Source organism: Mercenaria mercenaria, chromosome 7 (genome assembly GCF_021730395.1).
Source record: "Mercenaria mercenaria strain notata chromosome 7, MADL_Memer_1, whole genome shotgun sequence".
Taxonomy (NCBI): domain Eukaryota; kingdom Metazoa; phylum Mollusca; class Bivalvia; order Venerida; family Veneridae; genus Mercenaria; species Mercenaria mercenaria.
The window spans coordinates 57000707-57261391 of record NC_069367.1 but is presented as its reverse complement, the minus strand read 5'-3'; the positions used below and the strand labels follow the sequence as shown (position 1 = coordinate 57261391).

Below are 260685 nucleotides of genomic sequence, written 5' to 3'. Positions count from 1 at the left end.
TAGAGTAACAACGACGGTGCAAAAATGTCTGAACGGTGACAGCTACTTTAAGGCTCGAAAAGATTAATATGAGCAGTTCATATCCTCCTTACTACAAACGTGCCTCTGGCTGACTTTTTCCTTTTCTTTCAAGTAGTGGTCTCGGTGCCCGATTGCTTAAGGTAGCAAACGTCGACCTGCCTGCCCCCACATCGATGTGAGTCTTCAAAACCATGCTATGAATGGTAGAATTCTTCGTTTTTTAGACGTTATCCAGCTGGCTTGCAAAAAGTTCTTGCTTCTAATCGGATGCCTGTCCATGCGTAAGAAAAAATACCCGGATGGGCACATGGGCCTTCCTTCACCATCAAAAGCTATACAAATTACCATATAGCTTAGACTCTAAAGCCAACAATAATAAACAATAATAAAGAAAATTTATATGCCTTTTTGTGGAAACCATTTCCAATAAAATGAAATAAATTCGACTCAATGTTCATGTTGTTAGCTTGCAATATACAGAATAAAGGCAAATGGCATTATATTTTTGTAAGTAATAATACTTTTAATGAATCCACAAATAATATATTACATAAACCTAATATTAAAATTTCAGCATGTACACAAATTGTTATTTTTATAATATAATGTCATCCAGATAGAAACTATTTGTACGTAGCTGTTTATAGCTTTCTTAGCTATAATAAATACAGATCGATATTATTACAACCTGTCCTGTATTAAAAATCCTGTGACATTTTAATACGAGACGAGTAAAACTGCATTATCTTCACAATAAAACATTAAGTGATATTTGATATCTACCATAGATAAGCTGAAAAAAACATCTGAAACAATTTTAAGGGTAAATCAAATACATATTAACCCTTAGCCTGCTGGTGGCAAGTGATTCTGCCTTTGCGACCAGTGCAGACCAAGATCAGCCTGCACATCCGTGCAGTCTGATCATGGTCTGCACTGTTCGCCATTCAGTCAGTATCGTTTTGGTAAACACCCCTTTTAACAGTTAATGGTACTGTTCAAATTGAAAGATGGACAAGTTCATTATAGAAATTTAGCAGGGTAAGGGTTAATATTTGTTGTGCATTGTTATGATATTATGTCTAAAATAGTTACTACAAGAATACATTCTGCCTTTATATTTTATTAAGCTACTGCAAAACATAAACTTTTTTTTTTGCATGTTTACTTCCTACATTTGTTTGCAAGACGAGCGCTCCTGACATATTTCTACATATTCTATTTACAAGAAAAAAGTCACTTATCATTTCACAGAAATCACCCTATCTATACTTCTCGTTATCTAATTGTTAACACTGAATCGATAGATCTGCACTTACTATGTTTAATCAATAAATTGAATAAAAAATAACTCAATCCGTGGTATCGTATATATCCGCTAAAACTGTGTATCAAAATGACATTGATTTGAGGACAATCTTGTTTAACATCGGCTATCAATTTGATATACGAGGCGGTTCGAATGAATGTGAAGTACAGTCGAAATTAATAAAGATTGAGCTACAGTATAATGTGACCTGCTATTACTCTCATTGATGCCTATCGATAGCTTGAGTTTCTGTACTTTAGTTACAAAATTATTATCAGGATAAAGTTTCAGTACAACACGGGAGATCAATAAGTATTATCAATACAATTAAATTAATATTATCTGCAGACAGAGTTACGATTTTTATGCTACAAACAGTCACTCGTAGCTATTTTTCTATATGACATGTTTCTTTAAATTCTCTTCTGAATCGATAGGTGCAAACATAGATAATTTAAGATATAACCTAGAGATTAATAAAGCAAACTATTACAGATTTTTATTGGATTTAACGTCACCAAATTTAAGATATATTGAGACTTCAAGATTTACACGGTAGAGAAATACCTCCGGTACATTCACAAAGCTACCATAATCCAGCCGTATGACTTTCTCTCATGAACGAATTCTACACTACAAGCGAGTATTGAACCCACAGATAAGATACATTTTTTATTAAATTATGTCATGGTAGAAAGAATGCTATGAAGCGATAAACTACCCAAAAGACAGGTTGACCTTTACTTTATGTCTGCATGTGAAGCTGACCGGAGATATATTGATCGAGCAGAACATTGTCTGTTATGGTCAATGCTTGCTGAATTATTTGAAAACACACGGCAGAATAAAAATGGAATAGACTGAAGGACAGTCTATATAAAACTTATTCAAAGGAGTTAATTTCTCAGGATTCAAGTGGAGTACAATATTCATGATTCAAAAAATGACATTTCCTCACATTTCTAATTAAAAACCAACAATAAATTAAAACGGCCCATTTAAAAACCTGAAGAATGTCTTTAAAAAACATAACTATAGAAGTGGATCTTAAAATTTTCAAAGAGAGAAACAACATTAAATAGAGTCTAGAAATTGATTTCAATGTCCTTCAAATAACAAAAATATGTTTTTACAAATGTGCAATTTATGAAAGTTTTGTTTATATCAAAAATCGAAGTTTTATATTAATTTTAAAGCTGTGAACAACTCTGGCTTGCGTAAAATAGTTACAAGCAGATATATCTAAAATTTTAGTACTATTGCAGTTATACAATTGAGTTGAAAAAGAAAAGAAAACTATTGGCAATATCCCGTAATCGTCCCCTATCATTACGGAATACATAAAGGGGCTGAACAATTATGCAAATTTATCACTCCACAATCCTATGTATAGGCACAAACCATTAGGAATTGTGGTAGTGGATGGATATACAGTCATTCATTCTGTCACAGGGTGAGAAAAATGTGAAGCCAGACCGAGACTCGAACCCGGGACCTGAAGCTATTACAGGCGTCGGAGACTAATTAGTGTATTGCCGTCAAGGCCCAACGTTGGGCGCCAAATGTCACAGGATGAGAAAAAATGTGCAGCCAGACCGGAACTCGACCCCTGGGCCTCGATCATGATCGGAATACCGTTCCAATGCTGTAACGACTGAGCTACGCGGCCGCCTATACATTTTCCCCGTTTCAATATTTATATTCTATACCATGACTATTCCGTATAGGAGACGGAATCGCCAATTTGGGTACGAATATTAACTGGATATCAAGAAAACTTTCACAATAACCACTTATATATGTGAATATGTGGATTGCAGAAGTGGGCACTAACAGGCAGTTTTGTCCTGTTAACATAAATTATCTGGATACCACACAATTTTTCCACTTTCCAGATAATAACTTGATATGTGACATTTTTAGAGAAAACTGTCTGCATAAATAAGTGGATATGTGGTTGGCAGAAATATGCCACCATAGCAAATAGCTACCCCAACGACAATTAATTTAGTAAATATTGAAGCTGAGTCCATGTTAATTAAAAGAGGGTAAAGTATTAGCTGTCGACTTTGCCAGTCTGACTACGAGGATAAAATTTTAGTCAAGGCGGGAATGGAATAGTTTGCTTTAAGTTTGAGCCCACACCTAAATCTGAGAAAAATAGATCTAATTTGTTTCCTTGATAACATATCGATACTGCCACAAGAAAAGGTGTAAAAAGATTTTTCTATCACTGACAAAAACAAGCAGCCTTCACGTTACCGGTTGCAGAATGTGTGTTATATTTAATTTGAAATTTTGACTTCATACCTGTAAAATGTAGATGATAGTACATGCAAGTTAGAATACCCAAAATTATTGAGGACTCTCAAAGATCATCAAAGGATATACCTTGGGTCACATTCAGTTCATGTTTACACCGACGCAATACAAATCAAGAACAAGTAAAAAATTGCTGCAAGATGCAGCAAATAGATGGTCGCACGGCCCAAAAAAACAATGTGTTTGACCCATATTCAAACTTGACCTAGATTTTATCAAGGCAATAATTCTGATAAAATTTCATGAAGATCAATTGAAAAATAATGTCTATCGCATACACAAGGTTTTACTTTGATTTGACCTATGACCTACATTTTGGCCCCAGATGACCCATATTCAAACTCGACCTAGATTTCATCAAGGCAATCATTCTGACGTAATTTTATGAAGATCAATTGAAAAATACAGCCTCTATCGCATACACAAGGCTTTTCTTTGATTTGACATAGTGTCCTAGTTTTTGACCCCAGAAAGACCATTTTCGAACTTGGCCTAGATTTCATCCAGGTAATCATTCTGACAAAATTTCATGAAGATCAGTTGAAAAATAAAGCCTCTATCGCATACACAAGCTAAATGTGACATCGAGTGATCACAAGAGCTAAAAAAAAAACAGAGTACAAATATGCCCCCAAGAGTAAACAAAATAGTGGGGAATAAATTTATTTCAAGGTAAATACAGTATTACAGCAGTATAAGTAAATAAAATGCATTTTTATATTTTACCTGTAGATCTTCTATAAAAAAAACTGGAAAAAAGTTAACTTCACAACGTGACAGTTTGCGCAGCCAGACCAGGATTCGAACCTGGAACCTCCCCAAAACATAAATTACCAAACGTAATTGCCTCAATTTTGGGTTGCTCTGCCAATTGAGCTATCTGGCCAGTGGTACTGCAATATCCTAGCAATATCACTTAAGATAAATGTTCGATTTGCGGTTTTTAAAGCTGAAAGGGAGCATGAAAATGTGAAAAAATGGTAATGGGGATATTAGTAATCATTCCAGTTTTCTACCATGTCAACTCTGTATATAAGCTGATTTACCACCTTTTTTTCTATTGAGCTGCTGAAATACTCTCAAAAATATTAATAAAGTTTTTGTTTTTTTTAATTTAATATGTTTTAACAAAAAGTTGAAAAACTGCACTTTTTATGTTTTAAACATAGTCAGTGATGTTAAAAATCAACTTACTCAAGGTAACTGTAAAGATACATCGGAATCCATTTTATCATGATACATCAGTTTGGCGATACGCATATCGTATCATAGGCCTGTTATTTCGAAATTCATTTTATCATGATACATCAGTTTGGCGATACGGGTATCGAATCATAGGTCTGTTTCACAATACAGAAACGATAAGTGAAAACTAGAAACATTGCATGATATCTTTCATACAATCAGTGTTAAAGATAGTAACTAAAGAAATGTATCATTCCAAGAGTATAGACATTGTTTAATTTTTATTTTGTCACATAAATGCTTACTTACGATACTCAATTCGTATCGCGATATGTACCGTATCGTTGCATCTGTATCACGATACATATTGTATCGTGAGACTAGCATATTGTTACACCCCTAGCAGGGGCCCAGTAGCCCATGGTTCCTAGATTTTGGGCTGGGACCCTAAATTGTTGGAGAAAATGCCCATATACCTAATGTTAAACATTTGTTTTTGACAGTCTGGGCCCCTAAATAAAAATAGCTAGTTTATATCCCTGTTACTGATGCTCTAAAGGAATAACTCCCTTATTCATGTTTTTGTACACAAAAATAGTTTCCGAAAAGTCCCACTTGATAATAAAATCCAGATTTTTTTTAAAATTACTGACCAGCTACCTACCTATTTTTCTTTAGCATGTTACTGGAAACATTTTTTTGGCCTTACAGTACATGTATACCTAAATTGTAGTCATACAGGGTATCTTAAATACTATATGATTTTTAAGACGGGAAAGTGTGCAGACTGGAAATTATACACTGTTTTTCAAAGTGAAAGCACCTAAGTGTATTTGAATGGGACTAAAATTACATTTTCATTTTTCATCGAGTGGTAGCGTAATCTCCCTATAAATCCATATCTACATTTAGAAAATTACGGAAATACTCCCAACATTCAACAATTAACTTCTGATCATAACTGGGAGGTCAGGGCAGTTGTTAAAAACTGGGGATATCTTCAAATAAATCAAATAAATGTAGCACAAAATATGCAATTATAGCTGCTGTCACTCATGCAGAAAAACCTGAAAAAATGTGTTAGCGTCATAATCTAGGGCCTATATAAATCTTTATCACTTTAATTTTATGTCAAAAGCATTGATTTGTCATTCAGTACATTCATACACTTACAAGAGTCCAAAACACAATTTTCGTCTTGTAATCAAAACTAGCAGAAAAGTAGTGGTTGTTATTTATCATCAGGAAACTTGTACATGTATGTACCAGAAGACAGCGAGTCAAAATTTTTCACGAGGTCTCAAATCGCCCGTTATCTGGACTATCATTGGACCTTATAATAAGACGAAATGCCCCCTTGTGCAGGACATTGGATTATGTTTAACAATAGTTCGCTTTAATAATTGGAAAAAACTTGAACAGCGCCACCTGCCGAGTGTTACATATGTACATGTGTAGTAAATTCGCGCCATAAGTCACATGGTCTATTCTAGGATTTCTTCGTTTTAAAATATATACTGTACAGTACATATATGGACCATCCATAATTTCAAAGATTTTTCTATCTATAATTTTACAGAACCTACAAAATTCTAGACCTGTTATCTCTTTAGACAAGCTTATACATCGGATTATTTCGACTATCTATCTCTTCCTACTGCCTTGCGCCTCTTGTTATCAGGAAGTATGTACAAGAGAAAATTCTCTCCAAGACACAGAGTCAAAAGTTCTGACGCGGTCTCAAATTGATAAATTAAAATGCCTTATGTTTCAGTAACTGTTTCAGGTTGAGAATTAGGCCTTGAGAAACAAAACTCATACAACAAAATTGCTGAAAAAATGTGTTCCACCTTGTTAAAAACTCACCATTTTCGAAGAACAATTACACATGTTCGTTTTGATGCATTTGCAATAGCGTGCGAGTGGTGAAATTTCGCATAATAAGATGGAACACAGTTTTCAGCAATTGTTTATTTTTATTTCTTTACAAATGGTATTCATTTGTAAAGGGAGACAACTTTTTCCAATTATTTTAAGTAATCATCGAGAAAAAGTTGTTTCCCTTTGAAAATGAATGCCATTTATAAAGAAATAAAGATAAACAATTGCTGAAAACAGTGTTCCACCTTGTTACGTGAAATTTTACCACTCGCACACTATTGCAAATGCATCAAAACGAACATTTCTAACAGTTCTTTGAAAATGGTGAGTTTTTAAAGGCGTTTGACTGTCCGGAAGTGGGGCCCCTATAGGCAGTCATTTTCTGAAATTCAATTTTTATATCAGTATACTGACACTTGTTTTGTAAATTAATATGCATGTTTTACATACTCCTCAATTTTCATGTCAAACAAATCTTTCTTTCTATGATTTGGTGTTGTTTGATTTTTGTTTCTCAAGGCCTACTTCGTAACCTTCAGACATTGGGATATGTTTATAAATAGCTTCATTTCATAATTGGAAAACCTTACACAGCGCCACCTGCCAAAAGTAGCATATGTACATGTATGTGTAGTAAAATCGCGCCAAAAATCACGTGGTCTATTGTTTACATTATTCCGTCTTTAAAAACTTCACATTTATACACATTAAAAAAATGATACTTTGACTGCAACTCACCTCTATAAACCTATTAAAATGCGTATCTAAGCAAAAAGTCTTCTAAAGCATGCTATTTATTTATGTTTCCTATTGATAGTGTAAGCACAGGCACGGGTCCAGTGTATATTTTTTTGTTTAATATATTTTTTTCCACACAAATATACTTTATATATGTTAGTCAAAAGAAAAAAAATCGATGACAGACAATCCGGTCATAGTATCATTTACATTGAAAAGGTGAACTATGCGAGCGTAACGCTATGGGAAGCTACTCGGCAAACTTGTGGAACATTTCAAAATCGGAGATTATACACTTGCAGCCACTACCTGCATGATCGTACCTTTGAAACATTTAAAGCCTTCCATAAATGCTAAACTGACCCAATAAATTGCTTTGAAAAACGCAGTACAAGTCTCTACGAGCGAAATATTTCAGTTATCCCCGGTGATTTCATTCCGGATAGCGGACGTGTTCCTGGTTTTTATCACTTCGTTTGGCAGCTGAAATCGCCGGGGATATTTGAAATATTTCGCTCCTAGAGACTTGTTCTGTGTATTTCAAAGCAATTTATGCGGTCAGTTTAGTATTTATGGATAGTCTAAAATGTGTCGAAGGTGCAATCATGCAGGTAGCGACTGCAAGTGTATAAACTCCGATTTTGAAATGTTCCACAAGTTTGCCGAGTAGCTTCCCATAGCGTTACGCTCGCATAGTTCACCTTTTCAGTGTATATGACACTATGAACGGATTTTTTGCTATCGACTTTTTTTTCAATTAACTTACATATATAAAGTATATTTGTTTGAAGAAAAAAAAATATATTAAACAAAAAAATGTACACTGGACCCGTGCCTGTGAGTGTAAGTAGGTCATCACTTAGGGTGACTCGCTGAGTTCGGTTTATTCTAAAATTTAGATCAACGCATGTGAATTGGCACTCAAAATGCATTGTTATCAAAAACAATATTGTTGGTAACAACTTACCTTGTTCTTGAGAAAATCCACTTCAAAATATTTTAATAGAAAAGGACGTTACACTGACTACACTTAATGCAAGAATGACATAATTTTACTGCGCATGCGCGAATGGCCCAGCGCGAATAACTTGAAAGGCTGAAATTGATCAAATCCGATTCAATATAATGCAAATTCTGCAAATATTGCAAAATATAAACCAGAAGAAACAAAATTAAATAATATTAATTCCATTATTGTTGCGATTACACGTTAGAATATTCACTTTCTGAGTGTCAAACGAAAATTTAACAGAAATATGACTCGAAGGGAAAAAATTGTCAAATCCGAACCCATTGCACATTCTAAAACCACCTCTATATGCCCGGCCCTGATGGGCCGTGCAATAATAGGCCTAGTCTACAAAATGTTCTGTATAAATAGTTGTATCTCACAAAAATTTAACTACTTGAAAAATATAAACATTTATCACATGAACAGATCAATTCAAACTTTAGTTTCGAAGATTATTGAAATTTTATCGAATATTTAAAACGGCACATGTAGTCGCATTAAGCATGTCTAATAAATAGATTTATATACCTTTAAATTAGAATTTTAACAGTTTTGGAGTGTATTTCAATTGACCGCCGTTAAGGTGACTTTTCGGCCATGTGGTTGAGGCTGCTTACTTGTCCCTAAAAGCCGATGGCTCGAAAGATCCTTTAGTGTGTAGAATTCTTTTATGTTAGGAAGCCACCAAGCTGGCTTTCGAAAGGTCTGTAGATCCATTTAGATGACCGTATCACGGCATATACATGACCGCAGTGATATTCTTTATATTTTGCATTAGTTACAAGTTGTGGCAATTGATACCGACATTTTTGCCACAGTATATTTTTGTAATGAAATGGGTAGATGTATTTAATAAGCCAGTTATACACAGTACGGTAAAGTTCCTGCAACTACGAAATTTTCGACTGAATATCATGTTATTTAAGTAACCAAAGCATAGAATGTCATAATAAAGATCAGCCAGTGGTATGTTATAAAAAATTTTTTTTTAAGAATCTTGAGCCCATGTGTTTGCCTGTGAGCTTTATATTCATCTACGAAGTTTCAGGGTCTTAGGACCAAGCTTTGCAGAGTTATCATGCTTTTTGTTACTACGTAAAACAAGTGACCATCAGGCGGGGCCTCCTTTCAGCCTAGGGGCATACTTGAAACAGTCTTGTAAGGGGACACTAGGCAATGCAACATACCACATATCAAAGGCCTAGGCCTCGACCTTTCAGACAAGAATATTTTACCAATAAAAAAGTCTATGTAAAATTTTGGATGGCCCGGGCGGGGCCACTTTTCACCCCAAGGGCATAATGTTTTTTTTTATTGTTTCAAAACAGAAGATTCAAATATAAATACATTGAGAACTAGATAATATTGTTAACAAAATACTCGTTATTGTCAAGTAGGGCTTATAACATATACTTAAGAAACGTAAGTAACCCATATCTAGAAAAACCCATGTTTTCCTCGACTAGACTTTGGAATCTGTCCTTAAAGATATCTTACCATATCTAACAAGAGCCTGTTCTTTTTGTGTTGAAAATTCTAATGTTTCGCCTGCTTTTCTTTCTACAAGGCAGACGTTTGATTACAAACAAGTAGTAAATCTGATAATGAAAACACCAAATTTATACCTATATTCACATGTAGGATATCTACATTTATTGTTACTTTTAAATTCCGTATTTTACCTTCCGTATTGTATACTTTCGGACTCCTTTCATAAATATGCATGACCTTGCACAGTTCTATAAATAGCGCACATAAAAACTTCACTTAGTTCCATTTTAATATCGAAAACGTCGAAAAAAATTCGTTTGATAACAAAACAAAAATGGTAGAGGTATAGAATATAAGGGTTATTATAACAATAGCTAGATCTGGGACTTTGTATACGGCTCTCGTAGATTTTGCACGCGCGCCTCGTGAGATCCGCTCTGACAAAAAATCACTCGACCCGAATACAGCATCCCTGATTGAGCTACTATTATAATAACCGTATTGTATTAATTGGTAAAAGTAGATTGTCAAATGTGTGAATGCGTGATAACAAGCGGTAAGTAGATAAATTATTCAAGAACGATGACCATTAATCTATTCATTTCGTATAAAGTCCTATCTCTTCCATAAAAAATTATTGACCGTTGGTATTTATATATCCGACTACTTATACTCTCCTTATTTTAATTGTGCATTCACTTAGGGTAGGATTGATATTACGGTTTTGATAGGATTTCATTTCATTCTGAATCGGCTAAGGTGTGGATTTAATCTGATCTGAACGTTTTGTAAGTAAACTTGAAGTGATTAATGAGCCGCGCCATGAGAAAACCAAAAAAGTGCGTTTGCGACCAGCATAAATCCAGACCAGCCTAGCACTGGACATGATCCGTGTTGTTCGCTAACAGTTTCTCTAATTGCAATAGGCTTTAAAAGTGAACAACATGGATCCTGCCCAGAAATGCGCGGATGCATTTTTTTTATACATAAATCAATTGATAATAAAGACAGATAGATTAGGTCTTACCGAAACGAGGTGCTTATATCAAAAAAGTCAAGATATTTCATAAAAAGTGCTATAAAAATGATTTTACTATGACCTACCAATAAGGTTTTTACTTATCATCGACTGCATTTCGATCACATATTACATCGAATAATCCAACAGAAAACAGAGATGGTAAAGTAATTTAAAATATAAAAAAACAAAAAGACTTTTTTCTGCTGCTTTGTTTTGGCGTACTTTTTAAGTAAAGTACAACAATGAATTATATTAACAGTTTCTCATACAAAATTAATTTCTTTTACTCGTCATTTTCGAGCAATCGTCCTGTATTTACTACTGCAATGGCATGTGGAAGAGGCAGCGGAGGAGCAAAGGGTAAGGGTAAAGGTCAAGGTCGAGGCAAAGGCGCAGATGTTATTCTTTTTTTCAGTAAGTATACAAAAAGCAATCAACATATTTGTGAGTAGTGATTCGCGTCGGTTGGTATCTGTCAGATAGGATAATATTAAATACAGTAGTTAAAACTTTGTACAAACTAGTTTTCTCTTTCTTTCCTATCGTGAGTCCAAACCCAATATGGGTACACTGGTATTTTTATGAAATGTATTAATTATTCAAGGTTAAATAATCTCGTGTGCATGACATCTTATCTCTTGCGCATGACATCTTATCCCGAACGCTCGACATCTTATCTCGAGCGTACGACATCTTATCTCGAGCGCACGACATCTTATCTAGAGCACACGAAATCTTATCTCGAGCGCTCGACATCTTATCTTGAACGCACGATATCTTATCTCGAGCGCACGACATCTTATCTCGAGCGCTCGACATTTTATCTCGTGCGCATCACATCTTATCTCGAACACACGGTATCTTATCTAGAGCGCTCGACAACTTATCTCGAACGCACGATATCTTATTTCGAGCACACGACATCTTATCTCGAGCGCTCGACATCTTATCTCGAACGCACGATATCTTATCTCGACCGCACGACATCTTATCTCGAGCGCTCGACATCTTATCTCGTGCGTTCGTCATCTTATCTCGCGCGCACGACATCTTATCTCGAACACACGGTATCTTATCTCGAGCACTCGACATCATATTTTGAACGCTCGACATATTATCTATATATATTAAGGCCCTCCTAATTTATAAAGGTCATCAGTAAAATTTGGGAGAGCAGTGCACATAATTGGTCATCCTACCTCCAAAATTGATAGAACATAATTAATGATAATATAATATAACATAATTATTGCATGTTAGACTAGCAATAAATTGCAGTACGACTGATAGTTCCAATTCGCACATTTTCAGAAAAGTTATAAAATTGGATGCATTAATTAAAGTGAGACGTGGAAATTCAAAGACTACAATTTGAAAGTAAATCTTCATTTGCCAAGGACTTAAATTTATTCCTTTGTGTCATCACTGAATTGCTGCTGCCTTTTTATCAGTTTGTGTATTTGCATTACTACCCTGCAAACACGTGCGCTCGAAATAATTCAATTTCAAAAGAAGCATGTCCTAAACATACCATCGTAGAAAAGAGCAACTGTGACTTGATTATAAATATTTTAACACTCCAGCTACCATAATCCAACACCTGGGTTCGATTCACCAACAGCTTGTTCTGCTTTGCTTGGTGTTTATGGTGGCCATTCATGTAAATATTGTGGAATCTCATATTTAAATGGAAGGACTAGGTTTCCCAACAATAATTAAAAACATAACAACCATACATCAATTAAAGTCATCATGTTATTATTATTATTATCATCATCATCATCATTCATATCGGGCAACTGCCCACAGGGTGATAAATTTATTACAACTAGCACTATGAATCGTCACTCATTTAATCAGCCAGTGTCAATATGCTTATTTCAATAGATCTTCTGTGGTAACAAATAGGTGACAGATAGATCAACCAGGGTCAATATGCTTATTTCAATAGATCTTCTGTGGTACCAGATAGGTAACAGATAGATCAACCAGGGTCAATATGCTTATTTCAATAGATCTTCCGCTGTACAAAACAGGCGACAAATAGATCAAGTCCTTAGAACACTGTTTTCAAATTAAACGTCTGTCCCTGCATTGCGTAAAACTTCTTATAATTTGCTCTGCTGTCGTTGTGGAGATAACTCCAGCCTAAGGCGTTGTGAAACGAAGAATGAAAAATATTTTAAGCCATCCCCTGATTTGCTAGATTTACCGCTCCCAGTGGACTAATATGGTAAGTAATTACACAACGCACAAAATTTGTTAACCATATACGTACGTGTTACACCATGTACGGAAACGCTACACCATGCGGTAACGTGCTACATCATGTACTAACGTGCTACACATACATTGGCTTGCAACAGCAGGAACTTACGTGCTACACCATGCACTAACGTGCTACACATGCATTGACGTGCTTCACCACCCACTAATGTACTACACCATGCACTAACGTGCTACATCATGCACTAACGTGCTACAAGTGCACTGACGTGTTACACCATGCCCTAACGTGCTACACCATGCACTTACGAGTTATACCATGCACTTAAGTGCTACACATGCACTAACTTGCTACACTAGTATGCACCACCCGGCTGCAGGGCCCCCAAAACATTAGCCAAACAAGGATTACTCGAGAGACACCAACATATGCACGAGCAAACCTTGAGGCCCTGTAAGATCGTACTTTTAAATTTTGCTGTACGCAGTAACAGGGGAGGCTTAAAATACGTCAACTTAAACACGTTTAATTGTAACAGATTTACTAAGATTATCAGTTTGAATGAATTTCGAATAGCTGGAAAATACATGCAACTCTAAGGCTAGATTTTCTCTACAAAATTTTCTCGAGCAAATTTCCTCCAAATTCTAGCCTAAGTTCTCTCTAAGTGCAACGCTAAGTTAATCAAGTGAAAAATCAAGGCCGAGTGGATTCCATATGCGCGAGATAATTCTTCCGCTTTATTAGAAATGTCAATTTTGAGAATTATGTTACGTATACGACTGTCCTGTTTAATTTATACGGCGACGTTCAATAGGCAAAACCCTGCTCACGTACTTAACTCCCTGGGACCGAAATGCGACTATAGGCGTTATATTTTCTATCCCTGTAGCGTCGATATCCGACTACTAGCATACGCGCGTTATGAGGACTCCCCAAGACGGCGACAGCGGGACCGAGACCATAATGATTGTGTTACGTACTTGTTTATCTTTGATAATCCTGACAAAAGCAAAACTAATTTCCATACTAGCTATTATTTCTTAGATGTTTTAATTATCAATTGTATTAATAATTAGCTCCCTTATTAAGATAAATGGTCATATAAAAGAAGAAGAAAAAAGACGACGAACTCCGCTGTTTTGTTCATCATGCATTTGACTTTTCAAAAGACTACAATAATGATGTCTGCCAGTGATCTTTCTAAAAATAATAATCATTACCACCCTGATTGTGAAATATCAGTTCCGTCGGATGATGATTTCGACGATGAAATCCCGTTGATTCAGTTTTTTTTTTTTTTTTAAACATATTTTATTGCTTATATATACATGTATATATACAGAGACAAGACATTTACGATATACTGAAAAGCAAAAGGGTTGGGCCCAAGTTCTTACAACATTAGCGGTCGGCCCTTCCCTACATAGAAAGTAAATATATATTATTTTTTAGTAATGGCATAATTATAGTCTATTTGTAACATGCATACATATTAAGAAAAAAAGAAAAAAAGACATAAAACGTTGATATAGAAACGTAATTTGTCAGTAGCTTAAACAAGTACATATATATAACTTTTGATAAGGCTTTAGGATCCAGCCAAGATGTATCCCACCCATGATCAATGGATTCGTTTCTGCCAACATATACATTTGCAAAATAGTGGCAGCAGGGCTTATACACATAGTAAACAAAGTCAAGCGTTCTGAAAACGTTCTGTACTTTTAATGAACTTTTGAACAGCTGTAAATACTTTTTGATTATTTTCAACGTCTAACAGATCACTACCGAAAAGTAATAGATTAACATTAAGTGGATGAAAGATTCTAGTTTCTTCAAAGAGTATAATTCTTTTAGGTTTAAATATGGGACAGTGAAATAGATAATGATCAGCATCTTCAAACGAGTATCCACAATTACATGTCGCAGTTTCCCTCAAAAAGTTTCTTGAACAGATCACCATGCAAATTACTACAGTTATTTCTAATGCGCGCATGCAGAATAGAAAAAAGTCTGTTTCCAAACAAAAAATCCTTAGGTACTTGGGGCGCTTTAAACATCTCTTTCATTCTTGATTTAAATATATTTAATGAATTTGAATCGCTCGCGAACAGCAGTATCAAGTGTATTCCATAATTCGGTAGCAGAAGGTATAAATGATTTATTGTATGTCTCTGTACGTCGATTTACAGTTGTATAATTGTTGCTATTCCTTAGTGGATAATTTGTCGTTTCTGAAATTAATGAAGGGAAGATATTTTCTACATACTGTGGAAGAAGACCATTTCTTGCTTTATAGACCGTAACCAACTTCTGAATTTTTCGCCTGTCTGAAATGGAAACCCAACCTACTTCCTTAATCAGAGAGGTGATTGAAATCGACCGCGTTAAACCTGTTACTACGCGAGCGGCTTCGTACTGTAACTGTTCTAAAGATTGTTTTTCATATAATGTGCATCCGTCCCACACAATCGAAGCGTGCTCTAATATGGGGCGCATGTAAGAGATGTAGATTTTATTTAATGTTGATCGTTTTAGATTAAATTGGGAAACTTCACAGGTCGACCAACACGACAAAAACGAAAATGTTGCAGGCTCGGTTTGATTGAGCCTGTTCATGGACGGTAGTGGAAATGCATGCTACCGTCCACGCCCTCTAGCCCCGGGTTGAGCAGAACTCAACATTTACACATGTTAAAAGTACAAAAAGCAATTTAGAGACATCCGCATATGTATTCAAACGGCGATGAACATGGAACCTTCAATGATACACGTGTTGAGGCGTGTAATTCCACGAAGAGCGGCGTTTGGTCCCCAGATAAAGTAAAGGGTTTGCCCCGAACGAGAAAACAATGGACAGAACTAAACAAACTGGAATTTAGAAAGGGGATCTGAGGTTATGGAGCCTGCGTATCACAGGAACTGCCAAAAGACAAAATTAAAAAGCAGGCACCATATCCAAGGGGTGCTTATTCAATACCCAAAGCTATGAAAGCGGGAGTATTGGAACCACCAAGGCCGAAATGGTTATGTTGAGAAACTAAAGAGTACCAATAACACGACATAAAAGTCGTGCTGAACGATCTGAGAAGATCGTAAGCCTAAATGTTTATGATCAAGAGAGTTGTCATTAAACACAAGTGTTGGCTTATTATCTATATTTGTTGAGAAAAACATGACTTCAGTTTTACTAGGATTTAAATTTATTAGCCATTGTTTAGACCACTCATCGATGATTTGGAGGTCACAATTTAAAGTCGTTTCGATATAATGTGAGTTACTAGATGAAACAGCTAAGGAATTGTCATCTGCAAAGAGGCGCTTTACACTTAGTAGATTTTCGGCAATGTCATTAACGTAGACGAGAAATAGAAGAGGCCCAAGGGCGGAGCCTTGGGGAACACCAGCAGAGATATCAAGTATTTCAGATAATTCAGAACCTACAAACACAGACTGTTTTCTTTCAGGGAGATAGTCATTAGTCCAGTTTAAGAGTTCGTCATTAATACCGTATTGTCTGAGTTTAAAGAGGAGACCACGGTACCATACTCTATCAAAAGCTTTAGAGATGTCGCAGAAAATAATACATGTTGACTGTTTTTTATCGAATGATTCACATATTTGATGATATATGTCAATCAGTTGATAAACAGTGGAATGACCTGGAAGAAACCTTGACTGTAATGGATAGATTAAGTTATTTGAATGTAGATTCTAGTCTACTCCATTGTTACTGTTTGGTCCGGCCAGATACGTGAAAGGGTTCCCCTTTTCCCAGGGGTTTTCAGTCATCTCATCAGTCGGGTCCGGTAACAAGTGGTCAATATCTCCCATCTGATTAACAGTGCGCACTTTGTCTTTGGGTCTGATTTTATAAAGAATGCGGCCATCGGATGTCCAGAAACTGTCTATTCCGTTGTCTTTCCTTGCCTGTTCTAATTGTTGCACAATAAATTGCCTCTTTCTAGTTAAATCCTCTGTGACAAACACTTTAAATTCTGCAGATTTGTGATGTTTCAAGTTGGATTTGCTCATGAACACGCGCTGTTTTATTTTCTACTGTTTGAATTTGCATATCACTTGCACACAGCCATCGCGTACCGGGCCGATGGGATGTGATCTCTCAATGTCGTCAACGGTTATGGGTGGGGTGACATTCATTTTATTTTTACATATGTTCACTATAATCTGATCAGTGTCAGGGCGATTTGCTGCTCTGTTGATAATTTGACCAGTTCCATTGGTCGTTATTGCCTCGTCGGCCCCTTTGGGTTTTACCACCACTCTGTGGAAACGTAGGGAGGTCCTACGTCCATACTGTTCTAAATCTTCCATATTTTTTTCCAGGAATTCAATCTTCTCTTCAGCCTCCGACAAATTCATCCGCAGTTTTCTATTTTTTGTTTCGAGTTCTGTTATATTTTTATTCTGCTTTTCACATTTATCAGTTAATTTGGTCAAATCTTTACTTTGTGAATCGAGTTTTTGATTAACTTTTTCTAACATTTTATCAAACATGACCGAGAGGGATGGAACTATAGCAGAAGTGATAGCTTCCATTACTTCTGTACTACAGACGGCAGACTTGACCTGCGGACCGTCTGACGGACTAACTATTTCTTCAATTGATCTTTTGTTTTTATTAACTTCCATTAATCTTTTGTTTTTGTTAACTTCTGGTGTTCTAAATCCCTTCATCTCATTCGATTCAGCCATTGTCAGCACTTATGTCAGCACTTATTTAGTGAAGATCATACAAATCGATTGAAAAACAAAAAATACACAGTCAGCTCAAACAAAGCAGACAAAGACAGTTTTCGCGCTCTTTGGTTTTAGTGAGTGAAAAGCGATTTTTATCAATATCCTTTGATTTTTTTTCAATATGTCCAATATAGGTTCCTTAAAGCATATTCCGTTTAACTGAATTATATCATTTTTACCGAAAAACTATTGATTCAAATATTAATTTTCAATATTTTTGCTCAGAGGTTTTTATCTCGACCTATTCCGCCATTTTACCGGAAGTTAGCTGAACATCAGATAAATGAATGGTCGGTTGAAGTATTCGTACATATTCATTAACACAACAAGACATAGACATGTTTTATAAAAAAAGATGCATGTAAATAGAAACATGTTTATAAAATTAACGATTCTTCAAAGATGGATATAAATATCACAACTTCTCTGTACTTAACACACGCTCAGCTTAGTTACCATGGTTACAAACATGTATTATAAATGTTCCCAATGATCAATCAGTTTAGTCATTATGCTATCGCTTCCTGAATATTTAAAATTGTATGTATATTATTATTAAAAGTAATTACACAATTTTGAAAATAGCTAGACAACAGCCCAATTTTCGTAACAATTAGGAATATTTTCGGAAGTGCAAAAAATATCATTTACAAGTTTTAGTCCATTTTCGTTAAATTTGGAACCCTGGTAAATTGTATTAATGTATTGTATTCCTATGTTGTAAATGTTATTCCAGCCTAGAAGAACAAAAACTTACATTTTCTCATAGACAAAAACGGTTTTATTACGGCTTTAAAACGTCTTTTAAAAGATGACTTTATTTTGTAGGCAAAGCGACATAAAAAAGACGTCTTTTCTCGGGTCACAGACGTCGTGACGTACGGACAAACTGGTGGTTGTGTACATACACAATAAATCAACCAAGGCAATGACTTCTACCGAGATTGAAGGCCCTTACTGTAAATAACAACTACCAAATACCCATGGAGACACAAGGCAGTGATCATATATAATGTTCAATCTATAAAATTAATAAATGAATTTATCAGAACAGAACTGAATATTAGTTTATTAATAAATCATGTGTAAATAGCATAATAATTAAACAATTAGATAATGAATTACATGTATGTGCATGCATAATAAGTATGTATGAAATAATTACATGCGCCTGTCCGCTTAGCCCAAATGATTGAATTATTTCATTCTTTTGCCGCCACGATAAATTTTAACATATCCCTCCGATATTGACTTAAATATTATTGCTTGAAACCTTAGAGACCTGCTCCAATCCTACCCTTTAATCTTAAATTGTCACTGAAAAAGTATGAAAATCCTGACTATATACAGTGACGACTGTCAAAAATGAGTCTATTTTATATAAAATTCTATATAAAATACCTGTTGTTTTGCGTGCAAAAGTGTGGCTCATGGCCGTTAGCTGTTACCTATTGTAATCATGGGCTGCATACACACAAAAGATTTTGAATAGCCGAGGAGCGGGGCTTTAAATATGGTCGCAGTGTAAATATCACAACTCTTCGCGATCAAGACCATAATTTGGTCCGAATTATTATCCGACAAAAACCAACAGCCACATAAAAGTCAGGTATACATCTAATTTCTTAAAAGTTGTACCTCTATAAAATTACTAACATAAGTTTGTTTGTGTAGGAACTGGTTCGTATCTCACTTTTATTATTATCATTATAATTATTATTAGTATTAGTATTATACAATCAGAAGTGGCCTTGCAATAATTTCAAAGAAGAATATTGACTTTTATTTTGAACAATGATTTATACGTACAATGTAGAATTTACAGAAATATATTTCGAAGACAACCCAATGTGAAAATAATATGCGATAAAGATAAGCTGGTGCGGGATGCGCGACGCTGATCACTCAAATTTCTAATTATGGAAAGTACATGGAGTACTGCGCCGTACGTTTGAAAAGGAGAAAAGACAATTCTTTATACGCAATACATATATAGCCTAGCGTTGTACAAATAAGACACGAGACTTGCCTAGAACATACATATTTCAGTAAAGCGAGCAACTGGAAAACAAAATTTGGAAAATTTTCAACAGATGAATTCTACTTCTTACAGGATTTTTCCCAATAAGATGCCTACAGGTATGCGTCAAGAAACTGCAATAAGACAAATTGAAAAGTTTTATACGTATAGAAAGTTTTGATATTATCCAATAGTATGTCTGCGCATGAGTAGGGACAATTTTCACTTTCATTTGTTATTGGTTTGGTCATTGCGATGATTTTTTCAAAGAATTAGAGGTCTCTTGGTTACATCTGTGCTATTATCAAAGAGATCTGTGTAATATGAACGCATCATGATCTATCATCACACATTCTGTGCATATATCATGTAACGATATACAGTAAAAGGAGTGTAGGAGTAACATCTAGTCTCTTGTGTGAGATGCCATATTGCACTGTATATACTAGCGTAACAATACATTATGATATACTAATATATATAGCTATATATATAAACGAAATGAAACCATTCGAGAACTAAGAAAAGCCAAAAACGAATTTAAAAATAAAATCATTGACAAAAAAAACTAATCAAGAAAATTTTGATACTAAAACATGGTTCAAACTTTCTAAGAAAATTACCAATAAATCCAAGTCATTTTTTATTACCTTTATTGTCTTACAATGGAAGAAATAAACAAGGACAACATTCTTAATTCCTTTTTTTGTGAACAATCAAACATTAACGACAGCAAACATTCACTACCTGCTAACCCAGAACAACCATCACATATTTTATCTCATCTATTTAAATCTCACAACAAGACGTTTCAGATGCGATATCTTCTATTAATCCGTCTAAATCCTGTGGTCCGGACATGGTCAGTCCAAGGCTGCTTAAAGAAGACTCCTCCGTCCTAGCTGCACCACTCGCTACATTCTTTAATAAACTAATTACCAAATCGTACTTTCCCTCAGTCTGGAAGACAGCAAATGTTACTCCAATTTACAAAAAAGTCTAATCCATCCGACCCTCAAAACTACCGAACAATATCTCTTCTTAGCTGTGTTGGGAAGCTTATGGAACGATATATACACAAATTATTTTTTCAATTTTCTTACACAAAATAACATACTTAGCAGTTATCAGTCAGGATTTATACGTGGTGATTCCACGATTAATCAGCTTGTGTATATCTAGAATGACATTTGCAAGGCTATGGATGATGGTAAAGAAGTAAGAGTACTATTTAGCGACATCTCCAAAGCCTTTGACCGAGTATGGCATGATGGTCTTCTTTTTAAGCTGTCCACATTGGTGTCTGTGGTAACTTACTTCAGTGGTTCAAATCGTATCTCACTCTTCGAAAGCAAAGAGTGGTGTTTGCTAATACCTCGTCTGATTGGTCATCCATCAATGCTGGTGTCCCTCAAGGCTCAATCCTCGGACCTGCCCGATTTCTTGTCTACATAAATGACATTATTCTCGATTTACGTTCAAATGTGAGGTTGTTCGCCGACAACACTAGTATGTACATTATTGTCGATGATCCTGCTACGTCGGCAGCAACCTTAAACCAAGATCTCGAAACTGTTCTGAAATGGTCTAGGACTTGGCTGGTCACTTTTAATCCTTTCGAAACTGAGACTCTCACCTTCTCTAGCAAAACGACAAAACCTGTGCATCCTGACCTATATTTTGATCATGTTTTATTAAATCCTGTAAGTACACCCAAACATCTAGGTCTAACATTGACGGAAGACTGCAAATGGAATGCACACATCACAAACACATTCAGTAAAGCCTGGTAACGGCTTGCACTTCTACAGTCCTTTAAATACCTTTTAACCAGACAGGACCTAAAAGACCATATGTCTCGTTTATTCGTCCTTTACTTGAATACGGCGATGTCATTTGGGACAACTGTTCCGACTACTTAAAATCAGAACTAGGGTCCGTTCAAATCGAAGCATTAAGAATAATTACAGGAGCAACTAGATATTGTAACTTAGATAAACTTTACAACGAATCCAGTATTGAGCCTTTAGTTAACAGAGGTAAAAACATAAACTTTCCCTTCTGTTCAAAATGAAAAATGCAATTTGATTCCTCCAAGTGTTGATCATAGGTTTGAATTTAGACACTTTCAAAGGTTACCGTTGATACCATGTAGAGTTCTACTGAACATCTTTCTTACCCTCTGCAATACGGGAATGGAACAGTACCAGTTTCTATTACAGACCAAACGACGATCCATTCTTTCAAAAATGCTTTAAATACAAGGAAAAATCTGAAACCCAACCCTCTGTTCAAAATTGGTCAGCGCAAGCTCCTGATGCTTTATACCCGCCTAAGACTGTGTTGTAGTTCATTAAACTTTGATCTCCATCGGCGTTCACTAATTGACTCTCCATTCTGTAGCTGTTGCTTAGTCGAAACAGTTAGTCATTTCTGTTTATCCTGTCCCACCTACACCCAGCAAAGGCAAAATCTTTTGACTAACCTCCCTTGTTCCGCCACGATTGAAAACTTTCTGTTGGGCAACGAGCATCTGTCTTTCAAACAAAATAAGCATGTTATAGTCAAAGTTCAGCAGTTCATAACAGCGACATGTACAGGTCGTTTTGATCCGAGTCACAACTGTTGATGGGTAGGGGTCAATATATATATTTTTTATATTATTTTCTTTCCTTTTTGTGTCGTTTTTTTCATCCGTTTACATTGGGTTGAAGAAATACTCAGACAGTTTCTACTTCTTTATTATTTCTAAGATCACTTTTCTACATTGTTTTAATCATTTAACAGTACATATCTTGTTGCAACCTATCATAGCAAAATGTTATTGGATGTATGTATTAGGAAACGGATTCAGATAAGTTACCATGTAACTATTTTCCTAATCCTAACTTTATTTGTTACAACGATGTTTATGTTATGTTTACTTAATTGAAATGAATACTGTTTAAACTAATATATATAGCTTACCTCAACAGGACTGGTTTTCCTCGATGACTGTCCCGCTGAGAGCAAAATTCCAAAATACATAGCGGGATCAGGCGGTGCTGCGAGCGTTATTGATGCTATTGTAGGTTGCATTGGAGCATGTGTTGATGCCGCTGAGAAGGGTGCTGCAGGAGTTGCTGGTCTTATGGTTTAACATTTTATAGGCATCATTGTAGGTTAGTGAGCATTTAAATTGTTTTGGGTGGCAGTTATAGTAAACACATTGACTTGCAAGATATCAAAATGAGGACATAAAATGTCTAATATCTGTATTCGCGGAAAGCAAAATATTTAAGAATTATCCTCAAAGTATATTCTTCAATGTCTTGAATATCTTGCATCTAATGCTGAGGAATCGCGAAAGCATCAATTTCGAAATACAAAACAAATGGCAATGTTTAAAAATAAACACGGTTTATTGACTAGCATAATGGTTCTTCCCGTACATTCAATCAGGGCTGCTATATTTCGATCTTCTCAGATCGTTCAGCACGACTTTTATGTCGTGTTACTGGTACTGTTTAGTTTCTCAGCATGAACATTTCGGTCTGGATGGTTCCAACACTCCCGCTTTCATAGTTTTAGATATTGTTTAATCACCCCTTTGATATGGTGCCTGCTTTTTAATTTTGTCTTTTGGCAGTTCCTGTGATATGCAGGCTCCATAACCTATGGCGGCTGATTTCTGCTATTTCGTGTTGTCGTGTCGGCGGGGCGAAAACACGACAACACGAAAACACGAAAAATACCTAATTTGTCGAGTTTTCGTGTCGGCGGGGTGAAAACGCGACAACACGAAAACCCGAAAAATAATGTATTTTTCGTGTTTTCTTGTTGTCGTGTTTTCGCTTTGAAACAAAGCCAAATAACCTCAGATCCCCTTTTTGAATTCCAGTTTGTTGAGTTCTGCTCATTGTTTTCTCGTTTAGGGCAAACCCATTATTTTAACTGGGGACCATACGCCGCTTTTCATGATATTACACACTACTGTAGCATTGAAGGTTCCATGTGCACCGCCGTATGAACCCATCTGCGGATGTTTCTATTTTGTTTGTACTTTTAGCATGTGTAAATGATGAGTTCTGCTCAACCCGGGGCTAGAGGGCGTGGACGGTAGCATGCATGTCCACTACCGTCCATGAACAGGCTCATTCAAACCGAGCCTGCAGCATTTTCGTATTTGTTGTGTTGAGCGACCTGTTGAGTTTCCACTTTTTCTATTTTGTTTCTTTGTTTTAGGTTTAACGCCGTTTTTCAACAGTATTTGTTATGTAACGACGGGCAGTTCATCTAACCGGTGCACCTGGATTCTGTACTAGTACAAACCTGTTCTCCACAGATAACTGTCACCTTCCCCACATCCATCAAAGGACGAATGATTTCAGACGCAATGTCTTTTATCAAATCGTCACGGAGAACATACGCGCTGCCCGGGGTAAATGTAACTGAAATATTTTTGAAAAGCGACAGTCATTGTCCTTCATTTATCTTTTTGCAAGAAGCATTTGTGTCTTTCAAAATTATGCCTTCATATCTGGTGGTTGTAATGGTGTCGAGGAATGCTCCGATCAGAAGTTCGCTCTAGGTGTCACTATTACAGAATGGACTATTTTACTAATCATTCTTGTTTGTATGGTGTCATTTGTTCTAAAAGATTAAGTTATATAACAATTGCAAAGCTCTTGCTAAATGTATTTGTATCCCCAAACACTTTTTGATTGGTAAACGACTGCCCTCAATATTACATGCAATGTTAAGAAATCGATGCAGTAATCTGAATAACCATTTATACAGAAACCATTTAAGAGATGATCCCAGTTGTGATTGTGGGTACCCCATCGAGAATGCTGAACATTATTTCTTTCAGTGTATGAAATTTAGAGGACAAAGATTCGACCTATTTCATGAAACCAGAACTTTTCATCCTTTAAATGACACACTACTATTATTTGGATCTGACATGTACTCAGACGGAGGCAATTCAGTAATTACTTTGGAGGTGCATAAATTTAACATAAATTCTAATCGTTTTCAGCGAGAATAGATATGACTTGTTATTTCTACCAGTACCTAACATTTGCTATTGATTATTAATCAAGCCTCAATTTATCGCAAACGAATACAGTTACTCCTACCCTTGCCTAGCTTCTCGGAAACAGGTCCAGCATTATCAACATCATATATAACATTAAACTAGCTACATTTTTCTTTTTTAGTTTCAGTCATACTTTGGTCTTTCTTTTCTTCATTCAATCTTTTGTAATACATGTTATAATTGTTTATTTCGTAAAAGTAATTAATTCTATGAAATAGTTAATTTTCAAGGGAACGGCCGTTTACTAATGTTGGCAGAACTTGTGGCCTGACCATATTGCTATTATTCAATTGATTGTTAATATCCATATGTTGCTGTAATGATATAAATACATGTATTATAAGCAACAAAATATGTTTAAACTATGTATTTGTACTGCTGTGTTATATTGTCGTATATTCATTTCATTAAGACAGGTGTAGAGTAGATATTTATGTGTGTTTAATCTACCTTTAAGACGTTTTTAGAAACAAAGCCAAATAATTATTTTAGCTGCATGCTTTCAAAATATTTTATAAACAAAAGTTTATTTCCTTTACATTTATTTTCATTTAAAAGGAATATATAATTGCAACAGAAAGGGCCATTACATGATGCTGATGCAGGTTTCTTTCGTCATGAATTTACATTGGACATTATCTGTCGTTCACATGTAAAGTATACCTACACTGGATATCAATTATTGGATATCGGACCTTCGGTATCGAACAATAGCGGATTAGGAAAACTAGACCCTGTGGCATATAGGTGTGGTGGACGGGGTATAGGCTTTACCTAAACACTAGTGGTAAAAAGTTCGAATCCCGTCCAGGCAGTGCCCCGAGATCGTATAGAAGACTAAATTCTAGACTCTAATTCTTACTTTCTGAAAGAATACTAACATAATTAATATTTAATAAAAGGATTTTATTTCTTTACCTGTTCAAAATAAATGTAGATCTAATGTTCAAACGAAATGATAATATAAAGTTATCTTTCGGATTTAAATTATACTGAAGTAGTAGTTGTTTGGCTGACCAAACGGATGATTTCTCGTTGTTTCCCACCACGAACAAGCATAATTTTGCCTTTTTTATTACCGTGTGCACGGGTCAGTGCACGACGGTTTGATAATCTTATCCAATAGTTTCTCTCTATCGGACTTATGTGCGAAACCATGGAAACCCGATCTGAATATTCCAAGTGGAAATCGGGTATTTCCGTAAGCACTCGTGCAGACGACAATTTATGGGAGATAAAGTATCGGACAGATATATATATCTATTAGAGAGTTTGAGATTTCAAACTTCGCCTTCACCTTCAACGTCTCTCATATATATTTTGGGTGAAACGTCACCGATATGCGTGTAGTTTATTTATATCACACGTTGCTACTAAAGTTTTCCATGTAATATCACGTAAGCCTAAGACTTCTCTTTATTACTATGCGAAATAAAAAGCTTAGTTTCAGGATTTCTGCTTATTAAATTATTTGATTATCCATATATATAATTAGACTAAATTTGATGCGAAACACTATCAATAGGTATAAGAATAATGAAGTTTTGTATGGCTAATGATTTTAACTAAATACATTGAATTGAACCTGGAAGTATGAAGTTATCAACTGATTTTGAGAAACTTTGGGATTTTGTTCAAACTTAAACTTCTACGGCATATTTATGTCCCCAGGCGGTATCGATTATACCAGATGGGCCTTTTTGTCGTATGAAGTGAAGTTTTGAACGTCCGAAGATGAGATATCACGAAAGTCGAAACTTCATTCTTTTTACATCTACTCTGTCCACATACTCGGCATCAAAGACTGAAATCTGGAAGAGGCACATGGCATGACAGTCATTTTACTTGAAAAATAAATAATTATGCGCGATTATCATTTGGTGGAATATTTTATTTTCACATCCAAATAAAATCAATCTGTTTCTGTCGGACACTTAATACTACAATTGCGTTTTAATTATAGACATAAAATGGTACTAGTAAGACGGAAACTTCTTCTGAAGTATCAGACAATTTCAGATTTATGATATCATGATGAGAGACGTTTCCTGTTAGCCGTATGGGATAACTCCATTCTTTAAATGCACGGAACCAGAGCCTGGCAGAGGGAAATTCTGGGTTAATTCCCCTTTGATTCTTATATTTTACAAAGAAAGTCGGTCTTGAAACTCGGTGTGACACTACCCTACCCCCCCCCCCCCCCCCCCCCACCCACCCCTGAAATGGGTGACCCCCTCTTTAATGGTGGTGTCCCTCTAACCCAAATTCCTGGATCCGCAGATGCTTTACTTATAAAATAGTATATTAAAATCATATTGTGCTGTCTGAGAGTTTCGCATTATACAGAGTCATACAGAGTGTCATTATCACGTCGATATGATCATTATAGGTTATTAACTTAGTAAGTGGATATATGCACGAGTTCTGCAGCGGTAATATTGCGCGACTTTAGGAGCGCAATATTGTCCGCGAAAGAACGATGATAACCTTTTTATTACATATCCACTATCAAATGATTAATTTATATCTAAATTATCGTTCTGTAACGAAAGACAGGAAAAAATACGGAAAAAAATTCTCCAAAAACGCAATAAGCAAATCAAACTGATGCGCATTAATATTTTCCGCGAAAATGACCTCTACTTGTTGTCGTAACGTGCGCTCGGACGCCACGGACGTAACGCGATTCTTTCCATTACAACGTTAAGAAAACATTCCACGTCCTATATTAGTCCAACTCATTTCAGTCTGATAAATTACTACGTGCCAGTATCTAATAGGTCAGATTAATCAAAGTGTAAAAGTAAACAAAATGTTGCATAAATTACAAATTAAACAATAGCAACAAAAATCTAAAGAAACGAGATCCGCAATGGACGGACAGTCAGGGGAGGTAACTAGAGTCACGGATTGGGACTAGTCCGATATGAAAGCGTTCAACGTCATGATATGGAAAAATATTGCACGATCGCGGTCCATTGAAACCCAATGGAAAATAATAATCATTTTTATTTCCTCTCATGTATGATTTACAATCGTGCATTGTATACTGACTATACCGACATAATTTTATATAAAACCTAAATGTTTGGAGCAACACTAACGAGTTTTTACATTGTTCACATTGTTTTATCGTTTTATTATTTATAATATCCATGCGATGATTATATTAATTGAAATGTTTTTTATTTAATTTTCATTTTCATTTTTAAAACCTCTTGTAAAATTCCTGCCCTTTCGGACAATTGGTATCAAAATGCACGAAAAACACGATCATAATTACGGATAAATTGAATAGGCGGATTAAAAGAAGTAAGGTTCATTCTAATGTTTGAAATCTCAAGGAATTTTAATCTAACTTCAACTTCATACGTTAACTTCGCAAGAGACGTTGAAGGGGAAGGCGAAGGTTGAAATCTCAAACTCTCTATTGTTGTGGTGCGTCTTTCTTCAGCATGTTTTAGTTTGAACTCTTCTTTCTCTATTTCCTTAGGATGTTTCCAGTCTGGTTTTGATACGTCTGGCGTTACAAACATTTTATTTTTTTCCATTTGCTTTTCCGTATACCATTATGTTTTTTAGATTTAGCATGGATTTGAAGTTTATGTTTCATCAATGATTTGAACTGGCAAGATCTACAGTTGTAAACAGCAAACTTCTCTGATTGCACTTTTTCCCAATGTTCTTGGAATCTGGAATATCTAGGGAATATTCTGGTAGTACATGTCGTTACTGGGCATGCCATACCCTCAGACGGCCAGATGACGTTGCTGAAAAAGAAGAGAAATAATTAAATGGAGTTGCTTGAAAATTTTGTTTTGCTTTTCTTTCGGTGCTACCAGTTGTAATACAACTATACCTGTTTTGTCTTCGTATTTTTTGTATAATACGTCATTTCTGATAAAAAGAACTTCCCACTGGTTAAACATATGAACAACATGGAGTAATCTTTGAATAACTTGGGATTTGGGAGGCTTAATAACGTACAACTTTTTAAGTCGGACAATTTCTTGTATTACTGCGTCATTTTCTTGCATTTTACAAAGTTGACTGGTTGTCCAAGATTCTAACCAATTTAGTAGAAGTACTTCCGGCGTACCCGGATTGTCTTCCACAGCCTGTGTAACGGATACAAAGTTTGAGAATGGCTCTTGATCCGGCAACAATTCAGTCACCAAGGGAAATAATTCTTCCACACTCTGTCCATTATCAATACGAGTTGTCGTTTCTGTTTGATCATTTTCTAGCGAACAGTCTCTACAGTCTGGACTCGAACATTTCTGAGCCGGGAGTCGACTTATAGCGTCAGCACCCGCGTGTGTTTTTCCTTTCCTATATTCTGTCGTGTATCCATACGCACCCAACATAGCTCACCATCTAGCCAGAGGTCCCTGGGGTTCTTTGAAATCGTTTAACCACTTTATGGGAGCATGGTCAACGCGGTGTATAAAAGATCTCCCTAAAAAGTACTGTTTGAAATGTTGTATAAAAATACACTACGGCATACAGCTCTCTTTTCGTCGTACAGTAATTCTGTTGTGCGACATTAAGCGTGTGGCTTCCATAAGCGATTACCCGTCTTGTTCTTGTTGAAGTATTCCCGAAATGTCGAATCCGCTCGCGTCACAATCTAATTCAAATTTTCCTTTGGATTCTAATGGAAATGCGAGAATGGGACTCGAACATAAGTGCAATTTCAGGTCAATGAACGCTAATTCTTGTTCTAAGCCCCAGTGGAACTTTACTCCTTTACGCGGGAAGTCGGTGAGGGGTTTCAGCTTATCAGAACAGGCGGGTATCATTTTACCGCTTCCGGGTGTGAAGAGGTCTAAGTGTTATTCTGAGATTCTGCCGAATCGGTTGTAAGTGTTGATGTGTCACATTGTGTACTGTTCTCCGAAGTTCGTGTTGACTGCTTTCCTTCTTTGGACCGGTTGTGATTCTGTTCTTTTTATTCTGTGGGGAGCGTGCTTTTAAAGCTTGACTTTGAATTGCTTTCATTTGGCCTTTTCTTCTGATTCTCATTCACGACTGGGCTATCGGCCGCTAGACCAGTCGAAACTAGTTTTCCTGGTTCTGATTATATCTTGTTTTCTTAAAGCACCTTGTTTCTACATGGCCATCCTTATGACAATAGCCACATACTATTTGTAAAGTTTGCCTTGATCTTGACCTTGGTGAAGGGGCTGGAGAGACCCTTCTACCGAAGCGTCTCGACGACTCAGGGGACGTTCTTCTATCATTGGCCTGTGTGGAAGAAACATTTCTAGAAGCTAGAGATCTGCCACTGTAAGGTTCGTTATTTGTCTGTTTTTTCCATTTTCAGGGTTATTTCGGCTAATTTACTGCTGATCGTTTCTAACATTTTATCTACCATAGAAGACACTAAAGTTTCAAGTTCCTGAAGGCTGGACTCGGGTTTAAACTTTAAAGGCCTAAGGGAGTTAATCGTGTCGTCTTGTCGAGATGTATTTTCAAAGGTTACCTCCCTTCGTTCTACTGTTGGTTTATTGATTTTGTCCAGTGACCCTTGTAAAGTGCAATACTCTACTGTGAGACTAATAGCTTGATCTAGTGTCGATGGGTGGTGTAGTTGGACATGATGTTTAAGTTCGAAGTTTCCAAGACCGGCGATGTACTGATCAATGATATGTACCTCTAATTGATTATATGGTATGCGAGGGTATGCTCTTTGACCTAAGCGCCTTAAAATATAGCCAGAGTCTGCGACGTTCTCTCCTCGTAAACGACGCCTATTTTTGAACTCACATCTTAAAGCTATCTCTCTTTCAGGTGGGTTGAATCTTTGTGTAAGTATTTAAATAAGTGTGTCATAATCAGTCAGTTGTGCTGAGGTTAAACCTCCCAACAATTTTTGATTGTCGCCTCTTAAAGCGATAGCCAATATAATCTGAAAAGTAGATTCCTCGGAAGCACCGAAAACAAAGCAAACAGTGAAAATTGCAGACTCGGTTTGATTGAGTCTGTTCATGAGCAGTTATGGAAAATGCAACACTGCCCACGCCCTCTAGCACCGGCTTAAGCAGTATTCAATCTTCAAATCTAAATGAATTGAAATCAATGATCCCGAAGGACCAGAAAATAAAACAACACGGAGATGAAGTCGGGGCGACTTTTTACGGCCGCCACACAGCACTTAACACCCGCTGTTGTGAAGTAAATATAATCTGAAAAGTAGATCCCTCGGAAGCACCGAAAACAAAGCAAACAGTGTAAATTGCAGACTCGGTTTGATTGAGTCATTTGTGCTTTGTCCACTTTTGACCATTTGTTCCAAGATGGAACTTGTTCAAAATGAACTAAATAATCTGACCAGTCAGTGTTTGAGATATCAAATGTTGCTGGGGTCAGTACCTTTTTATTGGACTGTGAACATGTATGCTGTGGTTCGTATGCATTACGAGATAAGGGGAATGTTTGGGCAAGAGACTTATGCTCTGTAGGTACAAAGTGACTGTGCCCTTGGGGAAGTTGTTGGTATATGGTGTTTTTTGACTGTGCGCGTTGCATACTTTGCGACTGCAGATTACCAAAGGGCAGATAACTCTCCATATGCGTATCATAGGTAGGTATGTTTTTGTTCTTCTTTTGGAATGAAGTATGCATTATGTGGCATATGTGTCTGTTGTGTGTACGTATGGGTTGATTTTCGTATGTTCTATGTGGAGTAAAAGGTTGTTGTGACGTGAAATCATGAACAGCTTAGGTAGGCATATTAATGAATGAGTTGGTTGAACTATATTCGTGTGTTTCAGCTAGATGTTGCTGTACTTGAGAGTACATGTTAATTTCACGGTCAATATCTATCAAATTCTCCATAACTGGACACGAATTTCGTGTAATCCGGTCTTATTTATTTTCAGGCGAATACGTAAAGATTTTATCCATTGAGTATACAGTAACGGTAAAAAAAACAACAAATTATTGATAATCTCACGTCGTATACATGAGTGTCAATACAGCCTACGATTTCATGTAGTATACATGAATATTACTATAACACACGTGTATAGTTATACCCATACATATATATACAATATGAAAAAAAAACAACAAGGAAAATAATAAATAAGGAAAATATACAACGTTTTAGAATGATTTGTCACGGCACAAATGTGGTGGACAGGATTTAGGGTTTACCTAAACTCTAGTGGTAAAAAGTTCGAATCCCGTCCAGGCAGTACCCCGAGATCGTATAGCGGACTAAATTGTAGACTCTATTTTTTACTTTCTGAAAGAATACCAACAAAATTAATATTTAATAAATGGATTTTATTTCTTTACCTGTTCATAATAAATGTAGATATAATGTTCAACCGAAATGATAATATAAAGTTATCTTATGGATTTAAATTATACTGAAGTAGTAGTTGTTTGCTTGACCAAACGTTTGCGGACGATTTCAGGTGTTTTCCCGCCACGAACAAGCATAATTTTGTCTTTTTATTACCGTGTGCACGGGCAAGTGTACGACGTTTGGATAATCTTATCCAGTAGTTTCTCTCTGTCGGACTTGTTATGTGCGTAACCATGGAAACCCGACCAGAATATTCCAAGTGGAAATCGGGTATTTCTGTAAGCACTCGTTCAGACGACGACCATCTATGGAAGAGAAAGTATCGGACAGATGACAACGGCTACTTCATAGGATATTAAACTTAACCTAATTTATGCTATAAAAAGAAAATACATAGAAGTAAACGAGATGGTACAAGTAAAGTAATTCCTAAGCAAAATGGTGTCAACTTTAAACTTTTGATATTCCATAAGAAATGCAATCAGTATAAAAATGTACGTTAACATGTTTCTTGCCTTACTCTGAACTGTATATCTGTTGTGAACAAAGATGATTGTGTGGGCCAATACCTCAGGGATGAGAGAATAGATTTTGCTCTTTTGACTGAAATTTGGTACTCGGACGAGAAATAGCATCAGTTTGAAACTTCTGACTTGAACCAGAATGGATATAAATTAAACGTAACTAATGGAAAAAATAAAAAAGGCGATGGTGTTCCGATTACCTGTAAAAACACGATCAGTATGCGAAGGGTAACTCACGGCACTGTTCGTAGCTTTGAATATGATATTTGGAAACTCGTTTTCAAAAATTTAACCATACACGTAGTTGGTGTGTGTATAGACCCCCCCGACTGCGCGCAATTTCATGATAGAGAATTTAACATGAATAATGATTTTTTTCATATTTTCGCAATTTAAAGATGCTAATGCTCTTACGTCATAATATGAAAAAAATCAGATTCTAAAGAAAGATAATTTTACTCAAAATCTGAAGTCACGACCCTTTCGACAAATGCATCTGACTGGTTCAGATAAATTGATAGAAATGAAAATAGCGAGAATATTAGAATTTCAACTATAAAGAAAATTCTTAAAATTAGAATTCGATCACAGCAATAATTATGTCAGTAATTGTATGTTTAACTGAGGTTGCTTATTAAATGCGTACATTGTTAAAACACTAAATGCATTATGAGTAGCCTCCACGAAAAGCTGTCCTGTAAATTTGATTTAGCTGTTAAATCAGCATAACAGTTTAAAAATTTCAGATTTTAGATTCATAAGTGCATTTGAACGTGTTCGTACATTGGTGAGGTCACAGTGACTCTGATATTTGTACACAGTATATTTTTTACCGGCACGTACAAACAAAATGGTCATGTCCTTAACGAAAAGCAATTATGGTATCATTATATTCAGACATGATTTTACAAGATAGTATAATAGGTGATGTAAACAAGTATCAGAGCCACTTCCACTAAAGTTACAGGCAACCCTTGCTTTTCACAAGATAATTTCACGCACGAAATTATTTTCTAACTGAATTTATCTTTTTTATAGGAAAAAAGCAGATGCCGATTCTAAGAAAATATAGCCCGCTCGCTTAGATCAATAATGAAAGTGCAGATCTATTTATCATGGGATTTGAGTTTGAACCCTCTGACTATTTTACAATTTATCTGTATGAGAACTTGATAGTTAGTTGCTGAGCACAAGTTAGTACTGGTGTTGAATCTAGAAGTACTTCTTAAATGGCACTAAAAACAAAACAAGCAAAATAAATATAAGAAAATATAAGCAATATGTATTATACAAATGATCATAGATATAAAAATGAGATAATTGAATTGTATCTCGTAAGTGGACATAACTACTATCCCCATACATTTAACATTGCTCCAAACTTTTAATGCAACACAGAGCTATCTCCTGAGCGACATGACTATCTCCTTCGCGAGAGAGCTATCTCTCCCGATAAAAAGTGAATATTTTTACTCCCGAACCATTTTCGGTATACATTTTATTTCCAAATGCATTATATATTTTACAACTATCTCACCTACTCGATTTGCTTCTTAATATTAGTTAAAATGTAAATATTTGACAATGAAAGTTCTTTCATGACGAAATGGCCAAATTTATTGTAAAATCAGCTTGTTGGTAAACATCACCACGACCACAAATTAAGAATGAATTAGCAAACTTAAAGTTCTCGGTAAAGTTAAATCATATCTACACCGCCTACCATTCCCCGATTTTTTATATTCGATACACAGCTTGTAAAAATGCAAAATATATGATGACGCTCATCTTTGTTGATGTTCTTTTATCGCGACGTGCACTACCTCGGAAGTTGCGACAGAGCAGTTTACCGTATACCTCTTAAAGAGGTAGCTCTGTAGTTTACCACGCGTGTATGTATTAATCTACTTATTCATGTTCTTCATCCTCACCTTACGCAATAGCCTAAATTTAGTGCAAAGCTGCAAACATAAACCACTATCTAACAATTTTATACCCGGTTTTTCAAATGTTACGGAGTTCAGGTGATAACTCTGAAGATGTCACAGAGTTCTTATGATTAGTTTTGTTACTGCCAGGGTGTTTCTTGAGCTATGTAAAGATACTTTTTACCTAATTTTATTATTTAAAAAGGGTGTATCAGAAGAACTCTAACGTTTTCCAGGAACTCCGAAACAGTTATCAGAAGAAAACATGATGGGTTACCAGAAGAACTCCGTCCTTCGTGTAACACTTCTTCCTCACGTGGTGTGATTCACAGAATATAGACAAGTTTGTGAAAGTTTGAATCGAAAATAGAGGATGTCTTGAATAAGCACGCTACTTTAAAAGAAAAAAAATATATAATTCAGAGAGCACCCAAACTGTTTTAACAAGTTAGAAAGTCGTTCATGGATATTTAGTAGCTTTTGTGTATTATATTTGTTTTATAATATACCGGTTATGCCATCCAGATAAAAACGATTTGTACGTAATTGTTAATAGCTATCTTATACCTTGGTAACAAGACTGTGCGATGTTCTTACGGTTTTAAAAAATCGTACGAGTACACCTGTTTTAGAATCCGTTACGATCACTGCACAATGGTAGTGTGTGGTTATAGTATGTACGGACCCCGTTCGATCTTTAGAGAATGTAATTGTAAGCTATCCGTACGGACATCGCAGACAAGTCGTGCGAAGCTCGCAAGGAGACCGGTCGTACCTCGTACGATATCCTTTGGCTCGTACGGCGCTCGTACGGTGCCCGTACGGTATACATGCGACAGGAATGAACGAGTTTGGCGGCGTCTGAAAATTGTCCATCTGTAGCTACTCGCCTAAGGCGATTACATCCAAGTTAATATTGATTAGTCAATATTAATTAAGACACAGCACGCATAGCACAAAACTAGGCAACCTTGATCATCAGACTTTAGTTTTACACCCCATTCTTTCTTTTTAAAGTTTGATAATTTCCATTTCGTCGACCTATTCCTTGTTTTGTCATACAGATATCAGAAGAACTCTGTAACATTTTCCAGGAACTCCGTAACAGTTATCAGAAGAAAACATGAAAGGTTATCAGAAGAACTCCTTCCTTCGTGTAACACTTCCTCCCCCGTGAAAATATTAAGTAAACGAACATATTTGCATCTGTCCAATACTTCCCGTGGATTTTTGAAATATTTTAAAAGAGTTTTCCGCCTTTAAAAAAGAATGTCATTTGTAAGAAAAGTAAACAATTGTCAAAAACGAGGTTTTACCTAGTTACGTAAAGCTTAAGAATGGGACATGCATTAAACGAAGACATGTGGCTTTTTTAATATGGTGAATTTTTAAAAGTATTGAACTGTCCAGAAGCGTGGCCCCTTCATGCAGTCCCTTTCCGGAGTTCAATACATTAATGAGTAAATTGACAATAGTTTTGTAGAATAATATAAATGTTTTATAGTCTGTTTAATTTCCTTTTCATTATTTTGTGATGTTAGAACTTTTTTCTCCGAAACATGGGCCTAACTCGTATGGGTAAATCAATTACATATGAATATATGTTGTGCAAATTGTTACGATTTTTTGTCTAAAATAGTTTTCATTTTTCAATAATTATTATTCATATTATTATACTAGATTTATATAGCGCCCTTTTCATGATAAACACGTTCAAAAGCGCTTTAAATATAGAAAACGCGCGAAATTATCCTTTACTAGTACAGACACAGAGCGATCTGACCAAAGGGACACAGTGAGATAAAGACCCCATAACAGATAAAGAGAAATGCTTTTAGATACAGGTTTGCCCAGCTCGTTGAGAATAGACAGTCTGGTTCTTAAAAGGGCCAGTGGTATAGCAGTGGAACCAGTACAGACCTCTAAGGTGAGATACACTCAAGAGCATCTCAGAAATTTCCAGTGCCTGGACCGGCATTTGAACCCCGGACGTCTGGATTGAACTTGAATATATAACTGCAATGATAGTAAACTTTTACATATCTCTGTTTGTAAGTATTTTCTGTAAGTAAGATTTTGTTCACAGCTTTGAAATAAATATTAAAACTTCGGTTTTTTGAAATAAACAATATTTTCATAAAGATCACATTTTGTAAATTCAAGTTTTTGTTATTCGAAGGACATAGATATCAAACTTTATTTTCATGATTTTCTCTCTTTGAAAATTTAAAGGTCTACTTCTATAGTTATGTTTTTAAAGAAATTCTACAGATTTTATTTTGAACACAAAAATTGCGTCACTGTTTCTAATTTCCGTACCATAAACTGGAACAAAAAATAGGTTTTCAAATGGGCCGTTTAATTCATTTGTCGTTGGTTTGTAACTAAAAATGTGAGGAGATGTCATTTTATGAATCATGAATATTGAATTCCAACGAAATCTTGAGAAATTAACTGCGTTGAATAGCTTTTATGTAAACTGTCCCTCAGTCTATCCCATTTTTAATCACTCATGGATTTTCAAATGTTTAGCTAACATTGACCATAACAGAAAATGTTCTGGTTGTGTGATAACGATCAATATTTCTTCCGATATAAAGCAGAAGGTCATCAGGTCTTTCCTGTATGTTTATACTTGCTTGGAGCAAACGTCATTGCATTCTTTCTTCGATGCCGTAATTTTATGGTATGATTACGATAAGAAAGGGCTATTGTAAGAGTTCATGTAGCTTAATCACGGATGTTGTATTCGGCTCGAGTGAATTTCGTCAGGTCGGATATGACGAGGCGCGCAACCCTTTCGACATAAATTATATAACAGCACTGAGGTATCTAAGTTGTACTACTTTTACAGATATTATGAAGGTAGATATAATAAAGAATATTATATAAATATAACTTTCATTTAAGTAGGTTAGCAGGTATTGCGAACCCGAGTAACATAATGTCTACTGAAGCTATAGCGCAGTTTAACTATCAGTTCTTCCAAAGGACGTTTAATGAGACCTCATTTCATTATAACCCGCCCGCTTAGCTCAGTAGGTAGAGCGTCGGTCTACGGATCGCGGGGGCGTGTGTTCTCCGTGACTATTTGATAAACGACATTGTGTCTGAAATCATTAGTCCTCCACCTCTGATGCATGTTGGGAAGTTGGCAGTTACTTGCGGAGAACATGTTTGTACTGGTACAGAATCCAGGAACACTGGTTAGGTTAACTGCCCGCCGTTACATAACTGAAATACTGTTGAAAAACGGCGTTAAACCCAAAACAAACAAACAAAAATCATTTCATTATATACCGTAAATATATCTGGAATTGATTCTTTCAAAATAAATCGCTTTGGTTCTTAGTTTAGATTTAAATTTGTTAGGAAATAATGATAGAAGTGAGTAAGTAATCTAGTTATGATGACAAATGGCAATGAGTGGAAGTGAAGATCTTGATCTCCGTAAATGAATCGTTAACTTCAATGACTTTGATGCACTTGTCCCTTTTATCTGTAGGTTCAATACTTGCTTGTGGTGTAGAATTTGTTCATGTGAGAAAGTCATTTAGGTTGATTACGGTAGCTTTGTGAAGGTACCTGAGGTCTTCCGTAGCCATTAAAATCTAGAAGTCTCAAAATTTCTTGAAGTTAGGTCGAGATGACGTTAAATCCAAAAATAAGAGATGAACACGGGAGTAATATTTTTTGTCTGTCATAGTTTTATTAACCTCTGGTTTATATCCTAGATTATCTAGGCTGCATCTACTGAAGGGAATTTAAAGATACATGTCATATAGAAAAAAAACTATGAGAGAATTTTCGTAGCATAATAATTATAACGCTGGCTTTATATAACATTTATTTGATAATATTTTTTGATCTCCCTTGTTATACTCAAATTTTCAAAATATTATCTCAATAGTTCACGCATGCGATGCATCTGTGGAGCCCGTAGACTGCTGCCCGTATCCCCCTTTCTGGGCGGCCTCCATGTTGATGCTTATGGCGGCCGTGCAATGTGTATAAGGATTCACGGGCTCCGAAGCCTCTACGATTTTGTTTAGCGAAAAGTTATATAAATTTGAAAAAAAAAATCGAAAGCCCGCAGCCCATAGACCTGTCGCAGTTGGGATTATACAATAACTGCACGGGCATCGTTAGGAGGCCGCGCGCTGATTGTCTACCCAACGTATGATTTTCTGTTGACATTGTGCCCAAAAGAAGTCATACGGAAATTGAAGACCTTCGCACGGCCCTCGCACAGCTGCCACAAAGGTTGTAGCTTACTGTCTGTCCAGTACCCGTGAAATCGCACAGATATTGAACAATCATCGCACGGCAACCCTACAGAGGCTACACCATTGCCGTGCGACGGCCTTAATATAGGCAAAACATTTTTCAGATGATTATATATATTGGCCATCTCCAGCTTGATTTCATTATTATTAATGTTCCTTCTTTTTACATACGCTGACTAATAATTGGCGGCGGCACCGAAACCCGTGGCCTTCCCGCGTAGCCTCTGCTCAGAAGCAGCACGAGCTTCGGACGATTTCTGTGGGAAGCTTGCGGGACTGCACGGTGGCTGCCCTAAAATTTCACGATTTTCGTATAATCCCCGCGCAGTGTCATGTCTTCCAATGAGACCCTGTACAAAAATGGCACGATGCTCGTATATAGTGTGAAATATACGCCGTCAGCACGTAACCATCTACGATGCCCCAAAATCCGCAAGGAAATTCGTAGGACTAATTTTATCGCACGGCGCATTGGATATAAATGTGAATTGGGCATAACCTTGAAAACTATAGTAAGAAGACTATCAATAGGCATCAATGGCAGTAAAAGTAGGTCACATAAACTGTAGCTCAATCTATTAATTTCAGATTATTTACTTGTACTTATGTTTTCTCTGGACAATAATACTGACAAACTCGTTTATATGAAAACATACGCTAGGAAACAGACAGATTCATCTGCCTCCTGTTAGTCTATCTTTCATTTCGTCGAAATAAAATCAAACAGTGTTACAGAAACGATCTTATTAAAGTTTAAAAAGAAATTATCCATACATTCCGCGTCACATTATTTGAACAACCTCGTATATCAAATTGATAGCCAGTGTTTAAATTGCGTATAATTAACTATCGTTAAGTAAACAGATATACATTGATTAAATTTTAACCACGGTTTAAGTTTTTTATCCAGTATATCATTAAATACCTCCTCCACTCCAACCATTTAACTTTACATTGTGACTGTAAAAAGCATAAAATCCTGACTATGAATAGTGGCACCTATCAAAAAGCAAATATCTGTCAAATCAGTGTTAACAATGAAATAACGAGAAAGTATAGATTGATGATTTCTATGAAAGGAACAATGACTTTTTTTCATGTCAAAAAGATTAGGAAGAAATATGTCTAGAGTGCTTACCTCGCAAAAAAACAATGACTGTAGGGCACAAACAAGCAGTAAAATTACATCTATGTTTTTCAGTAGCTTAACGAAATATTAAAGGTATTTTGTATTCTTGTAGTTTTGCAGTGACATTATCAAGTATAACTTTATTGCTACGATACGTTATTTTAGCACGGACAAATATGAATTATAGATAAATATACAGTCTTAATTACACCAATATACTTAATAAAGACATCGACTAACATAATTATTGACAAGGAAAAAACCTACATTTTTAAATGCAAAATAAATCTATAATATTACAAAACAGTTTGGTTTTACAAACGAAAACATGATTATATTTCATCATTTGGTTTAGGGTTAAAATGGCATTGTTAATAATTGTGTTTCAGTATTTATTTGATATGAACATAAAATGTATTCATTCCTTGTCATATCCTATTTTAAGTAAAAATTATATTGAATGTTTGAATACTTGCTTAACAAAGCAGAATGTACTACTAAATCCATTGTTCCTGATTACTTAATCACATCCCGTAACAGCTATGACTGTATAAGTCCCTGTTCAACATTGAGCGTTGTGCTTTTCTAACCATGTGATTATGCAGAATTAATTAACAAAATTAAAGATTGATTTCCAATTCTTGAATATAAATAAGTGGGAAATAAATCATGTAGTGGTTTTCAAAACAGTGGAGGCTTTTAGCATGTGTTTTTAGAAATGTGAAATAATCTGAAAAGAAGGCTATTGAGAGATGAAAGGTAAGGGTGGATTTCTCAGAAAGAGCTACCCCAACACAGCTATAGAGCCATCGCAAAGTAGCCCCACGACAAAAGGAAGCTGTAATGGAAAAAATATAGTAGACAGGTTGCTTCAAAAATCCAACAAGTACATAATAAATATATGCAAAATATAGAAAACTCGGGTGGGGTGGTAAGGGGTAGATAAACTGTAGATGCTGGAGGAAGGTGGAGCAAGAATGAATATTCAAAGGAGAAAGCCACGTTCCTTCAACGCAGTATTTCTACAACACCGCATACAACCACGTACAAAGGTTGCCTTTGGTAAAACTGTTTATAAAGATTGTCCAGAATAACCGCTACAAGTATATCTATCAAAGAACGCATGATGTAAAACACTTTTGTAAGATGGTGTCTAGATTACAGTGTGATGTTGTCCGCTGTAATCCAGTCACCTGATACTACCTTGATATTATAATTATGTACTATACATACCATAGTCAACACTGAGATTAAACGAAAGTAGTGAACTCGAAACTAGTTTATTAGAGACAACAATGATTTAAAAGAAACATTAAAAGCAAAAAAGGAGAAGCAATAGAACAGAAGTATAATTGAACTATGATTGTATATACACAATAATTTTACAAAGTATAATGGTACTCTAATGGTACACATCATAGTTTACAAGATCGTATACTAATTGCAGTCAAATAGTATACAATACAATGCTTATTGTGTACTGTAATAGTATACTGACTAATACAGAATTAGCGTTAAATTAATAAATAATTAGTTGTTTTTGTTTTTTTTTTGTTGGGTACGCAATCAGATACATTTACTGAGAATGTCAGTATTCACCTCAACGTAATAAATACTAAACTTAGTCGTGTTTGGGTTAGCGCCGTTTTCAGCAGTTTTTCAGCTACATAACGGCGGGCAATTAAACTAGCTAGTGTTCCTGGATTCTGTACCTGTACACACCTGTTCTCCGCAAGTAACTGCCAACTTCCCCACTCAGTAAAATTAATAAATAATCAGTTGTTTTTGTTGGGTACGCAATCAGATACATTTACTGAGAATGTCAGTATTCACCTCAACGTAATAAATACTAAACTTAGTCGTGTTTGGGTTAGCGCCGTTTTCAGCAGTTTTTCAGCTACATAACGGCGGGCAATTAACCTAGCTAGTGTTCCTGGATTCTGTACCTGTACACACCTGTTCTCCGCAAGTAACTGCCAACTTCCCCACAAGAATCAGAGGAGGAATGATTTAAGTTACAATGTATTTTATCAAATTGTCACCGTCACGGAGAACGCACGTCCCACCCGAGATCGAACTCTAGGTTCTGGCATCAGGTGATGTGTGCTCTCTCTTTTGAACTAGCTAGCGGGTTGCTAAGTCATGTATTTACAGAAGACGACACATCTTTCATAAGAAACAATAGACGAAATGGAGACAATGTCATCAGTTCTGTAGAAACGCAACCAGCTAAAACAACAAAACATGTTACAATTTTCTCGTGAAATATTCCAATCTCTTCTCGGAGATATATTGTACGGAATATAAATGTTCACTTTGTTTAGTCTTATATACAAAGTTCTCCTGTTCGGTCAAAAACACGAAGCATATATGGCTAAGAGCATATTATGAATTAACCACATGGCGGTTGCCTTTATCGCTGGATCTGGAAGAAAAAATAATTTGTTACACATCACAAAATACACTTGAGAAGATCTCGAACGCCCCTCCTGATATCTTGATAATATATTTCAAATTACCAATAGTACATTTTGTAAGACATTCGTACATGTTTAATGACATATTTTAAACTTTCAACACAATCGAGGAATGATATGATACCATTTAGTTTATTTAAGAGCTTAACCAAATTCTCGAAAGTCATCAAAGTAAAAATACATGTCTTAAACCAAATTTATTAAAGGACAGGAATGTCAAGTCAAGAAAAATCCTTCCTAATAGAACCAAATTTAGTCTCACTCGTTTGTTATTTATTCTTATTCTTTTATGAACGGAGTTTCATGGTAAGTTTGTCCACTGAGACTCAGTTTAGCAGTTTAGAAACCTTTTGTAACTTGTTATTTTATATGATTATGTACAACCAATAACTTTCATAATGGTGAAACATATTTATTCAATGACATAAGAATTACACTTGGAGCTAATACAACAAAATTAAAGGCATCGTTTCTGGTCTTGCATTCAACAATTGTGAATAGTAATTTAAAAACAAAAGTACATGCTTATGCTATTGGCGACTTCACTTTTGAAATTGCCAGTTCACCCGTCATTCGAACAACATCATACGGTATCTATACATCACATCATATTCGTTTTGCAAGAGCTTGCTCAAAGGTATAGGATTTTAAACATAGAAGTCTTATTATTACCGAAATGTTATTATTAATAAAATAGGAATACCAATATCCCAAACTACTTAATGTTTCCACTAAATTGTACAATATATCGTCCAACCTTTTAAAGAAATGTCACACAAGTCTTAAAACACTTCTAAAACTTGGTCTTACATATCCCGTATAACATGAAGTGTAGCCTATAAACTACGGAATTTGAACTATAATGCTTATTTGCATCAAATCATATCTTATTTGAAACATTCCATAGGCAAATATGAAATATTTGTAAAGTCTGTTATGCAAGTTGTTAAAACAGGCTACAACGCGATAATCAATAAGCAAATTGCACGTTTAGTGAGTGACCCCTCCGCAGACTGTCGTTATGCTTTCCTATTTGATGTCGCGATAACTACTCAAATGTGAGAATCGGCGATACGTTTTCTCTTTTATCCTAAAACGGACGATGGAAGGGGAATTCCGTCTTGCAACTTACTTAGTCGTGCCCGCAAACGCTCAGTACTTAATGCTTTGACAATATATAACTAAAAAGGTGTTTATATTTAAACCCTGACAGTGAATACGATAAAGTAAAATATTTATTTACAGTGACATGTGTATTCATATTGTCATTATAAACATCAATGTAAAGAGCATCCGACCCAAGGGGTCTATACTAATATGTAACTTCATTTTTGCAATATAGAATGTAATTTGATAAAATAGATTTAAACAAACACAGAAATGACACGCGATGTAGGTTTAATGACAGACGAATCAATAACTGCGATCATAGTTTAAACAGTAATACAAGGAATGCGTAACTGAGTCATCAAAATTACAGGAAAAGTCTCATGATAAATTTAGCTGATTTTTCTCAAAAGTAGATTACATAGAATTAATTAATCATTTCTTCGATATCGAAGATTACAGACATCGATACTAGTTAAATGGCATCCAAAACAGGAAGTTTATTTTATTCAACAAAATTGGTTTGACAGCCAAACAAGTATGCACATATTTAATTGTGAAATACAAGCCAAAAATATTACAGAATTTATATAGGTAAATAAAAGAAAACAAATACAGAAGTGACACGCGATGTACGTTTAATCACAGCCGAAACAGTATAACAGTAATACGACAGAAGAGTTCCTGAGCGATCACAATTACAAGAAAGATCTTATAATCAATTTAGCTGATTTTTCCAATAGAATAAATTAATCTTTTTTTGTGTTATTGAAGATTACGGACATCAATACAAGTTAAATGTCACCCATTTACTCAACAAAAAATTGATACAACAGACAAACAAGTACGATGCATTATTAAATCAAAATGGATGAAGCTTTCCTTACAGAATTATATAATGTACAGAGCAAGCGAGTTAATACAATGTTATTTACAGTTTATAATTGAAAATAGCATGTAAATAATCACACGAAATATTCGCAACAGTTACGCAACATGTTGCTTTGTGTAACTAAGAATTATGGATAATACTAGTATGCTTGACAATAAATCTTGCTATTTTCCTACGATAATCACATAGAATAAATGTAGTTTTAAATTTAGTTTCTAGACAAATAGACAGCATTTTATAAATAACGACCGTTCAGATGCCAGAAACTGAAATAAAACAAAAAGAAAGTTTTATGCGTCTTAGAAAGTTTAGATATAATTCAATGGTATGTTTGCGCCTGAGTAGGAACAATTTTCAATTTTAGTTGTTTTATTGGTTTTGTCAGGGTGCTGGTCTTATTCGGACTAGCCTGGCGTTGGCAAGTATGTTCATGATATGGCATCGATGCAATATTCACACACCTGTTCAAAGTTTCATTTTATATGCCTTATTATGTGACAAGTAGCATATTTAAGGTATTATATTTTTAACGAATTAGAGGTCTCTTGGCAACTTTTGTGCAGTAATCAAAGATGTCTACGTTATTTGAACATTTCATGATCTGTCAACACACATTTTGCTCATATATAATTGTATAGTATTTGCTTCTGATATATCTTCTCTCTTATAGGTATAATTACGACAGTGCAAATAAGTCTGACAAGTGACAGATATGTCACAGCTTAAAAAGAGATTATGAACAATCATTATCCTCCCTACTGATCAAATGGCATTGCATCTCTTGCTGACTTTACCTTTTCTTTCAAGTAGTCTCGGTGGCCGATTATTTAAGGTTCCAAACTTCTAATTGCTTATCCCCACATCGATGTTGGTTCAAAACCATTCATTGGGAGGTAGAAATTTTCATGTGTGGAATGTTCCTAGCTTACTTGCATAAGGTTCCTGTCAGTGCCTGCATCAAAGCCCGAAGGGGCGCCTGGGAACTTCCTCCACCATCATATGTGTCCGTGTGACTCTTAAGCCGACAATTACAAATATATGTTACCTTCATTTATGTGAAAACCAGTTCTAATGACATGGATAGAAATCATCTCAATGTTCATTTTGTTTCGCATGCAATAATCAGAAAAAAGCAAATTACATTACATTTTTGTTAATGATAATAGCCTACATTTCATTAATCCAGAAATAAAAGTTCTGTATAATAAAAAAAAAGCAAAGTAGTACATTACGGAAACCTATAATAAAAGTATTAGGCATAAGAAAATCAGATATTTGCATCTAAACTAATCCTATCTGTCTTGTATTTCAAAACCTGTTCTGTTGTGACATTTTGGTACAAACAAAACTGTTTTACTTTCATCGTAGAATATTAAGTAAGTTTTGATATTTACCATTGATAGGCTTACAAAACATCTTAAGTAGATTTTAGGGTTAATCAATTACATATGAATATATCCTAATTGTTTTGTTGTGCAAATTGTTGTGATATTGTGTCTAAATTAGTTTTCATTTTTCAACTCAGTTGTTTAACTGCAATGGTTGTAAACATTTAGATATACTTTCCGTAAGCAAGAGCTGTCATTCTCTTTCATAAATTTCACATTAATTAAATCATTTTTTTATTTAATGCTTTCCTATTTTTGAAAAGCTTAAGCCTACATGTTTTAAAGAAATTCTTCAGATTTCATTATCGCTACAAAAATTGTGTCACTGTTTCTAATTTTCATTATTGTTGTAACAATGAGATAACGGGAACGAAGGATCGGAAGATTTCTACGAAACGGACAACGACAAAAAATTGTAAAATATGCCTACAGCGCACCCCTCGCTAAAATCTAGTATAGGACACGAACAAGCAGTATATATAAGTTTCACAGTAGCGTGATAAAAATACAAAGGTAAATTGTTTTCTTGTAGTTTAACTGTTCCATTATCCAATAGTTCGAACATTATTACGGTTATGATAAGACTGCATTTCATTTTGAAGCAGCTAGGGTCCGGATTTTAGCTGAAATCAAACGTTTGTAAGTAAACTTGAAGTAATAAATCATAATATTTTTAGAAATAAACCATAGAAAATTCAATGATATTTAAACATTTCTTCACTTATATTTAATAAAACGGATTTTTAATACATAAATTAATAACTGTTAATTAAGACAAATGGATTTTGTCTTACCGAAACCAGATGCTTATGTAAATAAGTCAGGATATTTCATAAAAGCGCTGTAGAAGTATGATCTTATTATGACATTCCAATAAGATTTTATTGATTTTAAAGGGGATTCTGGTAGTTTTTATGCACATCTTTCTGCGCAGCCGACACTTTCTATGGAAAATTGATTTGAATTAAGTCAACATTTGTTGAAACATGTAACAGACAATCTTAAATATGAGGATTCTTGAATACGATAACTTTTTAAATAATTTTTTTCAGTAATCAACTGTTGATACTGGTTTATATTATATTGATATGAATCATGCCTGACATGTATCTTGCCATTTTTGTGGCTGTATATTGACAGAGCATCAATTAACTTTGTATTGATAAGACAATATTCCCTTTCAGATTATTTAGTATTAAATTATAGAAAGAATTACGAATTTATTTTTTTTTAACTTCCAGCAGATATACATGTAATAAATTTGGTCAGGTTCGCGCCATTTTCCGTCCGACCAGGTGTTGCATTCAAGCGGTCTTAACATCAAATTTAGCCCGGTGACCCATACTCTTTTGCCATTTTTATTTTCACAATACAATTGATTATTCTCAACGAAAACAGGGAAAAAATCTAGAAACGGTTTTGTTTTCAAAATTAAAAAAAATCAAAAAAATCTTTACAATGAGTATTTGTTCATAACAGTGAATATGAAACTAGATGTTTTTTTTTCTATTTGTACGCGTAATTGAAATGATATCGTATTACAAATATGTCTATGATATAAAATATGTTTATAACAAAATCTGTAAAAAGAATAAACCTTATTGAGCAGTTTTTATGAAAATGTTGAAATATCGCTTTCAGTTTCAGCACCAGTGGGTGTTTTCAAAACATTTTTTCACAAAAACAAGCCTGGTGACCCATTGTTTTTGTTTGTTCATTGTTTTCAGCACAAATTTTCCTAACATATACGTGACTTTGAAAACATTTTGTGTGTCAAGTTCTGGGTTAACTATAATGGTGACAATATCTGAGGTATCTTCCAAGCAGTATACACGATGAAGGTTTCCCGATATAACCGTGGTTCCTAGATATACTTGACTTGCTTTACCCCTAAAACTTGCTGCGCCTGTTAGACGTACTGCGCTTTTATAGACTTGCTTCACGTCTTAGACTTGCTTCGCTTCTTAGACGTGTTTCACTTCCTGGACTTGCTTCGCTTCTTAGACGTGTTTCACTTCCTGGACTTGCTTCACGTCTTTGACTTGCTTCGCTTCTTAGACGTGCTTCGTTTCTTAGAATTGCTCCTCTAATTTGAATTGCTCCTCTCACTAGACTTGCTGCGCAACCTGGACTTGCTGCACTTGGAAGACTTACTCCTCCGAATTAGACTTGCTCCTGTTACTGGACTTGCTGCACTTGGAAGACTTACTCCTCCGAATTGGACTTGCTCCTGTTACTGGACTTGCTGCGCAACCTGGACTTGCTGCACTTGGAAGACTTACTTCTCCGAATTAGACTTGCTCCTGTTACTGGACTTGCTGCGCAACCTGGACTTGCTGCACTTGGAAGACTTACTCCTCCAAATTAGACTTGCTCCTTTTACTGGACTTTCTGCGCAACCTGGACTTGCTGCACTTGGAAGACTTACTCCTCCGAATTAGACTTGCTCCTGTTACTGGACGTGCTGCGCAACCTGGACTTGCTGCACTTGGAAGACATACTCCTCCGAATTAGACTTGCTCCTTTTACTGGACTTGCTGCGCAACCTGGACTTGGTGCGCTTCGGAGACGTACTCCTCTAACTGAAACTCTTAAGTTTCGTTAGTGACAATACTGGAGGTTTCTTTCTGAACCTTATTTTTTTTCTCTCTTTTTTTATTTCTAATCCATTTCAAGTATAAATACAAAACGCTCGAACCGGATAGAGAGACGCAATTGTGACGTCACGCGAACAAAAATAGCAAACACAAAATGGCGGCAAATTGTGTTTGTTTCATACAAATAAATTTATATTTTTGACAACAGCCCGCTTCTAAAGAAATATTCCATATTTCAAAATAATGGCAAAAAATATCTGATTTATTCTGTCTGCATATCCTCTGTTGATATTGTAATGTTTGGAATGTCTTCATCATCTTCATCTTGTCTGCTCAAATAATCTGCAAAGATGTTGTCTGATCCTTTTATTGCCTCAATCCGGAATTTATATGACTGCCAAAATAATGCCCATCTCACTAATCTTCCATTATCTGGTGTGGATTTCTGGATATATACTAAAGAATTGTGGTCTGTTTGTATGACAAATTCCTTCCCGTAAAGATACTTCTGGAATTTTTTTATTCCGAATACTATGGCAAGGCACTCTCTTTCTCCAACTGAGTAGTTCTTCTCGCGATCGAGCAGCTTCTTGCTGGCAAAGGCAACTGGAAATATACCCTCTTCATACTGCTGCAGTAACGCCGCTCCGATCCCGGTACTTGAACCATCACACTGTAAAATGAATTGTTTAGAAAAATCTGGTGGTCGAAGAATAGGCGATCTGATGAGTTGATCCTTCAAGGTATTAAAAGCACTATCTTGACTTGCTTCTCATTTGACATAATTCGGTCTCGTAGCATAACAAGATGGTCATTCCAAGTTGGAGTATGTCCTATCATATCGTCGATACAATTATCAACGTGGTTACATCCTGCTAGCAGCTTCCTCATCATATGAATGAAGGTCGCCCCAGAGTTGACCATTCCAAATGGCATTTTCTTAAACTGGTAACTCCCTCTGTCTGTAGAAAATGCTGTCATTCTTCGCCAACTTTCAGCAACTGGAATCTGCCAGTAACCTTTACTTAAGTCGATCTTTGTAAAAAAACTTATCATCTTTCAGTCTTGCCAGAATATCATCCACACTAGCCATAGGTTCGGTATCAAACTTGGTCACAGAATTAAGGCGTCGAAAGTCAATGCAGAATCTATGCTTCCGTCTTTCTTCTTTACAATTACAATAGGTGCATTGTATTCGGACACAGATTGTTCTATAACATCAGCTTCCAGCATCTTCTTAATTTCATCTTCCACATCTTGACGCTTAGCGTATGGTAGGTACTGCTTAGGTATTGGGTACTGCTTCACTTGGATAGGTTTCTGGTCAATCAGTTCGACGTGGTGCTGTATGAGAGGAGTTGTTCCTGGTTGTTCGGAGAACACCTCACTAAATTCTTGAAGAAGATTTAAGATTTGCTTTCTCTGTTCCTGAGTAAGTCTTTCACAGATCTTGACATCACAAAATGTTTCACCACTTGTGTATCCTGGAAACTCTAGAAGACTTTCATCATCTACCGCTCCATCTTGAATATGGTTGTCATCTTCTATAATTGCCACACTTGCTGCAATCGTGTCTTTGCGTTCTTCATACTTCTCTAGCAAATTAATGTGATATGTTCTCGTTCTATCACCAACATTTATTCTAATGTCAACTCCATTGATAACCTCGACAACTTAGTATGGTCCTTTCCATTGTAGCATCATCTTATTCTTATCTGTCGGAAGCAGGAGTAGTACTTTGTCGCCAAGTTTTAATACTCGTTTGCGAGCTTTATTGTCGTAATAATGTTTGTATGTCTTCTGAGCTCTATTTAGACTTTCTCTTGCTATCTTGCACGTTTCTTCCAACCGCTGCTTTAAGTCAAATACATGTTGATATGTGTTCTGCGTCTCAGGATTTTCTTTCGCTGTCCATATTTCTTTCAACACTTGCATTGGTCCCCGCACTGTTCTTCCATATAAAAGTTCAAAGGGTGAGAATCCTGTACTTGATTGTGGTACTTCTCTATAGGCAAATAATACTGCCGAAAGGTATCTATCCCAATCTTTGGGTCTTTCTTGGCACATCTTCTTTAACATGCTCTTTAGGACTCCATTCATACGCTCACAAAATCCATTGCACTTCGGGTTGTATGGTGTGGTGAAGAGTTGCTTCACTGATATAAGACGACTTACTTCTTTCATCAGGTCAGATGTAATTTGGCTGCCTCTGTCACTTAAAACTTCACTTGGAAGACCTACTCTCGAAAAGATGTCAAGCAGTGCTTCTGCTACTCTTTCTGTATCAATTCGTGGTAACGCTACCGCTTCTGGGTATCGCGTGGCATAATCCACCACTGTTAATATATATCTGTTTCCACTGTCTGACACTGGTGCAATAGGTCCTATTAAATCTATGGCTATTCTGTGGAAGGGTTCTTCAATCACTGGCATGTCTCCTAAAGGAACCTTCTTAACTCGACCTTTCGGAATGGTCTTTTGGCATTTGTCGCAAGATCGGCAAAATCGTCAAACTTCACTTGAAATCCCAGGCCAATAAAAACTTGACGTGATCCTGTCCTCTGTTTTCTTCGCTGAAAGATGTCCTCCAACAATCGATTCGTGAGCAAGTTCCATCACTCTTTTGCGTTTGCTTGCTGGTACGACAATCTGTCTCGTAGTCATACGCCCCTTTCGTCTGAAGATAAACTCTATACAGCACTCCATTTCCTATTGCAAATTTGTATTTTGCACCACCCTTGGTTTCGAGCATCTCTTCTGTCTTTGCCAAATCCCACAGCTTTTGCAATGCTTTATCTTCCTTCTGTGATGCCTTTAATGTCTCCACATTAACTTCTGTTTCACAGGAGGGTTTCGGCACATTCAGTGCTTTCGTTGGTAGCTCTGCTTTTCTACTCTGTGATCTTGTCATAACCGCAGCTACTGATGTATCAGCAATCTTCTTTTTCCATTCAGGATCAGGTCTATCAGGTACACCAGGAACATTCCCAATGACTAAGTCACAAATCAACGACTTTGGTACCATTGCCTCAATTTCTCCAATGTAATACGGAGTGTCAACCCATATCTTCGCCATAGGTACAACTTTGGCGCCCCCATCTATTGTGATCATCACTATTTCTTTGCCTAGAAATTGCTCTTCTTTGACTAAGTCTCTTCTTACAGCAGCGGATTCGCATCCAGTGTCCCTTAACACTTTCACTTCTTCTGTTCCTACGAATCCTCTCTGTACCTCCAAGTTCCTCTCCCCTTTTAAGCTGTCAATGGTACAAACTCCTGCAAGTATTGGGACTGACTCCCCACTTGCCAACTTCAATTTTCCGTCTTCAGTATTGTTTTTCAATGGACTGTTTTTTACTTCCGTTTGAACACACACTGCTGCTAACTTCTGGTCATTCTTTGCTGGAGCTGCTCTCATCTGCTTACAATCTCTGGCTAAGTGTCCTGCTTTATTACAAATAAAGCAACTCTTTGGAGTGTTACTCTTGCTGTTTTGTCTACAGTCACGCGCTAAATGACCTGCTTTATTACATATAAAGCAGGTTTTTCGCAACCCATTCTTCTCTTCTGTCTTTCGACTGGACTGCTCATGACTGGTGGAGTTGTGCTTCCTTTGTGGTGCAACACTCTTCGACAATATTGAAGGTGTCCCCTTATGTGCTTCGATGTACTGCTCTGCAAGACGTGTTATCTCGTCCATCGACTTTGGTGTTCTCTCTTTCAGAAACACTGCTAATTCGGCCGAACAACCTTCAATAAACTGCTCTCTTATCATTAAATCACATAAGGATTCATACGTCTTTTCTATTCCAGCCAGTTCAGTCCAACGACTGAAGTATCTCTTTATTCTTGACACAAATTGGAAGACCGACTCTCCTTGGTGTGGTTTACTTTGTCGAAATTTAGATCTGAATCCCTCTTCAGTCAACTGATACCTCCTTAGGATCGCTTTCTTGAGAGAATCGTAATTACAGGCTTCTTCTTGTGGCATGCTTGTGTACACCTCCAGTCCCATTCCTGTTAAAAGTGAGCTAAGACTTATGGCCCAGCTCTCCTCTTCCCAATTTTGACTTTGAGCATATCTCTCAAACCTTTCCAGATATGCGTCAATGTTATCGTGCTCTTCATCAAACTTTGGAATCTTAGGTCTGTACGCCTTACAAGTATCAGTACTGTCTACTCTGTTGACCCTCAAACGCTCAATCTCTAAGTATCTCTCCTTCATTTGCAGTTCAAAGTTCATTTCCATCTGTCTTCTTTCTTCATCACGTCGTTGAGCTCTCTCTTCCCTTGCTATACATTCCTCTTCCTTATCTTTGATGAAAAGGATCAAGTCTCCACCGGACAATCCAAATCTCTCGCCAAGTCTCAACCATTCATCGTAATACATCATGCTTGTTATGATAGCTGCAATATTATTATAGTAAAGACTTGCTTCGCTTTTTAGACGTGGTTCACTTCCTGGACTTGCTTCGCTTCTTAGACGTGTTTCACTTCCTGGACTTGCTTCACGTCTTAGACTTACTTCGTTTCTTAGACGTGCTTCGTTTCTTAGAATTGCTCCTCTAATTTGAATTGCTCCTCTCACTAGACTTGCTGCGCAACCTGGACTTGCTGCACTTGGAAGACTTACTCCTCCGAATTAGACTTGCTCCTGTTACTGGACTTGCTGCACTTGGAAGACTTACTCCTCCGAATTGGACTTGCTCCTGTTACTGGACTTGCTGCGCAAACTGGACTTGTTGCACTTGGAAGACTTACTTCTCCGAATTAGACTTGCTCCTGTTACTGGACTTGCTGCGCAACCTGGACTTGCTGCACTTGGAAGACTTACTCCTCCGAATTAGACTTGCTCCTTTTACTGGACTTTCTGCGCAACCTGGACTTGCTGCACTTGGAAGACTTACTTTTCCGAATTAGACTTGCTCCTGTTAATGGACTTGCTGCGCAACCTGGACTTGCTGCACTTGGAAGACTTACTCCTCCGAATTAGACTTGCTCCTTTTACTGGACTTGCTGCGCAACCTGGACTTGGTGCGCTTCGGAGACGTACTCCTCTAACTGAAACTCTTAAGTTTCGTTAGTGACAATACTGGAGGTTTCTTTCTTGCATACCAGACGGGGATTTCCGGTATTTTTACCGGTGCTGGAAAAATCCCCGGGGTGTAAGATGACTCTCGTGCTTTAAATGACGTATTACGAACTACATATATGTAGAAGATTTATGTAGTTATTTGTATTTTATTTCGAAAAACGGAATAAAAATCCAGTACCTTGACAGTTCCTCTTTATTCCTGATAGTATGTTTCTCGATTCAAAACACGTTATTTTATCAAAAATCCATAACGTTATTCTGCAACAGATCAAACAAAAACAGAACTAAACATTGTTATTTGTCTTTGAAACGTTATGACGTCTTTCCTGTTTACGGACGTTGCTTTCCCCCGCTTTGTTTAAATACGCTGTTATAAGAAATAGTTCTAAAAAGAAAGCCGTTCGACTGATTTTATTTTTATTATCATTTATTGATATCGGTATGCAAGAAAAAGATTCTGTCACTGGTTATAGGTGCAAATGGGAATATCCGGCTCTCGGGTAACTGTTTAGGCGGTTACTCGGTAGGAACCTCGTTACCGCCTAAACAGTTACCCTCGAGGCCGGAAATTCCCATCTGCACCTACAACCAGTGAAAGAATCTTATATTCTGAACCTTATTTTTTTTCTCTCTTTTTTTTTATTTCTAATCCATTTCAAGTATAAATACAAAACGCGCGAACCGGATAGAGAGACGCCATTGTGACGTCACGCGAACAGAAATAGCAAACACAAAATGGCGGCAAATTGTGTTTGTTTTATACAAATAAATTGATATTTTTGACACTGTGAAAGAAAAAAAAATAGGAACATCGGCTGAATTTGGATGGACGCCTATCACACCCAACAATTCAGCACATGTATTCCAACAGAAAAATGAGTTTGTGAAGTTATTTACAATAACAAAAAAAGCTTTTTTCTATATTTATGTTTTGGCATACTGTCTAGGTATGAAAATATGTTTCATGACATACTTCCAGTTTCTCATGTGAAATATATTTTCTATAATTTCTTTGTCGAGCAACCAGCTATACTTACTACTACAATGGCATCTGGAATGGGTAGCGGAAGAGCAAAGGGGACTGGTAAAGGTCAAGGTCGGGGCAAAGGCGAAGGTGCTATGTTTAGTAAGTATACAAAAACTAATCAACATATATATCAGTAGTGTTTCTCATCGGTCAGTATCTGTTAGATCGGATAATTAAAAGATATTCTTCGAGGAATAGGTCTGCATTGTGTTTTTAGACCTGTGAGGGATTTATGAACCGAACGAAAGTAGCGAACGAGGTTTTCAAATCTCCCCACTGATCTAAAAACACCATACAGACCTATTTCGAGAATGATAACTGACTTACTTACATGCTTTTACTTTGTTTTATTTTCGGATTTGTAAAACGTTTGTAAATGTATGTATGAGTAAAAACAAGTTACTAAAAGAAGGGACAAGACCATGTGTGCTACAATTTATCGGATACTATTTTAACAAAATTCCAAACTTGCTACGCACCTGTAAATATATTTGGCAGCAATAAGGACATGATATTTGCTTTGCATGAAAACTCCGTGCACATTTAGGAAAGATTGAGACGATAACAGTCTCTCTCTCCCTCTCTTTGGCCCGTAATGTGTGTCTAGTCAATTGGTCAGACTTCGACTTATAAGGTTTTTAGTTCAAGTTTATTTAGTTCTTTAATTTGCCATTTAAATATACATTGCTGTATAAATGTATAGATTTATCATTACATTACTACAAGAAATGCGTGTCATATTTTCTACCCATGTAGCGTCGATATCCGACTATACGCGCGTTATCAGGACTCCCCAGGACGGCGATTGACGAGTATAGTTGTGGCACCGAGATCATGCTGTTTGTTACATGTACTTGTTAATTTTTGATAATCTTGGCAAAAGCAAAATTATTTTGCATACTGGGTTTTATTTCTCAGATGTTATAATTAGTGCTAATTAGTTCCGTTGTCAAAATAAGTGTTTGCAATTATGCGGCCTTTTAAAACGAAATCCACTGTGTTTCGTTCATACTGTATTTCAAAGGAGTAAAATAATGTCGTCTGCCAAAAAATATCCTTAAAATAAAGAAAATATTCATTATAATGCAGTTTCTGACATATCAGTTTCGTCGGATGAAATTCCATCATCAGAGAAATGAATGGTCGGGAAAAGTTTAGTTTTAGCAGGCTGAAATACTCGTACACTTACATCGAATACGATACAAACGGGAAAACATGAACACAACAAAACATATTATATAAAACACAAAAAAACAACGTGACTAAATAAACATATGATTGTAAATTTAATTATCTTTCAGGCGCGTAGCTGGGGCATTTTTCATAGTACGCAGAGGTATGTGGTGGTCGGGGTATCCTCCTGAAATTTTTGAAGCAAAAAATATTTGTTCAAAACAGATGTTTCGTGGTAACAAACTTTCGAAATATCATTATAATTGGATATATCATTCAAGGGATATATCTGTAAGTAAATATACGATAGTAAAATGAATTTTACTGTAACTGTAGCTTTGCCTTCATGATTCCGCGCTTCATGTATCACCTGCTCAGTGAAATGACGATGGTGAAGAGCTAGATCATGATTGCAAAGTGCGACACGGTGGAAAACTGCCAAAATCTCGCGATTTCATGCCTAGTTATCGTGATCTCGTTCGAGGTCACGTCACCGAATTACGAGATCGCTAAATTCCGTAATTCGCCATCGTATGTTAGATCACAATGGCGAAGTGCGACTTTGAGAAAATTTTGCTATTTTGCGCTTGTAATCTCGCGCTTTGCCGTCATGGATCGTGATCCAACGCTAGTAGTATACTTCGGACAGTTTAGTTTAAACATATTTATTGCATGAATTTCACAAATAACAATAGTACAGTAACCATTTTGCATGCAAAGAATATTGACGAAAGCACATTGTACTTATAAGGTCAATCTTCTAATATAAGATATACACCAAAAACATGGCTTAAATTTACAAAACAGAATAATATTTCCTGTGCAATACATCCAATTTTAGAAGAAAATATACGATAAGAGATGTTTCTTAAAATCGTAGACACTTAACATGTAAGGCTGTATTCGTGTAATCCCCAAGAACAAAACAAAATATTGACAGCCTGTTCGTACATATTTTAGAAATCACAAATAAGTTAAGTGCTAGTAAAAAAATCGTAGTCACTAAACATCATTCGAGGCTCTTTTATTCCTATATTTACCAAGAAAAAGACAAAATATTATCAGCCTGTACAGTCAAATTTCAGAAGTCACAAATACGTTAAGTGCTAGTAAGAGAAGTAAAGAATTTCAAATCGTGATAGTTATAAGAAAAAAATATGTAGAGAAAGAAAGGAATAAATCAATAAATGAAAATAAGTGAAAAATAATGAAAACAGAAATAATCCACCTGCAGATGAACCAGTTAAAACGTAAAAGGATGTCAGGTGTTATCAAGATATTACAGCACATGTCACAATGAAAGTCAATGTTAATTATTAGTGAACCTTCCACTGTCAAGAATATACTTCTGGACAGCTGCAAATAGTTCTATGTTATCTTCATCAGATAAAGAGTCGTCACCAAAGAGCAGGGTAGTTTCACAAATATTTCTAGTGATAGGGACAAGACTCGCCAGAAGTGAGGTGCGACAGTTGTCATAAGCTCTTCATACAAATAAGAAGTGGTGACTGTTTTCTACTTCACCGCACTGACAGAGAGGGGATTCAACAATATTACGTAGAAACAAGTGATAATTCAAGCTACTGCACTTCATCCGAAGTCTTGCGTGAAGGACCTGGGCTCTTCTATTGCGAGTGTAATAGAATTTTGGAGTTTTGTTAACGTTATTTTTCAAAAGATTCATGAAGCTAGTCAAAGTTGGCGCATTTCGGATTTCAGAGGACAAATTGTTCCAATCACGTATAGTAGCAGGTAAGAATGAGTTGAAGTACTGTGAAGTGCGCGAGTATACCGGTCTTATAAAATCAGGATTGCGAAGATTGTATTGGGTTGAAGCTCCTGCTGACGGAGGAATTAACTGTTGTAGATATTCCGGGGTCAGTCCTTTTTTCATTTTGTAAAATAAAATCAATCTGTGGTCTCTTCTTCTGTTTCCAAGTGATTTCCAATGGGTTTCGCGTTGGAGATTTTCTAGGGATACTAGTCTAGTTGCTCCTGTCACAATTCGCGCACATTCATTCTGAATCTTGTCTAACTGATCCTTTTCAAAAGCTGTACAGTTATTCTAGATAACGTCGGCATACTCTAAAATAGGGCGAACAAAAGAAGTATATATCGTTTCAAGGGATTTCCTGTCGAGAGTCATTTTCAATTTACGCATAATGTGTACTCGTGTCCAGGCTTTTTCAGTGATGTAGTTGACATGTTCATGCCAAGAACAGTCATTAGTAAGTATGAGTCCAAGATGTTTATGATGTGACACTTCCGGAATCACTTGGCCATACATAGTCAGAGCAGGATGAAGCAATTGTGTTGTTTTTATGGATTAAGAAGTGATTCTGACTTTGAAGGATTGAAATCTACAAGCCATTGATCAGCCCATGACATGATTTTAAGAATGTCCGATTGCAGAAGCTCCGCAGCTGGGACCGGAAGGTCAACAATGATGTAAAGACTAGTGTCATCTGCAAAAAGGTGGATATGACACCAAGATCAAGGACGATATCATTTATAAATATCAAGAACAAAAGGGGACCCAATGTTGATCGCTTGGGAACACCGGCAGCAATATATGCCCAGGATGAAGAAATACCAGGAAGAACAACACGTTGACGCCGTCCAGACAGATAGATGGTGAACCATTTTAAAAGATTCCCTGAGACACCGGCATTTTGGAGTTTTATTAAGAGGCCCTGATGACACACCCTGTCAAAGGCTTTGCTGATATCGAAAAAGACCGCCCTTCGGACAGTTTCACAGCCTGCCTGCGAGGCTGCGAGGATCACGTGACCACATGACGTCATCCATGACCGCGCACGAACAATGGGAGGGTATCTTATGACCGCTCACGAACAATAGGAGCCTCGGAGGCGAGGTTATCACATTACGCGGAAAAGCCCATGACGTCACAATCGCGCAACAAGATGGCGGACGGGTCAATGCTCTAGAACAATGGGGAGCCGCACCCAACATTCCAAACTAACAACAGAGACTAGGTGAGTCAGTCAGAATTTCCTATGACGTCATGTACCAACCCAACATACCAGACTGCAATGAGGTGAGTCAATCTGAAATTTCCATGACGTCAGAGACACACCCAACATACCAAAGGAAATTACCATGACGTCACTGCCGCACCCAGCATTCCTAAAACAATAGAGACTAGGTGAGTCAATCGGAAAGTCACATGACGTCACCTTCCCATGATTCCTGTCACTCCTATATAAGAAAGAGCCAGAACCAATCCCTTAATAGTTTTAAAAACTTTAGAGATAAACCAGCAAGGAGTTATTAAGTGTGATTTATAAAACGGTATTTTAGTGTTATAAAACGAGTTATAGAAGTACTATGTTTAAAGAAATCTGGTTGGAAGAATGTGGCGTGTGTTTCATGGATAAAATATTTTATTTCATTAATCAATGTGCCTGTAAAAATTTAGTCTGTAAAGATTGCTTTGATTGTATTGACAAGTGTCCTTTTTGTCGACACTTGATTTCAAAATCAGACATAAAGCAAACAGCGCATGCCCAGCCTTTCAGTTTATTCCTGGAGCCAGATATATCAAATATAATACCACTACCTGGAGTATTTCCATCTTCATCTTTAAGCAAGGGTGATACTAGAAAAGCTAAACGGAATTGGAATTGTTGGTTTAATCTATTTTATGGGAGAGAAATCATGAGCCCTTACATCCTTCAGGCGTTTAATAACGATCATATACATCTACTTTTGAAAACTGGGAGATTTGATGATCCGGACGGAGCGGGAGTATGTGTTAACCAAAAGGCAGCCTATTATTTTGTAATAAGACAGTTGCAAGTATTTCAAGCATCTGTTTAAATTTTTTTTCTTATTAAATACGTTTGCGAACAATGGTTCATAGACCCAGTGATACCGCCTTCCTGCTACATACATGTTGATACACGTTCCAATGTTCACTAAAGGTGATGCCTTTTGTTCTAAATATAATAGACTGATACGTCACATTATGTTACAAGCCTTTGCAACATGAACGAGTGCCCTGAACGTCATCAAAATGTTTCGAGAAGGGATGTCATGCTAAGGCATCAAAGAAGCAAACATAAATCAATGGCACCGCCACTTATGCGCAGTGAAGCGTATCCGCCGCCGCCGCCGCCACTTATGTGCAGTAAAGCGTATCCGCCGCCGCCGCCACCACTTATGCGCAGTGAAGCGTATTCGCCGCCGCCGACGCCGCCACCGCCACCGCAGGATCCTCCTATGACATTGTTACAACATCCATTTACCATGATGATCTCTGGTGCAACAGGTATGAATGTTACATAAATTTATATACCAAAACTGCATTAGTTTTTTTTTTTCAATTTTATGTATAAACACAAACATTCTAGCTGTATGGTTCTGCAGCAAATCTTTGACCGTTGATGTCTTCCCACACACTAAAATAAATATACATTTGTGAATACAAAACTATCCTTTGCACTTGTTTGTGTTTATACATAAAATTGAAAAACAAAACTAATGCAGTTTTGGTATATAAATTTATGTAACATTCATACCTGTTGGACCAGAGATCATCATGGTAAATGGATGTTGTAACAATGTCATAGGAGGATCCTGCGGTGGCGGCGGCGGCGAATACGCTTCACTGCGCATAAGGCCAAAATTTGTTTCATTTTTTTTTTTTTTTTTTTTTTTGGCATTGTGTTAAAATTTTATTATAGAAGTTCGCCTCTTTAAAATTGTAAGATTGCAATATTTCACATGTTCAGGAGTATTACAAAATAAGTAATCAAATAGAAGGATAATGAAATAAATTTCAAACCTATACAAAAATTGTTGTAAAACTACAAAGACAATTGGTGAATTTAAATGCATGTTAAATCAACTTATTATAAATCAGTTTGCTATACAAATAATTCCTACTGGTAAGGAACATGTAATATATTTTTAACGATCACATTTTGCATGTCCCATTGAGTTCGCTATTCCACTTTTGAAAACAGAATATGAAGTAAGCAATGATTGTATATGCAGAAATCTCTGTTGGATTATATAGACTTCGTATTGAAACTACATAGATTAGCAGTTCGAAGTGTGTATGTTTGCCAGATTTTCACTACGCAGCTGCGTAAAGGCCTTCAAAGGTAAATGTAAATATTACAACTTAACTGTCTCAGCGCGTGTCACAAAACGTTTGTGTATATTTATACATCAAAATTAACTATGATCGAAATAAAAACTGTGAATATTTTCGAAGTGAAAATATTTTTCTATTTGAATATAGGTTACGGATGAAATAGGATATAAAATATCTTTTTCAAATTTCAAAGATTTTGTAAGTTTGTTTTAATTTTCAACCATAATTCCCTGCTTGATTTCAATTGACTGCATGCGCGTGAGATTGTGATAAGATCAAAAAAAAACGTTCTTCAACGTTAGGTGGTAATTCTTATCTTACGATATCGACCTCAGGGAGTTAAGCCAGTAAATAGTGCGTTCCCATTACGTTACACACAAATAGCGTAACAGGGTTTTCTTGTATATTTTAGTAAAATAATCTTAGCAGGCTGAGCATTTATTAAAGGGTATATCATCTCGATCGTGATAAATAATATACACCGATCGGTGTAATAGAGATAATATAGGAACCATATATAGAAAACAATAGATTTATGATATTTTGTATGAATAAACGTTTGGCTTTTCACATAAAAATTTGTACGCAGTCGTGTTGATGTATATGTTAACTAAATCAAACTTATAAACTATATAACATATAAATGTTAGTATTTTCTAGAGATACTGAAACTTTTATTGTTTTTCTGTTGTTCTTGTAAATGTGTATTATGGATACTAAACAAGTGGTAATTTATCTGCCATTGTGTACCGGTCACATTTTTTTCAATACATTTTAGAAAAACAACGCGTAGTTTATAGTTATTTCAACGCTACACAAAAAACTTGCTTGAACTTCCCTAGTGAAGTTCCGTTCTAGATTACAAAACCATTCTAGCTGATTGGCTGTTGTGAAAAATGTATGTCAATCGTCATTTTACTACACGTGCTCGCTAAAATGTGAAAATGCAGCATAAATGTACAAAATGAATAAAATAAACAGAACAGATGCAGACCAATGTAAGATTTCAAATTAAAGATCATATACAAGATGAATTTCATTCATCATTTCGAGTTTTAGTGTAAAATTGTGATTTTTTTAAAATTCTGTTTTTGTTTGTTTACATTTCGCCAAACATGTGCACACTGCCGTGACCTCTAGACCGGATGTTCATTCGTGAAGGTCAAGCAAGTTTTTTCTGTAACGTTGACGAAAGCATAAAATATGTTGATAATCTCAGCAATATGGAATATTGAGACAATGTGATTGGTGCACGATGGAAGATAAATTATCGCTTGTTCAATATACAAGGTACCCATTTACCGAGCTGCACGTTTAAGTTGAGAAATGTACGATTGAAACGGGTTAGTGCACTTTCCCGTTCATGACCATGGTTCTTATAGAATACCTAGGGGTAGGATACAACACGTGCGGAGGCATTTTCTTTCTGATCTGGTGCCAGTGGATAAAATTAGATATGAACAAATACAGAAATGACACGCAATGTACGTTTAATGACAAACGTATCTGTAACTGCGGTTATAGCTTAAACAGTAATACAATAAAAGATTTACTGAACTATCAAAATTAGAAGAAATATGTTATGAGATTTTAAGCTTGTTATCCCAAAAGTAAATTAAATAGGATGAATTAATCATTTTTTTTTCTGTTATCGACTACGGACATCCATACCAGTTAAATATCACCCAATACAGGAAGTGTATTTTATTCAACAAAATTGACACAACGGACAAACAAATATGCACAAATTTAAATCAAAACTGATTATATATATCATGTACTTCATGGTAATATTAATGTTATACAAATTAAAGCTTCAGTATAATTGGCCAACGGGCTTATACAATGCGCACATAGTACACCAATAGACGAGTTTTACTTCTAACAGGATTTTCCACATTCAAATATCTGCGTATGCGTTCAGAAACTGCAATAAAACAAATTAGAAACTTTTATATGCGTTTTAGAAAGTTTAGTGGTAATTCAATGGTATATCTGCAAATGAGCAGAAACAATTTTCACTTTCAGTTGTTATTGGTTTTGTCATTGTGCTGATCTTACTGGGACTAGTGAAGTTTGTCGTTGGTAAGTATGTTCATGGTATGGTATCCATGATCCATGCAATATTCACACATCTACTTGAGGTTTCTCTTACATACTTTATATTTTGATAATTTTAAATATCTTCAGGTATTGTAGTTTCAAAGAAATAGTTACATGTGTGCAGTAATCAAAGAAGTCTCTGTAATTTGAACATTTCATGATCTATCAACACACATTCTGCGCATATATAATGCAATACATACAGTAAAAGGAGTGTTAGGAGTAACATTTAGTCTCTTGTGTGAGATGCCATATTGCACTGTATGTTCTAGCCTAACTATACATTATGATATACTAGATGTAATATATATAGCTTACTTCAACAGGACTGGTTTTTCTCAATGACTGTCCTGCTGAGAGCAAAATTCCAAAGTACATAGCGGGATCAGGCGGTGCCGCGAGCGTTATTGATGCTATTGTAGGTTGCATTGAAACATTTGCTAATGCCGCTGAGAATGGTGCTCTAGGAGTTGGTTGTCTTATGATTGAACATCTTATGACCATCATTATTGGTAAGTGAGCATTAATTGTTTTGGGTGGCAGTTAAGGTAAACAAACTGACATGTAAGATATCAAAATAAGAAATAAAAATGTCTAAAGTATATCTGTATTCGCGGAAAGCAAAATATTAAAGAATAATCCTTAATATCTTAATCTACATCAATGCTGAACAATTGTGGAAGCATCAGTTTCAAAACATAAAGCGAACGGCAACGTTTTAAACGTCGCACATTTGTAGCAGTACTTGTCAGGTAATTTTAATTGACCGTCATAAAGTTTTGTTTGTTTGTTTGTTTGTTTGTTTGTTTTGGGATTTACGCCGTTTTTCAACCGTATTTCAGTTATGTAACTGTTTATCTAACCAATGTTCCTGGATTGTGTATCAGTACAAACCTGTTCTCCGCAAGTAAATGCCAATTTACCCACACGAATCAAAGAACGAATGATGTCAGACACAATCTCTTTCAACTTTTCAAAATAATCACGGAGAACATACGCCCCGCACGGGAAAAATGTAACTGAAGTACTGTTGAAAAGCGACATTCATTGTTCTTCATTTATTATTTCCAGGAAGTTATTATGTCTTTCATAATTATTCCTACATATCTGGCGGTTGTGATGGTGCCGAGGAATGCTGTGATCAGAATTTTATGAAGTTCGCTCTTGGTGTCACTATTATAGAATGGATCATTTTACTAATCGTTGTTGTTGGTGCGGTGGTATTTCTTTTCAAAAAATAGGATTACTAAATGTATTGGGACTGCTGTGTTATATTGTCAGAATGTATATTCATTCCACTGACACTTGTGTAGAGCAAACACCGCTTTCAAGATATTTATGTGTGTTTAAATTGAGTTTAACACGTTTTAAGAAACAAAGCCAAAGTTTGTTTTAACTGTATGATTTCGTCATATTTTATTAAGAAGCGTTTATTTATTTGCTTTGCAACATTTTATCACATTTATTTTTATTAAAAAAAGAACTTGTAATGGCTACATAAAACTTCGTAATATGTTAATCATATGTTTCTGCATAATATTTCTGTCACTTTAATACTCTTGCTCTTCTTTTAAGCAAATTTTTACAACAGTTTTCACGTTTTGTATATTCTGTTTAAGGAACACAAAGGGCCATAACATTATATTAATCATGTTTCATCGATTTATTCATGTGTTTTTAACGATATTCTTACATCAATTTGAAGAGGAATCTCTTTATTTTTAAACCACAAACGGTATCTAAAAGGTTTGTGGTCTAGTTCACGACCAAAAGTGTCAGCAATCAAAGTATCCGTCGTCATGTGGTACCAGCAATTAAACTATGCTCTAGGCGTTTCATAGTAATTTATTCTGATATTATCTTTTCTTTAGAATAACAAAGACAGTGCAAATAAGTCTGAACGGTGACAGCTACTTTAAGGCTGAAATAGATGAATATGAACAGTCTATATCCTTACTGCAAATTTATCTCTTGCTGACTTTTCCTTCTCTTTTAAGTAGTGGTCTCGGTGGCCGATTGCTTAAAGTTGCAAACTTTGAACTGCTTGCCCGCACATCGATGTGGGTTCGAAACCACGTTGGGATGGTAGAACTCTTCATGTATGGAAATAATCCAGCTGCATTGCATAAGGTCCTTGCTTCTACACAGGTGCCTGTCCATGCCTTAATCAATGTTGATCAATGGGACCTTCCGCTACAATCAAAAGCTATACAAATCGCCATATAACCTAATTCGTGTCAGTGTGACTCTAAAGCCGACAAACAAAAGTGGAACAATAATCTACATAGAAACAAGACCAGTATGATACAAAAAGGGTGGAACAATGACAATAACGCCTGAAGAGTAATTATATTAACATACTAGGAGCATTGTCGGTTAGACACAGTACAACCACATAAGTATATTGCTGTTCGCCATATTCCCGCCTCAGAATTTGAAATAGTCTGTATCAATTGACATTGTACGAAATAGGGATTCACCACTTCTACTGCACGTTGTATTTTGTTTGTTTGTTTGTTTGTTTGTTTTGGGTTTTAGGTTTAGGAGTATATCATCGAAACACAGAAATATTTGATAAACGAACAACATCTTTACCATTACTTTACCTGACCATGTCATGTTCTGCCTAACGACGGATACTTTAAAAGTTGACCCCCTTTGAAATTGAATGTCATTTGTAAAAAGATAAAAATAAACAATTGCCAAAAACTGTGTTCCACCTAGTTATGTGAAATTTCAACACTCGCACGCTATTACAAATGCACCAAAGCGAAGATATGTAACAGTTCTTTGAAAATGGTGAGTTTTTAAGGCGTTTGACTGTCCGGAAACTTGTGTCGCCCCTTTATGCTGTCCTTTTCCGAAATTGAATGTTGATATCAGTAAACTGACACTTGTTTCGTAGAGTAGTAAACAAACAATTTTTTCTTTCTATGATTTGGTGTTGTTTAAATTTTGTTTCTCAAAACGTAAGGCCTTTTTTCAACAGTATTTCAGTTATGTACAATCTTGTTCTTCGCAAGTAACTGCCACCTTCCCCAGATGAATCAGATGTGGAGGACGAATGATTTGACACAATGCCTTTTATCAAATCGTCACAGAGAACACACGCCTCGCCCAGGGCTCGAACTCACGATCCCAAGATCCGTAGATCTGCACTTTCCCTATTGAGCTAAGCGAATGGGCTATACGTTGTGTATCTGGTAAGCGCTTTTGTGAATACTTCAATCCCCGTGCGTAACCTGAATGGTTCTAATTCTGTGATACCATCGTTGTCGTCATCGGAAATTTCAATGACTTCACAATCGCTAATATTTTCATAGAAAATTGTTCAAAACTCACTATAGGTATTACTTCCTGTTTCGTCACTTTCCTTGCTGATTTCACGCTCGTAACCACTTTCAGTTTCCTTTACATCAGCACCTAACTCAACGTTATCAACACTATCATTTTTAATTTCGGAACGTCCATCAGCACTATTTTCAGTTTCGTTACTTTTATTCCCTTTTGAATCATTAGTATTTTTTTATTTCATCATCATTATAAATAATTCCATCACCCGAAACATCATTCGCAAGACTTATTTCCTCAGGATTACCGTAGGTCATCGTAAACTCATCTAAGACATCACCTTCCGGCACACATTCGTTATTGTTTATATCAATATCTTCTATCAAGGGATCAATAGCATTCTCGGGTTGATTATCCTGGTTATTTACTAGATCATCTAACTCTCTAATTAGCACTCTATCGTCGTTTCTGACTATACCGAAGGTATTTTCGCGATTTTCTTCATTTTGATACTTAGTGTCATTTGAAGAATACATTTGCTGCGTTCTGATAGCTTTTTGTCGAGCGCTGATTTTCGGAAATTTATGGAAACGTTTCAAATGGTACACCATATTACTTCTTTATTTCTGGGCAATTCCATTATTTAAATTTAAGATGTTGTTCGTTCTTATATCTCTTTAAGTTTCTCTGTTTTTGTGAATTTAGTATCGCAAAGTTTCACAGGTAACGGCATATTGAAAAACTTCAACAGAATAAAAGTCCGCAATAGTCATAAGTGGAAAGAAGCTGTAACTGGAATACGTTCCGACTGATGTTTTTAACGGGCACAACAAGTTGGTTCCGCACGAATTCATGGAATTGTAGTAACTGTAAGTGATGCAAGCCTTGTTATGGTGAATATAAGTTCTGATCTACTTTCGATTCCCCTAATTTGTATAAAATACACAATAGATTCAAAAGCATTCGTTGAAGCGTCGCAAAATCTTGATCTCATCACAGATTTTAAGAGACACACATCGCTGTATACGCTGATCTGAAATGACTTTAAAATCCTTTCAAATAGATAGATTAATCTTTATTTCATTTTCATCTATTCTATCATCTCATTTAAGAGTCTGAAGTAGAAACTTCCGTCTTAGGGTAACGGGTGAAAATAGACCAAGAGGATCGAAAATGGCCGCAACTTGTTTCTGAACTGAGCGTTGGTATATGTATTATCCTCCAAGGTTTTGATTTATTTCAATCCAATTTTGTCGTTTTTAGCTCACCTGAGCAATGCTCAGGTGAGTTTTTCTGATCGCTCGATGTCCGGCGTCCGTCGTCTGTCTGTCGTCTGCCGTCTGTCGACCGTCAACATTTAGTTTGTGTATGCGATAGAGACTGTATTTTTCAACTGATCTTCATGAAGTTTGGTCAGAATGATTACCTTGATAAAATCTAGGCCAAGTTCGAAAATGGATTATCTTGGGTCAAAAACTAGGTCACTAGGTCAAATCAAAGAAAAACATTGTGTATGCGATAGAAGCTGTATTTTTCAATTGAGGTTCATGAATTTTGATCAGAATGATTACCTTGATGAAATCTAGGCCAAGTTCGAAAATGGGTCATCTGGAGTCAAAAACTAGGTCACTAGGTTAAATCAAAGAAAACCCTTGTGTATGCGATAGAGGCTGTATTTTTCAATTGATCTTCATGAAATTTTGTCAGAATGATAACCTGGATGGAATCTAGGCTGAATTTGAAAATGGGTCATTTGGGGTCAAAAACTAGGTCACTAGATCAAATCAAAGAAAAACTTTGTGTATGCAATAGATGCAGTATTTTTCAATTGATCTTCATGAAATTTGGTCAGAATGATTGCCTTGATGAAATCTAGGCCAGTTATGAATATGGGTCATCTGGGGTCAAAAACTAGGACACAAGGTCAAATCAAAGAAAAACCTTGTGTATGCAATAGGGGCTGCATTTTACACCGGATCTTCATGAAATTTGATCAGAATGTTTGTCTGGATGAAATCTAGGTTGAATTTGAATATGGGTCATCTAGGGTCAAAAACTAGGTCACCCGGTCAAATTAAAGAAAAACCTTGTGTACGCAATAGGGGCTGCATTTTACACTGGATATACATACAATTTAGTCAGAATGATTGCCTTAATGAAATCTAGGTCAAGTTAGAATATGGGTCATCTGTGGTTAAAAACTAGGTCACTAGGTCAAATAAAATAAAAACCCTTGTGTATGCGATAGAGACTGTATTTTTCAATTGATCTTCATGAAATTTGGTCAGAATGATAGCCTTGATGAAATTAAGGTCAATTTTGAATACGGGTCATCTGGGATCAAAAACTAGGTCGCTAGGACAAATCAAAGAAAAAGGTTTTGTATGCGATAGAGGCTGTATTTTTCAATTGAGGTTCATGAAATTTAGTCAGAATGATTGCCTTGATCAAATCTAGGCCAAGTTTGAATGTAGGTTACCTTGGCTTAAAAACTAGGTCATTATGTTAAATTGAAGAAAATACTTGTTTACACTTCAAGAGACTACATTTTTGGTCCAATCTTAATGAAAATTGGTCGGAATATTTGTTTCCATGAAATCACTATGTCAAACATGTTAACACTGTTATGGTATGTTTAGGTGAGCGACCTAGGGCCATCTTGTTTTTTTTGTTCCATGTTAGGCTTAAAACATTTATTGTTTCCCTATCTGCTCTATCATCACTAGGGATTGTACCCATGACCAGATCATTGTTTGAGGCCAGCTCAAACAAATTCATCTTTGCTTCAGAAAATATTTTCTTCAAATCCTGATAAATCAAAGTAGCTTCCTTGACCAAGTTTACTCCCGTTATCCATATAAATGTCACTATGAAGTTGTCTGGCTATATCCAAGTCATATGTGTAAGTGGCAATCAAGAGTTGCTCCTAGGAAAAACGGACTTTATATAACTCCAAAAGGAACTCTACAAAATCGAAATTCCTGTATGTTTGGAGGAGTCACTCCCGGTCTTTCAGTGTCTTTCAACCATGTGAATCGGGTGACATCTCTCTGGGTTTCCTGTAAACCCATCTGCAGGAACGCTTTTTCGATATTCGCCACAATATCTATTTGATGTATTCTGAATTTCATCAGAGTACCACAGAAATCTTTAAGAAGTACTGGACCTCGATATAAACATTCGTTTGAACTTTTATTTCCTGACTTTGTTTTAGCGAAAGCGTCATAGACTACCATTGCGGTTTTGGGACATGGCATTCCCTGTTTGATATTTATCCTTGTTTTTACTTTTGTTGTATTCTTATCAGGTTTGATAACTGGATGATTGGGGAGGTAATGGGTTATTCCTTTGCGATGATTTCTATCCAACTCTTCAATTATTCCCTTTTGAAGTTGGTCCTTCGATAATTGAATTATATTTCATCACAGTATTTGGTTTTCTTTGAAGAATGCATATCATTGATTTCAATCTCCCAAGTGCACGCTGACGATTCTCAGGAAGTTCTGGGTTTTCCTCTTTTCATGGCCAGGTAATCTGATATATGCCGTCTTTGAAGTTCAATGTTTCTTAAAAAAAAATCCGTAGCTTTTTCATCATCAGTACTCTGAACCTGTTTTATGATTCCAATGGATTCAATGTTCCAAACGCCTCTAAATCTGATTTAGTAAGCAGTGAATTGTCATCATCAGTAAATACTTTGGTTTCTGTAACGTTATTTCCATGTGTATCAACAGGTTTATGGCATTCATGTCCTGATTTACTTCATTTGTCCTTCTTGTTAAAATCCAGCCAAGTTTGCAAGACAACTGGTATAGTCAAGTTTGTACTTCAATTTTGTCTGATTGAATAATACCGGTATCCAAGTAATAATTGTTTCTGATTAAATTTGCACAATTTCCCCCCTCGTCTCCAGTTTTAAGTTTCAAGTTAACCTTTAATGAAATTTTGACCACTTTCGACTTTTCGCTATTAAACGTAACAAGTCGAATTTCTTGCTCGCTTTCCTTTACAAGGTTGAGAGAACTGGCTAAATGTTCACTAATATATGTTCTTTGAGATCCTGAATCGAGAAGAATTCTTACTTCCCGTTCTGTATTAAGCAAAGGATTTCTTCATTTTTGAACGGGCAGTCTGCATTAACACTATTTCATTGGAATAGACGCTCGTAAACGATTTCAACAGGATTCAGTAAAATATCAATGAAAGAATTTGAACTGTCAGCAACATAAACTGAAAACGTGTTGATAACTTAGTGGTCCTAGTATGTATTTCCCATCGCTTGGGTGATAAAGAATAATAATCAGTGTTATCACGCCTTTCAATTTGCAGGGTATTTACGTACTAAATTTGACCTTGTCAAATATGGTATTTTTTGAAGAAATACGCCTGACAAAAAATGAAATAACCTTTTAACATGAAATTGGGTGACATGATAAAATTTCAGTGTACTGGTAACTGTTTTAACACTAATATACAGGATATCATTTTCAGCCTTTACTGAATTAACATATAAAAAGTAACTGTATCGTTAGAGTAACAATATGTAAATTTTATAGTATCAAAAAGAACTGTTCATCGTCTTGTAGGATAGTGGTAGAGCGCCCTCATTGGCTGCGAGAGGTCGTGGAATCGCTCCCTGGCCACGTCATGAATATTCTAGTGAGGCAGCACCATGAAGATGGACATTGTGCCATTGTTTATATGACTTATTAAATGTTGAAAATGCCGCTTCCCCACCCCCACATCCCCTTCCCCATCCCGCTCCACACGCATACAAACTGTTCAGTCTGTCAGAAAAGTCTAGTTATTCCTTCTCTAAATGATTCCCGATAAAACATATTATCTACAAACAAACGTAACCGGTTGAGTGGTATCTTATCGTTAGAGTCTATATATTCTATTTAACGTTACCCATGAATAGATAGGCAAAAGAAAGAGCCTGATTTTGATATTTTCAGTGTCATCAATTTGAAAGTGTTTTATAAGAACTAATTCTATGATCTTTGAAATAGAATCAGTAGAACATTGTGATCTATTAGCATTTCCCATAAGATATAAAATATGTTGCGTATTTTACAAAAGGGGATAAAGATTCCATGTATGGTTTCAAAATTGTGTTTCCAAACACATGCTGACATATTTTCAGTTTAATCACCAGACCCTATAACACTATGACTGTATCGTTATGGTAATTATTAATAGCTGGACTATAGTTAAGGCGAGACATTTAAGGCCAGCAACTTTAGATAAAATATGAGAAATGCCACCGTGGTATCTATTCGGCGTACTGATATTTAACATAATCATAAAATGTTACTGAATAGTTTTCCTTATATATACCTTATTAGAATATAATATTATATACTAATTCCACTGAAATGGCATGGGAAATGGTCAGCAGTTGACACATCATCCTTTACGCTCACTGCAGACTGCCTTAGCTTCTGAACAGAGCGGTAAGATCATGGGCGTCTCTCGATTTTGGCATTTACGTTAATAATATTAGTTTATTTTTGAAAGACTATTTCTGAATTATGGATAAAATAATTTATGAAAGATAGATTATTCATTTTAAATGTACATCTAGAGAGAGATTTCATGTATTAATTAATGCAGGATAATTTCGGGCTTTGGAGTGAATAAATCATATTTAAAGAACTATGTACTTTATGTTTTATGTACTAAATAAAATCCACTATAAGATCGACTAATGAACTTATAAACGGCTGATAGGGGTACAATCCCGAAATGAAAAGTCTTTGTGGGTAACCTAGTGGTAAGTTTTAGATAATATATAAAATTGTTGCACTCAACTTTACTTGAAGGATACAGAGTTTCTCATATTGATATATTCTCTTATATTATCTCAATTTCTACGGGTATCATATATGTCTCTATTAAAGTATTTCTGTGGACTTTCATCGAGTCTCTTATAATATGTGTTGTTTATTAGCTGTCTCTAAGCCTCAGAAGTATAATCTTCTCTGTCCATTGTAACGACACTGATACAAATCTATGACTATTCATTATTTGCGATCATTGTTAATGTGTTTGTCAAAAATCTATCGGATGTAATTAAGTATATTACAATTGATCACGCAGATAAAATACGACCTTTTTGTTGATTGTGATATGCACCGTACATAACTAAAATACCAAGATAGTATCAGGTGACATAATTATAATTCGGTTTTGAGGTCGGAGATGTTTTTTGTACTTTAATTAATGGAACAGTCCGTTATTTAGGTATGTAGGCCTACTATTTACAAATCAGTAAGATTAAATATGACATGCATGAGATGTTCATTAACTTTTAACAGTCGCCTTCGTAACCGTGAAAGTACAAGTGTTAGCATTGTTATGTGTTTGTATTTTGTGGGTGTGGGTTGGGGTATCTGTAAGTGACACATTTTCGGTTCAATATCTGTAAGGGTCACGTTTTTTTGCATTTCATTCAATAAAGTTTCATAAAGTAGCATAACGTTACGTGAAACTCATTGTTTTCATGAGAGTTACATATAAAGCGAAATAACATGGATATGTGTAATATATTGTAATATCTTTTCATTAAATATTTGGCTGGTAATTTTATGTTTTGGGGTTGAATAAATTCCAACATAAACTTTTTGGTGTGGAATAAGAGGTATGTAAGGAAATGAAACATAGAAAAAAGTCCGTCGTGCGTCCGCCAACAATTTCTAAAAATCTTCTTCTTGAAAACCACTGGGCAGAAATACACAAAACCTCACGGGAATGATCCTTGGGTGGTCCCCTTTCAAACTGTTCAAAGAATTTAATTCCATGCAGAACTCTGGTTGCCATGGCAACCAAAAGAATAAAAAAAATATTCTTGTCCAAAACCGCATGGCTTAGAGCCTTGATATTTGGCATGTGACATTATCTTGTGGTCTTCTATCAAGGTTGTTCAAATTGTGCCCCTAGGATTAAAAGAGGCCCCGCCCCGGGGGTCACAGGTTTTAAATACTAGTAGACTTGTACAGTAAAAAACTTTAAAAATCTTATTGTCTAAAACCACAAGACCTAGGCCTTTGATATTTTGTATATAGCATTGCCTTATGGTCCGCTACCAAAATATTTAAAATTATGCCCCTGGGGTGAAAAGCGGCCCTGCCCCGGGGCTCTTAAGTTTTACATACAAGACTTATACGGGAAAAAACATCTTAAAAAATCTTCTTGCCTGAAACTGCAAGGCCTAGGCTTTTGATATTAAGTTTGTTGTCTTTCCTAGAGTTTTTCTACCAAAAGTGTTTTAATTATATGTCCCTAGGGTGAAGAGAGGCCCTGCCCTGGGTGAACCAAGTTTAACATAGACTTATATAAGAAAAAAATAAAGATCTTCTTGTCTGAAAGTTCAGGGCCTAGGCCTTTGATGTTTGGTATGTAGAATTGCCTTATGGGTCTCTAACAAGTTTGTTCAAATTATGCCCCTGGGGTGAAAAGAGGCCCCGCCCTGGGGGTCACTTGTTATAGTTATGAGTTATATAGGAAAAAATACCTCAAAAATTATCAGGTCATATTTCCTAGACTGTTTAATTATAATTACCTGATGACCTCAAGCGTTTAGGGATCACTTGACTGTGACCTTGACCTACTGACCTACTTTCTTGTTTTTTCAGATACAGCCTTGAAATTGGGATGACAGTTTTGCACATCGATATTTAAACTGACTTGCAGTTACCTACAGACCTACCTTTTTAATATTTAGCATCAGTTTGCAATTTGAAACATATGAATCATATTACTCAGGTGAGCGATCTAGGGTCAACATGACCCTCTTGTTTTAAAAACAGATGAAACACCTTTCCAAATAAATGTTATGCATAATAATAGGGTTAGAAAAATACTACTTTTGATATTGCACATGAACTGTTACATTAGAGCCATTAAGGGTGGTAATAAAAAACAAAAGATTCAATAAAACATTAAAAAAAAATATTCTAACACGACCAGCAAATAACCTACATACAGGTAGAGCAAAATCTATCTCGGGTTATTCTGCAATAAACCACTCGCGTGCAATGACGTCATTCGATCCCGGTGCATAGCACGGTCGTAAAGAGTAGTTAACATTTTTTCTAACACTTTTAATACTAGTATGTCGTGTAAGAATCGAAATAATAAGTTCCCAAGTGTGATTTATTGTAGAATAACCAGAGGTTTTCGTTTTTATGCGGAACAATATATGGCCTTCGTGATATATTCTTACGCATAAGAACTCAAAACTCGAGTTATTCTACGATAAACCACGTTTGGGAACTTATTATTTCTTAAATATATTCAGCAATACTCAAACCTTACTCAAACCTTTTACAAATGTTAAAGAAAGTAATTATTAGAAATAGGATTAAGCAAGAGTTTAATGTATTTTATGTTCATAACGGCAGCCACATTTTAAACAAAGGCATTATGAGACTTTAAACGTAACATTTACAGTTTAGTAAATATGATTTCAAGTATTTCGAAGAAAATGAACTACAATGTGAATCCGTTTCATAGTACATGTGTTCATTTAGACGAGAATTGTAATTTTTTATCCAGCACAGGATTCCACGTATCTTGGTGATGGTGGTGTGTTTGTGTGTTATAAATTAGCGTCTTATGTTCTCAAAAAATTTTCAGTCATATTAAAGACGGTGTCTGTTTGTAGCAGTGAGCAAAATACAAAACTTTATAGCGCTGCCTCACTGGAATATTATGCCGTAGACGACATAATATCCCACACAGTCACATTATATACTGACATCGCAATCCTCATAATGCCGAACGCCAAGCTCGGAATCAACTAGTACCACTTTTCATGTACTTCGTATTTCGCTCCCAGGGTGTTCGCACTCGAGGTAAATCTATTTCTTCCCAGTGTAGAAAATACTAACAACATTAAAAACCCCACACCATTAACATTATAAACAAACGATCTGATAGAAAGTTTTTCAAGAATTCTGCTTTCTGTTTCATACAAAGGTGACGGCCGACTGAATCGGATCCAATTTTTAAACGACCACTTTTGATTTCCCGGACTTACAATCATAAAGTATTTCCTTCCACGTGTAAAAAAAATACTATCAACATTAAAAAGACACCATTATCATTATGATAAACAAACGATCTGATAGAAAAAATTCACGACACAATTTTTATCCCTTTGCTGTCTGTTTCATACATCTCATTCAGTTTCAACGTGATGCTGGCAAGATTTGCTCTATACGCTTTTCAAGTTGCGAATCTATTTATATTTATAGCTCCTTGATCAGGGTGATTTACCCTTTGTTTTCTTGTATTTGCATTAATACTTTTTTGTAACTTTCTTGTATAAACAATTCAGCATTAAATAATGTAAATTATCTTATAAGTTTTGTTGGTAAATCACATCCTTAGGAATATCTGAAGATGTCTGGCACAAGCCGGGATTCGAACATGACCGTATGGTCAGTCCGGCGCCGTCAGTAGATATTTAGCATGTTACAATATGTTTAAGTCGAAAAAGTTCATTGTAGCAAGTATAAATTAACTGGCCTTTTTGATATTCCTTGGTCATTACTGAAAATGTTTGGATTTAAATTTGAATTATTCAATAATATTTGTAAAATTTTCCAGGGTGAATAGAATTAATTTTAATATGAGTTCGTCTAAAGGGTTTGTTCAGTCATTGCGTGGGAAACTTACTGGTGGCTACCGTATTTGAACTACATTGTGTCAGCATGAGGAAAAGTCCATAAAAATTATCCCTGTGCATGAATATGGTCAAACTTTGTTTTTAACGATATTTTAGTCACATTCCCTTCTTACTAGTTTGCGGCTTTCGTTTTCCGCTTGTCAGGACAATGGTATGTTGAACAGGCATTCGTTAATAATAGTGATGGGAGTGGGTAGGTCGGTGTCGACGCAAAGTGCTCAGATGGTAAAATAATAGGTATGACACCGTGAAAGGGGTAGTGTTGCAGTTATTACTGCAGTAGAAGTATTTGTCCTCACTCCACTTTCCTTGTCATCTAGTCATCTATAAATACATCATATAAACGCATACAGCAACTTCAGATAACAAGGCAGTCTGAAAGACAGCTATATCCACCCCCCTCCACTGTTATGGATAGCGAAAGGGATGGTTTTGGGTGGAACCATTAAACATTCGAATTGTGACCTTGGCCTTAGGCTGGCAGGGGTAAATTTTAAATTCTGTACATTGTCTTGATAAGGGGAACATTACAGCCAAGTCATATTAAAATCCTTCAAGGGGTTTAGGGCATACAGAGCAGACATAAAATGGAAGGCTCAAACCTTTGACCTTGAGCCAACATGGCTCATGAGTTCTGCACATCGTTTTGTTGAGGTGATCAATTGATCCAAATTTTATGAAAATCCTTCAATGGGTTCAAGAGATATAGAGCGGTCACAAAATCGAAGGCTCAAACCTTTGACCTTGAGTTGTGACCTTGACCTTGAGTTGATCATTTGACCAAAGTTTCATGATTTCCTTCAAGTGGTATAGGAGATACAGAGCAGACACAAAATGGAAGGCTCAAACATTTGTCCTTGAGTTGTGACCTTGACCTTGAGCTGACATGGCTGATTCATGGGTTCTGCAGATCGTCTTGATGAAGTGATCATTTCATGAAAAGCCTTCAAGGGGTTTAGGAGATACAGAGCGGGCACAAAATGTTACGGACGGATGGACAACGCCGATACTTTATCCCTCCAAGGTATAAAAAGGATATAATTTGAAGGAATCAGTTCCAGATAAAGTTATGGTATACATGTGTTATAAAGAAATGAGGTCTCACCAAGATCCCTTAGGTAAAAATGATAGTTAACCTCCGCTATTGCATCGGTTGGCATGATATTTCTCGGGTTCACAATATCTGCTAACCTACATAATGAAAGTAATATTTATATAATATTCTTTATCATATTCCTACATATTCTGTAAAAATATTGTTGTACGGCTCAGGGTTGCTATACTTTTTGGTCCTTTTAAATCATGGAGAACATTCACTTTTACTATAATAATAGAATTCCGCTTAAGCCGGTGCTAGGGGGCGTAAATGGTAATGCACATTTCATTACCTCTCTGGAAACAGTGCCAATCATACCGAGTCTGCATTTATGTTGCTTGGTTGCGCACGATGTTTTCATAAGATCTTTTAACAGATTTTATTAATATTTTATTTCACAAGTAGATCAGAATAGCAGAAAAGAAATTCCATGTTGTACTTTGAATCCTGTATTGTGTATTCAGCCGTAAATATTCATAATCTGACACAGTTCTATAAATAGAGAACACAACAATAACATCCATTACTGAAGATTGCGGTCTCTTATCCATATCCGAGTAGAAAGTATTTTTTCTTTAATACAACTAAAAAAGTTTCAAGTTCCAAATAAGCTTATAGTTTTTACCTTTTTGACAGTTATTCTTTTGAAAATAATCCGGAACTCTACAGTGGAAGAAATTCGCATATTATCTACATGTTGTGGTAGGACGATATTGCCCGGGTATATTACATTATTACATTATAATGTGTTTTCCATACATAACAACTAAATAGTATAAATAGTGTCATGCATGACTTGACTAGCAAATGTGTTCGACTTATATGTTGGCCTTTCTAGTGCTTCGATAGCATTAGGTCTGGGAAACGATAATACACAAAATAACCCGCTGAAACTGAAAATAGTTTATTTGATAAAACGACCAGTTATTCAATGACCTTGTGCAATAAACTTTAAAATGTAGAAAAGGTCGTTACGATACATAGATATTTACAAATACATTGAATATATAAATACTACTTAACCAAATAATACACAAACCAAAACATCATCAAACGGGAAGCATTAAACTATAACCGACAAAACACGATACCTAATTCTTTTGGTGTCAAAACAATGAATAAAAGTTCTGAAATAAAATGTTTTAAGATTCTTCTGTAAAACGTCTAGAGATTTTGACTGCCTAATACATGTATCTGTTTATCTATCTCTCTGTGTGGTAACATGTGGCCGTCTGTCTTCCGATTTGTCAAAACACACTGGAGTACAGACTTTGACGTGCTTCAATTGACAGAAAAAGAGATAAGCATGAAAGAGTCGGCGTAGATTGTTAGACTGTATCAAAATATGTTAAAAGACATCTGGTTTCTAAGGGGACACATTTATTTTCAGTTTGGCAGAACGCTTGGCTGATTTGCTTCAAGAGAAACAAATATTCTCAGGGAGTGAATTCCAGTTGTTAAAAGTTCGAGGGAAAATGAAAACCTATAAAGATCTGAGCTTGTTTGGATTTTCTGAGGGACATATAGAGTGAGACAGACGACGTGTATTTTTATTTGGAAATAAACAGAATTCTACTGGAATAGCAACTAAGTTGTGGGTTACGTTATCGAGCATAGCTAGGCGTAAGCAAATACGGCGGTGGTAAATTCATCTCAAGGTAAGGGTGAAAAACAAGGCAACAACATTGGAGGTGCATCTATGATTGTACATTGCCCATCAAGCAAGTCGTCTCTGCGTAGACTCGATTTGTCCGTCCGTGTGTAGACTCGATTTGTCCGTCCGTGTGTGATGACCAGACGGAGGACAAAACACATGTGTTGCGAATGATGTAGCCTTTATTACAATACGTCTACACGATTCACACTGATATTACCTCTACAAGTAACATTAACTCTTAGAGCCTCCGAAGTAGTAATCTATTTAGAAATTAGTTTTCACTCGCTTCTTACTACTGTATTTCAGTTGTTGTATCACACTATCTTTTCAAATGTATGAAAATATGAGAAATAACAAACAGTAATTAATTGTTGTTTAAATATAACCTTTAAATAGCCTGCCAGTGTAAACCAACAATTCACTCAACTTAGGTTTGATTTATCAACAATAATGTGGGATATATTGCTTATACATGTATCTAAATATTCCAACAGAAGTTGAGCTATTATAGAAAAATTTTGCAGACAGTTTTAACTTTCAAAACAAATACATCATAATCTGAGAAAACTGACGAGCGCTCAGTTTTCATCTCTCTGCGATATTTTCTTAACACGATTCAGTTCAGTCCCTTTAAAAAGAGAACAATTCTGGATTTGTTTAATGCAATCTGAATACAGACCATACTCATTCACTTTAATTATATTGTCTTAAGAAATTAGATACTAAATAAAAGTATATTATATATTGTATTAACACCATCATTTTATGCATGCACTCAAAATACAACGAGTAATTAAAACGCTAAACTAAGCCCTTACCATGCTGGACATGACTGATTCTGCCTCAGCGACTAGTGTAGGTCATGATCAGCCTGCACACCCGCAGTTTCCGATCATGATTAGCACATTTCGCTATTCAGGCAGTATAATTTTGGTAAACACCCTTCTTAACAGTTACTGGTACTGTCCAAACTGGAAGACGGACAAATCCATTATAGAAATTTAGCAGGGTAAGAGTTAAAATATAGCAAAACAAGTTTACAAGTACAATAAAACTAGAAAAAGAAACTCTCATTATAAACATTTTAAGCAAAAATTATGGTGGCAAATATAAGACATTTCGTTTTGACAAAGCAAAACTAACAACGCAACATAACGAAACATAGAACGGGAAAAAGCGAATTAGTTTACTTCGTGCTGCCGCACATGCAATCAACAAATAATTCATGCTGAAACGTTGACGCTAACACTAATACGAAATGAAATTTCTTTTCTCGAGATTACTTACTTTTAGTAGCTATATCGCTTGTAACAAAATTATGTAATCAATGCCAATAACAGGAGGATGACGCAATAACTGGTTATACGACAGCCAGTGATGTGCTACGTCATTTCTGACATCATTTTACCCCGGGTCAACCCGATAAAAATACGTTAATTTTATATCAAAACAATCTACTAACGTTACTTCGTCTAGGTAATTATAAACATTCATTAAACGGCATTGGCATTCTTTGCGTGGTTACAAGCACTCATCAGCCCTCATACAAGCATAGGTTTCGTTGTACTCATTACCATTGCCGTTTAACAAAAAGTTTCATTTGTATCAGTATTATTTCACGCTAAAGTGCCAATAATACACAACTTCTGCAATACGCTGGTATCTCCTGAAACTTAAACAGGCCATTGGAATCTAGTAACTGATATAATCTTAAATACGCTTTTCAACAACGACTTTGTAGGGTTTACTGCCCAGTGCGAACGCATTTCCGGCAGGTGTGATATCGGGGCACAGTCCTGATACCATTTTCCATTTGTAGCGTTGCATCAGACTCGCAAAGATCAAATGCAGTTCAGGCTTTGCTACAAATTCACCAAGACACACCCTTGTTCCGGCCGAGAACGGTAACCAGTTCTTTGGTTTTGGCCCGAGCTTTCCATTCTCTCCTAAATATCTTTCAGGGATAAATCTGTCCACTTCATCCCAGGCATCAGGATCATGGTGCAATCCCCAGTGATTGATGACTACATTTGTTCCTTTAGGGATTCTGTAACCAGCTTAAAAATACAAAATATAAATAAGTCAGTATTGTCAAACAATTTAAAAATGCATGCATTTTGTTACTGTAACAGTAATCGCTAAAACTTTGTTTCTGATTGGAATACAACAAGTACAAACTTGTTCAACGCAAGTAACTGACGATTTTCCAATATAACACGACTCAAAAATGGAAGACAAATGAACTCACGCTGTCTTCTGTAAATTCATCTCACGGAAAACATCTCATAACCTTACTTTTATAAACGTATAAAGGTCAATCAAGTATGATCCTACTGATTTTAAGATAATTATGAGTATTCAAAGGAAAACAAAATATGACTAGCATTAAGATGATAGCTCATGTGCGTAAACTGGAAAAAAGTTTCGTATATTAACAAGGGTTCGCAGTTTCGAATCACCCTTACAAACTTCAGTATCACGTGACGTCATGTGAAAAAGTCCTGTCGGAGCAACGCTTGCTAAACGCATGCTTTCGTGTAAAACAGCTTCTGTGTAACCCAAATTCGGTCGATCTGCAATTCCCGGTAATCTGTCTCTACCTAAAGCAAAAAAGAGATTTGTGAGTTTCTTGCAAGAGCGTTTTACACAAAGACCACGAGTTGTGCAAATGGTTGTGACAAATACTAATTTCTTGGCAATCATAAATGAAGACTCGGAAATATCAAACGCACCTTGTCCAACAAAGCATTATTTTGATAGTCCTGCCTAAATAGAGCGTCAGGAAAAAACAAATCAGTATTAAATATCAGGTGTTTAATGAATTTGATACAACTGCCTTACAGCTGATCCACTCTCTTTCGTACTGACCAGAAGCCGGACACCAATTGCCAATAAGACAGCTCAAGAATCTATTGCTGTGTCACTGTAAAAACCGATTCTTATAATTGAAAAAATTACAGCACTGCCGCTTTGAAATGATTTATTTCTGCCATGACATCGAGGAACATTTTCTTTCTTTTTATACTTGACTCAAACGCTAATGGTCTTAAATCCACATCAAATATATTGTCCTGATTTGTACAGACTATGTCAGCTAAACATACTTGTATAATAATACAGCTGACAAGAGTAACCGTATTATGGCCGAACTGAAAACTGGCTCCAGGTACAACCTATATAAGTATAATCATTCAGAGGGGGGGATTGCATGGACTCTGTTTCCTATTGGTATTTCTCAGTTCCTTATTGTTTTATTTAAACAATTATTTTCTATTTTATCAATATCGTTGATAACAAATCACTTACCGACCACGTTATCAATCTCTTCCTGGACCTTTTCTTGTATGTCTTGGAACGCCACCATGTGTAACAGGGCAAATCTGAGCGTGAATCTTGAGGTATCTATTCCAGCTAGAACATGCAAAGACAATCATTGGAATAATAATTATCAGAGTATGATTTGGGCTGCGTACAAGCTAAATTTCAGACAGAAAAACTGCTGACATATGACAAGAGGGCCACGAAGGCCCTGTATCGCTCATCTGACCTATTGACCTAAAGATCATCAATAAAGTTTCATTAAGATATGGTCATAAATACCGCCTCTAGGGTGTTAACAAATTTTTCCTGTCATTTGACACGGTGACCTAGCTTTTCATCCCACATGACCCAGATTTGAACCTGACATAAAGATCATCAAGATTAACATTCTGACTCAGTTTCATGAAGATACATCATAAATATGGCCTCTAGAGTGTTAACAAGCTTTCCCTTCGATTTGGCCCGGTGACCTAGTTTTTGACCCTACCTGACCCAGATTTGAACTTGCCCTATAGATCATCAAGATTAACATTCTGACCAAGTTTCATTAAGACATGGTCATAAATGTGGCCTCTAGAGTGTTAACTAGCTTTTCCTTTGATTTGACCTGGTGACCTAGTTTTTGACCCCACATGACCCAGATTCAAACTGAACTTTGAGATCATCATGGTTAAAATTCTGACCAAGTTTCATGAAGATATAGTCATAAATATGGCCTCTACAGTGTTAACATTCTTTTCCTCTGATTTGACCTGGTGACCTAGTTTTTGACCCCAGATGACCCAATATCGAACTCGTCCAAGATTTTATTGAGGTAACATTCTGACCAAGTTTCATTAAGATTGGGCCAAAATTGTGACCTCTAGAGTGTTAAGAAGCTTTTCCTTTGATTTGACCTGGTGACTTAGTTTTTAACCCTAGATGACCCAATATCGAACTTGTCCAAGATATTATTGAGTTATATTCTGACCAAGTTTCATTAAGTTTGGGTCAAAATTTTGACCTCTACAGTGTTAACAAGCTTTTCCTTTGATCTGACCCGGTGACATAGTTTTTGACCACAGATTACCCAATATCGAACTCATCCAAGATTTTATTGAGGGTAACATTCTGACCAAGTTTCATTAAGATTGGGCCAAAATTGTGACCTCTAGTGTTAACAAGCTTTTCCTTTGATTTGACCTGGTGACCTAGTTTTTGACCCCAGATGACCCAATATCGAATTCGTCCAAGATTTTATTGAGGGTAACATTTTGACCAAGTTTCATTAAGATTGGGTCAAAATTGTGACCTCTAGAGTTAAGAAGCTTTTCCTTTGATTTGACCTGGTGACCTAGTTTTTGACCCCAGATGACCCAATATCAACCTTGTCCAAGATTTTATTGAGGGTAACATTCTGACTAAGTTTCATTAAGATTAGTCTAAAATTGTGACCTCTAGAGTGTTAACAGTCAAATTGTTGACGACGACGGACGACAGCCACAGGGCGATCACAAAAGCTCACCTTGAGCACTTCGTGCTCAGGTGAGCTAATAAAAAAAGCTGGCCTAAGTTTCACAGTAGGTATTCCGAACATTCAGTATACTTAACTTTTTTGTTACATAGAGCAAAATTAATAGTACAAAACCTTTCCGTTAAACAACAAATAAGTGTGGACAAGTTTCAAAGTAAATACGTTGCCCTGCTATCATTCTTTAATAACGAAAAATTATGTTCTCATCTTACTGGGAAAAGTGTAAACGTTTGTCGCGCATATCAGTGTGACACATTGGACATATCATACGCACAAACTTTCATGTATCAATTTGAATGAATATATCATTACACAGGTAACAAAACAATATATCAGGAAGACACTAACTTACAAATGAATACATTACCTATGACATAAGCCTATAAATAAGACAACTTGGTAATAACAAATAATGAATCACTGCGACAAAAGCATCACCAGAAATATATCTGTAAGACAAGTCGCCAAGGCTTACAAAAGAAAATATAAATAAGACACCATCTTGCCAAAAACAGACAAGCTTACCCGAGGATATAATTTAAACATAATTACAAAATACTACATCAATACAGCATATGGCTTAACCTTTAAAACATTATATAGGCGCATTTGACATACTAAAGAATATATCACTACTTAGCTGGGCTGTCTAAAGATTATATCAGTAGAAACAAAACACACTAATCTTATGTAGGAAAATGTCGCTTGGTCAAGGAATATATATCAAAACGTCATGTTGGACTTGCAAAGGAAAACATTTGTATATCAAAATGGTCCTATGTAAATCGTGCTTCCCTCCAAAAACTAGTCTACCCAAAAACATACAGCTGTCATTCTGAGACATGACAACTGTACAGCTGTAACTTTCAACTGTAGTTTTTATAAATGTATTTTTGAGACCTGCATGTTTTAAACCTGTAAATTTCAACTGCATTTCCGGTCATGATTTTCATTTATAGGTCTTTTACAGCAGTAATTTCAAAGTACAGGTCTTTTACAGATGTTTTACAGCTGTAAAACAGTTCCTATTATCGTACAGGATACTGGATATGCAAGAAAATTGATATTCATGCACTAAATTTCACTGGGCTTGAAAGGAATACATCTACCACTAAAAAGAATATCAGTATGCCCATACTGAACGTGAATTATATCAATAAGACACGTTAGAACTGGCAATGTCAATACGACACACTGGAGTTGCCAATGAATGTAAGAAAGAACAGCTGCTGGACAAATTGGACGGCCTAAAATATATGGACTTGAAAAGGAAGGTATCAATAAGATACATTGTACTTGCTAGAGGAATAAAAGTATTAGCACTACTGAATACATCTGGCCTTATGATAATAAAATTGAGCTGTGCCATGAGAAAACCAACAGAGTGGGTTTGCAACCAGCAAGGATCCAGACCAGCCTGCGCATCCGTGCAGTCTGGTCAGGATCCATGCTGTTCGCTAACAGTTTCTATAATTGCAATTGGCTTTGAAAGTGAACAGCATGGATCCTGACCAGACTGCGCGGATGTTGGTTTTCTCATGGCGCGGCTCATATATTTTTTTATTTTGGGTATTGACGTGTAAAGGAATATAGGAATTTGACAAAATGACCTTGCCATGAATTTGCTAAAATATATCAGTAAAACACATTTGACATAGAAGATATTCATCTGTTAGGCAAACTTGACTTACAAAAGAATATGTATGTGTTTGACATGTTGTACTGGATGCATAATAAATCGGTCCTCGACACTGGATCTTCCAAATGATAGATGTGTACACCAATTCCGACTTGCCCAAAAATTACCAATTTTCAAACTGGACTGGCAAAATGGTTTTCAAGAAGAGGCATCTTTTTTTGCAAAGAATCAAACTGCACATGTCACTGGGCCAAATATTATTTCAGAAATACACATTGTACTTTCAACAAAATATCTTCATATCTCTTTCGCCTTACCAAAGAATATATCAGCAAGGGTTTGAACAAGATGTTCTTCATCTAGACCGTTGGCAGCTTCACTCCCATCCTCTTCTTCTGCTTCAGTTCTAGCAAGAATCAGGTTATCTGTGAAGTGCCGAATATTTTCTGAAAATACCAATACAAAATTAGCATATAGCAACAAGTTATGTAAACAAGGATGGAAGCAATGTCAATTCGTGCTGCTTGTGTTTCTTCGATTTATATTTATAAGACTGATTATTTGTTTGGTTTTTAGTCAAAACGACACATTTTTGGATATATATAAGAGATCCATAATTTATTTATAGTGCAGTTAAGAAAAAAGATTGTTTTAGGAATAAAACAGAAAAAAATTGTTTTAGGAAAACAATTCAAATATTTGACAAAAGAATAATTAGATTGCATATTACTGCATACAAAATGACTGTTATCAATGTGCAACATTGCAAGGTATCCAAGAAATAAACTGATAATACCAAATGCGTGAGTGACTGCATGTGCGTGACCAGACTGTGTGCGAGTACGTGTTTTTGTGATTTTAATCATTAAATAGTTAAAATATGGACTGCTAGAGACAAAAAGAGCTACACAGACACCGACAGATGAACAAAATATGACAAAGACTCTAGCCATGACAAACACACATCTTTGGTCTCGTGTTCAATTACAAAAAGAAAGCATCCATGTTTCTTTCCATTTCCGTCTTGAAAGACTTTTGGTGTAGCATCCGCTTCGAGCCTTGATCTCATCATACAAAAAGAGTATGATACCAGTATTACCTTTGTTTTGAACTCAACGCTAAAAGGGAAACGCTTCTCTTCTCTCATATCATCGCGGTAACAGATAACACCAGGAATGATGTGTCAATAGTTATAAATGTGAGCTGTAAAACTTGTTTCGCAATAGACCTAAACAAGTTAATTTAAACCATATTTCCTTTTTGTCAAAAGTCAAGTATAAAGTTAACATAAAACACATTCCCGAACTTACCTTTGTTAAATGTAGATTCTGCTTCTTTGAACTTTTTCTTTATAAAGCGCTCTATAACCTGATCAGTAAATGCCTCCACCTCCTTAAAAAGTGCTGTCTTATACACGTATCTCAATGGTGGAAATATATCTTCCCATGTTCCTCCCCCGAGCTTCTCATTGAAGGTATCTTCTGATTCCAAAATATAACTCAGTTCTTTATCCTTAAAATCATATCTAAAATTGCAAAATGGCCACTAGTTATTATTTCAAATTAACATTTTTGACTTCAGTGTGACAATCCCTAGAAATCAAATTATGTAATTTTATTATTACTTTTTCATTGACAAAATTTGACAAGTTCATGTCAACATTCTTATCTTAACATGCCTATAGCATAAAATAATATAAATACAGTATGTCAAAATATTCAATGTCTTGAGAAATTCCAAAACGGCCGAGTGTTTCACTTTGAGATAACCGAGTTCAATATAAACTCAAGTGTGTACACCGGTCATTCTTTAGAACTTGCATTCAAGTAAAGCCTTTAAACTGAATTCCGTTAAGCTGCAAGTCTGACGGAACTAATGCTTAAACTTTTAAAATTTTAAAAAGAAGTTTTTATTACTCTATGTCAAAAACATGTTTCCCTTACTTTCCTCCGAAACAAAGTCCCGTAAGAATGTTAACAACAATAAAATTGATATATTCTGCTGGATCAAATTGTCCAGAAACTTTGTCAATTTCAACAAAAGCCGTTTCCACTGCATCGTGTATTCTGTGCTCCAATGCGTCTCCTTGCAAGTAATACCTGCATAGAAAGACAAACTCAAATATAACATGACATCATGAAATTGTACATTCAATTAATAGTCGATAACTTAAGTTCCAAGTACATATTTTTTCCAGACAGACGAGTGGAGGAAATTTATGGGGAATCTCAAAATCAACCTTTTCAAATAAAATGTCATTTTACAAGGATTTACTAAGTTCTTTCAGAAAGATATTTGAATTGATATATTGTCGTTTTCTTTCAGGAAGATGTTAAGTAGTGTTTTTACCGCAATGCCTTTGATGTAATTTTTCTGTGTAGTTTCCAAGTTGGACCATAATTGCTAAAGGCTATATCTTTACCACCATACGTGAACACATCAACTAAAAAGGTGTAAAAATGAACATTATCTGATTGTTATAGATATCACTCAAGCAAAACCAAAATCTTAAAATAATATAATGTGAAACTTAATTCAACAATCTTCAGTAAAAAAATCAAAAAACATTCCTAATACAGTTAGTATGAAATATATAAACAAATCTAATTGTCGACCCTACTTAAAAGGTGGTCGTGTTTAGTTCAAGGGTGTCAAGCAGCCCCTAGACCATGTGTTCAGGCCCCATTGGGGTCACAACTACACCTCATATGACAACAGTACAGCTGTAATTGGACTAGAGAGAATTCAAAATTGCGCTGAATCAAGTGGTATAAAATGAAAACGATTTTTCGACAGGGGAGCTAACTAGTAACCAATCACACTATCATTTGACACTTACCAGTGGGAGTTATCATTCTTGAAGCGAAATCGGTTGATTTTTTAACCAGCACCTCCATGGCTGTATCTATTGTGTTGACAAATACCAGCGGCATGGTACCTGTAAGAGATATAAATGTAAATTGTTAATGACTTATTAAAATTTCTATAAAATCCAGTCGTGCAAGAACTTCGATTATGACCTCAACCAATTAAAAAATATTCAAAAGTAGTCTTTATCAAACGAACAAATGCCATATCAAAGTATTCAGAGGTGTAGAGGATTTTCACTAACATATATGGTCAAATATCGAATGAAATTTAGATTTATTCCAGAAGTATGACAAATACAGAAGTTATTTTGTTTTGGGCAAACTTCCTTACTTATTGAAATTCGCTCGTTTGTAACAATGTTGGGCGGTTATAAAACCACCCCAGTCAATACTCCCCGAAGTGGTCAATACCGGTCAATACTGGTCGACTGGTCAGTACTGGTCAATTAGTCAATACTGACTTTAAAGATATTTTGCAGTTTATGAACAATTAAATCATGACTGTTTAAAAGCGTTTGGGCTTGATTAAGTTGAATGCAGGCATTATTATTTAGGTAGTTAAATCAACCTAATCAGAACTCTGAAATTGGCCAGAAGTGGTCAATTGGTCAATACTGGTCATTGAACATTTTCTGTTAGATTAGATAACAAAATATATTATTTTTCTACAAAAAATTGTCACAATAAGTGGAAAAACTGCTAATTTAACTAAATTTAATTTGTAGAAAGTATTTCATAAACTGTAGCAAGTGTTTGATTCACAAGTAATAAATCTAATTATTTTTACTGTAACACAGTTATAAATGATTTAATGAAAAATTGCTGTGAACACCTTGGCCCTTTCATGGAAGTGGTTTACTTGTGTTTTGATAGCAATTGTCACATTGTCTTACAATATACAATAGATATGTTGCTGGCCTGTTTATCTAATCACTAATTAGCTGTTATGATCAATAATCCCACTGTTTGAACATGGTAACTTTATTTTAACAAGAGCTCGTCGAACACAAAAAGCCCCCCTTGATGCATTCAGTAATTGCATAAGGAACAGAAATTGCTCACTGTTAATAAAAGTTCTACCGTTCTGGTTCAATCTGACCTTGACCTTTAATCTATTAACCTAACAAGAGATCACAGAATTGAACTGACCAGTACTGACCACCATACTTTTAAAGATCAAAGTTTTAAATTATTCAAATTTCTTTTTTTATTTTTATATTACTATTACAGTCTGTGCTAGTCTGTGAATATACATTATGTAATAGTGTTGAATAAACCAGTATTGACAACCCAAGAGTGACCATAGTATTGAATTGACCAGTACTGACCGGTTTTAACCAGTATTGACCGCCGGCCTGGTCAATACTCATATTGACCGGCTTTTTGCCAACATTGGTTTGTAAACTGTAGACATTAAAATTGGATGTAGGCCGTAGATTACTTGAAAATAAAATGATATCATGGCATCACTCGTTCTAAATGAAATTTTCATGTGTGCTTTTTACAACATATCTTTCTACATATGTGCGAAATTACAAAAGTAAGCATTCGAAATAATATTATACTGATTAAAACTAAAGAGAAACGTTAGATGGTTCGTTAAGTGTATTTATCTTTCCGCAAATACAAATTATTTACATATTTTGCCTTGATAAGAAGCAACCAAGATCCCGTCCCCAACCTCCGTACAAACAAGGTTTCAACTCATGATCACCAAGATTAACGATTAACTTTCTCACACCCATCTGTCCCGTCCCACGAAATTATCCATTCTCGCTAAGCAGTCACACAAAACGTAAATTTCAATAAGTTAAAAATCAGCTGCCGTTCTGATAATCGACGATCAGTTGTATGCAATAAGCAGGAGGGAAACTCATCAAACTGAAGTGGACATATACTAGCTTCAAATCTGATATCAATGATACTGGTTAAAAACATGATAGCACAAATATTAAAGTCAAACTTAACTGCATATACATTGGTCAAATACCGGTGACTGTAAGTTTAACAATTATACCTAGTCTAACTGTGATCACTGGTCCATACTTCTTTGACCACTCAAACGCTTGTTCATGCAGCTTTTTCGAATCCATCTCTGCATTATAATAATGAATATGTATGTAATATAGAACAAATTTATGTAAATCAAACATGGTGAAAACTACGAGTTTCGTCAAGTTAAAAAAAGCCGTCGTACAGAAAAATACTGTAAATACAAAATGGATCTGCAAGAAAGTAAACATGAAAATACGAGGTAACTGTATGGTGAAATTTGATAAAACTCAATGCAATAAGCTTTGTGCAATTTTCTTATGCAGATTCAAAGGTAAAAAAGTCAAACAATTAACACCATATATCGATAAATAAACCTATCAGCATGTTGGCATTGAGTATCACAAATGTTACTTACGTAAGGCGTTTCCAAGGAGGGGGAGCCCAGATGGCCCGGGCGGGAACTTGTACTTCCATTTTTGTATCAACCAGTACACAACAAGGCCAGTAACCAAGGCAACAAGACATGTTACGCCGACAGAGCCGGACAACAGGAATTCCTGAATCATGCTGGTATCCTGATATAGGAAAAATAATTGTTATCTATTTGTCGAAAAACATTCACAAATACAATTTGAACACTAAGCTGAAAAGATTGTAGACTCATTTATATTAATCAACTTTACGATCGTATTGCTGATCTGTTATTTTCTTGACAAAACATCTATATCTGTGAAGCAGCAAGTGTTTAATCATACACGGCCGCCCAACCCAGGGGTTGTGGGTTCGAGCCCAACTAGGGTCACAACTACTCCCCACATGACATCAGTACTGGCTTTTCCAGGAAACGGACTCGAGAGTGGTTCAAATAAGCTAGAAGCTGTCATAACAATAGAGCTAAAATAAATTCAATAATCGTCTTCATTATTGTGTCAAAACAGTGCAAGCGAATTTAACTTTTTAAGAACTTGACAGATACCAACACATGGACAAGAGTTGTCATTCTTTGCAATTACAGTTCAGTTTCTTAACACTCACATTTTTTAAAGTAAACGTTTGGTTATTTTAAGGACTTACAAATACTTTTAGACTTTATTTAATGGGTTTCTCCAATCTTTGTAAGTCTGAGGTTCTATCTCAAAATCAGTATAAGTCAATGGCGTATTGATCCTACTAATTGATCACTGCAATTTCATTGTGTTTTCTTATATTAGTAATTTAAAAGCTGTAATTATATCTATCTCTCTATGTGTTGCTTGTTTGGTTTTTGTCCTAAGTATTTAGATAGGACTCTCCGTCAATAGTTATATCTTGTTGAAAAATTGTTTATTATAAATAACTTACAAGATCAATCAATTACATGATGACATAGTGATAGACTCTGACCCTACACAAGTACTGCAAGTTCGATTCTGGTGAGGGCTGTCGTTAATGTCGTTAAAATGTTGTTGCTGGACTCATTTGCACTATATTTATAATTACATAATTATGATCTATACAATTTATATAACTGCTATAGTCGCAATAACGTATTACTGAACTACATGAGCTATGTGCAACCGACGTTTAAATGTTTAGACACCCTAAATTTTATAGTAAAATATGCGCAGAAAACCATACTAGTTGCTTAATGACGAATTCAAATTGCTGTGTCGTACATTTGTCATTAATTTCATTGTTATATTTTACTGAAATCACAGGACAGATTTATGCACGACATTTTTGCAGCATTTTCATCTTGTAGTTATTGCAAAGTAGAATCTGTCATGACAAAGTTAGTTTAAATATTACATCAATATCGCATTTTGGGGTGATTTTAAGTGTAGAAAGCTGCCAGGGAGTCTCAGTAATTCGCTTCTCTTTTGTTCTGTTCTGTCATTCGGAAGAGCGTTAAAACAGTCCATACTGGCAATGAAATACTTGGATATGCTGGCAGTAAGTAATTCATCGTTTCAAAGACTGTTTCAGTCGACGTTTTTTTTTTTACAATCGTGCTGAACGCGATCAAATTTCCCACTAGTCTTACAGATAAAACATAAAAAGTTTTTATTGTTAAGTAAAGATACACCCAACAACTTTCCTAACTCCATGGTGCATATTTAGTTTTTTACCCTGTTAAAAGAAATCAAAAAGTCGCTCAGTGAAGGACTAAGTTTCACCTAATAGTTAACCACATAAATAGGAGTGTGGTCATGATGGTTGGAAAGGAAGTTTTTTCAACAATCCGAGCATGAACATAGAAAATACTGTATCCGGTGCAGGTTGCACCATGGTAAAATATTTTTTTAATCTTTTTACACATTTTATATCTTAAACCCTTAATTTTATGTGTTTCTTTGAAAGTGTTTCAAGTGTTTAATTTTAATGTATGAATGGTACAAACACTGCTGAGAGTAGTTAAAATATTGTGACTATAAGTAAATCAAGTCTGGCAATAGCTGATTTATCAGAAATTAGATAATATATACAGAACAAATTACTGATCCGATATATCATTAAGGCCACATCAAACTGAAAAGTTGTTCATAAGATTTTTTTTTTCTGAAAAAATTGAGGCGGCAAGCGAAAACAAGAGCACCGCCTTGCGGGTGCTGATGCTCATCTGATTTTTTTGTATACCTCTGATTTTCTATGTCTAAAAAGGGCCATCATTCTTGCAAAAAACAGGATAGAGTTCTGTTTCTTGATGTACAGCGTCCGGTCATGATGGTGAAAAACTGTTGCAAGTTTTAAAGCAATAGCTTTGATAGTTTATGAGAAAAGCTGACTTAAACATAATACTCGAGCAAGAAAACTGATTTTCTAAGTCCAAAAGGGGCAATAATTCTTGCAAAAAGCAGGATAGAGTTATGTTTTTTGATGTACAGGGTCAGCTTATGATGGTGAACAAGTGTTGCAAGTTTCAAAGCAATAGCTTTGATAGTTTAAGAGAAAAAGTTGACCTAAACATAAAACTTAACCAAGAAATCTGATATTTTCTAAGTCCAAAAGGGGCCATAAATCTTGCAAAAAGCAGGATGGAGTTATGTTTCTTGCTGTACAGGCTCAGCTTATGATGGTGAACAAGCGTTGCAAGTTTTAAAGCAATAGCTCTGACAGTTTAGGAGAAAAAGATGATTTAAAAGGGGCCATAAATCTTGCAAAATGGAGGATGGAGTTATGTTTCTTGCTGTACAGAGTCAGCTTATGATGGTGAACAAGTGTTCCAAGTTTCAAAGCCATAGCTTTGATAGTTTAGGAGAAAAGCCGACCTAAACATAAAACTTAACCAGGCAACGCCGACACAGACGCCAACGCGACACCGAACAAGTGATGACAACAACTCATCTTTTTTTTTCAAAAAATCAGATGAGTTAAAAATATTTTTTTTTTTTTTTTTTAATTTTGGTTTTTGAGAAGATCAGGAGTGAGTGAAGAGTGAAGAAATATATTTGTCTTGATTTGGCTCTCGATTGACTAATAAAAACATTAAAATAGAATGTACAGCTTTTTTACATTAGAATAATTCACCTGGGATTGAGAAAATTTGACCTGCAGATGCACAACAAAGCAAACTCAAAAGGTAATATAATAAATAACACTGGCATACAGCATAGTGTAATCAAATAATACATGCTTTTGAAAATGCTGTTGAAAATATGTAATATACAACAATGCATAACCTTAAAACATAATCATGACATAGATAATATCTATGGCACTCGGACATACACGAACCGAAAAAAGTATTACCGTATTTTCCCGTATTAACGCCCCCCGGGGCGTTACATTTTCCAAAGAGGGGGCGTTTATTTGAGGAAAAAAATAAAAAATGAAAATTTTTACAAAACTTAAAAACATCGTTCAAACTAGCCGTAAAGTGTTTCTGTGTTGTTAAATCCCCCAAAAACGTAATTATTTGGAATCCAATTTAATGCAGTGTGTCTTTTATGCATTTAAATACGGTACCGTACCTCGTGTATTCCATGTCTGGCTTTTTGACACGCTCGCGACACTACACATTACGTCATGACCCAAACAGCTGTGTACTCTGATAACATTTTCCTTAGTACATGCGGGTAGCTAATTGCGCAATACACAATGTCAATGGTTTGACACGCTGCTGTGCCTGCTTTTAAATTAAAAGTTCTTAAAACTGCCGAAGAAAAGGGTATATCGTAAACACATTGCTGCAAGTTTGTTTAAAGTCGGCAGGAAGCGTGTGCGCGAGTGGTGTAAAAACAAATCAAAAATGTATTTACCGTTTAATTTTCTGTTACGTACCGTACTTAGTACAAATGTTTTGGACTTATGGTACATGGACTGTTTAAAAGTGTGTTTAATTTTTAATACATTGGACTTTAGTACTGTAAATTACTTATTATGTGGACTTATAAAAATGAGGTAGGTGATTTTTTCCCGTTCTTGTTGATTTTTTTCCCCTCCAAAATGGGTGGGTGCGTTAATTAGAGGGGGGGCCTTAATTCGGGAAAATACGGTATGTGACTTGAATATTTACTGCTACGAAAATGTAGCATAAATTTTTAGCTCGACTTTTCTAAGTTTTTGATCAAATATCTCTGTTACTATTAAAGATTTTGATTTGAAAGTTAAAGTAGTTATTTACTATCAAAGTCTACACCAGGAGAAACAATCCCCGCAACTCTAAATTTTGACAGATTTGTGTCCCTTTTTACCTTAGAATAGTTTTGTTTAAGTTTTATATAACGTCTAATAGCTCCGTTTCTTTCAAAGCTTTAGACTATTATGTCCCTTTTACTGGCAATGCTCTAATTCAGAGTCAAGTACTTAGAAAATTTGAGTGTGCTGTGTTACCGACAGCTCTTGTTCTAACTTTAAATTTTCAGATTTATCATTAAACATGTCGGAACAAAGTTTCAATTGAAGTCTGAAATGGATACTAACGTGGATTAACATTATTCTACTCGAGGATTTGAAAACTTGAAAAACTAAACTGGTCTGAACACAACTATATAATGTAAATTCCTTACCCCACCCACTTTCGTATGCAAATGCTGATTATTTGGACAGGAAAACAGAAGAGTGGCATGCATCAATATTTACCCTTACCAAAATAATTTAGACTGATGTTATCAAATAAATTATTTTTTTTGCATTCGATTTTCAATGAAATAAATCCGATTTTTTGTTGGAACACAATTTGGTAAACATTTGAAGAAAATGGCGTAATTGCATCAAGGGGAAATAACTTGTATGCAACTATGAATAGAGTATGAATTTATTGTGATTAAAGTCCATTAAGAACAATCTGGGACTGGAATTATTTTTTTACGTAGCGCACTAGTCCAGATAATGAGACCTCGGGTAGACCGATTTTACATTTTGATATTTTACGTTGTCTAGAAGTCTCGGAGGCGGATATCGACAAGTCAAAAAATATAACGATATTCAACTCTGGAGTACAATTATTTGGACTACGTAGCGCACCAAAATATTTTGGCTTGATTTTTTTAATGGGGCGAGCGCAAGCCAAAAACAAAAAATATTTTTTTTGTGTGTGTTTCCAAAGAGCTATAAAAATATATGTATTTTATACTTCTTTGGTGTTTCTGAAAATACACGAGCGGCAAATCCGATTAACAACTTTTTAATTTGGTGAGGCCTAAATGCAACTGTATGGCATAAATGTTTAACCATGTCATATTTCATCAAATGTAAATGTTTTATGTTATTTATATTTGTAAATGTACGCTCTGATATTTGTACATATCCATATCTATAGGTGCGGGTCGGGTGCTTTGGGAGTTTTGTTGTTGTTGTTTGTTTGTTTGTTTTTGTTGTTTTGTGTGTGTGCGTGTGTGCGTGTGCGTGTGCTTATATATTTTGTTAGGCAGTGGCTACGATTACAGTCCGTAATCCTAGCCTCCGGTTCTAGGATTACGGAAGTTCCGTATTCCCAGGGGCGTCGGAAGTGGGGCCGCAGGGGCCGCGACCGCGGCCCCAATAATTTGCCCAAAAACGATTTTTTGTAAATTCTTAAGTTGGAGTCGCAGGTCCGCGGACCCAATATTTTGTATAGTATATTAAATTTTGCTTCGCGTTAAACAATACACGCTGTCCAGATTAGTGAGTTACCGTGGTGACGGTGACACGATCGGGGGTGTTAATTGGAGTCATACACACGTGTACGTGATTGGACTTATTACGCATGAACAAATCAGCATGTTTTTAATTGGCATGTCTTTAGTCAATGGATCGTTTAATCTATACCCAGCCGCAAAGATCTAAGGTATTAACTTATAAAATTCAGAAAAATAATTATCATGTTTTTATTTAATGAATGAGGTAATTAAGTGTTAAGATTTATCACACCGCTAAGATGTAAGGAATTAATTACATAAATTGTTTTTACTAAAAAAAAAAATATGATATTTCAAACAAAAATAAGAAATGAATGTAGATATATATCTAACATGAATGATTATTGTTCAATACATTTAATACAAAAAAATACATTTAATACAAAAAAAAAAAAAAAACATACATGCATTCTTTGTATTGCGTTATACATTATTAATTCTGATAAGAGTTTATTAAACTTTATTTTGCTTAACGACTTGAGATGCGATTCAGTACCCTTAAAATGCACCAGAACTCGCCATTTATGATCCTGTTTTAAAAAAATTCAGGGGTTGCCCCCCCCCCCCCCCCACCCCCTTACGGGAGGGGGATGCCCCCTCCCATACCTACCCCCTCGCGGCCCCAATATCAAACACTTTCCGACGCCCCTGATTCCTAGACAACCCTATGAGGATAGGCTAGGATTACGGAAGTATTTAAGAGACATCAAAAATATGTTAGGACATGCATAAATGATGTTGTAAACTTCTTATTTCACTTTATTAAAATAACGATTTTTGATGCCTGCCTTATTATTCCGTGTTATCTATCCGCCATTTTAGGTTAGTATAATCTTAAACGCTATATTAATCAGGGGTGGTATAGTACGTCTTCAACAGGTGCGCGCAACACTTCCCGATGCGGCTTTTTTATGTCAAAACACCTCGATTCGGTGAGTAAACTTGCGATTATTTCATTGGTAACGAATAGATTTGGAAATGACATATAGTCTAAAGTACCCGCATGATCACTGACGTTTGCATTTTTCAAGAAAGCCTTCCGTTTAAGAGAACATTCGAGCACAATGCACTTCATGGAAACACTTCCCCATTCACCACACCATATTATACCGCATAAAAAGAGTTTTCATGCATTTCTAATGACTAAATGCCTTCACGGGTGCTCTTTTATGGCAAACAGAGGTCAGTGATTCCTTAATTAATTATTGCAATCTATAGTTTCAAAGAAATCAGTAATATAACATTTCGCCTTCCCGGTTCACCAGGTAAAACGATGCACTTCCCGACTCACCGCCCGTGTGGCATCGTGTTTGACTTAATTATATGTAGCCTTTCAATTTATTTTGACGCATAATACTTCGGTTGCCATATCAGCAAAACTAGTATTTAGCAATGAACGTTTATGTCAGTAAAAACAGTGTTTAATTTACCTTCAAGGGCTATATTATGACAGATTTACTCTTTCTTTTTCAGATCACAACAGAAACACCTGAGATATTCTGTTTATCAGAATTAAATTATGAAGCTAAACACTTGGGGTTCAGCAGTATGATATCCGTAGACAGATGAACGTAAACTGCATATAGTAATTCATGCATTTCTCGGGAATAAAATGACACGTCAAAAAAATTAGAATTGTAGAAAGAACAATACCCGCTTGTTGTGGATGTTTGTGAAAAAGTCAGAAATGAAGACCACAAAAGTAGTCGTTGTTTGAGGTTCACTCACTGGCAATATGTGCAGACACCGTTTAAAGCAGCTCACTGTAACATGTGACCACTACCGTACAATATTTAGCCATGGACAACTTTTGTAGACGGAAGTTAATGTGATTTTGCATGACTTCAAACAATTGTGGTTTTTTATTGAAACATTTTTTGTTTTGTCTGTCTGTGTTGCAGTCACAGAGTCTTGTCAGTGCCTCTCCTTTCTTCTAAATAACATTTGACAGATTTTGATGAAAGGCAACAGCAGTATTAAACTTTGTATGAAATGTAGTTGACACTAATGCTCATAACGGGTAAAACACAACAATGTAAATATTCTTGTTATCTCTATGTTTCGGTCAATAAACGTTCACAGATTATACTACATTGCCACTTTATCAATTTTTGTGTGTTTTTAATGAAATTTCTGAGTTATAATTAGTGTAACTGCGCAAAACCTCAACATTTTCCAGTTTAATGGTTTCAAGACTTATTATATTCTGATTTTTGTTGATTTTGAAGTTTAGGCAGTGCATCTCCACTTCATGTCTTTCTGTGGTGTCTGAATATTTTCAATTGTTGAGAATATGTGACATAGAGATGTACACTACTTCTTGATCGAAGAAAATTAACATACAATGTGGAAAGAATGTGTCAGATATGCGATCTTAATGAAACTTAAGGTGAATTTCATTTTTTTAAATGTTGAGTTATAAAGAATTACGTCCAGAGTTAATGAAACGTTAACATAATACTCGTATTTATAAGTGTGTATAAAATCTAGAATTACTACAATCAAGTAATAAATCTACTTTCGTTGATTTATGTAAATATATAACATTAGCTGATAAAAGGAAGATGTTGCTATGTCTTGAAAGTGTATGTGCGTATGTTTATGTCACAACGGCTTCCACTGTGTAAGGGTTTAAATAAAACATCAGTAAAATTTCTTTTTTTAAATAATCTTTTATACAACAACATTTTCAACAACTAAACAGTTTAAGAAAAGCAAAATAATTAACATTGCAAGTAAAATTGTTCTACCACTGTTCAAGCTCACTTCGAGTTTTAACATGTAATTGGGTGCATTAAGATTTTCAAGCAAAATCTGAACATTAGTCAAATGTTAAATCCTGAACCGCTTTCTAGTGTAGATTCAATCGATGTCCCATTCTACTACGTGGTAATTATAATTCGGTTGCAGTCACTCTTGGTCTTTCCCTGCGCACATCTAAAACTCCTTAATAGGAACATTTCGTTGGCGCGATACAGTAATTTCTCATTTTTCCCGAGCAATTGTGATGAACTGCATTGGTGCGACTTTATACCTTTAAAAATATATTAAAAGATTGCTCCTTTAAAAAACAGCAAATGACAATAATTTAACTATATAATTTTGCTTTAATTAGCATATTATCAATGCATATTCTTATTTGCCTCATCGAGACTTGCCTTGAACTCAAGTTCGGAATCAAAGCCACCATACTCGACTATTTTCGATGACACGCCATATATAGTTATGAAAAAATAATAAGAGTAACAAGTTAACTAATGGTTTCCAAAATACCTTCTATTTACTAGTATATTATTATGTGTCGAAGTGCCTATCTAACTATACCCCTTATTAAGGTTTATCTACTGTAACATTATTGAAATTAAATCAGTTATTTATATCCATACCTTCAAACAGCAACCGACATAGTCGTGACAAAGTTTGGTACGGAAACCTAGTTGAGCGTTGAAATCATTGTCTGTGGTAATTCCGTTAGAGGATGTTCTCCACTTCTCAAATATTATGTCGTACAGCTTTTGGAAAATATAATACGTCAATTATGTCTTGCATGCCGATCACTCAGCAATCCTTTTTAACATATATTGACAATTCCATTGATGCAGACTAGAAGTTTTGTTTCCTTTTTCATCTTTCATGTACCTAAAATAACAAATATAAGGACATGATAGAACATAATTATATCATACATATGCACGTTTATAGTATACAACATATGTTCAAGATATGCCTTGTTCTTTTAATATTATCTTCAAATGCTTAAATGAAGTTTACGGACCATCTAGTGCAAGCACTCTGACAATCAGTTATACGAATTAATAGAACTTCCAGGCAAGCGTGATCACGTTTACAGGAGCACCAGCCCGATGTTAGTCATGCTGGAAATTGGTGAGCCGGGAAGGACATCAATTCAGTTGGTGAACCGGGAAGGCAAAATTTTAGTTTACTGATTTTTCGGAAAGTTTAGATTCCAGTCACTAATGAAGGTATCACTGACATCTGTTTACCATAAAATAACACCCGTCAATGCTCGGATTTATCAGAAATGCATGTAAACTCTTGTTATGCGACATAATATGGTGTGGTGAATAGGGAAGTGTTTCCATGAAGTGCATTGTGCACGAATGTTCTCTTAAACGGAAGGCTTTCTTGAAAAATGCAAACGTAAATGATAAACTAGACGCATGTACGGGTACTTTAGACTATATGTCATTTCCGAATCTATTCGTTATCAATGTAATAATCGCAAGTTTACTCACCGAATCGAGATGTTTTGACACAAAAAAGCCGCATCGGGAAGTGTTGCGCGCACCTGTTGATGACGTACTATACCACCCCTCTTAATGGCGGCCCGCGGAAATATTATAGGAATATGAGGGTAAAGGTTAGGTTTAAAAAATATTCTATACTTTAATTTTTTATTTATAACCATATTGTATGTTATTAAAGACCATTTGTGTTGATTTGATGACAAAAATTGCAGGTATATAAGAAACATAGATAATTCTATAATATTTCCGCGCGCCACCATTAAGATTATACTAACCCAAAACAGCGGATCGATAGCACGAAATAATAGTGAAATAAGTAATTTTACAACGTCAGTTATGCATGTCCTAACATATATTTTATGCCTATTAAAGACTTCCGTAATCCTAGCCTATCCTCATAGGGTTGTCTAGGAATACGGAACTTCCGTAATTCTAGAACCAGAGGCTAGGATTACGGTACCGTAATCGTAGCCACTGCCATTTTGTTAATGCACATAGCGCCTCAATAGCCTAGTTGTAGAGTCCGCTTTGAGTGCGGTATAGATCTGGGGTTCGATCCCCGGCCGCGCAATGCCAAAGACTTGAAAAATGGTACTGGCAGCTCCCTTCCTGAAATGGTTGTTCCAGGAGGTAAAGTAAGCACAAGTAAGACTAGTATCTATTACTGGATACCTACTTTGTCGCACAAAAGCTTCCTAACTCGTGTTGTATGTTGAATTATATGCGACGTTAAATATAGCTTACCTTTATGTTACTATAATAAAATATTTACTTACTTACTTACTTAGGCTGATTATCAAAACTTAACAAAAAAAGTGTTTACTTCTTATTTGTCAGTCGATAAAACAAAAACAAAAAAAACACGAAACTTACAAACGAAAAGAATGTCTTAGCGGTGAAATAACAGAAAGTTCAATTTGATTTTGAAGCCTGAATTATCCGTGGCGTTCATTCCTTTACGTTACCTAATGTTATAAAATACAAAACTTATTAATAAAAGTAAAAATGTATTTATCGCAGCCAACACAGTACAGATAGAATAGCAATGAAAGATAGTTGAATCATTTTGAATGAAATTTATTAACTTACAGACTAATGTTTACGGAAAACTGTGTTTGTCACTTACGTTACTTAGAGCCACAGTTAAAGATATTTACTTATTTGCTTTTATATTTTTAAATGACGACTAAACCGTTATGTGTAATATTTAAACTGTATCTCAAGAAACGTAAGTGACAATATTTTTTCAAAGCGTATTATCATCGTATTATCATGTATTCGACCCGCCGACACTGTATGTTTATCGCATTGTCGATTAAACACACTTATTGACAAAGATATTAATGTCACAGCAGTTAACGTATTTCTAAAAACAATAAGGTGCGCGATTCCAGATTATTTTTCAGAAAACAGAAAAAAACAGGTGAAACACTACACCATTTGCTACTAGATGAAATACACAAACACAACCTGAACCCAAACTTTATCGTTGGACAAGGTTACGACGGTGCTGGGAACATGTCCGTTGTCACCGTTGAGTGCAGGCAAGATTTCTGCAGAATTTCCAAACGCAAAGTATATTCACTGTCGCAACCACCGTCTAAACTTAGCAATATGTCATGCTTGCAGGTAGCGTTTGTACAGTCGATGTTTACCGTTGTTGGGGATGTATTGTTTTTTATCACAAGTTCTCCGAAACGTCTCGGAGTTTATAGCTCTCATAACGATGACGGAGAAGCTTAAAGAAGTTCTGCCCAACACGGTGGTCTCAGCACTCGGAAAGCATCACTGCTTTCTATACCCACTTCAAGTCAATTCTAGAAACACTTACTGACCTTCAAGTTGGCATGGACACCAAAACTGTCCACAGCGTCAAGCCTTCAGAAGGCTGTCCTGTCTTTTGACTTTGTTGTCGCTTTGTGTTGCGTCAGCGGTCCCTTAGATACATTGAATCCTTTGACGGATTCAATGCAAGACCCTCAATGTGACTTGGTCAAAGCAGCACAGCATGCTAAAGTTCTTCATGGGTTGCTATATGCGTTTCTTAAAATGCACCAGAATGCGTCTTTTCATGTTCTTTTTTTCAAAATTTTCCCGGGGGAGGTCCCCCCGACCCCCACCGGTGGGAGGGGGAGACCCCCTCCCACACTCTCCCCCCTCGGCAATTCGTGCATACAACGGTGTGTGATGCGGTCAGCCAATCAGAATGCTCAGCGCCGATGACGTTTGTTTTGTTTATGTTTTGCACATTCTTCTTTCGTTTTGACGGATAAACAGAAAGAAATGCTGTGATGATCCTGGGAGTACTGTCAGCTGCCGATCGTTATGAAAACTTGTTACTTCAATGGTTTTTACAGTTCTGTTTATATTCTGAGTTGCTGATGTTGACTGATTCATGAATTAACTTGATGTACAGAAATGATTATCTAACTATGCATAGATGAATGTTTAGCCTAACTTATGTTTTTATCTTTGTGAATTGGGAGATATGCGGGTTATGCTCGTGTCCTACCCTTTTCATTTTCTTCGAGTGCTGCATTATATTTGAGGAACTTCGATTCATTTAGAAGATGCTGAATTTCAAGATAACAGATTTAATACCTTTTCGCATGAAACTTTGCATGTATTTATTTACATGGGCAGTGGTATATGAGTGTCTCACTCATCTCACTCTCATATTTGCAGTTTGCACAGCTTAGATGAGTAATGCTCATCTTTGTGCCTCCTTATGTCCATGATTGAAGACCTAGATCCTGACCAGTCATTTAAAAGTTCTGGTAGAACAAGAGGTACAGAACAGAACAGAACATATAAATACGATTTATGAATTTTACATGTACACATTTTTTTTTGAAAATATTTTTCAATTATATTGTTGAAACTTATCAGATATGGCTTGTACTTCATCCCTCATGTTTCTCATTCTTTAGGTGGTATATTATAGGTATATCGGGGATTTAGGGTACGGCTCCTTGGGTAAAATTGCTTAAGTAGCCTTGCATGAACTAGGGTTTGAACCGCACATTTTTTAATGATTGTTTTTAAGTTCATCGTCCTTGGACCCCGACACATTGTCCTAAATATGTAGTAAAAAACAGAAAGTTTTACCGTGCCGTTTTGAGGCTACAGAACCTTTTAAGCATCACTACAGTAGCATTTTTCGACGCTGAAAAAATGACGCGAATGTGAAGATATGCCCCTTAAGGTTAGGCAAAAAAGTTTGTTTCTGGTAACATGCTAAACAAATAGGGTAGAAAGCTAAAGTGCCGCCAGTTTTATTTACAATCAACTATAATAGATTTTTATTTAATGATGAGTTAATCGAAATTGCTCTTGTAACGTTTTCGTTTAATAAAATGAGAGCAAAACAAAAAAAAAACGAGTTTTGTTTTTACTTAAATATTCCACAAAAATAGCTTTGCTCAGCGTTAAAAAATATCCATCCGTATTTTTTTTTTTACCAAAATAGAGTATGTTTTATACTAATACGTCCTGTAAATATATAGTAAAAAACAGAAAATTTTACCGTGCCGTTTTGTGGCTATAAGAACTTTTTAAGCATCACTACAGTAACATTTTTCGACGCTGAAAAAAATGACGCAAATGTGAAGATATGGCCCTTAAGGTTAGGCAAAAAAAATTGTTTCTGGTAACATGCTTAAAAAATAGGGTAGGTAGCTAAGGTGCCGCCAGTTTTTAATTACACTGTTACAATTAAGTAATATATTTATTATTAGGTATAAGGCCATGTCACGTTTACGAAGTAGGTTCGAAATGGCTTTTTTGACCATGTCTGGAAGGTTTTCGACCCACTTTGGTTCCTTTTGACATAAATTTGTACTCTCTTAATACATGGTCGAATAGGTATGGGTCCTGGCTACGGATTAAGGCCATGTTCGAAAACCTGGGTGAGCCATATGTGCCCGGAGAGGTAATACATGGAGGAACGGTACTGTATTAAATTCGTACTGAATTTCAACTGATGATGACACTATGTTACATTTTGACCCTTGTTCGAATCTCTACACCCCAGGTTCCTACCTATACCATATATGAATATGTTTGTAGATGTCTTAACTTTACATTTAAGCTATTTACAAGTCCATATGATGCCATCAGAGCTCAGGACAGGTGTCAGAAAATAACCAAACTTGTTATTTGCAGTAGGGTGCTGGCCAAGACTAAGCTGCCTCGCCCCGGAGAGCCGTGAGAATTGCTTCAATGGTGTCATTGGACTCAATGAAGGTAGTGCTTGAGTTTTCAGTACTGCCTTAACTGCTCTGAAAAGTTCATATTTTGAGAATATTACCGGACTTTTACCTATGACCTTGACCCCTAGTCGACCGGGTTCGAACCTGACGTGGCCTGTTTTCTCTAGGTACTTGCTTGCCCTTTGCAACAAGGTATCATTTATTAAAATCGGACATCAGGTTATGAAGATATGACTCCTCTGACAAGGCCAGCCCCTCTGTTTAATATATGAAGAAGTATTCATATTTTCACGAAAAATGATACATTTTGAGACGGCCCTCCGACGAAACCGTCGGCGATGAAAATATACAAATTACATATCTGCTTAGACAATGTTTAGATATAATTTATAAAAGTTATTTCATTAAAATATCTTGTGTTTGGAACATTCTACAAGTATGTGAAGTTAATGAAAAACGTTGCCTTTTACCGTACGGAAAAGTACGGAAATACAGGTTTTATCCTAAATTACGTACAGACGGACGAAAAGATGTTGTTGTTTTTTTGTCACAAACTTTCAAATTTTGTCATTTTCTGTCAAAACAAGTTTAAATTTGCAGTTATTTCGCCAAAGTAAATATTTTATAAGCACTTTTTCCTTATTTTACGGCAAATAATTTAAGCCAAAAATGGCAAAGTTCAGCAAATGTTCCCGACGACGTGCTCATCGGGGAAGACGATTGGTTTTCATATTCGATTAGACAATATTTCCAACTACATTTTAAAAGAAATTTCAGTTTGATATCTTCCTCTTAACTCTTTTTATAATAAAAAGAAATTCATGAATTTTTCGAAAAAAATGCGACCAAGATTAGCGTTATACGGTCCCTATAGCAAGTCTACAGATCGTACAGACGGACAAAACTTACCTAAAACTATTTATTTCCATAGAAATAATTGTTATTCGCCAAAACGTGTTACTTAAGAGCCTTAGTTGATGTGAAATATTTTTTTCAGAAAAATAAAGTGTATTTTCGTAATGTTTTTGATTTTTGACATAAGGGCACCCATGTTCGAGCCCAGACAACCCTTGGTGTCGGGTTTGAGCCTTGCGCTATACCTTTACGAAATAGTTCTTGAATAGTTCTACAAATGAATGTAACTTTCATTAAGATATCTAGAGTAATATATCGTATACCTAGTAATAAAGAAGCGATAAAATATCCGTGCAGAACTACCCGCTATTATCTGAGTCTACATGTCTTTTTGACCACACCAAGCACGTGATCGCGATCGGCCAATTTGCTCTGAACAAATGTGTAATATTTTATGCTATTATAGACAAATTCGATCATTTCTGTAAAATTACTACATAAATATGGTACGCTTTATACAAAGTATATAAAATATGTTAACTATTTGCGTTGTTAAATAGGCTCAGGTCTATAACTCTCTTTTGTGGAAAATGTATTAGCAATAATTTTGTATATGTTAGAAGAGTTTCAAATAATGCATGTTTTATTATCTTGCATAACTTCGAATATGACCACGCAGATAATAAGGTCACTGAAAGGAAATTTACCCTAGTGTTTCCACTGATGTGATAATTATTCTTATCACTATAAACGAATGCCCTAGTCTCAGCCTATTCTTTAATTAGTACTCATCCTCGCAGAAACATAATATTTCCGTATTTCGGGTCTGATCGGTAGATATTCGGATCTGGCAGTATGTTAACTAATGAAAGCGTTACCGTCTGTGTGATAACACATTCCATAAAAGCTACCACAATTACTAAATAATGGGATAACTAATGTAATTAATTAACGTTTATCTGAATGTTGCGTAACTTGTCAATTCTTCAAAAACAATTTGAAACGGTGACGTCGAAAAAACGTAAATTTGTTGACCTAGTATCAACGCATTACAGCTAAATAGAGGATAATTGTTGGTTTCGGTGTAATATCACGTTATAATTTCACCGAGTGGGCACCAAAAGTGATATTTTCACGAGTGGCGCAGCCACGAGTGAAAATAACAACTTTTGGTGTTCACGAGTGAAATTACCGTGATATTACATCGATACCAACAATTTTTCTGTTTATTTTATGTCTAAAACTTTACTTTTGTTGTGTTTATTTCAATAAAATGTCGAAATTTGCGGGAAATTTTATCAGGAAGCATCGCAAAGATGACATCATTTTAACGACGTCATCGTCATATTGTTTCCGGCTTTCAGTACGCTCGGTAAACTTTTTGATGTTGATCCGGGTATCAGATTTGATAATTTTCACTGAGTGGCCAGTGAGTTTATCAGGATATAATTCACCGTTATATTTCGATAAACCACCGAAAAACATAAAATAAATACCTATAAACCACCGCAGAACTTTCTAAATTTTGACTGTTATTTAGAAAACATACTAATGTAAAACATATTCAGTTTTAATAAAAAAAAATTAGGAATGGATATTTTTTTAATGATGAGCGAGGCTATTTTTTGTCGAAATTTTAAGTAAAAGAAAACTCGTTTTTTTGGCTCTCATTTTATTAAGCGAAAACGTAGAGCAATTCCAATTAAATCATCAGTACATAAAAATCTATTATAGTTAATTGTAAATGTGTAAATAAAAACTGGCGGCACCTTAGCTACCTACCCTGTTTGTTTAGCATGTTACCAGAAACAAACTTTTTTTGTCTAACCTTAAGGGCCATATCTTCACATTCACGTCATTTTTTTTTTCAGCGTCGAAAAATGTTACTGTAGTGATGCTTAAAAAGTTCTTATAGCCTCAAAACGGCACGCTTGTTTTTTTACTACATATTTACAGGACGTATTAGTGTAAAACATATTCAATTTTGGTAAAAAAAATACGGATGGATTGTTTAAATGCTAAGCGAAGCTATTTTTTGTGGAAAATTTAAGTAAAAAGAAAACTCGTTTTTTGGCTCTCATTTTATTAAGCGAAAACGTAGAGCAATGCCGATTAAATCATCGTCTGGAGTTTCATGTCAGCTTTCGTTTCATGTATAATTTCGTCCCCTTAATGCAAAAAGGTACCAAGTGCCTTCTTTATTCATATGCTCATGGTACCTTTTTGCATTAAGGGGACGATTTATGGTTTTACGTTAAATAATATTGTCGGTACAATAATTTCAAGGCAGATTTTGTCCCCGTATATCTGACTTCAAAAGTGCGCGAAGTGGTCATGTTTGCGACGTCATGGAACGTCACTGATGCATTAAACGTAAAAATATACACAGATCTAAATCAGAAATATCTTCCAGTTTTTTTTGGTACCAGTCAATAACGTGGGCTCTGAAAAAAGTTATAGTGTGGTTCCGGGCCTTAAGTATATTTTATAGTCCATACATCCCAAACAAAAAAGGCCCAATAAACACTGTCAATAAACATCATTTTAAACCATGATTCGCAAGCGAGTTGTTTAATCCAAAAACACCATCAAACCGTTTTCCAATTTCACATGCAATTGAGCTAATGGATCCCTAATTAACGTAAATATGTCATTAACAACAGGCTTTGGAGCGCAGTAGATCGCTCAATGGAACGCATAATAGATCGTATAGTGGATCGCTTAATGGATGCAAAATGATCGCTTAATGGAACGCATATATAATAGATCACTCAGTGGAATGCGTTTCATCAGACTGATACATTCCTAACAAACAGGCTGTTTTTTAATGAAACCTGATGCATTCAGTTTTGGCAAATCGTTTAAGCGATTGGGTTTAATAGCTGGATTTGCAGAGATATGCAGTAAACTGTTGAATAGGTCTTTCTGAAAAAAATTATTCAAATATTATTTGTTAAATAATTATATTTTAAATTTTGATACAAATTTAGCAATCATTCAACATTTTCATGATCATTTTGGTTGCATTTTCTATACAAATCGTTTGATAATGATGCAGCTAACAGAAATTCCATCTTAAATTTGTGAATATAGATAGATGAAGAGAAACATATTTATTAATAGTTTCAATATAAGAAATTAAATATACAGGTCATTTGAATCAGAATTTCAAAACTATTGTATTATGCATTTGTAAATCTTTGAATTTTCTAACATACAATGAAATATTAGAATCACAATGTAACATGCATTTATTTATACTGAATTGTAGGGGAGGTCCGTGTAAATTCGGGCGATTTTTAACAGTTCGAGTTTGATAGGTTGGTTTGAAGTTAATTTTGATTCGCTGCTTAACGAACCCAAGCAGTTAAGGAGAAAGAATATCTACAGAAGCGATATTCCGATCAAAATTTAGGTTTGTAATCTGAAAATGTTGTCACACAACGATTTCTTTGGGCCCTGCCCTCAGTCGGCTTTAACTCGGACGGGTAGGAAAATTCGGACAAAATTGTAGGATTCATTCGGACATAATAAAGTGCGTAGGAAAAAATTCGGACACTAAATTGTTTTTTAAAAGTAAAATTAAACATCTGAAAAAAAATAGATATTAAATCATTATTCCTATGCAGCCAAAACCCTGTCTATAAAGACCACCCCCGGAAGAGTCTTTATTAGGAGGTGGCCATATTCACGGGTTAAAAATACCTGAAAATGTTAAATGGGAAACAAAATGCGGTTTTTGGAAACCCAGGTGGTCTCTGTTCAGAGTTGGTCTTTTACACAGGTTTGACTGTTACTGTTATGGTCAAAATCAAACACAACATAGTACAGGGAGTATGCACTGTTCCTTAAACTGCATGTTCGAATTGTTCCTACTATAAGAAAACAGGTGTTTTAACTCGGACACTTACACTTTTGCCTTATTTTAGACAATCCTTTGAGTTTTGGGTAAAACAACAGATATTATTGAGTTTTTAATATATTTATCTTCCATTTTGAATACAAAGTTAAAAGCAATACTATGATATTATGCCAGATACATGAATTGAATCCTCTTCGAAAAATGCCTGCCTTCAAAGATATCTTTGTTGTTAGCAGAAAGAATGAGTACTACCTCATTACTTCAGTTGCTACGTTATATCCGATTATACAGATGTTTGGGTGACTTGCTTGTATTTTTACAGAGACACATCAATTTCACAAAAGAGACAAACATTAGCCTTATTGTATGTGAGAACATATGATTATAGATTTGACTTTAAAACTGTACGAATTATGCCGATGTCCGAATTTCCCCGGACGCCCCCTAATTACAAAATATTCAAGAAATGCCTTTAGTTGTAAATCATAGAAATTAAAATGAAATAACAGCCACCATTTTCTTTTCCCGTAAATCCATATCATGTCCAACCTCTACACTTATAACCTACAAAATGCACTAATTTCTGTCCCTCTATATTATACCTTAGATGAGATTACATAACATAACCGTAGCAACTAGAGGATCGCTGTTACGGTGCATTTGATGGTTTAAAACCATATGTTTCATGATAAAAGAGGAGAAAGCCTTCTGAATGGCTCTGAAAAGTTAATAACTCCCTTAAAAATCGCGATCCATTTAATGGAACACGTTCCGTTAGCGATCCATTGCAGCCATTTCTTGATTTTTTTCAGTAGATCACTAATGGAACGCACTATCAAACACCAAAAAAGCGGTTTTGATAGTGTTTATAAGGTGTTTTTTTATAGTGTTTATTAGAAAACATTTTGTTTGGGACTGCTAAAATTTGGGCTGGTGTATTTCTACAGGTCAAGCAAAAAGTGGTCTTTTGAAAAAGAAATTACCATCCCTCTGAATTTATCAAATGCCGGGCACAAAAAATTTCTTTAGATAGAAACAAAAACTTATTAAACTAATGGATAGTTTAACAATGGACAGTCAGCAGGTAATGAACATGTATAGTAGCAGCCTTGTGCGCAGAGAGGTGTGAGTACGTTAACCTATGAAATCCAAAGAAGTTTCGAAATAAAAACTGACAGACAAGACATTCTTGCCTACCTAGCAGGGAAAGTATACATTTGTCCAAGCACGTGCCGGGGATAGATATTCCTGTCTTTCCCTAGGGAAAAACCTTGTCTAAAATAGCGTGCACTAAGGTGACATCACATAGTACTGGCACTAAATTGTGACGTCATAAACTTTATAAATAATGTCAGGAAATACCCAAATCTATATGTCTCCACGATCTATTTTGAACGTGATAGGCAAGAAAAATGATCTAACATGTCTGCCTGTGTAAGACAGCTGTTTTCCCAACCCTCGGGGTCAGCGTGGATAAAAAACCTCGCTAACGCTCGGATTTCGAATCCACCGTGACTGTCCCTCGGGTGGGGAAAACCCCGTCTTACACAGGCAGGCATATAAGATCCTTATAGTTTTAAATAAAACAATTCCTGATGAGAAAGGCTCTAACGGTTGGGAAAAAAGTACCAGTTTAAATTAAAGTATAGTATCGATATATAAATTTTGTGGTTCTGACGACATCAAACCAATTGCCCCTAAAAGATACAAGACAGATACAAGATACAAGATACAAATTTTATTTAAAGTCGGTTTTTAATATACAGACAAACATTAGCTATGAAAAGCTATTGACCGACATAAATAACAATAGTATATTTAATAACATAATAAAATGTCCCTATTAAAAGAATTACAACATTAGCAAATCGAGTTTATAAATAGTACATGAGTTATACATACAAATTGGTTAAACCTGAAATACATTTGTTAATCTTGGCCTAGGCCTAAAAACTAGTTAAAAGAGCCGCCGTAGCGCAGTGGTAGCGCGTCCGCCTTGAGATCGAAGGGTCCCGGGTTCGATTCCGACCACTGCCTTGGCGGTAGTGTCCTTAGGCAAGACCTTTAATTCCACATTCCCTCCTCTCTCGCATAGGGGTTTTGGGTTTTCCATCGGGAATGATTTCTCGAGAGCCATTAATATAAGTTGTAAGAACTTGTTTGGCAATCGAGAATAAATAAATTAGTATAAACTAAAAACTAGTTAAAAGCAAAAGATGGTAAAACACTGAACTGAAAAAGAACACTAATGCGTTTTTAAAATAGGGTTTTAAAGACATCTACCACATCAAATAGATTTGTTATGGACTGATTAACAGCTGTATTTCAGAAATCAAAAAAGAAACTTTAGAACTACTTAAGAGCAGACAAACATGCTAAGACTAAAAAATAAAGCAAAACACTGAGCAATTAAACGTGCAAAATTAAATAAAAGCAATCAGCACATGAATAATACTGAGTAAACACAACATGTTTGACAGAGGGCGGAAAAAGCAATAGTGAAAATAACAGAAATTATATGAGAGCAACAAGAACAAAGCAAACAGCACATGCATAATACTAAGCACACTAGAAAAAACAAAAACAGAACCATATTGGTTGACAGAGGGCGGGAAGAGCAAGAACTGAAAAATAACAAAAATAATTTAATTAGAGCAACAAGAGCATCTACAATTCTGCCCGTCCCACGAGCTAATCAGAGCTTCGATGTCAAATTGCACCAGACTATCAAATTCAAATCCATAACTCTATCGAGTCTGGTAATTTGCCATCAGATTGGACATTTGAAAAGCTATAAAAATAAATATTTTATACTTCTTTGGATTGGACAAAAGATAACATTGCCCCTATGTACAAGAACGGTCCCCAAAGTGATCAGTCCAACTATGGTTCTATTATATTCACCTGCATTCTTCGTAAACTGACAGACCATATTAATGCATTAAATATTTCCTCTCATTTTTATGTGATCCGATCCCGCGTACCTATATCGGACTTTAGTGGTACTGTACGGTAGTAATACGGAACTATCCCGGATCACCTAGATAAAATAGACTGGTCCCCTGCGAACTTCAAAAAAGTACGACAGGTAACCTCCAGCGACTTCTGTAGCCTGATTGGCTGATGGGGTTTTGGAAACAAATATGGCGGCCCTCTGCGAGGTAAGCTAACCAGAGATTTTATTTTTTGACGAAATGTAGATTGTTTCAAATCAATACAGGCGTTACAAATCCCCCTTTTTATTTAAATGTTAATGATTTACTGTTCTTCATTGTTTGTTTAATGTTAAGTAGGGCGAAGGTCATAAAAATCGCGTAAATGATGGCATACTGCCGATTCGCCCCCCGTCAATCGCTCTTGTTTTGACAGTTCGTCCCCAAATAATTGATTTAAACTTTAATTAATAATCTAAGTTCAAGTCTAACGCCTCATACTGTAGATAGTGATACTTGTTTTTTCATACAATGTATAGATTCCTTAGTAACAATGGAAAGAGGCAATTTTGATGATAACTTACTTCAGCTTTTCCCAATAGCAAAATTTCCAGTAAATTATAACATACCCAGCGGTAGACATAGGGTCAAGGGATCCGGTTACCGCATCCGTTTGTTTATAAATTTGAAACTTTTTTTTTAAATTTTTACAGTATAGATTCAACAACAACAAAATTTATTTTCATTTTAGCTGCAAACCCTGAGATTGAGAGACCCAAAATATATTCATAGCTTCTATGCCATCTAAACAGCTGATCGCATGTATTTTAACTGACCGAGGCCCGACAGGGGTAGCCGAATTCAGAGATCTATGTATAGATCTAACCAAAATAGTGATTTTGCAACCAGCATGAATCCAAGCTGTTCACTAACGGTTTCTCTAATTGCAAGAGGCGTTGAAAATGAACAGCATGGAAATTCTGACCGACTGCACGGATGCTGGTCGCAAACACACTATGTTGGTTTTCTCATGGCGCGGTTCCCTTTGCTATTTTTACATGTACATACTACCAAGTGTTGCCAATTTATCAGCACGTATCACAACAGTTCATGATGTATTTAATTTTGTTTCGTTGAAATATTTCAAGTATCACCCGTCACATATATAATATAGGGTGGCCGTTTTGTATATGTTTTTTTCAGTTATCATTGTTATTGGCAGATTTGGGAATAATTGCATTTTTTTATTATAATAAATGAAAGTGTTGGATGCCCCTAAAATGTCTGTGTTGCTATGGGTACTTCTTGTAGTGTAAGGAAACACACTTACTTCTGTAAGAATTCTAGGTTCAAATCCTAGCAGGAAGCCCTGGCATACAGAAAAAATTGTATTAACTATTTACTTATTTCTGTAGAATGTAATAATTTATTCATTATTAACCTAAATATTGACAGCTCGAATTTTCTTTGTCTGTTTTTTTTGTCATGTCGGGGTTTGGCAGAAATGGGGAAAAGCATCTATACCAGATCACTGCAAACAAACAATATTTTTTTTAATTTTTATTATTAAAAAAAAAAAAACATTATTTTCCCTTTATAAGTCATTTTGGTTTTTTAATTTATATGCACTGCAGGCATTTTTGAAGATTCATATTTGAAGGAAACTTAGGAATGCATAAAGTATGTAGTATATGGGAAAAAAGGGGAAAAGGTTTTTTTTCTTTTTTTTGCGCTGAGACATAAAAATTATTTTTGGGTTTTCAATGATTTCTTGGAACTGATGCCAGTTGTATAAGAATATGCCTATTTTTCATTTTAAACATGTTTCTTAAATGAGATTGACCAAATGCAAGTTTTTTCGTTGGAGAACACCAGAATGTGTTGACCAATCTGTTACTTATTGTAAACATTTATAAAATATATACACTGAGTGAAATTTAAAGTTATTGTGCCAAAATGTTTCAAAAATTATATATTTTCCGTTTGAAAAAAATGCCTGCTACACCCACACTCCATATAATTGTAAGAATGTAGGAAGAGGCCTGGTTTCACAGAAATCCAGTTTTCCCCATTTTTTATTGAAAAGGTTACTAGGTATAAAAAACTTTTTACAATTACTCAGAAAATTATACTACTTTAAGCCCCTACTTTGCTGTCTGTTTCCCTTTTCCCGACAGTCCTTTTTTTTTTGTATTATCTGGCTCAGCCCCAGCACATAAAAGTAAATTTTACCCAAAAAGGGGCTATTTATTCTTACAAAAAAATCTCAAACAGATTTGTTTTAGTTTATTTTTTATAAAAACATTTTTTCCAGAGTAAATAGCATTAAAAATTCCTGATTTGAATAACACTGAGTCTCCAAATTTCACAAAAAGGAAATCAACTTATAGTGAGTTAAGCCTTTGTAATGAGAAATATTTATTTGGACTTCCAATTTACAAAACATTGTGGGTTTTTTTGTCTTTAATTGTGTATTTTTGTACAATTTTGTTTTGGTATACATTTTGAGAAATAATATAGATAACCATTATCCATAAAACATAACAGGCTTTCTCTAAATTTCCCACACAATAATTTGTTGGTACAAGGACAATATGAAAGACTAATATACAGTACATGATAAATTCAAGATCATATACTTGCATATAATCACCAAAATGTACATTATTTTCTCAATACATTTTTAAACAATTAACGGATCTCACACCATGAAAGTAACTGTCCTCATTGCATTATTTACCTTAATAAAATATTGTTGCTTTTCTTTATCTTAAAAATGTACAAGTACCAAATAATTGTGATAGATAGTTTAAAAAATACCTTTTATAGATGTATTAAGGTAACTGAAATGAAATAACTGTAAATATACAAAAACATTTTTTTTTTACTTTGACATATTGACTTACATTCTGTCTAGAGACAGTTTTGTTTTAAAACTTTAGACATGGCCAAGTCATAATTATTAAATGAATAAAAAAAATATAAAAGAAAAATACTCTTTGAAGTGATAGTCAAGACTGCAAAATTTGTTTAGTAGTTATAGCTGTGCTGTAAGTGCACATCTCACGTGATGTTTATTGGGGGAAGCATGGGCTGATCTGAAAGGGGCCCAAAAAAACAAAAAGCATTGATTTTGACAGCCTAAAATTAATACATCAATCATTTTAGACAAAAGTTCAGCTGGCTTCATTGATTCACTCACAGAACTTTATTTACATTACCTTTTATTATTGCTGACTGTCAAAGCCATCACCTTAGTCAAGTTGCTTATATAGAAAATTTACTTGTGACATTTTGTAAAAAAAAAACTCTGCTCAAACTGCCTCAAATATAAGTCAGTTTGCACCATTTCAGGTATGTTACACAATGTTCCAAGCGGTCATATGCTTGGAATCCTCAAGAAACTTTGCAACTTCATAAACCAAAATACTGAATGTGGCCCTTTATAGCAGGTATCATATTATGATAAACTGCATTCCATTGAAAATTGTCAGTCTTCAGCCCTTTATGTGACAATTGCACATTCCTGTAGTGAAGATGCATGACACCATAAATTAAGCTATGGGGGTATTTGATCATGACTTGTGATTCTAGTTGAGAGTGATTTAATAGTACATGAACATTTAATTGGCATTTTTATGCAAAATATGCATTTCAAGTGAATGGTCATTCAGTATTGAAGACAAGTTATAAATGCAAGTCCCTGGTTTTGTTTTAAAGGAGACTGGGGAGGGGATTTATTGCAGGTGTAAATGAAAATAAATAAGGTTTTGCACATTTTGGCAAATATAATTTATGATGATTATAATTTTTGGGAGACTGTTTTATGCATGAACACCTGACAAGCTTTGACTCTGCACATTTATCAATGAACTTATTTTGAAAAGACAAAACTTGTAAATTTTCTAATATAATAAATTTTATTGGGCAAAATTCAAGACTGACAAGAGTCAACATGTGTCACTGGCATGCCTATTTTTTTTTTTGGTGTGTGTGTGTGTGAGAGGGGGGGGGGGGGGGGGGGGGGGGGGGGGGGGGGGGGGGGGGGGGGGGGGGGGGGGCTTTGAATGCACTTTACTGCTAGGTTTTAAAAGGCAGGACGTTGCTCGTTACAATCATTTAAATAAATTGTAACAATAATTTATTCATTAAAGAAAAAGGAAGAACGGGGCTGTGGTGGCAGTAGGAAAAAAAATGGGGTGTATTTTTAAATGTGCGTACCGGTTAATGTGCAGGTGTCCCTTTTTGGGCAGCATTTTTTTGGTAGTTTCAGCTTTCCCTTCATTTGTTGAACAAAGACATTATTACTTGGGGCATAAGTTGTGTTTTTCTCGATGATCATGCATAAAATACAACGAAATGAAGTACTTTCGTCATAGAAATTCAAATTTTTCCGAATGAATCGAGGGAAAAAAATTCTAATGTTGTTGTTGTCGAATGTCATTCTTTATTTACCTTGAAACAAGGATACGATTCATTGGTTGGTAAAATCTAGGACACTATCTCATTGGCCGAGCTATTCAGGTGCTCGACTGGTATATATTTTTATTACGGGAAATTTGCTTTGTTCAAACATTATTATACGACGCAGTCTGTTAGCCACAATTTTGGCTATTTTGCTTAGTGGTTACCTGATCCAATAATTGGAAGCCATTTTGAATGGGAACCAATATTGGACAGGGAACCAGATTACTAGATAAAAGTCTCACAGTTACTTCCCTTTGTCATAATAATCTAATTTGCAATTTGGAGATGGAGTAACAATGTGAGACGATAAACCTATCAGATATGGTTTCTCCACATATATTTGCAGATTGAAACTACCAATTCGTATAGAGAGGTATTGATGCGAGGAACTCGAACTTTCGAAGGTAATGGTAGACCAAGTCAAACCTGATATTACAGTCATTCAATCAGTTCCGACACACGTTATGGATTTTTGCTTCAAATCACAGGAGCCTGAAATTCTATCCAAAAATCATGAAAAGTCTGTATATGAAAAAAGACCCCCCTTCTATATAATAAAAAACTACAGGAATGAAACACATTCATTCCCCACCCACCACAAGAAAACAAGAAAATTTCAAAGTTTACAAGCAGTGCGAGTGTTCTCGGGTGGCGTAATTATCTAAAGGTAACTAAAATATATGCGTGACTTTGCTTACTGGTTGCTTCATCGTATTAACTAACACGAAATCAATGATTTCAACAACATTTCGTTCATCGTCCAAACCATTGCGTGATGTCACACCTTCATGTATATTTCTGCGCCGGAGAGAATACAAAATAATTTCAAGACCCAGGTAAAAAATATCTGTATATGTCATGTTTTATTATTAATATTTCTTTCAATAAATATTACATCTTTGAATTTCTTTAACCATTAAATAATAAAAGAATTAGGCATAGCATGTTGGAAAAAACCCATTATGGGAACTAACTCTAGCACTGACAAAAGAGGGGAAGTAACTCAACCATTGATGGAAGCAGCGCATAACAGAAAAAAGAATATCATGGCTGCTCAGCTACGCTTGGTGATACGGAATGAGTTTTCTGATATCAAATATTAATTGTATTGTAAATGACAAATGACATTGTTTACACGATGCTGTTCTGTTCTGTTCTAAATTGTGTACGGATCGGACCGGATACTGGCATTTACACAAAAGCATTATTAACTCCGGTGCAGAAATACACATGAAGGTGTGACGTCACGCAGTGGTTTGGACGATGAATGAAATGTTGTTGAAATCGTTGATTCCGCGTTAGTTAATACGGTGAAGCGGCCAGTAAGCACAGTCACGCATATATATTTTAGTTGTCTTTAGATAATGTAACGTTTCAGTGCCACACAAATCCCGTCAGTGAAAAGCTAGCTCATCACCAAAGGTGATTTGATGTGCTTATATACTGTCATTTTACTCCAATGACAATCGACAGGTTTACAAATTTGCATATTAATGGAATTACTTCCCTTTATGCATTCAGTAATCGTTACATTACTTTCCCCTCCGAGTAATTTCGTCCCGAGATTTGGCCTGGGAAATACATAGGTAAGGCAACTCCAGTCCGGCAGTTGACTTCATCCCACCGCTGCCACCATTTGTAACGTTTCAGTGCCACACAAATCCCGTCGGTGAAAAGCTAGCTCATCATCAAAGGTGATTTGATGTGCTTATATACTGTCATTTTACTCCAATGACAATCGACAGGTTTACAAATTTGCATATTAATGGAATTACTTCCCTTTATGCATTCAGTAATCGTTACAATAATTACGCCACCCGAGAACACTCGCACTGCTTACTTTGAAATTTTCTTGTTTTCTCGTGGTGGGTGGGGAGTGAATGTGTTTCATTCCTGTAGTTTTTTATTATATAGAAGGGGGGTCTTTTTTCATATACAGACTTTTTGTGATTTTTGGATAGAATTTCAGGCTCCTGTGTTCAAATTCTACACCTGCTATTAAAACACTTCTTTTTCTTAAATGGGATGAAAGGTGGTTATTTCAGCTACAATTTAAGCCCAACTTGAATAAAAATGAGCATTCAAAAGTATGATAATTCCATACGTAAATAACACATCCAATTCAACTAGTTCCGTTACCTGTCAATCAGTTCCGATCTCGTATCTATTTATAGATCTTTGTGTTATCTGGGAGTCATCTCAAAGTAATTTTTAACTGTCATTTTTGACAGTCCAGCTGTGTAATCCACCAGCAGGGTTCGATCTTAACGCAGTCCCGCGATCCCGAGGACACCTATTTTAGCGGAGGGCCTCCTGAACTTGGAAGCTGGCTGTCCCGTCGGGACAGTAAGTTTTCAGTTCAATATCTATAGCTAAAAAAACTTACCAAAAATACCAAAATGACAGAAAAACCTTGCTTTGAAACGATTTTCGAAGTCGACATCTGCAGGGGTGTAAAATTCCACTCGCCCGCTCGCATTGGCGAGTTAAAGTCTGATAGGACGAGTGGACCTCGCTGTATACTCGACCGATCGGGCGAGTGGTTTTTTTACGTCCTTACTTTACCAAAATTCAGAAATTACAACTCCAAAACGTCAACAAACTTTGAGATGGTTCAGTCGCTACCTGGATTGACTGGAATTTACCCGCGAATCGTAAAGATATCAAAACGTCATGCCGGTAATTTTCCATTCCACAAGCACGTGCGACCTATCGTATTAAATATCTAATTTACATCGACACGTACACAAAAACCGTGCGTAGTGCATTCATTTTTTAACATTTTCACTTCAAGTTTTCAACACCTCTTGAGAAATAATACTATTTGAATTCTATAATGATTTTAATAAGATATCAACAGAAATGTAGGCAAAATTCTATAAAAACGGTCGAATTTTCATATAATCATTTGTAAAAATTCAAACAGCGCGATCTTAGTTACTTATTTCTTTCTAAAAGTAAATAAATGATGAATACTCTGGGCATAAAATTCAGACTTTTGACCAGAAGGAACAAAAAACAGAATAAAAAAATCTTAAATAATGAAAAAGCGGCAGCAATTACAATACATGGAGTAAAACGATTTTTGGCAAACAGATGAGATTTCTGTTAGTGCGGCAGAATAGGTTACGTGACCTCGTGAACGTAAATAAAAATGCGATTTTAAAATAAAGCAATGTGATGTCATTGCGGTTTTTAATAAGTTTTAAATGAATCTTTGTACATGTATTTTTTGACCAACAATTTAAGTTTTTTTTGTCAAACAATAATGTAAATTCCTTGAGGGCAAATAGGTCAAAGAGGTAGAATATCCACTATAGTAACTATCGTTCGAGACATTTACCTTTTATACGGGATATAGCACATTCGCTTTTGATAACAAATTAAAGAAGAAACTTTTTATTGATTTCTATTTCTCAGCAATTTTAAGAACCGATGCGGTACGATCAGACAGTGATGTGTCACATGGCGCGAAAACATGACGTAATGCCATGACAATCTCGAGCAAAAATACCGCTTTGATCTCCACTTCAGATGTCAAGATACTGACACACTTCTTTTAGCTCTACTTTGAGGGGGTGTAAATTGATCATGAAAACAAGGTCAATTACTTAGTTTATCAACTGAATAATTACCGATAATCTTTAACGTTTTTTCCCATCTCTTTCAACACGGGTGGATGGACGATGATTATTGTGTCCAAATTTTTTAGACACTTTTCAAAATAAATATTTTTCGGGAAATAATACTATTGTACATAATACTCCTTTCATAAAAGTGACAGTATTAAAAGTATCAGTTATTAGGGCGAGTGGCTGTTCACTAAGGGCGTGTAGATATTACTGGCTACTAGTCCTGCAGGGCGAGTGAAGTGAAATTTTTTTTACACCCCTGTCATCTGTTCTAACCACAGTCCGGATGTTTACTCTCGAATACATACATGTACGTAGACTGGTTCCGCGTTATTTTCAAAGTTCATGGCTGAAGGACTACAAATGTTAATGTATCGATTCTTTATGTTCAATAAATATAAATAAAAGAAAGATGTATTTGCTTTGGTTATATATGTTTATTGAATCTTTTTAAATAGTGTTAACAATCGATAAAATCACTGAAAATGGGAGGGATTCCTGAAATCAGGGAGGGACAGCTGAATTTGTAAGGAGGAATCCCGCCAGGATTGTTAGAAAAAAAGTAAGCATCTAACCCTGACCAGCCACTCAATTCATAACATAATTTCATGTAGTAAAGGATCTGTGTGAAATAAGCAACGAGCATTTATACTGTGTGTCACATGTTAACTGATGTCATTAAAACCAGGCTACACTAATTACATAGAGGCTGAAGATATATATACACACAACCTTGCTGGTAAATGACAGGACCTGGTCCTTAAGTGGTTGCTATGTAAACATGTCTTAAAAATGTGATTGAGATAATCATATAGAGTCTATATGACCTATGATTAAAATGAATTCTATTCTGTTTTAATCTCTTCATCGGCAACATGTTCTTAAAAGACAATATAATACAGCACAACATAACTTTCATAAGAATATTATTATAATATATACTTTACATGTGGACCGAGTTTAATGACCAAAGATATCCACTGAACAGCAGAGCATATGCTACAAAATAGCAAATACAGCGTGTCTGACAAGTAAAGATAACGTCTATACGGCCCCCAACTTATATAGCACGTGTACCAGAATTGATTAGGCAGCGGCCTTTAAAAGATGTTTTACTCACTTAAATGAAACTGCCAAGTCATATTGACGAATGTTATCAATAAAATGAACATAAATACACAAAACAATACCAAACTGTTGGTATTTATATTCCTAGAATTAAAGAAATCGCTCTCCAACTTTCAAGCTCCTAAGAACCGCCATCGAAAAAACGCAGCATCCATAACCTCGTTTTGAAACTGCAAGTGCTTGTTGGCCAAGATTTCACACAAGTTTTGTAAACTTACGTTCATTTGGCGAGGAAATGTTTACTTTACATGACCCAATAGGAAAAATAGAGTTTCTGAACATACTCACACTTAACAAGCTGAATTTCAGATAGTGTGTCGGAACTGATTGAATGCCGGAACTGATTGAATGACTGTATCTGTCTCACTGAACCTGACGTCAGTTCTGAAATTTTTCCAGATACCTTAAACTATAGTGTCTGTAGGGATGATAGATGTGATGGACAAGGCACAGGGGTTTGGCTCATGCTAGGTCCAGGCCCTACCCTATAAATAGAAATCATGCATGGAAAAATTATTAACATGGGCTACTATACATATAAAACCTTCCAAGTTGGAACACACATATATATCCATTTTCGTCTGTGACTTATATCCAAATAGAATAATAATTTCACTTCAAAAAAATTGCCATTTTTACACACTTATTGCGTTCAATAGATATTTGAACATTTCCGATTTTATTGCTTTTTTCACATGTAAACACATTAAATTCCAGTAAATAGAAATATATTATGAACACAGAGTATGAACATCAGCATTTCTCAAACTTGACACCCATTTCTGAGTGAATATCTATGGTTTATTTTGATGTATAATTAATTTCTAAACATGTACATTAACGTTGTGTGACACACACTGAGACAGTGTTAAATTGTAATATTTACACTCATCTTTGAAGAATTACTAAATTTACAAAAAGCATTAATTTTTAATTTATTTACAAACATTTTTATGTATGAAACATTTTTTATCCATTTGAATTTAATGTGATGTAAGTGTACGAATATTTCAGCCATCTAAAACTTTACATTTTCCGACCATCAGTTTCTTTGATAATGAAATTTCATCGTTGGAATCATCATCTGACGGAACTGATACATCAACATCGGCATGATAATGAATATTTTCTTCAATGTAAGAAAAATCTCTGGCAGCCAACATTATTTTAATCTTTTGAAATACAGTATGAATGAAACACAGCAGAGTTCGTCTTTTTTATTTCCTTTACTGCATATTTACAAACATTTATTTTAACAAGGAAACTAATTATTAGCATAATTAATAATTATAACATCTAAGAAATAATAGGTGGTATGCAAAATAATTTTGCTTTTATCAGGATAATCAAAATTTAATCAGCATGATCTTGGTACCGCGCCTACTCGTCAATCGCCTTCCCGGGGAGTCTTGATAATGCGCATATAGTCGGATATCGACGCTACAGGAGTAGAAAACAGAGCGCCTTTAGTCGTATTTTGGCCACAGGGTCAACATTTTTATGCCTCCGGCATCTACTGATGTGGGAGGCATATAGTTATCGACCTGTCTGTCCATTCCTTCGTCCGTCCGTACGAGGTTAACCAAATGGGACCGTTTCGTCTAGCATCAATACCCCTTACTAGAATGACTTGATACTAATGTAGATGTAACCTGTGACCATTCCTCATCTTCAGACATCACCTGACCTCAGTTTTACCTTGACCATGACCTCATTTTGGACTTAGGTTCCTTTATATTGGCCATCTTTTGGTTAACCAAATGGGACCGTTTCGTCTAGCATAAATACCGCTTGCAAGAATGAATTGATGTAACCTGTGACCATTCCGCATCTTCAAACATCACCTGACCTCAGTTTGACCTTGACCTCATTTTGGACTTAAGTTGCTTTATATGGGCCATCTCTTGGTTGACCAAATGGGACCATTTCGTCTAGCATCAATACCCCTTACTAGAATAAATTGATACTAATGCAGATGTAACCTGTGACCATTCCTCATCTTCAAACATCACCTGACCTCAGTTTGACCTTGACCTCATTTTGGACTTACTTGGGTTGCTTTGTATCGACAAGCATGCCACTGGGCGCATCAAGCATTTATTGAATGCAGCATCTTGTTTTTATATTTAATGAATGTAATTGACTTATAGATGTAGGCGTTTTTAACAAAGTTCTTAAAACATACTTTCCCAGCAGGCACAACAATGTTGAAACAACATCAGACTTCTATATTGAAACAGCATTGAAATGTAGTTGGATTTGAAAGTTGAAATGATGTTGAAATTTCGATGTTGAAACAACATCAGGATTTCAACCACATTTCAACAGTGAAACATGGTTGATATAATGATGGTTGAAACTCTGACATTGTTCTAAATTTGAAATATGGCTCTAATATTTTCTGCTCTTCCTGTTTTCTTTGTTCCTTGATGATTCAGATTGGTCCTTAAATGGCGGATTTGTTTTGAGCATACACAGAAGACCTGAGCACAGCAAACGCCCTATGCAGTATTAGCTGATACAAATTGTACATTTTTGCGAAGTAAATTGATTTATATTACTGACACTTTTATAGCTTTTTAGCTCACCTGAGCACAGAGTGTTCAGGGTGAGGTATTGTGATCGCTCACCGTCCGGCGTCCATCCGTCCGTTGTACGTCCGACGTCCATCCACACTTTCCTTTAAACAACATCTCCTCCTAAACCAACAGGCCAATTTTGATGAAACTTCACAGGGATGTTCCTTGGATGGTCTTCTTTAAAATTGTTCAAAGAATTGAATTCCATGCAGAACTCTGGTTGCCATGGCAACCGAAAGGAAAAACTTTAAAAATCTTCTTCTCAAAAACCAGAAGCCCTAGAGCTTAGATATTTCGTGTGAAGCATTGTCTAGTGGACCTCTACCAAATTTGTTCAAATTATGACCCCGGGGTCAAAATTGATCCCGCCCCAGGGGTCACTTATTTTACATAGGAAACTGTTTAAAAAACTTCTCAAAAACCAGAGGCCCTAGAGCTAAGATATTTGACATGTAGCATTGCCTAGTGGACCTCTACTAAAGTCGCTCAAATCATGACCCTGGGGTCAAAATTGACCCCGCCCCAGGGGTCACTTGATTTTACATGGAAAATCTTCAAAAATTTGCTAAAAATAAACCAGAAGGCCTAGAGCTAGATACTTGACATGTAGCATTGCCTAGTGGACCTCTACAAAATTTGTTAAAATCATGACCTCCGGATCAAAATTGACCCCGCCCCAGGGGTCACCTGATTTTACATAGAAAATCTTCAAAAATTTTCTAAAAATAAACCAGAAGGCCTAGAGCTTAGATATTTGACATGTAGCATTGCCTAGTGGAACTCTACAAAATTTGTTTAAATTATGACCCCACCCCAGGGGTCACTAAACTTGATTTTACATAGGAAATCTTCAAAAAATTTCTAAAAATAAACCAGAAGGTCTAGAGCTTAGATATTTGACATGTAGCATTGTGTAGTGGACCTCTACAAAATTTGTTCAGATCATGACCCCCGGAGTCAAAATTGACTCCTCCCAAGGGGTCACTTGATTTTACATAGGAAAATCTTCAAAAATTTTCTAAAAATAAACCAGAAGGCCTAGAGCTTAAATATTTGACATGTAGCATTGCCTAGTGGACCTCTACAAACTTTGTTCAAATCTTGTTAAAATGCATATCATTTTGAGCAATGGTACTCAGGTGAGCGGTACACGGCCATCATGGCCCTCTTGTTTGTTGATGCCATTTGATTTAATTTTTTTTTGTTTCAAAATAAAAAAAAAAATCAGCCAGACCGTAGTTTATATTTCATTGGTCAGATGTCAACGATTTTCCAACGTTGAATCAATGTCTTGATTTCGACAATACTTCAATGTTGGAAGATCAACCATATTTCAATGTTGAAACAATGTCAATTTTCGACAACTTCTCGTAGTTGACTGATGAAGGTTGGATCAATGTTGTTTTATGTCATGACTTAAATACAACCATATATCAATATTGAAATGAAGTCATGTGCCTGCTGGGTTAGAAAGTTGTGTTAATCATGTTAATTTTACAAAAAAAATCCAGAAATAACAATTCTTTAGTGCTAGATTTGTGTTTCCAAATGAAGAGTACCTTGATCACGAGACAGCTGCAGTGGAGAGCAAAATATTGCAGTCAGTGGTACCCATTTGAAACTTATGTGTATAACTCATTTTCAAATGGTGTTGTGTGTTTAATTTTATGTCAGATTTGAAGAAAAATGTATTAGAAATATATTACAGGAAAAGGTGAGTATTTGCCATTTGATTTGATGAAATTATAGTTCAAGTAGTTCTACTTATAATGTCTGTTCCTAATTTTTTCCTACTTTTTATACGCCCGTTTGAAAAAACAGGACGTATTATGGGAAGCCCCTGGCGGGCGGGCGGCGTCCACAGACTTTGTCCGGAGCATATCTTCTACATGCATGAAGGGATTTTGATGAAACTTGGCACAGTTGTTCACCATCATGAGGCGGAGTGTCATGCGCAAAAACCAGGTCCCTAGGTCTAAGGTCAAGGTCACACTTAGAGGTCAAAGGTCAAATTCAAGAATGACTTTGTCCGGAGCATATCTTCTTCATGCATGGAGGGATTTTGATGAAAGTTGGCACAATTGTTCATCATCATGAGACGGAGTGTTATGCGCAAGAACCAGGTCCCTAGGTCTAAGGTCAAGGTCACACTTAGAGGTCAAAGGATACAAGAAAGAAAACTTTGTCCGGAGCATATCTTCTTCATGCATGGAGGGATTTTGATATAACTTGGCATAAATGTTCACCACCACGAGGCGGAGTGTCATGCGCAAGAACTAGGTCCCTTGGTCTAAGGTCAAGGTCACACTTAGAGGTCAACGGATACAAGAATGAAAACCTTGTCCGGAGCATTTCTTCTTCATGCTTAGAGGGATTTTGATATAACTTTGCACAAATGTTCACCACCACGAGGCGGCGTGTCATGCGCAAGAACCAGGTCCCTAGGTCAAAGGTCAAGGTCACACTTAGAGGCCAAAGGTCAGATACAAGAATGACTTTGTCCGAAGCATTTCTTCTTCATGCATGGAGGGATTTTGATGTAACTTGGCACAATTATACACCATCATGAGAGGAAGTGTCATGCGCAGTTCCCTTCTTTAGAATTACTTCCCTTTGTTGTTACTATAAATAACTTATATTGTAACTTTTTTATAATTGACCGTAGGGAAAAAACAAGACCACTTTTCTGTGGTACAACATAGATGTTACTTTCAAATTTCAGGTGTATTTTAATGTATCTCTACCTGGTAAGGAGTTTTTTTGTGGACTTAGAAAAACAAATGACTTACAATGATTACTAAACAACCACAAAATTAAAATTCCATTTGCAAATACAGGTGCTAGAGTAAAGAAATTTGCTGTGACGGGCATATATTGTGACATTCTTGCACTCTTGTTTTTACGATGGTTTGCAACTCTTGTTTATAATTAGTCTTATAAAAGTCATTGATTAGGTGCTCACATATACTTCTAGATACATGTATGTTACATAGTTTTTTTGAAACTGTTAATTAAGTTAATTAAGTTTTAGGAAATGGTCATTGAACTTGCTGTTAACTTGAATTAAACTTGATTTAGATCAAGAGCCTTCTCTGTGGGAGATGAGTTAACTAATTTATCTTAAAGTTTACAGTGACATGGAATTGTATAAAATAAAAGCAAACGTTGGACAACAGTTAATCATTATGAATTAGTGACCAGACATAACAATTTCTGACTGTAATCCTTAGAAGAAACTAACATATTAGAATAGTTCGATAAAGAATTACTAGCGGTATTATTTCTATATTTCAGAGGTTTTGGAAAGGAAGACACTTCTGGATTAACATTAGATTAGAAGACCATAATGCCATAAGACAAAACTGTTGTCTTAGACATTTGCTGTACTATATAGTGTGTAATTATGACAGTTGATAAACTCAATATTCTGATCACATCAGGCTGATATGTGGCAGGAATGGTTAATTCCTGCCACAGATAACAATTAATACCATATAGATTGACTACACTAAATATAATTATGCACTGTCAAAGAAAAATCCAGTGTGTTGCATGCACAACAACATTTTCCTCTCTGTGTGACTTGCATTTTCATCTCAGCAGAGGTTTCAAACATTTTGGATACATTTACAGTGTACATTTGTTACAAAATGGTCTGTTGCTTGTATATCCAGCAAGAGATGTGTGTTTGGATAAAGGCGCAGGTAAAAATGAATTATCAAAGCGTACAGAAAGACATACAGGAAATCTGAAGAAAGCTGTGGCAAACTCAATAGACAAACATATTGTTAAAGATGACTTAGCCAAACAACAAGAGCTTAATCCAGATACAGCAAATTTACTGAATCAGACACGTACAGAGAAAAATAAAGAAAGACATGGTCCTTCAAAGGAACTGGAGAACATTTTAGCACTGACAACGAAACATACAGTTTATGCAACGGATATTGCATCTAAAAATATATATAAAGAGAAACACTCTTCAGCAATACCGCCATTGAAGTCTTTGGTACTGCCAAAGAAAGGTGTTGAATACCAGGAGAAAAATGGATGTACAGAAGTACATAAAGGTGAAAACAAGACTGCAAATGTAGAATCTCTTAGCAAACCCATTAATACCATTGCAAAGCCTATTTCAAGAACATTTGTGCCACAAGAGGTTGTCGTCTACAATGCCAGACAAATAAATAGTTTTATACACAATTTAGAAGTATCAGAAGGTGGTATTTCAACATTTAGTGCTAAACAAGTAGGGAAAGAAATGCCAAAGAATGTAGACAATTCTGCCAAACAGAAACAGATACATGTTGGTATAGCGAGGAGTGATGATAGTACAGTAAATAGAAAGCTAAGTATTACAGAAAACAAAACTATTGACAAAGTTCTTGACAAAACTACAAAACACAATGTAAAACATTTTCTTGTCACAGATGATAATAATAAACATCACAAGAAAGAGAATAATGCTTTCCATAAAGATTTATATATGAACAAGCATGCAGATATTAAACAAGACTGTGCTAACAAAACTGAAGGTGTATGTGATCCTATAGTCAGTTTTGGACCTGAAGTTAAAAACAGCTATCAGAAAGAAGCCGATATTACTAGACAGTGTTCTTATCACATTCGTTGTGACAAAGTCCTCACAGGAGAAGATGAAAACATACTGTCAGATAAGTTAGATAGTTCAGAAAAGTTCTCTTTTCTCAACGAGCATGGTTATTCTAAAACAGTAAGTACCAATGATTCTCGGTGTGACCAAGAATTTAATGAACTGCAAGTTTTTTTTGATGAGAATTATTTCGAAGACAGAGACCTATTGCAAGTTTATGAAAACACAAGCAAAGGTTTTAAGGAGCTTGAAGTAGAATTTCCTGATAACATAATTGATACTGAAACATATAGCAAAACAGATCCCCTTATTACTGCCAACTTTAATGAACATAATGTGGGCAAAAAGAATGTGAACAAGGCTGAAGTACTGTGTGTTGGTGGTAAGAAAGATCATTCATTGAAAGCATCTTTTAAAGGTCCAGTCAGAACATTTTATGATGTTGATTTGCAAATACCGCAGATTGCACAACAATCATTTAGTGTATTTACTAGGTATGGTTTTGAATTGATTCAAAGAGAGAAATTTTACATTCAGTGTAGATTTTGCTCGCAAACATGCAGTGGAAATGAAATAGTGAGACACATAGACATAGATCATCTTGAGCATCCGGAAAAAACAAACATCTTCCAGTGTGAATTTATGTTTCTGAAGAGGTTTTTGAGGGACAATTGGAGCCCAGATTCAAAGTTCTTCCAAATTGAATTAAAAAGACGGATGAGGTACAGGTTATACGATTTTAGCATTAAGCCAGTTCCAGAACTAAAGTTCATTTGTGATGCCTGCAAGAAATGTTTTTGTAGAAATGATTTTATCGAACATGTTAGTGAGTGTTACGAAAAGTGCTCTGAGATGAACACAACACAAGAGTTAAATAACCAGTTGGAACTGCTGAAGAAGATAAGTCCAGTATTTAAGATTGAAGAAAAGAATACAAATGATGTCAACCTTGCAACATTACCTAGCATGGAAGCAGGGACATACCTATCAAAGCGTGCTATGTTAGAAGAATTTAAATCTCTCAAACCAGAGCTGTTTAAGGTGAACAATTCACAATTCTTGAAAGAGTTCGAAGAATATGTAGAGCAAAAAAAAGAAGAGAATAGGAGAAAACGACAGGAACTCATTAGCTGCACAGTGTGTTCAAAAAAGATCAAAGCTTGGTATATGGAGGTAACATATATAAATATTCTGTAAATTAAAGGACTAACCTCGACATTTGGCTAAAGAGAACCTGTTTTTAGCTCAATGCTCAGGTGAGTTTTTCTGATCGCTCGATGTCCGGCGTCCATAGTCCGTCATCTGTCGTCTGTCAACATTTAGCTTGTGTATGCGATAGAGGCTGTATTTTTCAATTAATCTTCATGAATATTGGTCAGAATGATAACCTTGATGAAATCTAGGCCGAGTTCGAAAATGGGTCATCTCGGGTCAAAAACTAGGTCACTAGGTCAAATCAAAGAAAAACCTTGTGTATGCGATAGAGGCTGTATTTTTCAATCAATCTTCATGAATATTGGTCAGAATGATAACCTTGATGAAATCTAGGCCGAGTTCGAAAATGTGTCATCTGGGGTCAAAAACTAGGTTACTAGGTCAAATCAAAGAAAAACCTTGTGTATGCGATAGAGGCTGTATTTTTCAATTGATCTTCATGAATATTGGTCAGAATGATTGCCTTGATGAAATCTAGGCCGAGTTCTAAAATGGGTCTCTCGGGTCAAAAACTAGGTCACTAGGTCAAATCAAAGAAAAACCTTGTGTATGTGATAGAGGCTGTATTTTTCAATTATTCTTCATGAATATTGGTCAGAATGATAACCTTGATGAAATCTAGGCCGAGTTCGAAATTGGGTCATCTCTGGTCAAAAACTAGGTCACTAGGTCAAATCAAAGAAAAACCTTGTGTATGCGATAGAGGCTGTATTTTTCAATCAATCTTCATGAATATTGGTCAGAATGATTGCCTTGATGAAATCTAGGCCGAGTTCAAAAATGGGTCATCTCAGGTCAAAAACTTTGTCACTAGGTCAAATCAAAGAAAAATCTTGTGTATGCGATAGAGGCTGCATTTTTCAATTGATCTTCATGGATTTTAGTCAGAATGATAACCTTGATGAAATCTAGGCCGAGGTCGAAAATGGGTCATCTCAGGTCAAAAACTAGGTCACTAGGTCAAATCAAGGGAAAACCTTGTGTATGCGATAGAGGCTGTATTTTTCAACTGATCTTCATGAAATTTAGCCAGAATGATTACCTTGATGAAATCTAGGCCGAGTTCGAAAACGTGTCATCTGGGGTCAAAAACTAGGTCACTAGGTCAAATCGAAGAAAAACCTTGTGTATGCAATAGAGGATGTAGTTTTCAATTGATCTTCATGAAATTTGGTCAGAGTGATTGCCTTGATGAAATTTAGGTCGAGTTTGAATATGGGTTATCTGAGGTCAAAAACTAGGTCACTAGGTCAAATTAAAGAAAAATCTTATGTATGCGATAGAGACTGTTTTTTTCAATTGATTTTTATGAAATTTGGTCAGGATGATTGCCTTAATGAAATCTAGGTCGTATTTGACTATGGGTCATCTGAGGTCAAAAACTAGGTCACTTGGTCAAATCAAAGAAAAAACTTGTGTATGTGATAGAGGCTGTATTTTTCAAATGATCTTCATGAATTTTGGTCAGAATGATTGCCTTGATAAAATCTAGGTCGAGTTTGAACATGGGTCATCTAGGGTCAAAAACTAGGTCATATCTAAGAAAATGCTTGTTTTATCGCAAGAGACCAATTTTTTGGTCCAATCTTAATGAAAATATGTCAGAATATTTGTTTCCATGAAATCACTAGGTCAAACATGTTTTACACTGTTATGGTGTGTTTCTTAGGTGAGCGACCTATGGCCATCTTGGCCCTCTTGTTAAATTAAAGTTTGTCTATATTTTGAACATTATAAAATGAGTTTGCACTTGTAAAGTATTTTAAAAATCCTAAATCAAGGAAAAAAAGGTATGAAACCCCTGAACGTCACGGCAGTTAAGACATTTTTAGCTCACCTTAGCCAAGTTAGGCTCATGGTGAGCTTTTGTAACCGCTTAATGTCCGTCATGCCTCATGTGTCTGTCAACAGTTCCTAAAAAAATCGTCTTCTTGAAAACCACTGGGCAGAATTACACCAAACTTTACAGGAATGATTCTTGGGTGGTCCCCTTTCAAATTTTTTCAAAGAATTGAATTCCAAGCAGAACGCTGGTTGCCATGGCAACCAAAAGGAAAAACTTAAAAAATCTTTTTGTCCAAAACCACAAGGCCTAGGGCTTTGATATTTGGTATGTAGCATCATATAGTAGTTTCCTACAAAGGTTGGTCAAATAATTATTTCCCTAGGGTCAAATATGGCCCCGTGTTGGAGGTCTCATGGTTTATATTGACTTATATAAGAAGAAAAAATCTCCTTGTCTTTGGTATGTATTATTGCAAAGTGGCGTCTGCCGAGATTATTGTATTTGGTATGTTGCATTGCCTTGTGGTCCTCGACCATAACTGAACAAATTATGCCCCTTGGGTGAAAAGAGGCCCTGCCCTTGGGGTACCAAGTTTTACATAGACTTATTTAGGAATTTTTAAAAAAAAAAATCTTTTTGCTCGAAAATTCAAGGCTTAGCCTTTGATATTTGCTATGTAGCAATGCTTAGTGGTTCTGTAACAAGATTAACCAAGTTATGCCCCTAGTGTGAAAAGAGGCCCCGCCCCGGGGGTGACTTGTATATGAGTGATATAGGAAAATATACTTAAAAAAATTATCTGATCATATTTCCTAGACTGTTGAATTAGAATTGCCTGATGAAGCCAAAAAAACTAGGGGCCACTTGAGCATGACCTTGACCTAATGACCTACATTTTTGTTTTTAAGATACAGCCTTGAAATTTGGATGACGTATACAGTTTTGCACACCGATCTTAACAGCATAGAAATTGGACCACGTCAATAACTTACGATAAAGACTTCAATTTTCATCTTTATATTGTTTTTATTGTGACCTACTGACCTACTTTCTTGTTTTTGAAGCTACAGTTAAATGATTTGGATCACATCTATAAAGTTTGATACAGATTTCAATTCTCATCTTGAATAGTGTTTAGTTTTTGAAGATGCAGCGTGGAAATTTGGACCACATGTAGAACTTTTGATACAGATTTCAATACTTATCTTATAATAAATATTATTAACCGTGATCTACTCATCTACTTTCTTGTTTTTGAAGCTACAGCAAAGAGATTTGGAACACCTGTAAAAATTTTTAACAAATTTCATTACTTATTTTGAAGAATCTTTACCATGATCTCTCAGCTATTTTTTTTATGCCCCTGAAGGGAGGCATATTAGTTTTCAACTGTCCATCCGTTTGTTTGTTCGTCACAATGTTAACTTTTTGCATGAAGGCACTTTACTTGCGAACCACTGCACCCAGGTTCTTCAAACTTCACATGCTGATAGTACTTATTGAATACACGACCCCTACTGACCTTGGGTCTCCGGGTCAAAGGTCAAGGTCACAGGGGCCAATGTGAACTCATTTGTTAGTTCGTTCGTCACAACGTTAACTTTTTACATGAAAACACTTTACTCAGAAACCACTGCACCCAGGATCTTCAAACTTATTGAGTACACCATCCCTACTGACTTAAGGGTCACCAGGTCAAAGGTCAAGGTCACAGGGGCCAATGTTAACTTTTTGCATGAAGGCACTATACTTGCGAACCACTGCACCCAGGACCTTCAAACTTCACTTGCTGATAGTACTTATTGAGTACACAACCCCTACAGACTTTGAGGTCACCAGGTTAAAGGTCAAGGTCACAGGGGCCAATGTTAACTTTTTGCATGAAGGCACTTTACTCGCAAACCACTGCACCAAGGACCTTCAAACTTCACATGCTGATTGAACTTATTGAGTTCTCAACCCCTTTTGACTTTGGGGTCACCATGTCAAATGTCAAGGTCACAGGGGCCAATGTTAACTTTTTGCATGAAGGTACTTCACCACAAATCACTGCGACCAGGACCTTCAAACTTTACATACTGATAGTACTTATTGAGTACACGACCCCTATTGACTTTGGGGTCACCAGGTCAAAGATCAAGGTGCTTCGGGGGCATTTGTCACCATTAATGACAGCTCTTGTTTTGTTTCTGAAAATTTAGCAAAGATATTTGTTCAAGCAAGCAGTTAAACTCAGGTGAGAGAACGCTGATATAGGGACATCATGGCCCTCTTGTTCGTTGTTATAACCAATAGTGATAATAGAAAAATTAGTGAATGATGACTTCAGAATAATTATATATTATATTTTCAATCCGGACAGTTTACCTTGAGTGAAGCATTGAAAACAGTTTCCGATTATCATCTTAAAAAGTAGTAAGACAGCAAATTCTCATTTGTTTCTGTAACATATTGTTTGTCAGTAATTAAGTTGTAAAGCCTTCTTAAGAAATGAAGCATTTATTTCCAGGTATCTGACTGTCTGAAAAAAATTGTTGTTGTTGAACGACCTGACGGAGGCCTATTACTTTAATTGCTCTTGTTTGCAATTTTAATTTTTACATGGAGGCCTTTTCATTTTCAGTAACCTCTAAATAAATTTACAAATTAAAAAAACTGTTTTTGCTCATAAAGTTGTGATTACCAGTGTTTCACTTTTTCACAGTTTAAAGCAATTTTTGCTAATTCCTGTGAAAAAAATAAAACTGTTCAAAGGATATTCCTGTAGTATTGAAAGAACAGGACTCTGCACTGTGGTCCTTACCCTGCTGAATTCTACAATGAACTTGTCTATCTTTCAGTGTGGACAGTACCATTAACTGTTAAAAGGGTTGCATAGCAAAAAGATTCTGACAGAATGGCAAACAGTGTGGGTCATAATCAAACTGCACATATGTGCAGACTGGTCATCATCTGCATTGGTCGCAAAGGCAGAATAAATTGTGTTCACCATGATAAAGGTTAATTTTTAGAATGTGACTAAAGATTATTTTCCTCTTCTATGATCTTGACCACAAGCCGTTAGTAATACTTTCCTGGCTACTTTCAGGCCTCCTCTACCACAAAGACAAAAAGTTATTGTCTCAGAGCATTGTCCTTTCAACCTCGTGCTGCCTGCAAAGTATTTGCCTATTTTCCAGATTTTTTATTCACAAAATATTGCTTAATAGATATTTCCACTCAGAATAGGGTTAGATGATGCCACATGGACTCCTCAAAATTAGAAGGGCGTAAGTTGAAAATCATGGTTTTTCGGCAAAATAAAAAAAACAACTAAATATACCCCCTTGAGACTCATTCTTTAGAAATTACAGAATGGTGTATACTAAGTGGACTTGCCTGGTACAGTAGGACATGTCCTTGCGACTGTCTGAGTTAAGCGACTTACTGACCTAAGTGATCACACTTAAAATTCCTCCCTTGTGATTTCAACAATAATGTACCTGAGACAAGCGACCTCCTGTAGAACGCAACCAGGACCATTTATTTTACTTCCCATTCATTACATTTACCAGTTATCAAGCGATCAACTTGAAAAAGAAATAGACAAAAATGACATCAACTTGTCATTTCAAACGGATAACAAAAGGTGTGATCATCCTTTATTACGATCTGTTAAACTTGATAGATCAGATGGCCGGTAATTATCGGCAATAAGTGCGACACCTCTTGCAAGTTATGTTGTTCATAATTTGATATCGGTTAAAGATAATAGTCGTAATATATTATTTACAATTGTTGATATTTCTTTCCTCTAAATACATAACTTTATATAAATTAAGTTTGTTTAAAGAAAAATTATAACTACTATTACCTAATAGTGGTCCTGCGTCATATACAAATCATATGAACGTAGTTTTTAGCTTATACAGTTAGCTCTGAGAGTAGTTTCCCTTTACCAGAATGGCAGAAATCATAAACAAACTTGTGTCTATGTCTGTGTATGATATAAACCCAAGATTCGGGGGTGGTTCCAGGGGTTAAAAAATGTGCATTATACACTAGGATCTACGGTACATTTTCTTAATACATGTACTTGATAAACTCCATAGTAGTAGCAATTGTTTCTTCATGATAGCTTCTTTACCGAAATACATGCTCAGAAGTCTATTCTGAGTTAAGAGACCACCTGTCTTAAGAGACCACAATCTCAGCTTCCCCTGTGTGGTGGCTTAGGGCAGGTTTGACTGTACATCATTGCAGATACCCCCTTCTGTTACTATGATTCTGAAAACTTTTTATACTTAAGCCCATTTATTATTGGTAGGATTATGCTCCTTGGTATGTATTTTCAAAAAATGTAAAATTCATAAAAGGGCGTAACTAATACTTAGCCCTTCTTATTCTGGGATGTCACATGATGTTGCAATGGGGATTAGCATTTAATTTTTATTTGTCGAATAAAAGATATTTTAACATTCCTTTTATAAATCTACAATTTCATGGATGTTTAATGATATGTGAAGAAATGGGTGCACTTTTCTAGGTATTACTGAACACCGCTTATACTTCCAAATTGTGACATTGTGTTTTTTTTTCAAAACTTATATTGCAGCGTCATATGGAATATGCCCACACATCCCAGCCATGTTTATGTGCAGTTTGTGGAGGAATTTACCCTTCTGAAAGTAAGTACAATTCTTTTCGTAACTTTAGCTTGACTACATGTATTCAAAATACTTACACTGGCATCACACCTTGGTTAAAGTTTTGCATGCATGTACATATGGCTATCATTTAAAGGCGTGTAGCTTTGAAACTTACTTTTTTCTTTTTCTATGTCAAACCATAATTTTGACATGTATTTTGGCAAATTATGACCCCTTTTGGACTTAGAAAATTCTGGTTAAAGTTTTACAAGCAAATAATTATCACCAAAACTAATGCAGATGTTGACTTGAAACTTCACCTTGTGTCTTCTGAAACTAGGTGATGGCACCAAGTCCCATAACTCTGATATGCAGTTTAACCAAGTTATGCCGCTTTTGGACTTAGAAAATCCTGGTTAAGTTTAAAATGCAGGTAACTATCTCCAAAACTAATGCAGATATTAAACTGGAAATTCATTGTGTCTTTGAGGCTAGCATTTGGGGTGATAGCACCAAGTCCCATAACTCTGACATACATTTTGGCCAAATTATGCCTCCAGTTTGGACTTCGAAAATCCCAGTTAATAGCATACATATAGCTATCACTTAAAGGCATATAAAATTGAAACTTATTTTAAATCTTCACATTTGTCTTCAGGGTTATAAAACTAGTTAATTGATTCAAGTCCCATAACTGTGACTTGTATAGTTTGAAATTTACCCTCCCTTTTGGACTTCTGGTTAAAAGTTTTGCACGCACGTTTCTATCTCCAAAACTAATGTAGATACTAAGTTGATACTATGTGGATTTTAAGCATTAGATTAATATCCCTGCTTCTTGGACAACTATTTGAATTGTCGGGCTCTGGCTGTCTTCCGGACAGCTCTTGTTTTACTTCTTTTCACCCACCAGTCATTTGATAACACTGACCTTCAACCTGTATTCTTTTCAGGATAAGATTTAGTGACTTTCTACCTTTAGCATAATCGGGGCCTCCTCTGCCATTCGCCAGTGCAGATAAATGCTACAAATTCAAAGAACTGGCTACAGATTGTTGAATTTATTATTGTTGAAAGCGGCAACAAGAATTTTATTATAATGTGGCCTAATATCAGCAATTCAAAATTCACTTTAGCACTTTCTGTCAAAAAGCAGCCACAACTTTGATTGCTGTCTTCATTAGGTCACCATATTAAATTAACATAAACCTTTACCATGCAAAATTTCTAAAATGGACTGGTCCATCGTTCTACAGCTCCTGAACCTTGATTATCTTTAGGTCAAGTTCAGATTTGGTTCATGTTGGGTCAAAAAATAGGTCACAAGGTCAAATCAAAGGAAACACTAGTTAACACTTTAGAGGCCACATTTATGACTATATCTTAATAAAACTTTGTCAGGATGTTAATCTTTAGGGTCTTTAGGTCAAGTTCCAATCTTGATCAGGTGGGGACAAAAACTAGGTCACCAGGTCAAATCCAAGGAAAAACTTGTTAACATTCTAGAGGTCACAATTTTGCCCAATCTTAATGAAACTTGGTCAGAATTTTACCCTCAAAAAAATCTTGGATGAGTTTGATATTGGCTAACCTGAGGTCAAAAACTAGGTCACAAGGTCAAGTCAGAGGAAAATGCTTTTTAAAATCTAGAGGCAACATTTATGGAAACATCTCTCTGAAACTTGATCAGAATGTTAATCTTGATTATCTTGAATTCAGCCATCCAGCTGGCTTACGGAAGGTCGGTGGTTCTACCCAGGTGCCTGCTCGTGATGAAAAAATGCACGGAGGGGCACCTGGGGTCTTCTTCCACCATTAAAAGCTGGAAAGTCGCCATTTGACCTATAATTGTGTTGGTGCAAAGTTAAACCCAACAAATATCTTGAAGTTAAGATCAAGTTTGGGTCAAGTGGGTGAAAAAACAAGGTCCCCAGATCAAAAACATCGAAGGAAAACCTTGTTATCACTCTAGAGGTCACATTTATTACTGAATCTTCATGAAACTTGGTCACAATGTTAATCTTTCTTATCTTTAGGCCAGGTACAAATCTGTGTCATATGGGGTAAAAAACTAGGTCACTAGGTCAAAACAAAGGAAAGCCAGTTAAAACTAGACACCACATTATGACCATAATTATCTTAATGAAACTTGGTCAGAATCTTAATCTTGATGATGTTTAGGTCAAATTCATATCTAGGTCATGTGGGGTCAAACACTAGGTCACCAGGTAAAATTAAAGAAAACTTGTTAACACTCTAGAGGCGGCTGGCCGCATTTATGACAATATATCTATGAAACATAGTATATTAATCTTGATTATCTTTAGGTCAAGTTCAAATCTGGGTCAGGAGGTGTCAAAAACTAGTTCACCAGGTCAGATCAATGGAAAAACTTGTTAACACCCTAGAGACCACATTTATGACTGTATCTTCATGAATCTTGGTCAGAAAGTTAACCTTGATGATCTTTGGGTCAAGATCAGATCTGGGTCATGTGAGGTCAAAAACTTAAGTCACAAGTTCAATTCAAAAGAAAAGCTAGTTAGAGGCAACATTTATGACTTACCTTATTGAAACTTGGCCAGAATGTTAATCTTCAGGATCTTTAGGACAAGTTCCAATCTAAGCCAGGTGGGGTCAAAAACTAGGTCACCAGGTCAGATCAAAGGAAAAGCATGTTAACACTCTAGGGGTCACAATTTTGGTCCAATCTTAATGAAACTTGGTCAGAATTTTACCCTCAATAAAATATTGGACAAGTTGGATATTGGGCCATCTGAGGTCAGAACTAGGTCACCAGGTCAAATTAACGGAAAAGCTTGTTAACACTTTAGAAGCCACATTTATAGTATATCTCTTTGGAAAATTTTCAGAATGTGTGTCTTGATGACCTCTAGATCAAGTTTGAATCCAGATCATAAAGAATCAAAAACTAGGTCACAAGGTCAAAAAACCAGTAAAAACAAGTTCAAATCTGGATCATGTAGCATCAAAAACTGGATCACAAGATTAAAAAAATCAAAGAAAAAGCTTGTTAACACTCTAGAGGTCACAATTTGACCTTGACCTCATTTTGAACTTGGGTGCAAAATCTATCGACAAGGATGCCTCTGCGGCATCAAGCGTTTATTGAACGCACTCCTTGTTTACTATTGCATATATCTTACTGAAAGTTCAAATAAATACTGTAAAGCATACACACAAAGTATGTGTAGGTGCTGGGCCCATTATACCCAAGGTCAAGGTCACCCAAGTTTTTATGCTTGGATTTATTTTCATGTTAAATTTTTTCAAAAGCTTGGTTTATAAAATATCTTTAGTACATTTAAAAGATAATGGTTTGAAATTAAAAAATATTTCTTTATAATCATCATCTGCATGACATGTTTGGTTAGAATCCTCATAACTCTAATTGTATTTTTGACATGATTATACCCCTTTCATCATGTTCATACTTAAAGACTTTTTGGCTACCCGTATCTTTGCTTTTAGTCCAAAAAATCCATGCATAAAAAGGGTCGAATTGTGCACCTTCTGTGAAAAGCATGAAACTTGGCACGGCAGTACATAAATATTATACGCTTCATTTAAGACTGGGACCATAATTTAGTTTACTAAGAAAATGGCAAAACAAGTGTGTGTATCCTGTAATAAAGCTTTGGAATAATAGTGGAATATATCTTACGCTTTGAATATGATTGCGATTTATATTAAAAAATCAATATGGCCTCCAAAATACAAGATGGCTGCCAAATATAATCTTTTATTTGAAAATGGCGAGATAATTGATTACGTCACGTAAAGGATGTTACTTGGAACAGTAATATATAAAACGTATACCCTTATATAATTAAGACCATCTGATTGAAACAAAAACCATAATGGTCATTATATTCCAAGATGGCCAGTACTACGAATCTATTTATAGATTACAAACTGACACTTGATTTTCTTTTCTAACGTATTCAAGCCATGTTATATACATATTGTGTGGACTGAAAATACAATTTTCTTATCCTAAGTTACTTTTATTGCTTGATACTAAACAGTTACGTAGGTGGACGGATAGCTCAGTGGTTTGCACACTGGCCTTCCAATCCTGAGGTTGGGGGTTCAATCCCCGGCGGCTACTCGGGAATTATCAGAAACGCTTTTCAGTGTTTCCCACCCAATTAGAGGTGTACTGGTCAGGAACCCAGGCAATCCTTGCGTGTATCAGTGCTATACACTGGGCACATTAAAGAACCAGGCTGTCTATTCGCAACGAGCTAGGCTAAGTTAGCCGGACAAGCCTGTATCTGATTTCTGATCTCTCTGTCGTGAGGGCTTTGTCTCACTCTGTCCCTCTGGTCAGATCGCTCTGTGTCTGTACTAGTAGAGGATGAATTATGCGCCCTGTGTGGCTGCATTTGAACTATGTAAAGCGCCTTTGAACGTGAAATTGATCATGAAAAGGGCGCTATATAAATCTGGTATAATAATAATAATAATAATAATAATAAAAGCTGGTTTCTTTTGTAAATGTGATTTTTTATGCCCCCGAAGGGAGGCATATAGTTTTTGAACCGTCTGTCAGTCTGTCGGTCTGTCCGCAATTTTCGTGTCCGGTCCATATCTTTATCATCCGTGGATGGATTTTCAAATAACTTGGCATGAATGTGTACCACAGTAAGATGACATGTCGCGCACAAGACCCAGGTCCGTAGCTCAAAGGTCAAGGTCACACTTAGACGTTAAAAGTCATTTTTCATGATAGTGCATTGATGGGCATGTCCGGTCCATATCTTTGTCATCCATGGATGGATTTTCAAATAACTTGGCATGAATGTGTACCACAGTAAGATGATGTGTCGCGTGCAAGACCCAGGTCCGTAGCTCAAAGGTCAAGGTCACACTTAGACGTTAAAAGTCATTTTTCATGATAGTGCATTGATGGGTGTGTCCGGTCCATATCTTTGTCATTCATGCATGGATTTTAAAATAATTGGGCATGAATGTGTACCACAGTAAGACGACGTGTCGCGCGCAAGACCCAGGTCCGTAGCTCAAAGGTCAAGGTCACACTTAGACGTTAAAGGTCATATTTCATGATAGTGCATTGATGGGCGTGTCTGGTCCATATCTTTGTCATTCATGCATGGATTTTAAAATAACTACGCATGAATGTGTGACACAGTAAGACGACGTGTCACGCGCAAGACCCAGGTCCGTAGGTCAAAGGTCCTAAACTCTAACATCGGCCATAACTATTCATTCAAAGTGCCATCGGGGGCATGTGTCATCCTATGGAGACAGCTCTTGTTTTAAATAAAAGTTGCCCCGACCCCCACCTCCTAAGAGGCCATAAGTAAAACAATATATAAAATTCCAAATGTATTCACATATTATTTTACCAACTACTTTCACGTGAACGTTTTGTTCATATTAATAAATGTTTTGAGTAAATGTTTGTGATTACAAAACATTGTGAAACAATTGACTTAGATAGGTATATAACAGGTGCTTTTAAGGTCAATAATGCTTATGTTAGTGTACAGTGCATAAAGTAAATATGAAAACTGTTTTTGTATTGATATTAGTTTCTTTACAAAGTTGAGACAAAAAGTAAAAAAAGAACCATGCAACATAGACACAGATGTATACATGTAGTTTATAAGTTACTAACAATTATTTTAATAGTACAATTCAATTTCCAGTCCAGATGTGTATAAAAGGTATATAAAAGTTGTTAACTACACATTCTAATATCCAAATTAGTTAATTTGCACAATAAAATACTTTTTGTAGATAGTATATTAATGTGAAAGAACTATCAATTACTGAATTTGTGCTATTGTCAATTTATTGTTCTGTTTATAAGCAATCTTTAATTTGTGCTACTTACATATCTAATAATTTGTAAACAACTTGGCCACCTGCTGCTATGTATTGTGAGTTATATTACTGAAATTACTTTACCATAACCAAACATGTTTGCATCATTTTCTTTCCGCATAAAACAGTAGTAATAATATGGCTAGTTTTTGGTCGTGGATTCAGTGTTGTTATATTTTATTGTTCGAGGATCGTGGAATGCATTTAATATCCGCTATAATAGAATTCCGCTTAAGCCGATGCTAGGTGGCGTGAGGAGAGTTGCACTACCCATTACCTTTCATGAACAGACTCAGTCAAACCGAGTCTGCTATTATTTTGTATGGTTGTTTTCTCATAATGCGTCCAAAAGGTCTTATAGATTTTATAACTATGGCATATAGTCTTGCAATATGACATTTACAGTAGGAAAAATTAACATCTGTATAATGTTAGGTTTCTTCTAATGAATATAATAAGCATGTCAGATGTATGTTCACCTGATAAGTAGGGTATTAAAAAAGGCTTTGTCTCATATGCCCAGAAACTGCCAAACATCCACTGCAATGTCCTGCAAAACTGATCGAATCACAGTAATGCAGACTTGAGAGAGAAAATGTACCACTCAATGTACATTATCAAGGCTAATGCCCACCACCACAGTCACAAGACTGCAGTTACGGCATACGAACCGCTACTGTAAGCAATCGCTAAACAGATAAAGCGAAATAGACCAATAACATATGGTGAGAATAAGGCTTTGATTACACCGGGTGAATTGTATTATCAAGATAGCCATATGGAAGCCTATTTGTGACCTGCTAGACAATAGTAGATGGACTGCAGACTAAGAATCAGTAGACATCTTGTTGTGTTTTACATTTGACCTCACCCAGCTGTTCACGAAGGCCAACTTGGACACCTGAGACATCCTTCTCAGAAAAGAATCCAAACATGTTTCTACATTCTGCCCAGTTAACTGAAAAATTTCGGGTTCCCTCCATGTTGGGTAGTTTGCGGTCAGAAACAATTCTAGAACTACTTTCAACACTTGATAATCTGTCTATGAGTGTCACATTAACTGAAGCATCCATAATTACTATGGGGCTGGAATTTTGAACAGACTGAAAATGGGTCCCACTAAGGGTTTATCGAGTATTCACCATAGGTAGTCACACATGTAAAGGTTTTTCCAAGACTTTTCAACAGATGTGACATCGTATGGGAAATCTACTAGTAGGATAGCTGATCCGACCACATTATTCTGTTGTGAAAAATGGAAGAAACCAGCACCTGCCTTGAAAGCAACACCTGGGGCCGTATTCATAAAGCATCTTAAGTATAAGAAATTGATTATTTACTTAATAAGTATTACTTAGGTTAGAAATTTATTTTACTTACGTATATTTGTTATTCATAAAACAACTTAATAGGTAATTCTTGTTTTTTATTGTGGACGAAAACATTAAAAAAACAACATAGAAACAACATGCACAATTATATTTAAAGTGCTTTTATCTGAAATCAACACTTTAATCGTACTCACCACGCTATTTTATGTTCTGACTCAATAAGTCATTTCTTATGTATCTTAAGTTTTAGCTAGAACTTAAGTTTTTACTTAGACTTAAGTTGAAATCACCACAAACTTAAGTAAAATCTTAAACTTAAGTCAAAACTTATACTTAAGATGCTTTATGAATATGGCCCCAGGGCTTACAGTGTGGTATCTGCGAGATCCAAGGGTAGTGTAATATTGCCAATATATGAGTAGTTTATTGTCTTTTCATATGGCAGAACATGTGCAACAGAAATATTGTGTCAGTACTGCCATAATGGAGGGACAGCAGCCTTACTGTGACATACCAAAAAAGGGGTACTAAACATTGTTATTTATCCGTCTCCTCAATTATTATTTTGTAAATGTTTCATTAATTGCTGCAATGAAACATTTTTAAAATGAAAGGGCAGATTAAAGCTAGGGTCAGTCAATGACAGAAGAACAACATAATTATGCCAACATGAGCAATCAATGCTGTATATGGATAATCCAATGGAAATTACTATGACCTATTGTATATACATGAGGTCTGGTGTACTTTCCTTCTATTTTTCGGCCATTTTGGATTTCATTGGTCATAATCATTGATTTATTTACCCAATGTACGTGTTAGATTTTTATGAGCATATTTTACCAATCTTTATACCATCATGCAACATATCACATTATTCACACAATATGCTCAACTGACGTAAGATTTTCATGGAAAAATATTTTATGGTGGCCATTTTGAATTTTATTGGCCATATCAAATTTATTTATTCAATGTCAGTTTTACAATTGTTTGAGGAGCACATTATACAAATATATTAACTACCATGCAATGCTTCAAAATGTTCACAGTATGACCAAGTCACGCACAATTTTCTTGGAAAAATATTTTGTGGCAGCCATCTTGAAATTTGTCGGCCATATTGAATTTGTTTATCCACTGTTAATGTAAAATTGTTTGAGGAATGTACATCACAAATATATGTTCTACATGTACCACGCAACGTTTTATTATAACTTTCGTATAATTCGTCCATTTGAAGAGCGATTTTCATGGAAAAATTATATTATGGCGGCCATTTTGGATTACGCCGCCATATTGAGTTTCTTCTGTTTGCAGATAGATTTGTTTGTTTTGTTTTGGGTTTAACGCTGTTTTTCAACAGTATTTCGGTCATGTAACGGCGAGCAGTTAACCTAACCAGTGTTCCTGGATTCTGTACCAGTACAAACCTGTTCTCTGCAAGTAACTGCCAACTTTCCAACATGGACTAATGATTTCAGACACAATGTCGTTTATCAAATAGTCATGGAAAACACACGCCCCGCCCAAGGATCAAACTCACGATCCCGCGATCCGTAGACGGACGCTCTACCTACTGAGCTAAGCGGGCGTTTGCAGATAGAGCTTATTTGTACCTAAATATTACTTTCTGCTACTTTTTAATTTTTTTTTTTCTCGCCATGTATACAATGCTAGAGTATGTTTAACGAAAATGATAATTATGGCGGCCATTTTGAATATCTACAACCTGCTTTCCACTTGAAAATGAATAACAATACATCCATCTACAATCATGCCAAGTTTCATACTTTTCACAGAAAGTGCACAATTATTTCACCAATTTCTTGGACTATTTGATATAACATTAGTACAACATAAAATAATGACTTGAAACTTAAAATGTATCTTTATCATCATCATCTGCATGTGTGGCAACAATAACACTGATGTGTATTTATGTCTCCCACCACACAGTGGTGTGGGAGACATATTGATTTACTCCTGTCTCTGTGTGTGTGTGTGTCTTCTGTCACAAAGCTTGTCCGCACTGTAAGTCGAACATTTCTCATCCAAACTTAACAAAATGTGTCTGCCAATAAGTGCTCGGCCAAGTTCGATAACTAGCCAAATCGGCCTAGGCACTTCGGAGTTATGGCCTTTGATTTACCAAAAGCACTCAGACTTCTTTTGCAGTTTTACCCCTAAACCGGCGCCTATACTGCTAGTAGTATAGGCGTCCTTTTGGTGTCAGGAGTGCATTAAGTAAACAGTATATAAAGACTGACTTCCTATTTAGATGATTAGGCAGTTGTGGGAGACATGCAGTTTTCTCAAAAGCATTTCTAGTTTTCTGCGAAATTATGCCCCTTTCATAAACAAATTCCCAAGTTTAGCAAATCGTACTGTTGATTTTACTCTAAATCTTAAATAGATAAAGCTATGTTATATTTAACAACACTTGTTATTACAGAGGCTCTGAATTATCATCAGCATTGTGTTCATGGGGAAAAAGGACATTTCCCTTGTTCTGTATGTGGGAAGGTGTTTAAAAAGGAAAGGGAGTTGCGTCATCATTCTAACACTGTTCATCAGATGCACAGACAATTTCAGTGTTACGTGTGTGGAAAGAGTTTTAAGACACATCACTGTTTGGACAAACATGAGATTATTCACACAGGTTTGTTCAAGTTAAGTTTCATAACAAGTCTCCAGTTGGTCCTAAAACACTATTTAACTGTCTGGGTAGCCTAGTGGTAGAGCGTCCGCTTCGAGTGCGGGAGGTTGTGGGTTTGATCCCTGGCTGCGTCATACCAAAGACGTGGTCTGGCCTCTTCTCTCATACCCTCGTAACGATGGATTCTATCAGGAATGAGGTGTCGAGAGTGAATAATATAAGTTTTAGAACTTCTTTCACAGTTGACATAGAAGAAATTATGTATAACTGAAAACACCATTTTAGCTGGACTACTTGAAGTATATAGGGAAAGCTATCCTCACTTGCATCCATGTTCAGACTCCTGGTTAAAGGTTTGATGTTTCTGTCAGTCTGTAGTTACTGAAATGTGATGCTTTAAACTGTGATAGTTGCATGCTCCTGATCATCTTCCACATCATCTGACACAATGTCCATAACTCCGACATCAATACCAACGATTCAAGAAAACATTAAGCAGATGCATTCATTATGCAAGTATTTGAAAATCAGTGCTCGGACCACTGTTACTGTTGAAATCAAACATTAGTGTCTCTAAAATGCCAACAAAGACCAGGTGTCATGCTGTATTATATGTCCATTTGCTGAATGTTATAGCATGAAGACCACATCTGATTGCTTCCTGTGATAAAGTACATTAAGGTTGGAGTTTCTCCTGCTTTCCTTGAAGATAATCGGTCATTTCATAACAGGTGGGTATACACTCTTAACGATTAGTTCTACAGTTGAAATACATGTATATCCAAACATACAAGTTGTTGAAGAATGTCATGTTTGACAACCATTTTCAGTGCTGTGCTGCAAACAATATGTCTAGTTCTGATCCAGGGGTTTTCCTTTGTTCTGTTTTTGGGTGGCAGGCATTTAAAAGCAATCAGGTCACTGTGCAGTATTTGTTTGGTTGGCAGTTTTCTGTATAGATAATTATGCATAAAAATATTCACAAAGTAGACCAGTTTATTTGAAAATGATCAAAGAGAAATCCACACACGGTCACTTAATAGGAATTATATGTAACAAATGTATAATGCAAAGACTTGTACTTCCTAGGGCTGTTTTATGTAGCCACTAATCACATAGTAGAAAAGTTTTATAATAGAATGCATTTACATAGCAAAAAAGTTTACTGTGAAATAATTTAAAATCGTCAAGCCAAATTTCGTGGTTTTTGCATGAAAAGCTATTTCAGAAGGATGTAATTTCGTGGAAAATGAATTTTGGAAAGATAAAGAAAAAAGCTTATATTTTTGTTTTTATAATAACAAAGAGACTATAAACACTGTATAGCAATAACTAGTCTATCTGCACAGGTGTTATATTTCAGGTTTCTGCAGAAAGACACCCAGTGTATTTGTGACTTTTGTCCCAGGTCCTCTCCAGTATTCTGACAAAATGTGTATTTGTCCGAACCTAACTCTGATCCAACGAAATGAGTCAGTTAGTCAATTAAATTATTTTGTTGAGAAGATATTTGAGTTAAAACATACAAATTGATAAATTTTGCCCAAGGTTCATTATTTCCCTATATGCTTCCATGAAAGATACCTGGTTATAGTTCTTTGAGGTACACAGCCTAGTTTTAATATGAAAATTTTCTTCGACACGCTTTTTCTTTGAGGATTGCTTGTCTCAAACAGTGTTTTATTTCTGTGTTTTCTTACAGCACATTTTTTTTGTTTAAAAATTGTTTTACAATATGAACTAATATTTTACTGCAAGTAAAAACACATAGAAATATTTGATATGGAAAGATTGCGATATGGAGATATGAATTTGTGGGTCAGCTAACCACAAAACCCACAAAAAGTTATGCACCCCCCCGCAGTATATAATGATTTCACAATATGGGGTACTTGAAGTGGTCATTAAATAAAAGTCACTTAATACAGGTGGTCACATGTTCAATCTCAACTGTAATACAAGCCCTCCAGCTTAGCTCAATAAGTAAGAGCGGTGGTCTACGGATCTCGGGGTCCCGAGTTCGATCCTCGGGCGGGGTGTATGTTCTCCGTGACTATTTGATAAACGACATTGTGTCTGATATCATTAGTCCTCCACCTCTGATTCATGTGGGAAAGTTGGCAGTTACTTGCGGAGAATAGGTTTGTACTGGTACAGAATCCAGGACCACTGGTTAGGTTAACTGCCCGTCATAACATGGCCAGATATAGGCAAGAGCACATAACTCCATCAAGGATTTTGGCTGAATTATGGCCCCTTTTGACTTAGAAATCTTGGTTAAGTTTTTCGTACCGGTTCATATTTAGACAAAGTCTTTTGAGATAAAGCTTTGAAACTTTCAGCACTTGTTTACCATCACCATGTCCAGTTATAGGCAAGAGCACATAACTCCATCAAGGATTTTGGCTGAATTATGGCCCTTTTTGACTTAGAAATCTGGGTTAATATTTCGTACAAGTTCATATTTTGACAAAGTCTTTTGAGATAAAGCTTTGAAACTTTCAGCACCTTTTTACCATCACCATGTCCAGTTATAGGCAAGAGTACATAACTTCCTCAAGGATTTTGGCTGAATTATGGCCCCTTTTGACTTAGAAATCTTGGTTAAGTTTTTCGTACCAGTTCATATTTTTTGTAAAGTGTTTGAAATATGGCTTTGACACTTTTATCACTTGTTTAGTATAATAGTCTCTATCTGTAGGAAAGAGAACATAACTCTGTCATCTATTTTGGTCTGAATTATGGCCCTTTTTGGACTTTGAAATTGGTTCTGTTTTCATACAAGTCCGGATGTTTTGTCAAAGCTATTTGACATAATTATGGCTTTTAAACTTTAAACACTTGTTTATCATTATGATTTCCATCTGTAGGCAAGAGTACATAACGATTTTGACTGAATTATGGCCCTTTTTGGACTTTGATATTGGCTCATATATTGCCATTTAGTGCAAAACTTATCGAAATCAAAGTAATACAGGAACATTGTTTGTCTAATCGATTTATTTCTTTTGTCTGAATATCAGTGGAAATATTTTGACCCCATTCTTCAATCAATTATTCGAATTGTCGAGCGCGCTGTCATCAGACGTAGTGACAAGGTGAGCTTTTGTGATCGCCCTTCATCTGTTTTCTGTCCGTCCATCATCTGTTCACAATTTTTTGTGAACACGATAGAAACCACAGTTTGCAATCAAGTTTAATCAAACTTGTTGAATTGGCCTAATATCTCTGTTCCTTTGCAAATCTGACTAGATCCTGTCATGGGTTCCAGAACTGTGGCTCCTTCAAGGGCCAAAATTTGCTATTTTTGTCTTGTGAACACGATAGAGACCACATTTTGCAAATGATTTTAATAAAATGTGCACACAAGTTGTATTTGCATAATATCTTGATTTCTTTTGAAAACTGGCCAGAAGCCATTATGGGTTCCAGAGTTATGCCCCTTTAAAGGGCCAAAATTTGCCTTTTTTGGCTTATGAATGCGATAAAGACAACATTTTGCAATCATCTTGCACATAATTTGTATTGGCATAAGTTCTTGGTTCCTTTCGAAAACTGGCCAGATCACATAATGGGTATCAGAGTTATAGCCCCTTAAAGGGCCAGATTTTGCTATTTTTGGCTTGTGAACACAATAGAGACAACATTTTGCAATCAACTGTAATCAAACTTGCACACTTGTATTGGCATAATATCTCGGTTCTTTTGTGAAAACTGGCCAGATCCCATTATGGGTTCCAGAGTTATGGCCCCTTAAAGGTCCAGAATTTGCTATTTTGGCTTTTGCAGCCATATAGAGACTTCATTTATTGTTTGATTTGATACAAACTTGCAAAATATTTTCAAGAACAATAAATCTTGGATTCCATGATGAAGCTGTCAGATTCAGTCATAGGTTCTGGAGTTATTTTATATCTGATTACCTCCCATGATTTTAATCAAAATTTATATCAGTAAGTACTTATAGGACATACATTTGAAATTTCATTATTGTCATTAGTTGGCCAGAGACGATCAGGGTAGATAATTATGGACTTTTTATCTCAAATTACCTCACTTTATTTCAAATTAAAATGGGAATATCTCCATAACTAATGAAGATACTGATCTGAAATTTCATTTATGCCATCAGATGGACTTGGACAATCAGTGAAGATGCATATTGACTGAATTTATGACAAATTACCTCCCTTTATTTTTATATGAATGAATCTAATGAGATTGGTTTGAAACTTTATTTATGTCTTCCAGGTTAAGATGTTTCTACTTTTACTTACATTTCTAGTATATCAATGTAAAGGCTTGTACTCTGTATCTTCTACATGCATATACCAATGCATGATTACCTCCCCTGATTTTAATAAAAATGGATTTATCTCAGTAAGTATTTGTAGGACTCATTTGAAATTTCATTATTGTCATTAGTTGGACTGAGACAATCGGGGTAGATGACTATGGACTGATTTTATGTCAGATTACCTCCCTTTGTTACAAATTAAAAATTGGTATATCTCTGTAACTAATGAAGATACTGATCTGAAATTTAATTTATGCCATCACATGTACATGTACTTGGACAATCAGTTTAGATACATATTGACTGAATTTATGACAAATTACCACCCTTTATTAGCCCACCATCATCAGATGGTGAGCTATTAAAATCTCTCTGCGTCCGTGGTCCGTCCGTCCGTCATTCCGTCCGTCCGTCCATCCGTTAACAATTTCTCGTTATCGCATCTTCTCAGAAACTACTGGGGGGATTTTGACCAAACTTTGTCAGAATGATGTATTGGTACCCTAGTTGTGTCCCCCTGAAAATCAGACTGGTTCAACAATTTATGAGTGAGTTATGGCCCTTTGTTTATTTCTATATTTTACATAGATTTATATAGGGAAAAACTTTGAAAACATTCTTATCCAAAACCACAGAGCCTAGGGCTTTGACATTTGGTTTGAAGCATCATCTAGTGGTCCTCTACCAAGATGATTCAAATTATTTCTCTGGGGTCAAATATGGCCCCGCCCTAGGGGTCACATAGTTTATAATGACTTATATAGGGAAAAACTTTGAATAACCCCTTGTCCAAAACCACAGGGCCTAGGGCTTTGATATTTTGTATGTGACATCATCTAGTGGTCTTCAACTAAGATTGTTCATATTATACCCCTAGGGTCAAATATGGCCCCGCCCTGGGGGTCATGGTTTACATAGACTTACATAAGGAAAAACTTTGAAAATCTTCTTGTCCAAACCACAAAGCCTAAGGCTTTGATACTTGTAATGTAGCATCATCTAGTGGTTCTCTACCAAGTTTGTTCAAATTATCGCCCTAGGGTCAAAAATGGCCTCGCCCCGGGGGTCACATGGTTCATATAGACTTATATAAGGAAAAGCTTTTAAAATGTTCTTGTCAATAACTACAACTTTCAAATTTGGACCACATGTATATTTTTGAGTGGCAAGATGAACCTTGACATGAGTTGACCTTGATTTTGACCTAGTGACCTACTTTCACATTTCTGTAGCTACAGCCTTCAAATTCGGACCACTTGTATATTTTTGAATGGCAAGATGAACCTTGACATGAGTTGACCTTGATTTTGACCTAGAGACCTACTTTCACATTTCTGTAGCCACAGCTTTCAAATTTGGACCACATGCATAGTTTTGTGCACTGGAAAAAACTTTGACCTTGATTTTGACCTAGTGACCTACTTCCACATTTTTGAAGGTACAGGCATCAAATTTGGACCATATGCATAGTTCCGTGTTTCAAAATGAAATTTGACATTGATTTTGACCTAGTGACTTACTTTCACATTTCTCAAGCTACAGCCTTCAAATTTGGACCACATGCATAGTTTTGTGTACCGAAAAAAACTTTGACCTTCACATTGACCTAGTGACCTACTTTCACATTTTTAAGGTACAGGCTTCAAATTTGGACCACATGCATAGTTTTGTATTCCGAAATAAAATTTGACCATGATTTTGACCTAGTGACCTACTTTTACATTTCTCAAGCTATAGCCTTCAAATTTGGACCACATGCATAGTTTTGTGTACCGAAATGAACTTTGACCTTTACATTGACCTAGTGACCTACTTTCACATTTTTAAGGTACAGGCTTCAAATTTGGACCACATGCATAGTTTTGTATTCCGAAATAAAATTTGACCTTGATTTTGACCTAGTGACCTACTTTTACATTTCTCAAGCTATAGCCTTCAAATTTAGACCACATGCATAGTTTTGTGTACCGAAATGAACTTTGACCTTTACATTGACCTAGTGACCTACTTTCACATTTTTGAAGGTACAGGCTTCAAATTTGGACCACATGCATAGTTTTGTATTCCGAAATAGAATTTGACCTTGATTTTGACCTAGTGACCTACTTTTACATTTCTCAAGCTACAGCCTTCAAATTTGGACCACTTGCATAGTTTTGTGTACCGAAATGAACTTTGACCTTAAGATTGACCTAGTGACCTACTTTCACATTTCTGTAGCTACAGCGTTCAAATTTAGACCACATGCATAGGATTGTGTACCGAAACAAACTTTGACCTTGACATTGACCTAGTGACCTACTTTCACATTTCTCAAGCTACAGCTTTCGAATTTGGACCACATGCACAGTGTTGTGTAAGGAAATGAAATTTGACCTTGAGGTAGTCAGTAAGTCTTGAAATTTGGAACACTCAAAAATGGCACATTGGTGGGCGCCAAGATCACTCTGTGATCTCTTGTTTATTATGTAAATGAATATACGTTAGCAGCTTCTAATGAGATATTTAAGTCTTCCAGGGTAAGGAATAGTCATGCTAGTACAAAAATGCAGAATTTGAGCCAAGGACCCTCAAAGTTGGTATGGAGATTGGCCCTGACTAGTATGTGACCCATAGGTCAAAAGGAACTGTTACAAGAAAATATTCATCCTGATGATATTTTATGTGTATGCCTATGTTATCTATGTCAAAACTTGATCTTATCATTAAGTGCAATGGTACTCAGGTGAGTGATATAGGGCCATCATTGCCCTCTTGTTTATTTCTGTGACCATTGAGAAAAGCAGCAAATTATTTTTTTTGCAGAAGTAAAATCATGATTTATGACTCTAATGCATATTGTTCTTGCATTTATATCTTGATGGCATTATTGATGCCAGAATCCTAAATTTACATAACATTTGTCAAATTTCATAAAACTAGTTTGTTTTGTGATAAACACTTGTAAAGATTACACATCCGAAATGGTAACCATTCATTCGTGGACAATAGATTGATGCAGAAGTACAATGGATACGGTGTGAATAACTAGACAGGAGACAAAAAAACTTGTGTGATTAAGATAACAGGTCATTATATTAAGCGAAGTTTATTTCTGCATAAAAAAATTCTGCTGATAGTTTAAATGCGTGAACTTATTTCTGCGTGATGGCCTCAACCACAGAATAGCCAGAAATAAAAACCCACAGAATTAACCTGTTATATGGTATGTGCAAAATACAACAGCTACTATAATCTGTCACTGCATGGCTGCAGGGCTCCAGAATCTGGTCTTAAAGCCAACGCACGTGAGTTCGGTACCGTATACATGGCAGACACTTATGATGTTTCCTCATTCTTTGACGGAATTTTATAAAATACAATGCGTCAGAGCGATTTCCTCGACACATATTCTCTGCCAAACATACTCAGTATTTTAAGAATACTCTGCCGCGGACCGAATGGGTACGTTACGTGAAGGCTGAGATCGAACTTCCCGCATGTACAGTGCCATAAGGTCACGCGCGTTGGCCACAGATATTTCATTACGCTGGCGTTGTACTTCAACAAGCAGCTACATTCTATAAAATTCTCTTCTGATGTAAACAAAATTTCATTTTGAAACATTTTTTAAAAGACCGATTTGATAAACAGCGCCACTCCGGTTTTCTTTATCATTCGTGTTTGCCAGTCCATTTTTTTTTTTTTCTTTCTTTTATTTTTTTATGTACAGTCGGGTTGCAAAGACGATTTTCTGTACTTGTTTCAACTGGAGTCTCAACAAATGAATCATGTAATTTTTAGAAATCAAGTAATTATAAAAATTACTTAAATCGGTTTCCCTGTGATTTCTCATTAAATGCAGTGACTATTTGATTTTTACCTGTGATCAAACATGTAGCCTTTTGAGAAAAAAAGACATCCGTCGGATTCTAAAAAGAAGTGGATCCCAGTCGAAACCATTTGGATCCAGTCAGAAACAATTGGAAACCAGTCAAAAATGTTTAATACATTGCAGTCTGCAAACATTAAAGGATGTGCCGCGCGAGCACTTATTGCGTCACGTAGTGATGTTCCGATTGTCGCCGACAATCGATTGTCGATCATTTAATGAGTCAAAGTCGCCGACATCGATTATGAACTTGCATAATCGATTATTTGACACTTATGCTAGTTTTAAGCCTATTCAAGAGTTACGCGTCTTTTTGGCGGTATTTCCTCTTTAGGTTCATTTCTTTTCCACTCTTCAAAACGGAGGCAAAGCATACTGCATTCAGTCGGGAAACACTGCTTTCTATAGTTTTGTCGGCCATAGTCCAGGCTTTGCACCACTAAAATTATGACTCTAATATTCTGACTAAAGGTTAGGGTTAGGTCGACTATGGCCACAGTGGTTCGTTTGCCCTATGGAAAATAGCCTTACCCCATTCAGTCAAAATAATAATGCAAACTAAACTATATTCCCCTATCCAGGGAAGACTATACCACCAGTGTGGAAGTAGTTTGGATTCTACAAGATATATGAAGGTGCAGCAGCGAAAGAAAATTAAAAAATGGGGATTGTTGTTTGCCGATTATGCCTTAAAGACCGCAAATAACGGTACCCCTCCCACGTTAGTAATGTAGGTTGATTTACTTCACAGTTTCAATTAGCACTGTGCTTCTAGATATTTTTAATATGCAGTTGTAGATGTGTGATTTTATAAACAAGAAATAGTTATAAATAGAAATAAAAAATTGGAGAGCATTGAAGTTTGAACTAATAATAAAATGTACAAATAGGGACAAAAATAGCATTTTTATTGAGGTGTGTTAGGTCTTAGTCTTAGAGCATGGTCAGTTTCTCAGGGAGTCCTGATAGTCCCACAGACGTTTGGGTGCAAATCATATAAAAAAGCCACATTATACCTCAATAAATAAAAGATACTTTTTAATTAGCCACATTGATATGTGCATATAAGGGCTAAAACTTCACACACAGATTATATTACTCCTGCTAAATATATGCTAATACAGTTAGTCAAGTGAGCTAATGTTTAATACGTAACAGAAGGTTCAGTGTTACAGTCCGATTATTTTCCGATTAATCGCTCGGAAGGCCTTTCGATTATATCCGATTTTAATAATCGATTATCATAATGCCGTCCGATTATCATCACTAGCGTCACGCGCTAATTACGGACCGATCAGACCGTTTGACACTTTTATTGATTATCTGAGGGTGTGACCAACAGTTTCCTGCTTGGCAGGTCATCGTGTATTGAGATTTCAGACCGAAAATTATTAAAAATAAATCATTTTTACGGGACCGATTTTTTTAATTTTTTCACTCCAGGAATCGGTCTGAAAAGTCAAAAATCGGTCCAAAACCGACAAACCGGCAAATTTCCGGAGCCCTGTTCCAGATAATTTTTTTTTGGCCTATGAGTATTTACTCATCATAATTCTTGCAAATGAGTAAAATGGTAAAACCTGAAATTGACTAGGAGTAATTTCACTCCTGAAAATTTGTAACGGAAGTTGATATTTTAAATCGACACTGCTTTAAAATACACTACATTACCATCAATATTAATTCCCAACAATTTGATTTATGCACGCATTGAGTGTATAATCTAGTTTAAGGAGGTAGGTTACCTTGTTACAAGGGTAAATTCAAATTAGTTGAACCGCAGCAACGTTTTGTATTTCGTGTAATATGAAGTTTTAACTGCTAAAATCTCAGTTTCGTTTGTCTCTGTCCCTTCAAGTTCAATTTTTATCCAGGTTTGAAGAGCATGACCCTCCAAAGGTATTTCATATTGAAAGAAGAAGGAAAATACGGATATTTAACACTTTTCAGTGTATTTTAGTTTCATTGATATCCGTAGAAGTCAGCATAATATATAATTTAACTAGTATGCACATTAGCTTTCTAATATAAGCTTAAAATGTATATGTCGTGGGCCTCATGTTTCCATGGTAACGCATTTTCTCTCATTTTTAAACAACTATGTATAAAAATAGGGGTTTTCGACGGCTTCAGTGCCATTTTGTTAATGACTAACATGGAATATTTGGGTAATATTATTAGCAAAATACCAAGCACTATACATGGTACCCTGTTTTTCTTAAAGTTTAAAGTAACCATGGCAACAGAGATGTTTAAAAATGGCTTATATCTTGCTTTTTGTTGTAATTTCTTATAAAATAATATTGAATAAGATTATCTTTCTAGTTGATGTAGCTTTAAAACATATTATTTCTAACGTAAGTTATATTTTCGTGTTATCTGCATTTATTCAAACAAATTTCTAAGCTTAGAATACTTACAGCAGTACCCCTCGTCTGGCATTTTTCATGGAAAACTCGTTCAGCATGCTACTATTATTCTCATGGATATTGTTGAAATGAAAATAAAAAGCCGAAGCTGTGTTTCTTAAATAGACTAGTGTCAACGCTTTTGAAATTTACATTTAGATACATAGGTCACGGGCTTCGTTTCCATGGTAACATCAATTCAGTTCAAGAAACCACAATTTTCTACTGAAATTTGAACAATTTTAGATCTTAGTTTTAGTATATAAGTAACAAATTATCAACGGAACCTGAAAAATAGGTATTACAAATCAAACTGCTAGATTTTTTATTTGAAAATGACCGTAACAAGTAACCTCTCACCCAACTATATTCCAAATAACATTGGTTACCATCATCCATTTTCTTACATTCCGCATAACATTTCAATATAACTACATAAAAGAAGCAAAATATTGATTATTATTCAGAGCAAAAGACGCATAAAAAATATCTCAGCAAATAATGGTTATTTGAAAATAGTTTGAATAAAGAAAATGCACAGAATTACGTACTTTCAAGATAAAAGCTATTAATTTTGCGCGGTAACTGACACGTAACGTCATGACGTCAATGACGTCATTTTAAGGCAACATTGTTTTGAAGCGTTTCTGCGGCAATTTATTCATTATTTCTGCATTATTAAACCATAAAGCGTCAGATCGAAGACAGGTCTATGATTTGTTTTCAGAAGAATGAATATACAAACACATTTAGTTTGTCGTAAACGTCGTCGTAAATCGTCACGTTAGCTTCCGGTTGGACATGCGCACATACAAATATAAAGGTGACCTACCTCCTTAACCTAAGTTTATAGAGTACCATTCAATGCCTGTATACGTTCAATGTGGCAGAATGAATGGCAATCGTGCTGTTATGTAAAGCATCCAGACGATTCAGATTTTGTTTACGCTTTGCCTATTAAAATGTCATTGCATGCGTTTCTGTAATTTCATGTACGTTTTTATACGCTAAAAAATTAGCAGACATGCGTATATGCATTATTTCAAAGCATAATTTACGCTAATACGCATCTTATCTGGAGCCCTGATGGCTTAAAATTATTAATGTAGCTTTATATCAGTTTATATTTAGTGAAGTTAGATACATTGAATGAGGATTCTCAAAATTGATAAAATATTTCATGAAACATGAGCATTGGATTCCATTCATAATTGATCCGCGCCAAGAGAAAACCAACATAGTGGCTTTGTGACTAGCATAGATGCAGACCAGCCTGCGCATCCACACAGTCTGGTCAGGATCCATGCTGTTTGCTAACGGTTTCTCTAACTGTAGTAGGCTTTGAAAGCCAAAAGCATGGATCCTGACTAGACTGCATGGATGCACAAGCCGGTTGCAAAGCCACTTTGTTGGTTTTCTCATGGCATGGCTCAGTTATAATTAATCTTTGTATAATTTGAAGGACTTTCAAACTTCTAATCAGTCAGTATCAACATGTATATTTAATGTTTTAATTGCAAATAGTTAAAAGATTAAAAAGTATTGGGAGGAAAAGTTTTGTTAAACTTTTAAAACAGATTATATACTTTGTCTGGAATATCTTGAAAATACGTTATAAATCATTAATCTATTTTTGCAGGGTCAAGACCTTTCAGCTGCAAAGTTTGCAAAGCTACCTTCAAGCGGGCGGATCACCTCAAAGTTCATATAGATCAAATCCATGATCTGACGGTGTTATGGGTTTGTTCCATCCCTGGGTGTGAATTAAGATATAAAACTAAAGCCCAGTTAGAGGTCCACATACAAAGACATAAAGGTACTTTTGTAACTTTTAAGTTTGACTATATGAAGTATGTAGAGCTGTCCTACATGACCTGGTGTTGGTGTCCTTCCGGGTCTGCACTTGGGTTACAAGTTATGATGCCTTGTACTTTATCTCTGTAATTGTTACATGGATTTGTTTAAGACTTAAAATAGTTATTTCTCATCATCACCCACATCATATGGCTCAAGGGCCATAACTCTCACACCAATATTTCATGAATAATCTCCCCTTTTTACTTAGAATTTCAGGTTAAAGTTTTGATGCACTTTCACACTATCTCAGTTGTTACTAAATGGATTTGATTAAAGTTTAAAATAGTATACCAAGAATTTTCAAAATTGTGACATGCGTAAGCATTCTCTGAAGATGGACGACTACCATGTTAAACGTTATCTACTAGGTGCCACAAGAAAGACTTGCCCGGTAGTCACGCTTGAGATGCCGTTTATAGTGAAATAAACGAGGTCAAAGGTCATTCGGTGCATATATTTCCATGTGTGTCACATAAAATACCTTGTATCTTGGTCATTTATTGGTGTAGAATAACAACAATGAAGCCAGGGCTTTGTACATTTATTTACAAACACTTAATCAAACATTTTCTCATTTACATACTTATGAATATTCACGAAAACTTAAAAAATGGGCAGATAATTCGTTAAAAATGTTATTATTAAATGATACAAAGATACAGTCTTCACTATTTGTGTTTATAGATGGACAAAAATAAGCAAAATTACATTTGAAACATTACTTTATATGAATATATATCTGTTTGTATCATTATTTATTGTTTGCAAGAGTAAATACTGACAAAAGTGGGTGGGGTATATTAATCATGAAAAAACAAATATTAAAAAAACTGACAATATTTACATTTCTCAAATATAAGCCATATTTTGTGATAGTAAGATATTTCTATTTTGGAATAATGTTCTTCATAAATGTAAATTAAGAGCTTTTCAGTTCATTTGCATACTCATGAATATTAATTGAAATGTATCATATATGCATTTAAAACGTTCATTTAGTACACATATATCTGTTCTTAACCATTGATAAGAATCTTATCAGTTTTATAAATGTCCAAGTAAAGCTTGTAAATATTCCATGCATTAAGAATATATATTATTAGTATTTAACACTTATACAAATACTGCACAACGTAGTTTACACAGTTCAATCTTGCTCATAGCTAGTCTTTTTTCTATACACAATACCATAGGACTTTGTTTTAAAAATGTCACAACTTCATTGTCATTGTTGCCTTGTACATTTCTAAAGTTGGTATATAAATAGCCTCGCATGCAGATTCAAACATACAAATTGGTTGGGTCGGTAGCATTTGCACATTTAACTGCCACATTTCGTCTTGCAATCCACACTAGTTTATGATATGTTACGTTAGGTATTATAGGAATACAGTCATACATGTCACCCGTGGTATCCTTTGTATGCATGCGAACTTAGATCCATTATTTTACGCTATCGATGCAAAATTGTGAAGCGTAATTAGTATGTATATAACTGGCATATATGTATAGCTATGATGGTCTGTCTGTATAAACATGATACACATGTTGTCAGTATGTATAACCCAGATACCCAAAATGTTCTGCATCTATACCTAAGGTACCGACAGATGCTTTTTTTATGCCACGGCCACTCAAAGTGTATCTGTATGTATCACTAACCTGACCTGTATGTTTATCCATATCACTTACCCAGAGTGACCTGTCTACCTTGGATACATTGCCGGTATTTATGTATATCAAGGATATCCGTATTGGCATACATATACTGAAACTGAAAAAACTGAAACTGCTTTATTTGATTAAACGCCTTATTTTACACATAGTATATTCACTGACGTTGTACATTAAATTAAAAAAAGAAGAAAAATTATGATAAATTATATACATAATGGTATCAAACAATGAAACACGACATATTTGACAAAATTACTGTACAGTGCAAATTACAACATTGCCCAGGTATAGCAACGATGGTCTGCCTATATAGCCCAGATAGCCTGTATGTATACCACGAGAGGCCTGTTTCTACACCTAGGATGCCCATAGCTTTTTGTATATATAACCAGGAAAACCTATATACCCAGTATACCCAGAGTGGTCTTTATGTATAGCAAGTTTACAAATAGCAGTACCCAGGACCCAATAGTGGTCTGTATTGATAGCCAAGAGGACCTGACAGTAATCCAAGGATACCCAGATAGACCTGCCTTTATACCTAGGGTATACCGATGGCCTGTATTTATACCCAGGATATTCAGTGGTGACATTAAGTAAACAGTCAGGATTTTTGTATACCCAGGATACCCCAGAAAGGCTTATTATGTAAAACCGGGATGTCCATAATGGCCAGTATATATGGCCACGATGACATGTTTGAATACCCTGGCTACACAGAGTGGCATGGCTTTATACCGTGGATACATAGTTGACCTGTCTGTATACCAATGCCATCCAAGGTGACCTGAATATATAGCCGTAATAGCATGTCTATATACCCAAGATACACAGAATGGTGTGTATGTAAATCGAAGATTCCCTTAGTAGCCTTTATATACAACTGTAAAGCCAGGATGACATGCCTGTATACCCAGAATATCCAGAGTTGCAAGGAAACTCGGTTTGCACATCTGTATGTCCAGAATACCCAGAATTGCCTGTCTGTGTATTTAATATACCAGTATTTGTCAGTATGCATACATGTGTAGCCAATATGACCTGTCTGTATGCACAGGATACCCAGATAGGCCTTTCTGTATATCCATGACCTATATTCATTGCCAAGTTACCCAAAGCGGACTGTATGTATAGCCTGTATGCACAAAACACACAGAGTGGATGATTGTATAACTATGATACCTAAAGTCGAATGTACATGTATGTATAGATGTATACCCAGGATAATTTTCCTGTATAATTAGGATACCCATTTTATCTGTCTCTGTATCAAGGCTACCTATTGTTGTCTATATGTATAGCCAGGTTTTCCCTAGATGTCTGTATGTATAGCAATTAGGGCCAGTCTGCATACACAGGATACCCAGAGTGACATGTCTGTATACCCTCCACAGTTTGCCAGTCTGTATCTTAAGAATATCCATAGTGGCATGTATGAAAAGCCAAGTTTGCCTGCTGATATGCCAAAGATACATATTTGCCTTCACTATACCACTAAATACGTTTAGTGCCCAGTCGTTATACCAAGTATACTATTGATACTAATTTAGGCTATCCTGTCTGAAAACCCAATATATATTTTAAATAGTATATCGTTTAATTATCGGTCAAAATACCTCAAAACCTTACATAAAACCTTTTGTACATTCTCGAGTAAAGTAGAAAAACTGAACATACTGACTTCCTGACGGTTATTGTGAAAAGTGGCTGTCTTATTGGTTGTCTGAGATGGTGTCAACCTGATTTAAAATAGTAACGTTTTTCAATCATAATACTGTGCTAAACTACATAAAACAACTATGTAAACTCTATAATGTATGCAAAGAAACCTTAACATATTGACATTTAGCAGCCATTTTGAAAAAAAAAGAGCGCCATTTTGGTTATCTGAGGTTCCCTAAATTGCCTATGGTATTATTATCAGTTGTATTTATCAATCTAAATATTGCAATTAGTTACAGTAAAACTTATGTAAACACTCATATATATGCATACTTTTTATACGCCCCTTTGAAAAACGGGACGTATTATGGGAACGCCCCTGGTGGGCGGGTGGGCGGGCGGCGTCCACAGACCTTGTCCGGAGCATATCTTCTACATGCATGAAGGGATTTTGATGAAACTTGGCACAGTTGTTCACCATCATGAGACGGAGTGTCAAGCGCAAGAACCAGGTCCCTAGGTCTAAGGTCAAGGTCACACTTAGAGGTCAAAGGATACAAGAATGAAAACTTTGTCCGGAGCATTTCTTCTTCATGCATAGAGGGATTTTGATATAACTTGACACAAATGTTCACCACCATGAGGCGGAGTGTCATGCGCAAGAACCAGGTCTCTAGGTCTAAGGTCAAGGTCACACTTAGAGGTCAAAGGATACAAGGATGAAAACCTTGTCCGGAGCATGTCTTCTTCATGCATAGAGGGATTTTGATATAACTTGGCACAAATGTTCACCACCACGAGACGTAGTGTCATGCGCAAGAACCAGGTCCCTAGGTCTAAGGTCAAGGTCACACTTAGAGGCCAAAGGTCAGATACAAGAATGACTTTGTCCAAAGCATTTCTTCTTCATGCATGGAGGGATTTTGATGTAACTTGACACAATTATACACCATCATGAGACGAAGTGTCATGCGCAGTTCCCTTCTTTCGAATTACTTCCCTTTGTTGTTACTGTAAATAGCTTATATTGTAACTTTTTCATTACTAGTCATAGGGAAAAATCGAGACCACTTTTCTGTAGTACAATATGCATGCTACATCCAATTTTGAAGTGTATTTTGACCAGTCTCTACCTGGTAAAGATTTTTGTGAGGACTTTTTTTTTTGATTTTTTTTTTTTTTTTTTTTTTTAAGATTAACTTCCCTTAGTTGTAACTATAAATAACTTATATTGTAACTTTTTTATAATTGACCGTAGGGAAAAAACAAGACCACTTTTCTGTGGTACAACATAGATGTTACTTTCAAATTTTAGGTGTATTTTAATGTATCTCTACCTGGTAAGGAGTTTTTTTGTGGACTTAGAAAAACAAATGACTTACAATGATTACTAAACAACCACAAAATTAAAATTCCATTTGCAAATACAGGTGCTAGAGTAAAGAAATTTGCTGTGAAGGGCGTATATTGTGACATTCTTGCACTCTTGTTGGTGGTTGTTTTGGTCGCCATTTTGACAAAATGGCAGCCATTTTGGCTGTGTGACATAGGTTCACAGTTTGAAATAGCCGGCAGATATGTACCTAATACAAAAGAATTGCCTTGCTTTTGTGAAAACAACTACACAATTATGCTAAAGATAACTGTTGGCCAGAAGTCAACTCAACCCGCCCACTTCTAGCAGTATCTACACATAAACACTTTTGATGGCGATATAAACAGTTGCGTCTATCAAGAAATGAGTATCCCATATATCATTTGTTACCTTTCTGTTTTCAAATCAAGAAAATTATATATTAAACAATGAATACTGTACAGCTGTACATACATGCCAATTTTTATCGTAATTTTGTACAATTTTGTCATTTTCATTAATATGCAAATGAGCTAATTTGCATATAGTGATTTTTTTTCATAGTTAAATACATTGGCTTCAATTAAATACCATTTTTGCTCACTTATTTAATCAAAATGGCGAAGATATGATGCCGTCTAAGTGAAATTAGTAAAAACTGCACTTAATGACCTTTGGCCTAATTTCCTGACCTTAATTTGACCTTAGAATTGTGACTACCGGCATCAATAAACTACTTATATCATATACTTTACATATAACACATAAAACTTTCATCTTCACGAAATGCCTACGTAGGTGTTTTCCAGCCACATGAAAATAATTGGTAAACTAAAAAGGTTGTTCCACCTTAAGTCATCTACATCATTGACACAAGATCTATAACTCTGGTACCAATATTTCATGAATTATGCGCCCCTTTTACTTAGAATTTCAGATTAAAATTTTCATGCACTTTCACCCTTATCTCAGTTATTACCATATGGATTTGGTTCAGACTTAAAATAATCAACGGCATCATAACTCACATCATATGACACAAGAGCTCAAAAAACTCTTGCGCTAATATTTTATGTATTATCCACCTTTTTACTTAGAATTTCAGATTAAAGATGCCCTTTCACTCTATCTCAGTTATAAATAGATTTGATTCCAACTTAAAATAGTTGTTCCACCTTATCAACCACATCATATGACTGGAGGTTCATAATTATCATTATTATTATTATACCAGATTTATATAGCGCTCTTTTCATGATAAACACGTTCAAAGGTGCTTTACATATGGGAAATGCAGCCACACAGGGCGAGAAATTCATCCTCTACTAGTACAGACACAGAGTGATCTGACAAGAGGGACAGAGTGAGGTAATTAAAGCCCCCAGAACAGACAGAGAGAACAGAGAGAGATACAGGCCTGTCCAGCTAACTTAGCCTAGCTCTTTGCGAATAGACAGTCTGGTTCTTTAACGTGTTGTATAGCACCGATACACGCAGAGCTTTCTTTCCTGGAAAGAACCAGTACAGGCCTCTTAGTCAGGTGGGAGACACCCAAGAGCATCTAAGAAATTTCCAGTTCCTCGACAGGGATTCGAACCCCAGACCTCTGGATTAGCAGTCAAGCGTGTTACCACTCTTTTACTTCAGATTAAAATTTTTGTGCACTTTCATTCTCTCTCAGTGTAACTAAATGGATTTGATTTATTATTCCACATCATCACTCACATCATATGACACAAGGTGCAAAAGTCACTGATGCACCAATATATCATGATTTATCCCCCTTTTTGCTTAGAATTATACTTACTTAATGTCCTTTATCTCTATTATTAATTAATACTTTTGACACAACTGCAGCTATTATCCAATATCTTCATTCTTATCGGAGTCATAAAACACTCTAATGACAGCTCCAGCTTCCTCAGATGTGCCCAGTTTCACTATCCAGCATTGAAATAGTCGAGTGCACTTTGTCCTGTGACAGCTACTGTTTCAAGCCTGCTTTCTTTTACTGAACATTTTCATTGTGTATTATGATAACTATCATAATGTTTTCTCCCAGTGTTTGTGAAGCATTGTGTCTAATATGTCTGTGCTTTATAATCTTAACTGGTTTTTACATTATTTGTCATATTAAAGGAGACGATATACATTCATCAAATGTCAGAAATGTGGATTCAGGATCAGTGTCATACTTATAAGGCACAAATCAGGTCCACACTATATTTTTATCCTGGGATGAAGTCAGAGGGCTATAGTTTTGGCATTGTTCTTCCATCCGTCTGTCTGTTCATCCATTAACAATTTCTCGTTGTCGCATCTCCTCAGAAAATGCTGGGGGGATTTTGACCAAACTTTGTCAGCATGATGTGTTGGTACCCTTGTTGTGTCCCCCTGAAAATCAACAAGTTTTTAGTGAGTTATGGCCCATTGTTTATTTTTATAATTTCCATAGATTTATATAGGGAAAAACTTTGAAAATTTTCTTGTCAAAAACCACAGGGCCTATAGCTTTGATATTTGGTATGTAGCATCATTTAGTGGTTCTCTACCAAGATTTTACAAATTATTTCCCTGGGGACAAATATGGCCCTGCCCCAGGGGTCACATGGTTTATATAGACTTATATAGGGAAATACTTTGAAAAACCTCTTGTTTTTAACCACATGGCCTAGGCTTGGATACATTTGTATGTGATATCATCTACAGTCGAATATCGTTACCTTGATATCAGTTAGCTCAATACTCCGGTTAGCATGATGTGTTTGCGTCGGTCCCGATTTTTCCCTATTTATCTTAATGTAATTATTTATCATTACCTCGATATGATTAGCTAGATATTTTGTGTAGCTCGATGAGATTTTTCAGTCCCGTCAACTTACCTGTACTGTTTTAACACCTGGTTTTGTCGATATCGCAGCTTGTCAAAAATATCCATGTTATTTGTAAGGTGTGAAAATCAACCTATTGTTGTCTGGCGATGTATCCGGCGATATATTAATCATATTCAAGTTAGTTTCGGTGTGTTTGTTTTGCTTGTTATTTAATATTTAATCCAATTTAAATGTCAGGAAGTTTGCATTTAATTCCCAATAATTAGTCTTACAAAACACCGTGCAAGCAAGAAAGCTGTTTTCCCATGTAACAACTAATTTGGTCAAAATATTTTCTGTTTGACGAAGTAAAAATGTACAATTTAGGATTGAGTAACATTTAACTGGTAAATTTTCGTTATCGAAGCACAGTCAAAATGACTACTCAACTAGGAATATTACCGCTGCATTTAGTCTTCTTTAGGGAAGGAAATAAAATGCTGATGTTTAAATGAATATTTTGAAAAATTAAAAAGTTGTTCTCTACTAAGATTTTTCGAATTATTCTCCTAGGGTCAAATATGGGAGGGGGGGGGGTCACATGGTTTATATAGACTTATATAGGGGAAAACTTTTAAAATCTTCTTGTCCATAACGTACAAACTGAAATTTGGACCACATGTATAGTTTTGAGTGGCAAGATGAACCTTGACATGAGTTGACATTGATCTTGACCTAGTGACCTCCTTTCACATATCTGTAGCTACAGCCTTTTAGGTTTGTGTACCGAAACAAACTTTGACCTTAACATTGACCTAGTGACCTACTTTCACAATTTGGAAGGTACAGGCTTCAAAGTTTGACCACATTCATAGCTTTGTGTTCTGAATAGAAATTTGACCTCGAGTTTTACCTAGTTCCTATTTTCACATTTCTAAAGCTACAGCCTTCAGATTTGAAGCACATGCATAGTTTTGTGTACCAAAATGAGCTTTGACTTTGAAATTGGATCTAGTGACCTACTTTCACACTTTCCAAGCTACAGCTTTTAGATTTGGACCACATGTATGGATCACATGCACAGTTTTGTGTACTGAAATGAACTTTGACCTTGATTTTGACATTGAGCCATGCTTCCGGAAAGTCGTCGGTCCGACGGACATAACCAGAAAATTTTGATGCGGTCTGCCGTTCCTTAATCCAAATGCGGTCCGACTGACTGGCATTTATCCTACCCCGAGAAGCGCAACATCTCGAACAACACATAAAAATGGCATCACTTACATATTATGCTGGGGCAGAACCGTGAAAGAAACGTAAATTAACGCCCGACAATTATGGTGAAAAGAAAAGAAAAGTAGTACGAAAATAAGAGGGTTGACTGAACATTTAAAGAGAAATGGACTAAAAATCACACTTGCCTTGTATATGATAGAGAAAAGCAACATATGAGGTGCACTGACATTTTTTTCGGTTCGGCACATTTTTATTTAGTCCCGCATATTTTTAGGCATTGCTGGACCGAATGTCTGGACATTGTTTCCAACATTATGAAGTCTGCATTGAGCTAGTCTTGGAACATTCAAAAATGGCTCAATGGTGGGCGCGAAGATCACTCTGTGATCTGTTGTTACATTACTATTACAGCCTGTGCTCATCTGTGAATGTACATTATGTAAAAGTTTTGAATAAACCAGTATTGACCACCAAAGAGTGACCATAGTATTGAATCGACCAGCATTGACCGGTTTTAACCAGTATTGACTGCCGTCTGTCAATACTCATATTGACTGGCTTTTTGCCAACATTGTTTGGTTCTCTTGATAATATTGTAATGATCTGGCTTGATAACATATATGTATGAAAATAAACAATATTTTCTTTCTGTACAATGTAAATATTGATATTACAGGGAAAAGGTTCCATTGTTCATACTGTCCACAGCAATTCACCATACTGAGCAAGCTAAACAGTCATATGGAAGAATGTCACTCTGTTAAGGAGAAGTTGGAGATTGGTAAGTATATATTAATTAAGATTTTAGCTCGACTGTACCCAGTATAAGGAGAGCTATCCTACTCGACCTGGCCTCGGCGTCTTTCACGTCCTCATTTTGGTTAATGTTGTTTTTTTAGCTCACCTGTCACATAGTGACAAGGTGAGCTTTTGTGATCACCCTTCGTCCGTTGTCAGTCCGTCCGTCCGTCCATCAACAATTTCTTGTCTGCACGATAGTGGTTTCATTTATGATTTTATTTTAACCAAACTTGCACACAACTTGTATCACCATAAGATCTTGGTTCCTTTCTTGAACTTGCCAGATCCCATTATGGGTTCCAGAGTTATGGCCCCTGAAAGGGCCAAAATTAGCTATTTTGACCTTGTCTGCACAATAGCAGCTTCATTTATGATTTGATTTTAACCAAACTTGCACACAACTTGTATCACTATAAGATCTTGGTTCCTTTCTTGAACTGGCGAGATTCCATTATGGGTTCCAGAGTTATGGCCCCTGAAAAGGCCAGAATTGGCTATTTTGACCTTGTCTGCGCAATAGCAGCTTCATTTATGATTTGAATTTAATTAAACTTGCACAAAACTTGTGTCGCCATAAGATCTCAGTTCCTTTGTTAAAGCGGCCAGATCCCTTAATGGGTTCCAGAGTTATGGCCCCTGAAAGGGCAAAATTAGCTATTTTGACCTTGTCTGCACAATAGCAGCTTCATTTATGATTTGATTTTAACCAAACGTGCACACAACTTGTATTACCACAAGATCTTGGTTCCTTTCTTGAACTGGCCAAATTTCATTTTGGGTTCCAGAGTTATGTCCCCTTAAAGGTCCAAAATTGGCTATTTTGGCTTTTGCAGTCATATAGAGACTTCATTTATGGTTTTATTTGATACAAACTTCCAAAATATCTTTAACAACAATTTATCTTGGATTCCATGACAAATCAGATTCAGTCGTAGGTTCCAGAGTTATTTTATATCTGATTACCTCCCCTTATTTTATTCAAAATGGATTTATATCAGTAAGTCCTTATAGGACTTACTTAAAAATTTCATTATTGGCATTAGTTGGACTGAGCCAATCAGGGTAGATAACTATGGACTGATTTTATGTCAAATTACCTCCCTTTATTTCAAATTAAAAAGGGTATATCTCCGTAACTAATGAAGATACTGATCTGAATTTTCATCTATGTCAACAGATTTATTTGGCAGATCCTTCTTTTGTTCACTTACAATAATTTTCTTTTTAATTACTTCCCTTTTACATTACTATAAATAGCTTATTTTTTGTAATTTTTTTATTATTGGCCGTAGGGAAAAACCGAGACCACTTTTCTGTGATACAACATGGATGGTACCTCCAATTTTTAGGTGTATTTTGACATATCTGTATTTTTTTTTCTTTTTGGTTAAATTTCTTCCCTTTGTTGTTCCTGTCCTTTGGACTTAGATATTTTTTCTGAAGACCTTCTTGTCCTCAAATGCAATGATAACAGGTGAGCGATATAGGGCCATCATGGCCCTCTTGTTTTACACTTCCTCTTTTTCCTACTCTGTCTCTGTTATTCCTGAATTGATTTGATTCAAACTTAAAATAGTTGTTCAGCATCATCACCAACGTAACATGACACAAGATGCATAACTCTTGCACCAGTTTTTTCTGAATTATTCCCCCTTTTTAATTAGAATTTCAGGTAAAATGTTTGATACACTTCCACTCTATCTCTGTTATTACTGAATGGATTTGATTCCTACTTAAAACAGTTGTTCAGCATCATCACCATCATCATATGATGCAAGGTACATAACTCTGGCACAAATATTTCATGAATTATTCCCCTTTTTTTACTTACAATTTCAGGTTAAAGTTTTGATGCACTCTCACTCTGTCATTGTTATAACTGAATTGATTTGATTCAATCTTAAAATGATTGTTCAGCATCATCACCCACATCAAATGACACAAGATGCACAACTCTGGCAGCAATTATTCATGAATTATGCCCCCTTTTCTTAGAATGAAAGGTTAATTTTGATGCATTGTCACTAAATCTCAGTTATTACGAAATGCCTTTGATTCAGACTTGAAGTACTCCACATTTTCACCCTTATCATATGATGTAATGTGCATAACTCTTGCACCAATATTTCATGAATTAGCCCCCTTTTTAGCTCACAAGGTGCTCAAGGTGAGCTTTTGTGACTGGTCACTGTCAGCTGTCTTTTGGCTTGCATCATCCGGCATTTGTCAACATTTGCCTTGTGAACATTTTAGAGGACACATTTGTGACCCAATCTTTATGAAACTTGGTCAGAATTTTAGTCTTGATGATCTCTAGGTCATGTTTGAAACTAGGTCATGTGGGGTCAAAAACTAAATCAGTAGGCCAGATCAAAGGCTTTATGAAACATGGTCAGAATTTTAGTCTTGATGATCTCTAGGTCAAGTTTGAAACTAGGTCATGTGGGGTCAGAAACTAAATCAGTAAGCCAGATCAAAGGAAAAGCTTGTGGACACTGTAGAGGCCACAGTTATGACTCAATATTTATGAAACTTGGTCAGAATGATTGTCTTGATGATATCTAGGTAAAGTACGAATCTGGGTCATGTTGGGTCAAAAACAAGATCACCCGGTCAGAACAAAGGAAACGCTTTTGAACACTTTAGAGGCCACAATTTTGACTCTATCTCTATGAAACTTGGTCAGAATGTTTGTCTTGATGATTTCTAGGTCAAGTTTGAAACTTGGCCATGTGGGATCAAAAGCTATGTCAGTAGGCCAGATCAAAGGAAAAGCTTTTGAACACTCTAGAGGCCACAGTTGTGACTAAATATTTATAAAACTTGGTCAGAATAATGGTCTTGACGATTTCCTGGTGAAATTTGAATCTGGGTCATGTTGGGTCAAAAATTAGGTCACTTAGTCAAATCAAAGTAAAAGGTTATCAACACTTAATGGCCATAATTTTGATGCAGTCTTTATGCAACTTGGTCAGAATGTTGGTTTTGATGATTTCTAGGTCAAGATTGAAACTGGGTCATGTGGGGTTAAAAACTAGGTCACTAAGCCAGATCAATGGAAAATCTTGTCAACACTCTGGAGACCACAACTTAAGATTGAAGCTCATGTGAATTAATCAGAATGTTTATCTTGATAATCTATAGGTCATGTTCGAATCTGGGTCATGTGGGGATCAAAAACTAGGTCACCCAGTCAAATCAAAGGAAAAGCTTGTGAACACTCTGGAGGCCACAGTTGTGACCCAAGTATTATGAAACTTGGCCAGAATGTTTATCTTGATGATTTCTAATGTAATTTTGAAACTGGGTCCTTTGGGGTCAAAAACAGGTAAGAAGGCCAGATCAAAGGAAAAATTTGTGAACACTCAAAAGGCCACAGTTTGACTCAATCTTTATGAAATTAAGTCAGAATGTTTGTCTTGATGATCTCTAGGTCAAGCTAGAATCTGGGTCAACTGGGATCAAAAACAAGGTCAGTAGGCCAGATCAAAGGAAAAGCTTGTGAACACTCTAGAGGCCTCATTTGTGACTCAGTCTTTAAGAAACTTGGTCAGAATGTTACACTTGATTATCTCTAGGTCAAGTTCCAATCTTGGTTATGTGTGGTCAGTAGGCCAGATCAAAGGAAAAGCTTGTGAACACTCTAGAGGCTACAGTTTTGACACAATCTTTATGAAACTGTCATGTTTGTTTTGATGGTCTCTAGGTCAAGTTCGAAACTGGATCATGTAGGGTCAAAAATTAGGTTCAAAAGATAAACTCTAGATGCCACAATTGTGGCTCAGTCATTATGAAACTTGGTCAGAATGTTTGTCTTGATGATTTCTAGGTGTTGTTTTATAATCTGGGCCATTTGGGTTAAAATTAGGTCACATGGGCAAAAAAAAAGTTTGTAATCACTCTAAAGGCATCAGTTGTGACTCAATCTATATGAAACTTGGTCAGAATGTTTTTCTTGATGATATTTAGGTTAAATTCAAGACTGGGTCATTTGGGTCAAAAACTAGGTCAGTAGGCAAGATCAAATCTGGTGAGCGATATAGGGCCATCATGGCCCTCATGTTTCTTAGAATTATCTTATATAGTGTTTTGATACACTTTATCTTTACCTCCCTTATTACTATATATTTTTACACAGACTCAAGCTATTGTGCAATATCTTCATCCACCATTGGAATCATTAAACACTCCAGTGACGGCTCCATTTTCCCCAGATGTGCCCAGTTTCACTATCCAGCATCGAAATAGTCGAGCGCGCTGTCTCCTCTGACAACTCTTCTTTCCTTAACTTTTGAATAAATGCAGCTGTTTTATCAGCTCACCTGTCACATAGTGACAGGTTGAGCTTTTGTGATCTCCCTTCGTCCGTCGTCCGTCCACAATTTTGTGTCTGCACGATAGTGGTTTCATTTATGATTTTATTTTAACCAAACTTGCACACAACTTGTATCACCATAAGATCTCGGTTCCTTTCTTGAACTGGCCAGATCTCATTATGGGTTCCAGAGTTATGACCCCTGAAAGGGCCAAAATTAGCTATTTTGACCTTGTCTGCACAGTAGCAGCTTTATTTATGATTTGATTTTTACCAAACTTACACACAACTTGTATCACCATACGATCTTGGTTTCTTTCTTGAACTGGCCAGATCCCATTATGGGTTCTAGGGTTATGGCACCTGAAAGGGCTGAAATTAGCTATTTTGACCTTGTCTGCACAATAGCAGCTTTATTTATGATTTGATTTTTACCAAACTTGCACACAACTTGTATCACCATAAGATCTGGGTTCCTTTCTTGAACTGGCCAGATCCCCTTATGGGTTCCAGAGTTATGGACACTGAAAGGGCCAAAATTAGCTATTTTGACCTTGTCTGCACAATAGCAGCTTTATTTATGATTTGATTTTTACCAAACTTGCACACAACTTGTATCACCATAAGATCTTGGTTCCTTTATTGAACTGGCCAGATCTCATTATGGGTTCCAGAGTTATGGCCCCTGAAAGGGCCAAGATTAGCTATTTTGACCTTGTCTGCACAATAGCAGCTTTATTTATGATTGGATTTTTACCAAACTTGCACACAATTTGTACCACCATAAGATCTTGGTTCCGTTTTTGAACTGGCCAGATTCCATTATGGGTTTCAGAGTTATGGCCCCTGATAGGGCCAGAATTAGCTATTTTGACCTTGTCTGCACAATAGCAGCTTCATTTATGATTTGAATTTAATCAAACTTGCACAAAACTTGTGTCACCATAAGATCTTGGTTGCTTTCTTGAACAGGCCAGATCCCATAATTGGTTCCAGAGTTATGGCCCCTGAAAGGGCCAGAATTAGCTATTTTGACCTTGTCTGCACAATAGCAGCTTCTTTTATGATTTGATTTTAACCACACTTGCACACATGCAACTTGTATCACTATAAGATCTCGATTCCTTTTCATACGCCCTAAGGGACGTATAATGTTATCACCTGGGTGTCCGTCTGTCTGTCTGTCTGTTGGTTAGCAATTTCCCTTCCTCTCTGTAACTCTTGAACCCCATAAAGGATTTCAAAGAAACCTGACACAAATGTTCACCTCATTGAAACAATGTGCAGAGCGCATGTTTCGGATGGCTCACTTTAAGGTCAGGGTCATGCTTAGGGGTCAAAGGTCATATGACTTTGTTTTGTGTGTATATTGCACTGCATTTGCATTGCATTGTAGTGCTCTTGTTTTTATTTGGCAGATCCTTCTTTTGTTCACTTACAATATTTTTTATGCCCCCGAAGGGAGGCATATAGTTTTTGAACCGTCTGTCTGTCGGTCTGTCCGCATTTTTCGTGTCCGGTCCATATCTTTGTTATCGATGGAAGGATTTTCAAATAACTTGGCATGAATGTGTACCACAGTAAGACGACATGTCGCGCGCAAGACCCAGGTCCGTAGCTCAAAGGTCAAGGTCACACTTAGACATTAAAGGTTAGTGCATTGATGGGCGTGTCCGGTCCATATCTTTGTCATCATTAGATGGATTTTCAAATAACTTGGCATGAATGTGTACCACAGTAAGACGACGTGTCGCCAGCAAGACCCAGGTCCGTAGCTCAAAGGTCAAGGTCACACTTAGACATTAAAGGATAGTGCATTGATGGGCGTGTCCGGTCCATATCTTTGTCAGTGATGGATGGATTTTCAAATAACTTTGCATGAATGTGTACCACAGTAAGACGACGTGTCGCGCGCAAGACCCAGGTCCGTACCTCAAAGGTCAAGGTCACACTTAGACATTAAGGGATAGTGCATTGATGGGCGTGTCCGGTCCATATCTTTGTCATCGATGGATGGATTTTCAAATAACTTGGCATGAATGTGTACCACAGTAAGACGACGTGTCCTGTGCAAGACCCAGGTCCGTAGCTCAAAGGTCAAGGTCACACTTAGACGTTAAAGGTCATTTTTCATGATAGTGCATCTTATGAGCCTGTCCGGTCCATATCTTTGTTATTCATGCATGGATTTTAAAATAACTACGCATAAATGTGTGACACAGTAAGACGACGTGTCGCGCGCAAGACCCAGCTCCGTAGGTCAAAGGTCCTAAACTCGAACATTGGCCATAACTATTCATTTAAAGTGCCATCGGGGGCATGTGTCATCCTATGGAGACAGCTCTTGTTTTTTAATTACTTTCATTTTATGTTATTATAAATAGCTTATTTAGTTACTGCTTTGGCCGTAGGGAAAAACCGAGACCTCTTCTGTGGTACAACATGGATGGATACTTCCAGTTTTTAGGTGTATTTTGACATATCTGTACCTTTAAGAAAATTTCAACTACATTTTCTCATGATTCTTTTGATTGATCTTGATTATGATTTTTTACCTTCATGTCCTTAAGTGCAATGATAACAGGTGAGCGATATAGGGCCATTATTGCCCTCTTGTTTAAAATAATTTGAGTTACCAATTAAATCTCGACCGTAAGCTACTAAATATCTGAATAAAGGATCAAATGACTGAATTTATTGAACAAGTTAAATGAAATGGTAAGACTCGAGCCACAGGCGAGACGGGCATTGTTTTATTTAAGGAGTTGAATAACACAAATTTAAGATTATCTTTACATAAACTTGGTATATCTGCAAGAAAACACACATTCCATCTTGTCACAGATACAAGAAAACAAAAGAATTAGCTTAAAGACCCACCACAAAATAACTGTATTGTGTTTCCATGATATGATGATAATGACCGTTTTACATGATTTACACGAAAATTGAGTTATATAAGAACCTAGTAGACTTAGGTTTTACAGTTACTTTTTGACAATGAATTTAAACATCCAAATAAGTAGAGTGAGTGGGTTAGATTTTACGGCGAACCGACACAAAAAGGCCATTATCACCGGCCAAATAAGTTGAACTCATGAATTTGTATAATTCAAATTATAGCTCCTATTTGATTTATTAGGTTGAAGTTTTGCAATTTAATTGATGATTGTTTTATAATAGAAATTTGATTAAAAATAAGTTTTTAATAATTTTAAAAAAAGATAACTAAGTTATGTAATACTTACCAAGATATGGTAATTGTTTGAGCAATTTGTTAAATAATAGTTGAGTGCTTGTCATATAAACAAGTCTTATCATCACATTTTTATGCATCCCAATGTCTATCTGTCCATCAGTCCCCTTGGTTTCCGATCAAAAACTGAAGAATGCTTCCACAGAGAAACCTCAAACTTGCTAGGCAGGTTGGTAGTGAACCTCAGATGAGCCTGCTGATTTTACAGTTGTTTGGTCAAATGTCATAGTCGCAATGTCTTCGAACTGAAAATTGGTTTCTGATTGATAATTGAAGAATGCTTTTAAATTGATTTACACCTATCAAACTTTATAGGAAAATTGCATGTTGTCATAAGATTACCCCTTTTGTTTTTTCCAAGGGCCAAAGGTTAAGATCACTGTGGCCATGAAATAGAAACAGTTTTTATGCCCCCGAAGGGAGGCATATAGTTTTTGAACCGTCTGTCGGTCTGTCGGTCTGTCAGTCTGTCCGCATTTTTCGTGTCCGGTCCATATCTTTGTCATAGATGGATGGATTTTCAAATAACTTGGCATGAATGTGTACCACAGTAAGACGACGTGTCGCGCGCAAGACCCAGGTCCGTAGCTCAAAGGTCAAGGTCACACTTAGACATTAAAGGATAGTGCATTGATGGGCGTGTCCGGTCCATATCTTTGTCATCGATGGATGGATTTTCAAATAACTTGGCATGAATGTGTACCACAGTAAGACGACGTGTCGCGCGCAAGACCCAGGTCCGTAGCTCAAAGGTCAAGGTCACACTTAGACATTAAAGGTTATTGCATTGATGGGCGTGTCCGGTCCATATCTTTGTCATCGATGGATGGATTTTCAAATAACTTGGCATGAATGTGTACCACAGTAAGACGATGTGTCACGCGCAAGACCCAGGTCCGTACCTGAAAGGTCAAGGTCACACTTAGACATTAAGGGATAGTGCATTGATGGGCGTGTCCGGTCCATATCTTTGTCATCGATGGATGGATTTTCAAATAACTTGGCATGAATGTGTACCACAGTAAGACGACGTGTCATGCGCAAGACCCAGATCCGTAGCTCAAAGGTCAAGGTCACACTTAGATGTTAAAGGTCTTTTTTCATGATAGTGCATTGATGGGCGTGTCCGGTCCATATCTTTGTCATTCATGCATGCATTTTAAAATAACTACGCATAAATGTGTGACACAGTAAGACGACGTGTCACGCGCAAGACCCAGCTCTGTAGGTCAAAGGTCCTAAACTCGAACATCGGCCATAACTATTCATTTAAAGTGCCATCGGGGGCATGTGTCATCCTATGGAGACAGCTCTTGTTATTTGATATATTTAGAAGACAATGAGATACAGTTGTCAAAACACATAGGATGCTAGCCCCTGTTCATTAGATGACTCTTGTTTTAAGGAGATAAGTAGGTCAAAGGTCAATAACACCGGCTGCAAACAGTTTGTTCTCATAATTAAAGACGGCTTAAGCCCATAGTTATTACTCTTGACAGGATTATTCCCTTTCATCTGTTGAAAACCTCTATCATTTTTGCAAGTCAGTATGTCAAAGGGATATTGAGACTATTACGGTTTTCGCTCAATACCTAAAGAACAAGTTGACCTGCTGCCTTCCAACATCATAAGATCATCCAATGATTACCTGAGATTAGTAAATACCTCAGTTGTTTTGGGGACCATATGTCACAGATTCAGCTTAATAACTGAAGAACACTTTCGCCTACAGTCTACATACTTCATAGGATGATTGCCTGTGGTCAGTAGATTGCACTTATTGTGTTAAGGTTAGTAGGTAAAAAACAGGTGGTGGTCTTGGTACTGAAAAGTGGAACAGGTCTTCGTGAGGAACAATTGTGTTTTAAAAACAGCTCCTGTTCTTTCTAACTTGGAAATATCTGTCTTGGTGCATTTGGTTCAATATCTGTCTGGGTGCATTTGGTTCAGTATCCGTCTGGAAGCATTTGTTTCATTATCTATCTGGGTGCATTTGGTTCAATATCTGTATCTATCTGGGTGCATTTGGTTCAGTATCTGTCTGGGTGCATTTGGTTCAAACTTTGCAAATATGCATCTCTTATTGACCTCATTTGACATAACATGGATGCGTTCACTCATATTTTCCCTGTATGCCTATAATTTTGTCTTAGTTTATAAGTATGTTAATTTATGAATAATTAGAAATAATACATAGACTGAGCATTTTTGTTTGAATTATTACAGGACGAGCTGATATCAAAGAAATGGAGTATGGTTTTGATGGTTTCACAAGGTTGAAAACGCTTTTAATTTCTGAAGACGAGTTGCAATCAGAACAAAAAGAATGTTTCAAATGGACTGATAAAGAGAACAAAATATTTATGGAAGTTATGGATAAATACATTGAAACTAAAGGTACTGCGCCTAAATCTGCATTAAATAAAGTTACAAAAAGACTAAAAGGTACAAAGACATTGAAACAAATAAAAGTAAAGTTAGAAATAGCCAGACGTATTTCAAGGGGAAGAGGTAGACATGTAAGCCTTAGCAGCAAAAAAGAAGTCAAAGAACAATTGCAAACCCAATCACCACTCAAAGGACTTCTTAAAGATAGATTATCAGCAGGGAATGGCATTGACTTTCAATTAAGTGAGGATGTAGGACCTGAAAGTGGGAATAGCTACTCCATTGCAGTAGACCAAAAGGAGGCCACTGAAGATACAGTTAGTAAAAATGGGACATTTGATGGAGAAAACAAGTAAACAATGAAATCCTAATCAGATATGAATTTTAAAAAGTTTTGTTCAGGTGCGTCTAAAAAGTGATTTAGAAAGACAGATGTAGTAAACAGTGAATAAATCTGGATCAGAAACAAGTTACCTAGCTGATGAAAAAGTGAGTCTGAATGATGAGAATAAAGCACAAAGTATTAATCTAAATGCAAGTCACAATTTCATCCACCAAATCATACTGCAGTATTAAGTTCTGAAGATGTTGAGACACCAATTCATGTATAAAATGTTTGAACACCTTTTTGAAACAATGCAACAATTGGAAATGATAAATTGAATAACATTCATCCGAAATTGTCGAGTGAATTATTAACTGAATGTACAAATGAAAATGATATAATTACACAAGACATGGCTGTAGCTAAAACATTCTGACAGGAAAACACAATCAGGCTGAGAGTTCAGATAAAAGGTACATTTGTAATTGCTTGTTACATGTTATTATGTGTCAGAAGTTACAACTGTAAGTAAGAAATTTCTTGAATGTTTGGTTTATTCAGACAGGGGTCTGCAAGCCTGATAGCACGGAATCACTAATTTCTATTGGATGCTTCTTGTTGCGTCATCTGGATTCCTGCATCAGATTTTATTTTGCTTTAAAAAATCTCTGAAACATCTGATCAAAATTGCACCAAACTTGATATGTAACATTAGGGCATTGGCCCATCTTAAGTTGTTCTGTTCAACCCCTTGACTTATCTGCTAGAGCTGAAAATAGGAAACTATTCCAACAACTATTTCCCACGAACCACTTGATGTATTTTCACCAAACTTGGTCTGTAGCATCCGTGTATAGACATCACTCAAGTCAGGTCAAGTTGTTTGGCCTAGCTCATTTAAGAAGCTGCCAGAGTTATAAATAGTAAAAAAAAACATTAAACAACTTCATATGAAGTGTTTGATGGATATTCACGGCATTCTTGAATGGACCTTTCTTAGTTTTGTTGACAGTGTTACTCTTTAGTTATCCCTTTACCCACCAGCCATTATTACACCCTCTTTCAGATTGTGCTTTTATTCAACTCTTCTTCTGCAACAAGCTTCTTATCTGCTCATCTGACAACTCATGTTATTGTTTCAGAATCTGAGGCAGATAGTGTTAATACATGACTGTGTCTGTAACTGTAACGCTTGAATACGTTATCTTAAATACTGAATAATTGTTATAATATATGATTTGATTATCTTTAAGTTTTGTTGATTTATTTGTTACTTTGAAAATATCTCTTTTTGAATGTTTAGATCTGAGTAACATAGCTGAAAGGCTTGAAATTTAAACAAATCTGATTGATTAATTTACTTCATTGTTCAGTTAGGACCATCAGTGTCTGCTCACTTTGGCCTGTAGATCGGTAATATAGAATTTAAAAACGTAAGATATGAACATATGAAAACACGATGCGAAAACGCGAAATGACATTGCATTTGCGACAGTAACTGGCGTTCGTGTAGGAGTGTCTTCAAAGTTACGACAGGAGAGATATGTGAGTGGCAAACTGCAGCCCTATCTTCCTCTTTTTAGCATGACTATACGAAGTATATGGAGAGCTATCCTATTCGCCCCGGCGTCGGCCTCCATCCTCGTCCGCACCTTGGTTAAAGTTTTGATGTATTTTCTCTTTTTTTCTCTCTTAACTCTGTAATAACGTAATAGATTTGCTTCAAACTTAAAATAGTTATTCTCCATCTTTACCCACATCATCTGGTACAGGGCCATAATTCTCGCACCATTATTTTATAAATTACCCCCACTTTTTATTTAGAATTTTAGGTCGAGGTTTTGGTGCACGTTCACTCTATCTCAGTTATTACCAAATGGATTTGGTTCAAACTTATAATAATTGTTCCACATCATCACCCACATCATATGACACAAGGTCCATAACTCTTGTACCAGTTTTTTTTAATGAATTATGCCCACTTTTTAGCTCGACTATACGAGGTTTTAGGAGAGCTATTCTACTCGACCCGGCGTTGGCGTCTTTCCGCGTCCCCGCCTTGGTTAAGGGTTTTTTACACTTTCTCTTTTTTCCACTTATCTCTGTAATTGCTTCATGGATTTGATTCAAACTTAAAATAGTTATTCCTCATCATCACCCATATCATCTGACATAAGGGCCATAACTCTGGCACCAATATTTCATGTATTATCTGCCCTTTTCACTTAGATTTTCTTGTCCGTCCGCAGTTGGAATATGCATCCACCATCTGGCACCCGTTCACCCAAGCAAACACAAATAAAATAGAAATGGTTCAGCGTCGTGCACTTCGATGGGTAACAGGTGATTTTTCACTTCTCTCAAGTGTTACTGAAATGCAGGGAAGACTGGGTTGGCGCTCTCTAGAACATAGAAGATTGGATTCCGCCTTGTAATGTTTTATAAAATCTACCATCATCTTGTTGCCATCAGTCTCCCGAGTTACATTCAAGTACCATCTAGATTTTCTAGACAGATGCACCCGTATAGTTTCAGACAAGTACAAGTCACCTCTGATTACCAGAAATTTTCATTCTTTCCACACTCTGTTGTAATGTGGAACAACCTGCCTAGCCATATAGTTGTCATCCCTGACCTTGATGCCTTCAAGGTGGCTGTGGCATCCACACAATACTAGACCAGAAAGCAATGTTTTTCTCTTTATCTTTATCTTTTAATGCTTGTTCTTGCTAATCACACTTACAATGCTAACATTCTTTTAGCCTATTCTCACCTAAGCTGATGTTGGACCCATCAGTCTTTTAAAACTCTTTCACCATTACTAATAAGTCGACGCGCACCCCATGTCTATAACACTCGAAAGAGGAGTTGACATTATTATATAGATAGATAGATAGATAGGTTAAAGTTTTGATGCACTTTCACTCTATCTGTTGTGCGCACCGTCTCTCCTCATCCCATTGACACAATTTAATGAAACTTCACACAAGTGATCAGTTACAACAGTAGTTGTGCATGGGGCATGTTAGGTTCTTTCAGAAAACAATTGCAGAGTTACAGGACTTTGTTTTTTGTTACTATACTATATACATAGACACAATCTTGTGCGCGTCATCTCTCCTCATCCCCTTAACACAATTTAATGAAAATTCACACAAGTGATCAGTAACAACAGTAGTTGTGCATGGGACATGTTAAGTTCTTTCAGAAAAAAAATTTGCAGAGTTACGGGACATTGTTTTTTGTTACTTTACTATATACTTAGACACAATCTTGTGCGCACCATCTCTCCTCATCCCCTTGACACAATTCAATGAAACTTCATACAAGTGATCAGTAACAACAGTAGTTGTGCATGGGGCATGTTAGGTTATTTCAGAAAAATTTTATGCAGAGTTGCGGGACTTTGTTTTTTGTTACTTTACTATATACATACTGTAGACACAATCTTGTGCGCACCATCTCTCCTCATCCCCTTGACACAATTTAATGAAACTTCACACAAGTGATCAGTAACAACAGTAGTTGTGCATGGGGCATGTTAGGTTCTTTCAGCCAAAAATTGCAGAGTTACGGGACTTTGTTTCTTGTTAACATACTATGTACATACAGTCTGCATATGCAATCTAGTGCGCGCCTAATCTTCCGAACCCTTGCACACAATTTAATGAAACTTCACACAAGTGATCAGTACCAATCCTAGTTGTGCATGGTGCATGTTAGGTTCTTTTAGATAAATATTCTGCATAGTTATGGGACTTTGTTTCTTTACCATCAAAGTCCATTGTACTCGCCCCGGTGTCGCCGTCTGTTTAAGTTTTTTATAAAGTCAAATATCTCTGTTACTATCAAAGCTATTGACTTGAAACTTAAAGTAGTTATTTACTATCAAAGTCTACACCAGGAGAAACAATCCCATAACTCTGATTTGAATTTTGACAGAATTATGCCCCTTTTTAACTTAGAATTTTGGTTAAAGTTTTTGATAAAGTCAGATATCTCTGTTACTATCAAAGCTATTGACTTGAAACTTAAAGTACTTATTTACCATCAAAGTCACACCAGTGAGAAACAATCTCCATAACTCTGTTTGAATTTTGACAGAATTATGCCCCGTTTAACTTAGAAGTTTTTGTTAAAATTTTTAAAAAGTCAAATATCTGTTACTATTAAAGCTTTTGACTTGAAACTCAAAATAGTTATTTACTATCAAAGTCTACACCAGGAGACACAATTCCCATAACTCTGATTTGAATTTTGACAGAATTATGTCCCTTTTTAATTTGGATTTTTTTACTGGCAAAGCTCTAATTCAGAGTCAAGCACTCACAAACGTCGAGTGCGCTGTCTTACGGACAGCTCTTGTTACTATACTGTATACATACACAGACACTTGGGGTTCGGACCCCCACATACCCCATTCTCCTCCGCCCCTGGTTAAGTTTAGCCAATATTTTTTAGCATTTTACCATGTATTGAGCATAGGTGACGATCATAAAACGCATTTTGTAACATTTCAGCGTGTTTTTTTTTTAAAGTATTTTACCATCAATGCTCTCAATATTACAAGATTTGAAACATCGCACGAACACTAGGGAAACAATAGCCAAATAAACTTTTAAATGAACCCCTACCAATGAATCACTGGTATCAATCGTCAGATCTGTTATCATTCTGTCAAATGACACCGGTCCCGACAACTGTCATTTGTATTCCGACGAGAAATCAATAAATAATATAAATCAATCAATCTAAGGACCTCGGACATTTTCCTGTTCAGATTGCCTATCCGATTAAGAAAAACATGACATAGGGATAGACTTCTGAAATTGCATAGTTATGATAGTTGAAGACCATTTCTTGATAAATGCGACTTCCTTCATTTTACAAGTTTATGAACAAAAAAGAAGACTTTGTAGACATTTCTCATTCTCTTTTCTATTAAAATATGAACATAAATCATTTTTACGTTTTAAACATCTTTCCTACCAGTGACGCAACAAAATAGTTCACATGCCTTTGTAAATAATTATTATATACGTATGCTGCAAAAATGGCACTTGGTCACAGGTGGGAAAGTGTTTAAAATTGAAAAAAACTACGTACAGGGTGTCAGCAAATAAATTTTTAAATAAATATTTGACACTTATTGCATGTGTTTCCTAAACCTTACATATATATAGCTTTATTCATTTTGTCAATATTTCAAGCACAGAAAACACTAAACTAAATAAATAGGGGACATAGAAAGTGAAGCTAGAAAGCAGTGTAGCGTAATATGGCCTCTAAAGGCCACACGGCACCAGTGCTATCAGATTTGTAAAACCTGTGGTAGAACTTTCACACACATATATAAGATTGAAGACACAGTAGTTCGTTTCTGATGTTTATTTAATTTCAGGTATTTAAAGAAAGTCTTTTAATACAAGTAGTTTTATTGTCTCAGTGTCCGTCTTTCAAATAATATTTTAGCTACTGTAAAATGTTAAGAACTAATTTTGTTTGAGTTGTCTTTCATGAAATCTACATATTTGGAAGGTAACCTAACGAGGCATAATGGTATTTTGACTTACGTTGGCAGAACCACGGTTGGTGGCTCTGTCGCCTTGCCTCCCCGAATGTCTAGTACATAGACCTTTTATATGCACCGGCCAGACTGTTGATTAACAAATTAAGATGTAGTTTTCCTGGTGTTATGTCTTAACCTGCCCAGAGCTACGCTAACTTGTCAGTTTAATATTTCAACATTTTAAAACAATAGCCTAGCATCCTTTTTTGCAATTACATTACAAATTCCTTCATTTCTTCACGAAAAAACAATGAAAAAAAGGTATTTTACTATCCTCGGAAACTTTTGAATGTTATGAATTGTAATGCAAAAATAGGTGTTTGAACACATATGCTTGTTTCTTATTGGTAATATCAGACGATTTTGCTGACATATATACAGATTTAAACAAAAATTGATGGACATAGAGCTAACAACAACAAAATTTCAAAACGCGATGGGTAAATATTTGAAATGGTAATACATGTACATAAAATTCCACGCGACTATTTATTCTGTGTTTCGTCGTTGCCCAGTGGTATTACGTGCAGACATCGTCATGTTGTAGGCTGTGTCATCAAGCGGCATGTACTGTGTAACCTCATCGGTGAATTATTATATACTGAAATTGACTAAAAGTATGATCAGCAAATGTCATGTTGTTATTGAATTTCGACAGCTCATTCCCAATGGCATTTATATGTTCGGCTGTGATCTTGAAAGAGTTTCTCCGTCCAAAATTAAAATTGTCAGGTCATGCTTAAATGTCCATCAAGACGCATGTTATGAATTTATAAAGATTCTATTATCTTGTCACCATGGTTGTTGTAAACATTCATTGTTTCTATGGATATATATTTCCATGGAGTTTTTAATTCGAAGGCTAGTCCATGTGAAAACGACTATTTGAATTCTCCTTGTCATGAGCTCGAAGAAATCCCCAATCTGAATATGAATTATTTTCTTCTTTTTTTTCACAGAATTTCCGGTATGACTTTGCATTTTATTTATTTTTTTTCCATGATGACTTCTGATTTTTCACAAATTTGCACAGCATTTTTATGCACATAGCAAGTGTCTTCGCCCATTTTCCTTCCCCTTACGTGTTTTTGAATTTTTGAACAAAATAGTTGCACCCAATTTATTACTTCCTTAATATTAATATATAATTTATATTTAGATCTATACGGTTTCAGTACAAGAGGACATGACATACCAACTTTCTTACAGCCTTAATAAGAAATATTTGCCCTTAAGAAAACATTGATATTAATCATCTTCTATTTTCATTTACAATTATTTTACTATGCGTTTTAAATTCTATTTTGATGAACTGTATCATTTAAGCAAATTTTGGTCTTATCTTTTTCTTACGAATAATTTTTAACTTTTCATATGTATAACTTATACACATAAAAGATATATTCACTACATATCTATTAAGTTTTAGTAATGTTCCACACTACTCGTCAATTGTATACGTGCAACAAGCTCGGTTAACATGAAAACTTATCAGTTGTGTCAATTTGATAAATATATCAACATATTAATTCAAAACAAAACGTTGACAAAATGCATATATATTGTTCACTGCGCATAAAAATATACGTTCGTTACGTAGACATACTTATCTACTATTCAATAGGTATATTCTATAGGTTTCCCATGCTTCTGTTTGCACGGCCTTTATACCTAAAATAACACTAATCTAAGTGTTCTTTGTGAGTCACTGCTCACAGGTCATCATCAAACACATTTCCTGTGTCTACCGTGGTCTTAGTTTCTGCCACGTTACATTTACTATAATAACAATATCCGAACCTTCATTCTTTTGAAACAGTAAACCCCATACAAACATTTTATCTAAATAATGCTCAAAAAATATGATGACAAAATACTTTTAAACAAGTATAGTCTAAATTATGAATTTCAAATTGAATACAGGTATATTAAAATATAGTTTGACATGCGAACTGCCAGCAGCAAATTTGACCAGTTACCTACATGTTAACTAATATCTGACAGGTGTAATCTAGATTTTATACCATAAATGACATTATCCACACGTTACTTTGACAATTGATTTTGCTTTTAATTTTATCACAACCTACTTCAACTTGTTATTTTAATAAAAATCCTCAAACAGATAAACTGCCAGCAGCATAATTTTTCATGTACTTTACATTTGTAATTTCATTTTATTCTCTTTTTTTTTTGTATTTTTCTACTTTATTTGTAAACAATTTAGTTTACTCTACTGTTCATCTTATATATTTCTTGATAGGCATCGCTTGTTAATGCATACCTTTAGAAAAAAAATCATAAGGTTTGTCAAAAATCAAACTACCTAAAAACACCATGGCGATATATATATGAAGTAATATTTCAATTGTTTTATAACCATGATATTGACAGCTTTCGTCTACCCGATTTAGCTAATTTACAGTTTTCAAATTTTATATATTTCAGTGTTTTGCTTTATTTTGCTTTATTTAATTTTCGCCTACCCTACAAAATTGTAAATATTTTTATACATAACTTTGTTAAGGCAAACTTTTCAGTAACAGTTTTAATTTTAAATTGCATTTCGTGCTATATTGAATTCAACTATTTTTTCTCCCAAAATATGCCCAAAACTTTTAAAAGGAAAAATAGACATTTCTACTTGCGTTTTTGAAGATCTGTTGGCTCGTGTCGTCTTCTCAGTTCGGCGTGATGTATAGTGCAGAGTACTTCGTGTAATACGTGGCCGCAACAATCTCGCAGAGAACATCCTGGTCATCGGATACCAAAAATCGTCTTGTAGCGTAATATGGCCTCTAAAGGCCACACGGCACCAGTGCTATCAGATTTGTAAAACCTGTGGTAGAACTTTCACACACATATATAAGATTGAAGACACAGTAGTTCGTTTCTGATGTTTATTTAATTTCAGGTATTTAAAGAAAGTCTTTTAATACAAGTAGTTTTATTGTCTCAGTGTCCGTCTTTCAAATAATATTTTAGCTACTGTAAAATGTTAAGAACTAATTTTGTTTGAGTTGTCTTTCATGAAATCTACATATTTGGAAGGTAACCTAACGAGGCATAATGGTATTTTGACTTACGTTGGCAGAACCACGGTTGGTGGCTCTGTCGCCTTGCCTCCCCGAATGTCTAGTACATAGACCTTTTATATGCACCGGCCAGACTGTTGATTAACAAATTAAGATGTAGTTTTCCTGGTGTTATGTCTTAACCTGCCCAGAGCTACGCTAACTTGTCAGTTTAATATTTCAACATTTTAAAACAATAGCCTAGCATCCTTTTTTGCAATTACATTACAGCAGACAGATCCTTATAAGTATATCTTATGAATTTTTTAATTAGATCTGTTACCTCTTGACAGTCTGAGTCCGTCGATTGAGTGTTATTAGGATTGAGACAATTGCATCTGTCATAAGTCAAGAACCAAGCAAGTGGCTTCGACATATTACATATGTGTCTTCAACGTAAACATGTCAAAGAAATACAGACGAACTTCTATGGGAATAGTGCCACATAGGTGCATTTTTTTTACCTTTTGTAGGACACAGTTGAAGCGAACCTAGAATGCATTTTAAGAGCAACATTTGCTTTTAATCGATCCAGCATCCTATACCCTAACAGAACTGCACCAGACACCATCTCATTAACTAACCTAATTGCTTCCAGAACTTACACTGACACCCATAGAACTAATACTGACTCGCCCATAACTAACACTGACACCCCCAGAATTAACATCAATTCGCTCACATGTCTGAAACTTATTTCGAAGCCAACCGAAATACTAGTAAGGACCTCAAAGAACTAACACAGACACCCCAAGAATATCTATATAAATGTTAATACTAGCTAGTGAAGTTCCACTGATATAAAATGCTAAAAGTAAGGCATCCCTGAACTCGCAGTGGAATAGGCAGTCTCCTGCACCCCTCCGTTTCAACTGAAAAAGGCCAACTACGCCAATGTATGGCCAGCTACACCACTGCATGTATTCAATAATAATCCTCCACATAATGCCCGGTCAGTATTGTACATGTGTATAAATACAGTATAGCAATAGATGTATAGAAAACAAACTATAGGATATGATCAATGCATCAGTGTTATCATGGGCACTCGGGTGGAAATAACTGAAGTACAGTTAGGGACCAAATGTTTTGTTCCACTTTTACTTTTTCCCGTTTCGTTTTTTTTCCAAAATGTCAATAAAACTGATAATCTGCATGGTATCAGTTTATTTATTGTGTTGAAATATTTCATAGTAGACATACCTTAAGTACCAATGCTTATTTTAACTAAAAATACACATTTTAAATTTTTCAAAAATATGACTCTTAGTTACAAACTGTTCGAATTTCAAGAAAACGAATATAAAATAAAACTATTTTTTGTGACAGATTGATAGAAATATAACTTATTTATCAGTATTTGAAGTTGTTATATAAAACTATCAGCTACTGAAGTCAAGAAATAGCATTGAACATAGGGCAAAATCCCTAGCATAATGTCCGATGTCCTTTCTATGGAACACTTCCTTGCGAATTGATCCCTGCTTTGAACTGCGCATATCGTTGCCGGGTACCAAAATTGATACCGTTTCGACTACATTATACCGGATTATCGCTTCAGCACGTGTTACACGAGGTTTGTCTACATAAAGAAGTGGTCATCTGGGTTTAACATAACCGTAAGAGTATCAATTTTGGTACCCGGTTTATGACATGCGCTACACAAAGCGAGGGTCCAGCGCAAGCAAGTGTTCCCATTGTTCATGCGATGTTTCATAGTTTGTAACACAGGCACTTGGTTGCACTGATAGTATTTTTCTTATATTGGCCTGTACCTACTGTTTGTTGGTTTTAATACGTGCACCAGTGCTGCCTGTATTCAAAAACATTATTTACTGTAAGTGAATCCCTTTTATTAAAAAAGTTAAAATTTTAGGTTAGATATTATTACATATAAGGCAGACCTGACACGGCAACGGAAGTGTTATTCTTGTGTATGACGGGTAATGAAAAGGTTTTGAACCACTAAATTATTTCCGGCTTTTGAGCGTTGATCATGACTGTTGTCTTTTTAAAACTATGTAATAAAAATAAATTGGTTACACAAGGTCAAAAACAAGCTCACAACATTAAATTATAGAAAAAGAACTTATTCACAATGCACATGTCAGATATTTAATTTATAAAAATTGAAAATGTATTTCTGTATGAAAGGTAGGTATATACTTCATAAGTGGCTGCAGGCAGGTATTAAATCTCTCTCTCTCTCTCTCTCTCCCTCTCTCTCATAATGTCAAGTCATCTCTCGACTGATAGAGACATGGGATACACGTCGACTTGCTCTAGTTATGTTGAAAAAGAGTTCTAAAAGACTGATGGGTCCGACATCAGCTAAAATGAAAAGGCTAAAGGAATGTTAGCATGGTAAGTGTGATTAAAAAAGAACAAGCATTAAAAGATAAAAAAAAAACATAGCACTCTGGTCTAGTACATGTACTTTATGGTTGCTACAACCACTTTGAAAGCTTCAAGGTCAGGGTGGTCAAGATTATTCCACAGTACATCTGAAACTTCGTGGTCAGGTTATTCTACAAGGTCAAGGTTTTTCCATAGTATTACTTGGGTGCAAGATGGTATATGCATATTCTAGCTGTGGACGAACAAGTATTTGTATGCTTATGTTTTGACGTTTTCGTTTGTTGTTGCGATGGTTATGAAATTAAGCGTTTATTAGCATTTAAAGATATTTAAGTGATATTTTACATCTGTCACACTATTTTGCACTGACAATTAACTATAAAATATAGCCATGGAGTAAATATTTGGTTTTGATGAGAGCTTTGATTTTTGTGACATGTAGTGCCTAATTTAGAAGGATTAAACTCCATGTCCCACTTATTTCCCATTGTTCTAGCTTGTTAAGATTTTCCTGGAGGATTTTGTTGCCATCCACAGAATTGATATCATAATAAGGTATTTGTATACTATATTATCGTCGGCAAATAGTCGGATTTGAGACTTGATTGAAAATGGGAGATCGCTAATATAAAATAGAAAATACTGAGGTCTAAGGATGGAACCTTGTGGAAACCCAGATGCCACTGGTACTTCTTTGGACTTTCGCCCTCAAAAACTACAAATTGACTTTCTATCAAGTAGAAATGCATAATACCACTTGATGACTTGTGGACAGACACCATGATCTTAACAAAAGTCTTACTGAAGTCGAGTACAATTAAGTCAGTTTGTTTACGACTGGAAATGCTGTTAATCAGCTCACCTATTAACTCAATTAGTTGAGTTTTACAATATCTCCTTCAGAAACGCCATGTTGGAGGTCATAAAGAATGTTACGTTTAGAAAGGTGGACAGAGACATCGGAGGCATAGATGTGTTCTAGTGTTTTACACAGTGAATGATATAACAGACAATTTGCCAAGTCATGCGGGTCCCCCTTCTTGAATAGAGGGCAAACAAAATCTTATCTCCATTTTGTGGGAACAGTGCCTTAGGAGATAGACTATGGAAGATTACCAGTAGAACATCAACAATTTCATCATTAAGTTCCTGGAGGATAACTGGACAAAAATGGTCTGGTCCTGCAGCTTTGTCTGGTTTTAGGTTAGCTAGCAATTTGAGAACATCCATTTTATCGATGCACATTTCAGATATTATTGGGGCAATGTTCAGAAGGCTATAGAATTTTAAGTTTTTGAAGTCAGTTTTGTCTGAGATAAAGTGGTGATTTGTTTAAATACGGATTGATAATTTTAAGTTTGAAAATGAAATAGATTATTATAGTGTTTGTGGTCTTAAACCAGTGAAATGTCAAAAAGGTTTTTCCATAAACCTACATAGTGCTGGTAAGTAAAAATTTACACAGACTATCATCATAACTGAGGAGTTACATTTACATGCTCTTCACCATTGTGGATTATAAGCCCTGCTTGGGTGTAGAACTCTTTCGCTTAAAGAATTTATCCTGGTACATGGAAGGTTGGTGGTTCTACCCAGGTGTCTAATGAAGTTATACCTGCAGGCACACCTTATGTATTCCTCCAGCAACATCAGATGTTTGAAAAATACCATGTCAAGAGACAAGAAAAAATAACTGTACAGCAATAGACCAAATCAGTTATTACCATTCATAATTTTATCATGTCCAAAACATTGCTCAATGATACTTATTTCCACTTTGGTGATTATTACATTTCACCCGGACTTTATCGTACACCCCTTTGTAAAATCTCAAACTTTAAACTAAAATAAAGGTATTAAATCCATATAATATTTAAACAAAACTTCAAAGTTTTGTTGTTTGTAGCATCATCTGAAGCATGTGCAGTGAAAAATCTTAATTTGATATCTAAAATAGTGTGATATTTATTTCTAGTCACTTTATTTTCATTGTAAATATACTTCGTTATACCAGAGTGGAAACTGGCAGGTACTCGAAAATGCAGGTCTCTGATTGGTCAGTTAGAACCCCTAACGTACGGTAATGTCATGTTAAAATTATAAATTTCTGGAGGTCCATCATGAATTCTGTGAAAAATTGTAATGATAATTCTTGTACAATCTTTGTCGACGTGTCTTGTGTTATGGTTCTGGCTCTGAAGGCAAAAAGCGACATGTACTCCAGTTCGTTTTACAGTCTGTTCCATTGATCTGTTTTAGTAATACAGAGATAATATGTAATATTAACGCATAAAATAAGTTAGGTAGTTCTAGTTACCACGCTACGATAAATTAGTGGCTTACTACCGTTTGCAAAACCGGTCGACCGTAGTTCCGTTGCCGATAATGGCGGAGTGCTATACCTTCACTTTATGTCTATCCTGAGACCAAATTTTTAAGATTCTTTAAAAAGCGAATTTTCGACATACCATCAGTGCAACCAAGTGCCTGTGGTTTGTAATATTGAGAGCATTGATGGTAAAAATACATTTTTTAAAAACACGCTGAAATGTTACAAAATGCGTTTTATGATCGTCACCTATGCTCAATACATGGTAAAATGCTAAAATATATTGGCTAAACTTAACCAGGGGCGGAGGAGAATGGGGTGTGTGGAGGTCCGAACCCCAAGTGTCTGTGTATACATACAGTCCACATAATTATTCAATCTTGTGTGCGTCAAATTGCAATGTACTGTGTCAGTGCATGTGGGGGTACATTCATCACCTTTAGTGATAGCTCTAGTTACTGGATGGATTTGATTCAAACTTAAAACAGTTGTTCAACATCATCACTCACATCATATGACACAAGGTGCATAACTCTGGCACATTTATTTCATGAATTATTCCCCCTTTTTCTTAGAATTTCAGGTTAAAGTTTTGATGCACTTTCACTCTTTCTCTGTTATAACTGAATGAATTTGATTCAATCTTAAAATAGTTGTTCAACATCACCACCCACATCATATGACACAAGGTGAATAACTCTGGCACATTTATTTCATGAATTATTCCCCCATTTACTTAGAATTTCAGGTTAAAGTTTTGATTCACTTTCACTCTGTTATTACTGAATGGATTTGATTTAAACTTAAAATAATTGTTCAGCATCATCACCCACACCATATGATACAAGGTGCATAATTCTGGCACACATTTGTCATGAATTCCCCCCCCCCCCCCCCCCCCCCCCACATTTACTTAGAATTTTAAGTTAATTTTGATGCATTTTCACTATATCTCAGTTATTATGAAATGCATTTGATTCAAACTTGAAGTAGTTGTTCCACATAATTACCCACATCATATGACATAACATGCATAACTCACCAATATTTAATGAATTATGCCCCCTTTTTGCTTAGAATATACTTATACATGTATAGTGTTTTGATACACTTTATCTTTACCTCTCTTATTACTTAATATTTCTGACAGACTCAGGCTATTGTGCAAGATCTTCATCCACCATTGGAGTCATTAAACACTCCAGTGACAGCTCCAGCTTCCTCAGATGTGCCCAGTTTCACTATCCAGCATCGAAATGGTCGAGCGCGCTGTCTCCTGTGACAGCTCTTGTTTACTTAGAATTTTAGGTTAATTTTGATGCATTTTGCACTATATCTCTGTTATAACAGAGGGGATTTGATTCAAACTTAAAACAATTGTTCATTTAACTCGAATGAAACTTAGCATACATCATCTGCTAGATTTGGACATGCGCATATTTTCAAGACTCATATCCAGTTACTATTTTTGAGTTACGGCCTTTATAGACTCAAACCCTACAGTTTCTTAGTTATTCAGTGTAACTTGCTTTACATCGTAAATATAAAATGGACATGTGCGTAATAGCGGGACTTCCATGTCAAATTATGATTTTTGACTTATGCCTCTTTTTGGACTTGCACTAGTTACAGTTTGTGTACCCAGTTCCTCCTGCGGTTTACATCTTTTTCAAAAGTCACTTGGTATTCATCTTGATTGGAATTTCTGTCCACAAGAATTAAGTGATATGGTTCAATGTCTGTATAAGCGAAAGACTGGTGTCATAATTTTCACGAGCATTATCATCAGTGTTTGTTCTTTTGTGCCATGCCGAATATTGATATTGATAAGGATTTTTTAAATGAGATGTGAAACCAAAATTTGTAGTCCTGTTTGGCGCCATATAACCTATACTGTGTTGGTGCGCCATAAAACCCAAATAAATAAATAAATATTTTTTTTTGCAATTGTTTAAACAAAGCAGTCTGAAAGACAGTTATATCCCCCGCTGCTGTTATGGATAGTAAAAGGGTTGATGGTATTGGGTGGCGGGGGATTAATAGGAGATATCTTCAATTTGATTTTTATGAAATTAGGATTTTATATATCTAAGGATAGATAAGGAATGAAAAACAACTTGTATAGGACGCTAAATAGCTTCATTTCAAACGATAAATTCGCGGATAGTCGTGCATTCACGTGAATTGTTTGATTAAACATCAATGTTAACAAATACATAAAAACATCCAGTACAAATAAGTTCCTTCTAATTCACATGTACACGTTGTACAAATTTTATAGTCTTCAAAAGTGTAAACGCACCGAGCCATAATTGGGAAAATATGGCCTGCGACTTTTAAAATGCATTTGATCAAGTTTATATTAGCGTCGATGGGGAATTATGAAACTGATATTGCTTTAATATGAATGTGTGTGCTCATGTCCCTGTAATATTGATTCTGCTTCTTTTCGTCTGAATTTAAAAGCATTTAATGAGCAACAAGATTTAATTAGTTTAATATTTCGGATTCCCATATGAAATCCGGATTCTTTTATCGAGAAAGTAATGGTATTAATAATTGAGTCCGCAGCCATATAACAGTTGGTTTCATCCGCAGTTAGTCGTAAATGCGGTATTTTGCATAAATCAAATAAAAATCAGAAAAATGTCTGCAAAGTATTGGATATTTTGAATACGTTTATATGGAGGATCTTATCTCATTTATGTGCACATACTGCATGACTGAATTTGTTAAAATGTAGTTATTTTGTTTATTGATAATCTATGTATACAAATGTATACACTTGATACATGGGAACTCAGGCGTGTATTTTACCTAATGCGTTTCAAAATAATCTTGAAAACAGAAATATTTTGTGATAAATGTATCCAAAATGAAAGCAGTGTTTGGTGCCTTTTTGATTGGAATTATAACACAATGCCTAACAGGTAATATACATTTGTTTTATGATAAACTAGTATCTTTTAAATAAAGGTTTAAGAAGAAATCTATATGTTTATAAGTCTTTACCGATATAATTTTTTTTACCATATTCGAATAACTAATGATTTTGTTTTGTACTTACTGCATAACATATAGTTAATATATCGGGTTTGCGCGTAACGTCTTTTGACCAATAAAAATGCCGGAGACAGGTTGGCTCCCCGGAGGTGAGGTGATAAGTCATGCATGTACACATGTAGAACCTGTCATGCTTAAGGTCTAGTACAGTAATCTGTAAGGAACGATACAAAACCCTGCGTATGGCAAACTTTTTCATTTCAATATGAATGACAATTTTGATATACAAAAAAAGTGTCCAGGTTATTAATTAGAAAGAAAACATACTTTCTGTACTGATCTGTTCTGTGTTGCAATATACTATGTGTACTGAGATCAAAAGAGATAAGCCGACACCTGTTACTTTAATCATATTTGTTATGACGTTAAGTTTTGTTATATGTTCGCTCTTTTTCTATACATCCCAAATTTCATCACAAATGTCAACGTGTTTTCAATGAATATCACATCTTTTTAGTAAAAATATATAAAAGTGGCGTGGCAACTGTTTTGATCAATAAGTGTGTAGAAAATCAGATCGCTTAGCTCAATAGGGAGGGGGCAGATACATGAATCGCAGGATGGCGCGTTCAATCCCCGGGGGAGACGGTATGTTCCTTCTGACGACTTTTTAAAAGTTCATATATTAAAGATATTTTTTGTCGCACCGACACAAGTCTTATGCCGACTTTTCCAGCTTTTAATAGCGGAGATCCCAGGTGTTCCTCCAGGCAGTGTTTCAGGTACGAGTGCGTACTTAGATTGAACCATCGACCTTCTGTAAGCCAGCTGGATGGCGTTTTACACAAAGAAATCTACGCCCGAATGGAGGTTTCGAACCTACATCGATGAGAGGCAAGTGACTTTAATCACTCGACCATGGACGAACCCTTCAAATAGATAAATTGACAAACTGGCTATATCTCACGGGGGAGGAACTGTTACACGAGACTCGGTTGTGGAGGATATCATGTTACAGATTTAGGATGCTTCTGTTACAGTATTCCTGGATAACGTTACAGCATTCGGAGGATAATAATAGCTGTCGGTATTTTGTTTGCCAAAGATGTGGTAAAGATTTATCTCTTTTTCCAAAAGTAAAAATTGTTTTTCTAGATCAGTGATATGCACGTCTGTTGAGACATGGCTTAACCTGTGAAACACGGTATATTGATGTCAATTAAGCGTTTTATGAAAAAAAAATCGAAATTTTGATAGAAAAATATCTAAAAGAAATTGATTAAAAGATATCCCAACCGTATTTCATGCAAATTTGTATTGATTAAAACCCTCTTCAGGCATGGACTTATAAAACGAGGTAGAAACATTACTGTTGATCTAATATTTCGTGGTTTTATAGAATGTTGCAGTTTAGCCGGATATGTTATAATTTAAAAAAAACCAAATATTTGGGCCCGACCACTGAAATTTTTTATTACTAAACAAAATATGGGACTGACCCCGAAATTTAAAAATTATAAAACCCCAATTGGGTTGACCACTAAAATTTTATATAACTTACTAAACAACAATCTGGGTCTGCCACTGAAATATTATAAAGATAAAAACATTTGGGTTGCCCACTGAAATTTTTTTTAAACTTTTAAAAACAATGAAATATCTATAATTATAAAACAACAATAATGGGTTGACCACTGAAATATTATAAAAACTTATAAAACCCCAAATACTGGGTCGGGACCACTGAATTATATAACTTAATAAAACAAATTACTGGGTCTGACCACTGTAATATTTTTAACTTAAAAAAACACCAATACTGGGTCTGACCACTGAAATATTTATATAACTTATAAACACCAATACTGGGTCTGACCACTGAAATATTATATAATTTATTAAACAACAATACTTCGTCTGACCATTGAAATATTATATAACTTACTAAACACAATACTGGGTCTGACCACTGAAATATTATATAACTTACTAAACAACAGTACTGGGTCTGGACCACTAAAAATTTATATAACCCCAATACTGGGTCTGGCCTCTGAAATATTATATAACTTACTAAACCCAATACTTGGTCTGACCACTAAAATATTATAAAACTACTAAACAACCAATACTAGGTCTGACCACTGAATATTATATAACTTTCTAAACACCAATATGGGCCCCTGACCATGAAATATTATATAACTTACAAAACAACAATACTGGATCTGACCACTGAACTATTATATAACTTATAAAACAACAATACTGAGTCTGACCACTGAAATATTATGAAATATTATATAACTTATAAAACACCAATACCGAGTCTGACCACTGAAATATTATATAACTTACTAAACACAGACAAAACTAATTCAAGGTTTAATCAATTCATATAAAATACTTTTTGAGCTAGGTACGTCACAAGGTGAAAATGTACATTTTTGACTATTTCAGTGGCCATAACTCTAAACAAGAGGGCCAAGATGGCCCTAGGCCGCTCACCTGAAAAACACACCATAATTCACCATAACAGTGTAAACACAGCCTAGTGATTGCATGGAAAAAAAATATTTGACCAAATATCATTAAATTGGAAAGGAAACACAAATAAATTTCTTTATTTGACCTAGTGACCTAGTTTTTGACCCGAGAGGGCCCATATTCAACCTTGACCCAGATTTCATCAAGGAAATCCCTTATGACCAAATTTCATAAAGATCAACTGAAAAATACAGCCTCTTTTGCATACAAAGGTTTTTCTTTAATTTGACCTAGTGACCTGTTTTTGACCACAGATGACCAATAACCAAAATCTGTCTAGATTTTATCAAGGCAATAATTCTGTCCAAATTTCATAAAGATCAATTGAAAAATACAGCCTCTATTGCATACACAAGGTTTTTCTTTGATTTGACCTAGTGACCTAATTTTTGACCCCAAAATGACCCATATTCAAACTTTATCTTGATTTTATCAAGGCAATATTCTGAAATGAATTTCATGAAGATCAATTGAAAAATATAGCCTCTATCGCATACACAAGGGTTTTTTTTTGATTTGACCTAATGACCTACTTTCGGGCCCCAGATGACCCATATTCGAAGTTGACCTAGATTTCATCAAGGCAATCATTCTGACCAAAATTCATGAAGATTAATTGAAAAATACAGCCTCTATCGCATACACAATGTTTTTCTTTAATTTGACCTAGTGACCTAGTTTTTGACCCCAGATGACCCATTTTCAAACTCGGCCTAGATTTCATCAAGTTATCATTCTGACCAAACTTCATGAAGATTACTTGAAAAATACAGCCTCTATCGCATACACAAGGTTTTTCTTTGATTTGACCTAGTGACCTAGTTTTTGATCCCAGATGACCTATTTTCGAACTCGGCCTAGATTTTATCAGGGTAATCATTCTGACCAAAATTCATGAAGATTAATTGAAAAATACAGCCTCTATCGCATACACAAGGTTTTTCTTTGATTTGACCTAGTGACCTAGTTTTTGACCCCAGATGATCCATTTTCAAACTCGGCCTCGATTTCATCAAGGTAATCATTCTGACCAAATTTCATGAAGATCAGTTGAAAAATACAGCCTCTATCGCATACACAAGCTAAATGTTGACGGACAGACAGACGACAGACAGACGCCGGACATCGAGTGATCAGAAAAACTCACCTGAGCATTGCTCAGGTGAGCTAAAAATACAGCCTCTATCGCATACAAAAGGTTTTTCTTTGATTTAACCTAGTGACCTAGTTTTTGACCCCAAATGACCCATTTTCGAACTTGGCCTAGATTTCATCAAGGTTATCATTCTGACTAAATTTCATAAAGATCAGTTGAAAAATACAGCCTCTATCGCATACACAAGCTAAATGTTGACAGACGACAGACAGACAGACGACGGACGCCGGACATCGAGCGATCACAAAAACTCACCTGAGCATTGCTCAGGTGAGCTAAAATTAAAAACGCCATAATACTGTGCGGTACTTATATCATTCTGTAACTATGTTGGTGTCTTTGGTTTCGTTTCGGAAGGTATCAACAAAATGTATATTTAATGTTTGTCTAATAAATATGTATTTAAATAACCTATTTCAGGTTCAAATATAATTAAAGGAACTAACTGTACTCTAGCCTTTCCCTTTTCCATACATGAAAGGGCAATACACAGCTGGATCTAGTTTCAATTACATTAATTTTTATTTTTTCTGTCCTTAGTAATTACCATATATATCATTTGTTCCTTTGTATTAAACTCAAGATTGATCGTTTCCAAAGGTTAGATACCGATATACATGTGTTATAAATTTGCATTTCTGTCCCTTCTGTGTCGTTTACCTACATTATGTTTGTTATATTATCATTGTTGCATTATCATGCTGTTACTGTAGTAACTTTACAGAAATAAAATACTGTCTGCTTTGTATAATGCTAGGCTAATAACAAGAACATTCTATATTGTTTACATTACGATGATAATCTATGTTTGTTTTATTGTTAAGCAATAATTACACTGATATATATCAAGTATACATTACTGTCGCCATATATGTATGTATTTGCCACACGGGTCAATAACCTACTGGTGTTTATGAATAAAATCCTTGAAATATGTGAAAATCATTAAAGCATTCTATATCAAAAGCGATGTTTGGAACCCCAAGCTGTGGGAGAAAAGCGGTACATAATCATCTGATCTTAAAAATCTTTATTCAACTGAAACAATTCCGCAAAGATGTGCACGCCTCTAGAGACATCCGACACCAAGTTTCGCAAAAATAAGTAGTAATATAAAGTACTTACCACTTCATCAATTTCAAGCGCATTACTTTTCGATTGTTCATTGCCATCTTCCGTTGATACTGTCAAGACCTTTTCTTCTCCTTCAACGTGAACAAATATATGCGGATAGGAAGTCTTCATGTGTTTCGGCCAGATATGCATGCGGCTAGTTTTCCAAAGTCCCGGCATTGTAATTAGGGCGTTGTCGTAAAATTTCTCAGATGGAAAACGACAGATTTGGGGATTCTAAAAATACACATTTAGTGTGAGTACATGTACATACTTCGTCGGCATTCAAGAACATCCAAAAGCTATACAGTATACTTTTCATATAACGACCATTGATTTGCTATCTCAAACCAATACACAACTAGAAAATGCTTTTGTAAAAATGCGCATGTCTCCCCCAATGCAATGTCCTATAGGCAAGAAGTCAATAGGGGTCAGGAGCGAAAGTCAAAGAGACACTGATGGTTGGCTGCAATAGGGATCATCTACTTGGCATGTCCAGTCATCCCGCTAAATTTCAACACTCTTGGCCTAGTGGTTCTCAAGCCACTGTTCAGGCTCCTGTGACATTGACCTTTGATCAAGTGACCTCAAAATAAATAGGGGTCATCTACTCTGCATGTCCAATCATCCTATTAAGTTTCAACATTGTAGGTCAAGTGGTTCTCAAGTTATTTCCAAAAAATGATTTTACATGAACAGGCCACTGTGACCTTGACCTTTAGTAGACTGACCCCAAAATCAATAGGGGTCATCTACTCTGCATGTTCAATCATCCTATGAAGTTTCAACATTCTGGGTCAAGTGGTTCTCAAGTTATTGATCGGAACTGGTTATCAATGTTCAGGCCCCTGTGACCTTGACCTTTAACGGAGTAACCCCAAAAACAATAGGGGTCATTTACTCTGCATGAACAATCATCCTATGAAGTTTCAACATTCTGGGTCGAGAGGTTCTCAAGTTACTGACCGGAAACGGTTTTCCATGTTCAGGCCCCTGTGGCCTTGACCTTTAACAGAGTGACCCTAAAATCGTTAGGGTTCATCTACTCTGCATGATCAATCATCCTATGAAGTTTCATCATTCTGGGTCAAGTGGTTCTCAAGTTACTGACCGGAAATGGTTTTCAATTTTCAGGCCCCTGTGACCTTGACCTATCACAGAGTGACCCCAAAATCGTTAGGGGTAATCTACTCTGCATGACCAATCATCCTATTAAGTTTCAACATTCTGGATCAAGTGGTTCTCAAGCTACTGACCGGAAATGGTTTTCAATGTTCAGGCCCCTGTTACCTTGACCTTTAATGGAGTGACCCCAAAATCGATAGGGGTCATCTACTTTGCATGTACAATCATCCTATGAAGTTTAAACATTCTGGGTCAAGTGGTTCTCTAGTTATTGATCGGAAATGGTTTTCAATGTTAAGGCCCCTGTGACCTTGACCTTTGACGGAATGACCCCAAAATCAATAGGGTTCATCTACTCTTTATGACCAATCATCCTATGAAGTTTCAACATTCTGGGTCAAGTGGTTCTCTAGTTATTGATCGGAAATGGTTTTCAATGTTCAGGCCCCTGTGACCTTGACCTTTGACGGAGTGACCCCAATATCAATAGGGGTCATCTACTCTTCATGACCAATCACCCTATGAAGTTTCAACATTCTGGGTCAAGTGGTTCTCTAGTTATTGATCGGAAATTGTTTTCAATGTTCAGGCCCCTTTGACCTTGACCTTTGACGGAGTGAACCCAAAAACAATAGGGGTCGTCTACTCCAGCAGCCCTACAACCCTATGAAGTTTGAAGGTTCTAGGTCAAATGGTTCTCCAGTTATTGCTCGGAAATGAAGTGTGACGTACGGAAGGACGGACGGACAGGGCAAAAACAATATGTCTCCTGGGGGAGACATAATTACAAACTATAAAATTATTTAGAATATCTTTAGCATCAATTTATAGTAACTTATTAGGGTATTATGCAGCACCAAGTTTATAACAAGACCATTTGTAAGCCATTAAACATTAAATGTCCAATAAGACATGATAAATGTTCACAGAATTACAGGATGTTTATAAATATAAATTTTCAAAAGGGTTACCATTCGATACTGTTCCTCCAGCATAGTAAACTTCACATTGTTAATATGCTTTGTGTTTGTAACGGCATAACGTTCAAATAGTGAGGTTTCCAATCCTAGTAATCCTGCTTCTTTACACATGATGATTGGTCTCAATTGCTTGTGGTCCCCAATAAGCACAACTTGCTCAGCCTTGGTAGCAATGATTGGCACTAGACATTGTGGCTCTGGACACATGCCTGCTTCGTCATCGATTACCTATCAGCAGTATTAAACCTTACTGGTAATTGCATTGTTATAAGTGGCAGGAATTAAATGAAGCTTTAATATATCAGCTAATATTGATATTTAAAGTATTATTTATAATTATATTATCGTTACCGAGTAAAGTTGTTCAATCACTGATAAAGTATTGCTATTGCAACGCTAGTGTACATACCTGATGAACGCTACTTGCTTTTAGCACTTTTGGGTTTGAACCAACGGCTGTTGTGCACAGTATCACGTCATGTTTTCTAATTTCATCAATAGAAGCCTTTCTGACAATGCGAACGTATGCCGCCACCTTTGCTGGCATTGGTTCATAGTTGGCCTTGAACAGTTTATCGTATGCATTTATTTCTTCTGCATATTTCTTTCTTTTTTGTCGAATAAAATGATGAAGGGCTACTGGATATAACACTGGTGACGTTTTCTGGTTTCTGGTACTTCTCTTGGAAAGAAATGTCCTCCCAGGAATGGGAAAGTCCAGTGCTTCAGTGGACCTTCCATATACACGGACGAAATCGGGGCAGCAATTACCCATACGGTAGTACATCCATTCTGTAAAGGAACAATTACCGACGTACAGAATTAACTTTTAGTATACCTAAAGCAATACAAGTTTACAATTTTAACCTTTACCCTGCTTTTTTCTAAAATGGACTGGTCCATCATTCAATTTAGGCAGTACCACTTATTAGTCAAAGGGGTGTTCACTGAAATTTTACTGACAATAGCGACAGAAGGCTGATAGCAGGCTGTACTGGTCGCAAAGGCACTGGTCACTAGCTACCAGCAGGCTAAAGTTTTAATTGACAACATTATCTAAATGATATGGGAATTCGTTAAATTCTCCTTCCTTTAATAGTTTATGTGGATATACATTATTTTAACAAACTTACTTAGCATTTTTGAACATATATTTATTTGCGTAAATACTCCCATTCGTAAACAAGAAGACGCAAGTTAAAATAGATTTAGAACAGTCTTAAAGCACTTCCTGTGATGTCCATAATGTTTTGTCAGCAACCAATGATATCATTGCCATTTATATGCCTTAAAGATATGATAAAAAGGCAAAACATGCCAGATTAATCATATTGTAAGTTGAGAAAGAAGCTACACACACAGGCGTCAAAAATAGGGTCGCGGCATCATAATAACAAAGGATTTATATTTCTTTTTTACCTGCAACCAAATCAACCGATCTGTTTGACGGTCCGCAGAACAAAACTTGTTTCTTTTGCTTCCCTTCTTTATGTTGAATATCGTTGACTTTGTTGAAAAGAGACACAAGCTTTATTCCAGTGTATATTTTACCAGTTCCTATAAAATATATACAGGTATATTTGTATCATAAAAACGTAAAGTCATTAGTAGTCGTATACATGTATTTATGTTTAATACGTAGTGATATTAAGCACGAAAAAATCTTTTAAGGGATGTTGAAATGAGACACTCAGGATTTCGTTTGTAGCACATTATTTTACGATATCCAATTTCGTCCGATGAATATGTTTAAACAAGAGGGCCATGATGGCCCTGTATCGCTCACCTTAGTACCATTGCTCAAAATGATATGATCAAGTTTTGACATTGAGCACATAGGCACACACATTTACAAGATTTGAACAAACTTTGTAGAGGTCCACTAGGCAATGCTACATGTCAAATATCTAAGATCTAGGCCTTCTGGTTTATTTTTAGAAAATTTTGAAGATTTTTCTATCTACAATCAAGTAACCCCATGGGGCGGGGTCAACTTGACCCCGGGGGTCATGATTTGAATAAATTTTGTAGAAGTCTACTAGGCAATGCTGCAAGTCAAACATCTAAGCTCTAGACCTTCTGGTTTATTTTTAGAAAATTTTTGAAGATTTTCCTATGTAAAATCAAGTGACTCCTGGGGCGGGGTCAATCTTGACCCCGGGGGTCATGATTTGAATAAATTTTGTAGAAGTCTACTAGGCAATGCTGCATGTCAAATATCTAAGCTTTAGGCCTTCTGGTTTATTTTTAGAAATTTTTTGAAGATTTCCCTATGTAAAATCAAGTGATCCCTGTGGAGGGGTCAATTTTGACCCGGGGGTCAAGATTTGAACAAATGTTGTAGAGGTCCACCAGGCAATGCTACATGTGAAATATCTAAGCTCTAGGCTTTCTGGTTTATTTTTAGAATTTTTTTGAAGATTTTCCTACGTAAAATCAAGTGACAAATTTGACCCCGGGGTCATGATTTGAACAACCTTAGAAGATGTCCACTAGGCAATGCTACATGTCAAATATCTAAGCTCTAGGGCTTCTTGCTTTTGAGAAGAAGATTTTTTAAGATTTTCCAATGTAAAATCAAGTGACCCCTGGGGCGGGGTCAATTCCGACCCCGGGGGTCATGATTGAACAAATTTTGTAGATGTCCACTAGGCAATGCTACATGTGACATATCTAAGCTCTAGGCCTTCTGGTTTATTTTTAGAAAATTTTTAAAGATTTTCCTACGTAAAATCAAGTGACCCCTGGGGCGGGGTCAATTTTGACCCTGGGGTCGTGATTTGAATAAACTTGGTAGAGGTCCACTAGGCAATGCTTCACACCAAATATCTAAGCTCCAGGGTTTCTGGTTTTTGAGGAGAAGATTTTTTAAGATTTTCCCATGTACAATCAAGTGACCCCTGGGGCGGGGTCAATTTTGACCCCGGGGTCATGGTTTGAAAAAACTTGGTAGAGGTCCACTAGGCAATGCTTCACACCAAATATCTAAGCTCTAGGGCTTCTGGTTTTTGAGAAGAAGATTTTTAAAGTTTTTCCTTTTGGTTGCCATGGAATTCAATTCTTTGAACAATTTTGAAAGGGGACCACACAAGGATCATTCCTGTGAAGTTTGGTGTAATTCTGCCCAGTGGTTTTCAAGAAGAAGATTTTTTTAGAAATTGTTGACGCACGACGGACGACGCACGACGGACGACGGACATCAAGCGGTCACAATAGCTCACCTTGTCACTTTGTGACAGGTGAGCTAAAAACTAGGGGGTGGAGCTAGACAAAAAATAAGATGTGCACAAGTTCATATCATGATAAAGACTCATATAAGATTTAATCAATTTATATGAAATACTTTTTGAGCTAGGCACGTCACAAGGTGAAAATGGGCATTTTTGCCTATTTCAGGGGCCATAACTCTAAAAATTGGGGGCAGACCAAAATAAACAAGGCAGTCTGAAAGACAGCTAAATCCCCCGCCAGTGCTACGGATAGTGAAAGGGTAAACTCTTGACCTTTAGCTGTGACCTGGACCTTGAACTGACACAGCTGACTCATGAATTCTGCGCAACGTCTTGATGAAGTGATCGTTGGACCCAAGTTTCATGAAAATCCTTTAAGGGGTTTAGGAGGTACACAGCTCAAACCTTTGACATTGAGTTGTGACCTTGACCTTGAGCTGACATGGCTGACTCATTTCTTGATGAGGTGATCATTTGACCCAAGTTTGATGAAAATCCTTCAAGGGGTTTAGGAGATACAGAGTGGACACAAAATGGAAGGCTCAAACCTTTCACCCTAAGTTGTGACCTTGACCTTGAGCCGATATGGCTGCCTCATAAGTTCTGCACATGGTTTTAATGAGGTGATCATTCGACCCTAGTTTCATATGAATCCTTCAAAGGGTTTAGGAGATACAGAGCAGACACAAAATGGAAAACTCAAACCTTTGACTTTCAGATGTGACCTTGATCTTGAGCCGGCATGGCTGACTCATAAGTTCTGCACATTGCTTTGATGAAGTAATCATTTGACCCAGGTTTGATGAAAATCTTTCAAGGGGTTTAGGAGATATAGAGCGGATACAAAATAGAAGGCTCAAACGTTTCACCCTAAGTTGTGACCTTGACCTAGAGCCGGCATGGCTGACTCATGGGTTTTGCAGTTCGTCTTGATGAGGTGGTCATTTCACCCAAGTTTTATAAAATTCTTTCAATGGGTTAAGGAGATATAAAGCGGACACAAAGTGGAAGGCTCAAACCTTTGACCTTGAGTTGTAGCCTTGACATTGAGCCAACAAGGCTGGCTCATGGGTTCTGCACATCGTCTTGATGAGGTGATCATTGACCCAAGTTTTATGAAAATCCTTTAGGAAATATGGAGCGGACACGAAAGTGTTACGGACAGGCGGAAGGACGGACGGAAGGGCGGAAGGACGGACGGACGGAGACCATTCCTATAACCCCCCACCACTTGTGGCGGGTATTAAAAATAGGAGGTGCACAAGTTCATATCATGATTATGACTCATGCAAGGTTTCATGAATGTATATCAAATACTTTTGAGCTAGGAGTGTCACAAGGTGAAAATGTGCATTTTTGACTTTTTCAGGGGTCATAACTCTAAAAACAGGGGGCGGAGCCAGACGAACAAGAAGCTGCGCTCAATAAACGTCCGATGGCATCCTTGTCGATACAAAGCAACCTAAGTCTAACACGAGGTCAAGTTCAAGGTCAAGGTCAAACTCAGGTCAGGTGATGTCTGAAGATGAGGAATGGTCACAGGTTACATCTGCATTAGTATCAAGTCATTCTAGTAAGGGGTATTGATGCTAGATTAAACGGTCCCATTTGGTTAACCTCGTACGGACGGACGGACGAACGAACGGACTAACGAACGGACGGACAGACAGGACAATCACTATATGCCCCCGCATCAGTAGATGCTGGGAGCATAAAAATAGGAGGTGCGCAAGTTCATATCATGATAAAGACTCATGCAATGTTTCATCAATTTATATCAAATACTTTTTTAACTATGCGCGTCACGAACTTCGGACTGACGGACGGACGGACGCTCGGACGGGCAAGACCAAATCTATATGCGCCCACCACGCATGGCGGCACAAAAAGGCATGCTTAAAAACAGAAACAAATACTAATTCTAGTGTTGCTTTCAGAAATTCTAGACAAAGAAAATAGGAAAATATGCTTACCGTTTGTGCTCCAGATCTAACAACACCTTTGTCCATGATCTGTATGTTGTGCTTGATCTTTGCCACTAAAACACAACTTAAAATGCAAGAAAAACAAGCAAATTCAATGAATTGGTATTCCCCGCCGAAAGGGTTTGTGGTGAGGAATGGCAAAAAATATATCGGGCAAGAAATTCAGGATGTTAATAATAATTTCATTAGTCAAAATCAATTTACATAATAAATGTATGATACTTTGATCCTGACTAAAGAATTTATTTTAAATGGGATGTTACTGTAATAAGCTTAGCTTTTAAAATTAAATGCAGTTAATTGAAATGCGAGGTGGGGGAGTGGTACAACTTGCATGTTGATAAATATTCATGGAAGGTTTGGAAAAAAAACTAAGGCATGAAAAAACAAGAGCTGTCCGTAAGACAGCGCGCTCCACCATTTGGGGATTTGACAGTAAAATGAATATTTGTCTGAATAAGAGACCTCTTCTATAAAAGGAAGATACACCAAGGGGCATAATTCCATCAAATACACAAATTAGAGTCATTAGGATTGTTACAACATATGCAGATGATGATGATAAAGATATATTTTGAGTTTCAAGTCATTATCTTATGTAGTACCAAAGATATGTCCAGAAATCGTTTTTTTTTTCCCAAAATATCAGATGAGCTAAAAATCAAATATTGGTCAAATATTAATTTAGTTGAACGTCGGTCATTCATTTTATATCATTATCTAGATTTTCGTTTACCTTACTAATGCTACGTTTACACTTCCGACCCTTGTTGCTGCTGCCGACGAGTAACTATTATAGGCATACCATGATGAAAATTGCAAATTAAGCATCTTGCTCATCTCTTTGATGCATATCTCGTTCCTCTTTGGAATCTCTGAAAAGAATGTGAGGATGATCCATGACTCCTATTTATACTCCAATCGTGCTCAAACGTGTCAATCTTGGTCAAATAGTGGCCATAAATCGTAGGAGAGCTTAAGGCATCGCCTACAGTGGCAGCCATTTGACTCAAAATTTTACATGCAAATTTTCATAAAAATAAAAGATGACTAAGTGGTAACTATAAAGTCAATAAATTTGTCATAATTATGTTTTAAATATCTATGTGAACATATGCAAGTAGAAGGATGTGCATTTTACTACCTGTATTATGCCTTTATTCGATATTTTTTATGACAAAATTTTGCAATTTTATCTGCAGTCAAACTCAATATATATTCTATACATTTCAAAGATAATTACAGCAAATTGTAAAGCAGAACGTGAAGAATAAAGTCTTCAGAAATTATTTTGAAATTTTACCTGATTACTGAATTATACACAAAAGTCCCAACACCATCAATTTATCCAATTTGTGTTATCTGTTCACACATAATTTACATGTATATAAACAAGTGATATTATAGGATTATGTATAGGTTTACTATGAAATTAACTAAATTTTGTCTTTGTAATTTTTTTTATATTGGAGTTCTACTGCACAAAAAATTTAAATTTTTTTTGGGGGAAAAAATTTTTGGGTCTAAACGGGGACCAATTTTTTACAAGGGGAAATTGAACTAAAAAATAATCATTTTCTTCAAATTTTTATGAAAAATTTGACCAGTTTTAAGGCTTTAGGAAATTTTTCCCCAAAAAAAATACCGGCCTAAAAATTATAAATGATACTGATTTGGTGACTGGGGCCCATCCTTTAAAAAAATTGATAACGTGAGGGATCCAAACAGAACGTGAAAAAACGTAAAACCCATTTTTGGTAATCGAAAAACTTGAAAGAACGTGATAAAAAACGGGGAAGATCTCAATCAAAATCGTGATGGTTTCGTTAAAAAACGTGCAGGTAGTAACAAAGCTTTAAAAAAAAAAAAAAAATCGTGGCAATCTCAATCCAAAAATCGTATGGTTTCGTAAAAAAACGCTGAAAGGTAGTAAAAAAGCGTAGAAATAAAAACAAAATCGGGGTTTGGATCCAATCGGGAATCGTGAGGGTTTTTTCATAATAAAACCTGCGGTAGAAAAAACAAAGCGGGGGAAATAAAAAAATCGGGCAGATCTCAATTAAAACGTAGGGTTTTCCCGTAAAAAACCTGCGGGTAGTAACAAAGCGTAGAAAAAAAAAAAAATCGGGGAAGATCTAAAATCAAAATCGGAGGGTTTCGTAAAAAAAAACGCGCGGGAAGTAAAAAAAGCGTAGACAAAAAAAAAATCGTGCAATAAAAAAATTGGGTGGAGCCCCGAGTTTTTTCTTTAAACGTGGGCACGGGGAAACCTCGTGGCTAAGTGTAAACGCGGGCTTAAGGATAGGGAAATACAAAAAAGGGGTTTTAAAAACAGAAACAAAATTTTTTTAAAGGGGTTTCCCTTTTAGAAATTTCAAACACAAAAAAGTAACGCAACATACGCACCTTTTTACCCTACAGAAAAATCTAAAAACCCCCTTGGACCCATCTTTTGACTTAAATACCCCAAACTTTTCTCGGGCCAAAAAGGGACAAAACCCAAAAAAAAAAAAAATTTTTGTCTCCTTGCAATAAAAACTTTTCAAAAGAAAATTTAAAACCTTTTTTTCTTTGGGGAACCCAACACTTATAAAATGGGGTTTGGAAATTTGGGTAAAAAACTAAACGACAAACTTAAAAAAAAAGATTCTAGACTGACTTTTTTCATTTTCTAGGATAAAAAAACCCTGAAATTTGCCCAAAAAATTTTTTTTGATTTTTGTCAAAAGCCTGTAAAATTTAAATTCAGTAATTTAAAAAAGGAAGTTTCAAAAAAACATTTTTTTCCGAATTTTTTTACAATACATTTTGTTGAAAGGGGGTTTGGGGCCTGGGGCGGGAAGCTATCCCAAAGGCCCCCCAAAAAAACATTTTTTCATGGGTGCGGGGGTTTTTTGCGCGATAACAATTTTCCCTTTTAAAAATACTTTTGCACAAAAAAAATTTTTGGGCTTTTTCCATATTTTAAATTTTCATTTCAAAAATGGGAAACATTAAAACCGCGGAAATTCCATCATATCACGTCATTTTGAGCATAATCATGGTTTCTCCCCCGGCCCTTTTCACTCCGCTTAATCAATTAAAACTTTTGAAAAATATTGATTTTTATTTTTTTTACCCAATTCCGCAAAAAGAGAAACAGTTCCCTTTAGTTTATTTCCTATAAATATTTTTCCATTTTTTACATTTCAGTCAATTTTTCACGATTTTTATACAGGAAAAACATTGGTAAACACAAAATGAATAAGAAAATTTTTGGGAATGGGAAAGAAAAGTGAAAAAAGAAGAAACAGAAACTGAAAGAAAAAGAGGAAAAATAATGTACATACCTTTTTAGACGTGTCACTTTAAATTTTTCCCGGCTGGCGCCAACAATATCAATATGTAATTTTAAAAAAAATCACGTGCTATGTGAATGTCAAAGGCATTCCCTCGGGAAAAGGGGTTTTTAAATTGGATTTAAAAAGGGAAATGATAATTGTTTTAAACTGTGTCAAACATTTTTTGGTACAGTTCATCAGGTTTTCCCGGGGTCTTTGTGTGAAAAAAAATATGTCACCCCGGGTTTAAACGAAAAAATTAAAAGAATTTTTAAAAAGCGTATTTGCGACTTTTCGTACATACAAAACCCTTTTAAAAAAGTAGGTGGGCCTTTTTAAAGCATGCATGCCCCTTTAAAGGGATAAAACATGCGCCTTTTTCCTTTTACGCCTGACGAAAAAAACCCTTTGCTACGTTTCTCTCACACACATATAAAAAAAAAGAACCGGGGAATTAGTTTTCCTTTTCTTGTTCATGGGACCCTCTGTATTAAAAAACCGGTTATTTTTTTTTAAACTGTCTCCGGGTACACGCACGTGGGGCCTTTGTTTCCCCCTTTCCCCCAAAAAAAGGGGTTCCCACTGCTTGATCACTAATTTAAATTCAGTTTTTTTATTTTTGGGGGGGGGGGGGGGGGGGGGGGGGGGGGGATTTGACAATTTATCGAAAAACCACTCATTTTGGGTTTTTTTACTTTACTTCATAAACACATTTTCGAGGTTTCATGCTTAAAATTTTTGACTTTAAAACACGCAAAACCATGTAGATTTGATATAAATTTTACAAACTATAGCCCGGGGGTTTTTATATGAAGATCATGTAAAAATACTTGTTGGTGTTGGTTGAGTTTTTTTTTTTCAAAACAAGAAAATTTTTAAACTCAAAATTTTGGTCCCATTTTCTTTGGGAAACACTTTTTAAACCTGTAAAAAAAACCAAAAATTAGAGAAACAATCTCAAAACTTAAAAAGGGGTTTACAAAAATTTTTTTGCTTCTAGGCAAAAACGGGAAAATTTTAAAAGGGTTCTTTAAAGGGATTTGGGAAAAAAATTTTAGCTGAAATGGCTTATATAGGCCTAAAAACCTTTTGGGACAGAATTTATTCCGGGTTTTTTGTTTGTCCTTTGAGCTTTTGGTTTTTAATTTTTTAATATCGAATCTGACTTATCGCTATTAAAATTTTTCCACCTCTTTAAGCCCAATGAATAAGCATGTAATTTAATTTAAACCTTACTTCTTGCCCCTTTTTTCAGTCATTTTGTAAACCAAATTCCGACCCCAATTTGGGCCCAGCTTGTAGTTCTAAACTTTTAAACCAAACACAACCATTTAAAATTATTTTTAATTAAATTGTTAATTTTTTTCCATTCAAGTCACGTTTTTGGGAAACAATTTAAAGTAAAAAATTGATTTTGCTTTCTTTCCCTCAGTAAACATTATTTTACCCCATTTGGCACCCGCCCAATTTTTAAAATTTAAAAAGGGTTTTTTGCTTTCTTATATCCCATTTTTCGCTATATCATGTTTATTAGAAAATTTCCCATTAAACCTTCCCCTGGGCCCGGGAAATATTACTCTTTTTTGGAAATAGCAGTGTACATGAAACATTTCGATCACTGGCAGGGGGTTAAACTTACATCGTGAAATTTGCTGCTTTTGTGTTGTATTTTGGGCAGACGATAAAAAAATAAACGGGTTCCCACAATGTTGGTTTAAAGTGTTTAACTTTGGGGGAATCCCAAAAACGTATTGCGATTTTTTTTTTTTAAAAAAAATTAGCCCTTTAATTTGGGTGTTATTGTTCTGTTTTTTATACACTTTTCCCTGTGAAAAGATTTCATTCGAAAAATTTAAGGGGTTGCCCACTTTAACCCCCAAATTTTGGGGCATTAAACATGCCCTCTAACCGAATAAAACAAAAGCATTTTGCATGTCACGTTCTAGAAACCAGGGGGCGTTTTTTGCTGGGATCCCTTTGGGCCGGGGTTTTTTTGGGGGGGGGGGGGGGGGGGGGGAACCAGGGGGAAAAAGCACGACACGCTTACGTGGCAAACGGAAAAACCCCTTTTAAAAAACCTGTTTGATTCTCTGCGTCCCATTAATAAAGTTTGAAAAGTTCGAGGGTTTTTTTTAAAGCCGTAACAAGTTTTTTTATTGCTTTTAAAATTATTTTTTTATTTTATAAGTCTTATACCTTTTCCTAAAAGTACCCATTAAAAAGCTATAAAAACCCCATCAACTTTTTTATATTTTTAAAAGCCCCCCCTTAAACCCATGTTAAAATCTTATTTCGTAGTCATAAATAGTTTTACTTTTGGGGTGTAGGGTTAACGTCCGTTTTGATCTAAATAACGCGACCCCGAACGAAATTTTTTTGATCAAAAGGCTTTTTTTTGTGCACTTTTGAACTTTTTCAAAATATAAAATTAAACAGTAACGCTTTTCAGAATTTTTTTTAAATCTTAGATCTATTTGGAATCAAAATTTTGGGTTACCGTAAACTTACGTACTTTTTATGCCCCTGCCTTTCGTCCAATAAATATACAAGTTTTCCCCAGCAATCGAAACTGGATTTGTTTTTTGTTAGTTGGGTTTAATCCCTTTAAAGGGGGGTTTACTTTAAACTTTCCACTTCACCCCGTTGAAAATGTTTTTATAGGGGACCGTCCTATTTTGAAAAAGGGGGAATTTTTTTGATAGGTTGAACATTTTCAAATTATTTTTATAGCTTTTTTTGGGGTTACGGTGTGTATGATTTTTTTTTTACGAAATGTTATTTCTTTTAAAAGGTGGAAATCAGATTTTGGCCTTTGTAAGGGATTTGTTCAAAACTTTAGCATCTGATCATTTACACTCCATTATGTTCCTTAAAACATTTAAATACAAATTAGATTTTCACGGGAGGTATTTTTAAAAATTTTTTTTCCCATCCTGGTTCCCCAAACCCAAGAAGATTTAATTTTTTCATAATTTAAAAATTTTGAAAAAAAACAACTTTGCCAAAGGGAAAATTGTAAAAATTATTAACATTTTTAATATTTTTTGAAAAAATATTTGCAAAAAAAATTACGTTTTTAGATGGTTTTCATTAGAAACCCAATTTTGAAAAAATTATTATTACCTCCCTTTGCTTTTTGGTTGCGCAACCAAATAGATTGGAAATAAATGAATTCGAACCCCTACCAAGTTTTAAAAAACCTTGCATTTTTGTTCAATTTTTTCAATATTTAAATATGTAAACCCAAATGAAAAATGAAAAACTAGAAAATTGTATCGAAATAAAAAGAAATCCCCAGCTTTTTTATATACTTTAAATTTTTAAAGGGGGAGAAATTTAAAAAATTTTTATAAAAATAAAAAATAAAAATTTTTTTAAAAATGGAAAATCAAAACTCTAGGGGAAATCGGTTTTTGCCCCTTTAAAAATTTTTTTCCAAATATACAAAAAGAAAAAATGTCTTTAAAATTTGATTAATGTAATTGACCCCCTTTTAAAAACAAAAAGATTTTTTTAAAAACAGAATAGTTATTTCTTTTAAAACGAAACGTTTTCTTTTAAACAAATAACTTTTCTTTTAAAAACGAAAAAATTAGTTATTTCTTTTTAAACAAAAAGATTTCGAAAAAAGGAAATGATTTCTTTTAAAAACAAAAATATTTAATTTCGTTAAAACGAAATTTTTCGTTTAAAAAAAAATTGTTTTCGAAAAAAACGAAAAAAAAAAAAGGTCCCCCAAAATTTCCAAAAGGGAAAAAAGGGGGTGTAACTTCATTTTTGGGGGCCCCGGGGTTTTTTTGGGGAAAACCCTTTGTCAAAATTTTCCCTTAATACTTAACGTAAAAAAATATAATTTTTGCTAAAATCCATATCTTAGGCTACTTAATTTCCCGAAAAGCATGTGCTTTAAAATTACCTTTTAAAAAATTTTAAACCTATCGATGGGGGTCTTAAATAACCAATAAATTCGGGGTCGGGGGTGGGGCAAGTTAAAAAAGATATCGACCTAAAAATAATAATCTCTTTTGTGTTTGGGTGTTAGCACCAGTGATTGTTTGGGACAAAGATAAAAATTAAGTACAATGTATGACTAATCTCATCATACAATTAAAAATGTTTTTTTCACTTCTCTTTTTTTTTATAAACTATTCGAAGAAAAAGTAGATCTATCCTACTCACCACGGGGGTCGGGTCGGTCAAAACCCCGGGTTTAAGTTTTTCGTACCACCCAAATTTTGACAAAGTCTTTTAGATAAAGCTTTGAAATTTTTAAACACTTTTTTTACCACACCTTGCCCGTTTGGGCAAGAGTACTTTAACTCGCCCAAACTTTTTGACAAATTTTTGGGCCCCTTTTGGGCTTAGAAATCTTTTTTTAAGGGGGGGGGGTACCAGTTCTTTTTACAAAGCGGGAGATGGGGGTTTTGAAACTTTCAAAACTTGGTTTACCATCACCATGTCCATTTAAAAGGCGGGAGTACAAAAACCCTCAATTTTTTTTTGGTTGAATTAGGGCCCCTTTTTTGATTTAAAATCTTGGTTAAGTTTTTGAAACCAAAAATTTTTCCCAAAGTCTTTTAATTTAAAAGCTTTGAAACTTTAAAAACACTTGTTTACCCCTTCCCCTTTCCCTTTATAGGAAAGATTTCATAACCTTTTCAACATTTTGATTTAAATTTGGGGCCCCTTTTTGACAAAAGAAATCTTGGTTAATTTTTTTCGTACCATACAAAATTTTGAAAAGTTTTTTGAGACAAAGTTTTGGGAAATTTTTAAACCCACTTGTTTACCATCACCATGCCCCATTTGAAGGCAGGATACAAAAACTCCATAAAAGCTTTTTTTTTGAATTTTTGGCCCCTTTTTTGGCTTAGAAATCTTGGTTAAGTTTTTCGTACCAGTCTACTTTTTTGGAAAAAAGTTTTGGGGAAGAAAAAGTTTTGAAACTTTCCCCTTTTGGGTTTCCCCAAATCCCCATGTCCAGTTGTGGGGCAAGATACAAAACTCCATCAAGCTTTTTGTCTAAATTTATGGCCCCTTTTTTGATTAGAAATTTGGGTTTAAGTTTTTCATACCATTTATTTTTTTTTGTAAAGTTTTTTGACTTTATACCTTTGGGAACTTTTTTAACTTTTTCAGTATAATGTCTCTATCAGTAGGCAAGAGTATTTAGTCTGTAAATTCTTCTCTGGCTGAATTTAGGCCCCCTTTTTGGGGTTTTGGTAAATTTGGGTTCTTTTTTGTTTTTGCCATGTTTTTTAAAGACTTTTTTGAATAATTATGGTTTTTTTAAACTTTAAACTTTTTTCTTATATTTCCATCTGTGGGCAAGAGTATTTAACTCTGAAAATTTTTTTTTGGGAAAAATTTATCCCCTTTTTGGATTTGAAATTCGTTCATTTTTTCTTACAAGTCAGCTTTTTTGTAAAAAACTATTTAAACTGTTTTTTGAAATTTTTAACCCATAGTTTTTCAAATTGATTTCCACTGTAGCAAGAATACATAACCCCCCCCCCCGTCAACCTTTTTTTTAACTTTTTTAAAGGGCCCTTTTGGACTTAGAAATTATTTAAAAAAAATTTTATACAGCCCCATATTTCGCCGCTTTAAAAAATTAAAAAACATTTTTGGGGCCATCAGGTCAAAATTAGTGAAAGCCTTTTCAAAATTCCACAAATACGGGAACTTTTTTTTTTTTTTTTAATCCATTTTTTTTTTTGGGCGGAAAATCTATGGAAATTTTTAAACCCCAAATTTTTCAATCATTCCCGGGGGGAATAGTCGACGCGTTTGTTATCAACACCCTCTTTTTTTAACCGATCCTTTTATATGTCGATTTAAAATTATAATATTTATTTTTAAGAATGAACGGGTTTACACGAAATTATGAAAAAAACCCTTTTTAATTTAAAATAAAATTTAAAATTTAAACAAAATATCAGTATTTGAATAAATTACATAAAAAATATTTAGGGTTTTCCCCCAATTTTTTTTACTGTTTTTTTGTGTTCATATTATTTTCCCTAAAAAAATATATTTTAAAACCCTTCCCCCTATAAACTTTCATGTTTGTAATTATATATATATATGACGTTAACACTAATTTCAATCCCTTTTTGTAAATTAAAAATTTGTTCTGTTTGATAAAAAAATTTTTAATGTTGGGGGTGTTTGGCAGAGTCAATTCCAAATTTGAAAAAGGGCCTTTTGATCAATTGTAATGGAAGTGCCCAAAAAAGGGTTTAAATTTTAAAATTTGAAAAAGGGCGTTTTTTCCCTTTTTTTAACCCCCCGGGCAATAATTTTTGGGGAAATTTTGGAAATTTTCACGGGAAAAAAAAACGCGGGCTTTTTATTCTTCCGGGGGAAGGGAAAAGTGCATATTTTCCCCATGCAAAAATTATAAACCCTTTTTTTTACATTTCACATCACCCCGTATAAAAATCAGTAAATATCAAAATATTTCCCCAAAAGCCCCAAAGGGTTGACAACACTGGGCAAAAAAAAAAAAAATTTCACAAAACACACTGAATTTTCGGGCCCCGCCCCCGATATGAAAAATTTAGGCGCATATATGGGAAAAAAATTGACGTTTCCGATACCAGTTTTAACTTAAAAGGGGGAAAAGAAACGATATGTAATAATGTTGGGAAGGCCGTAAAAAGATATGCCCCCCCCCCCCATAAATCTTAAAATTTTTTATATTAATGTCTTCAAATACACCATTTCTTGCCCACCCTTCGTACACATAAGTAAAATTTATATCACAATTATTTAAACACTTCGCGGGGCAATATCACCTATGCGGGCCCGCGCGTGCACCCATTTTGGGCCAATCAAAATTTAGCGCATTTGAGAATTTGGGCCCTTTCACTCGAGTGTCGGCGTAAAAAAAAGATAAAAAAATTTTCCTGGGGGTTTTGTTTTGGGCCCTATCCCGTGTGGGGTAATTTTTGCAAGGGCTTTTTTGGGGCCGGATTGGTCCCAAAACCCTTTTTTTCATCAACATATAAAAAAATAACAAAACCTTTTTTTTTTAAAAGCAAAATTTAAACGCCCCTTTTTTCAGTGGGGTTTTTTGTCGCGTCACAAACACGTTTAATTTTTTTACGGGAAAAATTATATAGAAGGGTTTCTACGTGGAAAAATTTTAAACCCTAGCAAATTTTAAAAAAATTAAAAAACCCCATCTTAAACGAGGGGACAAACTTTTAATAAAAAAAAAAATACTGAAATAAAGGGCAAAAAATGAAGATTACTTCACGAGTTATGAAATTTTGTTAAATAACGTTAAAAAAAGTTTTTAAGGGCCCCCTGAAATTGGCAGTGGGTTAGGCATTAGACATTCAGATAGACATTCGAAACGAATGCCTCTCCGAAGGCTTTTAAAATTCGGAAAGACATTTTGAAAAGAAAAGGGTGAAGCCCGTCTAAGGGCATTTGACATTTTGGGGGGAAAACCTTCGAAAAGAATAGAAAGAAAGCCCATTTGACCCGGCATTAGACTTTCGGGAGGGGCCTTTTGAAAAAAAATAGGAAAAGCCCAATTTTGGAAAGGGATTAACATTCGGGGAAAACATTCAAAAGAATGGGGAAAGCCTAACTTTAGAGGGATTGAAAAATTTGGGGAGGGCATTCGAAAAAGGAAAAAGACGAATGCCTATCTGAACATTAACATTTGGAGAGGGCATTCCCAAAAAAAGACGATTGCCATCTGAGAGGCATTAAAAAATTTGGGGAGAATTCGAAAAGAAAAAGGTTTAATGCCTATCTGAGGGGACATTTAAAATTCGGAGAGACAATTTGAAAAAGAATGAAGAATTTCCAAATTAAGGGAAATTTGACTTCGGAATACTTCGAAAAAAAAAGGGAAGCCCATCCCGAAAGGGATTAGACATTCAGAGACTTTTGAAAGATATACGGAAAAGCCTTTCCTGAGAGGCCTTTTTAAAATTTGGAGAGATTCGGGGAAAAAAAAGGTTAAGCCTATCTGAGAGGCATTAGGGCATTCGGAAAAGACATTCAAAAAAGTCAAAGGGGAATGCCTATCTGAGATCATTAGACATTTGGAGAGACATTCGAAAAAATAGGCCCAATTTCCCCCCCCCCGGGGGCAAATTTAAAATTTGGAAAAGGGAATTTTAAAAAAGTCAAGGCAAAAAACCTATCGAGAGGGATTAGACATTTTTAGAACTTTCAAAAGGGAAAAGGGGAATGCCCATTGGAGGCATTTGACATTCGGGGACACATCGAAAAGAATAGACGAATGCCTTCTAGAGGGATTTAAAACCAAAATTTGGAGGAGGTTTCCCCCCTTCGAAAAGAAAAAAGGTAAATGCCTATCTAGAGGCATTTGCATTCGGAAGACATTCCCAAAACAATAGCGAATGCCTATGAAGAGGTATTAGACCCTTTGGAGGAAAATTCGAAAAAAAAAGGTGAAAAAAGCCCCATCGGGGAAGGGATTAGACATTTGGGGGGCATTCGAAAAAGAAAAACGCTTGCCTAATGAGAGATATTAGACTTTTGGGTAGCATTCGAAAATATAGGTGAAAAGCCATCTGAGAGGGATTAAACATTCTGAAGGGCAATTTGAAAAAATAACGAAAGCCCATCTGAGGGGGCAATTTGACATTCGGGGAAATCATTCGAAAAGAAAGGTGAATCCTATCTGAGAGGATTAGGGCATGCCGGGGAGCATTCGAAAAGAATTTTCAAATGCCTATCTAGAGGCATTAGGGCATTCGGGGTGGAAAATTTGAAAAAAAAAGCGAATGCCTATCTCGCGGGCCCAATTTAAAATTTGGAAACATTCGGGGAAAACATTTGGAAAAAAAAATAGGGGAATGCCCATTATACATTTGACATTTGGAGAGACAATTTTAAAAAAAAAGCAAAGGGCCCGTCAAAAAGGGATTAAAAAATTTTAGGGAAAATTCGAAAAAAATAGGGGAATGCCTGCGGTAGACCCTTAGAACCCTTTGGAGAAGGGCATTTCGAAAAAAAAAAGACAATGTTGTCGAGAGGCATTAGACATTCGGGGGACATTCGGGAAAAAAATAACGAATGCCAAACTAAGAGGCCAAAAAAACTTTTGGGGAGAATTCGAAAAGAATAGGGGAATGCCAAACTGGGGAAAAATTGAATTCGGGGAGACCTTTGAAAAAAGAAAAGACAAGTCTATTTTAAAGGGATTAGACTTCGGGGGACATTCAAAAGAATGCCCAATGCCTAACTAGGGTAAACATTGGAAGACTTTTAAAAAAATCAAGGCGGGAAAGCCACCTGAGAGGGATTAGGGCTTTTGGGGGAACATTTGAAAAAAAATAACTAATGCCTATCTGTTTGGCATTAACCCTTCGGGGAGACATTGAAAAAAAAAGGTTTAAAGCCTTCTGGGGAGGCAATTTGACACGGGGAGGGCATTTTTAAAGGGTTTGACGAAACCTACCTCCCAATTTATTTTTCATTTTGGGAGGTCCCTTCGAAAAAAAAGGTGAATGCCTACCTGAGAGACATTAGACATGGGAGAGGAAAATTTGAAAAAAATAGGTGAATGCCTACTAGAGGCATTAACATTCGGAGAGACATTCTGAAAAAAAAAGACGAATGCCTTCTGAGAGGCCCTTCGCCGTTCGGAGACACATTCGTAAAAAAATAGGGGAATTTCCTATCTGGGGAGCATTTGGGCATTTGGAGAGACCTTTCCCAAAAAATAGAAAGAATCCTAAACTGAAGGGATTTGCATTCGGAGAGACATTCGAAAAAAATAGCGAATTTTCCTATCTGAGCACTTTTGACTTTGGAGAGACAAACGAAAAAAATGTCGAATGCCTACTGAAGGCATTAGACCCTTTTTGGAAGAAAATTCGAAAAGAAAAGACCCAAAGCCTTTCCTGAAGGCATTATCATTCGAAGTCCCTTTGAAAAGAATAGGGGAAGGCCCACCTGAGGACATTAACTTTTGGAGGGGACATTCAAAAAAAAATAGATGAATGCCTATCTGAAGGGATTTGACATTTGGGAGGGATTCAAAAAAGGGGAAGCCTTCTGAGAGGGAATTTGACATTCGGGGACTTCGAAAAAAATAGGAGAAAAGCTTATCTGAGAGACATTTACATTCGGGAGACCTTCAAAAGAATAGATGAAGGGCCCATTGAGAGGGCCCTTAGAAAATTCCGGGGAGACATTCGAAAAAATAGAAAGAATGCCTATCTGGAAAGGGATTAGCCAATTTGGAAGACATTCGAAAGAATAGGGGAAGCCTATCTGAAAGCATTAGACATTTGGGGAAAACATTTTGAAAAAAAAGACGAATGCTTATCTGAGGGGGCATTAGACTTTCGGAGAGACATTTGAAAAGAATACCCAATATTTTGAATGGGATTAAAAACATTCGGGGGAAGGGCATTCGAAAAATATGCGAAAGCCCACCTCAAGGGATTAACATTCGGAGGGGACAATTTGAAAAGAATAGACGATTGCCTATCTGAGAATAGTAGACTTTGGTGAGACATTCGAAAATCTAGGTGAAAAGCCTAACAGAAGGCATTTGACATTTTTAGAGACATTTGAAAAAATAGACGAAAGCCCACCTGAGAGGGATTAGACATTGGGAGATTCAAATTTGAAAAAAAATGACGAATGCCCAGTGAGAAGCATTAGACATTCGGAAAAAAAAATCGAAAAGATAGACAATGCCCATCTAGAGGGGAAAATTAAAAACCATCCGGAATTAGAAAATTCCCCCCCCAAATAATAAGGCCCCCAATCCCCCATCCCCCAGGGGCCCCCTTTGTTTTAAAACATTCCGAAGACATTCCAAAAAAAATTAACCATCCCCCCCCCCCTTTCCTGAAAAAAGGCAAAAATTAAAACTTTCCCGGAAAAACAATTCCCCAAAAGAAAGACGGAATCCTAACGGGAAAGGGGTTTTTAGTCAAAATTCCCCCCCGGGGAGAAAAATTCAAATTAATATAAATCCCCACCTGGAGGGATTAGGGAAAAATTTTTTGAGACATTTTGAAAAGGGAAAATGGAAACCTATCTGAGGGGGTTTAGACATTCGGAAAGGGCATTTTGAAAATAATTTGGGCGAAAGCCTATCTGAGGGTTTTAAAATTCGGAGAGAATCGAAAAGAATAAAGGGGAATGCCTTCTGGGAAGGCATTAGACTTCGGGGAGACATTTGAAAAAAAATAGACCAATGCCCATCTAGAGGCATTAACAATTTGGAGAACATTCGAAAATAAAACAATCCTACTGGAAAGGGATTAACATTTGGAGAGACAATTTAAAGAATAGTCCCAATCCCTATCTGAGAGGGATTTTCAATTTGGAAAAAAAATTCGAAAAGAATTGACGAATATTATACATTCGAAGAGTAAATTTGAGGCAATTTAAAACGAACCAAAAAGTGACTCCATTTTCCATATAAACACATACATTCTTTTTTCAAGGAAAAAGCTTGTAACATAATTATGTTGTCCCTGATCGGGCCCACGCATAGGGATCGCCAGATGTAAATAGGTGAAAATCTTTCATCGGAGTGTCCGTTTTCCTCACCAGAAATTGGTTTTAAAACTGGGTAAGAGGGTATTTTGATCCATTTAAAACAACAGCCGTTTTTTTCTGCTAGCGAAAACTAGCTAGAATTTCACCCGCAAGCGTATAAATAAACTGCAAACACTTCCCAAAAAAAAAAAAAATTTCGACCTCCGCTTCTTGGTTCAAATAAAGGTAGTCAAAAGATTTGAATGATACAAAAAAGCGATTTAAAAATTTAAAAGGGAAAAGGGGAAAAAAAACAAAAAAGCCCCACCCAAATTTTTTGGTAATTCATATACATGGGCAATAATATTTAAAATTTTAAAAAATTGACATCATCGTTTTTCTTCTAAGAAGGATATTTGGGAAAAAAAACAGATTACGGCTTTGAACCGGATGTTAAATATGCCACTATTAAAAATGCATAAATTTCTTATATAGTTTTGAGAAAAACCCCTATAATTTAAACCCCCAGTACGCGTCGAAAAATTTAAACTGAAAATTTTTGGTTCAGTCCCCAAGACATCTTTTGTGGTTTGGGTGGGGGATAAATGGGAAAAAAAAAAAAACAAAACATAAGTTTTTGCGTCCTATTCATCCCCGTCTTTCCCAAAAAAAAGATTTTTTTACCCGGGGTTGCCGCCCTGAAACTTTCCCTTTACGATAGCAATAGATTCAAAGCCCCCGCAATGCGGAGCAATATACCCCCCAAAGATATGACCATTTACCCCTTGTTATCTTGACATTTCAGGACCATCCAAAAAATGCGCAGTGCCCCTTTGTCTTGATTTTGGGGGGACATTTGTGCCAAGTTTCCCTTAAAAACCCAGTTTAAGAGGGGTTTCAGAGGGGGATTCGAAACCAAAAATAAATTTACATTTGACCCCCAATTTGATATTTACATTGAAAACGAACCATCCAAAACTGCACCTGCACGTCGTTTTTTGAGTGGGAACTTTTGTTCAAATTTTTTCGAAACCCTTTAAGGGGGGCCAAAAGTTAAAGGGGGACACAAAATGCTAATGGGCGGCGACCCCAAAAAAACCGGTTGGGCAAATATAATACGTTTTCCCTTTGGGGGTTTTAAAAAAACGGGGTGGCTTCCCATCAAAAATAAGCTATACCAGCCCAGTTTCCCGGGCCAATCTATTTTTATTTCAGTAAAAGCTCTGGGAAAGTATATTTTTTTTTATTGGGAAAATGGGAAGATATCTATGCACAATTTAAAAAGGCCCCCACCAAAAAAAACCCCAAAACGACGGTTTAAAGACATTAAATTCCCCAATTTTGATCAAAATTTCGAATAAAGGGGAACGCACCGACTTTTTAAGCCCGTTTAGTAAAAGGGTGTACAAAAGAGACTCTGATCTGCTCGCGTCACATACCCACGCCAGTTAACCTAAACCCGTGTTACTGTTTTTTACCTGTAGCTGCAAAAACGAAGATTTCCCTTTTTTTAAGGTAAAGAGGGGTATTTTCATTTCTTTTTTTCTTTTTTTTTTTTTTTGCTGTTATTTTTTAGGCCAGTGGGCTTGTGGGAACAAAATGGGCGCAAACCGGGGGTCCCCCGGGGTTTTAATCCCCCGGGCCCGGCACTGGGAAATTTTTTGAGATGCTCCCTTTGGGTCTCCCACCTAAATAAAGGCCTTTTTCTGGGGTTTTTCCAGGGAAAAAACCGGGTTTTTAAAAAAAAAATATACCAAGGAAATTTTTTTTACTTTATAAGTCTTTAGTGTAAACGGGAAATGCCAATTAACATTGGGTTGGGCATTTTGTGGTGTTTTAACATTTCATGGGGCCACAAGCTGAAAAATTATTTTGACTCAGGGTTTTGTAAAGGTTTTGACTCTTTGACGCCCAAATTTGCCCTCTTTTTAAACTTTTTTATGGGAGCGGGAAAAGGGGGAAAATTTTGGGAAAAAATTTTTAGATTTTTAAGTTAATTCGGATTTTCCCATCGAAATTTTTCGGGTTTTCCCTTTCCTTTTTTTCCCCTTTTGTAACTTTTTACCCAAACACGACACAAAGTATCAAATATTTTTTTTCCGAAAAGGGAAAAAAAACAACTCAAGGATACATTTTAAAAATTAAACAACCTTCAAAAAAAAATTTTCCCTTTTTAAAAATTGCTTTTACTTTTTAAAAATTTAGAAAAAAAAACACCCTCGGTGCGACTGTTTTTTTTTTATTTTAAGGGAAAACGGTTTGAATGCTGTATTTTTTCATTAGACATCTAGAAAAACATTTTACCCCCGTGTTTTTAAATGATTAAAAACCCCCTAAAAAAATATTTTGAAAAAAAAAAAAGTATTAAGTGTAAAAAAAAGGGTAAAAATCCATGATAGTTTTAATTTTCCCCTCGATATAAATGACAGAAAAAAAGTACGTGTATATAGGAACCTTTTGGGTTTGGGAGAGAGATTCCGGGGGGAAACCAGTTTGGCACGCAAACTTTTTAAAAAAGGGTATAATTCCCCGCGCCCCGTATGACTTTTAGTCTTACATGTTTCTTTCATATTTTTTTTCTTAAATTGTTTTCCTACAAAACTTTTCCCTTTCCTTTGCCATTGTTTTTTTATTAGGGAAACGATTCGCGAAGCGATGAAAATCGGGGTCCCTTCACGGTAAACATCGATATACCGGTTTAAAAACCGAATAGAAAATTCTATCGAATTAAAAAAAGTGGTTTTCCCCGGGCTTTCCTTTCACGTGGACACAGCGTTAAAATGGGGTTTTTAAAAAAATACATTGGGTGACGAAAAATTTTAAGTTTTCCCAAACTCGGTTTTTACCAATTCTACCACATTTTAAATGAAATTAATCTTTCTCCATAAAACGGAGAAAGTCTTGAGTCCCCCAACAGTTTTACAAGGCCAAAATTCATGATGGTTTTTAAGCAACAAATTTTTTACCCGAGGTTTCTCAGAACCATCTTTTTCTTTTTTGTGACCTTTTCAAAGCTTCATTTCAAAATTTCTTTTCTGGCCAGCCACGTGAAAGGAAACCCCTGTTTTGAATCTTCGGAAAGATGATGCCACTTTTCTAAATAACTATATCGTCCAACATATCTCTTAAACACTATTGAAAACGTTCTTGAACACCTCAATTTCAAGCATGTTTTAACCATCTTCATGATTCTTGCTTTTTACTCTTGTACAGCTTAATCAACTTGTTTTCATATACGATACTCTCTGTGAAGCGCTCGATAACGGTCTAGAAGTTCGTGCTGTGTTTTTCGATATAAGCAAGGCCTTTGACAAAGTCTGGCACAAAGGTTTACTATGTAAACTAAATTCGCAGGAATCACAGGTTCTCTTCACATGTGGTTTCAATATTCTCTCTTACATAGACGTAAACGCGTTGTTCTGCCAGGAGTCAAATCTAACTGGCATTTCTCAAAGCTGAGTTCCACAGGGTTCAATTCTCGGACCTCTTCTTTTCCTTATCTTTATCAATGACAAATTAGATCATGCATCAGCCTGTTTGCTGATGATACAAGACTATATATCATAGTTCAGCAACCGGACATTGCGGCAAATCTGCTCCAAACAAGTTCATCATGAGCAGAAAAATGGCTTGTAACATTCAATCCCTCCAAATCAGAAACCCGTGTAATTTCAAGAAAACAAAATTTTCAACTTCATTCTCCTCTTTGAATGTTTAACCAGATTGTTCCCGAGGTCTTTGAACATAAACATCTTGGCGTATTCCTGTCAAATGATTATTGATGTCATTCTCATATCAACTTCATTGTAGAAAAGAAGAGGGTATACATAATGCGTAAATTGAAATTCTCACTTGACCGTCGTTCCCTTGAAACCATATATATTTCTCTCATAAGACCAATACTCGAATACGCAGACGTAGTGTAGGGCAATTGTACCAAGTATGTAATGGATCAACTCGACAAAATTCAAAATGAATGTGCTCACATTGTCTCCGGAGCTACCAAAGAAACAGGAAATTCCAGGTGCTCCATACACGACTACGAACCAAATGCAGTGAACTGAATCAACATTTTTACCTAAAAGATATTTATCTCACCCCATTGTACCAATGTGGACAGGCTGAAACTAATTTCCACTTCTTTTTTGAATGCAGAATCTTTAACCGTTGTCGTAACGATCTTCTTAATAATTTGCGAAATTTCGTAATTGACTTGGACACTGTTCTATTTTGAAACCCAGCCCTTTCTGATCAGAGTAACATGATTATGTTCACTCATGTACAGACATACATATCCAAATGTAAGAGATTCTTTTAGCAACCCCGAGACATTCCCATTTCTTCCCTCTTTCTCCTTTCTATTCTACGTTTAACTTGTTCTATCATTCAAAAATTCACTTTCAATTATTTCGCTAATAATACAGGAAAAAAACTAAGACAAAATGAACTTACTTAGTCTGATATCTACGGAAGCCTATTAGGGACATTTTGTCTTAGTTTTTATGCATAACCTCTTATGTATGACATATTATGTGTTACGCGTTATCAGTTACCTCTTACATGTTACGTATTACCTCTTGGGTGTTATATCTTGTGTGTTACTTATCAAAAGTTAGATTTGCCTAGTTCTCAATAGGGAAACAAAATTGACGGACGTTAACGATTACTGCTTGTGGCACTTTACCCCTTTTGGTGACCACTAGAGCTAAAACTAGGGGAAAAAAAGCTTTTAACGACCTATGCCACGAACAGCATGATGGATCTTGATCAAACTCGGTCTGTACCACCAATATAAGGTCATTTCCAAAGTTGTTTAAAAATGCGCAATGGTTCCCTTGAAGGGTTCTCTAGAGCTAAACACAGAAATACCTTTAAACATTTTTTCATGAAGTCTTTTGCTGAATTTCCATTAAACTTTGTCTGTAGTTTAAACACGGGGCATTTGATCCCTTTCTGAAGTCATTAGAGACAGAAACTCAAGCGCCTTTAAACAACTTTTTCTGATGACCACTTGTTTATCATCATAGTATACATATGTAGGCAAGACTATATAACTAAGACAAGGTCATTAGCTCAGTTACTGCGTTTTCTTTTGGCATAGAAATAAGTTACGTTTCGCATACAATTCCATTTTTTTGTCTAAAATTCTTGATATATAACTTCGAAACATCATGGCCACACATTGCCATATAGTGCAAGATATTTCTAGATCCACAAACACAGGTAGATGGTTTGTCTTTTCTACTTTTTTATCTTTTGTCAGATATTTTGAAACCATACTTCCATCAATTCTTCGAATAGTCGAGTGCACTGTCAACCGACAGCTTTTGTTTCTTGTTGTTTTATGGGAGACATAAAATTGTTCTTGTCAGTGCGTCTGTCCGAATATATGTCATGTATATCTCAAAAAGTATTTAACCTAGAGTCACCAGACCTAGGATTGTTATTAAACATGTTACTTTGTACTTCTGGTGTTGTGGTTTGAGTTTACAAAGCCAGAGCATGGCTATGACTTAAACAAAATACACTCATTGTAAAAGGAAGTCGGGGTTTTGCTGTTCCTGAAAATAGAGAATGGCTTAAGCTGTCCCAAATGGGCATATGCAGTATTATGTATTTCATTAATGCCCAAAATTAGACTCGATAAAACCCATTTCTTATTTCCTAGTGATTCACTTCAGTTTGTTGTCTTGCAGGATAATATATTTCATTACTGCCCATAAACAGGCTTAATAAAGCCATTTCTTATTTTCTGTTGTTGTTTTTAACCAGGTTTTCAACGAAAACCTGAGTTATTAGATTGGGGTAGATGTCGGTCGGGCGGGCGGGCGGCGGCGGCGTCAAACTGGTGTTTCCGGTCAATAACTTTTGTTTCGGTAAAGATATTTGAATAAAACTTGGTTTGTATGTAGCTTATATCAAGACAAAGGCTGGAATTGATTTTGGGGTTTCTGGGGTCAAGGTCAAGGTCACTGTTACTTAAAATAGAAAAAGGGTTTCCGGTCAATAACTTAACTTAGGAATGAGGTATCATGATGAAACTTGGTGTATAGAAAACTTATATAAAGTTGTAGCTTGGGATTGATTTTGGGGTTTCTGGGATCAAGGTCAAGGTCATTGTTACTAAAAATAGGGTTAGGGTTAGGTTAGGGTTAGGGTTAGCATATCTTCTACATGCATGGAGGGATTTTGATGAAAGTTGGCACAATTGTTCACCATCATGAGACGGAGTGTCATGCGCAAGAACCAGGTCCCTAGGTCTAAGGTCAAGGTCACACTTAGAGGTCAAAGGATACAAGAATGAAAACTTTGTCCGGAGCATATCTTCTTCATGCATAGAGGGATTTTGATGTAACTTGGCACAATTATACACCATCATGAGACGAAGTGTCTTGCGCAGTTCCCTTCTTTAGAATTACTTCCCTTTGTTGTTACTATAAATAGCTTATATTGTAACTTTTTCATTACTAGACGTAGGGAAAAATCGAGACCACTTTTCTGTAGTACAACATGCATGTTACATCCAATTTTGAGGTGTATTTTGACCAATCTCTACCTGGTAAGGATTTCTGTGTGGACTTACAATTGTTTATTTTTGTATTTTTTTTTTTTTTTTTTTTTTTTTTTTAAGATTAACTTCCCTTAGTTGTTACTATAAATAACTTATATTGTAACTTTTTTATAATTGACCGTAGGGAAAAACCAATACCACTTTTCTGTGGTACAACATAGTTGTTACTTTCTAATTTTAGGTGTATTTTAAGGTATCTGTACCTGGTAAGCAGTGTTTTTGTGGACTTAGAAAAACAAAAGAATTACAATGATTACTAAACAACCACAAAATTAAAATTACATCTGCAAATACAGGTGCTAGAGTAAAGAAATTTGCTGCGACGGGCGTATATTGTGACATTCTGACACTCTTGTTTATTCTTATGAAAAGTGTTGAAAACCTGGTTTCGTGGCATTGCCGCGTTTCTTGTTTTTGTTTTGTTTTTGTGTTTTTCTCTGTTTGTTATCTTGCTGCATTATATATTTCATTACAGATCTTGTGCGTCGTCTTTTGTTAACTGCGCAGTTGGTAATCTCTGAACTAACTTATGTCTGTAACTGAGCACTATATTTGTACAAACTATATACTTTATCTATTATAAAGTACGAAGGCCACAATAGAGAGTATATAAGTCCTTAGACATAAGATGAAATACCTAATTCCTAATGCCTTTGACATAAAATGACATACCTAATGCCTAATACCTTAGACATAAGATGTAAGATGAAATACCTAATGCAAAATTATGTACATTTTATATATGCAAGAGCTGATTTATAACTTCACCAGTATTAAAAGCTATTTAACACCTTACACCAACGTTTAAAAACAAAACATTTATCACTTCGGCAGTTTAGTGTCCCTTTTTTAGCTAAGAATTTCGGTGAAAATATTCTTAAAGCGTACGTGCGATTTTTGCTACAAATCAATGTTCTGCATAAAACTTCCCTGAGGCAAAGCAATTGGTTCAAACGTCATAGAAGTGTTCCCTAACAAAATCTGTATCATATCCAATAGTTACAGTATCTTTATTTTCACAGATGCAAAGAAAACTGATATGATGAAATGAAAGATATTTTCATTATGTAAATAAGTGATTAAATCAAGATTTTCTTCAACAAGTGTTAATAGCTCTCTATATAGCATCTTGTACATGTATGGAAATATGAACACTATAGGTTTGGGCAGTCTTACTAGACATTCTGAGTGTTCTGCTGTACATTTTTGGGTATATTTTATGAAATTCTTTATGAATTTTGATTTTAATAACTATAAGTAAGGGGATGTAAATTATTGTTATGTTATATGAAATTCTTTTAATTTTTATTTTTATTTCTAATAATTGTATGTAGTTGGGAGTCTAAGCAATTCAACATGTACAGACATACAACATGTTAAGGTAGATCTAAACAAATAAAAGATAGATATACAATTGAATAACGGTATTTGCAAGGTGGAAATCTATTGCCTGAAGATGTCTAACGCTATATCCCTTTAATAATACATTACCTGCGATTACGCATAAGGACCTTTGAACAGAATATCTAATTGAGATGTCAAACACATTTTTCAATTAGGATACTAGTTACATGACTTTGATCAAACACATTTTTACAATTAGCACACTAGTTACATGACTTTTAATTAGTAAATAGGGATTAGATTGTGTCATCAAAGATTTACTTAGACACCATTTTTTTGTATTACGGGCAGTTTTATGGCAGTTAATTTGCTTACTTGCCAAATCCTGTTTTAGGGTCCGAGACGAACCAGTTTTTATGTACGTATTTTTCATTGGTCAGTTGAATTTGTAATAAGATTTTTAATTGGATAATTGCGAAGAAATCAACCGTTTCCAAATCCTTTATAAGCACATCAGCTACCCCAAGAAAGCCAAAACTCTGGCTTCGTAGAAAATAAATGTTATTGGGAGCTGACAAGATTTTTATTCTTTTTATAGGTAAGTCGAATTTTGTACTCTGTATTTTTCAACTTTGTAAAATCTGGATTGGTAACTTTTAAATTTTAACAGAGATCTTATCTTAATGCTAGGCACATGTGTATTGGAATTGTTTGTTTTTTATCTATCCAGCTATTCAGATAGCTACTTAGTATTTTTGTTGTTCATGTGTAAGATTTGTACTTCTATAGTTTAGTTTTATACATATGCATCTCAGAAAACTTCAAAGTATTTTTGTTTATGAGTAAGATTTAGTAGATTCTTTTTACTGTTGATTTATTACAGAAATTATGTTATATAATGAAATCTGAACTAGTTTTTATTCAGATAGTGAAAAGAAACTTATTGAGGAGTACTCTAAATTCTTAATCACTTAGTGTACTTTCATTTAGAACTTGTCTCTTAATTTGTGTCTTTCGGTCTATTTTAATAAAATTCTAGGCCGTGAGTACTCTTCATAGGAAAACAAATTTAGATGTATTTAGGAAATCAAATAACTGAATAAAACTGAAAATGTAACTTTTTAGGCATTTCAATGTATTTAAGAAACAAATCTAGAGTAGGCAGTATGTTGGTTGAGTGTCGATTTAATGCGAGAAACCAGAATGGTAGGATTTTTCTTTGTGTATATTAAAACTATTTGTTGATAAACTTAGAGTATGATTTTCTGGTTCATTAAAGAGTTAGTCTCTAGGTTTGGTGAATTATTTATCATTTTCTTAAGTTCATTGATCATTGATTGAATGTATGTTTGATGTTATGTATGTGATTTATATGAATGTTTGTACAAAAAAAAAAAACTCTGGCTTCGTAAAAAATAAATATTATTGGGAGCTGACAAGATTTTAATTCTTTTTATAGAGCTACAGAAATCTGGAAGCATCCCAGAGTATCGACAATTCCCCATTCTCAATAAGAGAGAAAACAGTGCAGAAAATGAGTCTTGGCTATATATCTTCTTATGGGAACCACATATTTCACAGCATATATTGACATCTTCTAGCGTACTTTCTTGCCAAAATCATACCGATCAAATACTTTGGTAACACAATACATTAGACCATGCGGAATGTAGATTCAAGTTAACAGAGCTATTCGGTCGAGCTTTGTGAAAGAAAACTTTATACATTCCACATATCAGTAAAGGATTCAGTTCATGTTTCCCGCTTCACCTCTACCTTACGTGTATAATCTAAGAGATAATAAATAATAAGTAACGCATAATACATCATACATAAGAGGTAATGCATAAAAACTAAGACAAAATGTCCCTAATAGGCTTCCGTAGATATCTCCTTGTCCACCATCATGAGGCATGCACGTGGAACAAATACGCGACTCATAAGTCAAAAATAATAAGTCATAAGCCAAAAGTCAAAAGTCGAAAGTCATAAGTCAAAAGTTAAAAAAAAAAACATAAGTCGAAACTCAAAAGTGGCCCTCCACGGCTTCCATATATAAAGGATATTGAATTGAAAACATGGTACAGAGAACAGTGTATAAGTTCACACAGGCCACGTTATTAAGAAAACATCTCATCTTAACCACATTGCGTTCCTCTTATGGTAAACACGTGTGCTATAGCGTAACAAGTGAGGAAAGGCAGGATGGGTAGGTTTTTCCGAACTATAAGCCCCGTATTTACTGTGGTAGACGTTTCGCGATAAGACTTCGTTGTTTCTTGGTTTTGACTGACATGGCTTACAGTTCTTGAATTAAAAATAGTACTAAACGAAAGGTAACTTTTTAAAGATTCGTTTTTATTTAAATTAACAAATGTGATCCCATTAACAAAACATTTACAAAAGTATTAATATTTACGTAATATAAAACTATATACAAAATATTTAAATCCGATTTTCATCAGATGCTGCTACTAATATATTCCAAAAATATCAAAAGCTGGAGGAAGAAGAACTGAATCTATCACGTGGATAACACCATTTGTCACAGCCAAGTCAGCTTCTTCAACTTTAGCGTCGTTAATCTTAACACCACCTGAAATATATATATCATCTGTTACACCTGCAATCTTGGAAATTTTCTAAATATAGGTACATTGTATATTTCAAAATTTGCATGTCAAGTTCTATTGAAATGATACATGTCACTTGTTTGCGGATAAATAAAGAAAATGACTTGCATAAAAAAGGATATCTAGACTAAAATATTTTGTTGCGTTATGCCGGTCAGATGATGGCGAAGAACTTTATGTTTAATCCCATCATTCAACAATAGTAAAACCTGACTTACAGTTTTTATTGTAACGACTGTAGATTACAGTGTTCATTAATCTATTTGGTAAATATTCCTTAATTTTCTAACATTATATTCTTAAAAGTTCAGATATTGTTTATAAATGTAAAGGCTCATTTATGTGTTTACTGGTATAATTTCTGTCCATTTTAACTCGCAGCTTTGCACATTGCCGTCCTTGTCTTGCATAAAATGAGATGCATACTTGATAATAGTAACACCCTGTACTTTCTATTAAGTACTAAATCCAGACTTTTAATGTTTTTGAAAAAATTGACTTTTGTCTATCTTATTTCACAGCTATCACACAGGCATAGACTCCAACAAGAGGGGGGTGGTAGAAAGAAATCTAGTATTGTACTGGTAAAAATGTGTTATGTCATAAACAAAAAAGGAGGTCACTGAAGGTCTTGAAGTACTTGTGACTTCAGTGACATTCAGTGCTTAACTTTTTCTGTCATGCAAAGTGTACTCAAACTAAATGAGATGACAGTTAAGTTAAATTTCGATGGTTCCCTTCTATTTTCATCGGGTAGGCAATGCTTACTATCTGTACTCTAACTAAGAGTATGGTATAAAGCCATGCTTCATCGTCTGCTGTAAAGGGAGATAGAATTTAACTTCTTCGGTAAATCCATGATACAGTTATATATATCTAGATATATTATACACGGGAGAATAACCTGTGATTCATTTTATGTCAAAACATAACGTCTATACATATAATAAAATTTGTTTACCTCCGCTAATGTCGATTGTAACAGTTTTGCCTTCTACAGTTTTTGCCATCTCGCCATTAGTAAGGCTGGCGCTCCATACAGTGCCACTAACCACGTGGTATGTCAGTACATCTGTAATTTATAACATTTTGTTCCATCTAGTTTCACTATGTACATGCCTTTTTAATATTAACTTTCAAGATTTTTGCAGATTGAATATAACTGTCTGTTGAACTTCCGTACACGCAATCAACTATATCAGTAACGGCAGGTATTTATATTCACTGCATGCAATCACCTGGCAAAATAAATTAGCTTTTAATTATAATGTATTGAAAGTTAATTTAATGGTTCAGTTTCTAAACCATTTACATTTCATACTGAAAATTGTTATATATGTTTCAAACTAATTAAAATACCTAGATGAGTTTTATATACTCGAAGGTTAAGACATGCACAGCGTGTCTCATATTTCATTTGTAAAGGTTGCGGATGAACTATACCTGTTAAAGCTGTTACATTAGCAAGAAGTTTGTTAAGTACGTCAGCAGGAACCTTGGCAAAAGCGGCATTTGTTGGGGCGAAAAGAGTAAATGGTCCTCCGGCCAATGTTGTTGCGAGATTAGCCTTTTCAACAGCTGAAACATGGAAATCAGACACGGGTTATGCATATATGTTTATGTGCTTCGGAAGAGAGTTATATTTTCTGACCAGCATTCGTAAGTTAAAATATCGCCGGTTGTAGAGAATACTAAGCCTTGTCTCGGTATATATTACGAAGTGTCTGTTATTATATTACTATATGGTCTGAGATAAGTTTATGAACTTACATAGGAAACTTATCCTAGCACTAAGGATCCTACAACTTGGAATAAAAACCCATTCAACAATAGAACATGCGAATCATTTTAATTAACCCTAACGAATCTAAATGCAACTATACTCGCTTACCGGTTAAAAGAGTTGAAAATCGTCCTCTCTCCATGGTAACCAGCTCGGGAATATTTTTGAGTGGAATTGGGAACAGTACTCTGTCTACAACATGGATGACGCCGTTAGAAGCGTTCTGGTTTGGCATAACAACAGGACTGCCATCAGCTGTGATCAACTAAAATCGAGAGAAAATATTGAGATATTTAATATATAGTGTTCGTAGAGTTTATACAATGGAATGCAGAAATAAAAATCTAATGAATGAAAATTTGCCCATTTATATAATGGTGATATGTGGTGTTTTTGCTGTAATGATGAAAAAACTTGCGGAACACTTGGGTTTGAACAGTTGCTCGGTTATGTGTACATATACATATTATTTCATTCCTGGCAAATTCCAGGCTTTGCATATTCGTAACGCAGTGTTTCGTTTCCGATTCTAATATCTCTTATTTCGAAGTGGTAAAAAGCATGTTATATCAAAACTTTAACTCACCTGTCCATTTTTGTAAATATTGAATCTGATGTCGACGGCTTTCCCATTATCCGTTAATAGACTTGGTGCTGTCAATTCATTGGTCAACTGTGAGGAGTACACGCTTCCTGAGACCACGTGGTATTTGAGAACATCCGCAAGAAGTGTTTTATCCCTCATAAGACGTTCCAGAACAGCCTTTGGCAGTTTAGCAAAAGCTGCATCGGTTGGTCCAAATACAGTGAATGGGCCTGTAATCAGTTCAAATGTCATCAAATGCAGTGCTCAGGAAGGCACAACACTTATTTTAAAGACCTTTAAGTGATTTTCTCAATAGTATTCAACAAATTGTTTGAAATACTTATCGAAAGCCATTCACAAAAAAAAGAGTTACTAGATTTCACATCGGTTAGAGTTTGCTGTGTACAGGAAACAGACTAAATATCACATAGTAACGAAGAATTACTCTGGGCGAATAAATTTGACTGTTGCGTTCCCTCAACGCAATGTATAAGTTTGACTCTCCTCAGAATCCGAGAAAAGAAACAGGATATTTCAGACATCTTCCTATTTACATTTCTATAGCTTCATGGTAACGGACAAGTCCAAAAATGTTCTAAATACTTTATTAATAAGAAATGTTAAAGTTTCATATTAACAGCTTTGTTTTGAAAAAAAAATAATATCAGGTGAACGCGAGACAGAAAATACATTTAATCTGAAACTCTTACAAATGATTGAAAATTGAAATCATAGTAACTAAAAATATAATGCTATAATATTATGTTATTTACCATGCTAATTCGATATTTTTGATCCTGCATGTTTCATCGAAATCGACCATAAGTTCTATAATAATAATTTAGAGTATCCAGATATTGTTTAACAATGTAAAGAATTAAACGCTTACCTCCGGTAGCTAGAGTATTTCCCAGACCGGCATCAGTTACCAACTTCACCAGTGTGTTTGCACCAAGCTTTGTTGCAAGCTCTACAATGTTCTCCGCCGACGTCACGGCAACCAAACACACTACAAAACAGGCGATCTTCATTCTTGCAGCTTTGTGTACTAGACGGTTGTTAGAGTTAGACACCGTACTGTATTCACTTGTCGCTTTTTATACGTTCTGATAGAACATCAACACGTGAGAGCTCACGTGAGAAAGATAAACATTTTAGAAACGAAGTGTTCCAAATAATTGTTTGCATAACACACGTCACGTGACACGTTTGGAACAAATTGCAAAAGCGGGCTTACCAATAAGTTTTAATCAAGTAAGTTGGGAAGCTAGAACTTTTATCAACTATATTAGAACGTTTAAATTCCCGTCGTTTTTTCCAGTTTTATTCACACAGCATATTTAGAGGTGCTTCCACCACAATTTTTAAAAGTAATATTTTATGTTATGAAATGTTATATGAAATTTTTTAATTTTTGAAAGTATGTATGAACATTTTTGTACAATTTTTCGTTGTCGTTGCAATGTAATTACTTATTGAAAGGGCAATTCAATTACTTATTGAAAGGAATGATGATTTACCTTGATTTTACTTATGGTAAATTACTTATTGATAGGAATGATGATTTACCTTCATTTTACTTATGGTAAAATCAAGGTAAGTCATCATTCCTTTCAATAAGTAATTCAATTGCAACGACACCAAAAATGTACAAAAAGTTCATACATTCTTTCAAATGGTTTAGTACTTTTAAATTACTTATAAAACATTCCACTTAATTGTTAAACGACTTACATATGATATTTGTTTTTTTTTTTTTTCATTTTGACCGAATACAAACGAGAATTTTTTTATTGTGAAATAACTATGGATAACAAACCGTTTTGAATTTTACGAGCGCAACTAGTACCCTAATCTTATGTTACTTATTCTTTTAAAATTAATGTTATACCTACAGTCGAAATACCTGCACGACCAAAAGCAGAGAAATGATAATCTAATATAGATTCCAAAATGAATACAATGCGAATAAGAGTAAAATACAGTCAAACTTCCTCAAGAGACCACGTCTATTAAGTGACCACTTGTATTAAGAAACCACTTGCATTAAGAGACTACTTTCAATTTCATTCTGCATTGTTAAAGAATGATTATATTGTATTAAGAGAATATTTGTGTTAAAAGACCAATTTTTGCCATTCCCTTTGGTGCATGGTCTCTAAATAAAAATTGCACTGTATCGACAACCTGGAATATACTACAGAAATTGCACACAAGGACATAAGCTTTATGCATTTTGAACCGACCCATATTTCAAAACTGAAAATATTGCTGAATTAAGGAAAATAAACAATAGCCTGTAAGTAAAGGTATACACCTGTTTTATGGTAGGTTACTTTTACAAATGAAGTGTGATTTTATTTTGAAAATGTCACAGAATTTTATATTTAAAAACGTTATAAAACCCATGTCAGACTCATTTTGAAAGAATCTCTTTGGCTTTAAATATTAAAAGAGCTGGTTGATGCATTTTGCAATAGCTCGCACAGAAAGCAAGATAAAAAAAAAAGGCCTTCAATGGGTTCAAAAACTTCGGTCCTTTTTGTTTTTTTCTTTCAACAATCCTATCATAATACCAACAGAACAGGCTGGAAAAAGCAATTCGTCTAGACTTAGAATTTGATATTATGGCATGCCGAGCTATTTTCCCTGCTTTTTTTAGAATGACATAGGTTTACAAGAATAGACTTCTAACTGACAAGTAAAAATCCGCATGCAGTTATGTAGGATATTCGACACAGGTCTGTCCCAAGTCTAACATGTCGGAACGTTGGTGAACAGCGACACATCAAGCACGAAATGCTGTAAACACGCAAAAGTTGATCTAAATCTGCGGTCGTTACTTCACGTAAATTTCTTTATTATAACTACATCGATCAATTGATTACTACATTGATATGTCACAGTTACATGGATATATCATAACTACATTAATATATTACTACTACCCTGATCAGTATATTGAATCTGACATTTTACATATGCTCATAATCATATTATGAATATACATTAAAGATACGTAATTGTGAACTAAGAACTTAAAGAAGATGTAGTGTCTGGCTTGGGGAATCTCTCTAGAACTAAACGAACACTCTTGTATAATTCGCAGTCAAGTCAAATGCAAAATATAAATCTGCCTATAATATTCGACTACTACTACAAGCCATCAGAAATAACTATCAAGAAACTGGACATGTCTGTAATGGTGGGTGTAGGGGAATAAACAAATAATCAAAATAAGTTGTTATGCTGTCAAATATTCAACCTTGAGTGAAGAATTTTCAGTTAACAATGACCTAAATAATGCACTGAAACCATTAGAAAATCCTGAACTGCAAGAAGAAAACGGGGTAAAATAACTGCCCGGAAACTGGAGAAAAAAAATAGTTAGCAGACTATGGAAAACGTTAATAATTTCACTTATACATTTGTAAAAGTCTTATGCAATCCATTGTTGACATTCGCAGGGTATTCGATATTTCGACGTTTATTCAACACAGAGATTTATACCTGTACATTATATAATTTCAAATGTTTCCATTGATGGAGTTTACTAAATACTTTGATCAGTTTTAACACGATCATGAGGTTAATACCGTTACTTTTAGAACATCTTTTGGGAAAAATACAAGTACTTTGGAAGGAAACCGCTATTGCAAAAGTGATATATACCTTTAACTTCGCTAAATTCGACCTTGCATTCTATCAGTAGAATAGCTCTTGTCAGTTAGATACGAAACTATGCAAGGTCAGCACTTAAAAACATTTTGACCGGGTCATAGTACATTCTGATATTTTATATAACTTTAAATTCCTGTAAGGGGACAAACAAAACATTGAGATAAGTTATCTGGGTCGACCTTTTAGTGCACCAGTACTCTGTGAGACGTGGACGAAAATTACTATTAGGTGAAATTTGTAAATTCGTCATACGAAGTCCTTCGATTCTTAATTTATTGTACAGAACAATTACCAACAATATAAAAGTTATACATATAAATTGCATACGTTTATCAGATGAGATGATGTGCATAAGTTCAGCATCTTAAGTGATGTGCGTAAGTTTATTTTTTCCAGGTGATGTTCGTATGTTAATAATACGAAGTGATAGGCTTATATATGTTCATGATATGAGGTGCTGTGCTAAGTTGGTGTGCATAAGAGGTTATGTGTATCAGTTCATTACATTATGGATCGCCCGTAACCGTTTACTTTCGACGACCTTATCAGTATACTAGGTAAGAGCTTTGTTCGGATGAGGATGAAATGTAATGAGATGAATAATAATTGTAGCATAAAACTCGCGCTCATATGCTGTTAAAACACCTTTTCATATATGTACGGTCCGTGGAAAAGCGTAAACGCATTACGGCCGCAAAACGTATAATACAAAAGGAAATGGCGTCTACGGGAAAAATCAACGCAGACGTTCACGCGCGTTTCATGGAAATCCAATGACGTCGAGGGATAATTTATTCGTTTATTCCTTTTTACGCATTTTATGCTAGAATAGCGTCAATGCATGTTCATTTTGTGTTGTAACATCGTCAGAATCCTTCGGGAAAAGTTGGTACCCTCGATCTACCGGGCTTGGGAACCAACCAATCCTTCGGGATTCTGCAGATGTTATTACAGGAAAAAACATGCGTTATCCGTACATAACAATGTAACAAGAAAAATTAATTTTGATGCTATGCAACAACGTCGCCGTCAAAAATGTTGATTACTAAATAAGAATTATACAATCCAGAATTATACAATTTTCTGGCTTGAATAAAACTATTGTACAAAAAAGCTGGAGTAAAACAAGGACAAACTGATATTGATATCTCAAGAATTATCTTTCATGATAAGTACTTTTAGCACAACATTCACAGTGGATGTTATGTGCACATTAAACTCAGCTTACAAGCATTCTAACGTATGTATTTCTTGTACAACAAAAATAAAGCAAACATTGCATTCACAGTATGAATCCTATGGATCTGTTTAAGCAGACATATTCGTATTTTTGTCATACTCTTAGCTAAATAATCATAACACCTCAATATTTTAGATGGATCTAGTTGGTAAATAGTTATGTTATAATAACTGGCTATATATAGTTAAGTATCACTGAATGTTCTAAAGTCTGTGGATGCAGTAGTGAAAGAAATGAATTAGTATTATGTAACCGATATAATATTTTTGAGGTGTTTTCTTTTAGCAAAGACACACAGTTCAAGCATCGCAGATAAACTCTGGAATCATCTTTCATTCTATCAAATTATTTGTTCGGTGCAGTTTTACAGAAAACTATTTTGATACAAGCCTGATTCCCCGAAAATATTTCTCATAAATAGTTCAATACTTATTCCCTGGTTCAAACCTATGAAACCAAAGAATTGTATTTCTGTGGTTCATAGCTATTGGGTTTACATTATATACTTTTCACTGAAAGCGTTCATTGAATCACTGGGGAAAGTAAATTTTATACTTTTTCGTGATATATTCCTTCCCTATTTACAGATTATTCAACAATAAGCAAAATCCTAGAGCTGATCAAATAAGGTCGCCGGCTTGTTTCCGTTTGATAAAAATGAATAAAAATGTTTAAATTTAGGTTCCCGCCAAAAATGGTGATCTTTTTACCGCGATCTTTTCTATGCGTTGTCCTTAAGCCTGTCAGCAGATTTGTTTGGCAACATAAAACTGTTGACATGAAGACCTAACTGACGTCAGCACTCAGAACTCACTAGTTTTACACCCTTGTCAACGTCCCCGCGGAACTCAGAAACCTGCCTACTCTAGCATAAACAGGATAGTACCGCGACTCTGATGAATTCGTTTGCCTTGTAGGCATAATTATAAATTATAGATAGATTTCCTCTCATGTGTTACCGCTCACGTGTTATCGCCTACAATACAGCGGCAAAACTGGAACACACTTGAACTTATCTCTTCCCGTCGTAACAAGTTTATATACGAATAAACCCCACCAAATTTGGTCATGTAACCCTACAACGATTGGCAATAAAACAAAAATCACAGATTCTGGCAGAATTCAATGTTTTCTTGTGCTGAAAAATTCTGGGTCGATATGTGAAGTCACCTAGACTATGATAAATCTGTTTTCAATCTTTATTTTTAAAAGCATTAACCTATGTCCAATATCGTCACTATCATATGAAAATAAAAGCTGAAATTGTGTTCTTTATTATCAGTTTAGTGGCTAGTGTACAATAGAAGCAACAGCAGCGGCGGCAAAAGAATGTGAAATTTGCAGAAGAATCAACAGTGTCAGTAGCAGTAGAAAAATCTCGAAACTGGCAGTAGCAGTATCAGAAGTAGTTGCTGCTGCTACTCAATGCTACTGCTGCAGCTGTTACGGCTATTACTTCTGATCCTAGTATTACTACTGCTAACTGCGACTGCTACTGGTTTTGCTTCTGCCAATTTCTCTCTCATTTTGCTACTGTTGCTGCCGCTACTGCTCACTTTAAACGCTGCTAGTGCTAGTACTGCAATTGCTGCTACTGCTGCTGCCTGCCATAGCTACAGCCAATTTCACGTTTTTGCTGCTGCTGCTGCTGTTGCTGCTACTGCAAATTTCACGTTTCTATTGATTAGACTGCTCACTGCTACTGCTAACTTCTTATATATCTGATTTAAATTTATAAAACATTTATTACACTCTCTACTGTAAGCTGAATACCATATATATAAAGCTCGTTCAGCTTCTATACAGTTATTTGTTCTAAGTTTATCTAAATAACCTTGTAGATACATAAAGTACCCTTCTATCAAACCCTATGTCAAATATTTTCAGCTATGTTCGTTACTTTTCGTTATAATATGGATCCCTATAAGATTCTTTCACCGGTTGTAGGTACAGATGGGAATTTCCGGCCTCGGGGGTAACTGTTTAGGCGGTAACGTGGCTCTGCCGAGTACCGCGTGAACAGTTACCCGAGAGCCGGATATTATTACTATTGTTGTAGATTAAGTTATGGCCCTTGCATTATTTATCGTTTTCGTACATTTTCTCCATTCACAAAAATATTTCGTTGATTGTAATGAGCATATGCATTAAAATTATCTTCAGATCGATTTATATTTTGGTTAAGATTTTTTCATTTTTAGCCGGGTTAATAGTATATGGGTTTAGCTGAATGTCTTCCTGAAGCTTGGATACAACACAAGTTCAAGTATGCTACGCTGGTTTAGATCTTAGTGTATACATTTTGATACATATTATTGTTTGGAGTTACACAATTGTCCATGCACAAAACATTTTAACGCTTTAATAAATGCTCCTCGAAAAAAAATCGGAGAAGACGATAAGTCGATATTCTTTCTGAAAAGATAACCCTTGTGAGAGACAGAGGGCTGTCTTTATGGACAGGTGGTCACCATTCACAGGTTAAACACTGTAAACGCTAAAGTAAAACACGCGGTCCTTTGAGTCAGGTGTTTTTGTCTTCAGCCAAGGTTTGAGTGCATACACGTACGTCAGTAAATCCGTCCAAGGATTATTATCAGATTATTACAATCTAATGTCATTGATCGATACTTTCAAATAGCCTACTGGACGATATCACATAGGCACTGAAATATTTACAATTAAACATATTAACAGATATGTCTTAAAGGATAACAAAGCATTTGTCTTTTGTTTATAATATCTGTTTCACGAAAACAATATTTAAGATAATATTCTATCCGAAAATGCCCGTTCAGCTTTTGCGGCCTTGACCCTTTCAGAAAAAGCTCCCAGCCAGTATTTACTTGGAAAGAATTGCTGTACCACAGTAGCCCTGAAAAAAAGATGAAATAAAATATCTTGAATATGTTTATATATAACAAGTAGGAGTAAATTTTCTTATTAAAACTGAAGAAAACAAAAGCACCACTGTACGGACAATATTTGCCTGGGTGTAGCTCTTTATCTGACGATGCGGACTAAGACGAATGAGGAATTCAGCAGATATAGAGCGATTGATTGTCTATCTGACCTTTATGCATGACCGTGACCATAAACGTTGACTTAGAAACCTATCACTCAAAAGGGGTCCATGGAGAATTAATACACATAACATGGTAGAAGACCTTAGGTCAATGCGTTTAAATACAGGACAGAATTCATTTTTGTTCTAACAGTCACTGTGACCTTGCAATCTGAAACTATGACTTCAAAATTGATAAAGGCCATTACACATATGAAATATATATTCGCTGGCCATGAAATGTGCATCGTCAAGCAAGGCATGACCTGCAAATACTGAGCAGAAACAGTGTTGGTATTGACAACCACTGTGACATTGATCCATCGATCTCAAAATTAATAGGGGCCATTCACTACCCTTGAGCAATGTGGGCTCATATGCCAAAGCAGTCTTAAATTATTAAGAGGAAACTAAATTGCTAACAGATAGTCGAACGGCATCATCGTGACATTATATGCCCACGTGACCATGTTCATAAAGGACCTCAAGGGTTTAGTGCTTGGATTTCCGGTTTGAAAGTATTTATCACACCTTGTCCTGGAAACACGTTTTACGGATAACAAATTTCCAGGCATGTGTATTTGCGGACGAGATGATTTGGGCGTGGGCGTGGGTGTAGGTGAGAACATGCATTATTACATACTTATTTAATAACTCCGTTAAGTTTCAGTGGAACCAGAAACGTCAATATTTTTCCATATTGACGTTCAAATGTCATATCGGGAGTATGACGTCATTTGTGACGTCAATTTCATGCATGTCGTCGCATTTAAAAGTTCTATAACGAAGGTATTTTCAATTTCACCAGGCTTAATAACAAATTTGTATCATTTATATAATATTTTTAGGTGTAGATGCGTATGGAATAAAAAGATTATTAGATTTGCATCAAGAAATATGCACTCGTTCTTTCGCGGAATAATATTGCGCTCCTAAAGTCGCGCAATATTTTATGTGACGACTTTCCTGCTTTTCGTGGTGGAGGAAGACCTCAGGTGCCGCTCCGGATATTTTTTTAATCAAGAGAGAGGTAGAACTACCGACCTTCCGCAAGCTGTTTGATAGCTTCCTCACATGAAGAATTCTACGCCAAAAATGAGGCTCAATCTCGTATCCGTGAGGGACAAGTGATTTAAAGTCAGCGACCTTAACCACTCGACCATGGAGACCCCTTGAACAGACCCGTACGTATATCAAAAAGAAACAGTCAATGAAATAAAAAATATATAAATCTCAGATAGCTTCGCCATTAAACAACAACACGTTTAAATGAAAACATTGAGGTACCTGAATGACAAATCACCAGCAGACGTACTTGGTGCCTTCCATGTAAATTTCACAAGCCGTTTTTCTCCATTATTGATGTGAGTAATCCCACCCTGAAATATAATTTTATTTTGAATATTAATTTATTATATATAAATTATATATGAATTTTAAACGCAACTCACGTTTACTATACTATGCATATCTTTTTCGTCTAATGGTATGTTATATTCTTATCTTTGTGATGTAGGAGAACCCAACATAATGGAACTTTTTTAAGATTTACATGAAGATAGATGAAAAAAGTCATGATTGGTATTTTTACAAAATATTGCTATCCAATCACCTTTTCGCAAACATGTTTCTGTACAGTGTTGTCTAAGTTGATAAATTCCCCAACACTTTCCTCTTTCTCCGATACCACTTGCGCTGTTCCTACTTCTATAAGAAATCCTTTAAACGTCATGTTGTCCGCAGAGTAAAGCTCCCCTAAAATGAAACATCATATAGTACCAGCTTTGAGAATTACATTCAAACTTAATCCAAAACACAGGATAAGCCTGAAACGGAACGGTATAGATGAAATGAAAAACTTTCCCTTTATTGAAAATGCTTACACAAGGCGGAACGTCTTTCTAAAACAAAGCTCAATACTCTTCAAATACTAAAAAACAAAAACGAGATGATACATGGTGTTCTTTTCTAGTAGGTCTCTCCATAAACAAGATATTATGATATTCTACTGTGAAAACTGAAAAAATTAGTATCATAATTTGCTCTGCATGATGATCTTCTTATTTATAGGCATAAACAAAAGCCTAGTATTTAAATTTTGTTTATGATTATAGTTCAGCCTTCTGCGGTGTTTGAACTCGCGACCTTCCAACAGCGAAGTAAGTGCACTAACCACTGAGCTATAGAGAACTTTTCACAAGTAAATCTAACCTCATAAAGAGGTTATTTGGAGATGCAGCCTTGCTACTGGTCAATTTAAAAATTGTACTCAGAAAGAATAAGTTAGATGCTGGTAGAGACGGATCCTCGAATAGTTCAATGGACTGTCTCTAAGCAGCTTAACCGTAACCGGCATCTGATTTGAGACATAACGTATAGTGTACACGATCTACGTTGAATTCGCATATCGCATCCTTCTGCTTCGTAATTTAAGAACGTCTGATTACTGTTGTTTATTTTACAAAATAAGACTTCAAAAAGAGACATTAAAACTTTTTTCACTTGATCCGCACCATGTTATAATACTATGACTGTATCGTTATGGTAATTATTCAGAAGAGTTTTGATTGATTTAATCTATTTTTTAAACTTGAAATCATATTCTTTTTTTTTTTAATAGCTCCACTAAAGACGAGACTAACATTAGCGGTCAGCAATTTTAGATAAAGTATGAGATATGCCACAGTGGTATCTATTCGGCCTGCGGACATTTATCATTGTTATAAGATGTTACTGGATAGTTTTCCTTAAATATACCTTGTTAGAATATATTATATACTAATTCCACTAAGGTGGCATGAGAAATGGTCAGCAGTTGACATATCATCTTTTACGGTTTTGCGTAAAATGCGGCCCAGATTTGGTAGCGACAAAATGCTTTGCGAGGGTACATATGTTGTGTTAAGGATCATGGAATGGAACGTATATTGGTTGTTTTTTTTTTCTATATCTGGGTCTGTGCTCATTTTTACATTACGGATAAAAGAGAGAGATAAGGGAATGTCTCCTAGAAAAAATGTTGGAAGAGGAGGTTCGGAGATCCCCTCCCGAGATAATAGTTTTCGTATAAAAACAACCAAAATGTAGATTTCTGAGCGTTTGAAAAGGGCATCAAATGACGCTTCAGTGGCAGGGGCCAGTTTCGCATTTGGCCTGGGTACGTTTTTTAAATAAAATAGACATATGTACTTTACAGGCATATATATTCAACTGGTTATTTATGATGTTTATAGAACTAAGGATTCCTGCGTACGAGTGATTATTGTGTAAAATAAATATGTGCTTGTATCGATTTTCCTAGCTCCATGTAGACGGCCGGGTCTAAAACTTTACCTGAGGTAACGGAAGTCAGACGAATTGGAAACGGTCATCCATCCATCCAGCTTCAGCTCATATTTGCGGAAAAAGTAAACGGTTATGAGACACTGTTCTTCCCACCATTATTTTCGTCTGGTCACATGCTTTAAAAATATGCATGTGTTTTAGGTCAGTCATTTGCAGATAATACGGTACAAGTCGCGCAAGGTGTGCTTTTTGGGCCATTTTTGTCTCAAAATTTAGTGTCCTGAAACCTGCGTTTTACTCGTTTTATCACAGAAGCAACAGAATTGGTTAAAAATGTCACATAATGAAGTGCTATGTCTATGCAAGACATTCGCTCAAAAATTGCCTTGAATGTTTCAGAATTGGATTTTTTTATGATTTTTTTCGCACTGGTATCAGCGCAGAGTTGTGGAATTTTCAAATTTACTGTCCCTTGCCCCCATATCCTATGCAATAACATTGTATTGTTTTGTTGTTTTAATGCGCTAGTGTTGTCGGAGGGTTAGTTCGCCGAAATTTTTTTAAAGCACGAAAACGCTGAATTCTGTAAAACGAGGTGTGAGGATGGCACGTGGGTCCTCCACCTAGATATTCTTAAAACATCCCACATAAAAACATAAATGGTGAATTCTGTGCGTGTTTTATGGGTCTTAGATAAATATCTCCGGCAAGAAAGATTAAAAAAAGTGTTTTCTCTTTAAAGGTGAGGGGTTTCGAGAGTCCACCACAGATATCTTTGAAACACAACGTCAAAGAATGGTAAAATCTGGGCATGGGCTTATTCGAAATTTTTTTTTTTTCAAAAACTAAATTCTCCGTTGTTAGATTTAGATTTTTGTTTTGATGTATACATGCGAGGGGTATTTTGGGGTCCTCCCATGACAATGCATGGGTTATACAACCCGTCTTATGTGACCTTTTTTCGTAAATCTCCAGAAATCTTAATCTTAAACAGTCTATACTACTTATGGGCGTTTGTGAGACCTGTCTCAGGGTCGACGCATCAAATAATTGTGGTGTACAGTTGTGACAAGTTCCTTCATAGAGATATCTCGATGTATGTCAGAGAGTTGCATTGACCTGTCTTACATGTGTTCCAATGGTCCTGCTTGACTGAATGTAGGGCCGTTATATTTTCAAGGTCAAAAGGTCAAGGTCGGATGAGAGACTAAGTTCCATCATCACTCTCTTTGATATAATATTGCCAATTCGTCACAAAGTATTCTGGATCATTAGATTATTATTAATACCGTTTTGCGTTAGATGTGTACATGTTAGATTTAGAGAGCTAGAATGTCTTAATATATTTTTTACTAGGAACCTATTAGCATCGAAGTAGTTTTTACAGGATTAGGTACCATATTGTTTGCAACGCACCATTTATCTATGATATGTAAGTCAGACTGTAGATTGGTTTCAATAAGAGAAACTGACGGATCAGCCACATATAGAGTTGAATCATCAGCGTACATGTCAAGGTTAGAATTTTTCAAACAAAAAGGCAAATCGTTAACGTAAAAGATAAACAATGACGGACCTAAAATTGATCCTTGAGGCCCTCCTGCTTTTTTGAATGATTCAGGATAATTTCTGGCTTTGGATTGAATAAATCATATTTAAAGAACAATGGACCTTACGTTTTTATGTACTAAAATCCACTATACGATCAATTAATGAACTTATAAACGGCTGATAGGGGTACAATGTATTAACGGGAGAAAAATCGTTTGATACAAGGCAATTCACGTGCTGGTAATACATTATTTTTATAATTGAAATGCTTTGCCAGGGGCGTATAAATGCATTTCTGTAGTGCTTAGTAGAGTTAAGTACTTCGTGGTTTTAGCATACTGAGTTTGTTTAACAGCTGCTTCGAAATTCCTCAGTAGTAAACCATGTACCCCACCAACTACAAATGTACATTCCAAAACACCATAGCCCTTAAAAGGATTCTCTCACCTGAAATTTCATCTCCTGGTTTGTAAGACGTAGCGGATATTTTTAGCATAAAGGGATTTTCTCCGGAAGTTTCTGTTGGAAGGTGGCCTGGAATCATTTCTTTACAGGCAATGTCAGGCGCTCCATTCGGAAAAGCGGTTGCTAGGCAACACAGACAAGTAAAGAGAAGAAGCTTCATTTCCACTCAGAAAAAATATATATCTGCAATAAAAACAAAATAGATGGCTGTCAAAAGTAAAGACAATATATGAATGCATTAGAGTATAGTGTATTGACCAGTAGTAAAACATAGCATGTTCTTTACATCAAAATTTGCGCAACAGTTAAATGTTGCCTCTTTAGGCAATCTAACAGAAATAAGTGTACAAGTATGGTAATAATGATCAGCAACAGCAATATTTGTAACTACATGTATGGTGATGATGGTTGAGAGTTTGTTGATAATGGCGATTGTGTTGGTTACGATGGTGGTGATAATGGTGATGATGATGGTGATGGTTTGCTTTTTTTGCGAAAATGTTACACATTATTTTTACATTTAACGCATCTAAACTTTGCAAGATGTATGCTGGCAGAAGAAATACAACGGGACATGTGTGTTACTAAGTGTTCATCAGCCCAATTAGTGTTACAGAACGAATAGAGAGAGAGAGAGAGAGAGAGAGAGAGAGAGAGAGGGAGAGAGGGGGGTGGGGGTTGGGGTTGGGGTGGAGTTTTTTAGTCTGTCATGGCATAATATGCATACATACATACATATTTGACGAACAGAGAGAAACATATGAATATATAATCAGACTAAGTTAAATTTGGAGAAGATCAAACAAATAATTTTACAACTGTAGGGTTTCAGAAGAATACAGTGTAATACGTGTAAAAATATCAATATCTCATAAGAATCAGAACAAAAGCTGGACTTACCTCAGTAAACGAGTAAAGGTTTTGGTAAAATCTTAAAGCTCAAACTGCCAGAAATGTTTAAATACTGGATGATCAGTGTTAAGTGGGAGACATAAGAACTTACGAAAAGGTTACGTTTTGTAATAACTGACAAACAGAACATCTACTGGCTGTGCCAGAGTTCCTGTGAACTTTCACACAGATTAATCTTTGTGACCTCTACATTTGTTATGTTCTTATTTTTATATTACAATTAAAATTTTCGTATTATCGTTGTATACAAGTTACCCTTCTGTTCAATTCCCTTGTTCAGTAACATACAGTGGGTCCCCATGACTGAGTGGTATAGTGGTCTCTAGCTTCAAATTACTTGCCCCTAAACGCTGTGGGTCCGAAACCTCGGCTCGGATGTAGAATTCTGTCCTGTAACGGACTTATCCAGCTTGCTTACGGAAGTTCGACGATGGTTCTGACCAAGTGCCCGCCGATGCCTGAAACAATGTGAAATAATGCTCGGACGGGCACCTGGTACCTTTTTGCAACATAAAAATGAAAAATGTCGCCGTATGACTTATAAAGTCGTTGTGACGTTAAACCCTGCAAACAATAACTGAGCCGTGCCATGAGAAAACCAACATAGTGGGTTTGCGGCCAGCATGGATACAGACCAGCCCCTACCCAGTCAAAGAAAGGTAATTGTTGCATTCGATGCTTCCATAACAGAGTGGTTAAGGTCGCTGACTTCAAATCACTTGCCACTCACTGATGTGAGTCCGCGGCTCAAGTGGGGTGAAGAATTCTTCACGTGCATCCATCAGCTGGGGTACGGAAGACTAGTGATTCTACCTAGGTGCCCGCTCTTGATGAAATTATGCCTGAAGGGACAACTGAGGTCTTCTTTCACCATGTATAACTGGAAATTTGCATTTGACTATATTTAAGTTGTGGTTCCGTTAAACCCGACAAAAAGAACTGTTGCCTTCACTCTTCACATTTGATACGATCCCGGTTTCTGGTACACCATGTATTTCAATCATTTTAGATTTTAGACGTCATTTTTATGGGGACATAAAGCGTTCAGGTTACGGGGAGAGAGAGAGAGAGAAAGAGAGAGGGAGAGAGAGTGAGAGAGAGCAGTTTAACTTTTGCGGCAAAAAGTTCTGGGAGGTGTTGTTAGTATACCCGCCTTTTGAAAGATAAAAAGTAGACATGTAAGGGCGTCAGAAGCAGTTTTATGATAGGTGGGTAGCACAACGGTTACCTATGTTTTATTTGTCATAATTATACAGTTGCAGGTGGATGTTGCACACAACCTGGCACTCCAGTATAAAAAGCACCAGAAGTGCTTTTGTCAGCCTCAAAGCTACAGATGTATGGAGTTTATCTGCTACTGTGGAGGATTTCTTTCCCACGAAAATGATCTGGAAAGGAATCAAACGACGCAAAAAAAAAACGGAAGTACTTTGGAAAAATACATCTATGAGTCGATGCAAACTAAGAAACAACCAGACACACTTAAAAGTCTTGAAAGTAAGATCTACCTGTAGAACGAAGGGGAAATGTTTCGAATGGTTTGAATACAAACAATCTGCAAAACCATCTGCAACAAATATCTGTCGAATTTCAGAGAAAGCTTAGAAGACTAGGAGGTTTCTTTGCAGAACTGCTTTTCAAAGCTAAAGAATGTTTACGAGCGATCCGACTTTTTCTTTCCGACAAATATCGTTCCGGAGAGCTAGCAATATTCAGCTTTTAGAATATGACTGTAGTGAATTTGGTCTTTTCATTCTTATTATTGACATAGTAATGTTTTGACATTTTTTGCATAGGAAATGACAATTTACACACCTGTTTCAGGCTTTATGGTTGATCACTTAAATGATGCTATATATGCACAAAATATGTTGAAAAAGCAACTTTTTTCTGATTTTTCTAGTTTTCGTGATGATTTGAAATTGACATATTTTAGTTAAAACGAAGCTCAAGTAAAAAACTTTGTATTTGCCTGTCGATTGTTGTGTGTTTATAAAACGCATATATTTTATGTTTCTTGGTAAAGTTATATATTTTAGCTAGCCAAATTAAAACTTAAAATTTCAGCTTTTTAACTGCCCCTGGTTACTGTTATAAAAAAGCAAATGATGTTTCTTGATAAAAGTTATATATTTTAATTACCAAATGAAGTCAATTGCAGCTTTTTATGTGTCTGTCGATTGGTGTCTGGTTATAAAAAAGCAACTTATTTGATGTTTCTTGATAAAAGTTACATATGTGCCAACTCAAGGGAAAGGGGGGTCTTAGAGTTTTTTTCTGGAATTTCCAAAAAAATGTTTTTTTTTTTAATAGTTTGACATCTTGTGAATATATCCCGAACTGAAAATTTTATGAAGTTATCTCAAAAATTTTTAAAAAAAAAATACCAGTAATTTAGGTTAACAAGGATGAGCCAACTTTGGGCCCTTTCGTTTTGAATGTTTCTATAGTGGGCTATTTAAACAATCAAAGTCATTATTAAATTGTTCTGGTATCATATGTTCCTCAATAATATCATTTTTCCCCTATTGGATGTTTTCTTCACCTGGAAATTGGTATTCATTCTAGGAGAATCATCACCCTTTTTTAATTTCTGAAAGGATTTCAAAAACTGGTTACATGACAACAAAAAAATATTTTTTACACTAAATTGTATCTTTATAATGCAGTTGAATTATACACCTACACGAATATGTACGATACACTGCTTACATTTATGTTTGCAATATTAATTTTCTGCAATTTTATTTTCCTTATTGCCAAATTAAACCCAAGTAACGCTGATTTCCTTTAGGCTTGAGGCGGCTCGTATCTTAGTTATCCAAATAAAGACAGCTGCAGCTTTTTAAATGTTGTGTTTGTTGTCTGTTTTAGAAGCAACTTTTTGGATGTTTCTTGATAAGAAAACCCGAAAGTGAATGCAGATTATTTCCATTTTCTCAGCGTAAATAACAATTCACAAGTGAAAAGTATAAGTGACAAGTCATAAGTCAACAGTCATAAGTCAAAAGTAAAAAGTTATAAATGAAAGTCATTAGGCATAAGTCAAAGTCATAAGTAAAACGTTATAAGTGAAAAGTCATTAGGCACAAGTCATAGGCAAACGTCGGTAAAATTAAAAGTCAAAAGCGCAAAGTCAGAAAGGTTAAGAAGGTTGGTTTCCAAGAAAGGAAACATGTCTCCTCCAGTGACCCAGCAACGGAATAGAATCTCCGAAGTTGGCAGAATTCCAGCTTTTAAAAAGCTGCATATTATATAAGAAAAAAGGCAAAATACATTGTCCTGAGTCGCTCGCCGCACCTAGTAATAGATCAAATTATTAATTCTAGTGTTCACAAATAAAAAGCAATAATTTGACTTAGTGACCTACTTTTAGATGTCACGTGATCAGTTTCTAATTTGGTCTAGATATTATTGAGTTATTATTCTGACCAAGTTTGATGAAGATCATCGCCCAATTCACCGCTGGATGGTTCTTTAAACTTTTTTTTTTCACAAAACCTGACCTAGTGACAGTTTTGAGTTCCGTGACCAGGGTTCGAACTTGACCCTTAACAAGTAAAAACATATTGACAAGTTGATGAAGACAAGACCAAATTTACGACTCGAAAGTGGTTTAAAAAGGTTTTGTATGTTTTGACCTCCTGCCCCAAGTTTTTGACCCAAAAAAATTCATTTTCCATATTGACATAGATATTCTTAAGTAATCATTGTGACCAAATTTAATGAACATCAACCAAAATATGACATTTGCGTGCAAGAAAATGTTTTTGTCCATAATTTTCACTTTTGACCTAGTTTTGAATCAAACATACCCAATTTCAAAGTTGACATAGATATAAACAAGATAAACATTGTGACCAAGCTTGATGAAGATACGACCAAAAATATTACATTTGCGTGGTAACAGGTTTTATCATTAATTGAACTTGTAAACTAGGTTTGACCCAACTTGACCCAGTTTCGAACTTGACTGATATCACCAAAATTTTTTATTGTGATGAAGATCTGATCAAAAAAAGTTAAATACTAGAGTGGTAACAAGCAAATGTTGACGCACACACGGACAGAGGATGCTCAAACGGACGGGCGGACGAAAGGGATCACAAACACTGACCTTTTCACTCTGTTACAGTTGAGCTTAAAAGTCGTTGAACATGACTCCTACGGCCGGTCATCATACGCGCGGTAAGTTTGGGATGACTTCAGTGAGACAGGTATTTGCGTTCACCTACGTGGCTGTAGGCTAAGATGGGACATCATTTACCTCGGCAATAAAACTTCAGCGTGCAAACGGCCTAAATCCGGAGCCATCGGTGCTTTTAATTGTGCATTGGCAAAACTCGTTAAGTTGCGTTAAGTTTTCATTCATTGTACAAGAATCGGCATTAACACTTAAATAACCACAAGAATTATTTAAAAAAGACTTCATCGAGGGAATTTTCTGTAAGCATTTTAGAAAACCAAACTTAATAAAAAATACCATATATGGACGTACAGTTTGACTTCAAACTCATATGTATATTTTTTGTATAGGTTGAAGCGTGTATTTTCAGCTGTGATTACTCTGGGTTTGGCTGTTAAATAGTTATGACTTCTCTGACTTTGTTTGATTTCATACCAAACAAAAATGCCTACTGATGTCCTTAAGGTAGCTATCGATAAGTTTGTTTTACCAGCGATGAAAACTTACAAAAATGTTTATATCTTTAAAACTACTTGCAATAAGTGTATATGAGTATACATTTTCTGTAAGGTCTTGAAATCCCTTGTACATGGTGTTATTGAGAATATACCTAAATTATTGAACGAAAAATGTTGGTCAACCAGTTATTTTTGAACGGGCCTTGACATTTCATCATACCCCTATAATGTAAATTCTTTTTGCTATTTGTAGCAATTAAAGATGTTTTTCACAATTATTTCTAGCGGACAGAATTTTTTGTAACTCTGCATATTTATAGATTGATGTATGACAAGTTAAAATAAAAAATAAAAATAATAGGTACCCGTGCTTCTTTTTTCAATACTCAAGGTATATTAAGAACACCAAATCGGTATTTTTGTCCGAAGAAACAGTACATACATGTCATAATAAAACTACTGCAAACAAATATTTATTCGAAGTTTCACTCTGATGTTACTGTTTATGCATCCGAATTTATAACACCACTATAACTATGCATAAAATGTCAACATATAGATATATTAACTCAGAAAAATTACTCTTGACAGATGTCGAAAGTATCTGAAACTGAGAAAAACACGAAGTATTTCTTAATGATATGAAAAATCTAGCGGACAGAATTTTTCCATATTTTATATTATGTAAGCTAGAACTAAGACGAAAAAATCTAATCCAAAAAAATAATATCGACCCGTGCTTGTTTTCAAGAAAAATTAAAAAATATTCACTCCACCCACAAAAGTATTTTTTCATTACCCCACCCACCTAAATATTATGAACATTTTTTTTCTTACAAAACAAATTGCACAATGTTATTATCAGTTCCTTAACCAGTATTCTTACTCACATGCGGAATAATGCTCCTTTAAGGTTGCATGCCTCTAGGTCAAATACTTTTTGAGATACGTGCTACACAAGCTTTCACATCCCATTTACGTTTATATTTGACCACGTCAAGGGACATAAATCTGTTTTTATTGAGTGAAACCCCAAATAAAAGCACTGGTGCACAACTTCGCATGCTGAATTTAATTCTTGTGTGGTTTCATGACTCTTGGCACATATAATTTTGAGGTACATGCGACACAAATGTTTAGACACTTTATGTACAATTTGACTATCAAGGGCCATAACTCTGGTCTTATTACGTGAAATGCGGGATGGGACACAAAAAGTATAACAACATTTTTAGGAAGTCACATTTGAACTTGAAGGAGATATATCTACGTTAAGATTTTCTGGAATTTTATTTGACTTGGAGTCGGCTGCATCATTACTGGACGAAATAGTTTACTTTCAAATTGGCTGTCCACAATGTATTCGATTCGAGCACTTCCTACAACTACTCCTTCAATAAAACACCATCACTTTTAAAGGTAAAATATGGATGCACGACCTATATTGTCAGTACATACGATATATTTTGCGCGAGTGCGCTGCATATCCGACAATTATGCACTTTCGGCGGCGAATTCTGAACTTACAGCAGATATCGCTTGCTGCGCGATTGAGCTGCGCACAAAATATTGTGATGAACTCCTTTAAATAGCTTGAGGGAATCTTGTTACATTTTTTGCATCTGCAATGTAACAAAATGTACAGGCTATTAAGTACAGAAATCTTGAAAAGTACTCTACTCTGTAACAAAAATGTGTTTATAATTGAATGTATCATTTTATCAAATAACTGTGTAACGATTCCCTAAAGCTATCTTTATGCAATATTTTGTAAAAGATTTTTTTAAATATGAAATAGATGGACTTGCAAGCTATAAAGGAAGACCCGTCAACTGATATTTTGCAAATAGTTATTGCTCAATATTAATTTACCACTGCCTTAAAATAACTATATAAGCATGTCAAATGATAGAACTTTCAAAGACCTTTCCAACTATTTATACTTCGTATACTTGTTTAAAATACTTTTAAAGATTAGAACAATTTTCTGACTTCCAGTTACCACTTCTTAAAACTTATCTGTATTACCCTTTTCAGTAGTTTTATTACCAAAGTACGCACATGAAGTATACATTAGTACAAAGAGAGTTTTTGGTCTATTTATGTTTAATCAATTCTCGAAATTAAATTGTTCAACTCAGTATATGTGTAGTCGTAGTGCTGATTCATCGTCCAATGGCATCTGTAGGTCTGGCTTCAAAAGATGTACTAATTCTTTGAATTCCTCACAGTGCCTATTTGGATATGAATACAAACTTTGCAAACTTTTATGGTATAAAGAACAGTGTATCAGGTTTTCCACCAATAACCTGAGAACTGGTTTGTTCCCTTATCTCGTGAACGTTCCATTACTGTGCAATCCGGTCTAACTCGGTTTGTATGAGATCCATAAAACAAATTTTAAGTTCCCACATTGTATTGCGTCCAGTTCATTGAATGTCCCTGTATCGCGTAAGTCTTTTCAGATTTTATTTGAAAAGGTTAATCAACCAATGGACTCCATTTTGTCATAATGTACCCCACCACTTCACAATGCGCTGGTTAGATGTGCTTTTTCCAACTACAACGCAAACGGATCAGCAGCATCATATCGGACGTATTGCTGCAAAAGTAAAGCAATGGAGTTTTCGGTGCCACCATCAGAACTTGGTATTCGAGGGACTTTTTATGCTCATCCAATGCATCTAAAAGTATGTTGCAAACAAGTGTGGGTCGTTATTTAAGTCCAAAATCTCTAACCATATTATTTTTATACTAAACCCATCCACCGCACCATGAATACAAAATCCATATGGTTTAGTTAGTCATAACCGTCTATATGCCATATAAAATTGGGTCCTTTGGCACAGTTGACGCACCGGTGGAGACGATGTGCTTTCTGCAGCTCAACACCAACTGGATCCAGCGCTGTCATTATTTCCATGACGTCGTCCCTTTTGACGCACAGATCTTAAAGCCTTTCGTAAAGTACTCTACAATGAACATAGTTTTGTCGGTTATAGATGTTGATGGTAGGTACCTGGGCTCAGTAGCTTGATAATACCTAGCAGTATTATGAAGCAGACACAAAACACCATCCAAGTTTTCATCTTCATATTTTTCAGTCTAGTAGATGAGTCTGAAATACATGTTTATCTATGATATTAATCTCTGCATGGTACAAAATAGGTACAATTATTAAGTCCAAAGTATTCCAGATCACTGACACTTGGGGTTCGGACCCCCACATACCCTATTCACCTCCGCTCCCGGTTAAATTTAGCCAATATTTTTTAGCATTTTACCATGTATTGAGCATAGGTGACGATCATAAAACGCATTTTGTAACATTTCAGCGTGTATTTTTTTAAAAAAAATTATTTTTACCATCAATGCTCTCAATATGACAAAATTTGAAACATCGCACGAACAATGGGAACACTTGCTTGCGCTGGACCCTCGCTTTGTGTAGCGCATGTCATAAACCGGGTACCAAAATTGATTCTCGTACGGCTGACCAGATCATCACTTTTTTATGTAAACAAACCTCGTGTAACACGTGCTGAAGCGATAATCCGGTATAATGTACACATGTAGTCGAAACGGTATCAATTTTAGTATCCGGCAACCATATGCGCAGTTCAAAGCTGGGATCAATTCGCAAGGAAGTGTTCCATAGAATTTAGATTGATTAATTTATATTTTTTATTGATTTCTTGTCGGAATACAAATGACAGTTGTCGGGACCGGTGTCATTTGACAGAATGGTAACAGACCAGACGATTGATACCAGTGATTCATTCAGCTGGCATTGGTAGGGGTTCATTTAAAAGTTTTACTAGCTATTGTTGCCCTAGTGTCTGTGCATTGTTTCAAATCTTGTTTCAAATATTGAGAGCATTGATGGTAAAATACATTTTTTTTAAAAACACGCTAAAATGTTACAAAATGCGTTTTATGATCGTCACCTGTACATGGTAAAATGATAAAAAATATTGGCTATATTTAACCAGGGGCGGAGGTGAATGGGGTTTATGGCGAATATCTAAAGCCAATCCACTGGAATGTAAGGCTTTAGCTTGGGATAATGATCGTGGAAAACCTGAAATATATGTACACACTTTATACATGTTTTAGGATTTTTGGTCAACATTGTCATTCAAGTCAAATTACATTGACACAAATTCCTCCCCACATCCTCTCCTCCGTCACAAACCACTTAAATATGCGCGATATTGAGTATTTGAGCAAGAATAATGGAAATCATTTTAATTCACAGCGTATGTGTTTGAAGAAAAAGTTTAAAATATGGATTACATACTTGAAATCAACGTAGTTGCCTTCAGCTTCTAGAACACGTGTATAATGCTTAGCCTAAGCCAAAAGTCTTAAGTCAAAAGTCATAGGTCAAAAGTCGAAAGTCATAACTCAAAAGTAAAAAACACCCGTAAGTCAAAACTTAAAATTGACCCTCCACGGCTTCCATATTTATATGATGAACCTTCGAAATAATATTTCCCAGTATTCAACCGGCGTCCTTAGAATCCTATTTATAATGAAAAAGACCTCACAAGTACTTGTATGTCTGAATATCTGATCTGTTTTCGAAGTTCGCGTACTTGGATTTGTCAGTATTTATGTACATGAGTCATGTAGCATCCAGTAACATGGACAAAATCATTGGCTTCTTTCACGTATTCTATTATTAATAGACTATTAATAGACCGGCGGAGAAAATTGTTAGTAAAACAACGTAGCATTATTGCTTTATACCGGGTATTCAATCAAACAAGTTCGTCACCTTATCATTTATTGTCAAGCATGAAACCGAATGCTGGTTACTAAAAATTATGTCCTGGCGAATAGAAATAAAAAAAACTTACGAAGGTCAGTCACCTGTATTTAGCAGCCACTTGGTTTAAGCAACCATTAAGTTTAATTCTCAGATTGACATTTTGTTCTGATTTCAATTTTCTCTAAGCAGTCACCTTTAAGCGGTCTGAGTGTGCTTGAATGTACGCTGTAAGCACGGAATAGTTATTGCAGACTATATTCTTTAGGACACAAACGTGATTCTACATATTTATTTTTCTTCTGAAACCTTTCTTCTCTTCGGCGAATACATCATTCTCGTCTTCATTTAACAACGAAAGCGCTGTTACGATACGTCAGAAAATGGTACTAACTTTTTTCGGTAAGTAAAACTGAGTGGTGGGAGTCACTACCATATATGTTGGACACAACGCGGTCTGGACTTTATTATGTTAGTACATTTAATAAGATGGATGTCTTGTGTGAACTTTCGATCCATTATGTGTAGTTGCATCTATGATACAGCTTGAGAGTTAATGGCATGCAAAGCTGTATCCGAATTTCCAAAAGTCGAAAAAGGTTCATAATATGTCATAAATTCAACCAAGAGTTATAATATATCTTACACTGCAGTATATCGTTTTGTATATTTCAGTATATCTGATGACTGAAAAGCATTGTGTGAAGTTTTAGTTCAAATACAAACATTGTGTTACTGAGATGCAGCTTGATCTATTAGAATCTAGTCAGTTGCACACAAAACTTTAATCCAATTTTCTGAGGCGAAACAAAAAAGTAATAATTTCCTCTAAATTCAGATAGGAGCTATGCAGTTTAGATTTTTTGGTATCGTTATGTAGTTTCAATCTAATACAGTTAATGCGTATTGATAGTTTAACCAATGTGTCGCTAACGCTCGGGTGAGTAGAATAGATCCTCGCACAGTCGAGCTACATACACAATCCGTACTAGATTATCTAAACATATAATCTGGAGTTAACAATTATATTACATTATTATATTACATTATTTCAGATAATTCAGGAATAATTTTCATGTTTGCATACTATAATTCAGAATTTTACAAACTATCACGTGTTCTGTATCATTCCCTAATAATTTTGATCCTGCTGAATTTCTATGTTAACATTCTGGATCTTCTGGATTTATATTTAGTTAACAGAAGGAAAGCTTAATTAAATAAATATTTCCTGACCTATCTTCCAATGCACGGTCATCCAAAAGGGAGACAACCCCGTTTATACTTGACCGATTCACCAATTCACGATTATCTTCCTTACGTATTCCACATCAAACTTTGTACCTTGTAACTTTGAAAGACAAATGATGTATTAAACTCATTGCATTATTCTGAGTTTTTATCTATGTTTCTCTAAATTATAAAATGAATACCCGCCTTATACTATAACCATTTTAAATGATTACTGAAATGGAGTGGGGGAATTTCTGATTATCGATCTTATCCTGTGTAAAATCGAAATTTGAATAAACTGATGGGGAGGAATTTTGGATTCATGAAAATCGCAAACTGGTATATGGTGCGGACTTTTTGAACAATTGAAACACATACGAAGCTACATAGATGATATTTGTCACTGTATAAAATCATTGTTTTGAGTTTAAATGCGACGGAATTAATACCACGATGGCGCAGCCCGACTGATATAACAATAAAGATATAAACGATATAATTGAAGAGCAAATCACTGTTTGAGATTATATTATTTCGATTCTACCACTCATCAAGGATAATTGAGAAGAGTACAGCCTTGACGACATTCATCAAATATTCGCCTGCTATCTGTTGGTTTCTTTTCAAGCGCCGTAATTCCGTTTGACGTTAAGGTGTAAAAGTGTGACGTCAGAAAAATGAATTGCTGCATAATGACTCACAATTTTCAGCTTACTATGGTTAATAAGACTGAAAATAAATCAGGTTGTGTTAGAATAGAGAATATAATATGATAGATCCATGCACATTTCCGTTAAAACACATGAACCTGACGTCACATTGATGTATCATTTTGTATCATACATGCGCCAAAAAATAATGTTACTTTATCTTAACTTCATGCGAAATAAAGGGCAAAATCAAGGGGTATGATAAATTTTGCTTTT

General features: G+C 35.6%; 6 protein-coding genes and 1 long non-coding RNA gene across 11 annotated transcripts; 2 read left to right on the top strand and 5 right to left on the bottom strand.

The window, feature by feature from the left end:
• The first annotated feature begins 46619 nt into the window (after positions 1-46619).
• LOC123554098 (uncharacterized) lies at positions 46620-78840 on the top strand. Of its 3 annotated transcripts, none has more exons than XM_053548473.1 (5): positions 46620-46759; positions 54833-54938; positions 63163-63219; positions 63564-63749; positions 78709-78840. In XM_053548473.1, the coding sequence occupies exons 2-5, from the start codon at positions 54857-54859 to the stop codon at positions 78777-78779; spliced, it is 396 nt and encodes a 131-aa protein (XP_053404448.1). In that variant the 5' UTR covers positions 46620-46759; positions 54833-54856; the 3' UTR covers positions 78780-78840. The 3 variants fall into 3 exon arrangements, with proteins under 3 accessions (XP_053404448.1, XP_045199945.1, XP_045199946.1); XM_045344010.2 differs by lacking the exon at positions 78709-78840 and adding an exon at positions 64309-65081 and having other exon boundaries at positions 46621-46759; XM_045344011.2 differs by lacking the exon at positions 78709-78840 and adding an exon at positions 64309-65081 and having other exon boundaries at positions 46630-46759; positions 54840-54938.
• Positions 78207-95507, bottom strand: LOC123554099 (cytochrome P450 1A1-like). Of its 2 annotated transcripts, none has more exons than XM_053548468.1 (11): positions 95381-95507; positions 90729-90888; positions 90336-90413; positions 88288-88386; positions 87798-87891; positions 87392-87547; positions 86759-86973; positions 85766-85894; positions 82282-82386; positions 81441-81575; positions 78207-81032 (listed from the first exon to the last, which is right to left on the bottom strand). In XM_053548468.1, the coding sequence occupies exons 2-11, from the start codon at positions 90877-90879 to the stop codon at positions 80686-80688; spliced, it is 1509 nt and encodes a 502-aa protein (XP_053404443.1). In that variant the 5' UTR covers positions 90880-90888; positions 95381-95507; the 3' UTR covers positions 78207-80685. The 2 variants fall into 2 exon arrangements, with proteins under 2 accessions (XP_053404443.1, XP_045199947.2); XM_045344012.2 differs by having other exon boundaries at positions 95302-95445.
• A 3517-nt stretch (positions 95508-99024) lies between these two features.
• LOC128558622 (uncharacterized) lies at positions 99025-100753 on the bottom strand. The gene is made up of 3 exons (XR_008371761.1): positions 100668-100753; positions 99798-100050; positions 99025-99445 (listed from the first exon to the last, which is right to left on the bottom strand). It is a non-coding gene; the product is annotated as an uncharacterized LOC128558622 (long non-coding RNA).
• Positions 100754-117238: 16485 nt separating this feature from the next.
• LOC123554102 (uncharacterized) lies at positions 117239-179963 on the top strand. 2 transcript variants are annotated; one of them, XM_053548466.1, is made up of 7 exons: positions 117239-117411; positions 127641-130131; positions 136554-136626; positions 146248-146454; positions 158667-158843; positions 168303-168407; positions 178225-179963. In XM_053548466.1, exons 2-7 carry the CDS (start codon positions 127867-127869, stop codon positions 178740-178742), a joined length of 3345 nt encoding a protein of 1114 aa, XP_053404441.1. In that variant the 5' UTR covers positions 117239-117411; positions 127641-127866; the 3' UTR covers positions 178743-179963. The 2 variants fall into 2 exon arrangements, with proteins under 2 accessions (XP_053404441.1, XP_053404442.1); XM_053548467.1 differs by lacking the exon at positions 146248-146454.
• Positions 179964-196604: 16641 nt separating this feature from the next.
• Positions 196605-219973, bottom strand: LOC123524813 (helicase with zinc finger domain 2-like). The gene is made up of 6 exons (XM_053547206.1): positions 219955-219973; positions 203388-203525; positions 202378-202760; positions 201960-202196; positions 199873-200097; positions 196605-196628 (listed from the first exon to the last, which is right to left on the bottom strand). The coding sequence occupies exons 1-6, from the start codon at positions 219971-219973 to the stop codon at positions 196605-196607; spliced, it is 1026 nt and encodes a 341-aa protein (XP_053403181.1).
• Positions 219974-232250: 12277 nt separating this feature from the next.
• Positions 232251-236003, bottom strand: LOC123555374 (transforming growth factor-beta-induced protein ig-h3-like). The gene is made up of 6 exons (XM_045346016.2): positions 235803-236003; positions 234914-235143; positions 234436-234592; positions 233988-234122; positions 233506-233616; positions 232251-232507 (listed from the first exon to the last, which is right to left on the bottom strand). Exons 1-6 carry the CDS (start codon positions 235942-235944, stop codon positions 232386-232388), a joined length of 897 nt encoding a protein of 298 aa, XP_045201951.2. The 5' UTR covers positions 235945-236003; the 3' UTR covers positions 232251-232385.
• A 6576-nt stretch (positions 236004-242579) lies between these two features.
• LOC128558621 (ferric-chelate reductase 1-like) lies at positions 242580-249251 on the bottom strand. Its single transcript, XM_053548472.1, has 5 exons — positions 249100-249251; positions 248182-248382; positions 244511-244653; positions 244186-244277; positions 242580-242709 (listed from the first exon to the last, which is right to left on the bottom strand). Exons 2-5 carry the CDS (start codon positions 248357-248359, stop codon positions 242598-242600), a joined length of 525 nt encoding a protein of 174 aa, XP_053404447.1. The 5' UTR covers positions 248360-248382; positions 249100-249251; the 3' UTR covers positions 242580-242597.
• Positions 249252-260685: the final 11434 nt, after the last annotated feature.

Bases quoted from the DNA above. Each gene is read 5' to 3' on its own strand.
- LOC123554098 (XM_045344010.2), top strand. From the start codon at position 54,857: ATGGCATCTGGAATGGGTAGCGGAAGAGCAAAGGGGACTGGTAAAGGT. The intron at 63,220-63,563 runs GTAAGTATGTTC...TTACTTCAACAG, and splicing joins ACTAGTGAAGTTTGTCGTTG to GACTGGTTTTTCTCAATGAC. The intron at 63,750-64,308 runs GTAAGTGAGCAT...TATTATTTCCAG, and splicing joins TCTTATGACCATCATTATTG to GAAGTTATTATGTCTTTCAT.
- LOC123554099 (XM_045344012.2), bottom strand. From the start codon at position 95,364: ATGCATGCCACTCTTCTGTTTTCCTGTCCAAATAATCAGCATTTGCAT. The intron at 88,387-90,335 runs GTATAATTGTTA...TATCTCTTACAG, and splicing joins AGTGATCACAGTTAGACTAG to GTACCATGCCGCTGGTATTT. The intron at 87,548-87,797 runs GTAAAAACACTA...CTTTCTATGCAG, and splicing joins ATTACATCAAAGGCATTGCG to GTATTACTTGCAAGGAGACG.
- LOC123524813 (XM_053547206.1), bottom strand. The intron at 202,197-202,377 runs GTATGTACACTA...TACTGCTGATAG, and splicing joins AAGCAAGTAGCGTTCATCAG to GTAATCGATGACGAAGCAGG. The intron at 196,629-199,872 runs GTAAGTACTTTA...ATAATATTTCAG, and splicing joins CGCTTGAAATTGATGAAGTG to TGGCAGACCCAGATTGTTGT.
- LOC123555374 (XM_045346016.2), bottom strand. From the start codon at position 235,944: ATGAAGATCGCCTGTTTTGTAGTGTGTTTGGTTGCCGTGACGTCGGCG. The intron at 234,123-234,435 runs GTAAGCGAGTAT...TCCATGTTTCAG, and splicing joins ATTTTCAACTCTTTTAACCG to CTGTTGAAAAGGCTAATCTC. The intron at 233,617-233,987 runs GTATAGTTCATC...TATAAATTACAG, and splicing joins TAATGTAACAGCTTTAACAG to ATGTACTGACATACCACGTG.
- LOC123554102 (XM_053548466.1), top strand. From the start codon at position 127,867: ATGCACTGTCAAAGAAAAATCCAGTGTGTTGCATGCACAACAACATTT. The intron at 158,844-168,302 runs GTACTTTTGTAA...TTGATATTACAG, and splicing joins CCACATACAAAGACATAAAG to GGAAAAGGTTCCATTGTTCA. The intron at 168,408-178,224 runs GTAAGTATATAT...GAATTATTACAG, and splicing joins TAAGGAGAAGTTGGAGATTG to GACGAGCTGATATCAAAGAA.
- LOC128558621 (XM_053548472.1), bottom strand. From the start codon at position 248,359: ATGAAGCTTCTTCTCTTTACTTGTCTGTGTTGCCTAGCAACCGCTTTT. The intron at 244,654-248,181 runs GTGAGAGAATCC...GTTTCATTTTAG, and splicing joins ACCAGGAGATGAAATTTCAG to GGGAGCTTTACTCTGCGGAC. The intron at 242,710-244,185 runs GTACCTCAATGT...TCTTTTTTTCAG, and splicing joins GCTGGTGATTTGTCATTCAG to GGCTACTGTGGTACAGCAAT.